The sequence below is a fragment of the Euleptes europaea genome, chromosome 8, assembly GCF_029931775.1.
Source record: "Euleptes europaea isolate rEulEur1 chromosome 8, rEulEur1.hap1, whole genome shotgun sequence".
Lineage (NCBI taxonomy): Eukaryota > Metazoa > Chordata > Lepidosauria > Squamata > Sphaerodactylidae > Euleptes > Euleptes europaea.
This window is the reverse complement of record NC_079319.1, coordinates 58,386,735-58,671,669: the sequence shown is the minus strand read 5'-3', so window position 1 is coordinate 58,671,669 and position 284,935 is coordinate 58,386,735. Positions and strand designations below refer to the sequence as shown.

General features: G+C 43.0%; 7 protein-coding genes across 12 annotated transcripts; 4 read left to right on the top strand and 3 right to left on the bottom strand.

Annotated features, from left to right (window-relative positions):
- Window positions 1-3,178: 3,178 nt before the first annotated feature.
- PTPN2 (protein tyrosine phosphatase non-receptor type 2) lies at window positions 3,179-46,957 on the top strand. 2 transcript variants are annotated; one of them, XM_056854520.1, is made up of 10 exons: window positions 3,179-3,312; window positions 14,905-14,995; window positions 18,673-18,773; window positions 22,108-22,206; window positions 22,778-22,915; window positions 32,250-32,459; window positions 33,615-33,776; window positions 38,543-38,736; window positions 41,076-41,177; window positions 46,612-46,957. In XM_056854520.1, exons 1-10 carry the CDS (start codon window positions 3,247-3,249, stop codon window positions 46,631-46,633), a joined length of 1,185 nt encoding a protein of 394 aa, XP_056710498.1. In that variant the 5' UTR covers window positions 3,179-3,246; the 3' UTR covers window positions 46,634-46,957. The 2 variants fall into 2 exon arrangements, with proteins under 2 accessions (XP_056710498.1, XP_056710497.1); XM_056854519.1 differs by lacking the exon at window positions 46,612-46,957 and having other exon boundaries at window positions 41,076-41,283.
- Window positions 46,958-54,287: 7,330 nt separating this feature from the next.
- PSMG2 (proteasome assembly chaperone 2) lies at window positions 54,288-61,613 on the bottom strand. Its single transcript, XM_056854539.1, has 7 exons — window positions 61,529-61,613; window positions 59,765-59,936; window positions 58,788-58,846; window positions 58,060-58,178; window positions 57,125-57,298; window positions 55,883-56,000; window positions 54,288-54,471 (listed from the first exon to the last, which is right to left on the bottom strand). The coding sequence occupies exons 1-7, from the start codon at window positions 61,586-61,588 to the stop codon at window positions 54,379-54,381; spliced, it is 795 nt and encodes a 264-aa protein (XP_056710517.1). The 5' UTR covers window positions 61,589-61,613; the 3' UTR covers window positions 54,288-54,378.
- Window positions 61,614-62,211: 598 nt separating this feature from the next.
- CEP76 (centrosomal protein 76) lies at window positions 62,212-83,572 on the top strand. Of its 3 annotated transcripts, none has more exons than XM_056854296.1 (12): window positions 62,212-62,282; window positions 64,588-64,759; window positions 65,341-65,422; window positions 66,205-66,429; window positions 68,258-68,443; window positions 69,417-69,514; window positions 71,505-71,633; window positions 74,151-74,339; window positions 77,815-77,981; window positions 78,451-78,784; window positions 82,693-82,910; window positions 83,352-83,572. In XM_056854296.1, exons 2-12 carry the CDS (start codon window positions 64,604-64,606, stop codon window positions 83,488-83,490), a joined length of 1,923 nt encoding a protein of 640 aa, XP_056710274.1. In that variant the 5' UTR covers window positions 62,212-62,282; window positions 64,588-64,603; the 3' UTR covers window positions 83,491-83,572. The 3 variants fall into 3 exon arrangements, with proteins under 3 accessions (XP_056710274.1, XP_056710273.1, XP_056710275.1); XM_056854295.1 differs by having other exon boundaries at window positions 62,218-62,282; window positions 64,604-64,759; XM_056854297.1 differs by lacking the exon at window positions 74,151-74,339 and having other exon boundaries at window positions 62,218-62,282; window positions 64,604-64,759.
- A 5,317-nt stretch (window positions 83,573-88,889) lies between these two features.
- SPIRE1 (spire type actin nucleation factor 1) lies at window positions 88,890-210,658 on the top strand. Of its 3 annotated transcripts, XM_056854717.1 has the most exons (17): window positions 88,890-89,235; window positions 109,330-109,364; window positions 131,514-131,744; window positions 157,495-157,620; window positions 167,293-167,370; window positions 168,425-168,589; window positions 171,139-171,225; window positions 174,931-175,060; window positions 179,413-179,454; window positions 185,745-185,914; window positions 190,397-190,484; window positions 193,291-193,433; window positions 203,342-203,479; window positions 203,900-203,970; window positions 208,407-208,434; window positions 209,408-209,544; window positions 210,287-210,658. In XM_056854717.1, the coding sequence occupies exons 1-17, from the start codon at window positions 88,890-88,892 to the stop codon at window positions 210,543-210,545; spliced, it is 2,274 nt and encodes a 757-aa protein (XP_056710695.1). In that variant the 3' UTR covers window positions 210,546-210,658. The 3 variants fall into 3 exon arrangements, with proteins under 3 accessions (XP_056710695.1, XP_056710696.1, XP_056710694.1); XM_056854718.1 differs by lacking the exon at window positions 179,413-179,454; XM_056854716.1 differs by lacking the exons at window positions 88,890-89,235; window positions 179,413-179,454 and adding an exon at window positions 196,862-197,035 and having other exon boundaries at window positions 109,333-109,364.
- A 12,204-nt stretch (window positions 210,659-222,862) lies between these two features.
- On the bottom strand, window positions 222,863-237,015 carry PRELID3A (PRELI domain containing 3A). Its single transcript, XM_056854439.1, has 6 exons — window positions 236,982-237,015; window positions 232,978-233,146; window positions 232,437-232,526; window positions 231,659-231,729; window positions 231,456-231,558; window positions 222,863-223,129 (listed from the first exon to the last, which is right to left on the bottom strand). The coding sequence occupies exons 1-6, from the start codon at window positions 237,011-237,013 to the stop codon at window positions 223,013-223,015; spliced, it is 582 nt and encodes a 193-aa protein (XP_056710417.1). The 5' UTR covers window positions 237,014-237,015; the 3' UTR covers window positions 222,863-223,012.
- Window positions 237,016-240,952: 3,937 nt separating this feature from the next.
- AFG3L2 (AFG3 like matrix AAA peptidase subunit 2) lies at window positions 240,953-270,126 on the top strand. Its single transcript, XM_056854528.1, has 17 exons — window positions 240,953-241,078; window positions 243,473-243,572; window positions 251,420-251,488; window positions 253,032-253,171; window positions 254,762-254,914; window positions 256,254-256,328; window positions 259,852-259,976; window positions 262,597-262,870; window positions 263,130-263,267; window positions 264,308-264,461; window positions 264,827-264,934; window positions 265,170-265,295; window positions 266,294-266,404; window positions 266,710-266,825; window positions 268,021-268,221; window positions 268,808-269,002; window positions 269,869-270,126. Exons 1-17 carry the CDS (start codon window positions 240,953-240,955, stop codon window positions 270,109-270,111), a joined length of 2,454 nt encoding a protein of 817 aa, XP_056710506.1. The 3' UTR covers window positions 270,112-270,126.
- A 4,664-nt stretch (window positions 270,127-274,790) lies between these two features.
- On the bottom strand, window positions 274,791-284,573 carry TUBB6 (tubulin beta 6 class V). Its single transcript, XM_056854294.1, has 4 exons — window positions 284,499-284,573; window positions 283,281-283,389; window positions 280,450-280,560; window positions 274,791-275,937 (listed from the first exon to the last, which is right to left on the bottom strand). The coding sequence occupies exons 1-4, from the start codon at window positions 284,553-284,555 to the stop codon at window positions 274,874-274,876; spliced, it is 1,341 nt and encodes a 446-aa protein (XP_056710272.1). The 5' UTR covers window positions 284,556-284,573; the 3' UTR covers window positions 274,791-274,873.
- Window positions 284,574-284,935: the final 362 nt, after the last annotated feature.

Sequence of the window (284,935 nt, the reverse complement as noted above, 5' to 3'; positions counted from 1 at the left end):
CCTACGTCGCTCATGGGAAGCGCCTTTGCCGCCACGCAGAGGCGCCGCCTGCGTCAAGAGAAGGAGAATCAGCCTTGCGTGCTGGCTTGTGAGGCCGGCGGTGCCTGGTTCCCAACCAGGGGTCTGCGAGAACTAAATTAAGGTCTGCGAAACAAAGTTATAAACCCATAATAAATTAATGTTTTCAATTAAAAGTTCTCTTATTATAAAATATATATATTCAAATATTATTCTAAGCTTAATGTTTAACTCACAGTTATAATTAAAGTTTATCTTCAAATTCTCGGAATTTTTATTTTGAACCTTGGAGTCCCTGCGCCGAACAAAAAAGTCCTAGTGGTCCCTGGTCAAAAAACGGTTGGGAACCAACCTTTATAGTATAAACCCACACGGCTACTTACAGTCTCAGTACGCAAATCCCTTGTGAGTTTTAAAGGACTCCTACAAGGCTCAGTGGTAGAGCCTCTGCTTGGCGTGCAGAAGGTCCCAGGTTCAATCCCGAGCAACTCGGTGAGGTGAAAGACCTCTGCCTGGAGAGCCGCTGCTGGTCTGAGCAGACAACACTGACTTGGATGGACAAAAGTCTGATTCCGTATAAGGCGGCTTCATACATGACATAGCCCTAAAATTCACTGTAAGGAGATAGTTACTACTACTGGCGAAGCAGAAGAATCCATTCTGGTTTGTTTTGCATGCTGTTCCACTCAATCGGTGGGAAAGCGTGAAAAGGCAAGCAAAGTCATGTCACCCCTCGACCAGTGATTACAGCAAATATCTCTATTTGCACCTGTCTACCTCACCTGCTTGTTAAAGGGAAGGAATATGGGTTTACAACAGAGCAGAAGTATGTGTATGTAATCTCATGGGAGTTCTCTTTTCAGAAGGGATATAGTGGGGAAAACTGGAGGACTAGCAAGAGGTGCATGCTTTACAAATGCAAGCAGTAAGATACATATACCTCTGTGTACTTGGCTTTACCTAGCATGATCCCCCTGAAGCTAACCACTTTAAAATCCCATTGATTTAAATGGAAGAGGCTTACAAGAGGAGGCTACAATCTTGAGCAGGCAATACTGCACTCAATGAGATTTACTTCTGAGTATACATTATGATTGCACCGTTAGTGTTAAACTATAGTCAAAAATAGGTATTTATAGAAAGCGGGAAGTCCAACACATAATTTTCTTTTACATTGGATAGAGAAGTTGATATTTTATGTAATGTTTCTGCCAAACTTTCTGTTTACTCAGGAATAAGGCCAACTTTGTTTACAGCAGTTTATTCATATCTAAATCTGAAGGTTTCAATCCTATGCATTCTTGTAAGTGTCACTGAAATCTGAGGAACTTACTTTTGGGTAAACATGCATAAAATTGGGCTTGCAAGAAAAGGAAAATGTCTCAGGACTATGCCAATATGGTGCAGTAGTTAAGATGTGAGACCAGAATCTGGGAGTCCGGTCTGAATCCCTACTCTGCCATGGAAGTTTCCTGGGTGACCTTGAGCCAGGTACTTACTTTCAGCCCAACCTACCCCACAGGGTTGTCAGGATAAAATAGAGCAGGGGAAAATGTAAGCCATTTTGGGTCCCCATTGGGGGAAAAAGCGAGGTACATACGTAAATAGGGAGTGCTGTTCAGTGAACAATAAGTTTAATTCTCAGCCAGGGTATGGGGTGAGAGTAGGCTTGGTTTATATCCCCAACAGTATATTTTACATCCCTTCACTTTTCCCCAGGAAAGTGAATAGATGCCACTCACTTCTAAGAGAAATGTTTAAAAGCCGCACATAAGTACACTGTGGCATTGAGGGTATACTGTGCCTGGCCTTCACCCTTGAACACATTTTGAGTTTCGTTATGCTTGGAACTCTCCTTCATGGTGGCTTTGTGATTTCACCCCACTCCCTTCAACCTTCCCCATTCCATCTTTTCTGTGACATTGTGCCCTGCTGAAACTAGAGCTAAGTACTTAAAGGGAATTCACCATTCTCTTTGTTTCCTCTGTCTTATATTTCCTTCCTCTCCCTTTTTTGAGTGTCCCCTATCAAACTATATTACATCCTCCTTAGGGTAGTGGCCAGGATCTTTGTATCACTTTGTAAAGTGCCATGCAGATCAATGACACTAATAATAATCCCTGTGTGATACAAACTGCACGCTGTGACATCTTGTGCACATATAACTCCCTCTTGTATTGGATGGAGGGCATTTTACTAGGTCAAGCAGCTTTAAGAAGAAGAGTTTGTTTTTACATGCCTACTTTCTCTACCACTTAAGGGCGATTCAAACCGGCTTACAATCACCTTCCCCCTCCGCACAACAGACACCCTGTGAGGTAGGTGGGGCAGAAAGAGCTGTGACTAGCCCAAGATCACCCAGCTGGCTTCACGTGGAGGAGTGTGGAAACAAACCCAGTCCACCAGAGTACCCTCCGCTGCTCATGTGGAGGAGTGGGAAATCAAACCCGGTTCTCCAGATCAGAATCCACTACTCCAAACCACCGCTCTTAACCACTACACCAAGAGGGCACACAGTTTCCCGTTTCGCCTACCTCCCTGCAGGCCTGTGCCGAGAAACCTGTAATATAAAATAAGGCCACACGACCTCATCTATGGACTACACGTCCAGGAAACTTTTGTGATTGGTTCTTGTAGGTTATCCGGGCTGTGCGACCGTGGTCTTGGTATTTTCTTTCCTGACGTTTCGCCAGCAGCTGTGGCAGAGGAGTAACACTGAAGGACAGTGTCTCAAGGACAGTGTTACTCCTCTGAAGATGCCTGCCACAGCTGCTGGCGAAACGTCAGGAAAGAAAATACCAAGACCACGGTCGCACAGCCCGGATAGCCTACAAGAACCAATGAACTCTGACCGTGAAAGCCTTCGACAAAACTTTTGTGAGTTTGAAAGGAGGCGATCCTAACGCTCCCTGCGCACGTGTGGATAAACTTGGGCCCTCTCCTATTCCCCCCAAAAGGGGGGCCGTGACGTCACCCCAGGTGCTCCTTTTCCCCGTTAGAGGGCGAGGCTCCGACAGCGCTTTGGTAGGCGGAGTGCTGGGAGGCTGCCGCGCATGCGCCAGGCGAGGACGCACGGGAATCGCTGAGGCTGCGTGCGGAGCGTAGTCAAAGGGCAAGGCGACCGGTAAGTGGGCGGGTTGCCGTCCCGCGCCTTGTTACAGGCGGGAGGTAGGGGCATGAACTTGTCGGCCTCCGCGGGCCTTTCTTCCTCTGCCCGCTGCCGCCATCATGGCCACGACAGAACAGGAGTTCCAGGAGATCGACGCTGCGAACGACTGGCAGCCTCGCTACCAGGTAAGCCGGGGCGGGAAGGAGAAGGGGGACCGGCCTACGGGAAGAGGAAGTGATTGGGCCTCGGCGAGCTTTCAGGTGCGCGCGTTGAGGCCGGGGGAGAAGGAATGCGCATGTTCTAACTGAAGAAGCCGCCGAGAAGAGAGAGCGAAGAATAGTTTTGAGGGCTGAGGGGAAAACGCATGCGCGGGGCGAGGGGGGGGGGGAGAAAGAAGAGGTAGTGCGGCCGGCGTCCAACGCGCATGCGCGTGGTGGTCGCCTGCTCTCCGGTTCACAGGGCAAGCCCGTGGGTTGGTCGCGGCTCTTCTTGCCGCCGTCTGTATTCTGTCTCCCGTTATCAGGCTGAGCTGTGTCAGCTATCACTAGTTTCCCTTTGGCTCATGGTCACGCAGTGTTCCTACGGTGTGAAAAAAATTTTCCCCTGAACTCTGGGAGGGGCGGAAAAAGAATCTTTGCTACCTTGTGAAAGAAAGAACTCTGTCGCGCAATTACTACTGCTGGTTTATGTGCCACTGCATGTGCTTGCAGTGACAGCATTAAGCTAGCAAGATCTTTCACAGGCTTCGTGTTTCATGGAATGGGTTTAAACACCGAGGTAGCAAGGGAAACCCCATGCCTCAGGAGTTCCTGCTTAAAGTAAGATGGGTTGTGGCCTGTTCTGTGTGTTACGTTGTAGGTAAATCAAGGGACAGATGTATGGCTTGTGCAGGTATAGTAATCAGAGAGAAGTATATCGGGTACAGCTCCCTGCTGAGTGTACGCTTGATTTGTTAATAGTGTTTACAATGGTCCTTGCTATTATGAACTGAAGGTCTCATGTTGCAATTCCATGCAGAAGTACACAGTGTTATTAAGTCTCATTTGGACTTCCACGTGATAAAGCCGTATCAGGCTTCAGTTCTGTCTCTTGTCAGTGCTTCAACTCTTGGGCCCCCTGTGAACTCACTCTTTCGGTATTAACATAAGAAGTAAAAATGTGGATATGCGGTTTAATGCAGAGCAGGTTGTTCCTTAGCTTCTGGGTGAGCTAAAAGATATGGTGGTTTTAAAAATGTAAATGCTTTACTGCTCAATGTAAACAGCGCTGTGATCTCAGCTTTAAGCGAGGGAGATTTGTTTGACACTCTGAATGAATTACTCTAAATGTTTTCATATGGGCAATGAACAGGGCATAGAGGCTAAGGCCTTGCCCTAATGCTGGCTCCTGTTACTGGTTTTCAGAGGTTTGTTGCCTCTGGATATTCAGGTTCCTTTTACTCACCCTGGCTAGTAGTTCTTGTTAGGTGATATTGCTGTCCATCTGAACTTTTTGTGCTGGGACAGCAGACCGAATAGCCCAGACTTACCTGAGCTCATCAGGATTGGGAGCTAACCAGGGGCAGCCATGGTTAGCACTTGGACGGGAGCCCACTAAGGGTTGCTATACAGAGGCAGGCAGTGGCAAACCACCTCTGCTCATATTTTGCCTTGAAAACCCCAAGATGGCTCGCTGTGAGTCAGTTGCAACTTGTCAGCGTTTAATTATGATTATAAATAAATATGTGGGGTGTTTGTATCCTTTTAATTTTTGTAGTTATTTAAATACTGCTTCAGCACATCTGCATCTGATTCTCTTTCTTGCTCCGATCCAGTAATAGTGGTGGTAAAAATCCAGTAATAGTGGTGGTAAGCATATAGAAAAGCAGATACCAAACCTGGAGCAGCAGTTGAAGGGGGAGCACAATGCTCTTGATTGATTCGGTGAACAGTGTGCAATTGGCAGTTTAGGTGAAGAAAGCTTCAGCCAAGACCGCACTGTGGCCTGCATCTTAGGTATGGTTTGGTGCTAAGTTGATTTTTAAGCCCACAAAAGGCTGTACTTCCGTTTGACTTGTCAGAGTTCTGTCCTGAGGAGGAATGGTAGTTAGTGGCTTTCTTCTTTTCCTTTTGAATATTCTTGCAGCACAGAGTATCTATGCTTTGGCAGTTTCACTGAAACGAATGGAAGGAGTTGTGTTTCATGGTATTTGTATTTGCTTTCAAAAATTTATACACAGGAGGGGGGATGACATCACCTGGCAATGGCAGACCTCTGGAGCCTGATCTCCATCCCCACCAGCATAACAACTGCTAAAAACAAGTAACATAGCATCAGGTACAACTTAAACGATGAGCAGATTTACAGAGAAGTGGATGCTCTACTACAGAGCTTTAGCCCCTCCCCAGAACTATAGCTGAAGGTGAAAGACCTTGAAAACCACAGCCACTGTAATAATTTCTGTGCTTGCGGGTTTGCAGAATCTCTGAAAGAACCAAATCTAGAAGTCTTCTCAGAAGGCTTTCACAACTTATGAATTTAGAAGGTGGAGTATCCTGTGCAGTAGAAGGGGCACATAGAATTGGCCCTGAAACCCTAGCAACAAATCCAGACCAAGAGATGTCATAGCAAAGTTTGTTCATTAGAACATTAAAGGAGCAATTCTTAAGGGAAGGAGGTTGGTCCAAGTGATCACTCTCCTTCCAGGGTACTGCGATTCCAGTATGTCATATTTCCCCTAATACACTGACAAAATGGTGAGCAATGAAACCCATTACAAAGAAGCTGGTAGCAGCAATCATAAGGTATTGCTGTGGGGCGGGGGTCCATTTTACCTGAATGTAAATTGCAACAGGACAGTCCTATAGGCATAAAACCTAGATCAAGGATACAGTTCTTGAAACCCTGAAGCTACAAATGAAATTCTAGCAAGCTCATCTCCTGCAAAAGAGGATTCTCCAATCTTGAATACATAAACCTGCCTTTTACTGAACCCTTGGTCCATCAAGGACAGTATTGGCTACTCAGAATGTCATCAGGTCTGCAGAGGTCTTTCACATCACCTACTGCCAGATCCTTTAATTGGAGATGCTGGGGATTGAACCTGGAACCTTCTGCATGCCAAGCAGATGCTGTGCCTCTGATCCACTGCCCCTCCCAAGTTAAGTTTTTATGATGGTGGTGGAAAGTGCTGTCAAGTTGCAACTGACTTATGGCTCCCCCATAGGATTTTCAAGGCACAGATGTTCAGAGGTGGTTTGTCATTGCCTGCCTCTCCACAGCAACCCTGGGCTTTCGTAGTGCTCTCCCATCCAAGTACTAACCAGAGCCAACCCCGTTTAGCTTCTGAGATTGACAAGGTTGGGCTAGCCTGGGCAATCGAGGTCAGGGCTGAAAGAAAGAAAGCCACAGCTGAAAAACAAAGCAAGGCTACTGCTGGAGTCAACAAGATCCTAGTAATACTAATACCAAGAAGAGTAAGGACCACAGGTCAGAGAATTTAGCATGCCTCCAAGAAGTCCCCTAGAACACAACTTTGAACAAAATGACTTTTGACAAAAAATTTGCTGAAACAGAACACAAGCATGTGGTTTACCCCTTTTAATGTTGAGAGGAGAATTGTGTTCAGCTATGAAATTAGTAGTTCTTATATCTTGAATCAGCTTTAATAACTTTGCTTGTTGTTCGTAATACTGTGAACAAGAGGGAGCATTGGGATTCTGTTTCTCTCCATAAGGGAAATTTTAAATGGAGCAGACATGGCATTTCTAGACATGTTTAAGGCCTATTGCCCTCTGGTCTTTTACTGCCAGTTGCTGCATGATGCTCTTGGAGAGGGAAGGGGGGAACAAGTTGGGGACTGGGTTACAGATGTGATCGTTTGGTTTTGCAGGTTGTTGTTTTGTTCTCATAGTTCTCTTAAGTTGGGTGCATTAGGGTTTACTTACGCTAGAGTGGATCCCGTGCCTCCTGCAGTTTCTGTAGCCAGGTAACTGTTATGCATAAAGTGACAACAGTCTGTTTCATTTTCACATGTTAAATTCACATTATGGGCCGATCCAGATCTCAACATTGGGAAGAAATCTTTTTTTATGGAAGGCTTGGACTAATAGAAGGATTTTTATGTTGGACCAATTGATAGACTGTATTTGACATTTTCTCTGTAGAGGTCTAGATATGACTTGTCAACTTCTCTTGAATGGCTATATTTGCAATTGCAACTTCTGTTAGTATTTAAATATGGCCCTGCAGCATTAAGTGTCTCAGAGCCCCCTTTACTCCAGGAAACTCTAATTGAATCAATGCAGACAACAAACTACAATATTTGTTTATAAATGTTTGATGTTTGTTAATAAATACAATATATACAAAGTCTCAGAAATTAATGGAATAAGGAACTAGATTGCTGTATTTTGCCCAATTATTGGGATATGGCCTTAAAGTCTATATTTGCTGCCTCTTTGGATCTATATATTTGATACCACACATACTCTAATAAAGGATTGAGTAAAGTGTCTAATTGTTGGCATTGTATCTCATAGGACATGTCCTTTAAACATATTGTTGGGGCATGCCCAGTCATTTGGTTTTTCTGGAGGAACTTATTACCCTTGAGAGAATACCAACTTAACAGTTGCCACAATTTATACTACTAACTCGAATCAGTCAGAATTTACTTCTAATTTGCTAAAAATATTTGAGTTTAATGGCGTATAAGGGGACTTTAATTTGGTTTTGGACAATACGCGAGACAAATTTTCCACCCCTTACGAATATAAACAAATATTGGCACTATCCCAATTTAGAAAACTAGTGAAATGCCATGGTCTTTTTGATGCTCGGAGAATTTTATATCCACAAAGAAAAGATTACACATTTTTCATATATTTGTAGGATTCTTTTGCTTCAGCTATATTAATTTAGCAGATGTGCTCTTTCTTAGTTCACAAGCAGGTACAGTCCTTAAACTTTGGTCAGATCCTGCCATGATCTCATGCTCAATAGGGTATGTTGAATGCAAATACCGCAAATTCTGGAGAAGTTTATAATCTGATAATAGCTCTAAAGTGCAACTAGTATAAAAATGGAAGAAAAGAAACCTCCTGTCTATTCAAGCTTGGCACAATAGAATATGGGATATTATGACAGCAGATAGGATTTTCCATTCCCTGTAAGTATGATGAAATGTCATCTGTAAGTCCAACTTCCAGGAAAAGTGGTGTCCTTTCTTTGCTGTGCTCTGATCTAAATGTTGATTTTAAATGAAAGCAAAGCCAAACTAAGTGTTGTATATACAATATACACAATTTTAAAATAATGCAAGCAACACCATAGTTTTCTCTTTATGTAGTTAAACTTCATTGTGAACAGCGGTGTGTTGCTAACTGTGCTTAGTGGCTTTTATTATTGTAACCGAGTATGTAGTTTTAATTGTGTTCCTAGAAATTGCATCTTGTGATTCAGCATATTTATTTGACATAACCTGGGATTAACTTTTCAAAATAAAAAGGGAAATTATAGTTGCACATTAACAATTTTATATGCCTGTATAAGTTTCTGCTTTATTCTGACCAGGTATTGTTGCTTTAGAACAGTGATGGCGAACCTTTTAGAGACCGAGTGCCCAAACTGCAACCCAAAACCCACTTATTTATCGCCGAGTGCCAATGTGGCAATTTAACCTGAATACTGAGGTTTTAGTTTAGAAAAAACAACTCCTGCACAATGCAGGAGATTCACAACTACCTCCCACACACACACACACACCCAGTGACACCCCCCTACTCCACGCCCAGAAGATGGCCAAGGGGACCTGCCTCTCATCATCTGCTTACAGTCCTCATAAAAAGGCGCCCAGGGGCTGGCCGTCTTGGCCGCCCTCTTGGGCACTTTCCCCAGCTCTGCAGCGTCCGTTCTGGGAAAGGCCAGGTGGGCCAATGGCGGGGGCCCCTTGGCAGGGGCTGAGCTGCCCCCCCCAGGCTGCAGCTGCCAGCTGCAACGGAGCCCAGGCTGGGCCAGGAGCCTCTGGGAGGAGGAAGAAGAAGCAGCGCTGCAAGGGCGAAGTGGTGCGCGGCTGCTTGGGCACAAGTCCCGCCAGCCGCCACCGCAGCACGCACGCCCCCCCCACCGCACAGACCGCTCCCACTCCCCGGCGCCGCTTCCCAGGCCGCTTGACTGGGCTGCGCGCTGGACAGAACCGGGGCGGCGGCAGCGGCTCCTCTTGGCCGAGCGGGAGAGGCGCCACAGGTGACGGCCCGGCCTTCGGGGGCCTTTTGCGGCGGGCGGGCCTGGCCTCCCTTGCAAGAAGCCGTGTCCCTGCAACCCCCGGACTGCTGCGGGTCGACGAGGCCGGGGTGGAGCCTCCTCTACCGGCACGGGGGTAAGTGGCTCGGGACGGGACCGAAAGTCCAGACGGGCGAGGCAGCGACGAATGGAAGAGGGGGTGAGAGAGCAAGCCCGCTTCCCGAGGGACAGGGCAAGGAACCGGCAAGCCAGCAGCCAGGAGAAGACGGAGCGCAGAGACGCGGCGGCACGCCGCCGCACCCCAGCTGTAGCCCCGCCGCCCGGTTGCGCCTGCGCCAGTCAGAGGACTTGGCTGGGGGCGTGGGGAGGAGGGCAGGATGTTTCAGCCCTCCCTCTAGTCCCGCCCCCAAGACCTTATTAGGGCTGGAACATCCTGCCCTCCTCCCCACGCCCCCAGCCAAGTCCTCTGACTGGCGCAGGCGCGACCAGGCAGCGGGGCTACAGCTGGGGTGCGGCGGCGCGCCGCCGCGTCTCTACGCTCCATCTTCTCCTGGCTGCTGGCTTGCCGGTTCCTCGCCCCGTCCCTCAGGAAGCGGGCTTGCTCTCTCTCCACCTCTTCCATTCGTCGCTGCCTCGCCCGTCTGGACTTTTGGTCCCGTCCCGAGCCACTTACCCGCGTGCCGGCAGAGATTAGTCTGAAAGTAAGTAACTGATCCAGTGTCACCCAGTGAGATTCCATGGCAGAGCAGAAGTTGCCCTGAGTTTCCCAGATCTTAGTTCGACATTCCAGCCACTGTGCCACACTGGCTCTTCGTTGTCATCTGTATTTCTGAAACAGCTTATTTTAATGGGAGGTTCTGGGTTACAAGTAATTGATTATTGAGGGAGGATAGCCTTAGGAAGCAGCCAGAGATACCCCTTCATTGTGCCTGGGAGAGATTCCTTTCCTGCTTGCAACTGCCACCATTGAGGCCCAAGAGGGAGGAGGGACAGCAGCTTTGATGTATCCATTGAGCCCATCAGATGAAAGACAGGACATAATCCACCACTTTCCCATCATACCTGAATCCATTTCGCTTGCTTAGTTATTTAAAACGTGTATATCCTTCTCTACAAGTTGTAATGGGGAAAAACATACCACAGCAATAAAACATATCAGAAGTTTATTTAAAAAAAATTGAAGTACATCAGATTAAAAGGATTTCTTCTCAAGAAATGTGATTTTTTGCAAACAGTTTTGCATTTGGCCCATGGTTGCCTGATACGGCACCAAAATGCCTTCCTTCCTCCTAGAACAGGATTTCAGGGTGCATTTCAGGCTGCTGATATAAGCAGTCAGACCCCTCCCCCTGCTAAGGGGTTTCACAAAGGCATGGGGGTCAAAGACTGGCATAAAAGCAAGATACTACTCCCCACAAAATGGATGCCCCTGAGAAAGTTTTGGAATCCATATTGTGGGTCAAGCCTGGGCAGGAAGGCAGTTGGCCGCTGATCTTTCCCCCTGTCTCTAAGATGTGCCTGGCTGGGCAATGGGGCCAGCCAATCCCCATTGCGTCACCCTAAAGTGATTTAATCAGCACTCTGAGCAGACCACTTACCCTATCTGCACCCATCCCAGAAATCAGTGTTCAAGAGAATAGGCCAGGAATTCTCTTGGGTCTTGATAACTCAGCCAGGTATCTTTAGACAGTGTTCCAGCAGATAGGGGCCCCTGCCAAAAAGGCTCTGGCCCTGGTTGAGTACAGCTGGACAACCTTTGGGCCAGGAACCACCAGAAGGTTGTCTCCCGAAGAGCATAAAGCTCTCCGGGGAGTATAACAAGAGAGGCGGTCCTGTAAATATGAGGATCCCAAATCATTTAGGGCTTTAAAGATAAGCACCAGCACCTTGAATTTGATTCGATCCTCAGTTTGGAGCCAATGCATCTGACGGAGCACTGATCTCTCCAAGGAGTCCTGGTAAGGACTTGTGCAGCTGCATTCTGAACCAGTTGTAGCTTCTGGAGCAACCTCAAGGGCAGCCCTAGGTAGAGTGAGTTACAGTAATCCAGTCTTGAGGTGACTGTTGCATGGATCACTATGGCTAGGTCAGGGCGGGACAGGTAGGGGATTAGTTGCTGGGCACTGCAAAGATGGAAAAACACCATCCTGGCCACATTTGTAATTTGGATGTCCAGTGAAAGGGAAATATCCTACGTCCCTCCTAAATTCTTGGCAGAAGATGGTACTAATTGTATCCTGTCAAGAAGTGGGAGCTGTAACAGACTTGTATAGTCTTTAAATATGTTGTATCTAAGGCCAGATGTGCTTTCCTAACCTCAAGTAACTCTTTGGGGCAAGGTTATCTGTGTTATCTTGGTGTTCTGTATATGTGTGGGGTAGGGATGACATTCATGTAAGTTCAATAGTGTTGGTCTCAGGTTCAGAATTATCACTTTCTTGTGGTGTGTGTGGGCTCCCCCCCCCCCAACTGTATACCAAATAGTGTGATGGTTTTTAACAGTTATGCTTTTATGGCAGCATTGTACTGGCGTAAGGAGGGAAGACCGTTCCTTTATTGGTAGATGGGTTAATAGTACTTGGTGTTTATAAAGGGCTTTTTGAGTAGTCAAAGCACTTTTCAGTGGTATCCTCATAGTAACAATGTCAGTTAAGTTAGCATTATCCTCAAAAGATAGATGAGGGGGGAAGCTGGACTCAGAATAATGGTTATCTTAAAATACAGAGTGAGTTTATAGCTGAGGTGAGCTGTAAAGACAGGTATGTCAGGCTCATAGTTAGCCACTACATTATACCAGCTCTGTACCAGGATAGGGTGTGACTGATGCTTCCAATCCCCTGTTCCTTCTCAGCCACAGTCTTCTCTGTCCCCTTAAAGCACTGTATAAGGCTTTGGACAGTGCAGTGGTCTACCTCAGATTTCTTGCAGTGTTGGAAGACTGCCCTGGGTCTATGTATTCTTATATTTGTGTTGCTTGTTTGCATGCATGTAAAAGTGTGTTCTCCCTTTGTATGCCACAACTGCAAGGAACAAAGCCCCACCTGTCACGAAACCAGTGCCTTGGGGTACGCTGGTAAGGCTGCCTCTGAGCAAATACAAAGGGCAGAGCTTTCCAATTACTTTAGTCCCCTCCTCCATTAATGCATGTTCTTAGCGCATGCGGCTGGAGTTGAATCACAGTCTGCCTTCTTAAACAGGAACGAACCTTTATTACTAAAGATTAAGCTAGAACACATGGAAAATAGCTATCAAGTCTAGTGGTTACTGATAAAAGGAAAATAACATAAAAACATAAGTCTGGCTAAGTTACATTACAAGACTGTTACTTCTGATGACCTGCCTGGTTGTTGTGGAGCAAACACCCCAGACTTCCTACTGCTCCCTTGCAGAGGAGTCTGAGTCTTAGTGGCTGTCACAGCATTCGGGCAAAGCATTTGAACGAAGGAACAATCTACCTTTTAAACCTTTGCTCTGCTTTGGCAAGAAGCCTCCCCAGCCCAGATTTAGGGAACCTGTCCCTTGTGGGAGAAAGCCCAACACAATCTCCAATCAGGTTAAATGTCACGTAGCTCACATCTCCATACTCCAGGTCATGTTTTACAACATACATACATCCTGTCCCCCTGGCAGGTGAGCAAATGGCTACCTCCTAGCTGAACCCCATCTCCTGCCCTCTCCAACCTCCTGGTGCATTTTATTGCCCTCTTCCTATCGAATATAAATAGCTGTCATGGTCTCAAAGATTCTCTGATGAGTTTCAGTTATGTTCTTAGCATCTTATCAGAATCCACTACACACTACATTGGAACAGTGTCACACTTAGGGCATACGAGAACATGGGTGTATGATCATTATCTAATTTGCATCCTTTTTAACAGAAAATAAAACAGTTTGCTCAGATTAGTTAAATTCTATTTTGGCATGAGAAGCAGTACTGCTTCTACTTTCTTAAGACCTTGCTTCAAGAAATATCAAGCTGTGCTACTGAAAGTACTGAATTGCATCTGTTACATCTCTTATCGTATCAGGAGACCAGTGATTCTCAACAAACTTCCTGCAAAGAAGGTCCAGAAATATAGTATTCTGGAATCTGGAAAACAAAGTTCATGCACAGTAAATTTTGTCCTACTTTTGTTGTAATTCTGATACAGTACCACATGTTTGGCATTTGTTAAATTCAAACTCCTGGGGTGTCTTAAATTTATAGTCTTAAATTGGTACCACTGGGTTTTGAAGCATATTGGAACAAAAATCATACCGTGCCAAGCTTTTGTGCTAGTGTAGCAGATGTGCAAGTGCATGTAACTAACTCAACATTACTTGAAATTTTTTATTATTGCAGAACTAGATTGGTTCTCGAAAGAAATCCCCTTTTAACATGCAGTGGTAGAGAGAACTTTCATCCTAATGTTATCAATGGGAATTTTTTTTACTTGACATAAATTTTTATAGCAATCTAATGGTTTGGTACTTCATATGTAATAGAGTCAAAATGTAAACTTCAGCAAAAAGCTGGAAAAAAGAATTTAGGGGGTACCCAAAGACAAACTATTTCATGCATTTATCACTTTGCCCCACCTCCTTCAGAGTTGTTTAGATCTGGTTTGCAGGTTACTCCTTGCAAAGTTCTATAGAAATAGACGTGTCCTAGACAGAGTATGCAACATAGTCCTCACTTTTAGGAAAGCATTCCTGAGAGAGGTAACAAATGGTTCAAGGCTAGGGTCAGGAATGTATTTACATCATTCCCTGGTAAACGATCTCTCACTTTATTATTAAGTAGAACCAATGCCAGGCTGAAATGGTTTGGTAATGCTGTGGCCTATATGTAACATGAAAGAACTTGGGACATTTGTGTATAGGTTTTAAGAAACTGTGGCAGATGCAAAGTGCTGGAGGGATCCATATGCTAATGCAAATCTAGTTCAGCTGAGTTTGGCAACTATCATCCAAGATGCTTTGTCAGTTTTAGTACTGGCTTTGAAGACACTAGATAGCAACCAATGTGTCACTATATAGAATAATATACTGGCTGGTCCTTGAGTGGATGATGACTGCTCAGTGGTAGAAGGTGTTGCTACCTAATTCAAATATGCAGAATAAAAACATTTTGTAAATTTTAAAAATACTTGGAAAGGATAAAAATTAAACCAGCCTGATGGAGAGTGAATATACTCCAAATGAGGCTGAATGTTGAGAATGAGTATCTGTTTAAAGCGGAAAGGAGAAATCAGCATGCTGAGGCCCTGATAATTTACAGAATCCTGGAGGGAGAGATTCTCAGATGTGGAATTTCTAAATTGTTTCCCCACCACCCCAGGAGTCTTCGCTGGCACCCTATTTTTAAGCATAATCTTCACAATAGTGTGTTAGTGAAGAAGTGCTTCTTTGCCATTGGAATTTGACTGTTTAAAGAAAGACCCAAGTAATAAATCAAGTCTAGTAAAAAATCTGCACTGACTTAAAAATAACAAACTTTGATTGATTTGCTTACTCACCATTTTATTGCTAGTGAGTAAACAAAACTTCATTTAACTATCTCTTTTTTCTTCCAGGATATTCGTAACCAATCCAAGGATTATCCGCATAAAGTCGCAAAGTATCCAGAAAACCGAAATCGAAACAGATATAGAGATGTTAGCCCATGTAAGTAACCTTTTATTTATTCTAATCAACATGGTAAAGTGGAGTTTAACATTATAAATGGATTTTTATTAGTCATTTAAGTCAGAGTCCTGGAGAAAGGTGCATGTACTGGTCCACCCCAGCAGCTGACACTTAAGTGTGCACGATAAATTAGAAAATGGTACATTGTGAAATGCCTTATTTCTACATGGACCCCTGTGGATTTGTTTGTATTGTCACATAGGGAAGCTCAACTTTCTATCTATGAAACATTCTTATTACGCAGAATTCCAAAATTATTACGAAGGTGATTCTGTGATAAGTATCTACGACTTCATCTGTTATGACTTCCTTTGCATTTTTATACAGGAGGAGTTTGCCCTTTTCTTTTAAATCAAGCTATATCACACCAAAGCAGGTTTTTCTTCTTAATTTTTCTCCACTTCAGATAGTATAGCTGACATAAAAACAAAACAAACAAGAGAGTCGGAGATGTGTCTGCAGAGGAAGAAAAAAATTATTGTGGTCAAACGTCTTCTAAACAGGATTTGGGACTTTTTCTGTGCCAGTTGTTATTGCTGTGGAGGAGACATGGCCTGTGGCTTGGTGCTGGAGAATCTGCTGTGCATGCAGAAGGTCCCAGGTTAAGCACATAAGAAAAGCCATTCTGGATCAGACCAAGGCCCAGCAGTCTGTTCATACAGTGGCCAACCAGGTGCCTCTAGGAAGCCCATAAACAACACGACTGCAGCAGCTGGTTCCATCTCCAGTTGAAAGAACTGGGTAATAGGTGAAATGAAAGACCTTTACGTGAGACCTAGGGAAGCTTTTTTCAGAGTAGCCAGTATTGACCTTGGTAGACCAATGATAAGACTTGGTATAAGTGTACTTCCTGTGTGTTCATTTGACTATAGGCAGTGCTGTATTTGAAGGGAGCAATATCAGCAGTTGGTAGTCAGAATGGGAACTGGTGTTTCTTTCCCTTAAGATAGTGAACTCTGTGGCACTAAAATGCACTAAGAACATTGGAAGGCTTTAACAGGGGAATGGACATGTTCATGGAGGAGAGTGTTATCCATGGCTACTAGTTAAAATGGATACTAGTCATGATGCATATCTATTCTATTCAGGATCAGATGAGCATGGCTAGTATGTTAAGTGCTTTGGAACATAGGCAGGACAATGCTGCTGCAGTTGTCTTGTTTGTGGGCTTCCTATAGGCACCTGGTTGGCCACTGTGTAAATAGATATCTGGACTTGATGGGCCTTGGTCTGATCCAGCATGGCCGTTCTTATGGATCTAGGCGTTTTTGTGAGAGCTTTGTGGGTGTGATAATATGTCAAAAATTCACACAGTTGGACTGTTTAATCAAATTGAGTTATTTGGTGGTTCTTGTAGAAAAGAGCAAGTAGCATCTTAAAGACTAACAGAAGCTTTTATGAGCCACAGCTCACTTCTTCAGCTCACTTGGTGGTTCTTGGTTAAAGAGGATTAAATGAGAGTAGTTTATAAATGAGAAATAAAGTTGCTAAGATGAAGGGGAGGAGTGAGGATCCCAGGTCACAGTGACCACTAGGAATCTTGTTGACAGTAGGATAATTTTCTGTCATTTCTCAGTGAGCTTTTCTGGCAAACCAGAATGATGCACTTAATAAAATATTCCTAAAATTCTGTTGATTTCTCTGGGATTGTTATAAAAGAGATAGCTTGCAGATTGGGGAGTTTTTGCGCCAGATTGCTTGCTAGTTTGCTGGAAAGTTTCATTTTATTCATGTTTAGAAAGTCGTTTTCTGGTCTTCTACTTGTATAATAACATAGTTTCTCAGACTTTGTTTTGTACATATCTGAGAGGGAAGCTTAAATTGCCTTAAAATAAAGAGTAGAACCTCTGAATAACCAAGAGCTAGTTTTTCTCCGCATTTGTTATCTTGGGGGTTATAGAGTATGAAAAGTATATCCCACTTATTAGTGAAGGGCACCCTAGACATAATGCAATCTGAGGAAGTGGAGATTCTGGGCTTGGGATTCTACAAGTATTACTGGAAGCAGAATTAATCACAATTTCTGTTAACTGGGGTGGGGGAGGGGTAGATAGCATTCAAGCTCCCTTTGTGTAAATAATGTAGAAATTTAGATTGTTTAACAAGCTGCATGTCTCTCTTTGAGATTTTTATGAAGAAAACCTTTCTGTTTTGATGGTTATAAGTAGACTACCTTAGGAAAAAAACTAGACTGGAAGCTGGCTTGTCTGATGTTATAAGATGAAGCACACTAGAGGGATAAGCGTGTTGTCTGCTGCAAGAAATCAAACAGGAACTGTTTGGTGATTGAATGGTTAAAACAGTGCTTGCTGACATCATATTTCCGAGAACACTAGTACCAGTATGTGTGATTTACTATAACAAGATCTTAAGTTTTTCCTGTTGGCAAATGGCATGTAGTATTTACAAAGGTTTTGGTTTCTGTCCAGCAAAAACATTTGAGTTCCAATAAATTTATACACAAAAAGAGAACCTTTTAACACTTTCATTTCCAAGCATGGTAAATTGTTTGTTTTCAAGTAACCCATATTTTAATTTTCAATACATTAAAAAAAACTGGACTCCAAATTATATATATATTGGAGTTTATACAAGTTGCACATAAAATATGCCTGTCCATGTTGCCACTATATATATCCTACAATCAGCAAGTAGCTCTGAACAAAAGCTTTCAGTAGCTTTTAAGCTCTGAGGAAAAGGAGCCTGGTATACATATTTCATTGCCTTAGCAGAAATACAGTTTCTAAGGTCCAGTATTTTTCATTAATTTAAAGTGAGGCATAATGAAAAGTTGGAATAGTGGCAAAAAATAGAACTTTTTCTGGTTAAGAGGAATTGACCATGTTAGTTAGGAAGTATCCTGCACTGACTGCTGTATTGACGCACATGGCTTATATCAGGCCTTGACCAAATTTCTTCAGCTTTACTGGCCACCCCCAAAATGTAGTAGCCAGACTTACTTTTCAGCATTTTATATTGTAGTGACCATACTTTCTCGTGGTTGCTACCACAAAACCCAATTCTAAACTCTTCACAATTTCTTGTCATTTTTTAAAGCTATGAGAAAAGTGTTGTAGCGTATAAATAAATACAGAGTAACCCTGGCTATCATCACAACAAAAAGCTGACCTCTATCTCTCATCTAAATAAACTTTGTACTTCTGAGAATCACCAAGAGGCACTTATAGTAAATGACTGCTGAAAATATTAGGCGTCACAATGACATTTCTAGACCCCATGACATCCTGGCACCTGGGATTTGTTTAACCCTGGCTAATGTGAACAGTGGTTATCACTTGGCTCCTTAGTTGATATCCGTTGCCTTTGTTTATGTCAAGTTACCTTGTCTCAGGAGAACGTTTTAGAAAGAAGTTTGTATTCCATACTATCTTTTTCAATAGTGTTTTCTTGTTCTATTCTCAAAGTTGTTGGATGAAAAATAAGCAATTTTTGCTTGGTAAGAAGAAAATTCTGACTATTTGAGTGTATTTAGTAATGAGGCATGCAGAACTAGGTCTTCTTTATGTACCACTATATAGTACTGTAATTTCATTCCCTGAAGATACTATTACTTGCATACAAATTCATCTGCAGTACAGTGACTTTTACTGCTGGAGTGGTGAGACTTAGCATTTTTCTGATATATTTATTTCAAGATGATCACAGTCGAGTCGTACTGCAGAATACAGACAATGATTACATCAATGCAAGCTTGGTGGTTAATGAAGAAGCCCAAAGAAATTATATTTTAACACAGGTAAGTATTACCAGATTTTTAAGTACTGGATTAAAATATATATCTAACATCATGAAAACAGAGATCATGCCAAATCTATGTCAAAATAAACAGTGTCAGAGTTCTTAACTTTCCTGGGAGGTCTAAAGCAATGGTTGGCTTGGTGCAGAAAACTGGTTCTCGATCAGTGAGGCAGCTCTGTGGACTTGATTTATGCCAATAACTACATAATTTGGGTGCTTGCTCAGACCAGCTTCATAGGAATGCACTACCTGTTGTATCTAGGTTTATGCCGGAGTAGACCAGACTTGGCCAAACACACCACATTGCCCGAGGCAACAAGTTCTGAACCAGAGACTTGCACTGATAGTACTCCTAGGCATACAGTTTGCAGCGCCGAGTCATCTTCCTAACTGGTGCATATGTACTGTAATACAGCACTTCCTGCCTAACTGAGATCCAGTTAATTGTAGTGGCTCCTTTCACTATTAGCCCCTTACAGAGCTCATTCTTGGACTTTGTTTGTCCTGAGACTTGGTAATTAGCAGAACAGTGCATGAAATATGTCCCTCTTCTTCTGTAAAGCCCTGCTGGGAGCAGTTTCCTTGCCAAATATAGATCACACGATGTTTGTCTGTAGCAGTAGAAAAAAGCCAAGAGTCCAGTAGCGCCTTAAAGGCTAACAACATTTCTGGCAGGGTATGAGCTTTCACTTCAGTGAAGAAGTGAGCTGTGACTTACGAAAGATCATACCCTGCCAGAGGTTTTGTTAGTGTTTAAGGTGCCACTGGACTCTTGCTGTTTTCTATTGCCAAATGTGAAGAGGGTTTTGGTGGGGAGAATAGGATGGATTTTTTTCGTTGCCTCTGGCTACTTGGGAAATGTGGAAAGAGAACTGCCTACTGGGGCTGCTTATGATTACTCAATAGGAAAGGCAATCATATGCTCAGTTACTCTATACTTCCTTATATATTCACTCTTCCTTATATATTCACTCGCTTAAGCCCTGTCATAAAACAACAAGTTTTAGTAAACTTTGATTCAAATTAAGTATAGAATATTTGTTTAAGTAAAAAGGGATATTCTTCTTTAGCTGCAAAGGTCTGCTGTGAAAAGTGTTTTCTTTTAATAGCTACCGGTCTGAGCTTAAAAAGTTTGTCTTTGGGTATTTGGAAGCGTACTAACAATGCAAGCCTGCAGTTTTTGTATGTTATTTTTATTTCATTGGGGCGGGGTGGAAGTATGTGATTGCTTCTTTGAAATTAACTCATGGTAGAAAACAATGCTAAATGTGCATGGCCTTGGATTTTTTGTTTTGCAGTCTGAAATCTTTATTACCTGTGACCTTAAGGATCTAACACTGGAGCATTTATCTGCATTTTGAGAAATATATTAAAATCCACCTACATATGGAGAGGCAGGCAAATAATTTGTTGAGCAATCGTGTGGGTTTGTCAGAAAAATGAAAATTGGGAATTTTCCAGAAAGCTTCCTTAACAATTATCAGTGTCCTAAAGTGAGCATGATCTGATATAGTACATTTATTTTGATTTAAATGTGCTATTCAACCAAATTCAAAATATTATGTAGAAGTTATTTTAGTTGAAATAACAATGTAAAGGCAATATAGCATGGGATGTTGTTTAAGGGGGAAAAAACCCTCAAGGCACTAAAAATAGTTTTAGTGCACACAGTGAATTGTGCGTGTTATGCGTGCTGATTCACCTGTTTCAACAGAATTTAAATCTCTTCCATGGAAGTTACTGGGGTTGTTACTGGGGTGACCTCATTGCATGTTAGTTCCTTATCAGATTGGTGATTACAATATCCTTGTTGCCTTGTGAGAGGAGACCTATAAATAGGAATTTCCCTTGGTTGCAAATCTGGTAAATTTATAGCTTGATTATTTTAATTTGGGTTATCATATGTGGCTTCATTTCTCCTCCCTTCCCCCCCATTTACAAATCAATAAAACAGATATATAGTCTGTCAGACAATTTCTGGTTAACGACAACACTGAAACTGCCAAGGCATGCCTGGATATTGGCGTTCATTGTTGACTTACAGCCCATTCCTGAGCTGACGGCGTACGGAGACGGCGGGGAAGAAGCACAGCAGTTCCTCTTTCTAAGACAGTCAGTGCAAAAGTGGGAGAAATAAACATTCTTCTGGGAATATTGTCGAAGGCTTTCACGGTCAGAGTTCATTGGTTCTCGTAGGCTATCCGGGCTGTGTTACCTAGGGAAGTTACCTATCCTACCAATGAGTTTAACCTTGTACATATTAGTAATTGGTTGGATAAGTATACATCTTTCTGCATTACTTAAAGCTGCTAACAAAGTCCCCAACGCTAATACTATTTGTGGACAAACAAAAATCTGCATAAATCTCTGGATATACTTTTTCACGTGTAATGCTTTCTCAGTATCCATACCTGTTATTTGTATGGATGTATGTGCGCACACATTCTCCTGTAGTTGACCAGAATTTTAATACTGCTGCTCTTTTAGGCTGAACCTGTTCCTGTCAGCAACTATATATTTCGACCTTGCTTAATGACATTTTTTCCAAGTTCTGAGTAGTTGGAATCTATATTACTAACAGGATGTCTGTCTGTGGCAGGCATAACTCCTTAGAAAATAAAGCTATAGGACCCTCAAATTTGGCCTCTAACCTCAGGATGATGATGGGAGTTGCTGTGCCAAAAGCGATGGGAATTAGAATATCCTGGCCCAGGTTATTTCCAGACCCCCTTTCCCCTCTATTTGCCCTGGAAGGTAAGTGTGACAGGCCACACTCACCAAAAATGAAGGTTGGGGCCTCAGAATTGGCCACTGGCTTCAGGATAATCATGGGAATTGTAGAGCCAGTAATGAAAAGAATCAGAACAATCCTGGCCCTTGCAGTTCCCAGAACAACCCTCCCTTGTTTTTTGCATTGGAAGCTATGCTTGTCTGTGACAGACAAAATCCACTGGAACTAAAGCTAGGAGCCTCAAAATTGGCCACTGGCTTCAGGATTATGGTGGGTCTTGAATAGGGATTTGATCATCCTGGCACAGATTAACTTCACAGCATCCCTCTGCTGTTTGCAGTGGAAGCAAAGGTTTACTCACTAGAAGCCAGGAAAGTACCAGCAGCCAAGACAGGGAGGGTGGAAAATAACCCCTGATTTTCCCCTTTCCCCAAAATCAGAAATGTTCACAACCTTACAGCTTTGCACATTTGGATTGCCCCATATTTTGTAACCCAGTTCTTACATTGAAAGCAGAGCAGAGGAAAATAGGTCCCGATTGAGTTCGGTGTTAAGTCGATGAGATGATACGATGTCCCCTTTCTCTTGTTTATTCACTCAGGGTCCACTTCCCAATACATGTTGCCATTTCTGGTTAATGGTATGGCAACAGAAGACCAAAGCAGTTGTCATGCTAAACAGAATCGTTGAGAAAGATTCGGTAAGTTGCAGTAGCTACTTAACATTGTACACAAGGACTACATCAGCATCAATGAATTGTGGCGTCCAGGTCTGAAAGGCTTATACTTGGCTTGAGCATTTCAGTGAGTTAAAAGCCAACATTCTTGATAGATTTTTGAAATCATATTTGAATACTTTTAGATACTACAGAAGTTCCGTAAAATGTAGGGGCTAATGCTAAGTAAGGGTAGTATAGCACAATCTCCAGTAACCACTTTTAGAAGTTTTAGAAGAGCTTGCAGAGAAAAGTCAGTGCATATGAATGGCATATTAAGAATCCTTCTTATATGTATTGGTGAATATACAGTATGCACACACACCGTATTATACAAACCACTCATGTTTTAAACAACAGCATTTCTTTTTTTCATAGATCGTAAGGTTGTATTAACCCAAATGTAATACGTATAGGTTGTAGTGCCTTGAGACTTCCCCCAAAGCCAGTGCTGGGGGCTTACAGTATTCTCCTAAATTACGTTCTTTTGTTGTGTGTCACATATTTGATTTGACAAATTCTTACTTTAATATTCTTACCTTCCCTTACAACTTAGGTCAAATGTGCTCAGTACTGGCCCACAAAAGAAGAGGACGTAATGATGTTCAAAGAAACTGGATTTTGTGTGCGGCTAAAATCGGAAGATGTCAAATCCTACTACACAGTGCGACAACTTCAGCTAGAAAATATCAACGTAAGGGTTTTTTTTCATCCACATTACACATTGTTTTTGTAAAAGTGTGTGATGTTTCTGTCTGCTTTCCTGTCACAGTTTCTCTCCAGGAGCTACAATGTCCCTTGATGTGCAGAGAAGTGATTGTGATGTTAAGCCTCATGAAAAGTTTGGATCTCCTGACATTTAATGTTTAAAAGCAGCCACAGAGCACAGTTTCCCTGTGAGACATCTGATATTTGCCCTAGTAGGATAAAAAGACAGGAATTTGTTGGTGTCTTTTCCCCCTCTCCCCATGACTAATAGCAGCCCAGAGATGCTATTTTCTATTAGGAAATTATGTGGGGGAAGAGTTAATCTTCATTGCACTGATGTTGGATCTAGATTGCGCCATTCTTTTGGCTGATCTTAATCATCCCCAACATATAGATGGAGAACATGACTTCCCCTTTATTCAGAATGAAGAGAGGCATCATTTTTCCCTTTGACCGCAACTTTTCTCCTCTTATATCCTTATTTCTGCAGCTTTCCCATGCAGTTCTCTCGAAGTAAGCCTGAAAACCTAAACACAATGGGTCTGATGGGGTACAAAATGCTTGTGGAGGAGGATCTTCTTCCCACTTTCCCTTTTCTTCCAGCAGATCTCTGAAAAGCCAGTCCTGGGAGACTGGGGGAGACTTTTGAACAAAATGCCGCGAGGTACAGGAACCGACAGTGAGAAGGGGGAGCACAGCAAAATTGCCTACATCTCTTTCTGCTTATGGTGCCATGCGTGACGGAGGAAGCTTTCTTTTGCTGCAAGAGGGGGGACAGGCAATTCCCCTGATTCCCCTCCTCACTGCAGCCCTTGGGGAAGGGGAAAGTAGAAAGGATCTGCCTTTGAGTGCCTTGTGCTTGTGTTTAGAGAAGCTGTGGGGTTTGATCCTTGCACCAAGGCTAACTTTTTGCATAAGCAAGAGTCATTTGAATTTTAGTACAATTACTGCCCCCTGAGCCTTCCACAAAAAGGTTGCTGTCTAGTATTAGGGGATTCCAGTCCACAAACATGCCAGTTCACATAACTTGAACCAAAGGTCACACAATAAAAAGGGGGTGTATTTTAGCATTAGAGATATGAGGACCTGGAAGAAAAGTGGGGAGAAATTACGTTTTCCTCATTTTTTCTTAATCCTGGGGAAGCACTGAAAGAACACTCCTATGAAATTTTTTTCTCTTTTAGAATGAGTAAAACACTGCTTAAGGTTTTTTACATTCAAAATGTACAGCCTGAGAATGTTTGAACATTTTTTTCTAATTGGAAAACTTTAGGGAGCGCTAGAAAGAACCTCGCACTGTAGATACATACAGCGTTTTCAAGTTTTTCTTCTTTAAATGTAACTAATTTTGGCAACAGTATGTTATATGTTTAATAATACATTATTGACAAGTCCAGTGTTCTCCTACTGAGGCTCCTGCGTCTTGATTTGTGGGTTATTTCCTTCCATCGTCAGGGTAGGCAGGACTAAAAACTTTGACTTCCTGTCTTCCCTTGGCGGGAAATAGCCTGCAAATTCCCAGTTCCGTCCTGCCTCGGAAGGGAAAGCAGGTCGTGAGCACAGCTCTGTGCTTGCTTACAGTAGGGTTAGCCTTACTGCATTAATTCAGCTCCTTTTGGTTTTTCTGTTTTTCTGTTTACTGTTCTCGGTGGTGTCTGGTCTTGGTGTTTGTTTTTCCCCGGTCTCCCTGTGTGGTTTTCCCTGTGTGTGGGATCGGATCTAAATTCCCGACCCTATTTTGGCCGGTAATTATAATGGCCGACTCTTTAGTGGAGAGGGAGGACGACCTCCTATCGGTCACTGATTATCAGCTGGGGCTAGTACAGTCTGCCCGGAAGGAGACTGATTCTCCCAATGCCCTCAATTGCAGTGCCTTAGGGAGCAAGGAGCAGGAAAGCTCCTTACAAAAAGTCGATGTCAACCCAAAAGGAAAAAAGGCGCGAAAAGCCACGTCGTCGCTCAAAAAAGCGGCGGCGACTCTGCAGGGTATTAAAAAGAGAGCACGCAGACACAGAGTCGGCTCGACAGCGAGAGCCGGGAAAAGGACTCCCGCCTACTCGGAGCCGGCAGATAACGCAGTGGGTTCGTCCTACCAAGCGTCCCCTCTAGCGGAGTTTTCATCAGTGCCGCCGAGATCCGGTAATGTTCCCCCTCTCTGGCAACAGGCGGCCATTTCACCTCGGCGGGAGAAGGGCAGTTTTCCCCAGCCTTCCCAATGACGGGCGGTCATTTTAATACCTCAGTCCCGAGTATGAGCGGAAAATTACCCCCCCCCTTTTTGGCAGCGGGTTTACAGCCTACCTTTAATCAGTCAACAGGAGGGCAGATTCCCCACCCCTCGGGGAGTCATATGCTTACTCGGGAGGAGGCGGATGAATGGATTAATTTAGCCTTGCTGAGACAGTGGCAGGCTTTTCTTGCCTACCAGATGAGAATCCCTCCTGTTGCTGGCCAGAGGCAAGTGGAGTCGCCTGTCTCCGCTTCTAGCAAATCTCAATCCTCGGAGACGGCAGTTACAGCCCAGGGGGAGGGACCCTCTACTAGTGCACAGTGGCCCACTAAGGCGGGCTTTGAAGTCCCAGAATGTGGATCACAGCCTTCAGGGCACAGGCTCTCAGACCTCTTCCCTCGATTCTGACGAGGAGAAAGAGGAGGGGGAGTTCGACACAGATGAGGAGGGGGTCCCGGGGAAGAACCTCAGGTGCGGCTGTTTAATGGCGAAGACTATCAGTCTCTATTAGCCAAGGCCATTTTGGCTTTGGACCTTAATGAGGATAACGTTGAGTCTACTGATGCTAAGGCTAGCCTGAAGCAGGGTGTGGCAGAGTGCTTCCCACGTCAGAAAGCATGGCACAATTTGGTTCCATTCCCTGAGTTCTTAAGAGCCATTCAGGACGAGTGGAGCAATCCAGCCTCTAATAGGCAGACTTCCCCATCTATCAAAAAACTATATACCCTTGCCCCTCATGCAATGAACCTGCTAAAGGTTCCACTGGTGGATGCTCCTGTGATTGATCTGCAAAACCCAGGTCTAGTACCTGAGGACAGTTTAGGTTCGCTCAGAGATCAGTTGGATAGGAAAGCTGAGTCTCTGACTAGAAAAGCACATGAGAATACAGCCCTAGCCATTCAGGCCAGTGCTACGACTTCTGTCTTTGCCAGGGCATCATATCTGTGGGTGAAGAAACTAATCCAGTTAGTCTCCCTGAGCAACACAGGATTTTGGGTGGCCTGGAAAGGGTCCAGTCTGCTATCACCCTCATGGCTGACGCATCGCTAGATACCATGGCCTTTACAGCTCGATCCATGGCCTCTGTGACGTCAGTGAGGCGCGCCATATGGCTTAGAGCTTGGCCTGCGGACTTCAAGGCCAAAACGACCTTGATGGCCTATCCTATTCAGCAGGGCCATCTATTTGGAGACAAATTAGACAAAATTTTAGTTGAGACAAAGGACAAACAACATGTCTTACCAAAGCAATTCAAGAAAGAGTCATGGGCGCCCTCTTACCAGTCGTTTCGTCCCTCAAGGGCTACAAACAAGTATCGATCGGACTTTAGAAGGGGTTCCTGGAACACCTCACGCTCCTTTCGGAGAGGAGGAAAGTTCTCCAGGCCTCAGGGTCAGCAGCAGCCCCGTGTTGACAGAGGGGATAAGTTTCCCAAGTCAAATCCCCAGTGACGCTGATCAGATTCCAGTGGGGGGAAGGCTTCTATTTTTCAATTCTAGGTGGACCGCCTCAGAGCCGGATCATTGGGTCTCCCAAATCATTTCCAGCGGGTACCTGCTGGAATTCACCACTCCTCCAAAGGACCGGTTTTTGCACTCTCCTGTACCACTCAGGGCAGACAAACACAACAGGACACTCAGGGCTATACAACATCTCCTGACCATCAAAGCCATAGAACAAGTCCCTGCTCTCAAGAGGGGCCTGGGAGTTTACTCCATATTTTTCACAGTCCCCAAAAAGAACGGGGACTGGAGAGCCATCCTGAACCTAAAATATCTGAACAGACGGATGGCTCCAAAGCGTTTTCGTATGGAAACAGTAAAATCAATAGTGGAGTCCCTTCTCCCAGGCACCTTCATGACAGCGGTGGATTTGACAGAGGCTTATTTACATGTGCCCATTCACACAGAAGTTTCCTACTCTTCACCTTCAGACAGACTGTCGCGGTTCGGGCCGTTAAGTGCCTACACTCTTAGAATGTACCATTTACTGAGAAATGGAGTTATCTTATTCAGTGAGACACCACTAGACCGGAATCAACGGTTCCTAGAAACTTGTTATTGCTTCTAGGACATCTCTTGAACACGCCAATAAATTTATAATAATGGACAAGAGTAGAAGTATATAAAAAACACATTTATTTACATTATACAATATATGCTTTTTGGTTGCAAAGTCTTAAAATATCATATAAGGATAGACATCATTAGTCTTAAACATGTTTATGTAGCAAGTAATCATTCACATTCTCTATGCCTCCATAAAGGAGTATCTTAGTCAGAATATACTCATAAAGTATCCTTAGTGCAATGCACCTTCATTCAGAATATAAGGTTACAGAAATCCTGTCAAAATATGGTTAATTCTTTGGAGAAAGATTTGGTTAGAAGCATCCTAACTTAAATCATTCAAAACATCATAACATTTCTGTACAGAAGACACACTATACCTTGCTGTGTCATCTGTGTATGTGCATTGTGCATATCTCACAGAGTACAGAGAGTCTCCTTTCCCTTCTCTGGTCTCTTGCTCTGAGGAGGTTCAGAAGTCCCTCTGTTAAGTAGAGGACGTTCTGACACAATCTCAGAGGTCTAGCTATTAGCCCTGTATTCAGGATGCTTCTTAGCATTGGTAAGCCAAACAGGCTTAGTTTGTAAGAATCCATAAATCTGATGGACTCTCAGTGTTCCAATACATGGAAAGATCTCTGCACTTAGATTCCCATTCAAAGAATAGGAATTCTAAGGGTCTCTATCCTCTTCTAGGAATAGAGCAGTCTCACAAGAAGACTGTAAGTAAGATATGTTGAAATATCCAGATCTTGATATTTCAAGATATCTGAGAACTTCTGTCCACGCAAGGATCAGAGTTTCAATGTTTTACATCTCAAGCCTTTTGAGATGGAGGTGCTATGCCAGACAGCTGCAGTCTGCCAGCCATAGAACTCTAAAATGCAAGCTGGACTGTGGCTGGTATTTATACTATTTCTAGACCCATTAAGAGTGAAGAATGTTCCTTTTCCTTCAGGAACGTCTCTTCCTTAGCCCTTGAAAGGATAATTTTATTTCCCTTTCGTATCCAGAATCAGGAGCTTTGGTGGTTTCTTTTCCTGTCTTCTGATATCTTATTGCCCAAATATGGACATCCTTTCCTTTCAGTCCTCTGTGCCTAAAGTATAAATCCTTATTTCTGAGTTACATGATCAAGTTACATATTTAATTTCTATACCATCCTCTTCGTTAGGACTATACGCATTAAATGAAACTACTTAGAAACTTGTAGCACAACGTTTAACTATATAACTCATGAAACACAATTATAGCTGACATTGTCACTTTACAAAGTGTTGTTTACATTAGTTTAGCAGGTTTGCATTCTGCTGCATTCTCTGCTGCATTCTCTGCTGCATTCTCTGCTGCAAGATTACAGTAGAGCAAGGAAGCATATTATTCTTATCGTTGAGAGAACTATTTTTTAAGCACACTTCCAATTATTAATGCACTCTTAGTAGATTAAGATTCTGACATCTGGCAGCTAAGTCAGAAAGATGATTTTTACGCTGCCCCTTCAAGGGCAAGCCAGAGTTACTTTAGTAGTTAGCTTTGATTAGAGCTAACCTTGAGTTGCCTGTCAGCATGACACAGAGTTGCCTGTCAGCATGACACAGACTTTCAGTATACATTACACAAACCTCTGTATGTGTATGATGTGTTTAAGCCCTATATGGAATTAATTCTGCACATGTTCATAAGATACCATGATCATGTCAGAGACTGCTACAAGTCCCATTTCCATTTCCGGCCCCTCCCCTTCTGGTTGGCCTTCGCTCTGAGGGTCTTTACAAAGATCCTGGTAACAGTCATAGCTTCGCTCAGACAGGAGGGCATCCAGGTGCATTCGTACCTGGACAACATCCTGATCTGTGCGCAGTCGGAGCAACAATCCAGACAACACACAGCCAGAGTGGTACAGGTCCTTCAAGAACATGGTTATCTAATAAACTTCCTCAAGAGTTCCCTTTCTCCTTCACAGTCAGTAATACATCTAGGGGTACGAATAGATTCAGTGAAGAATGCGGTATCGCTACCACAGGAGCGCATTCAGAAACTGATAAAGGCTGCATCTTCCACGGCCAGATCCAGAACGGCCAGACTTATGTTCCTAGCTCACCTGTTAGGACTAATGATCGCCTGCATAGCAATTGTTCCCTGGGCGCATTTCCACTCCAGGTCCCTACAATGGCAGGTGCGTCCTTTTCAGAGGGATATTGCCAGGAAAAAGGACAAGGCAATTTCCCTATCTACAGAAACACGGAAAAGCCTTCACTGGTGGTCAGATCGAAGGAACCTCTCCAGACACACACTATACATTCACGAAGAGCCAGTGCAGTTAGTCACGGATGCCAGTCTTCAGGGCTGGGGCGCCACACTTTTGACACACAGCACACAGGGTCGATGGTCCACAGAGGAGACGTCCCTGCATATCAATATCTTGGAACTCAGAGCCATAAAGCTAGCTCTCCGAGCCTTTGCCCCTCTTATCAGGGGGTTGCACGTCTTAGTAAGGACGGACAACATTGCAACCAAGGCTCATCTAAACAGGGGGGGTCCCGTTCCTCGTCCCTTCATCGGGAGGTGATTCAGATCTTTTCCTGGGCACAGGTCAACCTTCAATCAGTCTTACTCTCAGGCTCTGTATTCTACAGGCCTGTAAGGCATCGGGGGGCCCCACTCTGGAGGGTATCACAGCCCACTCGTTGCGTAGCGCGGCCACCTCTGCGGCCTTCGATAGACAAGCGCCTGTAGAGGAGATCTGCAGAGCAGCTACCTGGGCATCAGTATCTACCTTTATAAAACACTATAAGGTAAATACTTGGGCATCGACTCAGGCAGCTTTTGGCCGCAGAGTTCCTCAGCACGTGGTGGAATAGGGTGCACTTCCCACCCATTTGGGAGCTCTTGGAGGTCCCACAAATCAAGACGCCAGAGCCTCAGTAGGAGAATGGAGCATTGTTTACTCACCGTGAATGCTCCTTCTCTCCTGAGGCGAAGGCGTCTTGCCCACCCAGCACAGGTTAGAAGGTATTAACAGTTGATATAATGGTTCATGTTCGTTTTGCCTTGTCAAGGGCTCGTTTTTGTTGTTTTGTTATGCATGTATTCATCGAAGGAGCTTCATTCCTGTTTTTAGTAGCTTAGCAAGTCTGTACCTGAGAATTTGTAGGCTATTTCCCACCAAGGGAAGACAGGAAGTCAAAGTTTTTAGTCTTGCCTACCCTGATGATGGAAGGAAATAACCCACAAATCAAGACGCCTTCGCCTCAGGAGAGAAGGAGCATTCACGGTGAGTAAACAATGCTCCATTTTCAATGGTATAAAGTTTAGCTTAATATTCAAAAACACTCGCCGTCCTACCTATTGTGACGCTGAGATTTCTGTCCAAATAATTTCTTTTGTTTACAACAGAGTATGTTTTCTACTTTCAACTTCTATTTTTTCCTCTACCTCTCAGATGGTAAAAGTTCAAGATACATGTGCTATGGTAGCACAGGGTTGCAGCAGTTTGCAACTCTTAATTATTGGGTAAAGTTCTCATTTGATAGGAAGGAAAGTATTGCATATACTTCAGTGTTTTTCCAAAAATTCTGTGGTTTTTAAAAGGAGTTTTCCATGGCTTCAAAATTTTCAGAAATATTATATCTTTTCTTGCTACAGCCCCCGCCTACAGTTGAATGGCATATTATACTGAAGTGTGATGGAATGAAATTTGTTCCGAAAGTAATATCAGATTGCATCTTAAGCCATTCTCTTGCTTGTTCTCTTAAATTATCTACAAAGCACATAGGCTTTTAGAGAAAATAATATAACCATGGTTAAAATACATGAGAGAAAAACATCCAGCCCTTCAGGAAGAGGTGAAAACTGTTTCTTCTGTTACGTTCTATCACAGCTGTAGGTCAACCACAATTAAAAAACAGAACCAAGGCTCTTGAATTACTGTCATCTATGCCTATAAGCATCTTAGAATTCACAATATTTCTCTGTGCCCTTGTTTATCATCCAGATACTGATGGGGTTTCAGTGGTAGAGCATCTGGTTTGCACATGGAAGATTCCAGGTACCCTGGTGTCTTTAGTGAAAGGATCAGGTGGTAGGTAAAGTGAAAGAAACTTACATGAGGTCTTGGAGAGCCACTGCTTGTCTTGATCACGTAACAAGAGTACATATACCAGTATTCTGGGCTTATTTCATAGTTGTGATATTCTTAATAAGTAGCCTAGTTATCACACGTGCACACAAAATTCTCAGGTAGTAATTTGTTGCATATTCCTCAGGAGCATGATTCTAGGCCATTAAAAGTCCACTGAACCTGGGCAGTTCAGCTTTCATTAAATTCTCCTCAATTACTGCACTGACTATTTTATGTCCAGGCATTTCCTGCAAACCCTTTGGCAAAGAGCTCTGCTTTTTGTATCTCTTTTGTGCCTAATCAAAATGAATTCTCAGTAGGAAGATTATCCTTGTTCTGTAGAAGCATGATGTCTTCACCTTTTCTTTTCCATGAGGCTGAGTCATAAGCAAACGGGTATGGGTTTATAGAATTACAGGTTTTAGCATCTGTAGAAATTGCACTGTAAGCCAGCAGCTGCCTTAAGGGGGGGGACTACTTCTGTATAGAGTTTGAGGGCTATACTCAGCATTAATACTACTATACACATGCTTGGGGCAGAGCTCAGCAGTAAAATCTAATTCCAATTTAAGGCATGGGGTAAGATTAGAGGGGAGGAGAAGTATGGAAATCCACCTAGTTTCATTGTAAAAAGATGACAATTTGGTCAAAAAAACCCCTTTGCATTATCTTTGGTCAGTTAGTTGCATTATCTTTGGTCATTTACCAACACAACCCTTACCGTTTTCATAAGCCAAGCTTTGTTTTTATGAAATGTAATTGCACCATGAAAAAAAGAGGAGAGCTGCAGCTGGGACTTCCATAGTAATGGCTGAAAACATTGCATTTTGTATAAAATGCATGGAGTTGAATGTATCCGAATGAATTCTCTAATTTGTTATCCGTCTCTCTTCCTTCTTAGAACGGAGAGTACAGGATGATATTCCATTTTCATTATACTACATGGCCAGATTTTGGAGTTCCTGAATCCCCAGCTTCGTTCCTCAACTTCTTGTTTAAAGTCAGAGAGTCTGGATCTCTGAGCCCTGAACATGGGCCTGCAGTCATACATTGCAGTGCTGGAATAGGGCGCTCTGGTACATTTTCGTTGGTAGATACGTGTCTGGTCCTGGTAAGTTTGTCCCCAAGGCCAAGAACTGCCAACCAAATACTTCAGTGTGCAAAGAAAATTCAGGGTTTCATTGGGGGATGGGGGAATCTTTACCTTTGAATAACTGAATTCTCTCTGTAAATATAAACTGGCATAAGTTGTCCCATTTTGTCAGTCCTGTCCCCCCCACTAGAAGAAATTGAAGTGCCCAGACGCCCTCAGCAGACATACGAATGCACTGTACTTTAAAAATGGATGTGACTCTCATTCCACTGACATTCTTGGGAGAAAGTAAAAAAGGCCGCAGAAGTGAGGGAGAGAAGTATGTGCTGTATTACAGCTTGTGTAAGTTGTTGTTGTAAATAACCACTTCAACCAGTATGAGGCTGGTTCAAGAACATGAAGGCAAAATTCTTATGGTTCAGTGTTCTGCCCCTTCTGTGCTTGCTGCTTGTAAGGCAGGCTTGATGTCCTGAGTTTCAAGGAGAAAGTAAAAAAAAAGTACCATTTTCAGACTTTCTCATAATTGGGGAAAGTTGGATTATATTTGAGGTTTCTATCTCCTCTGGCAGTATTATAAATGGTTCGGTATTCTAACAATGAGAGTGCAAGTGAGTCACTATAGTCCAAGTGTCTTTATTTAATTAAACGTTGCATTTTGATACAATGTTAGGGTTTGCCAGCATGAGGTTGGCAACCGGTGGGAGAGTGACTCATGGCAGAGGCCCCTTACTGGCAATGTAATGACTTTGTCGGCAACATGATGACATCATGTCTGCTGCACCTAGAAGTGACATCACCAACGATGCTCTAGCATCCGGCCCAAACTCTGTGGTTCAACCACTGAGTTGGGACTGAATGGTAGAGTGTTGTGGATGACTAAATGATGTCACTTCCAGTTGCATCAAAACTGATGTTGCATCAGGACGCTAGCATCAGGACATTAGCAGTTGCCCTCCCTATTTCCCCCCAGGCCATTTTTCTCCCACCATGCAACTGAATAGCAGAGGAAGGTCTGTCCGGGGTCGAGAGGACCCCTGCCTCAAGTAGGAATCTGGCAACTCTATATAACATAAATGATTACGCCGACATACATGAACAAAACTACTTGATTGGAAAGTGGCTTCCATGTGTTCCTGACCTGTCACTACAGTTAATAGTATTTTTCTCTTGCAGATGGAGAAAAGGAAAGATCCATTCTCTGTAGATATTAAGCAAGTATTGTTAAATATGAGAAAATATCGCATGGGACTTATTCAGACTCCTGATCAGTTAAGATTTTCATACATGGCTGTAATAGAAGGAGCCAAATATATAATGGGTGATTCTACTATACAGGTAAATGTTTAGAATGAATGTACTTCTGAAACCTCTCACTTTTTGGAGTATTTGTAATAGATTTATTCATGCAATAGGATTAAAATGCTCTTTATATTTTTGCATATAAATTGGAATAGTAATCTGTCAGGTGGCATTTGCATCTTTTCTGGGTGAGTGAATGTTACTTTACTGAGATAACCACGTTATGTTGTTGGACATTAAATTACGATGTAAATAGATCCTTCGCAGCTGGCAGACTTCACTTGTCTCATCCAAGACTTTATGTGAGTACAGCTTGTACCAACTTGACGAGTACATGTAACAAGTCTGATATGTAAAGGTAACTCAGAGTTGCTGTAATCCTTCATCTTCCTCCTTTCTGATACATTAGTGTCAAGTTACAGTACAGTACGTATGATACTCCTGGTAAAATGTGGGAATACTCAGTTTTTGTTGCTGAGTTATCTAGTTCTAACTTTTCTAGCATTATTTTACTGTGTCAAGGTTTCTTGGGCCCAGCTTCTTGGGTTGGATCCAACCAGCTTTTCCACTGGTGAAAAGAGAGGAAGGGGTCCCCTTTGGCCATCAAAAAAGCAGTGCTATGGACTATGGGACCTTCATGGCCAAAAGTCATCTGCGATGATAGCTGTAGTGAGGAGGGGAATTAGGTGCAATTGAGTGAGAAGTCTGGTATATCCAACCCCTTGTCTCTTACTCATCTTTTCATAAGAGATTCCATTGACTTTTCTAGAAAGTACAATCCTTGACATTTGTTCCTAAATGTTGCTTCTGTTGGGGAGCTATTGTCACTGCACAGGCTTGTCATGCTGCATTTGCAATATCTTATATGAATCAGTTGTAAATATCTTTGTGCTTACTGTGGTAAGACCAAACACCTCTAATATAAATGTTCTCTAAATGCTTAGGAGGGTGATGTGTCCTGATCTGATCGGTGTCATAGTAGTAATACAAAGAAACACATCTGGAATGTTAATGATCTTTGGGTGATATTTTGAGGGCATGATGGCATATCATCTGAATATGTGGAAGATGTGTTCTTGGCCAAAAAATTTGGGAGGCAAAACTGTAAAAATGATTTCTTCATGGTCTTGGTGCATCATACTGATTGTTTCTGTGCCTACACGTAGCCATGATTTGGAAACTCCTAGAGCTAGTTTGTAGGTGTGAAAATCCATTCCCCCGACAGATGTAGTTCCATTTGTGCATACCCAAGGGGGAGGAGTTGTACCTTCCTGCTCAGTTCTTTTTTGACTGTTGCAGCAAATTAAATGTTCATAATCAGCCTTCTATTTAGTGTTCATAGTTGTATATAGTTCTTCCTCTGTTGTTGCTGCTTATGGCGCAGAAAACAATTTTCAGGCACCATCAGTAGAATGGAAAGTTCCCCTCTGCCAACAGCCACAATAGTTACCCTTTTGTGCTTGGGCACACAACATATTGTAGACACTTGCATCCGTTGCCTGAAGTTTACAAAACAAGTGATATAAATGCATTCTTCCTGGCTTTTCATTGGAAGAGAGCTCTGACCACCTCTGTGGAGAAGGCCAAGGCATCGACCTCAACTCATGCCTCTTTGGCAGCCCCCCCCCCCATGTCGATTCCCTCCATGCTGACTTTGGCTCCAACAATTGTTGAGGTCATGTCCTCCGTCGGCCTCTTATTCTAATGGGACTGTGTCTGTTATTGAAAGCTCACAAGAGGCAGACTTGTTCTCCAGTGCTGGTGAGGAACAACCACAAGCTTCTGAATGGGTCCTCCTCGAGATAAATATCTTTGCCTCCATCTCAGTTACCTACCATTCTGCATGCTTTGGTTTTGGTGGTGCAGTAGACTACAGTGGTTTCTGATGCCTTCACGTCTACACCAGTCTTAAGCACTTTTTTAAATGCTGGTGCTGTACATTCATCAGACACCTATTCACTCGGAACTTTTTCTCCAGCCACTGGCGTCAGTGTTGGAGGAACAACTTGTGGACTCAGCTGAGACTCCTCCATTCTCTCCCCGACTATTGGCACTGAGACATTACTCACATTCAGTACCAATGCTTCTCCAGGCGTTCCTCATCTGAATAATGATCACGATCACAGTGATTGGATTGCCAAGCTTGTGAGCATGAATGGGACAAGTTTTGTCCAACATTGCTTTGATAGCCTCCGTTCTATTAAGAATCCATAATGTCAGACAACTGGATGTTCACTATCGTCAGGATGGGATATGCCATATTTGCTTGCCTCATCTAGATATACTCCACCTTGCAATACAGTCTACTCTTAAGTTCTCACTAAAACTTCTGGTACTTACAGGCTTAAAGAAAGAAGGTCCAGATGGTGACCCTAACATACAACCTTCATCTTCTGGCACTAGAAGCCTAGTTCACTTCTGTCAGCCTCAAAGATGCCTATTTCCACATCTCCGTCTAGCCTTTCTCCTGTTTGCTGGGGAAGGTATCCACTACCAGTCTTAGTCTTAAGACCAGGGTCCTGGTAATACCTATGCAGGTGCTGCTGTCTGTTCAGTGGTAGACCCACTGTTGCAACTTAGATTGTGGTGATTGTCTTGCACAGCCCTCATCACATCTGACTCCTACAACTGATGCCTCCCACTGGGGATGGGGTGCCCATTCAGTCAAGGACACCATCAGTAGTCTCCACAAGAAAGAAATCTCCATATTGGCCATTTGGAGCTTCTAATGGTCCACAAATCACTCTATTCCTTTCTTCCCAGGCTTCTCAGGTCCTCCTCAATTCCAGGAAGCTTTTTATCAGATGATCCCATGAGGGTAAATAGAAACAGTTTACTGTCTTCACTTCACAATAGGGAAGGGACCCATCCACTGTCATTATTTGAAAGTACCTACTGCATTTTCACTTTGGGATTGGGACACACATTGCTTAAGATACACCTGGCTGCCATTTTCACTTTTTAACCTCTCATACAAAGCTGCTACATCTTCACTCAGCCTCTACTGAAGCAGATCTTGAAGGGCCTTGTTTGCCTCCATTCTCCAGTCAAGCCACTCATGCCATTGTGAGATCTACAGGTTGAGCAAACACCACCAATGGGCAAGCTGATCAAGCCTTGGTCACATATCATCAGCAACCCTGTTGTTCCTGGTGGCAGGTTGTTTGGCTTTGAACTATGCGCTCTATACTCAGATTGTACTTACCTCTGCATGCACAAGGACAAAGGGGTTTTGCACCCAGACATGAAGATTAGTTTTCAATCTCAGTTAGGATTTGATTCTTCTTGCCTTCTTTGCAATCCAGACTTGGAAGCAGAGAGAAATTTATGTTATTTGGCTATTAGGAGAACACTGTTCTCCCTGAACAGAACAGCTTCCTTAAGACAACCACTAACCTCTTCCTGTGGTATAAGAATCTCATTCTTGAACTACTTGCTTTCCAGGCCCCAGTTGGGCTTTGTTTGTTTCCAAAGTACATGACAGAATAATGACTTCATTAAAAGCTACTGTACTTCAATATGCTTGTAGCTGATTCTTCTATAGATAGAATTCTGGTGAGTTTCTAACGTTAACTGCAGTGTTTATTTATTATGACACTGGGGGTGTATAGTTCTTTGACACTTGAATAACCAGGGAAGATTTCATAAGCATAGATTTTGCATTGTAAAACTGTTTCCATGAACATTAAGTCGTCACAAGAATTACTTATAGGAGCCATCACAGAATAAATGATGACAAAGCTCTGTTGCATTGTGTAATCTGCCTTGAGTCCCTGCTATTAATGAAGTAAATAAAATTAAATAACCCCGCTGTGCCTAGAGCTGGGGTTGGATCCAAAGAACATTGAATGGGGAGGGGGGTGGATAGCTGCTAGTCCTGTCCTGCATATGACAAATGCTAGTAGAAGAGTTCATGGTGCTGTCCCAAGTGGCTTCTGTCGGAATATTCATGCCTCTGCTTGCACAAGCAGATCATCATCTTTGGATGTAGTAAAGACAGCCAACGTGGTGTAGTGGTTAAGAGCAGTGGTGTGGAGCAGTGGACTCTGATCTGGAGAACTGGGTTAGATCCCCCACTTCTCAACATGAGCGGTGGAGGCTAATCTGGTGAATTGGATTTATTTCCCCACTCCTACACATGAAGCCAGCTGGGTGACCTTGGGTTAGTCACAGCTCTCTCAGCCTCACCTGCTTCACGGGGTGTCTGTTGCAGGGAAGTGAAGGTGACTGTAAGCAGGTTTCTCTACCCTTAAGTGGTAGAGAAAGCCGGCATATAAAAACTAACTCCTCTTCTTCTTCTAGTTTGAACGTTAACATGCAGCACAGTTTATAATAGCTCTTCTGTGGTCAGAAGACACCTTTCACATGATAGGCACTTCTGGATCCTGCCCCTTATTTTTTGTCAGTAAAACCAGCATAGTCTAGTGGTTAAGAGTAGCAGTTTGGAGGGTGGACTCTAATCTGGAGAACCAGGTTTGATTCCCCACTCCTCCACATGAAGCCAGCTGGGTGACCTTGGGCTACTCACAGCTTTCTTAGAGCTCTCTCAGCCCCACCTACCCTACAGGGTGTCTGTTACAGGGAGGGAAAGGAAGGTGATTGTAAGCCGGTTTGATTCTTAAGTGGTAGAGAAAGTCATCATGTAAAAACCAGCTCTTCTCCTTCTCTAGATTTTTTCCCATGTGTTGCAATTTATCCTTTTAACTATTAATTTTAAATTACTTTAGCTTACCCAACTGCCACCATTGGGGGGCAAATTCTGGTCTTGAAAATTTTCAATAAAACACATTATTTTCAATCAGAGTCAATGGAAGGAACTTTCAAAAGAGGACCAAGCACCAAGTTCTGAACACTCTCCTCCGTATACAGCCAGACTTCCAAGAGAGAAGTACAACGGGAACAGTGTGGGGTTTGAAGATCAGGAGCAGTCTGAAGATCTTATAGATGCTGAGCTGACTTCTACAATTCAAAATACTGCAGATGCAAGTGCTGACATGTGAGCATTAATTTTATTTAATTGCTTGAAAGCTGGCTAGAGGACTCTTCATTTATTGTACCTGACCAAAAGGCCCTAGCTCCTAAGCTCTCTTTATATAGTCTAAACAGTCAGTTACGTTTGCTTGTTTTTCTCTTCTTTTTTTAACTTTGATAATTTGACTACTACACTGCACTCTCTTGGACTATTCTTGAAGACTTCTGGTGGTTTCAGCTCAGTAGATTACAATACTCTCTCTTTTTGCATATTGGGACAAGAGCAGATCTGGTAATTCTGTGCTTGACAAAGCTGGCAACTAGCTCAAAATTGAGAATTTCAACTTTTAAGAAAAACAGCGTCTAGCCTTTAGGGTTGCAGAGAGAGGTTTGAAATCACACAAGACGTGTTACTCAAAAAATGTGTGCTTCTTCTGTCTGGTGCAAACAATCTCAACAGTAGTTAGAGAAAACAGTGGCTTGTTGGCCTTTAATCCTGATGCAACCATAGCAGACTGAAACCACTGTGTAGTTGGCCATTCTAAACTCTAGTACTGGAGACTTGTCTGTCTTCTTGGAAGCCAAGAGGAGGGAAAACTGCCTTAACTGTACTTTTGTTTGCTGTAAGCATGTAGTCAAAGCGTTGTTAGTGCAAACCCACATCTAGCCATGGTTCACATCCAAGTTTACAGCCAGTCCTTAACCCTATCAGAAGTATTCAGCTTAACTATATCTTACAGAAAGCAAAATGCTGTTACAGATGAGATTGTATGCACCCTATTGGGTTCAGAATCATATACATATTGTTCCGTTTTATATGTGGTAGGAAATGCCAGTTGGCAGATTGTTGAAGAGAAATAGGTATGTTTGTCATGCGTTGTGGTGTATGTGCACTTTCCCATACAGAAATGGACTTTAGATCCCAGGCTTTCAGGGGTTAGAAGTTTTGCGCCTTGTGATCACATGCCCAGTCTTCATACTTGAAGACAACTTTCCTTCTAACCATAATTCTTCTTACCCATCCTTACCCTAGCAGCTGCCCTTCTAGCAATCATTTAAAAAAAATTAAAAGCCAAATTTTGAGAGGCTGTTTGTGTGCAGTGTGCAGGAATTCTCAGTTTGTGGTAGGGCATCAGGTTTGTGTGCAACTTCCCCCTCTGCGCTCACAATGCGATGCTGGCCATACCATCTGTGTTCTTGCAATCCTCTCCCCCCACCCAGCCCAAAAAGGAGGTTCAAGGATTTCAGGAAATGGGCATGGCATGTAATGCATGGTGTAATGGATATACGTGCCTTAACACATGTACAGAATTTCTGCTTGCCACTTGTGTGAATTGGCATTCAAACAAATTAAAAACGACAACATAAAACATTGCATCTGCTTGCGAAGTAGCTGTATGCAGAACAGTCTCATAAAATTGCAATATTTGACCCTACCTGTTTTACTATTTATTTTTTATTTTAGACTTCTATCCCTACCTCCCAGGCTGAAGTCGGGCTTCTTTTGACTTCTTTTAATATGGCTGTTACTCCAAAAGTGTAAAATTAAAACACTTAGAAGGTGCTTATTTTATTATTTGCATAATATGATTTAGCATAAGTTTCAGTACAGAGACAGGTTTTTCTTCACAGCCATAGTCATTGGGAGCAATTTATGCTGGTGATTCATTTTCCACATTGCCTTCCATTTTTTCCAGGTACTATTCAAGTTACTAAGAAACCTAAGAAAAGATTGTAATTTTTTCCTCTGCATGCCATATGCAGAGAGCTGCTCTTGATGGATATCCCCCTTCCCCAAACTGGGGGACTAGTCGAAGTTTGAGTCCCTTTCAAAAGTGTTGAGAGACTTTGTTGAGTGGGCTAGCTCCTAGTGGCCAGGTTTAAGCTGATATAATCCAACCTTGCTATTATACACACTTGAGTTTGTAACTGCAAAAATTTCACGTTGGGTCGAAGGACCATAATAAATCTACTACTACACACTGAGTTAGATCTAAAGCAACGCAAGGGGAGTGAAGCTCATGGAATGGGACTTTTCCACCTCTTGCTGCAGCCCATGAGCTTGCTGAAATTGTGCTTCGGAGAAGCAGGAGACCCTGGCAAACAGCATGGGATATGGCTACATGGGGGGGGTTGCAGGGGAGGGGGGAATTGGGAAAACCTCTCCTGCCACTGCCAACAGAAGTGCCTTTCTGCCAGTGTATGCACCTTATGCTGTTTGATGACCACCTTTCGGCTCTAGATCACTGAATACATATAATAGTGTTTATTTTTGAGTTCAAAGTCTTGCTACCTTCTTCCCTTTTAGGATAAAGGTGGATTAGAAGTATAAATAAAACTAACTGACTTTTTTTGCCTTTGTAGTGCTGTTCGGAAACGGCTGAGGGAGGACAGAAAAGCTAACACAGCACAGAAGGTGCAGCAGATGAAACATAGGCTGAGCGAGGCTGAAAGGAAAAGAAAAAGGTGGTTATATTGGCAACCTATTCTCACTAAGCTTGGGTTTGGTACAGCCGTTTTCATTGGAATTTACTGTTGCTGGAAATATTTCTTCCCAGCCTCCCTGATGTGAGTGTATGCTCTAGGTTGCAACCCCGTGCTCCTTAATGTATGCTTCAGTCCCACACATGTTTACTGGCTGCAGGACAGCAGCCATAGTTTGCAGACCAAGTGCACTGCTAATACACCAGTGGGGGGGTATGACTTGCAGCATCAAATTCCCACATCTAAGATCAGTGCATTAACGTGGTATGGTGCAGTGAGTGGTTAAACGGATCACAAACCACCGTCTCAGGACTTTTCATTGCAGGTACTTCTGAAACCAGATTGCCACCTGGAATAAAGCTGTGCACTCTTATTAGGTAATCTAAAACACATTTTCAGCAAGTATGTATATATTACTTAAAATGATTCTCTACTAGATCTAAGGTAGATGCTGAGTTCTGCAGAGCGCTGCAGTGTTCTGCCGGCTCACATATCTGGTATAAGCAATAAATGGTGTGGTGTCATACTATGAATGCAAAGCAATTACAGTGATGTGTATGTAATATGCTAATAAGCATTTATATGATCCAAACTTAGCATAAATACATTTTATAACTCTATATTTAATCATACTTTTTGTAGATAACTGTATTTTTAAAAGCCAGGTTTGTACAAATTTCACTGACCCAAACAAAGTATGCATTAAAGCAGTTAACAGTGCATCCATCCCCCCCGTCCTTTCAGGAGTGACTTAGAAATTCACTGGCCTTCATCAAGATGTCACCATTCTTAATGTAATGATTAGTAAATAGCCCCATTGAGATTTGATGTCAAGAGCTAGGGCTACTTCTCAGTTTCTACTCTGTAAGTTGCATTCATGTATTTATGCTTGTAGTTAACATTTACTTTATTTAAAAACAAAAAGACTTGAAAATGTTACATTTTTATAAGACTTCTGGGAGCTTGGTCCCCTATCTCAAAACTATTTTGAGGGGAAATTGTGTTAATTTCAGCTGCTGTTGGAAGCTAATAGTTTATGTCAAAGTTTAAACATTCCATTAAATGTGAAAACTTTTTTTGTGTCTCTCATTAATTTGACTTGAGTCCTATTCATTGCAACATTGAAAATGTATGCTTCATATTGGATGTAGGCAGCACATTACAGATTTGTTCATATTTCTGAAAGCCACATCAAAAAAAGCACATACCGTGTTTCCCCGAAAATAAGACATACCCATAAAATAAGCCGTAGCAGCATTTCTAAGCATTTGCTTGATATAAGCCATACCCCGAAAATAAGGCACCCTGGGGCTGGTGTGGAGAAGACCAGGAGGAGCCCAGCTGAGCAGATGCAGTCTCCCGCGGCTGCTTCAAAGGCCCGGCAACCAGCGCGCCCGGGGCTGGGGTGGAAAAGACCAGGAGGAGCCCAGCTCAGCAGAGGCGGTCTCCCGCAGCCGCTTCAAAGGCTCTGCAACCAGCGTGCCCAGGCCTCTGGGGGCGGGGAAGGCAGGAGGAGCCCAGCTAAGCAGATGCAGTCTCCTGCGGCCACTTCAAAGGCCCGGCAACCAGCGTGCCTGGGCCTCTGGGGGCGGGACCGGAAGGGGGTGGTAAGGGGAGAACGGGAGCCGAGAGGGAGGACAGTTCTGATTCCTTCGGAATAAGACATCCCCTGAAAATAAGCCATAGTGTGTCTTCTTGAGGAAAAATAAATATAAGACAGTGTCTTATTTTCGGGGAAACACGGTAGCTACAATACAGGATTTTTTTAAAAGGAAAAGAAGAAATTGAGTTTGAAAGACAACTGAAAAGAATTTCTTTCCTTCTCTCTTCATCCCTGGCCACTGGCCTGTTTGGGAATAATAGTAGGTCCATTGTTGGTTGGATCATTATATTGCTTGCAACTTGTGAGACCCAAAGACGACTTCTACTAGCAGAAGAGGCCTGTGCTCCATCCCCAGTACAAATACCCATAATGCACACAACACTGTCCCTGAGAGTTGCCTGACCCAAGAAGCAGCGTTCAGATGATCATGGTGGGCTGAACCAGGGAGTCAGGGAAAGGCCATTTGGTGAGCGGTCCTTTGGATTTAACCCCACGAGAATTTCATCAGCTAGAACTAAAATTATTCTGTGGGTATTCTGCTGGCAGGAGTGGTCCTTCTCCTAACAGCCACCTGTGACCTGAAAAAAGGCACTGCCAAACAGCAGGGCACTGTCACAGACCGAAAGTCTTGCGTGTCCGGAGGAGCTGCAGTGAAGTGGACAGTTGGGTCTTCTTCCTCTTCTGTTAGTGGAACATCTGTGCATTATAGCTCCTCGTATCATACTCTGTATACAAGTAATGTTCCGTGTAGAGGTTATTCGGCCCTTTGTTCTTGGGGTGTGGGTAGCTGGCTGGCTTTGATTAGTGATCAGGCTGTCTCAGCTTCCGAACCAAGGGGCTACAAAATTTAAACCGCTTTTATTTTGAGGCTAAACTAATGGGGTAGGTGTTCTAAATGTCTTAACTTTTCCACTTCTAGCAAAATGGGTAGCGCCAAACTATTGGGAGTGTATTGAAGTGGAAAATTAGTGCCTTTAAGCCTGTACATGAATAAAATAATTTCAGATGAAACTGATTACTGTTTTGCTGAAATGCTGTTTTCATCTCCTCCTTGGTTGGCTAGCTTCCTTTGTGTTCTGGCTTTTCGGTTGCTAAGGTCTGGTGAAGACCTTTTTCTTTCTTTGAATGATCTGGACAGATTGATCCCCTTGTTCAGCTGAGATACCTGTTTGCTCAGTGAATGGACTTGCTTATTTAAAGTCATTAATAAAGATACAGGCTGAACTGTTTTTTAAAAAATTCGGCCTTGATAAATATAGCAAACAGTCTTTATGCTATAAAGAGTCATCTTTTGGATGACTCATATCTCAGTTTGGATGTGTGCCCTCAAATGCTATGCTGTATTTGATTTAATGAGGCAAGAAACAGAAATGTTTAATAAAATTAGTGCTGCTTGGTTAAGACTGATCGGAATGTGTGTATCATAGGAATCAAATCACAGCAGAAAATGAAACAGGTTTTGTTGAGGCTTGGATCCTATGCAGGAATGAGTGGAGCTGCACTATATAAATGGCAATTTCTCCCCTCTCACTGCATTCATCTTTGTATCCTAAAATTACGGACCCCAGCAAAATGGGAGTTGAAGTGGAGGGGGACTGGCAAAAAAATCAAGTGGTAAAAAGGTTAGGCTCCAAGCTGTCTTCTCTACGTGAGCTGATCAAGACTTTCAAGTTTGAACCTCTCTTTAATCAGGTTTGAAATCTTGAGCGCACTCATCTACCAGTGTCAGTTGACAACCTGGTAGATTTCCCTAGCCCTGTCAAGTATGAGTAACATGTTTCTTGCACTTGGAGATCAGAATAATGCTCATTTGCTCCCTTGCACCAAACCAGGAAGTCTTCTGTTTAGTATGGCTGTGTTGTCGTGAGCCTTATGATCTCATCCTTACTGCTTAGTATTTCCCGTTTTTATTAAATCTATTTATTACATACAAAACCCAAAAGTATAAATCAGTTTCACAGATGGGAGTTCAAAGAAACGCTGTGACTGGATGGCTACCAAATTTGAATGAGCCTTCCAAAAAGTAGTTGCTGTGCGGTTTTCATTAATGAATTAATGCAAGCTATAATGTTCACGGAACAAAATCAGTTTCTCTGAAAAGTGGAGCCTTGAGAGCCATTGTTGCATAGGTCAATTTGTAGTTAGTGTACATGCTTAAATTGCTCTGTTAGAAGCCTATTGAAAAGTACTATGCAAGTTAGAGCAGGACTGATTAACATATTGGGTCTTTCTAGTATCAGAGGAGCGTGCCTATTATATTGGGTGCTTTGGAACACAGGCAGGATAATGCTGCTGCAGCCGTCTTGTTTGTGGGCTTCCTAGAGGCACCTGGTTGGCCACTGTGAACAGACTGCTGGACTTGATGGGCCTTGGTCTGATCCAGAATGGCCTTTCATGTTCTTGTGGGGATTCGAGTGACCGCTATAAAACCAGAATTCTTGGTTCACACTGTCACCAAGTTTGGGGGATTTGCACCTCTGTTGGTGGTTCTTAGTTGTTTCATGGATAGTTCTGACTCTGCCCCCTCAATAGAGCCTGTGTGGTATGTGGTTAGTGTCAGATTAGGATCTGGAAGACACCGACTGCCATGGAAGCTGGCTCGGTGACCTTGGGCTAGCCGCGCACTCTTAGTCTAACCTGCCTCATGGAGTTGTTGGGAGGATGAATTGGAGGGGAGGAGAATGATGTATGCTGCTTTGGGCTCCCTTTGGGGAGAAAGGCAGAGTGTAAATGAAAGAAATAGCCAATGAAGCCTTCAGGCTTGGGTTGCCTTTGCAGTCATCTCCCATCCCTGGAATCTGCAGAAACTAAGCACCCTGCCGTTTGTTGTTATAACCATCCCCCTTACACGTTGCCTGCCCGACTTCCTAAGATAGGGTTGGGAGCCTTGTGTAAATTAATAGCAAACTTCCAAACAGGTGTTGGGTTAAGTGTCTGGCCTTTTCAGCCTAACAAAACTCATGGTTTAATACGTGGGTTCTCAACAAGGGGGGAATTCCCTCCTGGGGAGGAATTTTAGGGTTCGGGGATGGGGAATTGGGAACACTATTCAGCAAAGTGTGATGTCTTGTAGATTATGTACAATCTGTAAAATTGTAGTTTGTTTTTAATTTTGAGTTAGAGTGGGAAGGGGGGAATTATATTCAGAACAATGGTGAAAGGGGAGAATTGAGCAAAAAGGTTTGAGAACCACTGGTTTAATAGAATAATTTTTTTCAATTTTTGGTAAAATTTACTCAAAATACATTACTTATTCATAGAATACCAAAATACTAAAGGTTTAAACACTTTCTTGCATACATTGTCAAATATCAGTGTAATTGTTCTTTGTTTCTTTTGTTACTCTGGGTTGGGTCCTGTGCTTTATTTCACTCATGCAAGTGGTATGAAATGCAACGTTGCATCATCCATTACACAGTCTCCCCCACCCCTTTTAAATGAACTATGGCTTACATGTCTGTTGTACAAAGAGAAGAACTTAATTCCTATATTCCGGGTTTGTGACAATAGGATAAGAGAAGCTGTCATCTGATTGTTCTATTGGTCCTTGATTCAGTCAAAAGCAAGACATCAATGAATGCTGATATCTTAATACCTTTCATAACTATTAGTTTAAGGGCATTTGTATGTATGTGGCAAGGAGTGAGGTGTGCAGGCGCACCCACAATTTTGGCTAGTAACTGCTTATTAAGAATATGTCCTTCATTTGACATTCTTTTCCTAAGTCTTGCATCCAAGTGAAACTTTAAAACCTGAGTGTTGATACTTCTGACTGTACTGAACCTGTGACTTTTTTGCGTTGTGTGTCTGTAGGCAGAGAATGACGGACACCTAACTCTCCAAGACTTGTGAATATTCTGCAGCTATAAATTGCATACTATTGGCATGCAAAGCAGGACATGACCCCTCGCCAAGAACAAAAGTGAGGTCTGAGCAATACCCAGGTGGCCTCACAAATATCTGTTTACAACGTAAACACCAACCAGGGAATGATGTATACCACCAGCAAGAGACGTTGCAAAAAAAAAAAAATTGTCTTAATTGTTTTATGCTTGTATTAATTGTAGAGATGTAAGAGATCACATTAGAAGATACTTTGTTACTGCCATTCTTATTGTATTTTTTATACTTGGCAGCATTAAATATTTTTTTAAATGGACTTTGGTTGGTTTGTGTGTGTGTTTTCCCCTACCTCACAAACGGGTCATTGAGAAATTGCAGTTATTTACTGATGCAAACTGCACAGGGGAGAAAAGTCATTCTTCGTGCATTTACTTGACCATGCTCTTATGTAAGAGTATGGTTTCCTGTGTGGTGTAGTGGTTTGGAACAGTGGACTCGAATCTGGAGAACCGGGTTTGATTCCCCACTCCTCCACATGAGTGGCGGACTCTAATCTGGTGAACCGGGTTGGTTTCCCTACTACACATGAAACCAGCTGGGTGGCCTTGGGCTAGTCACAGCTCTCACAGCCCCACCTACCTCACAGGGTGTCTGTGGTGGGGAAGGGAAGGTGATTGTAAGCCAGTTTGATACTTCCTTAATTGTTAGAGAAAGTCGGCATGTAAAAACCAACTCTTCTTCCTGTTCAGAGTGCAAAATGAGCATACAACTTCAGAATTTTGCAGGATTCACAGGTTAAAAGCCTGTTATTCTTATTTCTAACCACCTACACGTTTTTCAAGTAACTTAAGGCAAGTTAGGTATACTTATGAACCTAGTGGACATGGTGTCAAAAGCCTTCAGCAAGGAGAAAAAAGTGGGGTGTTTCCGTGTATGATAAAAGCAGTGCAGTTACTGAAGCCTTAATCTAAGAATGTCCCTTAAAAACCATGGCAGTTGTTAGGCCCAAGCCAAAATTCATCTTCTGGTGAAGCTGGACAGAGTTATAAGGCAGATGGAAATCTAAAGCTTGTTTAATTCTACCTGTTAAAAGTAATGAGCAGCTTGCTTCCTAATTATATTTGACTGTTAGCAAATTAACACATTTTTGAAGAAAAAAGGGAAGTGGGCATCTTCCTTGGGCTTGTAATTATGCAGACTTAGATTGGGGTAATTCAAGCGCCTACCCCAGCTGTAGATTTGTGCTGGTAAACAGCATATTTATAGTGTCTGACAAAAAAAGAAGCAGCCTTGTTAGTTCTTATGAAAAGGACCTGATATTCAGCTTAAATCTACTATAGCTCTTTTTTTTTTTACTGTTGCTCCAGGCTTGTTGAGCATTCAACATTTTGTAGTTCGCCCAACTTAATATGCACGAGGATACGTTAAATGTTAAAATAGGATACATAAAATTGCTCCATAAAGGCAACCTCAGAGTTGTGCAGAGTAAATCCAGCAAAGCTATGTAGGAGATGCTATCAAAATCACACTGCATTTTCTTCCGTGTGAACTGTAATCTCTTGCTGAAGTTTGAGGAAGAAGTGCCAATACTTTTCTGGCTCAACTCCCTGTGAGAAATCTATCAAAGTTTTTAGCTGCTTGGACCAGTGGACAATCTGTTCCTCTGTACCTTCATACTAATTAAGCCTACTAACTGTAATCCTGGCCATAGTTAAAAACTCCCTGCTTCTGTTGATGCCTTTCCTTCCCTCTTTCCCATCCCTGTAAGCTCGTTTTCTTTTTGCCGCCAAGTCACAGCTGACTTATGGCAACCCCTTAGGTTTCTCAAGGCGAGACATTCAGAGGTGGTTTGCCATTGTGTGCTTCCACATCACGCCTTTGGTATTCCTTGGAGGCCTTCCATCTAAATACTCAACAGGGTTGAGCCTGACAGTGTGTGACTGGCTCAAGGTCACCCAGCAAGCTTCCATGGCACGACTGGGGATTTAAACCTGGGTTTCCCAGATCCTAGTCCAACACCTTAGCTCCACTACACCACACTGGCCTCTCCCTGTTTCCTGCTTCCCTCTCTGCTTCCCACCAAATCAACCTACCTTTATCTAGCCCCCTATATTCAGCCTTCTCCCCTGGCAGCCTCTCCCTGAGGAAACTGTGGTTCTTGGTGCTGTACTGGGCCCAGTTGTGAAGCTGGTCACCAGTCAGGCCCAGCACTGGCCACCATGCCAGGCCCATCTGCACAGTGGGGAACCTGCAAGGAGTTGTTTCCCCCTGTATTATCCCCTCCCCACACTATTTCCTTTTTCCCTCCTGGCAGCTGCCATATCCTTATTTTTCCAAACTTCCTTTTCTCCTTCCAACCAACCAACCTTTTATCTGCCCCCCCATCTTCAGCTATATTTATTCACTTTTACATCATTCTCCTCTCCTGCATTTTATTCTCACAAAACCCTGTGAGGTTGGTTAAGCTGAGAATGTGTGACTGGTTCCAGGTCAGTCAGTGAGCTTCCTGGGGAGCATGGTGGTTCAAACCTGGCTCTCTCAGATCCTTCTCTGAACCTGTAGATACTAAACCACACTGTCGAACAGCAGCAAGCAGCCAGGCCTGACTGAGTAATGCAAGCTGGGTGGTGGCAAGTCACTTAACTGTTGGTGGTGGGCCTGGCTCATTGAATCATCTCCGTGGAAAGTGCCCTCCTCTCCTCTGCCTTTTTATGACAGAAACCATGGCTTAAAGGCTGGCAATGCTAGTGTGTCTGCCAAGCAAACCCCACAATGGCCACTATTAGGGCATTTGTCTGTTAAAGCGACACTCCTATTATTTCAGCGGCCTAATTTATCATCTTTTTTTAGATTTCATTTTTTTCTGCAAACCAGGGGCTTTTTTGGGTTTGCAGGAAGATCTGTCTTGTCTGCGCATGGCCCCAGTCTCTGGATTTAAGTATCCCCAAATGGGGTCACATTAAGAAATAAGTATATTGATACAAGTGGAATTGTGGCTAGTTTGTAGGCAGAGTAAAACAAGACACATTAGTAAACACTAATAAACATGTCATGATGCTATTGCTGAACTTGTCACTTAACCAGCTGGTAACAAGCTTATCACAGTAACTTGGGAGAAATTCTGAAATCAGTTTTGCCCTTTTTTGGGTGTGTTTAAATATGCTCCCCCTTCTTTCAGTCATCTAAATGGGCATTTCCTTGGAACCTTGTATTTTAAGGAACTAGTCTCTCAGAACAAGGTATCTAAAGTGGTCCCCAGAGTGTACACTTTTAACAAGCAAAGGAAAGTACTTCCATCCAAACCTTGTAGTCTGGAGGGAAAATCTACACAAACTGCTCATGTTAATTATAATACAAACAAAACCTCGCAAGGGAGGAGGACTGGCAAAATGATGCAATTCTAACCATCAGTTCTAGCTTGACATCTCCAACTGATCACCTCAGTCAAGGATGAACACATGAAGCTGCCTTATACTGAATCAGACCCTTGGTCCATCAAAGTCAGTATTGTCTACTCAGACTGGCAGCGGCTCTCCATGGTCTCAGACAGAGGTCTTTCACATCACCTACTTTCCTAGTCCCATTAACTGCCGATGCCGGGGATTGAACCTGGGACCTTCTGCATGCCAAGCAGATGCTCTACCAGAGCCACAGCCAAGGTTGTAGTACAAATTAAGTGTCTTAACCTTTCATGGCCTCTAGGAGAGTAAAAATGTACAAGTTAGACTTTTTTTGCATAACCAAGAGGCAGAAAGCTTCCTACTGTGATGTAATAACTAATTAAGGTTGGATCTAACAATAGACTGCAGCTCCTACTGTGTCAACAAGAACTGGAAAAATAATAATCGCTAATGGCGAGTATTTTCCATTCCATTTTTGAATCTGTTTTATCGTATGCCAGTGGCTTTGTGTTTTGCTAACTACCAGTAACTTAATTTTTTTCATTAGGAAGGTAAAGGGTTTTGTTACTAAGCAACAAGCATACATTTATTTGGATACTATTACATATGCACACCGAGGGTGGGATCCAGCAGTCTATTGCTGCACAGATCCTGATTCTTTCCCACTTTCACCTCTCCTCCCTCAGACATTCTGAGCCCAGCAAAGCTGATTCCTGTAGCTTGCAGGACCGGCATGGAATAACAGCCATATGAGTCAGCAGGCTGCCATGAAGAAGGAGAACAGATGCTCCCTCCCTGTTCTATCAGTGAAGATGCACTGCAGGAAGCAGCAGGAAGGGTGATTTCACGCCCTTTGCCCTCTGTCCAATCAGCTGTTATTCCACAGTGGTTCCAGAAATCAACTTTCCTGAGGTTGGAAATGGCTACTGTGGGGAAGGGGAATGATCCATGACGGCCATTACATTCTGCTGATGGATTGCTCAATCCAACCCCACAAGGTTATATTTGGGTGTCAGCAAGGAGTACCCCTCATATGTTCAGAGAGGTAGGTGAAGTAAAAGTTGCACAGCCCAACAGATAATATAGAAGTTCTGGAGGTTGTGACTAAAGTCAGAGCTATGGCAGTTAGCATTCATAATTAACTCGAGTCTACCACCTGGCATTCTGCCTGTTTCTTCCCCTCCTCAAGAAATACGTGCTGGCTACATAATTTACTTTTGTCTTTTAAAGCTGGATCTGCAAATAATCACCTGATGGCAGTGTGCTTGTAGCGGTTAGAGTGTCAGACTAAGTTCTGGGAGACCCAGGTTCGAACCCCCACTCTGCCATGAAAGCCTGCTGGGTGACCTTGGGCCAGTCACATATTCTCAGCCTGACCTACCACACAGGGTTGCTGTTAAGGACACTATTCCCATTGGGAAGAAAGGCAAGGTATAAATGAAGTAAATAAACAAACTGCTAAGCTCTAGGTTGCTGCTGGCAAATGTGTCATGCAAGGGAAGAGATTTTCTGTGAAAGTTAGTATCCTGTCACTGCCCCTTAGAAATCAACCCTTAAAGTTGAATCTGCCTTCATGTAAAATTGACAAAATTTGGACAGCACTACTCCAGATTTAGAAAACATAGCAGACTCACCTTTGGTGCTGCGGTTTAAGATGAAGTACTGAGACAGGGGAAGGCAGATGCTGTTAAAAGGAGTGAGGCTCAGAGCCCTGGGGACAGCCAGGGAAACTAGACTATGGGGAAATCGCCATCACCTCAGTCTTCGCTTTCCTTCTTGCCAAAATGATGAAATGGTAACTCGAACGTCTTATGCAGATGTGTGGCACTGCACTATAGCACCCAATGTTTGAAGTCGCAGGCACGCTAAATGTATTTATACACTGTACAGGAGTACAATGCACCCATTTCCACCTCCATGGTCGTTCTAGTCTTAAGAATTTTCAAAGCAATGAAAGGTTTTAGCATCTATATTCTCTTGTACTCAACTGGATATATGAAGAGTGCGTACTGACTATGCTACCACTTCTACAGAAGAGTCTACGTCTCCTCTAGGCGATCTTGTTAGGGCAGTTTTTCCACTGCTAAAATAAAACTCATGTTGTAGCTTGAACATTAATACGTTTTCATTCCAGCATAAGCTTCCATGGATTAGAGGCTACCTCATCAGACATACATAGCGGATCCTCCCCAACAGACATGAGGTACTGGTGGGAAAAAAATTATGAACAGCACAATCATTAAAGCTGCTCAAAGCAGATGTAATTCCGTCTGCAATATTAACAGTGCACTCCTATGTAGAGCTACTCCAGTCTAAGCCCATTGAAATGAAAGCGCTAAGACTGGAGTAATTCTCCTTAGGATTGCATTGTGAGAGGCTGACTCGCCTCTGAATTTTGAGCTATCAAAATATAGGCAAGGCATAACTAAAAAAGGTAAAGGTAGTCCCCTGTGCAAACACCGGGTCATTCCTGACCCATGGGGTTACGTCACATCTTGTTTACTAGGCAGACTGTGTTTACGGGGGGGTTTGCCATTGCCTTCCCCAGTCATCTTCCCTTTACCCCCAGGTAACTGGGTACTCTTTTTACCAATCTCGGAAGGATGGAGGGCTGAATCGACCTTGAGCCAGCTATCTGAAACCGACTTCCGTCAAGATCGGACTCAGGTCATGAGCAGAGCTTTTGACTGCAGTACTACAGTTTACCACTCTGAGCCATGGGGCTCTTTAAGGCTTAACTAGGGGTATCATTTGACCAAAGAAACTGCAGTTTTAATTGCTTAAATCTGCATACATTTGCAATCGAATAGCTTTGAAGATATACGGCCTTTAGTTCTAAGTGATGCATGAACCGGTCATAGCAGGCACTATCCCATAGGAGGTCATCACTCCTATCTGACAGAAGAGGAGGAATGCCTCTACTAAGAAAGTGCCAGCTACCCTCTGTTCTTCCTAGAAATAAGGGGGGGGAACGACCCAAAACTTGGCTGCCTGATTAATCTGTGGCACCATTTCTTTTAAACTCACCCACATTTTAGCAATACATCCCAGCGGAAGAAGATATACATTTAACTATCATCTCTTTAATGTGCCGGTGTACTTGTCCCCTGCTGGCTGTAACTACACACGGAAATTTGCTGCTATTTCTCCACATTATTTCTAGCACCAGCATTTACGGGAATTTTCCAGATACCACACCTCCTTTTCACTATGTGTTATCGGCCAGCCCAGGTTTTAACATGTCTTTATTTTAAATTTAAACTCTAAAAACGTAAAGGGGAACCATTCCAAATTGCCACCTGTACTTCCTCTGAAATAGGATGAAGATCACACATGCTTAATGCTGATATAGGACACAAGTCAAATTCGCTCTTTACCTATAAACACGCATTAAGGTAAAAAGGTAAAGATCCCGGGTCATTCCTGACCCATGGGGTGACATCACATCCCGACGTTTTCTAGGCAGACTTTGTTTATGGGGTGGTTTGCCAGTACCTTCCCCAGTCATCTTCCATTTACCCCCAGCAAGCTGGGTACTCATTTGACCGACCTCGGAACGATGGAAGGCTGAGTCAACCTTGAGCCAGCTACCTGAAACCAACTTCCGTTGGGATCGAACTCAGGTCGTGAGCAGAGTTTGGACTGCAGTACTGCAGTTTTACCACTCTGCAAACATGCATTAAGCCCTATGCAAACATCCAATTCCAGTGGAAAATTAGTAAACATAGTGGATCCACTAAACTCTTGTCCGAGTTGGATTATAAAACCCATAGCTTGTACACATGCAAAGATTTCATATTTTAGCTTCCTTAACTTAGGTAGACATTCTTCTATATTCCACTGTACATCTCAAAGACGGATACTGATGCAGAGTGTTCAGTTTCAATAAGAAAATTTATCTATAATCAGATGGCAATGATGAATAATTCAGGAGATGTTCTAGCCCTATGGAAATGTCAGAAGAGTCAAGACTGCTTTATCTTTTGTGCTGGAAGCTCTGGCTGCTGCAGCTGAGTGGGAATATCTCACACTGCCAATGAATGAATGGATGGTGGTGGTGGAATATTTTGCGAAGTAAGCTAGCCTGGCCAAGGGCAGAAAAATTATTTAAATAATTTTTAGAAGTCTGAAATGTTTTAAATAGTTTGAGAAAAGGCAAACCAGAAGCTAGTAAAAGTTCTTATGAAAAACACTGAGTATGTATAGTTTATGTGTTCCTTGTAACATACTGAAGTTAACATTTTATACAAGGTTACACAGTGGCAATTGCTGCTTATATCAAAATCAAAACAGAAAACTTCAAATTTTTGTACAAGTTGGCTATAAATAAATGAATCTAAAACAACGCAGGTGGGAGGCCGCTGCCAAAGAGGAGTTTCCAGGAACTTGGTGTTTTCCATTTGGAAGATTTAGCAGAACTTCCACTCTGCTGAATACAAAAAACAAAAGTCATAACAAAGTATTGCATTAGTAGAATTGCATTAACCCAACAAAAAGCCTTTGTTGACCCTCTATAATTCAATTAGAAAACTGTTAAGTCAGCTGTGTTCTACTACCCATAAGCTGTGGACTGGGGTCTGGGCCAGTGAACTTTCACACTATGTTCTTGGGAAGGAGAGTAAGAGGTAGGTGACAACTTCTTCTTAGTGACTGCTTCCCCATTTCTACCAATTTTCAACATGATACAGAGCTGCAGTAAATTTCTATCCCACTTTTCCATTTAACAATTACCAGAGTGGCTAGCAAAACCCTAAACCAACTTAAGCAACAGGAAGTTTAAACCAGCTGAACCCACAACAGTGATTCTCGCCATAAATGCAGCTGATGAAAGCCAACAGTGAAGCCTAAGAAGCTGGGTCAGTTCCTCACATGCATTGTAAAAGATACCCCAGAATCTTCTGCAACGCACAAGGGTTCTGATGCAAACAGATATGGAAGGTATTCCCTGAAAAACAAGATGCCGGAAAATGTCCAGCCAGCTCAAACTCACATCTGTCTCTATTCAAAGCACAGCCCTGACTTTTATGGTGTCTGTGCATTCCTTCTCACACACACCCCTTTTACTTTACTCATGCGTGGAACATGAACAAAGATTTCCTGGCTTTAGAAGTCTTGAACGGCAGTTTTGTCATAATGTCCATAGGACGCTGCCTTGACAAACGGAAGATTGTTTCTTTCTCACAAACCACGGTTAAGGGCTACACATTGCGGCATCATGACAACATCGTTAGCTTGAAGACGTCTGAACCCAGGAAGGCTCAGATCATGCTCCACCCAAGAGTAGCAATGGGCAGGTGGAAGGTGTGAGCATGACAACAAGAGAGGCTCCTGCCTGTTACAGGCAAAATTTCTCTTCCGTCTTTTATGCACCCTCGCTGTCATCCTTCCGACAACTTCAGGTCTTTGTTTGGATTATGCATGTCGTTTGCGACAGTCAGAGGTCGCCTTACTCTCCCCCTGCATTTCCCCACGTTTTGCCCACATTTTCACATTCAAGATAAAACAGGTACTGCCAGGTTCAATTCTTGATATCTCCCAATAAAAGGATCTCAGGCAGCAGCTGTGCGGGGAATGCCTTTGTTTGCCTGAGATTCTAGACAGCTGCTGTCAGTCAGAGTAGACAATACTGAGTCAGACAAACCAAGGGTTTGACTCAGTATAAGACTGTTGTTCATATGTTAATTGCCTTTAGAATGAAAAGGACAAAGAACTACAGAACATCATTTATAAGTTGCAATATTTCAATTTCGAAGTAGAGCAATCTTTGTCATTAACTGCCTGAATTTCTAAAAGTAAAAACCTACCAGGTTTCTTCTGGAGTTTAGAAGACAAAAACTTACTTGGTTTGTTACTTGAAGCCATTCATTAAGATAGTCAGCAAGAACCAGTGCATCTGGGATGTTGTCTCCCTCTGAGCAAAATTTCAGCAAAACCACCATTTGAATTCCTTCTGAACAACTAGAATAAAAATAAAGCCTATGTAATTAACCAGCACACTTACTTATAAGTGTTATTGATTTAATTTGGACTGTAAATATAAAAATAATGACTCCAGGAGTAAACAAGGAAAAAATTCTAATTATTGAAGCATTTTCATTTCACAAGATACACTGGCTGTGACACAAGTAACCCAATGACTTTATTCCATTTGTACCCTGCTCGTCAACCAAGGAACCAAAGACTACCCCCTCAGGGAGTGTTATTGCTCAGATGATGGCCACGCAAAAAAAGGTTTTGCAGTTGTCATCTTAAAGAACCAGACTCAGTCCACCATATCCTCTTGCACTGCCCATTTTTTACCCAACAGCGTTCACAACTAATTAATCCTCATCTACAAGTCCAAAAAAACTCAGTAGACAAGAGTATTAAATTTTTATTGATGGATAAAACCCCGGAGGTCACTGAGCATGTCACTGAATTTCTTGCAATTGTTATAAAGATAAAGAGAGAGAGAATGATGGTATAGGATAAGAACTGTGACCATAAATATGTATCAGGGTATTTGACATTAAAGGGTCTAGATGGTATCAGCTTGTCATATGAGAAGGAGACCTTTTTTAATGTTAGTTGGACATCAGGAAGACAATTAGGAAAGTTCTGAAATGAGTTAACTATTAGGCCAAGGCTCCTTTATTTTTGAGTCACAAGCGGAAATACACACCCAGTTTGGCAGGCCAGAAGAATACACCAAGCGAGTAGCTCATCAAGTAGGAACTGTTAGAATTAGCACATCAAATACACATCTGGTTTGAAATGCTGAAGTTTTGGCTGCAAAGTAGTATCAATACATGTTACGCAAATGCTAGCTGAGAGGAAATGAAGACATTCCAGTCAACTGAATGGGAAGCTTTATTCAATTTCTTGAATACTATTAAGACTGATCATGGAAATGGAGAGGGGAAAAGAATCCCCTAGTATTCAGCAGTGTGATAAAAGTTTTTTACCAAACCAACCTCACAGAGACTAGAGAGTTCAGGCCAAAGTAACTTGAGGAAACATGGCAATCACCTCATATTAAATACAGAACTCCCCATTACTACTTTACGCACATCTCAGTATTAACCAGTTACTTCCTCACCAACCTTTCAGTAAACAACAGCTTTGTGATGCCGCCTCCCGGAATGTGGAGCACTTTCTCATCATCATTTACTTCAGGGAAAGCTGCCACTTTCTCCAGTTCTCTCCAGTTCAATTTTTGCATGAGATCTCGAACTGTTTTCTGAACAGCAGGCGAAAGCAAGTACCGCAGTGAGGTACTGTCAAGAAACCCAAAGACATATGCATAAGACACAAAAAGTAGAGTAGCAACAGACTTCAAACCATGACTTGTTAATTGTATTAGTAACTCTGGTTGCCGTTCCACTACCTCACAAGAACTGCAAATAGCAGCTTAATTGACATAGTACTTGATATCAGTCCACCAAAGCCCCCATTACATGGCAAAAGGAGGCATAATTTTACCACTACTAAGTAGCTGGCAACATGCACGCAGATAAGGGAAAGTCATAGTAACTGGAATTCATTAAAAACAGAAATATCTCTTACTTTAATTACTACTGAAATCCAATCCCAGGAATCAACTTTTAAGAAGGGCTGCTGGGGAGTGGGGGAACAAGGGAAAGAATCCACATACATCAGCACCTTCTGCTGATGGATCACTGGATCCAGCCCGCTGAATAGTATGCATATGTGGCCACTGAAGTTAAGGCTAAAACCCAGTACATTAAAGCCTAGATGATAGGACAAACATTCCCCTTCCCCCAAATGCAAAGGCAACAGCTGATTATATTCGGCAACAGAAAATTTTATCACATTTTTCCAGTGCCTAGACTGGTGTTTTTACGGCTTTTTTCCCTTCAATGGCGTAGGCGAAACGGCTTAGGAAGAGGCGCCGCTGTGCCTCTTCCCCACCGTTCCCCTACGCCGTTGTTTCAGGAATGGGCTGTTAGTGTGATCCACTTTGGGAAAAGTAATCAAGTACCTATATACATTAATTACACCATGCACATAGACCTACGTGTGAAGTTGATGATCATTTCGCTGGTAAGCATGACTGCTGGACAAAAGAACAACTTTGGTAAAGCCGTAGCTTTTCACCCAGGACAGAAACACACGACAGAAGTGCCTATATTTATTCTTTATATGAAAGGGGGGAAAACAAACGATCAGAAATTTCTTTGGTATTGTTCAATTATATATGACTTATTCTCCAAGCTATGTGTTCTATATTTTGACTGAAAGATCATTGTATCAAAAAGCCTTGTCAAAATTTTAAAGGATTCTGGGCAAGCAGTAATGGCAATCAGCCACTTATTTTGTCAAAACAAACTGTTCTAGTATACCACTAAGCCAGGAATTTTTGCAGTGCATCATTACAGCATCAGTTATTGTACAGGATGGCCCTAAAATATGTGTATTGTTTTACCTTAGCAGTAAACCCAATGGGCATAATGCACACTACTGAGCAAACAACAAGTGTGTGCACGTGGGGGTGACTCATGCACAAACAGAGCCAAAGGTCATGATAGGAAATCATCATGGGGAAGCTGCCACCAAACAGGTATAGACCAATCAGTGTGACAGTTTAAATCAACGTGTTTTTCAACACAAGTACAACCCATCTACAGATAATAAAAACTGACCTATGAACCACATAATCACCTTAAGTTATGATATGGGGATTAATCTATATCTGGTTTCACTAAGAAGTATAATAATGCAAATACTTCCAGTGGTGATACACACCTTTATGAATGGTGATCTGATCTGTAGAACCACTAGCTCTTTAGAAGGCATTGCATACACTATGGAAAGAAATAGCATAAACAATATAAGAAGGCACACATTCAATCACATTTAATTAACAATGTTGCATAGGATTCCAAGAAGTTGAAGCTGATTATCAACAAAACAGATAAGCATGGTGCAATGGATGGTTTCAAGGTTCACTCTCCAAAAGCCTCAGCCAATCATTTTCAAATGGTGGACTACACTGGAATGTTGAAAAGAAAAAAAAGGTGTTTAACTGATGGCCAACTGACAGTTGAGGGTTGTGGGATTTTGGTGGGAGAAGGGTTAAGAGGTCTGCTGGTTAAGCAGGGAGTCCATTAGGGACTTTAGGTATTTTAAAGACAGGTAGGGTTTGGGTGCAGTTCCTGTCAAAAATAGTTAAAAGCCTTTCTATTGCATGTTATAAGTTTGAATCAGTCAAACAAGAAACCTGCTTTCTAATTGTTACATGGGGGTCATAGGATCTTTGTAGGGAAAAGCCATGTGAGACTGAGTGGAAAAGTTTGTTGGATCCAACCCATTGACAGTGCAATCCTAATAATATTTTCCTGGGAGTAAGCCCCATTCAACAGACCTGAGCAGGATGGCAGTGTAGGTAGCAGTTTAGAAATTTGAGAGCAACCTGAGCATTTCAAAGACACAACTATGTGAAAGAGTCAAGTCAGAACTAATGCATTCCCAGTTATTGATACTTCCTGGTGGCCATTTAAGTGGCATCACTGTCCCTATACTCACAAGAATTGCAGCTAGAAAGCAACCACTATAAGCCAGGTCAGATACAGTATTACTCCCTTATTGGGAATAACTGTACATGGAAAAATTCCTAAACAGGCTCTAAGAAGTCAACCTCTCTGAATAAGGGAATAAAGGACATCACAGTCAAAATCAATCCTCAACAGTGTCTGGACAAAAATTATGCTTATAATACCTACCCTCAGCATTTGTACACAGTTCTGTTGCATTCTCTTCCGATGTCCAATATGGATTATTTCCAACCATTGGCACAAGGCAATCAGTATAAAAGTAACCAACTTTGGTCATCCCAAGTGTGGAAATGACTAAATCAGCAGCCAGCTGGCCAACATTCCCCACTGATACAGCTGGCTGGAATGACATAATACACACATAAGAATGACAGAATATCAAAAGCTTACTTAGCCTAATTTTGCTTTTTGATAAGACATCAAACACTTCCATTATAAGGATGTTAATACTGACAATTATTGGCAGTTTCAAAAGATACACATGTTTATAGCTAACTATCAAATGTATAATAATTCAAATAAGTTAAGTCTGAGAACTTCATTATAAAATTCACAGGTCTAGATCAATGGCTTTTTAATTTCCGTTCAAAGAAATAATGCGGCACTATTTACTTGCATATTCAAAAGTAATGATTTCCTTCTTTGGATAAGTATCTTGAGTTTAGAAGTTTATTCATTCATTTACTTTATTTATATCCCACTTTTCTTCCCTATTGGAACCCAAAGCAGTTTACACATTCTCCCCTTCTCCATTTTATCCTCACAACAATCTTGTAAGGTACGTTAGGCTGAGAAAGTGTGACTGGCCCAACATCACCCCAACAAGCTTCCATGGCAGAGTAGCGATTTGAACTTTTTGTACAAAAGATCAAAGCAGCTATATAACATCCCTGATTTGATCCTGATTTAGTCACATTCATCTTTCCACCACCACTCTTTGCATTTGAGAGAGGGTGCATCTGGGAAACGAAGAAGGTCTACAGTAGGGGTGTCAAACTAATTTGTTATGAGGGCCGGCTATGACATAAATGTCACTTGGTGGGGGCTGAGCCATGCCTCGCCAGCCCAGATTGAGAGTGGACAGGGTGGCTGCCTCGGCTGGCACATGGTCTGGATAAGAGCTCTCAAGGGGCCGGCTCCGGCTCACGGGCCTTGTTTCACAGGATGGAGAGGGTAGATTGGATCTGTTTAGAGTTTATAATTGTCTTTTATACTGTACTATCAGTTTGAGAATCATATATTTACATATTACGTATTTAAAAGTCTACTGTGAACGTTCGACTGAATGCTGCTTGTGAGGTTACTTTATTTCTCCAGTAGACGGAGTAAGAGAAAATATTAGGTGACTATTTATATTAACGCAGTATTTCCACTTGACAGAGGATGCCTGTAAGACAGCCATCAGCAGGACTAGCCTTAAAAATAATTCTCTAGCCGCAAGGCAAGGAGGGTCAAGATCACATCTACATTATCCTGCCCTGAGGGACAACCAAATGCCTGTAACAGACCCGCTCAGGTTTGAAACCAGGCCTTTCAAGATGACCAGAACTTCAATAACTCGGTTTTATTGTCCCTCCCCCTCCACGCCAAGCAATTCATCTCTCTAAGGTAGCAACCCAACGTGCACATTCTCAGAAGCAGGTTCGGTGCAGCTTGCTTCCAAGTACAACCGGTAAAGAATCCGACCACAAAGTGATGGTTAACCGTTGTCACGGTTACAAAAGTTGACATCTCCCCACCCACCCCCATGCACACACTCCCGGTCATCCGGCTGGTGTGTCCAAGCCACTGAGCTTCCTCCTCTCCCCGTCTAGTGAATGACTGACCACCACGTGTGGGGCGGGGCAGAGTGGCGGAGAGCGCCGCTCGCTCGTTGCCCGGGCAACGACCAGAATTCTGCGACGGCGCATGAATGGCAGGACCGTTCATTACCGTCAGGAGCGTGCAGCCTTTGAATTCAGGGCGCGCGGAGCCATCGCAGGAAACGAACATCCCGGCGACGATGGACAGGCGAGGAAAGGAACGGTCGCGATCCTAGAAAGGCGGAAGAAAGGGCGCGTCTTTTCCCCTTACACAGGGGTCCTTTATCGCGCACCGGCGCAAGGCGACGCTTGTCGAGGTTGTTGACGGCGCGCCTGTCACCATCTTCCTTTCTCAACGAACGGCTTTTTTATTTTTTTTCTCTCCTCCCCCCGCATGGAGCCCGGAGAGAAATCTCGAACACAGCAAGTTGGTCGCGCTGTTTAGCAGAAGCAGGCTTACGGTGCACTCCTAAGAAGAGTTACGCCAGTCTACGCCCATTGAAACGAATAGGCGTAGACTGGAGTAACGCGCCTTAGGAACGCACTGTCGGTCCTAACGTCAGGCGGCTGCGCGCGTCAGCCTTGGGGGGCCTAAACCAATTGGAGAGGCGGTTGGGCTGGACGCCTAGCGGCCGGCTGCTGGTTGGCTGGGGACTGAGCCAATGGGAGCTCAGCTTGAGCGAGGAAGCGATTCAGGCGGGTGACTGAGCGGGAGGTTGGTCAATGTCGGCTTCCTCCTGTGAGATCTCTGGCTCTTTGGGGGGGGGGGGAGATAGGCTGGAGGCCTGCTCTCCGGTTAGACCGGCACTAGTCCCCGCGCCATGTCTCTGCCTCCAGAGAAAGCCTCTGAACTGAAGCAGATCATTCATCAGCAGCTGACCAAGGTGAGGACAAAGCGCTGCTGGGAAGCAGCCCCTTGCCAGCCCCCCCCCCCAGTCAAGCCCAGCATAATTAAATTATACCGTTGTGTGTGTAAAGTGCTGTCAAGTCGCAGCCGACTTATGGCGACCAATTTGGGGTTTTCATGGCAAGAGACTAACAGGTGGTTTGCCAGTGCCTTCCTCTGCACAGCAACCCTAGCGTTCCTTGGTGGTCTCCCATCCAAACGCTAACCAGGGCTGACCCTGCTTAGCTTCTGAGATCTGACGAGATCAGGCTAGCCTGGGCCATCAAGGTCAGGGCAAATTATACCGTTATATATTGCCAAAAGTTGGTTCCGTAAGTGGAAAACGATACTCGTGGCACTTAAACTTCAACATAAATGGTTTTTGGGGAGAGGATTCTCAGCTGAGTTGGGTCGAGGTATGGGGAGGGCGGTTGCTGGCTCTCTTCTCTGGTGTTAATGACTCTCGAGGTCATCTGTGATTCTAACAAACTAGGACTAACCAGATATACGTTCTGCAGAGTTATTGGTGCTGCAGGTGAAAGCTGTTGTAACGCTCTCTTTTAGTCGTTTTATTTGTGAAGAAAGCTCCTTTGCTAATTCTGGCTCGCTGCTCTGATGTGTGTAACTTGTAGGCTGCTCCTTGTCATCTTTCAGGATCTCAGCTTTAGGTCTTGATGGTAGGTTTTAAAGCCCTGTGTTTATAGTTCTGGATAAACTTTCCCCAAGAACATGACTGTAATATTGGCAAAATGACCCAAACAAATTTTTGTCTGGTTTGTATTTCATTAATAATGTTCACATAATAAAGCAACTAAACTTGTAGTAGGCAGTAACTCAACAGAGGCATGTGGTCTGTGTGTCATTCCCCGCCCCATAACTCACAGGTGAAAGGTGCCCACATGGCAGATGGGATGCCCCCCCCCCCCGACAGAGTCTGACGGACCGTAAAAGTGCTGTCTGCATGCAACCATCCCTGCTCCAAGCCACACACATGCTGTCCCTGGAGAAGAAGAGAGAGGCCTGGGTCAAACCCACTGCCCACAAACCAAACACTAGCATACTAACCACTGGGCCAAGAAGTGGCCCAGGAGGCATGTCATCAGACATTGGGCACCCCACTGCAGCCCCTATGCCACTACCAGCCATATGGGCCTGGAGCAGCTCCCAGATGCCAGAGGTTAGTTATTGTTTGGGGGGGATTTAAACCCCCCAAATGTATTTTTTTTAATTTTCAGATTGTTCTGCAAACTTGGGGATTCCCCCAAGTTTGCAGAGTTATCTGTTTACAGTCAATGTGGCCCCAGTCTACAGATTTAGATATCTGCAGATGGATGCTACATTTCACTCTCAGAATATCCGATGGTAAGATCTAAGAGCAATAAAAGATAGGTCTTGTGCCCTCCTTGAGGAGCAGGCTTTTGTGTGAGGGGAATCAGGCGAGAACAACAGAGCAATGATTTGTAGGAGAACAAGATTTCTGAACAGATTATTCAGTGTTGTTGAGTTGACTGTTGAGACCAAGTGTGATGAAGTGATTAGAGTGTCAGAGTAGGATCTGGGTGATCCCAGTTTGAATCTCCACACTACCATGGAAGGTTTTGGGGTCCTTGGTAGTCTAACCTACCTCACAGAGTGGCTGTGAGGATAAAGTGCAGGAAAGGAGAACAATATAAGCTGTTTTCTGTCACCACTTCAGAGAAAGGCAGGGTATAAATGAAGTAAATAATAATTTGCTTAGTGCCAACAGATTCCTAAAGGCTGAATTTAGAAATGAGTGGATTTGTTTTTATTGTTTTAGAAAGACAGATTAGTTTGATTTCCTAGTTAGGAATGGGGGACATGATAATGCTGTATTTCAAAATTTAATTTTATTCAGCCTATAAAAGTTCTAAGTGGCTGTTCTGAAACGTAAGTATTGGGAACTGTATCCTGTAAACAAAATAGTGTATTCCCTGTGAGAAAATCATATCCTCTGAAAAAGTTTATTATGGAAACAGTGTCTGTGTTTTTTAGTCCATTTGTTATACTTTTGAATGAATATGTGTTTAATTTATTATTGATAGAATCACAGCTTTCATTTAAAATGTATTAGATTGAGAAATCATCCATGTGGGTATTATGGATCCTCAAATGTAGGGTTTTTTTCCTTGATGCCACCTAGCTAAGGCTGCAATCCAAAACACAGTTATGTTTTGGCGTAAGGCCGATTGAATAAAATGGGACATACACAATACAGTCATATGCACATTTACTTAGAAGTATGTCAAAATGTCCTTCAGGACATGAACCTAATGTGTTAACAGAAACATTTCTGTGTAGATGGATGTCCACGGCAGGATCCGAGAAGTTCTTGCTGAAACAATACGTGAAGAACTGGCTCCTCAGCATCAACAGTTGTCTGAAGAAGACTTGATGAAAGCCCTAATACGGCGAGGGATAATTGACGATGTTGTGAAAGAACTCAATTTCATGACTGTGAGTATACTTTGAAAAAAATTAACAAGTTTGATCCTATGAAGTTACTTTAATTGATTGTCAATGAGCAGAGACCAGAGTAACTCGGCATAGGGTTGTACTGAACCTCTTTTGATATGATAATATTTTTGGCATAACCTAAATGTGGTACAATCACTTGTACTTGGTTTTGTTGTGATACAGACTTACATGTAAATTACAATCCTTTACTTAAATGAATATGTTTTAGATATGCTGTTACCGGTAAACCAGTTTTAGGGTAATGGGTGCTTCATGAGCAATCCTAGACAAGTCTACTCAGAATCTTACTCAAGTCTGTTCAATGAGGTTTACTCTCAGGAAAGTATTTTTAGGATATCACTGTTAGAGTGCTTCTGAGCTGTAGAAGTCCTAGGGCTGCTTTATATATAGCATCCTACAGTGTATCTAGAGTTGTCTAGTGACTTTGGGCCTGTATTGTGGAAGGTAGCCCTTGGGGAGATATTTTGGCAGAAAAGGAAGTGTCTTGTTACCAAAAACATGTGAAGTATTTTAATATTTCACTTTAAGGTGTCCTAAATTATTTTATAATGTAATCTTAGGATATGAATAACAGGGAAGTGACTTCAACTCCAAAACCTTCTACACATTTTGTTGATCGACAGCCACCTGTGCTGAAAAAGAGTAAGTGTTTTTATGCTACCTTTAGTATTTGTTGTATTGATTTGAAGTGTTTAGATATTTAAAATTCAAGTACTATAAAGCAGCTTTAATCTTTCCTTTGATACAGATGTGGTCTGCATTCTTAGTAAAGTTAGTTTTAAGTGAAGAGAGGATCCTGTAATAAGTTTGTTTACACACTATTTCCCCCATGTAATCAGATGAAAATACAGTTGTTTTTCTACCATGCATGTTGCGAGAATTTGACAGGAATTGCATTCATAACACTTTGCAGTTGCTTTGAATTTCGACTCAAGTTTTTCCCTCTACGAATTGGATCCGGTGGAAGAGTTCATAGAAAGAGCTGACAGAGTGAATCTCTCCCTGCTTTTTCATTCCTAGGCAGCCTGCATTGGTCCCAGAACCTATCTGTGAAGGTCAGGAGAGCCATGTAAGCAACATGTGTTACAGGGGAGGTACTGCATGGATGAGAGGGGGAATAGGGTAAAACTGCCTCTCTCTCCCTCTTCAGTGCATAGATTGTGTCAGTCAAGAGGAAGAGGAAGGCCATTTTGCACTATTTTCCCTTGTTGCTACATGAACCTGTCCGGTGGCTCATTTTGTTCTCCTGATCCCCAGAGAGGAGTTTCAGGATGAATGGCAAGCAGCCTGGAGAAGGGAAAGGCAGGGAACTTAAACTCTTCTACTGGATCCAGTCCTGTATATTTAGCAGATGTTGCTGATTTTTAGCAACGTGACTTGTGATTTGTTTGTAATTTTGTCTTATTTATTGTTACACTTTACAGCTAATATTGATCCAACACGAAGATATCTGTACCTCCAGGTTTTGGGTGGGAAAGCTTTTCTGGAACATTTGCAGGAACCTGAGCCTTTACCTGGTCAAATTTGTTCCACTTTTACTCTCTGCTTACACTTTCGAAATCAGCGCTTCCGCTCTAAACCTGTCCCGTGTGCCTGTGAACCTGATTTCAGTGATGGCTTTCTACTCGAAGTATACAAAGATAGTCTAGGTAAGAGCATCTCTTCCAAGACTGATTACAATGCACTCGTTTTATTTATTTAAAAATTGTACCCTGTTTTTCGGTGAAGCCTTGCCAGAAGTTTAAAACCTCAACATTAAGTGAAATAAAGGATGAAGTAAGCCATCAAAATAAGAGGTAGAACCAAAGAATAGACAAAAAACCTAATGTTGGCAGACACACAAAATTAAGAGTTGCCAGAATATCCCCACCACCATCACCTCTAATTCAACCCAAAGTCTAGTTTTCATTTCCTTTTTGAGGATTAAAAGGGATAGAGCCAAACATGCTTCCTGGGGGGCGGAGTTACAAAAGCTGGGGACTACCACCAATGTGGCCCTGCCACGTGTAACAACCGATCAGATGTCTGATGGTGAGGAAACACGGAGCAGGGCCTCTCCAGCTGGCCTACGTACAGTAGCTCCAAAAATGTTTCATGCGCAGAATTTCCTGGAGAGGTATCGAAGTGCAGCAGGATCCACTTTTAGGGATCTACTAGTTTTGCCTGCTATCAGGTGGTCCGCAAACGCGATCCTTTGGTTTGGGGCACAAAGGGGAGAATGTTTGCATGAACTCTTCAAGTTGCTTGTCTTCTCCCCTGTACGGTGACCAGTTCACATGATTTTGCTTAGTTTTCCCCCACCTTCATTGTGTGTGCATCTGCCACACTAGTGAAAATAAGATTGAATGTTAGGAAGAAGTCTAGGCTAGAAGACTTCTCCCAGGTATAGTAGTTATTTATGGTCTGTGAGGTTTGTTTTTTTTAATATGGGATAGGGACATTCAAAGTTTTGACACCCACCCCTACAGTCTGAAATTGTATAGTCCAACATGAAGTGCACTCTGTGTGAGTGATGAATGTAAGTCTTCATTTAAAAATGTGTTTTTCATGGGAAAATGCAATAGAGGTGCATGCAGTAACACATTAAAAGCCTAATTCTTTCTCCATATTAGCTGCTGAGATGCAAGGGGGTGGTTTCCACTATAAATAGTGAAGAGTCACACAGCAAGTCATTCTATTCTTTATTTTTGTAAGCCACTTTGGGTACCCATTAGGATGAAACGCAGGTAGGCTAGAAGTAAATGAAAAAATGCAAGAGGTTTTTGCTGATGAGTGGCTGCATGCTTTACGGTGGGCTGTGTAGAATCCTTGGCTTCTTAGTATCATCTAAGAATTCACAACCTACTAATCTAGAAGTCCCCAGCCTTTTTGAACCTGTGGGTACCTTTGCCATTCTGACACAGGGTGGTGGGTGTAACCACAAAATGGCTGCTGCCCGAGGCAGAGCCAACCACAAAACGATCACGTAGTGAGGACATGCATAACTGTCATAGTAAATTTTCAACATTTCAGGCTGAAATTCTCTTATCCAGATGCCTTTTAAAAAGAATTACAATAAAATATTTCCTTGGTTGCACACGTCTTACTTTCTGTCACACGATGAAGATCCTTGTGCTGTGGTAGCTGTTGCCAAGGCAATTGGTTTTTAAAATCTGCACAGCCAGTCAGAAGCTCTGCTTGCCTGCCCCCCCCTTTCTAAAAACACTTGGTGGGCACCAGAAAAGGTATCGACGGGCACCATGGCACCCACAAGCACCTCACCGGGGACCCCAGTACTAATAGATATAGTTTCTCCTGGTGCAAGTAGCCTTCCCCGACACAGGAGGTAGGATCCAACCTAATATCTTTCCATGTAATACCAACCTTTGGAAAGCTGTTTATTCTTGGTCTAGTTTCTCCAGATGTGCAATGGAAATATTGTGGAAACTTTATTAGACAAAATGGGTTGTTACATTTTTCTTGATGTACCATTAACAGGTGAGGGAAGTAAGATGGCGGATGCAACTACTATGCTGTCAATATGTGATCCAGTGCATATTGTTTTGATCAAGACAGATACATCGGGTGAGACCACATTAGTAGCATCCTATTTCTTGGAGTGGCGGTCTGTCCTTAGTGCAGAAAACAGGGTAACAAAGATTGCTGTTGAACTTCTCGGTGTAGGTAAGTCAAACTACCGTAATGAGTAAAACATTTTTTTCAACTTTTAAGATTTTTCTGCAATCTTAACGGTTATTTTGCATTTGTAGAAAAATCCTGTTCTCCGTACATAGCCCTGGTGTGTGGGATTTTTTGTTCTGCATTCAGTTCAGAGATAAGCATATAGATAGTTGACCACAAAACATAAACTGACCTGACACAAATAACAATCTTTCGGGCATCAAAATTGTTCCTCAAAATTGTTCCTTGTTGATGACTTGTCTCTGTGGAAGGATGCTGCCTTTTCTGACATTAAATGTTTGAGAATGTCCAAAAGCACTGTCAATGGAATCTGACACTTACCATCCAGAGCTGAAGGAATTTCATTGCAAATGTTATCAAGTGTGGCATTTGAATTCTTGACAAAAAAATTCAGTTTTGAATTAGCGTAGCCATGAGCTTATTCAAAGTATCAGCTTGTTCTTGCTGTTGTAGATCATGTAGGTTTCCTTAGCATCAGCTGAGCAACATTGTGTTGTCTTCAGAGCTAGCAGAATGTTCATTGGTCATCAAGATTCCAGTCTGCAATAAGCAAGATCAATTGCACGAACCATCGTTTTTAATTTATTAACAGTTCTTAGTAATTGTTTTGGAGGAACATGGTTCAGCTTTAAAGTGGCTTTTATGTGTTTACATGAACTTGTTTTGTTGAATCACCAAAAATTAGATGAAGGCAGCAATTACACGATAACAAACAAATTAATTTTACGCTTGTATTTTATGAGCATCTCAAACATTGTAGTGTAAATTCTGTAGGATGGAGGGAGGATTTCCTGTCCTTGGCTCAAAAGTCTGCAAAATAAAACACTTAGAAAGAGAAATTGGATCTCCAAAGCTTGATTTAATATAAAGGATATATATGCATATCCTCTTGTATGTGCTGTCTGACCTATTAAAATGCTTGTTTTCTGATCAAGCCATATATTTTGATCCAAAGGTACAGAATCAAAGGTTTCTGTTGGAGTACTTGACATCAAACTTGAAATGTACCCAAAGCTAAATAAGACTCTTTCTCAGGAAATAGTTAATACTCAAGTAAGTCTAAATTTAGATAACGCTAGTGTTAATGCAATTCAGATCAGTATTCCACATTGGGTAGTAACCTGGAATTTGTGTGCTGCAATCTATCATGAATGTTCTAGTGAAACATTTTTGGGTCTCTTTGTTAATTTTAAAAAAGTCATGTGAAAATGGTTTAAGAAAATATATTGCTGTAGGTTATTCATTGCGCATTTGGTTTGGAGAATTAACAGAAAATTTTATGCATTCTTGGAACTGGGTTTTCCTTTATTATTTTCCTACTGAGGTGCCATTGGGGCTTTAATGGGAGTTTATGCTATTGTGAAGTAGTAATGGTCTCTCCATCATGATATCCTCACCTTTTCCTCTGCAAAAAAACATGCCCACTGCATGAGCTGTGTTGTCCCCCCGGTGAATCTAGTTCTCTCTTCTCAGTGCTATCTCTTTAACCCCTGATTAATGTGACTCGCTTAGGAATAACACCCCCTGAGTCCATGTAATATGCTTCATTCCGGAGTGCTGTATCTGGCGTAAGAGGTGTACCTTTGCGGGACCCTAATGCTTAGTATTGCCCTGCTACTTGTACTTGTAGAGCCAGCAGCTGAGACTAGCACTAGAGGGTGCTGTTTGTCTCCTGTTCTGTATATATATCCAGTGGTTGTGCTGGCTGCCATGTGAAGCTATTACAATTCCCTGTGGAGCAATTTGCAGTTGTCAACAAGCTCTCTAGTACAGTGCCTTTTTATATGATCCCCACACACACACCATTAAGAGGCAGTGGTTCTCAGTACTGTTGGACTGGGTTGTTGTTTTTCTAATCAGGCCAGTGACTGTATTTTTCTGTCACTTGGACCACCTGGTACTCCTACAGGTTCATTGCATTTGGTTCCAATCTCCTTGTAGCACACTGTGACCTCTGTTAGGTCACGTTAGAGCCTAATGTGCAAAGGGACCTACTCTGGGGCACTCTTGTACTGAATGACCTTCTGGTCCCTTCTAGCTCTCTGATTTGTACAGACAGTATTCCTATAACAAGTCTTCACATGAAATACAAGGCAGTTCCGGGAACACTACCTTGGAGGTCCTGGCCCTTAATCTACATTTTCCCTCCAGAACCACATGACTATGTTTCCCGATGTTATTGGTGCTAACATGTACCATGACCACTGACTTTCCCCCCACAATAGCTGTTAGCCTATCCAGACAGCAAATAATGTCCTCATCCTTCACACCAGACAGGCACCATATGGTCAAAACACCCATCACACTCCCTGCTCTTTCTGTTCCTAATGATTGGATCTCTCACTACCAAAAGCCCACCTCCCCCAACACTCCAGGGGTGACCTTGGTATGAGAGGATATCACTTTGTTGTTTAGGAAAGGAGTCCCTTTTAAGTTTTTTTTTCTAGCCTCATCATCCTGATCCCTCCAACCCTGGTACCCTCAATTTCAACAGCAATAGAGAAGGGGGGCACTTCTAGTAGGTCCCTTAATCCCAATCAGTGATATGTGCAAGACAATCCTAAGCAGAGTTTCATCATTCTAAGACCATTGAAGTCAATTCTTTTAGAAGGATCTCACTCTGCTTACGACAGCATTACTAATAATGAAGTGCTGGCAATGGTATATTGGCATGTACGGGGCAAGTACAGAGGTGCCTGTTCCTCTATACTTTTCATTTAGTTGTGGCGCACCAACTCTGTAGATTGAGCTGCAATTGTTGTATCTTCTAGCACCGCAGCTTGAATTGTTATGAAGGCACAACTGTGTCTAAATAAAAATGTTGCTCTTCAAGTATTCAGGCAAATTAGCACCTACGTAACAGCTGAGTCAAAAACGCAGCAGGATGTTCAGCGCTTGATCTTAAAACGTGCTGTACTTTATTGCTGAGAGGAAAAATCTTATGTTTAGCTGTGGTATGGGGAGGCATATTTTATTTAACTAACAAGGAATCAAGCTAAAACATGGAATAATAAAGCACAGTGCATGTTCTTTTGAATTGCAGCTTGCTTTAGAACGGCAGAAAACAGCAGAAAAAGAACGTTTGTTTCTTGTATATGCTAAGCAGTGGTGGAGAGAATACCTGCAGATTAGGCCTTCTCACAACACAAGACTGGTGAAAATCTTTGCACAGGTTTGTTAATTTTAACATTTAATTCTTACAAAAATATAATGTGTTGACCAAAAGCTGTAGACTTTACCATCCATATATTTTTCTAGATGTTCACAAATCAGTTGTCCTTCCCTCACCTGCAAACATGATGAGCCAACTCCCCTCACTGAAAGAAAATAAGAGTCCTGCTGGATCAGACCAGTGGTCCATCAAGTCCAGCATCCTGTTTCGCACAGTGGCCAACTAGTTATACTCTAGGGCCAACAAATAGCATAGAGACCAGTGCATTCCCATGATGCTACCTTTTAGCACTGGTAACCAGAAGGTTGCTGCCTCTGTATATGGAGGTTCCCCTTACTCACCATGGCTAATAGCCATTGATGGACCTCTCTTCCATGTACCTGTGTAACCTTCTTTTAACACTGTCTGTGCTTGTGGTCATCACTATGTTTACTGGTAGTAAATTCCATAATTTCATTACTCGTGGAGTCAAGATGTATTTCCTTTTGTCTGTCATATACCTACTGCCTATCTAGTAGTATGTGGGGAGCTCTATCTGCTTTCTCCCATCTGCATAATTTTATAAACCTTTACTTCATTCCCCTTAGTCATCTTTTTCCCCTCATAAGTAAGGTGCTCCAACCCCTTAATCATCTTGGTTGCCTTCTTCTGTACTTTTTCCAGTTCTGCAATATCCTTTTTGCAATACAGCGACTGAAACTGCACATAGTGTTCCAAATCTGGCTTCACCATAACTTTATACCAGGTCATTACAATATTGGCTGTTTTATTCTCGGTGCCTTTCTTTTTCACTTAGCTGTGTGCTCCTGCTTTACCTTTCTCCCCTTCTCCTGCCGCTGGTGCCCTCCATTAATATCTCCATGCCCTTTTCAGCCCAGGGCAGTCAGTAGGCACACCTTGGCAACCAGCAGGAGATGGTGGGAGGCAGGTACTTAGTATGGGGGTGGCAGTCTTCAACGCCATGCAATAACAACACTTCCGGTGCTTCTGGGTCGCACCAGAAGATGTCATTGTGCAACGCCAAAGATCCTCAATCCTTGTTTTGCTGACCTGCTTCCACCTGCCAACCAGATGAGCATCAGTGGGCATCAGTAACTATTATCAGGAGTTTGCCTGCCATTACCGGGCACCAGGTAAGCCTACCAGTCAGGGTTGTGGATGTGCCTTGCAGTAAACAGCTGTAACTCTGTTAACTGAGTAGTACTGGGAAGTGGAAGGTTGGGTGCTAACATGGGATAAGGAGCTAACATGGGATAAGGGGAAGGAGATGGGAAGGAATATATTGTAAGAATATTGGCTGTAAGGAAAAATGGGTACAAATGGAGTTGTGATGGAAGCTGCAGCAGCAAAGACCCCTTTCCACCAGGTCCAAGTTCAGGAGGAGGGCAGAGATATTCCAAATTACATGCTTTGGAAAGCTGCTCCATACCACAATTCGACATGAGCCTTTCCCCTGAAATTGGCATGGGGGAAGGGAATGACTTTGCGCTGTTCAGAGGCAGCTGCTTCTGAAGTATAGTGTGAAATAAAAGGCCAGTGAAATAAAAGGGATGTGTAAACTTTTGACATTTCTATAATACGTTCTAATAGTTTATAAAACATTTAAATTTATGAGGTTCTAAGATGGGTTTGTGTAATGTTTTTGTAATTTTGGTAATGAACCCCCCCAAAAAACATTTAAATTAGAAATAATGATCACCTCAGTAGGTATGGTGTTTGGTAGGTATGATATTCTTAGCATAGCTTCCCTTCTCAATTTTTCCCTTCCCTTTTTCAGTCTACCTATATCTTCATAGTATAAAGTCCTTCCCCAATTTATACTGTAATACTAACAAACAACTGAACCAAAAATCAAAACTGTTATCGCTGGGAGCACAAACTGGGAAGACGTGTATGTAATTTACTTTGCATACTGGAGTAAAGAAATTCAGCTTCCCTGTTTACATAGCTTGGGACACTTTTAGTGAAAATATTTTGTGGTCTGAGGATAATTTTTAGGGGTGGGTGACGTGACAACTGCTCTTTTAATCTGATCACTTATCAGCATTTACTAAAAAGGAAGAATTTTAGCTCTGAAGTTTTTATTAGCAGAAATAACTTTGAAATAGTACAAAGTAGGATATGTAATAAATTTTGTCTACTCTCTGAAGAAGAACAAAGGAGGGGCACCAATACAAAGCTGAGAAGAAAAAAATGATAGTGCAGTGGGCCCTGGAGCTCCTGAGGGCCACTGAAAATGTCCTCGGGGGCCGCATACGGCCCCCGGGCCGGACGTTCCCCATCCCTGATTTACAGGATATGATTATGTGGCCATGAAACCTAGTATTGTCAAAAATGTTGTAGTACTGTATGCCTAAATGTTCTCTGTTTGTACACCATAGAAAGCAAGAAGACTATTCTAGAGACCCTTGGTACAGAAATTTGTTTCTGATACTAGTTATTTTTTTGAAAGTTGAAGGGAATCTTTGTCTTCTAGTTAAAGTCACTGAATTGCATATTTTTTTTATTAATTTTCAGGATGAAAATGGGGTAAACAGACCAGTATGTTCATATGTCCGACCCCTTCGAGCAGGTCGACTATTGGACACACCCAGACAAGCTGCAAGATTTGTTAGTGTACTTGGATATGAAAAAGCCCCTGTGATTGGTGGAGGTGGTAAACAAGAACAGTGGTGTACTCTTCTGACTTTTCTGTGTAGAAACAAGGTATATAGTTACAAGGAATGTCATAGTTTAAAACCACATGATACTATAAATGATAATATTAGAGAAGATGTCTCTTCACAGGCTGCCCAAACTCTCATGGGCTGAACAAGGAATTTAGATAACAATTTTTTTAAAAAAATTAGTAACTAAAATATTTAGGGGAAGCTCATTTCACTGGCATAAGTGGTTTGATCCATTTTTCTCTAGCCTCTTATAACATGGTCATTCAAACAGATCATGTTTCAGTTTCTGTGATCCCTCAACCACAGCCACAATATCTCTCTGAAAACAATTTGCCTAATATACAGCCATCAGAGACTGTACATTAGTAGCGTATTTAATCTTGTGAGCATAATTCCTCACCTGAATCTTGAAATTGCAAGGTTAAACAAGTATTTCAAGATTGTAAAGAGTTGTGGATTCCCATACAGAGAGTAGAGCAAATGTGCCTAGCCTGGCAGATGGTATATAGGGACAATAGGATATCAGTCTTCATAATCAGCTGCTTGATAGTCTTACAGGCTAGGGGCCAATCTAATGAAAAAATGACTTTCTCTGGGCAATGTATGATATTCAGTTTTTCTTTTATAGCCTGGTTCTATGAACTGTAGAAATTATCTTATTTCATGTAACATAATAACCTGTTATCCTCAGAGAACATTCGGTTTCAGATTTAATGCCAGTATCCAAGTCCTAGGTTAAACAGAATGCTGGCCAAGTGCCAGTTTAAGGGCCGTATCAACCACCTATTTCGGTATCCCACAGATGTGATTCAAAAATTGTGTTGGCAGCTGATTTGAGGTCTCATTTATCCTATGGACCCAGATTGCTACTCCTACATGGAGTAGCAATCTGGATCCATAGGATTTGAGACAATACCTTAGCATTGAAAGCTGTAATTGCTGCCGGAAGGTACTGTCCACCTTTCCTGAAGAAAAAACCTTTATTGCTGCATTTCAGCAGGCCGCTGATGCCATCACAGGCTTACGTTGAGGTTTCCAAGTTAAAAGTGCGTCAAAAATCACCCCAGATATTTGAAAGACCTAACCTGCTCTAGTTCATTACCCTTTAAAATCCATTTATATCTTAGATCTCTTCTCGCTTTTGTAAAAACCAGTATCTTCAACTTTACAGAGCAAATGGTCAAACTTTGTTCCCAACAGTAGTTAGAAAAGGACCCTATTAATCTTTGTGCCCTGAAAGGAAATTATGATATTAATTCTGCATCAGCAGTATGTAATAAAATGGGTATTTCTAGGACCCCAAGTTTTGGCAAATGAAATTTGTCTTGTTTAAGGGCAGGTGCTAAATCATTTAAAAATAGATTAAAAAGTAATGGAGCCATCAGACACCTCTGCTTAACTCCAGACTTCATAATAAATTTTCCTGTGATTTGCCCCGCTGGCCCACATCGACCCTGTGCTGTTGGATTATCATAAAAATCTGTATCAGTCACAGAGATCTGTGATCAATTGTGGTTTTCCTAAGTTTGTGCCATAAACATGTCCTAGGAATCATATCGGATGCCAATTTCAGATCCATGAAAGCTGCATGTAGCTTTCTCTGAATATAGAGGGCATGTTTTTCTGTCAAACGACTTAAAATAATACAATGATCAATAGCTGAGTCTCCCTGTGTAAAACCTACTTGCTTTATACCCAGCCCTGATTCTGATTGTATCTAGTCAACTAATTTATAATACAGATAGGATGCATATAGTTTACTAATCCCCGGTGACAGACTAACTGGCCGGTAATTACTTACATCCATTCGTTCACCTTTCTTAAATATAGGGACTATAGGAGTATGTTTCCATTGGTCTGGTATTTTACCTATTGAATTAATTCTGGTGAATAAATATGCTAATAAAGTGCTGTACCATTGTAGATTGCTCTTAACTATTTCATCTGGTATTAGGTCTATCCCAGGGGCAACTCTAAATGCAAATTTTCTATTCCAAAATCTTGCTTGAGTAGAATTCAACATACTGCTTTCTGTAATAATGCTAGGTAAGAGCTGTAATGTGTTCTAGTGTAAGGCTTTTGTATCATGGCTTGAAATACTTGGTTCTAGGTAAATGATGGAAGGGAATCCTAAACATAATTACTCTAATCTAAAACCACTGAAATCAGTGGGTTCTTAGACTGGAGGAATTCTGTTTAGGATTGCAGTGTTAACCTCCTGGATTTTTAATTTGCTTGTGTCAAGAAGTTGAGGTCTCTCAATTTCTTGGATTGCATGATTTTTTGGTTCAGGCCTGGGAGGCCTATGACTTTTGTGTTATTGGGATTTTAGACCAGAAAAATAAGTTTCCTTTTGAAAACTGCTTCTGTGGAGGGAGTAAGCCCCAGCTGGTGCTAGTTAACCTTTCCCCTTTTTGGAATGCAAGACCGTGCATTGCCATGGTAATTAAATGGTCAGCCATCATGACAATGTCCAGGTGCAGGTAGTTCTGCAGGCTTCCTCACCTGAACACATCTCTGAATGAGTCAGCAATTCTGACCAAGCGATTAATTAACAGCTAAGTGCTTGCGTTTTCTCAATTGGCCTCTATGAGCTCATGCCACTGAGAAAACGAATATAAGGACAAACCAACCCTTGAGAAAACTATGCATGCTTTGCGGTACAGCAGGAGAGCTGTGCTGGCTGCATCACAACCCATTTGATTTTGGCCCTACGGGGAAACTGGTCAAGCTGACCTGTTTGGAGAAACCTTTGGATAACCTTTTGAAACTCTTGAATGCTGGAAGCATCTTTGGAAGTTGGTAACTATAAACCTGATGCAAGAAACCTTTGCCAATCCTTTTGAACCAAAAAGGTTTTTGAATGTATTAGCTAGTTATGCTAAATAGTTTATTATTTTCTTGCTTAACACTTCATGACTTTTCTTTCCTGTAAACCAGCTTGAATCTTATAAATAAATTGTTAGCCTTTAAATGACTTGTGTCTGTGATTTTGGGATTCCAAGCCTAAATTCTAAGTGCCTTGTTTGAGTGTAAAAACCACCTACCAAAAACCTCAGACATTTTGGGAGTGTAATCTTTCCCTGGCAGGTCTCTACCTTGCAGGGTAAGCGTTACACTCAATTTTGGAGTGAGTTGGGAGAGGATTGCCCTTATCTTCCCCCTGGAGCTCAACCTTTTGAAAGGGCTGGTGGCAGCTACTCCTTGGACTTGGGGCGAAAGCCTGGAGTTCAAGGTTTTGTCTTTTGGAAAACCTTTGACCAAACCAAAGCAGCCTCCAACTGGTGGAGACAGGTTGGGGAGCTCTTTGACAGCTTGTTCCAAACTCTGTGTTGCCTAGCAATTAAATGAACATAAATGTTATCAAAGTAAAGTTAATTTAAAACAAATTATCCATGTAGTTTGTTTTGTTTTTTCAGTCAGTAAATCTGGGATGGCTGTTAACTTTTCCATTGAAGATTTCTCTTTGTCTGTATTAACTCATGTTGTATCTTTACTATATCCTTGATTAGGGTGACTGTGAAGATCATGCTAACCTTCTGTGCAGTCTTCTACTGGGATTTGGGCTAGAAGCTTTTGTATGTGTAGGAACCAAAGCTAAAGGAGTTTCTCACACATGGGTAATGACTTATGGAATTGATGGAACAGTCACGTTCTGGGAGAGTTTGACAGGACATAGGTGAGTAAATAGAATTTGAAGATAAATTCACAATCCAGATTGTGTGGTTCACTGAAGACCTTTTATTAGCCACCTTTATATCAGGTGTTGTACTCTGTTAAAATGCCGTCCATCGCATAGATATAGGTGAGCAGAGAGACCACGAGAGAAGGCAACATCTATAACCTTTGCCCTGCAGTGGTAGTACACTAAGCAATAGGGAATATGTGTTCAAATTATGCTGTCAACCATGTTCAGTTAACTCTCCAGGGTGTGTGTGTGTGTGAGACTGCCCAAAAAAGTGTGCTCTGGGTATGTTCCTGTGTCCAACTCCCAAGTGTTCATGGTTAAGTAGTCAGCAGCATTATGTGTGTATCATACCAATATCTTTGTAGAATGAAAATATATATCAAGGTCTTTGCAGAGGGATGGGGTCTTAAATTAAATTAAAATGTTAAGCACTAATAGTATCTTATCTATTAATCTGTAGATACATCCACAATCCTATTAAGCCTGATGACCCTCCAGCTGTTGAGCAACCAAAGCCACTGTATCCCTATCGAACAATAGGATGCGTCTTCAATCATCAAAAGTTTTTTGCCAACTGTCAGCCATCTGAGGCGGTAGAAGTCTGTTTCTTTGACCTGCACGATGAATCCAAATGGAAACCAATGAGTGGAGAAGCAATCAAATCTGTCTGTTCTCCAGGTGCCACAACTGCTCTTCCGTCTTTTCCTCCTCTCTGTGCTTCTGCAATAGATGCTGCAGCAACAAGCAATGAGCTGGAATTGCAGCTGAGATTATTGGTGGCAGAACACAGGAAGGTACGTTTCATTATTTCTTCAAGGGCAGGTTGCCATCAGCCTCTACAGGAAGTTCAAACTCACAGTATTTGGTGAGGATCCTTGATACTTTGCTATTCAAGGTGTCATCAGTCTTTGGCTTTAGCTATTATAAGTGGGGGCCCGCAAAAGTTGTGGGGGATGAATCCCATCCCCACCCGCTCACCTTCCAGCCCAGCTGTGGAAACTTGCAGAAGCAGCCATCCCGTTTTGACCCCCCTTGTGTCCTCCCCTCACTCCCATCCCTTTTCTCTGCAGGCTTCCCCCTCCCCTCACAGTCCCACTCTCAATGGCTTGTCCAGAGCCATCTGCGTGGGCACACCAAGCCTTCCCTCCTCACAGCCCCGCTCTCGGCGGCTCACCCAGAGCAGTCCAGGCAGGTGTGCACAGGCTCCCCCGCCTCCCCTGTGGCTCACCCAGACTGCTCTGGGCAGGCGTGCTGAGGCGTTCCTCCCTCTCTGTCTCTGTTTCCTTCTCTCTCTGTGGCTTACCCAGACTGCTCTGGGCAGGCGCGCCAAGACCCCCGCTGGGAGCTGCCGAGGCCGCTGCTTGGCCCAGCCCAGCTGGGGGAATTTAAAACCCCTGGTGTGTTTTTTTTTGTTTGTTTGTTTTTTGGGGTGTTTTTTTTTTTTTTTTTTTTAGTTTTTTAGTTTTCAGATGTTTCTGTAAATTTGGAGAGTACCCCAAGTTTGAAGAAGCAATTGTTTGGAGTATGTGTACCCCCTATCTGCGGATTTAAGGAATTAGATATATAGATATGAGATGTAAAAATGTGTGTGTGCATTGCCTGACCTTCTCAAAGGAAGCGCAGGGCCATCGTCCACATTCAATGAAGTGCAAATTGAACTAGCCAGATTTCTCTGCTGGAAACATCTTTCCAACTTAGCCTTTTATTGCCCCTTCTATTGCCCCTTCATTTATTAAGCCCATATGGACACTTCATTATCCATTAAAATGCTCAAGGTGGCTCAGATTTACAAGCACAAAATATAGCCATAAACACAAAAATTGCAAATATTTATTGTAATTTTAGTTAATATTTTGTTGAATATTAGCCTATATTTTTAAATTCCCCTTATGACATTGAGACAAACTCTTTCTGAGTTTCTGTGTTGTTGTTTTTTCAATACGTCAATGTCAGGCTGTCTTTCAAAACCCATTCATATTTTCTTAGATTTAATGTATAATGAAAAGAGGTAGTAGAAGCACGCAGCCATTGTATATAGTGAGAGTCAAACAGAATGACCTAGCAGCGCATGCTGGTTTTGTTGTTATTAAAGTTTGCACTTTAAAAATCTTAAATTCTTAACTAGGCTAGTGTCAGAAAACAACCAGAGTTTATTCTCCAGGTAGTCTGAATTAATAGATCTTGATGTCACTCTTGCTATATTAGTAAACATTGTGACACATTGTTCATTCCATCCCCCACCCCCGAGCACGTGCATAACACAGGGAGCTGTGACCATTGTTGGTTTTTGTTCATTTTTACTTTATTTCACTTGATTAAGATTACATAATAAATAACAAAATATCTTGATGACATTCCGCTGAAATCTTTGTACTCCAGTGAATTACACCTATAAAGCAACTCTAGAAAGGAAAGTTTCCCAAACTATAGCCAGCTGAGATATATCCTACCCTCTTTTTAAGAATGCAATTTGATTGCCTTTGCTGTTTAGATTAAATAAAAGCGTGAACACCAGACAGCAGTTCTGAACAGGAGTGTACTATACAGGATGAACTGCCCTTGAATGTAGCTCTAGCTAATACATATGAATGAAAAGCACTCTGTGAGCTATTTAAATCAGCCAAAAGATGGAGTTCAAAAGAAATGGTCAGAAGCATAATGTAAAGGCTGCCTTTTCCCACACTGAACTAAAACCTCTGAGAAAATGTTGACCTACTTGAATTGCTACTATTGTTGTGGGTGAATATTACTGCCCTGTCCCCAAGGGTAGCAAATTAGAAAATAGTTTAATAACTGGAAAGGGCAGCATGTGTTCAGACCTCCTCATGTAATTAATTATCTACATGATTTTTAGGCATAGGAATATGAACACCAGAAAACCTTTTTAAAAACATGCCGTGCTCTCAGTTTCTCTTGATCATAACATCTGTACTTTTACACAGAGTGGTAAATTCTGCTTCACCAAAATTATATTAATCTTTTGACCCCCCACAAAGAAATGCTATGATGCCATAATTATTAGCTTTCTTTGTGAGCTATTATGGGATAGCAGAGGAGGAAAAGAATTTGTAAATGTTCTCTGAACAAAGGTGATAAATGAAGGTTATGACTTTTAATTAGGGAACAACCTTAATCTTGCGCATCTTGAAACTGACTCAGCCCATTGGCGTCAGCTGTGGAAAGACCTGCTTTAACCAGCCAGTTGTGAACACTGGGGAAAAGCTTGTGTTAGAGCCCATCCTCAGCTGTAGTTTGAGATTGCAGATGGGGAATTACATGAACCATGTAAATAATTCCCTTCATGGAAAAAAAAACTTTTTAGGCAGGGAGTTTGTGCACCCCTTAGGCTCCAGGGATGCAATACTGAATTTTAAAGTGTCCGAAGCTTAGTCCTGGAGTCCCCAGTGTGGTGCCCATGGGTGCCATGGTGCCCGCCAAGACCTCTCGTGGTGCCCACCAAATGTTTTTAGAAAGTAGGTGGGGCCAGGTAGGGCTTTTGCCATTGGAGATTTGATTGGCTGTGCATTTTTTATTTTATTTTTTAGAATTGCTTCTGCGGCAGCTGCCACCACAATACAAGGGTATTCACTGCTTGACTGAAGGTTATCTAAGCGAGAAAATACTTTTAGTCAATATGTTAATTTTTAAAAAGCATCATGTTTAAGCGAGCTTCTGGATGAAATGCTGAAGAATTACTATTAGTTATGTGCAATTTTACTCCCTGACATTTTTGTGGTCCACTCTGCCTCCTGTGGCAGAATTCCAAATGTGCCCACAGGCCCAAAAAGGCTGGGGACCCCTGGCTTAGTTGCTATACATCGTGGACCACAATTTGTGGTTAGTGTTCTCTGTTTATAAATTCTCTGTGGATCACACTGATGCAATTACATGTTTTTGCACTCACATCTTTCCCTGTGGGATTGTATTGCTCCATTTCCTTCTCTAACTTATAAATCATGATCTATTCTCATTTTCTCTTTTCTTATGTAATTTGAGGAAACAGTTAAAATATGTTACCCTTTCTTCTCTACTTTGATTTCAGAGGTTCTACCACTTTAAAGGTAGAGAACAGGTGGAGGAGAGTTATCTTTAATACACATTTGTATCCAATCCCTCTCACATATCCCCTCCCAGAAAGGGTACCCTGAAGCAGAAACAAAATATATGAATGTTTCAAGCATAAATTTTTTAAAATCACAATTAAGGGAACACCACACACTTAACACGTGAAAAAGAACTGGTCCCTAGATGAAACTGAACTTGTGGAGGATAGGGGGTGACTGTGAGAAGAAGTTAAAAGCTTGTTTCCTTTTTGAATCCTTTCTTTTCTTTGTCTGTTGCTTTCTCGTGGTTGAAATGAACAAACAAAGATGGTACATAATGCAAAACGTTTTTCACTTTGTTTTCCATTCTTTAATTTTTACTGCCTCTATTTGTAATGTTCAAAAAAGGTGTCCCCCATCTTCAGCCAGCCAAAGTCAGAAATTAAAGACAGAAATAATCAGTACATACTGAAGTAATTATAAGGCTACACAAAAATATAGCAGGACTTTAAAAGTTTGTCACTCTGCTTGTTAAGTAGCAAAATAATTGTTACCTTTCACTACTTAAGCAGAGTGTTCCTGACAAAACATGCTGACAGTCCTTTTCATTATTATAAGTGCATTGATCCTAATTACAATCTGTGTGAATTCTCATGTAGGATCTTGGTTTTGCAACAGTTTGGGACGATCAGCTATCTTATCTCCTGTCACCAGCCTTGGCAGCCTATGAACTTGAGCGTACCACAGGCATTTCTTCAGGAAATGAAGAGTTTCAAGATGCCATCAGGAGAGCAGTACCTGATGGTCACACATTCAAAGGATTTCCCATTCATTTTGTATACAGAAATGCAAGGAGAGCCTTTGCTACCTGCCTTCGGTAACACAGAGATTTAAATTTTAGTTCTGATTTTAATTTGGAAGTGTGTGTTTAATCGGAGAATTAAGTTTTATTGTGTAATCCTGACCACTTTTAAGTCTGATTCTACATTTAAATTAATCTCTGGACAGCTGTTAATTATTGTGTATTTTGGGTGGACACAATATAGCTATCATTTTTATATAACAAAACGTTGCAGTGAGATCACAGAATCTATGAAGACCATATGTGCAGTAATATATGTGTGTCATGGCTTCATACTACAATAGTGAATGGATGGAATTATTATTAGTCAGCATTTGTCAGACTTCTATAGCAATAGTTGAACCAACTGTTAACCATCTTTGGAGCGACAACTATGCCCACCATTTTTTCCCCATGTGATGCTCTTTTCAGAACCAAGAGTCGGTGGTTACTAACGTTTCCTGTGTCTTCAAATAGGTCTTCATTCTGTGAAGAAATAGTGTGCTGTAGAGGAGACCAAGTGCGGCTTGCGGTTCGTGTCCGAGTATTTGTGTATCCTGAATCTGCGTGTGCGGTTTGGATCATGTTTGCTTGCAAATACCGTTGTGTACTCTAATAAATCATTTACACTTTTATACTGAAATCTCTGCTCACTGTTAAGCAAATGAACTTTTGGGGTCAGAGATGTGTACAGCACTGATTGTAGGCTCTCATCCTTTCATGAAGTTCCTGAACATATTTTTTGTGGAAGCCAGTACCACTGATTTCAGTGAAATCTATTTCTTAATTTGTTCAGAATCACAAGCTTTAGTGCCTATACAAGAGTACAATATGAAAATACTATTCCAGAATGCAGTGTATGGTTTGCATTGGATAAAGGCTACCACTAGAATAATGTTGAATATTGCCTGTGTGGTTGTGCTAAAGGATCATGGCAGAAAATGTTTGTATAAAATGTAATTAATGTATTGTAAATGTGTATTTTTATCATAGTGCAATGTATGTTTGTGAACAAGAGTAAAGACTTGCAAAAGTTTAAATTGGTGTCCAAATATCTTTTAACTTCCACAGCTCCCAGGTAGAAAATGTCAGGTTTTGTTAAGAAACGTTTTGGATTGTAGTGCAATAATAAAGTTGGAAAAACAAACTACATTTTTGTTTTTTGAAAAGTTTTCACTTGGAACAAGCCCTAAAATAGTAAACAGGACAGCCTCCATGCTGCATGATGATAGTTCACAGGAGTCCAACTGATAGTTCACAGGAGTCCAACTAACAGTTACACCCCACTCTTGGGGGGGGTGTAAAACAACATTCTTGTCTTGCTTTCTGTCAGAGGATATAATTGTGGACAAGTAGCAACTTATGAAATTGATTTAATTCTTAGTGTTGCATGCTATTTAGTCACTCCAGAAATATCTGAGACAACACGCTATTCACCTGAGTGGAGTTGTAGTTCACAACCCATTTACTGGTGCTTATACTAGTGCTATATCATGGCAGAAAATTATATATTTGATCTATAACCCACTGATTTGTTATTTTTCCTGTCCACAGTATCCGTAACACTCTTCTCCAATACCACATTTTAAAGGAATCTATTTTCTTCCTATCTGCTTTCTTCAATGTCCAGCTTTCACACCCATACATCGTATTCCCTATTACTATGTATGGGTGTGAAAGCTGGACATTGAAGAAAGCAGATAGGAAGAAAATAGATTCCTTTGAAATGTGGTGTTGGAGGAGAATGTTACGGATACCGTGGACAGCAAAAAAAACAAATCAGTGGGTTATAGATCAAATCAAGCCTGAACTAACCCTAGAAGCTAAAATGACTAAACTGAGGTTATTGTATTTTTGTCACATCATGAGACGACAAGAGTCACTAGAAAAGACAGTCATGGTAGGAAAAGTTGAGGGCAGCAGGAAAAGAGGAAGACCCAACAAGAGGTGGATTGACTCAATAAAGGAAGCCACGGCTGTCAATTTGCAAGATCTGAGCAAGGCTGTCAAAGATAGGACATTTTGGAGGACTTTCATTCATAGGGTTGCCATGAGTCGGAAGTGACTTGACAGCACTTAACACACACACACACACACACACACACACTTGTGCTAGTACTAGGAGCCCTGTGGCGCAGAGTGGTAAGCTGCAAATATTGCAGTCCAAAGCCTTGCTCACGACCTGAGTTCGATCCCAGCGGAAGTTGGTTTCAGGTAGCCGGCTCAAGGTTGACTCAGCCTTCCATCCTTCCGAGGTAGGTAAAATTAGTACCCAGCTTGCTGGGGGTAAAGGGAAAATGACTGGGGAAGGCACTGGCAAACCACCCGTAAACAAAGTCTGTCTAGAAAATGTCGGGATGTGACATCACCCCATGGGTCAGAATGACCCAGTGCTTGCACAGGGAACCTTTACCTTTTTATACTAGTGCTAATGTGTGGTATTAAGTGTATGTCTGCATGGTTACTTTTGATAGCTTCATTTTTTTGTTGGCTTTGTGCCAGTTCCCAGCTGCTCTGAGACTTTAAAACACTTTTCTTGCACTTGGGAAATTAATGCATCAATGTTTGTGTTGTCTGTCATTTGCAAAAACTGCAATGCTACACCAGAGGGTACAGCATCCTCAACAGAAATGTTGAAGAAGAAGAGTTGGTTTTTATATGCCAACTTTCTCTACCACTTAAGGAAGAATCCAACCATCTTACAATCACCTTCCTTTCCCCTCCCCACAGCAGACACCCTGTGAGGTAGGTGAGGCTGAGAGAGCTCTAACAGAGCTGTAACTTGCCAAAGGTCACCCAGCTGGCTTCGTGTGGAGGAGTGGGGAATCAAACCCAGATTAGAGTCCACCGCTCCAAACCACCACTCTTAATCACTACACTATGCTGGCTCTCAGAAACCTACATCTCTATGCATCCTGAAGCAAAGTAAATCAACACAAAAGTGGGTGATGGCTCTCACAAATGGTTGCAAGGGCAGGAAGAAGAAAGTGGCTCAGAGTCCTTTCACAGTCGGAGAAGTGAGGGAGGAGCTGTTACGTTCCCTCCTTCACTACTTCCCTCTTGCCTCATTCCCTCAGTGAAGAGGAGAGAGGCAGACTCTGACCAAGTGGTGGTGACAGGCCCTGTAGCTTATGACAATTGCTTCTGTGCTTCCACTGCAAAGTCTCACCTTTTTTTAAATACACAGAATTAATTGTGAACTTATCTAATTGGCCATCTACTTAGCCAGCATTTTCCCAGGGTTATTTAGGAACTCAATACGTAGCAACTGAATGTTCATCCATTTTCGTTTATGTTGTCTTTGTGGCACGTAACTTTGCCTACTCTGATTTACCCTAGTTTATGATATTGTTCCTGAGCTAGAAGAAGAAGAGTTGGTTTTTATATGCCAACTTTCTCTTCCACTTAAGGAAGAATCAAACTGCTTACAATCACCTTCCCTTCCCCACAACAGACTCCCTGTGAGGTAGGTGGGGCTGAGAGAGCTGTGACTAGCCCAAGGTCACCCAGCTGGTTTCATGTGTAGGAGTGGGGAAACCAATCCAGTTCACCAGATTAGCCTCCGTCCCTCATGCGGAAGAGTGGGGAATCAAACCCGGTTCTCCAGATCAGAGGTCACCACTCTTAACCACTACACCATGCTGGCTCTTATTTGTTTATTATTATTCTTATATCCTGCTCTCCCAGGCAAAGCCTTGACGATAGGGCTTGATGGGACTCAGGCGGGCTTAGTGCTGGGATTTTGTTTTCTGTTCCAGTTCTCAACTGAAACATGAGAAAATTATGAAGATCGTACTTGGACCGTGGTAAAGTGGTTGTCATCTCCACGAAGGGCGATACTGTTGCCAAATTCCTATTTGAACGTCCCCGTCATGCTTTTTTACATTAGCCGCACCTTTCGAACAGAGATTCTTTTTATGGGGGAGTGAGGGGCGCATAGCCATCCATCAGGTATCACCAGGAACTGAACTTTTCCCAGTCCTGCTCTCTGAACTCCTTTCACTGGGAAGGGGTGAAGTTGGGCCTTCTACACACAGGTCACGCGCTCCGGCCCTCAGGGGCCATCCCACAGCAAAATAACATTCAGCAGCGCTCGAGTCGGCGGCTGCACTTGATTTCTCAGGGAGGCCACAATGCTGACTTTTAGAATGGAAGTGCTGCGGCCGGCTGAGTCACATCCTGGAGGCCGGGGCAAGCGGGTCCAATGGCTCCCTTTCCGCCCAGACCCCGGGCCCTTGTGGCCGAGAGATTTATTTGCGCCTTGCATTCAGGGCCAGCGCTACCATTAGGCCAGGGGTTCTCAACAAGGGGGAATTCCCCCCCGGGGGGGTGGTTAGGGTTCCATGGGGGGGGGGAATTGAGACCACTATTTAGCAGTATGATGTCCTGTAAGATTATGTACAATCTGTAAAATTGTAGATTGTTTTTTTTTTTTTTAGTTAGACTATCTTGGGAAGGGGGGAATTATATTTTCAACAATGATGAAGGGGGGGGAATGGAGCAAAAAAGGTTGAGAGCCACTGCATTAGGCGAACTAGGTGGTCGCCTAGGGCGCAGGTAGGGTTGCCAACTGCCAGGTAGTTGGCACGGGAAAAATTCAGTACAATGATACAAAATATGTATTGTGTCTTGAAACACAATACATATTTTGTATCATTGTACTGAATTTTTCCTGTGCCAGTTTCCAAACCTAACGGTATTAGCACGGAGGTGCTTTCTTTTCTCTTGTTTTGCCAACTGCCAGGTAGTAGTAGGAGATCTCCTGCTAATTCAACTGATCTCCAGCTGATAGAGATCAGATCACCTGGAGAAAAATGGCCGCTTTGGCAATTGGACTCTATGGCATTGAAGTCCCTCCCCTCCCCAAACCCTGCCCTCCTCAGGCTCCGCCCCAAAAATCTCCCCCCGCCCCGTGGCGAAGAGGGACCTGGCAACCCTAGAGGGGTGCAGACCTCAGAGGGGCACAGAACGGGCCTGAGGGGCACAGTTTTTAAACAAATTAGTTTCTTGGGGTGGGGGAAGTGCAACTGACAATTTATATTGGTTTGTTTTAAGATAAGTACCACAACAGTGCTATGGAACAGAATTAATTATAACACCTTATAAAACGTTGTGCGCTTTTCTTTTCTTTTCTACAAGGCATCTGTTTTTGCAAATTCCTTAGCAATGGCGGTGGGGGGGGGGGAGCCACAAGTCGTTAGCCTCGCCTAGGGCGCAAAAACGACTGGCACTGGCCCTGTGTCAGGACTTCAGTACCTGGTTGCATATCAGTAATAGTAAACTTCACTCCAGAGAGTGCAAGTTAAAAGTTTTATTAAGAAAGCCAAACGAGCTCAGTAGGTCCATACAAGCTTAGGTCAGAATACAGATGGGGGAAATACAGGTCAACTTTGTAGGGGAGACACATAGAACTGATTGCACGCCATGGCTTTGAAATGCAAAACATCAGGGTTCTTTCAAGCTTCTAGAGAGATGCCAGGGTTCTGGCAGGATCGACCCCTTGAGAACAGACAGCCGATTTACAACAGGAAGGCTTGCTTTGAAGTGGACGCATCAGCGCCTTCACACCTTCCTCCCAAACGGAAGAGACTTTCCCACGAGACCGGGAAGAGGGGGGGGGGGAACACGGAGCTTGCTCATCCGCGGCCCGACTGGGTGCCCTCGCGGACCCCCCACTGGCCGTTTCCTCTCTCTCTCTCTCTCTCCCCCTGCCGTCCTGGTTCCCCACAGCCAGGGGGCGCTGTGGTGCGCCAGCGCCGTGGGGGGGGGAGGGGCGCCGCGGCTTCGCCGTGAGGCGACTCCCGCCCTTTCCCCTCCCCGCCGCTGATTGGCGGGCTCTGCGCTGGCCGCGGCGCCGGCTTCGTTGCCGGCGACTGGGCTGCGCTCGACGCCTCACGCGCTCGGGCGAGGAGGGGGGGGGCTGTGAGGAGAAGATGAAGGCGGAGGAGAAAGAGCGGCGGCCTCGGCGGCGAGGCTGAGGAGGAGACGGGCCCCGCTTCTTCCCCGGCGGAGGGAATGGCTCACGCCGGGGCCGCGGGGAGCGGCGAGCCCTTCCCGGGCCCGTCCCGCGGCCGAGACCGCGCAGGGCAGGGATGCGGCGGCGAAGGCGCCCAGGCGGCGGCGGTGGCGGCGGCGGTGGCGGCGCGCGACGCCCTGTCGCTGGAGGACATCCTGCGGCTCTACAGCCAGCCCATCAACGAGGAGCAGGCGTGGGCCGTGTGCTACCAGTGCTGCGGCTCCCTCCGCGCTCGCCGGCGCCGCGGGGAGGCCCCGGCCGGCAGGGTGGAGAGCCCGGCGCACGTCCGCATCTGGAAGGACGGCGCCGTCACCCTGGACGGCGACGCCCGCCTGCCGGCAGCAGGTAGGGTTGGCCAGGGGCAGTCTACCAGCCCTCCCCAGAGTCGCCTGCTACCCTGCGGATGCTCTTTCCAGAAGGAGGGGTATTGCCGCCGCGCTTGCTGTGACCCCCCCCCCCCAGTTGTTTACTGAAGATTGCACATCCTCCACCATGCAATGCGGGGTAGGGGGGGAGAGGAGATTTTAGCTCCCCTCCCCCCATATCTCCATCCCTTTTCTGTTTTCCTTTGAATACGGGCTGCCTCCCTTTGCCACAGGAGGCCTTTTGGTGTGCCTTTCGCACCAGAATCCTTTTGGTCCTTTGGTTTATGCAACTGCCCTGCTCTCTCTGTAATCTCCCCCGTCTGTATATTGAGATTCCTTGTAATCCACTCGCCTCCTCTGTGGATATTATATAATTTCTTTTGGGACGGGATCTCGAATTCCCGGCCTTTTGACGTTCCTGATTCGATCTTCCTTGCCTTCGAGTGGGGCATTATGGCTGATGCCTCAGCTGAGTCTGCAGTGTGGTTTAGTTATACTTAAGCCTTGGTTTTTGTATGCGAGAAGGTTACGTTTTTGGAAAGCGCAGAAAAATATCTTCTTGTTGTTGCATTTCCAATTTAAATACTGTGATGCACGTGGTTGTATTTGATCTATTCTAGTCAAAAAGGGCAAGAGTCCAGTAGCTCCTTAAAGACTAACAAAAATATTTTCTGGCAGGGTAGGAGCTTTCGTGAGCCACATGTGGCTCACGAAAGCTCCTACCCTGCCAGAAAATATTTTTGTTAGTCTTTAAGGTGCTACTGGACTCTTGCCCTTTTTGACTACTGCAAACAGACTAACACGGCCACCCGCTGTGAATTGATCTATTCTAGGCAGATAATGTCAAACGGCGGGGGGGGGGATGTTGTGTATCTGTGTCTTTACCAGAATTGCCAGAAAAGCCAGCATTTTCCCTTCTCTTGCTTGGAGAAAGCCTGTAGAAGGGGAAATGATGCAAAGCTGTTCATGTAGGTCAGCGTGACGATGGGGGGAGGGCACTGCGAAGCAAAACAAAGAGAGCAGCTGTCAGAGCCCAGGCATGGCTGTTAGCAGGAGGTCTTAACGTCCCTTGGCTTTGTGCCTTTGTTTTGTATCCTTTCTTACTCCAAAACAAGTAAGTCTGGCAATCCTAGGCCAATTTATTTGGGAGTAAATTCCATGGATATTAATAGCTCTTGTAATGCTGATCCCACACACCCTTATTTGTTGGCACAAATGAGCAGTATAATGCCTCAGATGAGAACAAGTCCTCTAACATGCATTAATCAACATTTTATTTGTAGCCTTCATTAAAATGAGAATTTTGACCACTTCATATAAGCTTATTTAGAAAACAAAACGTGACTTGGTGAATTCCTCTACGTTGGAAATGTATGTGCAATGTGTTGAACAGATTCTGTTATTGTGTATTATATGCACTTACACATAATAACAGAATCTGTTGAAGGCCCTTGCTAAGGCACCTACAATACGGAATTATATGACTTTACTCATAAACATAATCCCATATTATAGGTGCCTAAGCAAGTGCCTTCAAATATATTTGATGATGGTAGTTACTTTAAACAGATCAGCACCCTAAATCACTTTTCAAAGCCAACTCAACATAAACTCATTCTGGTAGTAAACAGATTATGCCTGTCATTTTACTTGTACGAACAACTTCATAATATGTGTGGTAAACATGACTTATAAAGTACACTTACAGTGTACACTGGTACACTGTAAGTGGTCATAATAGAAAAAGAGGTTATACTAAGGCTGTAATCCTATGCATAATTAAGTCCCACTGAACACAGTGGAGCATAAGATTGTGCCATAATAATTCAGTATATGTTTGATTTCATTAGAACATTATATGAAATTTGCTTGTTCCATTGTTGAGGTGAGAGCAGTGGAAGATCTATGGTAGAATTTAACGTCAGCCTGGCTATGTGAGGTTGAGCTCTCCATAAACTCTTTCAGAAGCTGATGATGGCCTTTAAATTCCACAGCACATGCTAGACTTCTGCCTTCACTGACATGGGAGGAGAGTGCAGCCATTGAGTAGGTGCAGTGAACTCCTGTGGGCCTGGGATTAGGACCCAGGGTTTTCAGGTCAGACAATGCAAGTCACAGACACATTTTTAGTGCAGAACAACATGCATGGCTGTTGTTGTGAAACCTTCATTTTGTTAGCCTGTAGCCAAGAGTACTCTAAAATTTGACATCTTTTCTGAGGGCTAGCTATGATTTCCAAAAGTAAGATGTATTCTTTTTCTATTTATCCCTTTTACTAACTGAAGCCTGTTGCTTTCAAAAAGTGGAGTTTATGCTGTACTACCATCACATTTTCCTGGGCAGAAGGCCGACTCCGTAGACTTCTGTAAGATTCTGAATAGGTCTGCTTAGGATGGCACTGTCAGTTCCTGTGTAACTCTGTTGAAGAATTCAAGTGTTATTATAGTAATCTTTGAATCTGTCCAAGTAGGGGGGAGGAAATTATCTGCATCTTGCAGGTGGCATAACTTTTTTTTAAAAGGAGGGCTTGCAGGAATATGGTAGAGATCTTTTTAGATCATTAGCTGAGATTGTATCAGGGCAAGCCTATGCAGACTTGTGATTAGGGCTGTTGAATTAAAAAAAATTCGGTATAGTTCAGATTCGGCTGAATTCGCCCCTTTTAGATTCGGGATATGCCGAAGTCCGAACTCCCCCGCTTTGGGTCCGTGCAATTCGGCAGGAATTCAAAGTTTGGGGAAAAAATTCGGCCGAATAAAGCCATTAAAAACACAACCGCGCCTTTCTGCGGCTCTGGGGGGGGCATTTTGGGGGGTAGAGGTCCCAATCTTTGAGCGGAGCTTCAAAGGATGCTTCTTGAAAGACCCCCCAAGTTTTGTAAAGACTGGGTCAGGGGGGGCTGAGATATGGGCCCCGAAAGGGGTCCCCCCCACCCTTACTGTGCATCTCTGAGCAGAGCTTGCCGCCCACGCACAAAGCTCCCAGCCCCGACAAACAGCTGATAAGTTTTCAAAGCATTGCAACACAACTGCAAGCAACACAACTGCAAAAACAACACAACCTTGTAAGCAACACCTTTGCAACTGTGCAAAGCAACACCTGACACCTGGGAGTTTGCAAACCATGGAAAGAGACAGGCAGCTAGCTATGCATAATGAACAGGGGTGGAATTTCCCCTTTTGCATGGGACTCCAAATGCATTCTTTAAGTCACCATTTGAAAACAAGTTTTGAGCAAGCATCCAAATAGACCTAACCGCTCTTATGAATGAGGGAAAACCTGAAGACACACAACTGAAACCCCCCCTCAAACCAGGGAGAGAGAGACTCGAGGGGGAACACACACCCCAGGCAGAACCGGGAAAAGCCCCCTTTGGCTTCCCCCCCACCCACAGAAACTGCTCCCTCCCCACACACACACAGACTCTGCTTCCCCCCCCCCACACACACACACAGGAGAAAAATTATAGATTATATGGCTGTCTTCTGTTCCATCAGGATGGGCTGGGGAGGACTCGGTAATCCAAGACAATTCCATTCAGGCATGGGACGTTGTGCTCTGGAGATGCATACTGATCCATTCATCCCAATAGGGGAAAGGGGAAAGCCCATATCTCGGGACCCCCTGACCCAATGTTTACAAAGCTTGGGTGGTCTCTTAAGAAGGCTTGTCTGAAGCTCCGCTCAAAGTTTGGGATCTGCACCCCCAAAAATGCGCCCCCTGCAGCCACGAAAAGAGAAAAGGGGGGAGCCGATATTTCTGCCCCCACTGAACCCATCTTTACAAAACTTGGGTGGTATCTTAAGAAGGATTGTCTGAAGTTATGCTGAAAGTTTGGGGGCTGTATCCCCAAAAAAGCGCCCCCTGCAGCCACGGAAATGGAAAGGGGGGAGGGAAAAGGGGTGGAGCCCATATCTCGAGACCCCCTGACCCAATGTTTACAAAACTTGGGTGGTCTCTTAAGAAGGCTTGTCTGAATCTCTGCTGAAAGTTTGGGGTCTGTACCCCAAACAATACGCTCCCTGCAGCCACAGAAAGGAGCGAATGTGCACAAGCACCCCCCCACACACGAAGATTTCCCTCTCTCTCTCTCTCTCTCTCTCTCCCCCGGGCCGGGCCGCACATCAGCTGATTCCTCCAGTACTCAATCCTGACTGATTGGCCAGAAGAAGACCCAGCTTGGCCACCGATTGGCCGGGGAAGGAGAATGCTGCTTACTGACGGCCGAATTTGCCGGATTTATTCGTGAACTCCTGAACTCGCTGAATTCGGCCCCCCCGGTTGCCCGCCATTTTTTAGTTCGGTTCGTCCCGAACTAAAAACCACCGAATCAGGGGAAATTCGGCTGTTTTTCAGTTCGGGCCGAACCGAATCAACAGCCCTACTTGTGATCCACTGTCACTGTGTTGACAAAAAATATTTACTGCTCTCCCCAAGTATCTTCCTCCCAGCTAAGCTCACACTGGGAATCACAGTTCAGTTGTACAGAGAAGCATGTCAGAGGCAGACTGCAAAGAGGTAAGCCATTGACACAAGCATGCTGTGCCCGTGTGCCCCTTTTTGCTGTTAAAATTGGATACCTCCCACCTCCTTGCACAATAGGGCAGACACAGGTTTAAACATATAGATCTGCTGCCATTGTGGTTCGTTTAGATATTTAGCAAATAAGTAGGTCTACAGCATAGCCTCATCCATTCTCTGGTTAGCCCTGACTACATTGTACATGATTGGATAATGTTGTACCATGCACAGAATTCCAGTTGGTAGCACCATTAAATGACCTTGGCTAGAGATCTTGGCTAGCCTGATCTCATCTGATCTTAGAAGCTATTCAGGATTGGCCCTGGTTGGAACTTGGATGGGAGACCACCAATGACTACCAGGGTTGTGATGCGGAGGCAGGCATTGGCAATCCATCTCCTAACGTCTCTTGCCTTGAAAACGCTTCAAGGTTGCCATAAGTCAACTGTGGCTTGACGGCACACACAGACTCACGGATCTTGGAAGATTCCCTTTCATTCACATGGAGTGATAACATGTAATCAAACATATGGTGAATGTTGTCTATCAGTATTCATTCCTTGGAAAATTTTCAGCACCACTAGGGAAGCCTTTCAGATGGTTTCTTTTTGAGCTGATCTATTAATAATGCATATTACAGCCTATGGACCAAATTAGCCAAGAGTTTAAAGGGGGACCACCAAATATGCAGGGCCCACTTTAGATCAGAGCACTGATGCCATGGTGGAGATGGGGTTAATGCTTCCCCTCCTTGGTGGTTTCACCAGTCAACACACACACATTTACCAACCATGGAAGCAAAAAAAGCAGCCTTTTTTGCATCTTGTAAGCCAGATGGAGATGTACATCCCCATCCTATAATCAAATGGATAACTATCATTAAATTGGTTGGATCCTGTGGTTCTGTTTTGCTAACAGTAGAGCATTCTGCTGGTGCAAGGAGCCTTCGTCTGGTAGAAGAAGCCTGTCCTTCTAGAGAAACACTTCTTGTTTAAGAAGAAGGCTTCACGTAGTATCTTTTGATAGTGAACATTCAAGCTTTGGTTAGAATTTTGAACAAAAATGTTTTTGGTCATTTAAGTTGTCAAAGCTATTGAAATAGCAAGTGCAGCAGACTTGAATTTAATGATGCCCAGCTATGCCATTTTGCTTCACCTGGTGAAAAGGATAAAATAAATATTTACATAGTTTATCTTGCTAAAAGGGATGTCAGACAGCTGCCTGATTTTCCTTCCAGAAAAAACTCTTTCAAGATAGTTAAATCTGTCAGTCACACCACAACGTTCCACAAACAAATTAAGAACGAGCAAACTGCACCATACCAGAGGTGGATAAAAGCAAACAATGTTAAGTAAAACAAATAGTTCAAACATGAAAGCTATGCCATAATGCTTACTGCAAGGGAAAATGAAGAAACCCCAGCAGAGCTAGCTAATGAAACCTATGAGACAGTATTTTCCCAAATACAATGGTTACTTGGTTAAGTATGAAATACATGTAGCCACTGAACCTCTATTAATCATGGGCACCCTACTGTAATCGCCTATCTCTTGTTCTGGCTGTCTTGGATACCTCAAAGGCAATGAATGCTATCACACATCCTTCATTTTTAAAAGTCTTTATCTGCCTTTCATGACTCCATTTTACTGTGATTGAGGTTTAGATGAAAATGTGCTTGATTAAAACTTAGAACATACAAATGCCAAATTGTGTACTTCAAGGAAATGGAAGAGCTAAACTCTTTAGAATAATAGTTAAAACTTCCCACGCATAGTATTAGCTTTAATTTAATTAATTTAATTTTGATCCCCAGTCATATATTTATGTCAGTGCTTTTGTTGTGCATTGCCATGAATACTTCTTAAAGACAGAAGCAGATAGAAGGAGCAAGAAAAATACATGGCATTAGAATGCCGGAAGAGCACATTGTTCCAGATAACTTGAGTTGCTCTGTTACAATGCTGTCCTAAGCAGAGTTACACCCTTCTAAGTCCATTGAAGTCAATAGATTTGGGGCAGCACTGCTAATCTCTTTGTAAATCATTACCGTACTTTAAATTTAATTACTAGAGGTGTTGGTGCCCTAAAAATGTCTTGGATAAAATTGCAGCTTCTTGAGATGAAGAGCAGAGCAATTGTTTGCTTTAAAGTAGGTCAATATGAAACCAGACGGTTATTAGAATACCAGTTGAACATGATTGTGTGTGTGTTTTTATATGTGTGTGTTAAGTGCCATCGCTTCCGACTCATGGCAACCCTATGAATCAATGTCCTCCAAAATGCCTATCTTTAACAGCCTTGCTCAGGTCTTGTAAATTGAGGGCTGTGGCTTCCTTTATAGAGTCAATCCATCTCTAGTTGGGTCTTCCTCTTTTCCTGCTGCCTTCAACTTTTCCTACCATGATTTTGTGTGTGTGTGTATACACACACACACACACAAGTATGCTATCTGTCTAAATAATTGAGCATCAGTTTCCTTTATGCATTGTTGAAATGTTAAGCAATACAGATTATGACAGCTACATGAATAAAAAAACATTAAAAAATAGTGGTTCTTGCAGAACAGCTGTGTAAATGAAGGCCTCTTAATAGAAGCGGTTGGATTTGAGTCCAGTAGCACCTTAGAGACCAACAGGAGTTCAGGGTGTAAGCTTTGGAGAGTCAAAGTGCCCTTCGTCAGACACAGATGCGATATTTCTATAATGTCAGCTGGGCATCTCTAAGGGGCAGAATGGGTTCCCCTCTGATCTCTCTGTTTTCTAAATATAACTGGATGAGATGTTGCAGTATCCATGATAGGATCTTTCCGGCATTCTGCTTCCCAGCTGTTACAAGAGACGCAAATACAGATTGGAGACCTGTGAGGGTTTAATTCTTCCCCCCCCCTCCATGGGTTTGCTGATCAAAACCAAGCTCCATTCCTCCCTACGAGCCTTGACAACAAAACAGATGGATGTGGCTGTCTTGATTAGGTTGGGAGTCTGGACATTGAGGTCCTGAAAATTTACTGTGACTGACTAGATTATCAGTTAGCAAAATAAATGGGAGCTATGTGCTCCTGTTTATGTTACTGTTTGATAATCTTATACAGTAAGTTTTTATTTTATGGCGACCTTCTGCGGGGAATCTTAAAGCATGTCATTGTGGTGTTGCTCTATTTCCTGACTCTTCACATTCCTGTGCCTGGGATGAGTGTGATCTGAGGTCTTGCACAGTAGATGTCTTTGTATGTTCCGTTGAGACTCTAACTTAAAAAACAACAACCTTTAACTAAAATATATTAGCAAAAGCTTATTACAACAGATTTTGAGAGCTTTTGGTCTGAACTTTGTTACTATTATCATTGGTTACATGTTCTCTAGGACAAGGCTTCTTAAACTTTTTCCACTCGTGACCCCTTTTCGCCCAAGAAATTTTTACGTGACCCTGGGTATATAGGTATACAAATCAGACAGTTACTGGTAATAAATCAAATTTTTCACAACCACCCCCCATACAGGTTTGCGACCCCATATGGGGTCATGACCCACAGTTTAAGACGTTTTGCTCTAGGAGAGGAATAAATACATACTGAAATTTCAATTCCTTTCACATACTCTTGTGAATACTGCTTTTATACTTGTCCGGGGGCACTGAAGAAATATGGTTTGAATAGTCAGGATGCAAGCTGTTACTTTGGTGACTCTTCTTAGTTTTCTTCTTTCAGTTCAGATGATGAGTCTTAAAGCAACAATCAAAATGCTTCTTTTTGCCCCATCTTACTTGCAAGAGAATAAGCTAATTGCTGGTGGGTATAGGTGTGTGCATGTTGAATACTATGTAGAATGTATTCTGAGAATTGTCCTAAGGGCTGAATGATGATTAGCTAGTGTCTTGAAAGTCTGCTGTTTGTTTGCAGGGTATAAAACTTGGAGATGGGACAGGCAGTTCACATGGCTTTAGAGGAACATGATTAAAGTTTGTTAAAGAAGTATATCCTTTTATCCAAAACATGTTTCTCTTGTCTTTATTAAAGACTTGATGCAGAAGAATAAGGTATTAATATCTGATATATTTTTGTTTCCTGTGGATGTCTTAGAACACTGTTGGGGGGATTAACTTTTCCTATCAGAAGAATATATTTATTTACTTCATTTGTACCCAACTTTTCTAACCAATGGGGACTCAAAGTGGCTTAGAACATTTCCCCTTTCTCCATTTCCTCCTCACAACAACCCTGTGAGGAAGGGTAGGCCAAGATTGTGTGCATGGCCCAAGGTCACCCAGCAAGCTTCTGCAACAGAGTGGGTTTCAGACCTGGATCTCCCAGATCCTAGTGTGATTTCCTTACCACTGAACCACAAGGGTATGGTATCCATATTCAATATGTGTCCTTCAAAAGATGTAATTAGATAAACTTATAATAATGAAAATAAAAGCTACCTATGGTACTACTACATCGTTTTTACTTAACAAGAGATAAAAACATAGAAGGGGAGGGGCTATGGCTCAGTGGTAGAACATCTGCTTGGCATGCAGAAGGTCCCATGTTTAACCCTTGGCATCTCTGGCCTAAAAATGGATTGGCTATTAGGTGATGTGAAAGACCCCTATTTGAGACCCTGGAGAACCACTACCAGTTTGAGTAGACAGTACTGACTTTGATGGACCAGTGGTCTGACTTAGTATAAGGCAGTAAATGTGTTCAAAGACTTTTATAAAGCAATTAAATCATTTGCCCCCTTTTTAATTTTACTTTATAGGCTGCCTATATCACTGAAAATCAAGACAGATTACACAGTGTAAGTCAATACAGTGAAGGTGAGACCTTGAATGTCCTTCAAGACTTTAGTTTTCCTAACCAGCATTACATCTGTCTTGTCAGGGCTCAGTTGCAATTTGTTCAATCTTAGCCATTTAATCACAGCAGTCAGGCAGTGGGTCAAGACTTTTACCACATCATCAAGAGATTTGGATAGAGAGATACAGAACTGGGTATCATCAATATATTGCTGACACCCTTATTATTTCTGCTAAGGAGTTGACACAAAGATTAAATAGTATGTGGGATAAAACTGCACCTTGTGGAACCCCACAGGACAAATCCCACACTGATGACAATTAGTCTCTGGCAGCAACCTTTTGACTCGGGTTTGTAAGGAATGATTTTAAACAATCCAAAGCATATCCTGATACCTACTTCTCCCTCTAAACATCTCAACAAAACAGCATGGTCTAATGTAGACCTATCCAGTGGGAACAAAAAAAGAGCAACGGAGTTTGACTACATTCAGATGGTGGTCATAAGCTAAGGCCACCAGCACCCTCTCCGTCTCAAAGCCTGGCCTAAAACCAGACTGAAAAAGTTACCCAGATGAGTTACCCAAAAAAACAGTAACAGATGAGTTACCCAAAAAAGACCTGGAGTTGGTCTGCCATTACTCTCTCAGCCAGAAAGGGCAGGTTAGAGACTGGAGGATAAAGGGTGAGACCTGAGAATTGATATGTTTATGTGAGTAGTTGAGTTTGGGGTATGGTTGTCAACAGCCTGGAGAAAAATGTCCTGCCCTTTTAATAGAGGCTTAATGTGTAGAAATGGGCAGTTGAAGCTTTTCATAGCACCCATCACTCGGCAAATAACAGGTAATCCAAACTTTGTTAAAGAGGAAGATTTTTTTTTCTTCCAGGCTTTTGGCAACCTTAATTTTGGAGATGAGGAGTTATAACTTGCCACTCTGCGCAGCTAAGTGCAGTCTTTCTCCATCCCAAGGAACGTTCCTAGTGGGGGAGCCTTTCACACCAACAGTCCATTCCCAAGGACACTTTCCTGGAAGTAAGACTCATTGAGTAGATTTGACTAGAATTTGGGATAGACCTACTTAGGGTTGCACTGTTAGTTAATCCAGTGGTATAGGATACAGCCTGTTGTGTAAACTAACCAATTAAAAAAAGCTGGGTGGGAAAAGAAGTCCTTCTCAAAAGTTCTGGCTGTTTTGTCTTCAAATAGTGGCCAGAGTCCTTGAATGTGAGAAAGGAGAGAGAAACAAGAAAGTTGGGGTTACCAGCCAGCATGATATAGTGGTTAAGAGCAGTAGACTCTAATCTGCAGAATTGGGTTTGATTCCCCACTCTTCCACATGATCAGTGGACTCTAATCTGGTGAACCAGGTTGATTTCCCTACTCTTCCACATGAAGCCTGCTGGGTGCCCTGGGCTAGTCACAGTTCTCTGAGAACTCTCTCAGCCCCACCTACCTCACAAGGTGTCTGTTGTGGGGAGAGGAAGGGAAGGAGATTATAAGCCAGTTTGATTCTCCTTAAAAGGTAGAGAAAATTGAGGTATAAAAACCAACTCTTTTTCTTCTTCTATGAAGCTTTATTTATAAATTGTGTTTGTGTGTTAAGTGCCGTCAAGTCGCTTCCGACTCATGGCGACCCTATGAATGAAAGTCCTCCAAAATGTCCTATCTTTGACAGCCTTGCTCAGATCTTGCAAATTGAAGGCTGTGGCTTCCTTTGAGTCAATCCATCTCTTGTTGGGGCTTGCTCTTTTCCTGCTGCCCTCAACGTTTCCTAGCATGACTGTCTTTTCCAGTGACTCTTGTCGTCTCATGACGTGACCAAAATACGATAGCCTCAGTTTAGTCGTTTTAGCTTCTTGGGTCGGTTCAGGCTTGATTTGATCTATAACCCACTGATTTGTTTTTTTGGCTGTCCACGGTATCCGTAACACTCTCCTCCAACACCACATTTCAAAGGAATCTATTTTCTTCCTATCAGCTTTCTTCACTGTCCAGCTTTCACACCCATACATAGTAATAGGGAATACGATGGCATGAATTAATCTAGTCTTGGTGGCCAGTGACACATCCTTACACTTCAAAATATTTTCTAGCTCCTTCATGGCTGCCCTTCCCAGTCTCAGTCTCCTTCTGATTTCTTGGCTGCAGTCTCCCTTTTTGGTTGATGGTGGAGCCAAGGAATAGAAAGTCTTGAACATTTTCAATTTCCTCATTGTCAACCTTAAAGTTGTGTAATTCTCCTGTAGTCATTACTTTTGTTTTCTTGATGTTCAACTGTAGTCTTGCTTTGGCACTTTCTCTTTTAACTTCCAGCAGTAGTCATTTTAAATCTTCACTATTTTCTGCCAATAATGTAGTGTCATCAGCATATCTCAAATTATTAATGTTCCTCCCTCCAATTTTCACTCCACCTTCATCTAAATCTAATCCAGCTTTCCTAATTATATGTTCTGCGTATAGATTGAAGAGATAGGGAGATAAAATACATCCTTGTCTGACACCTTTGCCAATTGGAAACCATTCCTAGCAGAGTCACTCAAGACGGAATGGTCACAGCTGAGACACCAGACGAAGATGCATCCACCCCCTTAAGGGATCAATGGCCACTTCCACAGAAGAGAACAGGCAGTTCCAATGGGGATGGGGGCAGAGGAATCCCTGAAGGTTAGCTACTGGGCAGCAGCAGTAGTGGAAGATGACACTGGTGGAGGATCTTTTGTAGACAACGGCAGTGCCACTACGGCTAACCCTGGTTAGTACTGCGCAGAAGAAGGCACTGGTAAACCACTTCTGACCAACCTTTACCTTGAAAACCCTATGATGAGACAATCCAAAATGAAAAAAAGTTATAAATTAGCATGAGTTAATGATTATATCAACTAATTAGTTGGTATTTCTGTTTAAACAACTGTTTGAAGTGCAAATAGATTTTAATCAAGATCTGTGTCTCTTCTCTTGGTAAGTTTCGTATAACCTATTTGAGTTCACTCTGCTAAAGACAATCCTGTTATAAATGGGCAGGCCATATGCATGATTATTAGCTGCATGCTATCCCCAGAGAAAGAACTGAGAAAGTGTGGATGGGTTAGTTCCTATGCCACCATGCTGGGTAAAGAAATTAATTTATCAAGGGACTTCTACAAAACCAAAGACAATTATAAATTTTATCAGTAGTAAAATTTCACAGAGGTTTAAAGACAATACAAAATAGTTAAATTTTGCTCTGCGGTGCCTGTTAACAGAGAACAAAGGTTCTGTAGGGAAAAGCAAATTAAAACTGTTGTGAACTTAGAAGCAGTAGGTACTGAAAGTTTTCACCGAAGTACAAGATGGCTTTCGTTGTTAATTGAATAAAACTACATAGGTGACGATAATGTAGGTTACAGACCAGGGGTATCAAACTCATTTTATACAAAGGCCGGATATAACATAAATGTCACTTTGATTAGGCCAAGGCCCTGCCTTGCCAGCCCAGATCGAGAGTGGGGGCAGGGTGGCTGCCTCAGCTGGCTCACGGGCCAGATAAGAGCTCTCAAGAGGCCAGATCCAGCCTGTGGGCTGTATGTTTAACACCCCTGTTACAGACTTTTGTGGTTTTATTGGACTTTTCAGATGGCAAATGAGTCTGTTGTTTATATTCACCCCTGTATTAAACAGAGAAAAGAATTATCAACATTTAGCATACAAAAGGTGATGATTTTTTAAAAATCCCAGTTGTTTTATGGACCAATTTTATAGCTAATTTAGTTTGTGGCCAGATATATTGTGGGTTGCTAACAATATTGTACATAATACAATCACCAAAATTGTCATAACAGAACACTGTAAGTCACCCTGAGGGTCCGTTTTATTGAACAAAATACATCTTGTAAGAAGTGCACCATTTGATACATCCTGATAACTGCTGTCCTAATTGTAGGTGATTCCTCTGGTCCAGTGGTCTTCAGCGGAAGGGTTGACTCGACTGCCAGATCATATACCCCTCTCTTTTTTTGGCTGCTTTTTTGGAATGACTTACATGGGTACCATGCCTCTTGGTACACAAGAAGAGAGGGGCAGCAGGATGGCAAGGCAAGGTCACTCAGCAGTGGAGAGGATTCCTTTTTAGCACAGGCAGATTCAGAGACCCCACCACCAAGAAAGCTCTCCACTGCATTCTCTCTTCCTGCTGGCCCACCAACCTCCACCAGTTGGTCCTCCAACGTCCATGCGTATGCGTGCTTGCAGTGCAGAGCCCCCGGTGAGGTTTCAAATCTAGACCTTCCTCTTCCTTCATTTGACTTCCTGTCACGTGTTTACAGCTCATTGGGGTGCCATGCTGCTGTCTTGGAATTAAAGGTGGGTCTTGGGTATAGAAAGGTTGAAGACTACTGGATGAACTTAGTGGAATGAAACTAATTCAGTATAATTTCACAAGAGGGCACTGTAGAGAGTGTTCATTTGTGAAGTCCTACCACTGCAGATACTTGGATAAACACTCCACTTAACACAGTTTAAAAAATTGTTCCAAATTTGAACCAATTATTGAAGAAGTATGGCTGTGTAGATTATTTGTCATGGGCACAATAAAGTATGTATGCTGGTGACATAAAATATCTATAGTCATCTAAGTAATAGTGCTGATGAGACTTGGTGTTTTTACCCAGATACTACCTTGAAGTGCCAGAACAATCTGCAAAATATGGTTGCACTGAAGGCAGAATTCCAGTTATCTCAGCAGAATTGTTTCCAAGGAAATTCTTATCAACTGAAAGTAAGAATTTTGCTGAGGGAGAGCTTCACTGAGACTTCAGATTGATAAGATTAATGATATGGATACCAGTCTAGAATTGCAGTTAACATTTTTTGGAAAAGATTTTTTTTTTAATTTTCAGCACAACAAGATAAACTCAGCACCAAGGGACGATACAATCAAATGCATCTTATGAAACTAAATCTCAGTTCTTAGTACTCACATGCTTATAGTTATGTTAGTCATAATCTTTGATGTTTGTATATAAACTTTCACTATGTACAACTTTTCTGTCCTTGTGATGTTTGAGAATATGAAGGCCTTTATTCTTTTTGGCATAGTCACAGTAGAAAAGAACTGTGCAACCTATGGGTTGGATCTAAAAATTGTTTTTTTATCAGTGGAAGTAGGCTTCTGTTTGCAAGAAGAAGAATCATAGAATCATAGAGTTGGAAGGAACCATCAGGGTCATCTAGTCCAACTCCCAAAGAACTAAAGAATTTTAGTGGATTCCCTCCTCCCACTGCTGACACCTCCAAATTGTAACCAATGCTGTTCTTGGAATCCCCTGATCCTGGAGATAGTGTTTCAGGGAGAGCAGGGAGCTGCAGCAGGAGTAGAGGGGTAGGAAAGTTCTGTTCTTCTCACATTGGATCCAACCCTATACCATTGGGATTTATATAGGGGGCTTAGTACAATGCTTAGTTTTGGTTCCTATAAAGTTAAATGCAAGAACAATATGATATTGATTGCAATCTTGGCAACAACAAGAATAAATCAAATATGTTAATGCTTTATCTCTGTCCTATACGTTTTTATTTACCAGTTTTCCTGTCTTGTAGCATACCACTCAACCCATTTAAGTCAGTATACAGTTCCACTGTTTGGGTTCATTGGGGTTAATGTTGAACAATTTGTTTTCTGTCTAACCAAGCAAGCCATTGGAGTAGCTGACTGTGAAATAAGGTAGCTTTTGCTCATTGCTGCTTTATTTTCCAAGTTTATATATTACGAATGGGTGGACTGAAAATAGATGTTTAGTTCAATGGAAGATGGTTCTGTTATTCAGAGAGAGATTAAAAGTACCTTTCTTTGTTTGATGGGGAATTATATTAATTGGACACTTTGGTCTCTGAAGGTCAATATAAAAGGCTGCAAGATTCATCTGTACCAAATTTTGAAAAAACCCAAAACTGGAGATTTCAGACTTTGCTGCGTGTTGTTGAAGTCCCTCATCTGGGCCTTCAGTGCTTGACCCATTTTTAATATAAAACCAAGTGTTGTGTTCTAATAGGTGTTTCACTGTTGTTGCTGAGAATTTTGTTCCTTTAGAGAGTCTTTGTCTGTTGCTTAGCAGCCTTTATGCTGAGAGAGAAAGTGGCAGGAGGGAGGAGAAAGAAGAGCAGGGGCTCTCGCAAGACAGGAGAACAGACAGTTTGTTGTGTCTTAAATTCCGCCTTGTGAAGTTTCCTTGCTTGCATCAAGGTACAAAGCCAAGAAAACCAGATAGTATATATTCATTCAGATAATATTCCTAACAAGCTAAACACTTCGTAGAATTACAATTTAAGGCCAAGCAGCAGATTTATCTACATCTCCCATGATGTCTGTATATTACAAACTAGGCTCCTCCTGTAAGGTCATCTGACTTGAGCTATCGAGCAGTTCATTTGCAGTTTTAATTTTTTCCTTTATCACATGTTGGCCTGTGAGCTGCTGTTAGATCTTTCAGTTAATGGATTAGAAATAAGACATCACAAATATCATACTGTGAATTATGCTTTTAAAAAATTTATCTGACAATTTAAAGACAATTTAAAACATTGGTTCTCGTGAAAGCCTTCAACAATAATTTAAAACATTGTTTAAGTAAGCCTATTGAGAGATATTTGCCATCCAGTGACTGCAAGCCTGGCAGAATTCATGTTCCAAAGCCAGAATCCAAGAAGGCATGTGCAGTGGGGGCATGTAGCTTCCTATTCCCCGCCCAGTAGCAACTCCCATTAACCACTGAAAGCCGCCTTGAAGGTTAAAGCAGTACCCCATGAGTGATTGATCCTGGGGGGGACGGTATTTCATACACGCAAACTATGAACAGAAGTGCCTTCCATGGACACATGTATCAGCCTGGGCATGCTAAGTACACAGTGCCTGATTGCCCACAAGTCTGAGGGCCGCTTCAGACATTTCATGTTTCTGAGATAAGCAGTTATTTACACATCAGTAGTAAGTTGCACGGTAGGATTTATTGTAAGGGTCTGTTTCAGTTACATAGGAGGTATGCAAGTTAAGTAAACTGAGAAGCAGGGAATCCCAGTCAGTCAGAAGCATGTGCTATCATGAAATTTTAAGAGAGCAAGTGGATTGTTGTTTTGAAATATCTTTAATCAGAATGAAGTTTCAGTCTCTGTATCAGTTGGTATATGTCATTCTTTTATTTATTAAAACACACACACATATAAATAGTTTTTCTCCCAAACTGGGACCCAAAGTAGCTTATCACATTGTTCTTCCCCTCTTCCATTCTATCCTCACAACGACCACCTTGTGAGGTAGGTTATTAATGTGATGGGCCAAGGTCACCTGGCAAATGTCCATGGCAGAGCAAGGATTCAAACGTTGTTGTCCCAAGTCCTAGGTTGACACTCTAACCACTACACCATGCCAGCACTTTTATAAACAAATCCTTCCTTCTGTGTGATAGTATGGTGCTAACAGCTAGAATATGGTGCTATCTATTTCTTCACTGTCCTGACCTGGATAGCCTAGGCTAGCCTCATCTTGTCAAATCTCACAAGTTAAGCAGGGTCGGCCTTGGTGACAATTTGGATGGGAGACCACTAAGGAATAATGAGGAGCTACTCAGAGGCAGGCAATGGCAAACCACCTCTGAACGTCTTGCCTTGAAAACCCTACTGGGTCGCCATTAGTGGGCTGTGACTTGACAGCAAAAAAAGAATTTGATAGAAATGTTTACAACGAGCAATTCTTTTCTTTCTTTATGTCCTGCAATACTCATTGCTTGTATCTCTGTAGCACTGTTGTCGATAATGCTTGACAGGGTTCAGAAAAGCATAGTAAATTAGCAGATTTATTTAAAGAAAAACAAATTGGTCTATTATGACTGTCGTGATATTTGTATATTTTTTATGAAATTGTATAAGAGTCAGACATTTTAATTAGATGAATGTGAACATGCAGAGTAGTGCACTCTGCTTGAGTGAATAATTGGCATTCCCATTTTACATTCAGGGTACTGTGAAAGAGAGCAGCTTTTCTAAAGCCACCTGCTAGATCTGTAGGGAAGTTTTAAAGGGAGATCAATGCATTGTTTAAGAATGTGTCCTTCTGATAGGCAAGAGCTCTGTTAATCCTGTCTTTGATTTCAGCAGACATAACTTTTCTAGTTTACATCAAATAGTGATTGGAATGACCATTTCAAATACATACATGGGAACAGCAGAGAGAAACATGAATTAAGAAAGTATGGAAAGCTGGCTAGGCATGTTTATAAATTACCTCTCTTGAAATGGAGTCATGAATTTACAGGACTCAAATGTCAAGTTTTCTAAGTCAGAAGTGCAGAATGTCAGGTGTATACCGTATCATAACTTCCTGAAGAGTGAGGAACAAAGAAGCATTGAAAAAAACTGCAGGGAAAATGTGGAATGTTCTTTTCATAACATGTTTTTTTCACTTCTAAATTTAAGGGTGACTTTTGTAATAGTCCTCTTGATCTTTATTTCCCCAACAGTGGAACAGAGTTGAGATAACTTAAATAACTTGACCATAGAATTATTTGTTTCTTCTCATGGTCACCCTAAGGTTGACTATTTATGTGGGGGGGGGGGGATTAATCCTGCAGAGCTCAGATTGTTTGACCAGACATCACTTTTGGGTTGGGAACCTTTCTGAGACCTTAGATTGTTCAAGGGAGGTCTGGAAGTTGAATAGACTGCATGCTTGGTGAGAAGTTCAGTCATTGTCATCTCCATTTAAAAGCAATCTCTTCTACAAGGACTGGGAAAGACATTTGAGAGCCAATTCTTGTCTAAGTAGGCAGTACTGGGCAAGATGGACTGATAGTTTTCCTCAGTATCTTTCTTCTATCGATGTAGTTCTTGAGCACAAGCTTGTTTTTGGTCTTGGGAATCTCAGACAATGAACAGGCAGAATGCAATCTCTTCTGAAGGCCACCCTGACAACTGAATAATGACAGATTGTTACACTTAAGATGGTCCTTAATTGAGGTAGGGTAGTGGATATTTTTCACAGAATAAACAGTTGTATTTCTTATTTTATTGAAAGGCTGGTCCTAGCTATGTAAGAACTTTCATTGCTGCCCACCTGTGGCTGTTCTTGAACAGTTCTTGAGTGGCCACCCTTGCCTCCTCAACTGGTTGCAGAGGTGAAAAAGGAAGTTTTACGCAGTAGAAGTGAAAATAAGTATGAATCTTGTGGCACCTTAAACATTAACAACACTGTATTTAAGTGTAAGCTTTTGAAGGCTAAAGCCTACTTCCTTTGGTGCAATGAATGGATCCTTGTTATGCAGTCATTTTATGTAGGGGTATGGGGGGGAACAAATGGCAGGACCAAATGGTCATGAAATACAGAAAGTACATGGTAATTTTTCATACTGCTGTTTACCTGACATAGAAAAAGGCTGTGCAGAAGGTGAAAAGGTGAAAAAAAAAACTAGGATCGTCATCTCCTTCCTTTTGTGTCAAGGGGGAGGATGATTTCTTTATGCAAAACTCCCAAGAAGGAGGGGAGCAGCACAGTGTTTCCTCTTCTCTGTCCTTCCTTCTTTGCAATATGGGGGTGGCTGCATTCCAGAGCTCTTCCTTTACCTTCTCCCCAATTAGAGGTGTACCTGACATAGAAAGAGGCTGTGGAAAAGGTGAAAAGGTGAAAAAAACTAGGATCATCGTCATCTCCTTCCTTTTGTGTCAAGGGGGAGGATGATTTCTTTATGCAAAACTCCCAAGAAGGAGGGGAGCAGCACAGTGTTTCCTCTTCTCTGTCCTTCCTTCTCTGCAATATGGGGGTGGCTGCATTGCAGAGCTCTTCCTTTACCTTCTCCCCAGCTAGAGGAGGAAGGAGGAGTGGCAACAGCAGGGCACACAGGAATAAAAATGTTAGAGCTTTTGCTTGGGATTCAGGCAGTAAAAGATGCCTACAGTGCCACCACCAGCCACCAAGCTAGCGTGGTACCTTCCATTCAGATTCATGGGAGTGACTCACACCTGTAGCCATTGAGAGAGTGGTCTTTGTGTCTCAGTGTGTGTGTGTGTATGTGTGCTTCAAAAGCAGCATCTCAATATCTTCCCTTCTTGACCAGAGAGCCAGGAGTTTCCCCACCCACGCTGTACATTTTTGCTATGGAATGCAGCGGCACTTACTCCCCAAGGCAGTGTAGCCTTAGGAAGAAGAAGAGTTGATTTTTGTATGCCAACTTTCTCTTCCTTTTTTGTACCTTTTTAAAGGAGAATCAAACTGGCTTACAATCCCCTTCCCTTCCTCTTCCCACAACAGGCGCAATCTCCATCCCTTCCCCTCCCCACAACAGACACCTTGTGAGGTAGGTGGGGCTGAGAGAGTTCTCAGAGAACTGTGAATAGCCCAAGGTCACCCAGCTAGCTTCATGTGTAGGAGTGGGGAAACCAACCTGGTTCACCAGATTAGAGTCCACTGCTCTTAACCACTACACCATGCTGGCCAGGAAGTGGGAAGAGATTGCTACAATTGGAGCAGACAGGGTTTTACATACTGGTGATAATTTATCAACAGTGCACACTTCCAGTGTGTATGAGCAATTTAAATTATACATACACAAATATGTATAGTTCATACTCAAGTTCAAAACTAGGTCAGTGCAACAAAATGCTTTTGTGTACACTGAAATAGTATTCAATCTCCTTTAGAGTGTGTGTGTGTGGAGAATGCAGCTTAGATTCTCTAACCTTGTTTTGCAGTTAATCTGTTTAATACTTTTCTTCAAAAATACGAAAATAACTTTTCCCCCCTTTTAATTTCAGGTAAATCAGAACATCCACAGTGTTCAGAAACAGAGGTAAGAAGAATTTGTATGAGTGTTCAGTTTTTTTGAGGGGGAGGGATGTTTGCTAACTCCATGAACAGTGAAGTTTCCAGTAGTTTTCCTGGAAATTTTGGTTAATTCTGTGTAAGTGCTAGCCATCTGCAGTGGTATTCCATAGGATATCTTTTTAGTGGGAAGAGCTGTTTTTTCAACAAGATGTGCATTCTCTCAGTGCTCCATCTCTGAATATGGTAGGAAAAATCTTCAAACAATGGGATATTCTAAATGGAGTGGGTAGTCAGGGGAAGGATTGAGAAACTGTTTCCTATGGATGGCACATAACTGTATAACTGGAGTGTTTTTCACATGGGGACAGGCATGTATAGTTTCACTGTTATTGCTGTGGCTGCCAGTACAGCACAAGGAAACAGGGCTTCTACATAGCAGATTTCCTCATAATCAGGGCTTTTTCCTGTTTTATTTAAAAAATATGCAAGGGAGTATCACTATATCATTATAACGTTTCATCAATATGTATAATGAGTTCTGTGAATTCCCAGCTCTCATATTAAAAACATACATCTCTAGCCCCTTTCGTTGCAGGCATATGCCTTTCCTTTGCTATCTTTGCAGTGAAAGGTGCTAGAGACTTTTCTTTAAAAAAATGAAAGCTGTAAATTAATAGAACCTGTTACACATGTTGTTATAATCTTATATCAATATCACAAGATTCAGTTGCTGATTTTGTTTAAAAGCCCCTAGCGATGGGATGGCCATTGTGGGGAAAATGGCTGCCGTATGGACAGGACCTGGAAAATCCAAATGTTCCCACAGTGGCCATCCAGGCTTTGTTGCAGTCTTTCTCAAAACTTGGAGCAAAGCTGGGAAAAATGGGGGAAAGCCAAACAAACACCTGGAAGTGCATGAATGCACCACAATGCTGTGAAGCATTTTTTCCTGCCCCACTTCCCAACAGAATTCAGGGCAAATAATCTGTGTGGTAATGGCCTGGTGCTGATGACGTTAGTGCAGACACTTTTCCACCTGAGGACATGTAATAGTCAGGCTGGGGTGGGGGAGAGAGAGAAAAACCCATTGTGTTGGTCTTTGCTCCAGTTCCTGGAAAGAAGTCTTTCCTATGTTTTGGGTTTTAAAAAGCAGATTGTTTTTAAAGCAAACATACACTTTTTGCTTTATTTTAAAAATACTGCATGATAATTGTCAAGTATAGTTTGTGTGTAATACTGGAAGCTCACTTGTCCTGGACTTTTACAGTGCCATTCCAAGCCAGGGGGCTTAGAAGGATTGTAACTCTTCTTAGGATGGAGCAGTTAGTGTTGTTGAGCTTGTACTGCTTAATGCAAGCAATCACAGTGTTTTGACTTAATATCATTTGCAGTTCGTGTTACTACAGCCTGTTTCCTCAATGAAAAATGCTTCAGAAGTAGTATAAAGCAAAATTTGAGGCTACTATGTTCTGTTTTAAGGCTGAAGGTACAAATTGTTAGCATTTTCATAGAAATGAATTATTAGGGTTGCCAACCTCCAGGTACTAGCTGGAGATCTCCTGCTATTATAATTGATCTCCAGCCGATAGAGATCAGTTCGCCTGGAGAAAATGTCTGCTTTGGTAATTGGATTCTATGGCATTGAAGTCCCTCCCCTGCCCAAATCCTGCCCTCCTCAGGCTCTGTCCCCAAAACCTCCCACCGGTGGCAAAGAGGGACCTGGCAACCCTATGAATTGGCATTCCAAGCACAGTGAAAAACTATGTAGCACAGTGAAATACTATGTATTCTCATCACTCAAATATTGGCTGCATTAAGGCATTATGAACAAATCATAGTTGGTTCAAGATGAGAATAAACCTGAAGTCTTCAGGCTTACACTCTGTGTCCCTCCTCCCAAACCTTCCCATAGACACTGTATTAAACTTTCTAGATCAGGAGGTCTTCAGTCTAACCACAATTAATTGTAATATTTGATCTGGGGACTTAACAAATGCTTTGCCTGCAAAGTGGGAATTCTAAGCTAGGATTGCAGTCAGTGCTGATTTCTAACTTAAAACTTTATTTTTAAAAGATACGAATCTTATTTCATTTATCAGTATTTATACTTAAGCACTTTTACTATTGTTTGAAACAAAGAAGCAGAGCCCTACAAGTAGTGTTCTATTGTAATTTTTAAAAAATGCACTGCAATCCATTTCAGGTGTGAACTGACTCTTGCCTTATGTGGTGAGAAGGTGTGGTCTCCATGTAATGGAGGTAAATAAGTGTTTTAGCAAGTGGAGGCCAAGGTGTCCACTTGCTGATGCACCATTGGTTTTTATTAAGGGTTAGAGAAAATAGAAAATGATTCTTTGTGACCTTAAACCCCACTGCTAACTAAAGCAGCTCCTGTCATCTGACATCATGCACAAAATCCAAAAATAGTTTCTGATTTAAAAGAACAGCAACAACCCATGTGAATGGAATATCCTTCTGTATAGCAAAATAGATGTGTTTTGCCTGCCAGTGCTACAAAAACGGGAGGCCTTCAGCCAAAGATTTGTCTGGTTATTTCAGATCAACATGTCCACTTGTTCTTTCTTCACTTCCTCCACAACTCATGGTCATGTCTCGTGTGCAACTCTCCATCATGCCCCCCCCCCGCTTTCCTTCTTCCTCAGTGCCTTTTTTCTAACCTTCTCTGCACCTCTTATTCCTCTGGACCCTTCTTACTTCCACTGGATTCTGCCTTCTCAAGCCTTTGGCTGTACATTTCTGAGCCTCTACTTCTTCTGCCCCTTCTCCATCTGTCTGCTCTGCCTCTTTAGGATCTGAGCAATTCAGAATAAATGTCCTGCTAAGCTTTTGACATTATATAGTTTATACTCCAGCAAAGCATTCAAGATGGTATCCAAAATTATTTTATGGTCCAGTTGGTAAGAGTAGTTGAAATACCTAAATGCTAAAATCTCAATCTGCCATTATTTCAACTTTTTAAAAAACCTGCTTGAAGTCGAAATGTCAAGCTGTTTGTTGTATGGAATGGCTTGAGTAGCACTCTGTGTATATTGTTCTGCACAGAACCTTTAGGCAAAAAAAGATGGGTCCTTTGGAGAATACAGAATAAAGCATAAATGATGTGGCTTTTTGAAAGATAAATCGAAGGTTTGCAGGTTAAAAATAGAAAATGTATTGTGAGCTAAGAATGTTGAAGGCCAAAAAAGATACAAGGCTTGCATAAGAATGAAAAATCCTCCACAAAAATTGTATGAGCCAATAGTAATGAAAACATTTTTTTTTAGGAAATTACATTAAAGCAAATGTTTAGAATTCAAGTCAAATATAATTTTGGAATAGTTTATTTTTACAGAAAAACACCTTACTGCAAGAGGGCTCTGGTTAATGTCCCCGTAACCAGTTTCTTACACTGTCTGAAGACCTACATTTCCTGCTCCTCTTAGCCCTTATCCTATATAAGTAGTGTTGTCAACTCCGAGTTGAGAAATTACTAGAAATTTGGGGGTGGAACCTGGGGAGGATGGGATTTGGAGTGGGGAGGGACTTCAGCAGGGTGCAGTGCCATAGAGTTCACCCTCGAAAGCAGACATTTTCTCCAGGGGGACTGAATCGATGTAGTCAGGAGACCTCCAGGAGCCACCTGGAGGCTGCTAACCCAGTATATAAATAGCACAAAATTAGAACAAACGTAATGGGGAGTGGAAGGGTGGAGTGGCCTTTCTGCCTGGGAAAACCAGTTTGCCCTTTTTCTGTGCAACAAAAACAACGCTTTAAAGTCAGAGCAGCAGGAGGGCACTCATTCTTGAAATAACTGTAAGAACACAGTCAACATTTTTTTTAAAAACCCAGAATTTGATGGATATATGTATGTATCAGGTTCCTACCTTTGTATGTATCAGGTTCCTATTAGAATTGAACACTCTCCTAATGTACAGGTCCAGTCCAGACGTCATGCTTTTCAGTCTTCAACCCATAGCTTTGAACTTGAGCAGTATTATGTCCGCACCAGACTTTAGCAGACATATCTATGTCAATGTTGATAGTAGCAAGAAGTGAAAATCGTGTTTGGGTAGCCCATTCCTGAAGGAGGGGTAGATAGGCAGTGGCCAGGAGTGGCGCATCTGCAGCACCTCCACAGAGGTGTGCTGGCTGAAAAATAAAAGTTCAAAAGGCATTTTTTTTTAAAAAAACTATGAAACTCTCTATGGAGATTCACGGGGCTATGCCAACTATTTTGCTGGTGGAGCAAAACTGCAGTGTAGAGGGGTTTCTGGGCTGAAAGGAGCCTAAAAGCTGCCTAAAGGCAACTCCGCCCCTGGGAATGCCCCCCCCCCCAATGCCAGCATGGGCACTCACTTCCGGGGGTTTTCTGCTGGTGTGGCTGCGCTGGCAGCCGAGGTCCATTTTGCTGCGTCGCTCCCTGGCACCGCCGTAAGTGCCCCTGCGCCGGCATCTGTGCCACTTTATCACAGCACAAAGTGGCTCAGACACCGGTGCGGGGTCACGCTGGCTGCTATGGCACTTTGCACAGTGGTGAAATAGTGTATGGTTTTCCTGCAGTGGAGTTATAACTCTGATGGAATACATTTGATTTTTAAGAAATAAAAAATGTTAGGCACGTGGCAGACAGTACACTAACAAATTCTCTACCCTGTTTTGCTATCCTGGCACTTTGTACATATCTTTAAAAAGTTTGGAGACTGATATGATATATCTTCTTTACATCTTCTTTACCTGAAACACTCTACATCTGACCAAAATTATTCCTTCCTGCCCCGATCTGTCAGGTCTAGCCTGATGTTGTACAGAGTGAAACCTGGTGGGCATAATTATGAAAGCTATTCTCCACATTGTTCATTAATCTTAATTTCAGTAATACATTCCAGATCAGCAGTCTGTAAACTCATCCTTCCCGCCAGCTTACCTACCCTGCAATTTGCAAGGTCAGAATGGACAAAATCTGATTAAGTCATGGTTCCATAAACTGGAGGCAACAATAGAAAAGAAGAGTTGGTTTTTATATGCCCACTTTCTCTACCACTTAAGGGAGACTCAAACTGGCTTACAGTCACCTTCCCTTCCCCACAACAGAGACCCTGTGAGGTAGGTGGGGCTGAGAGAGTGTGACTAGCCCAAAGTCACCCAGCTGGCTTCGTGTGTAGGAGTGGGGAAATAAATCCAGTTCACCAGATCAGCCTCCGCTGCTCATGTGTAGGAGTGGGGAATCAAACCCGGTTCTCCAGATCAGAGTCCACCGCTCTAAACCACCGCTCTTAACCACTACACCACGCTGGCTCTCAGCTGAGAAGTGACTGCCAGTCTGCTGTTACACAGAACCACTCAAGAACTGTCTTCTGTGGAATTTAGTGAGTAGGAGAGAACATGTAGGAGAAGAAAATCTCAAATGTCTTGGAAAGACGTGTGAAAGACTTTTAAAGGTAATTACCAGCTCCTTGAGTGTGGCCTGGAAGCTAATTGTCAGCTGGTGCCTCTTGGAGAACAGGTGCAGTGTGCTTTCTGTTGCTCACACCAGAAACTAATCTGGACGTCGTGTTCTGAATTCGTTGTACCCAGGGCTGCTGAGAGCCACCATGGGCCACTGGTCAAAGATTCCACCTGACCCTGATCCAACCCAAATATCATATCATAACAGAGCACTTGGTTTGTTGTTACCATGCATCTATAGTAATAAAAGAACTGGCCTGTCCATCCATCTGTCCATTTGTGGCAGGCATTATAAAATAAAGCTAGAAGACTGAAAGTTGGCCGCCAGCTTCAAAATAATTGTGGGAGTTCCAGGTTATCTCCAGACAACTCCCCTGTGCTATTTGCAGTGAAGCTAAGGGTCTCTGTTTGAGGCAGGCATGGCTCATCCCAAAATAATGGTGTGTGTTTGAAAACTGGCCACCAACCCCAGAATGATTATGGGAGTTGCAATGCCAAAAATGAAGGGAATCGGAATACCTTGAACCAAATTATCTTCACGTTAGGTAACGTGTCATAAGAGAGCTTTTAAGCAACCTGTCGTGTGTCTCTCGAATACTCAGATCCCCAATCTGCTATGGAAGGTTGCTGGGTAACACACGCTCATCCAGTCCTACCTCACAGGTTTGTTGTGAGGATAAAATGGAGGACAGGAGAATAATGGAAGTTGCTTTGGGTGCCCATAGGGGAGAAAGACTGGGTATGATATTTGGCTACAGAAGGATGGTAGCTGTTGCTGTTGCTTCATCAAGTATTGCTGCAACCCTTTTGGCAGGTAGAAGAACTGATAATTCAGTATTCAAACTCCAGTTAAATATTGCAAGCTCAGCGATTGGGGCAGGCCCCTCATATCTATAGAAGCCATCATAATTGTGTAAAAGTAGCAGAAGCAGCTTCCCTCTCTCTTTCCAGACCAGCTGTGCCTGCCAAAAATGCCCCCCTCATCTGTTCTGTTAGCACAGCCTGTGCCTCTCAATATTATTCTCTGTAGCCATGTTTCTTATATTGTAACTTTATATCTACATACCCATATATATGTCTACCAGTATAGGATACACTTCTTATATCTGATGAAGTTGGCTCTAGTGCACAAAAACTTCATGTCACAATAAATCTTTAGTAAGTAAATAGTTAAGAAATATACTTCAGTTTACTGTTATATCTTTATTTAGCACAACAGTAGGGACAAGGGTTAGGTAGTGGTGCTGAAAGGGAAGTACTGGGCATGTACTGGGATCACTGGAATTGATTTTGCTGACATGATCTTAAAAGATTACATCATTTGTCATATAGCAAAGTAGCCTCTCCTTTTTTCCATCAAGTCGAAGCCAAAAATCTCTGAACTTCTGAATGTCTCTGGCCTTGAAAACCCTACAGGGTTGGCATGAGATGTTCAGAAGTGGTTTACCATTGCCTACCTCTACATAGCACCCCTGGTATTCCTTGGTGGTTTGCCATCCAAGTACTAACCAGGGCCAGCCCTACTTAGCTTCTGAGATCTGACAAGATTGGGCTATCCTGGGCTATCCAGGGCAGGGCAAAGTAACCTTTACAAAGGGCTATCAGATATCCCGCCAACACAACAACAACAACCCTGACTAGGAGTTCTAACTTCTGTTCCACATGTATACTCATTAAACAAATTAATGTTCCCTTACCATGCATGTAAAAGGTGGAGGGGAGGAACATCCTTTTATTGCTTCGTTAGATCATGGAGAAATAGTTTATAAATATTAATATTCTGTTTATAAATATTAACAAATATTAACCAATTACTATTAAGTACATTCTAACTTGCCAAGCAGGGTAGAAATGGGAAGGAGTTGAGACCAAGACTTGAACGTTAGCGGGGGGGGGGGGGAAGAGACAGAAAAATTAGGTGGCAGAAGAGACAAATGAAAGTAGATCATGAAAGACAGCAAAGTGAAGGATAAAAGTGTGGAAAAGAGAGGGGAAGGTTGTTTTATCTGGCTGCAACATACTACCGCTTTGCAAGACCTGGCTTCACAGGCACCACTGGAGTTGGGTGCAAGGAAAGCTGTGCTGGCTTGTTTGAAGGACTTAGCATGATCCTGTTAGGCAAGGGTCTTGCTTCCGCCTTGCAGAATCTGGCCAGGCTAGCTGATTGTCAGAGTGCCTTTCCCAGATTTCCTTGTGCCCCTAGTGGCTTCATACGGAACCACATTAAAAGTAAAATAAGTGGCAACACATTTGGCAGCATGAGGCTAACTTCAGGGGCCTTCTTGTTGACTTGGGTCCAGGGTACTTTGTCCCCGTTTCCCCCCTTCTTGGTGGTCCTGGTTGTAGCCTACAAATTACCTTCAAAGACATTCCCACATTCAGTACATTACAGTAATCCAATTGTAAGATTTTCTGGGCATGTACTGTGGGTTGCTAGGAGATGTGGTGCTGAAATCTGAGGTAACGTGGAAACGATGTATGCTCAGACTGTTTATGTGGGGGACACTTGCCATCTGCAAAATTATTCCCTACATCAACATTAACTGTTCAGGGCCGAATTGGCTATATGAACAGTATCATTAAAGTATATCGACATTAACTGTGTTCATCTGTTTATATTAAGAATACATCCAAAAGGAAGCAGTCTCAGAACTGAAATAGAATACATCTGTTTATGGTGTAATAATGCAAACAAAAGAGGAAAAATCAAGCCTTGACACAGACTGGATATAAGGATAGCTTTTCCTTGTGTGTGGTTTCTTTTTTCTTGTGAAAAAGAGTGAAATTGTCCGGGTATTGAAGAAAGAGGAGTTGGGCATTCCCTTTTTCTGTGTAACTACAGTTATCTGGATGCTGTTGGATTCAGGTTGCAGCCAGCCAAAGTGATACGTGAGCCTGACAGATCAAAATCCCAAAGAACAGGTGTAGACCACCTGAGATTGTATCTCATAATCTGGTCATTGTGCATTAATCACAATTGGCTACTTGTACCTCAGGCTAGCACTTCAGTACTGCACTGTTTTGCCAGGTCCATGGTGGAGTACTTTCTCTTAACACAGAAATGCCTTGACAACCTACCATAGTGATACTGGGCAAATTCAGCTTCTGTATGTTTACCTGAAGTCTCAACAAGTGCACACGCTCTTATTTCAAGTGCTATCGTAATTAATTTTTCCTACTAACAATTAGCATGTGTTATTTTGGGGGGGGGGTCTCATTCAACAACACACAAGGCTCTTTTTATTTGCTTTCTAGTCTGGCCAACATAACAGTTCCTTGTTTTCTTAGCTTAAAACTAGAAGCCAGCTGTTTCTTTTTCTGAATGTAGTCTAGCTTTCTCCAGAAAAGTCTAAGAAAGTTTTCCTCTCCGGCCGCATGCAAGCTGGAGGTGCTATACTATAATTCTGATGCTTAGATTAAGGAAGGCCTGGCAGTTTCGAGAAGGTTGCACAATATATAGTGCTAGAAACACTGCAACAGCGATCTTTTTGACGTGGCTGCTTCTCTAATAGTATACCACCAATTTGAAGAGCTAGAGAGGTAATGAAGAGTGTGTGTTATGTCGTGCTGACTCCAATTATTCTTTGATTTAATTAGAGCAGTGAGCTTCTTATCTTCAGCAGTCATGGAGTGTTGCACTTTCAGCTTCGTATGGCAAGGAGATTGTTCATCTGTCTGGTGCGCTAGCCACATGTTCTTCCTCCTTACTGCGATTGCTTTGCTTACTAAAATCTTTCCTGGGGAACTTGGGGGTAGACTGGATAATTTCTGGGGACAGGCAACGAGACACCTGCTGGTTAAAATCCATGATTTTGCTTTTAAAATAGAGTTGTCAGCTCTTCTCGTCATTTCTTTTTGTCATCACCTTGCTAGCCCTTTGGCTGCCCGTCCAGCATTGTAGCAATGAAAACTTGACATCTTACTAGAAAACCTGCAAGATAGTGTTTGACAGCCGAAGGTCTTAAATCTGCTCCAGGCAGAATGAAATTCTTAGATGGAAATTGTGTGATGAGCCACAAGTGGAGTTCGTGGAAATTCGAAATGTTGTCACATTTGACACAGACTTCATAATTTATTACTTGCGCTGTCTCCTTGCAAATCCACTTGCCTGTGTCGAGTAATAATTCTTCCAGGGCTTTTCGGACCAAGGAGACCCACATTTAGCTCACTGGGTGTTCTTGGGCCAGTCATGCTCTCTCAGCCTGACCGACCTCGCAGGTTTATTATGAGGATGGAACGAAGGTGGAAGAACTGTACGTGTCATGCTGAGCTCTATGGAGAAAGGCCATGATACAAATATAGTAGTAATGTAGTGATAACTTATCAGTTCTGCTGGTTAATGCTGGCTCTGATTGTGGAATTGGGAGAAAGCCTGCTCTCGAGTCGTAGTCTTCCAAAAGGAGGAAGAAGAAGAGTTGTTTTTTATACGCTCACTTTCTCTACCATTTAAGGGAGACTCAAACAGGCTTACAATCACCTTCCCTCCCCCTCCCCGCAACAGACACCCTGTGAGGTAGGTGGGGCTGAGAGAGCTCTAAGAGAGCTGTGACTGGCCCAAGGCTATCTAGCTGGCCTCATGTGTAGGAGTGGGGAGACCAACTGGTTCACCAGATTAGCCTCCGCCACTCATGTGGAGGAGTAGGAAATCAAACACGGTTCTCCAGATCAGAGTCCACCACTCCAAACCACCGCTCTGAACCACTACACCACATTTGCAGCTTGGAGGTGCTGTTAGAACTGGCTATACAGTTGGATGTGCGCATTTCATCTGTAGTATGGAGTGTCTGCAGTTGCAACCTTTTTTTGCACTGTGGTCTAGCCACAGTGATCTATGCTGTTATCCCTTCCAGGCTTGATTACTATAATGTGCTTCAAATGAGGCTGCCTCTGATGGTCTATGAGCTTCAGTTAATTCAGAATAGTGTGGCTAGGCTGGTTGGGAGAATGGACTACAGGCAGCATATTGCAGTGCTGTTGAAAGATGTTTGCTGGCTGCCTGTGCACATCTGATGCTGTCTTTGGACATTTTTGGTGGCCAGCCAAAACTTTTATTTTGCCTGGCTATGAATCAATTGGTGTATATTTCTGCTTTGGTTGTATTATAATTTGGACCAATTGTTATTTATTTTTAAATTAATACTGTTGTAGTCGCAACTAATTTTTAACAAGGTGTTTACAGTTTTCTAGTTGATTTGTTGTTCTTTGCATTATTGTCTTAGTTTGTAATGTTGTATGGGTTGTTTTAATGGCATGACATTGATGCAACTTGAATATTTGTAGTGGAGAGGCTGTATAAAATTTAAAATAAATCAATAATTTTTTGTGCAGGTAATGTAAATACAGTGTATCCATAGGGTGAGCAATAGTAATGATGACCCAATGCTTTTTTCAAAGTGGTTGAAAACTTTACAAAGTAGCATTATGCTCCATGTACATCATAGGCACCAGTTTGCTTTGTTATAGCTGTAGGTGTCATTCATGATAATCTATATCCCTCTTTAATATAATTTTTCAAGGAGCAGAGGGAAGGCTATTGAATAGGCTCTTTGGTACAGCTGGTGATGTGGTATCTGAACTCTTAAGGCATTTGTCCATTTTGGGGTTCTTAAAAAAATTAAAAGATTCTAGAGGGAAAAGATGATGACTAGATTTGTAATATCAATAGAATGATGGAGAGTTTGAGAACATTATCAGATTATCATATCTGCTATGCCTTTTGGAAGAGGGAAGGCAGCATGGTATAGCCCGATCTCGTCAGATCTCGGAAGCTAACCAGAGTCAATCCTGGTTAGTGTTTTGATGGGAGACCACCAAGGAATACCAGGGTTGCTATGCAGAGGAAGGCACTGGCAAACCACCTCTGTTAGTCTCTTGCCTTGAGGACCCCATAAGGGGTCGACACACACACATGCCTTTTGGTATATAAAATGAGATTAGAAACCCAATTGTGGGAGAGCCTAATTGGCTTCAACAGTTACCTATAACAGGTGTATATGTCTCTCAACTCAGACCTTGATTTAGGAGGTTAAATCATTGGGGATCCTGCAAAGATGGATCTTCCTCCAGCAGCCACGTATTATTCCTCAAAAGCAATATTTGAGAGAGGTAGAGGGACCCTCTTGAACAAAATGCCATGTTGCCTAGAAGCTATGGTGATGAGAGGAAATCAGGCAGTATCATTCCCTCCTTCTTCTCTTGCTAGAGAAAGCCTAATGGCAGTTTGTCTGCAAAGCTGCTACAGCTTTTAGCTCTCACTCTTCAGCATCCTGGGTCTGCTGGGAAAAGAGGTAGGTAGGGAAAATCATAGGATCTAACCTGTAGTGTTAACATAATTTGATATGTTTACTTTAAACAACACGGTAGAAAGTGTTGGCAATGTTTGTATGAACCAAGAAATAATTATAACACTGTTCTGGTTTACTGAATTATCTGAAATTACAATTTAATATCTTGCTTGATTTAGATCCGTTTAATAAAGAGCCGCCATGTTACAGCATTAAATGCAATCCTTTGCAATATTAAGGATTTCCCTAGCTTTTGTTGGCACAGAGCAAGAACATCATGCAGTTGAATTATGCAATAGGCTTAAATAACAATTTTATTAACGAATGTTGTGCAGATAGTGAAAAGCTTGTTTGTCTGTATTAATGATAGCGTTAAGCACAGCTTTTCATTTTGAATACCATTAGACAGGCTGAAACGTCAGTACCGGTGTTTCTTGCCCTGTTTTAAAGAGTATAATAGACATTGTTCTGAGCCTCACTTCCTTGAACAACAGTTTGGCTTGTGTGCAAAGCAGAAAACATTTCATTCATCCACTGATCCTCAATGGATTTTGGAAGCATTCTTCATGGCATGTGTGGGGGGGGGGAGCAGAATCATACCTTCCCCCCCCTCACATGCATCAATTTTGTTGAAAAATTCACTCATTTTAAAAAAAAGTTGCTTCAGGGCCTCTCTGGGATTAGGGCCCCTGAAGCTTAAGCTTCATTAGTTTCATAGTAGATCCACCACTGACTGTGAGGATAAAACAAGGAAGGGAGGAATAAAAATGTACTAGACAGATTGTGACTTCTTTATGGCAGAATTTGTCTTTGTTGTTTCTCTATGAAGCACCATGCACATTGGTGCTATTATATTAATAAATAGTACTACAGCCTAGCAGAAATCTCATAGTAGCATCCTGAGCATGTCCCAAGGACACGCCATGGATTCTCCATCTTTAGAGTGACCAGTGATTATCTGACAATAGCCCCCACATGTGTCAGCTTTTGGCGTGGTGTGTACAGATTTATCCAGTGTAATTTGCTGAGTCCTACTGAGTTGCAGATCATTCCGTAGTTCTTATTTGTTTTTGTTTTTTGTTGCCAGTTCTCTGATCTTTAAATGTCTGCAGAAACCTAAATTTGTCCATCCCCTGGGAGGGTAAAGTGCCATAAGAACAATAACTCTAAAAAGTAATATACTGTATCCAGAGATAATATTCCTCTGCTTCTCACAGTAACTGTATAAGTAATAGATGTTTCTCATCCTTGCTTGGCTGTCTAGAACATTCTTATCTATTCTAGACAGATTAAAGAAAAATCTGGTTTGTTGAATTCTGCAGCTTGTGTTACAGTTTTCATCTCTTGGGTAAACCTCTGTGTTACTGTATTGACTGAAATGTTCAATTCCAGATAATTCTAGGCTTAATCAATACAAACAGTACATCCTCTGTCCAAGATCCATTAGGTTACTGGACTTGATCTAGTGAGACTTTGATTTTAATTCTACCTCAGCAGTGGATTAGTGTTTGGTTTTTTTTGGGGGGGGGGTTGTAAAATAAAAGCAGTGATCTACCTGACAATGAAATTAGAAGTCAAGTTATTGATATAAAGAGAACAACTTTAATAGCTGTAGGAACCAAAATGTTCTACAAATGAATACATGTGTGGGAGCAACTCTTAGGAAGACAGGAGAAAATAGAAACCTAGGGAAATCTCCCATTGCTGGTCAAATTTTAGTTAAAGTTATACATTAAGTAGAGCCGGTGTAGTGGTTAAGAGTGGTAGACTCTGATCTGGAGAACTGGGTTCAATTCCCCACTCTTCCACATGAAGCCTGCTGGGTGTCCTTGGGCCAGTCACAGTTCTCTCAAAAAACTCTCAGCCCATGGAGAGGCAGGCAATGGCAAGCCACCTCTGAACGTCTCTTGCCTTGAAAACCCTATGGGGTCGCCATAAGTCACTGTGACTTGACAGCGCACACACAGACATTAAGTAGCCCCATCCATTTTCTGTGGTATTGTTTTACGTCTATAAGGGGGCCAGCTTCAATCTTAGCACCAAAATTGGAATAGCATGCAGTTGGACCTGATGCAATGGAGGATGGCTCCTTGTGTTCTTATAAGAACAATCCATGCAGAAGATACATTGATATGAAACAGAAATCTCTTCTCCCCCCCCCCCCGTAATTCAGGAACTTCAATTATTCACATAGCTTTGAGTCCATGGGGCACCTTTGTAAATTGACTTGTTTTGACATTTCTTGCTGTGTCCAGATTAACTGAGATTTCTTTCATTTTAGAGAGTTATTTTTGTAGTCCTTACTATTTATGTAATACTCACTGAAAGCAGCCTTTATTCCATCCAGTACCCGGTTCCTTGTGTGTTTATGTGAGATTTGTCTGGGCAAGGAAGAATTCTGTTCAAGGGCAATTTTCTGTCATTTCCTTTATTGGATTCTGCCAATTAATTTTAAAATATGTATAAATTTAATTTTGAAATTAAGGGGTTTTCTTCTCTGCTTGCCATGCTATGGAGTTTTGTGATATTCACTAGAAAGTTGTGAAGGGCAAGTTAAAATGCAGAACCTATTAATATGATGGGTGCTGCTGTGAATAATATTTATTTATTTATTATTTCCAATTTCTATCCCACCCTCTGTTCACCCGAAGCCTGTTTATGGGCAACTGATGATATATGATGGGCTTAGTTCCTTTTTTCCTTTACATTTTCACTTCTGCAAAACTAATTCTCCTTTCCCTAGACCACTGGTTCCCAACCAGGGGTCCGTGGACCACCAGGGGTCCGCGAGAACTAAATTAAGGTCCGCAAAACAAAGTTATAAACCCATAATAAATTAATATTTTCAATTAAAAGTTCTCTATTATGAAAATATATATTCAAATATTATTCTAAGTTTAATGTTTAACTAACAGTTATGATTAAAGTTTATTTTCAAATTCTCAAAATTTTTATTTTGAACCTTGGGGTCCCTGCACCGAACAAAAAAGTCCTAGTGGTCCCTGGTCAAAAAAAGGTTGGGAACCACTGCCCTAGACGGACAACTGGACTTAAAATGCTGTGCATCATTTAGCCGGGGGAAGGAGTTGGTTAACTGCCCAACTGCTGCTTAAGATGATTCAAAATACATGAAATAATGTTTTGTTCACACAGCCACAAATCTGCAAGCCTGCTTTGTTTAAATTGAATAGGTAACCTTTATTTATCGGACAGCCAAATAGTATGCCAGGGTCCAGATTTTCTGCTATATGGCACAGAATACAGATACCCTAGTTCATTAATAATGTGCCTTTATGAGTTTGAATGCCATTGACTTAAAAGGTGTCGCTAAATGATTGAGCATTATGAGCTTTATCCTCAGTGGCAGATTCATGTAACACATTTCTCATTCTACAATTATTTGGTATATTGCAAGTCTAACACTTCACTGAAGTGTCTAGTGTGCAAGAACACCTCACCATCAGGTGCGCTTGGTTTCATGAGGAATCTTACAAACATAACCATTTTCATTGGTGTCATTCCAAGAATAGATATTATTCCACTTTACAAAGTAAAAGCGATTGTTTTGTAAAATCAGTCTGGGTGCACACCCTATATATGTGTGTGTGTAAAGTGCTGTCAAGTCACAGCAAACTTATGACGGCCCCATAGGGTTTTCAAGGCAAGAGACTAACAGAGGAAGTTTGGCATTGCCTGCCTCTGCATGGAGACCCTGCTGGTCTCCCATCCAATTCCTTGGTGGTCTCCCATCCAAATACTAATCAGGGCTAGCCTTGCTTAGCTTCTGAGATTGGACGAGAATGGGCTAGCCAGGGCCACCCAGATCAGGGCACACCCTATATCAGTAAGAGCGATTCTTCTGCTTCTTTTGTCATGAAGTGACATCAGACAGGGATGATGGGCAGAACTGGTATAGACTTCCTGTGAGGATGCCGACCCAGCGCCATGTCTTCTGAGTTCGCTCGGAAGAACCGAGAGGCGTTTTGAATCGGGGCTCCCTTCAAAAGCCCCGTCTCCGATCCTAAACAGGGGATTGGAATGCAGGTAACTTCCTGCTGCCGAAGAAGAGCGGTTTTGACTCCCAACCTCCCCCCTCCTGCAGAGGGGGAGAGATGGTTTGAGTCCCACCGGCTGAGGAGGATTTCATCACCGTAAAACGCTTCGAGGAATAGAAGCTGTGGTCCCCTTCACATTACACTAATAAATTCTCCAAGCAAATGAAAGAGAAACCCCGTCTTTCAAGCTCCATGTAAGTTACTTGAATTCCTTTTGCTTACTACCAAGGATTTGAACAACTGGAACTGTTTAAAATCCAACTAAGACTTTACACCCCACCACCCAGACTTTTAAATGAACATCCTTCTAAAAAGTCTGTTTAAAACAACATAAATTGAATTAGCAGGCAAACAAAAACAACCTGGAAGATTTGAGTGGCATCGATAGTTTCCAATCGACAGCTGCAGTGTGAAGCGAAGGAGGAATATTTTTAGCTTTCGTTTTCCCCATCTGGAAGAGTCCTCCAGGAAGAGACTTCTCTAGGACTTGGAAACCAAAGAGGAGGGTCGTGCCGGTGTGCCTCGCTCTGTGCAACATCAAAATACATCCTACTCCCTGTATCAGAGTGAGAGTCACGGAAGGCTTACATCCTTGCATCTTCCAGTTTTGCCTAGTAACAGCGCTAAAGTTAACAGATTCTTTCCACGACTTTACTGAACCGGTCTGCCTGCTTACATTTATCTCTGGTCGGGGAAAAGGAGAAAGCCACAGACAATCATGGAAATAAACTATCAGAAGATACAGGAAATGCTGGCTGAGCAAAATGCATTGATAAATGGACTAGTTAAGAAAAAGTTTGAACAGGTCTCCAAGCAACAAGAGCAATCACCTGCACAAATGACTTTAATCATTACTCAACAGTTTGCTGATGTTATAAATGAGATCAAGGAAATAAAAACCCAAGTTTCACAAATGAAAGAGAGTATGAATAAGATGCAACTTTCAATTAACAACAACACGGACAATGTCAACAGGCTTAAGAAAGACATGAATTCCCAGGCACAACTAATTGATGCTATACAACTTCAGGAGCAGCAAATTAAAGACCAACTTGCTATTTTGGATCTACAGCAAAGAGAAAATAATCTACGCATACGCAATTATCCGGAACGACTGGGGGTTACCAGAGATGACATCATCAAATCACTGGCTGAAATATTCCATCTAAATGTACAAGAATTGAATGCAGCAATAAATAAGATATATAGAATTCCTTTATCAACACGGGTACAAGCAAAAGCCAGAGAAATTTTGATCTCTTTCTTTGACATCAGGATGAAAAATATTATCATAAAATTTCAACTGGAGAATCAACTGAGATTTGATAATATACCACCGATAATTCTCAAAGATATTCCACGTCACCTGATGGAAAAGAGAGCTGTATACAAAGATTTTACTGAATTACTCAGAAACAAAGGAATAAAATATACCTGGTTGCTACCACAAGGTCTTACCTTTACCTATAAACAAACTAAGCATGCTATCAACTCATTGGCAGACGTGGAAATTTTTTTGACAAGAAACAGTGAGCTATCAACTCATGTTGTTGGAAAACAAGAAGATTTTTTAGCTCACGAAACACAGGGCACTGACTGTTCCAGAAAGGAGACTACTTCGATCAAAAAAGTGATGGGCAACAGAAACTCCCGACAGAAGAAAAAGAATAAGAAGAAGGGCTGAGAAAGCAGGAAGAACACTAATTTGATTCTCAACATGGGAAAGGTGAGGGGTAGAGGGAAAATACTATAATCATTATCTTTGTACAAGATTATATATTTTTAATCCTCTTTTTTTGCTTTTCTTTTTAGATTACCGTATATACCTGTGTATAAGCCGACCCGCGTATAAACCGAAGTGCCTAATTTCTCCCCAAAAATGGGGGAAAATTAGGCACCCGCGTATAAGCCGAGGGCCGGCTTATAACCCCTCCCCCCCACAGGCTTACCTGGGCTCCCGGCAGCAAGCGGCGGGGCCTGGCGGCGGCACGACCGGGCGAGGACCGGGGCAGCCTCCCTGCAGCTGCAGAAGGCCGCCCCAGGCCGCTCTTGGCCGCCAGAAGCGGCGGCGCGGCCGGGCGAGGGCCGGGGCAGCCGCTCCAGGCCGCCCTCGGCTGCCAGAAGCGGCGGCGAGGCCGGGCGAGGGCCGGGGCAGCCGCTCCAGGCCGGGCGAGGGCCGGGGCAGCCGCTCCAGGCCGCCCTCGGCCGCCAGAAGCGGCGGCGCGGCCCGGCGAGGGCCGGGGCAGCCTCCCTGCAGCTGCAGGAGGCTGCCCCAGGCCGCTCTTGGCAGCAGGAAGCGGCATGGGCCCGGCGGCGGCAGTAAGTTCCCCCCTCCCTCCTCCCCCCTCCCCTACCCTACCGTATTGACCCGCGTATAAGCCGAGTTCGGCTTTTTCAGCCCTTTTTTGGGCGAGTATATACGGTAACACATGTATTTTAAGATGAATATATGGAGGGAAGTGAGATTTCTCTTATTTTTCTTTTATTCTTTCTTTTTCTTTTTTTTCTTCTCTTTTTCTCTCCTTGGTATTATTAATATTGAATATATTGGAAAAGGGGAAAGTACAATATGAAATAGGGTGACTTATAAATGAATTAGAATGCATGGATGCAAAGGAGATTTTAGATATTTTAGAGAGGGAGGAAAACGGTGGGGAAGTCAATTATTTTTGATTGTATTTTGATGACATACATCTAATAATTCTATGAATTTTTAATGGTTATTTTTATGGATATAGAGGGTGTATGTCTAAAAGTAAACGTTGGTTTTTATTGAAAAAATAATAAAAATATATTTTTAAAAAATGGGCAGATCTGGTATATTTCCTCTTGTAACAGTCTAGTGAAACCAATGCCATTGCTTTTCCTTATTCAAAGCAGATTCCACCTGTATTAGCCAACACGATGAATCCTTTTGGTTGGCATTTGTTGCTGATGATCAGCTAAAGCAGAGAAGAGTTTTTTTTATATGCCGACTTTCTCTACCACTTAAGGGAGACTCCAACCGGCTTACAATCACCTTCCCCTCCCCACAACAGACACCCTGTGAGGTAGGTGGGGCTGAGAGAGAGTGACTTGCCCAAGGTCGCCCAGCTGGCTTCATGTGGAGGAGTGGGGAAACCAGCCCGGTTCTCCAGATTAGCCTCCGCCGCTCATGTGGAGGAGTGGGGAATCAAATCCGGTTCTCCAGATCTGAGTCCACCGTTCCAAACCACCGCTCTTAACCACTACACTACACTGGCTCTCTTAACCACTACACCACAGGTCCCCAATGTGGTTCCAATGGGCGCCATGGCTCCTGTTGACATCTTTTCTGGCACCTGCCAAATGTTTTTAGGAAGTGGGCAGGGCCAAGTGGGGCTTTTGCCCAGCTAGGCTTCTGACTGGTCATTGGAGATTTGATTGGCTGTGCAGATTTTTTAAAAAATGTTGCTTTGGCAGCAGCTGCCAACACAACATAAGGATCTTCACTCTGTGACTGAAAGGTAAACTGGGGCAACCATTTTGTAGCTGGCTCCGCTTTCTGCAGCAGCCATTTTATGGCAGCCATTTTGTGGCTGCTGCACCCACCACTTAGTGCCAGTTACCCCTGAGCTAAAACTTACAATTATGGCAGATCTGGAAACCTCTTGTTTTCAAATTGGATTGATTCACAATCATTCCAGGAATCGTTAGAGTACTGTCATGCCCATTAACAAATAAAAGGATCACATAAGAGTTCTCTCAAAAATCTTTTCTTTCTGGTTTCCCTAGTGGTAGCATATCAATACAAAAGGTTATTATGCATCGTTAAATAAGCTATTGTTTCATAGCATGATTGGGTAAAAGCCAGATCGAAAATTTAAAAAATATATATATTATTCCTTTCTAAAATAAACTCTTTGCTTGCATTCTTTGTTTGCTGAGGGAGTTCACATGCATACTTTCCAAACAGAAGGATTAACAGTCTTCATTTTGAAGAAATCAAACAGACTTTTCCCCACTTGTTCATACTGTTCTCAAGGATGTTAAAGGAAAGCTAGGTGCCAATAAAGAGAATTATATCTGTACATTAATTATTTTTATTTTAAGCTGAACTAAATTATGGTCTGAGAGAAGTATAAAGTCTTCTAATATGTAATGTTGTAGATATTCCCCATCTATTGGACATAAGCAAAGCTGAACATAACTGATCATGTCCTATATTATGTCAAATACATTCTTAGCATAAGGCACTGTATGAACTAAAACATTACTAAAACTAATCTGATTCTTTATTTGATTTTATATGCTTGAAGCAATAGAAATTGAATTACTACATATTTAAGCTTTTTTGCAGAATTTGGAAGCTGAGGCATTTTCTCCCAGTAGTCTTTAGAGATGTGCGGAGATGTTTCAGAAGCGGCCAGTCCCTTTTCTGCTCTATTATTTCAGGGACAGTCATGATATTTTAAGTACAGATAAGGTAATCAGCACTGGTGTTCTAATTGTTTTCCCCTCCACTTTTCATCAATTAATTTGTGTGATTTTTATATATATGCACACTCGTGTGTATATTTTCTGTTTTAAATTATTTCTCTGATTTACCCAGACTTTTTTTAACATGTTAAACTCATGTACATTCTGAAATTGGGTCAGCTCCATTGTACTTGTTAACCACTCTTTCCCCCCTGCTGTGGAACTTCTGGCAGGGAGAAATTTGCCCAGGGACTCTACCGACCTAAGCTGATCCTGGCAAAATGAAGAGACTCAGTAGCCAAAGCTATCACCTCATTCTATTTTCACAAGATACGTGTTCGTTTATGGTGAATGAAGCATATCTTGAAGGGGGAAATACGCAAAGAGAAAAGGGATCCATTAAATCCTGATGTTGCTGTGGGAGCTAAGGATTGGGAATTGGTGTCTGCGAACAAACTAACTAACAACAGTTCTGCAAACTTGGGGGACTCTTGGGATTGCAGGAAAACCTTAAAAGGTTTAAAAAAAGACATTGAGGGTTTTAATTCCCCCTTCAAACAAAAATGGACCCAGTAGCAGAGGAGGCTGGGAGACGCCAGTGTTAGTGCCGGTGGTGCTGGTGGTGCTGGTAGGGTTGCCAGGTTTCTCTTCGCAACTGGCCGGAGGTTTTTGGGGCAGAGCCTGAGGGTGGGGTTTGGGGAGGGGGAGAGAGAGAGAGACTTCAGTGCCATAGAGTCCAGTTGCCAAAGCGGCCATTTTCTCTAGGTGAACTGATCTCTATCGGCTGGAGATCAGTTGTAAGTCAGGGACAGTGGCTCAGGCGACAGCCCCTGGAGGCAGCTGGGTAGGTGCCCAGCTGCTGACCTTCAGTGGCATTTCCTGAGCTGCCTTCCACAACTATCCCCTCGGCTGCTGGGCACTGAGAGAGGCAAAACAATTCAGGCTGGTGGCAAGGCAGGGAGCAGAGCCAGGGAATGGGGCATGTGGCTGGGTGGCAAGAGAGGGAGGAATCAACAGATCGGTGGAGTGGGAGAATTCCTCCCTCCAGCCACACCACCATTTAGAAGAAGAAAATAAACCTCAACACAATCAGCAGCATTTTCTTGTGGGCCCCTACTTGTTATAGAACAAATTCTGCTGTCTAGGGACTTGTTGAAAAATATTCTTACTTGCTCTAAAGTGATCATTTGGGCATCAGGCTCCTGAAGGGATGACTAATTCTGAGGAGGAGGAGAATGGCCAGTGTGACAAGAATTTTGTTTGTGAACAGTCTTCATAATGTTTATAAGTAAGTCATGTTTTGCAGCTTTTGTTACATTTTTTTTAATTAAATGGACAACTTCAGGAAGAGGGCAGGCCTACAGACAATACTCTATTGTGCATTGTGAATGTGGGGGAATGGCACGCATAATAAATATTGCCACGTTTCAGAAAATCTGAAAAGGAAAACAGTATTTTTAAAGTATACCGTGAGTGGAAATTTGAGACAAATAACACTGATGTCCATAGTGATGTACTTCTTCGTGTTCTGAACATGCTCATCTTAGTATTATTTTTCTGAAGATAACAGTTTATTGTGCGTGGCAAAAGTTAACATTGGAGAAAAATCCCATTTCCTTTGTATGCATACAAAATGGCGTATGTTTAAGGAATTAACATTTTAAAAGAAAGTCAGTATTGGTATTCAGCCAAGATGCACCAAATGAACACAATGAATACCTTGTTAGAAATAAACATTAGGAACCCAATCCACAATGCCATTTATGTTTTATTTTGAGTGCATCCACTGTGGTTGCATAAATTGGTGAGTTTTGTTGTTTGTTGTGCAGCTGATAAAGCAGAGAATGACTTTCGCTGCTTAATAGTAATCCAAAAATCAATATGGGATTCAAAGGCTGTTTATGTCTCTATTTATCTAATTTATCTGATATAAAAATAATCTTTCTTTTTTAGGTGATCGAATCCTTGGGAATTATTATTTATAAAGCTCTGGACTATGGCTTGAAGGAGAACGAAGAGAGAGAGCTAAGCCCTCCCCTGGAACAGCTTATTGATCACATGACTAATACAACAGAAGCAGATGGGGGCAAAGACGAAGGCTATGAGGCTCTGGATGAAGGTGCGGAAGATGAAGACGATAAAGAGGGTGTTGAAGTTATACAGTCTTATCAAGATGTCATGAAGGTATAGTTACTTGTCTCTCTATCTGATATTATTTAAAAGACTCCTTGGAGTCCAGGACGTTCCAGTGCAGTACTAACCTAGTTCACGTCCTGACCGTAGTCCAGCAAAGAGTAATGTGGGCTTTAACGCATTCCTTTGTTGGATTATGGCCATCATTGTATGTAAACATATTTGCCACGTGTAACCTGCTGGTAGTTTGAGAGCAAAGGAACAAAAATTTAAATGGTAGACAGGAACTTCTGTTACCTGATAGTTTGATACTCCATTATGGAATTGATTTAGGCAATTCATAGAATCAAACTTTCTTCTGCTGTAATAATAATGATTAGCAGCATACTGTAGTATTCCTGTTACAGGTTGGGAGTCAGGAGGAATTGTTGGATAGCCACCACCCCTGCAACTTTCTAGCTCTAGGATACAGTAAGCTTTTAAAGGCTTGAGAAGACCAATTCACCATCCTGTTGTGTTCCATTTTCCCCAGCCATTTTAACTGACATTTAATTGGTCTTAACATGCTGTGGCTTATAGAAAGCAGAGAGCTTGCTCATCATGCTACTTTTGTGGGATGGTGGTGTGTTTTTTAAATTTATAAACTAAATAGTTTTGTGCAAGCCTAGGAGAGTGTCTAGAATAGTATACAGAAACCTCTGTTAGCTGTGTGGGTAACCCCAACATACTGCCTTACCATCAATTTTGGTATTAGAAGGAATAATTTATATGGAGCCATCAATGTACAGCACACTAGACTAGCATCAGCAAAAACTTCCAGAGAAGGAAGGGAGAACGTTTCTCCAGCTTTTAAATGACCTATTTGTTTGTTTCTTGATTTATTGGCATGATGCAACAGATGTGGAAAAAGCCTTTGCTTTCATTCATGTAATTAAAATGAGTATGATTAACACCATAAGGAATAAAGGATTTATACTACTGAATGAAACTAGGGCTTTCAAGTACAGAAAAATATAGGTTTGTACTTTACAAAAGGTCTTGAACAGTTAATATAATATAATCAGAAATATGTTTTACGTGTGCTGCACCAGAAAGTTAACAGATAAGCAAGAGGATTAAACAGTTAATACCAGTGTCATTAATGCTGGTGAACTAATAGTAAAGCAGACACATAAAAACATAAGAAAGGCCCTGCTGGATCAGACCAAGGCCCATCAAGTCCAGCAGTCTGTTCACACAGTGGCCAACCAGGTGCCTCTAGGAAGCCCACAAACAAGACAAGTGCAGCAGCACCATCCTGCCTGTGTTCCACCGCACCCAAAATAATAGGCATGCTCCTCTGATACTAGAGAGAATAGGTATGCAGCATGACTAGTATCCATTCTAACTAATAGCCATGAATACCCCTCTCCTCCATGAATATGTCCACTCCCCTCTTAAAGCCCTCCAAGCTGGCAACCATCACCACATCCTGGGTCAGGGAGTTCCACAATTTAACTATGCATTGTGTGAAAAAATACTTCCTTTTATCTGTTTTGAATCTCTCACCCTTCAGCTTTAGCAGATGATCCCGTGTTCTAGTATTATGGGAGAGGGAGAAAAACTTCTCCCTGTCCACTCTCCAAACCATGCATAATTTTATAGACCTCTATCATGTCTCCTCTCAGCTGCCTTCTTTCCAAGCTAAACAGCCCTAAGTGTCTTAACCGCTCCCCATAGGACAGTTGCTCTAGTCTCCTAATCATTTTGGTTGCTCTTTTCTGCACCTTCTCCAGCTCTGTAATATCCTTTTTTAGGTGTGGTGACCAGAACTGTACACAGTATTCCAAGTGTGGTCTCACCATAGATTTGTATAAGGGCAATATAATATCAACAGTTTTATTCTATATTCCTCGTCTAATTATGGCCAGCATAAAATTTGCCTTTTTTACAGCAGCCGCACACTGGGTTGACATCTTCATTGAGCTATCCACTACCACCCCAAGATCCCTTTCTTGGTCTGTTGCTGCCAGCACAGATCCCATCAGTGTATATGTGAAGTTGGGATTTTTTGCCCCAATATGCATCACTTTACACTTACTCACATTGAATCTCATTTGCCATTTTAATGCCCATTCTTCCAGTATGCAGAGATCCTTCTGGAGCTCTTCACAGTCCGATTTTGTTTTAACCACCCTAAATAATTTGGTGTCATCTGCAAACTTGGCTACTTCACTGTTTAACCCCAACTCCAGGTCATTGATGAACAGGCTGAAAAGCAACGGTCCCAACACAGATGCCTGAGGCACCCCACTGCTCACATCCCGCCATTGTGAGAACTGACCATTGATTCCTACTCTGTACTTCCTATTTTTCAGCCAGCTCTCAATCCATAAGAGGACTTGGCCTCTTATCCTGTGACTATGAAGTTTGCTTAGCAGTCTTTGGTGGGGGACTTCATCAAAAGCTTTTTGGAAATCCAAATACACAATATCCATAGGCTCATTCCTGTCCAAATGCTTATTGACGCTTTCAAAAAACTCTAATAGGTTAGTGAGACAGGACCTACCCTTACAGAAGCCATGTTGGGTTTTGCCCAGCAGACCTTGCCCTTCTATATGCTTGACAATTCTATCTTTAATAATGCTTTCCACTAATTTACCCGGAACAGACGTTAAGCTAACTGGCCTGTAATTTCCTGGGTCCCCCCTGGACCGTGTTGATCAACTCCAGGAACTAATGGAACGTATGCTTCAGGAGAACAGGCAATTACAACAAACCCTGATAGCCCAGAGACAGCCCGTTCCGATACCGGGTCAGGGGGTACCCGTACAGCCACCCCAACCACCCGCTAATGTGCCTGCTCCACCCTTGCCTCCTGGAGCTCCTGTTGTTCCTCCGCCCGGACCACCCGTGCAACCGGGCCAACCTGCGCCCGGCCCTTGGAAGCAACTCAAATTGAGGACTACGTACGACGGATCTCTCGAGACTTTGCCTTGTTTCTTGCATCAAGTGGACAGTTATATGCGAGAACAAGGACAACTTTTCCCCACGGAAGATAGCCGGGTGCGTTATGTAGCTTCCCTTCTGACAGGTAAAGCGGCTGACTGGATGGTCCTCCAGTTTGACACCCGCTCTCGTGCTATTCGTTCCCTCAACAACTTCATGACTGCCCTGAGAAGGAGGTTTGAGGACCCCTTCCTGGGGGAAAGAGCCAAAACGGAACTCTTACAATTAAAACAAGGCTCTGCTACAGTTCGAGAATTTGCCGATGAATTTCAACGACTGGCAAGTAAAATTGTAGGTTGGCCCGAGACCACCCTGATCCATCATTTCAGGGAAGCCTTGCATCCTGACGTTCTGAACTGGTCTTACATGCGGGGCGATCCCGATACCCTCGACGACTGGATCCTATTGGCCGAGGAAGTGGAAAGCCGCCGACGCTTTATTTCTCTCGTCCGTCAAAAGCACAAGGAAAAAGGCACCCAAAAGCCTCAACCCAAGGCACCACTGCTCGTCCCACGAAATCCTCCACGTCCGCCCCAGGAACGTGAAGCCCGATTTCAGAGGGGTGCCTGTCTTACTTGCGGAGAAATGGGCCACTTTGCAGCCATTTGCCCGCACCGCCATGAATTATTTCGTCCCAGCACGACAACCTGCGCCAGAGGTCGTCCACCACGCAGAGGCACCGCGGCCACCCGCAGCGCAGCTCCGGGAAGACCCACACCCTCTGCACTCCATGCCGGGGACCCAGCCTCCCTGCCTACTACCAACGACCCCGCCGGGTCTCGGATTACAAGTGCCCCATTGGGGGACAACTTTCCCTCTTCGGATGAGGAAAATCCTTGGAATTCTCCAGCCTTAAACCTGGAATCTCCCCTCGACTTGTCAAAAAACGGCTCCGGTCTGTGGTGAATGGAGCGTCTCCACAGACCTCTCAGGATCCTCCTATCAAACCGAATGCTCCTACCAAAATCAAAGAAGTGGACTCCACCGTCTACGTGGATGCAGTTTTACAACACCTTAACGGTGGCCCACAACTACCCGTCAAAGCACTAATTGACTCCGGTTGCTGTCGCACTCTCATAAGCGAAGCCACTTTTTCTGCACTCAGAGCCGACTCTGAGGCTTTACCCGCCTCTGTCCAATTTGCTCAAATGGACGGAAGCCATTTCCAGGGGGGTCCAGTTGATCACCGCACCATAGGGGTGGCAATGGGAATTGGCTCCCACTGGGAGCAAATAGACTTCACTATAGCCCCTATCCGTTTTGAAGTGGTCTTGGGTATTAACTGGATTAAAGGACACAGTCCCAGCATTAACTGGGAAACAAACACTATCTCCTTCGCCAGTCCTATGTGCGATCAGCACCGGCAGAACTTTGCGCTGTTATATCCACCCGTCCCAGCATTGGCCTCCGATGTCCCAGCGCTTCCAATCCTACCTAACGTCTATTGAGACTTCGTGGATGTCTTCGACCTTAAAGAATGTGACACCTTACCCCCCCACCGAGCCTCGGACTGTACAATTGAGGTGGTCAAAGACTGCACATTAACCAAAAGCAAAATTTACCCTATGAGCGCTTCCGAGCGCACTGTTCTCCGGGACTTCCTTGACAAAAACCTCGCCAGAGGGTTCATTCGCCCATCGAATGCCCCGAACTCGGCCCCCGCGTTTTTTGTCCGAAAAAAGGAGGGCGACCTTCGTTTATGCATTGACTTCCAAAAACTCAATGCGGTTACCCAAACCAACGCCTATCCTATCCCATTAATTTCTGATATTTTGGGACAGTTACAGGAGGGCCGGGTATTCTCCAAACTAGACTTGGTGGAAGCCTACTACCGAGTCCGCATCCGCGAAGGAGATGAGCACCTCACTGCCTTCTCTAGCTGTTTCGGTATGTATGAATTCCTCGTGATGCCGTTCGGATTTAAAGGGGCCCCGGGGGTCTTTATGCAACTCATCAACGAAATCCTTCATGACTTGCTATATCGCGGGGTGGTGGTTTATTTAGACGACATTCTTATTTATTCAAAAACCATGGAAGAGCATGTAACTCTAGTCCGAGAAGTTCTGCAGCGCCTGCGCGACCACCAACTCTTTGCCAAACTGGCTAAATGCGAGTTTCATCAAAGCCAGCTCACATTCTTAGGATACATAATCTCCCACCAAGGTCTTCGCATGGACCCTGTCAAAGTCCAAGCCGTTCTCGATTGGACTCCCCCCACCAACCGCAAGCAAGTGCAACAGTTTTTGGGGTTTGCAAACTTCTATCGAGGGTTCATTCCTAACTTTGCACAAGTGGCCCTACCCATTACTGATTTGCTAAAAACCAAAGGGAAAGCAAACACGGCTACCTTACCTTCCGCAAAAATCCTGTGGACTGATCAATGCCAAGCTGCGTTTGTAGCTCTCAAACGCCTCTTCACATCCGAACCCGTATTACAGCACCCGGACCCAAACCAAATGTTTGTTGTGCAAGTCGATGCCTCCGATGTAGCTATGGGAGGGGCCCTTCTCCAGAAAGGTCTGGATGGCCTTCTTCACCCCTGCGCTTACTTTTCGAGGAAATTTGCGCACGCACAATTGAACTGGCCCATTTGGGAAAAAGAGGCAGCGGCCGTTCACCATGCCCTAACTCTGTGGAGGCAATTCTTAGAGGGGTCCAATATCCCCTTCGAGGTTTGGACCGATCACAAGAATCTAGCTGCCCTCACAGGGTCCCATAAACTATCAGCGAAACAACAACGTTGGGCTGAATTCTTCGCTCAGTTTCGTTTCGTCCTAAAGCATGTTCCTGGGAAGCAAAACGTTCTCGCAGATGCCCTCTCCCGGTTGCCACAATACCCGGTAAAACTCGAGAGACCGACTGACTCTCTGTTCACCCCTACGCAAAGGGGAGCCCTTCCTGTACTGGCCGTGCAAACTCGATCTCAGCGACAGCATCCCAGATCCAGTTCTCCAGCACCTCCAACCCGAGCGGCTACCCAACCGCCCTCGCAACAACAACGAACCAACGATCCCGATCCTCCATCCCCACCGGCTGCCCTACCGCCTACGACCTGCGCACCACCGCACGTAAGCTCTACCCCCATCACTACTCCTAAAACTACTATAGCCGGGGGGGGGGGTCCCGCCAAGATTCCCATCTCCGAATCCTTTTTAAATACCCTTCGGGACCACTGCCTTTCTGAACGCTCCACTCACACCCTACCCCCTGGGGTAATGGAACAGGGGGGCTCATGGTACAAAGACTCTAAATTGTATGTACCCAAGGCACTTCGAAAAGACGTTTTACACTTAGCTCATGGAGTAAAAACAGCTGGACACTTTGGATTCCTAAAAACTCTCCACTTATTGCGCCGACAATTTTGGTGGGGGGGAATGCGTTCCGATGTTGACTCTTTTATTCGTAGCTGCCCTGTTTGCGCTACAACGAAACGCTCACAAGGCAAACCCCCGGGGCTACTGCAACCTCTAGAAACACCCAACAGACCGTGGGAAGTGATTGCTATGGACTTTATGACTGATCTCCCTCTCAGCGGGGGAAAAACTGTATTATGGGTTGTTACCGACTTGTTTTCCAAGCAAATCCATTTGGTTCCATGCGCAGGAATCCCCTCTGCTCAAAAACTGGCCCGCCTCTTCGTGACACATATCTTCAAATTACATTCGTTTCCGCGCAAAATAATCTGTGACCGCGGCAGTGGCTTTGTTTCCAAGTTTTGGAAAGCATTTCTCAAGTTGGTGGGGGTAGAACAAGGATTGTCTACTGCATACCATCCCCAAACCGATGGTCAAACTGAACGTGTAAATGCTGTCCTTGAATGTTATTTACGCTGTTATGTTAACTACCACCAAGATAACTGGGTAGAAATGTTGCCTTTTGCAGAATATGCCTACAATAATGCTGTACATCAATCTACAGGTTTTAGCCCATTCTATGCAGTGTATGGGCAAGATTTTGGTCCTGTTACTCCCACAAGCACTGTGGAGGGGGAGGGAGATCCTGACATTGCTTCCTGGGCACACACCCTCCGTACCACTTGGCCTTGGCTCATTAACAATCTCGACCGAGCCAAGCGCAAATACAAAGCACAAGCTGATAAACATCGTTCCCCCGGGGGCGAACTGCGAGTGGGTAAATTGGTCCATCTTTCCACCAAAAACCTACGTTCCACCCGTCCGTGCCTTAAACTCAATGCTAAATTCATTGGCCCATTCCCGATCACACGGGTCATAAATCCTGTCACGGTGGAATTAGCTCTCCCGAAAACCCTGAGGCGTGTGCATCCCGTTTTCCACATTAGCCTCCTGAAGCCCCATACGGCCTCTCCACGATGGCATCCCGATCCGCCCCCCGAACAGCCCGTTATGGTGGGGGGGGAAGAGCACTTCGAAGTCTCCAAAATTCTTGACTCCCGTGTTCACCATGGAAACCTACAGTATTTGGTCCGGTGGAAGCACTTCCCCCCTGCCTACGACGAATGGGTTCGTGCACGAGATGTCTCCGCCCCCAAACTAATCGATGCCTTTCACACTGCCTACCCGGACAGGCCATCCCCCTTACCGACTGGGAGGGGGCCTTAAGGGGAGCAGGATGTCAGGCTGCTATCTCGGTTTCAGTATTGTTTCTGTGTTGGTACTGTACTGTCTAGCCTCAAGGCCGACCACACATACCAAGGCCTGGGAACACTGCTCCTGGGAAAGTTGACTCTGTTTGTGTATGCTGATGGTGTATAATCTCCCGCCATTTACTGCCTTATATTATCGTTCGGCTAGTGAGACTCCCATAGCTGCCATAGTTCCCTGTATGCACTGTATTGCCTTTTTGACCAGTAAAAGCCATCTGATTGGATTCTATATGACTCTGTGGTGATTTCTGGTTCGAAGGGAGATTTCCCAGTCACTTTCCCACTTGCATATAAATTAAATTTGATGCCATTGTGATCACTATTGCCAACTGGCTCAACTACATCCACATCCCGCACTAAATCACTGGCAGCACCACAGAGTATTAAATCCAGGATAGCCTCCCCTCTGGTTGGGTCTATGACCAACTGTTCGAGGGCACAGTCATTTAGGATGTCTAAAAAATTTATCTCTTTGGCTTGACTGGAGCATACATTTATCCAATCAATATGAGGGAAGTTGAAGTCTCCCATTATTACTACTTAATTACCTTCACATGCTTCCCTAATTTCATTCTCCATCTCAAGATCACCCTGAGCCATTTGGTCAGGGGGCTGATAGAACGTCCCCAGTACTAAATCTCCTTTGGGTCCCGGAATTGTCACCCATAAGGATTCTGTGGACGAGGCTGCCCTTTTTATGGTCTCTAGCTTATTAGACACTATGCCTTCCTTGATATACATAGCAATACCCCCTCCAATACGCCCTTCCCTGTCATTTCTATACAGTTTGTAACCAGGGATGACTGTATCCCACTGGTTCTCTCCCCTCCACCAGGTTTCTGTAATGCTCACTATACCTATGTTTTCTCTTAAAACCATGCACTCTAATTCCCCCATTTTTGCTTGGAGGCTTCTAGCATTAGCATAGAAACACCTCCACACTGTTTCTCTCTTTCGACTTGCCTGGCATGTGTCTTTGGGCATCTTTAAGTTGCTATCCATCATTTTTTCCCCATTCCCTTTCATGTCTAAATAATTCCTATGTGGGCAATCTGAAGCAATTTGCCCTTTGTCCATATGCACTGAGTTTGCCTGAACCGGATGCTTCTCAGCTCCTGTCGGCTTTCCCCCCAGGTTCAGTTTAAAAGCTGCTCTGCCACCTTTTTTATATTACGCACCAGCAGTCTGGTTCCATCCTGGTTCAAGTGGAGCCCATCCCTTTTGTATAGGCCCGGCTTGTCCCAAAATGTTGCCCATTTCGTTACAAATCTAAAGCCCTCTTCCCTGCACCACCGTCTCATCCACGCATTGAGACTCACCAACTGTGCCTGCCTATCTGGTCCTGCACGTGGAACAGGTAGCATTTCTGAGAAAGCTACCTTGGAGGTCCTGGCTTTTAGTCTCCTGCCTAGCAACCTAAATTTGGATTCCAAGACCTCCTGACTACATTTCCCCACGTCGTTGGTGCTAACATGCACTACAACCACTGGCTCCTCCCCAGCACTATCTACCAGACTACCTATATGACGGGTAATGTCCGCAACCTTCGCACCAGGCAGGCAAGTCACCATGCGGTCCATGCACCTGCCAGAAACCCAGCTATCTACATTACTAAGGATTGAATCCCCCACTACAAGAAGCCCCCCTCCCCTCTGAGGCATATCCTCGGTACGAGAGGATATCTGTTCATCCACCAAGGAAGAGGTCCCTTCTAAGGTACCACATCCCCCTACCTCAGTGAGATGGCCTCCTTCCCCAAGGGCTCCATCATTGTAGCTGATTGTAGCTGATAACTTTATCATGCACCAATAGAACAAAGGAGCATTCTATTTCAACACCTTTAAATTTGTAAAAAGATGAAAAACACCAGGAATGCAACCCTCCTCTGTTGTAGGGCAGTTTTTTCAGTCATGATCCTTTTCATTTTTTCTAACAGTTCACTGTGCTGTTTACATCTTGTATACCGGTACACCTCTCTCTGGACCTTCTCCACCCCCCACCCAAAAAAATGCAGACAGAATTGCAGCTATTCCTCACACTAATATTTAGCTGGCGGCAAAGTTACTGTCTTTTGGTCGGTCACTGGCTGCTAGGGTTGCCAACTCCAGGTTGGAAAATTCCTGCAGATTTGGGGGTGGAGCCTGGGGGGTTGGGGAAGGACCCCTCAGCAGGGTATAATCCCATAGAGTCAACCCTGCAAAGTAGTCTTTTCGCTAGGTGAACTGATCTCTGTAGTCTGGAAATCAGATGTAATTCCAGGAAATGTCCAGGCCACACCTTGAGGTTGGCAACCCTAAGTATGAGGTATTGTGACAGTATTGTGGATAGTTCCCATCAGCAGATCCTTCTTTGCTGGTAAAGGCTGCTGCGGAATATTTGCTTCCTGGTTTGAGGCTTTCTGTACTTCAGAGTCTGCCCTTTAAAGTGACACAGGGCTTTATTTTTTGTTCCGTTTTGCTTTTTGGGCAACTTATTACAGTCATTCCAGTGAGTGATAGCCCTCTTAGGAATTTTACCAGAGCACTGATGTAATATTCTTCCTCGGCCCACACACCTTCATCACATTCCACTTTCCTCCTAACAGAGAACTCTTGCTTATCTGACTCAGATGATGATCCTAAATGAATTCATTGTTTGGCAACAAATGAGGAAAGTTGTGCAGCATTGCACTGTAGTGGCAAATGGCAGTAATTGTTTTTCTTTTTCTTTGTTTGTCCCTTTGCTTATGTCAGTCCTGTTTATTAGCAACTTTATTACCAAAGATACAGGCTAACTAGTTTGGTACAACTGTAAATACAGTAGTTGTAAGCAACTTGGTCCAGTATTCAGCTATACTCTTCCTCTGTAAAAGGAAACATAGCCTCCTTCTAGCTGGCTTCGTTAGGGTATGGAAACCACCAGATGCATATAGGCTATGCTTGCCCTACTGTTCTGTCTCTATTGTCCCCTCCTCTTTCTGCAACAGCTAATGCATTCATCTGGGTATTTCAATATTACCTGCTTATGAATGTCAAGTAGGGTTGCCAGGTCCTTCTTCACTACCCACAGGAGGTTTTTGGGGCAGAGCCTGAGGAGGGTAGGGTTTGGGGAGGGAGGGAGGGACTTCAGTGACATAAAGTCCAATTGCCATTTTCTCCAGGTGAGCCGATCTCTATCGGCTGGAGATCTCCAGCTAGTACCTGGAGGTTGGCCACCCTAATGTCAAGGCAGCATGTGTGTAGGAGGGAAGGCCTCCTCATAACCATGCTTTGACCCTTCTCTTTGTTTACCTTCGAAACATATCAGTATTGTACATAGTTAGCTATGGCATCAGATGCAAATAAAGTAAAACAAGTAACTGTTGAAGGTGGAGTGTCAACCATGTGGTCGTGGATAGTTAGTTGTATTTATTTAGCACTGTGTATTTACCACCTTTCAGTCAGGCATACAAAATCTCAGTGCCAAGGGGCATTTCAATGGACTTGGAATGGTTACTTTGTTTAGGATTGCTCTGTTAATGTTTGAAGGGGGCAGTATAGGTCTAATTACCCTTGGTGTTTTGATTTTTCTAAGAATGTGTGCATTTGGGAATGTAACCTCGTCAAACCCTACAGTTAGTTATGCTTTAATGAGTCGTTGTTAAAGTGTACATTATGTTATATTAAATAAGTGCTTAAATTATCACATGTAACTGCGTGTTATTCACAAGGGAGAGTTTGTATTTTCTACCTCAGTTGTATCAAATGGTTGTTTCTTTAAACCACTGTTACGTTTGGTTGTTAACAGTTAACTTGAACAGATGTACTTGAAAGCAAGGTCAAGTTGAAAGTTAGATGGTTCATAAATTTTAAAATCGTTTAAACTCCAGTGTGATTTATTCACAGATAAGGTTGAGAGGGAGTACAGCTCCTTATGGCTCAACTTTATATTACATTTTATAACCAAAATTTAACTACTGCAGTTCCCTATATATATATTGTAGTTATACTTTATTGAGATCAGTGCAGGTCATGAATGTTGTTAACTAAATGCTGAGAAAATCATCTTTTATGTTGTGCACCAAAGGAGCCCATGAAATCGGCGTTTACTGTATAACTTGCGTTGCCGTAGCTGCAACAGCTGACATGGCAAGCTGCTTTTAAAACTATAGTATCGCTTTTGTGCTTTGAATTGTTCAGCTGGAAAATTGGGTATCCAGGATTACTTTCTAAAGGTTGTACATTTGGCACAGCATAAAGTAGAAGTTTTGCACTTTTCATGCAGACACCTACCGCTCACAGTAAAGAATTAGTAGGCCTGGAGGTTGGAATTAGCATTTCTCTAGGATTCTCCAGGATATGCACATGCAGCAGTAGACACCGTCAGAGGTCGTGGTGTTAACCTTTGGAATGTGGAAGGTTAACCAGTCTTTGCTCAGGGTTACCCACCAATGCTGCCTGTCCTCTTAGGGTCAGGGGTCATGCTGCCACCTGCTGGAATCAACATACCTGCTACGCCTTCCATGCACTTCTGCTGCTGTGCGACCTACCTATCATGTCACGAATACATGAAGCTGCCTTATACTGAATCAGACCCTTGGTCCATCAAAGTCAGTACTGTCTACTCAGACCGGCGGCTCTCCAGGGTCTCAGGCGGAGGTCTTTCACATCACCTACTTGCCTGGTCCCTTTAACTGGAGATGCCAAGCAGATGCTCTACCACTGAGCCACAGCCCCTTCCCCACCGTGGCACTTTAAAGGGAAGAGAGAGAGGTGATCTCTGTATAACACAATGATGACCAAAAGAACGCAAGACTTGCACACTTTCTGTCACTTTGGATGACCTTGATGTAAGCTGTTACATGGCTTTTGTTCATGGATTTTGGCTTTGGACCATTGCAACTACCTGTAACACGTTTCTGCTTTTACAATAGTTGAATGAGGCTGATGAGCCTGGGAGAAGAGTGTGTTTTCCCCACAAAAGAAGCTAGTGCAACCCAACTTGGTTTCTGTTGTGTACAACTGAAATTAATTCCCAGCATTATCGATACAAGGACTACTGAGAGCCAGTGTGGTGTTAAGAGCGGTGGTTTGGAGAGGTGGACTCTGATCTGGAGAATTGGGTTTGATTCCCCACTCCTCCACATGAGGGGCGGGCGCTAATCTGGTGAACTGGATTTGTTTCCCCACTCCTACACACGAAGCCAGCTGGGTGACCTTGGGCTAGTCACACTCTCTCAGCCCCACTTACTTCACAGGGTGTCTGTTGTGGGAAGGGGCAGGGAAGGTGATTGTAAGCCGGTTTGGTTCTGCCTTAGGTGGTAGAGAAAGTTGGCATATGAAAATCAACTCTTCTTCTTCTGCATTCTTCGACAGCTCTCAGACTTTTGAGATATTCAGGCATCCTCTGATGTTAGAGATTCATTTGACCAATTGCTGTTCTTGTGAGTTTTCAGTGGGATGCTTCCACTTTCTCTCTCTTCCTCTCAGCTTGCCAGGGTGTAATCAGACACCAGCTAGCCACACTCTATGCCCATTAAGGCCATGAGAAGAACAAACAATAAGTCATTAACAATATGGCTGAAAAATGTCTCCCTCCCCCGTTGTTTTTAAACATCCAGCCTGATACAGAGTTCCGGCAAAGTCAAAACCTTGCATGCTGTTTTTGCGCATTTTGGTTGGTCTGAATAAATGATTTTTATGCCTTTGGTTTTTGGATTTTGCTTTGGATCACCACAGATAACGGCATCCCTTTTCATCATACCCAAGTATACACAATTATCGTGGTTTCTGCTTAGTGAGGTGAACTAGCCTGTGACTTTCAGAAAGCCGAGTTGGAGTGATCAGTTCCAAAGCTGAACTGATCAGTCTATGAGTTCATCTCTTGTAGCAAACTCCTTTGCTGCTCAACCTGTAATGCTAGTAAGTTCAGTAAGCGGTGTGGGGCATTTTTCAGTTTCACTGTCAGCATAATGATGGTTTTAAATCCACCTAGGCAAATTGAATAAGACAGCAAATAATCTGGACTTCAGGATCAGCAAGTCAATCCTTTCTCCTCATCTCTGAACACAGACTTTGCTGTCCTCAAAAGATTAGCTCTACTGATTAGAGGCAGTTTCTGGAGGGGGGAAAATGTCCAGAAGAACTTTGAATTTGATTGTCTACAGTTGGAACCCACAGCTGAAAGGTAGTTTCTTGTAGGTTACCTGTAATTTTAATTAAATATTTTGCTGCATGCTTCATATTATCTGCTTCAGCCTTGATTTCTTTGGTTTTTAATGACATTCTGTGCAATTATTAATTTGAAATCATTGTACTGTTCAACAACAGTATTATTGAATCTGCAACATTTCTGAGTTCTGGGATCCAAGTTGTGTTTTGTTTTTAATGTGGAAAATGCCAGTTAGTATTCTGCAGCTATTCCAATCCTGGTCTTCTTCTGTTCTCTGTGCTTCTTAAGTACATAATGGAGATTTAGGATTGCCATCTCTGGCCTGGAGATTTGGAGGAGGTGCCTGTGGAGGAGAGACTTTGGTAAGGGATTTCACCTAGAATCTGTGGTATAAAATAAAGTTTGCCCTCCAAAGCTGCCATTTCACCTGGGGGATCTGGTCTCTGTAACCAGGAGGTCAGCCGGAGATCTCCAAGCCACATCTGGAGGTTGCCGACCCTGTGGAGACTTGCAATGCAATCCTGTACAGAGTTACTCCAGTCATCTAAGCCCATTGGTTTCAGAAGGCTTAAACTGGAGTAATTCTACATAGGATTGCATTGTTAACATTTACAGCCAGCATTGCAGACCCTGGAGCATGACATTTCCTCCTGGTATTAACATTCTTAAAACTCTCAGTAGTTCCTTAGCTACAAATGGCAAGCCTACTTGTGCAAACACTAAACAGCATTCATGCCTGGTTATCTAATGCTCAGATATCTTCCAGTTTTTCCTCTAATCATACAAATGTTGTATAAAATACTACTAACCATAGTTGCTTCTCTCTGCATCCTAGAGACAGCCTTATACTTTGAGTCGAAGCTGGTTAAACCCTAGATCCGTGATGGCGAACCTATGGCACGCGTGCCATTTCCGGCACGCGTCGCCCTCTCTGCTGGCACGCACGGCTCAGCTGGGCGGCGGGGCCCCTGCCCTCCCAGCCGCCAGCTTTGAACTGCTCTGCGCTGCCTGCAGGCAGCGCGGAGCAGTTCAAAGGCCCCGCCCCCTTCCCTGGACTCTCCGCCACCCAGCCTTTCCCCTCTCCCCCCCTCCCCGGCCGAAAACCCCTTTGCAGAGCGCAGAGGCGGCTGCCGCCCTCCAGCCCCCTTCTCCCTCTCCCTCCCCCAGCCAAAAAACCGTTTGCGGGCGCACGAGGCAGCTGTCCCCCTCCAGCCCCCTTCTCCCTTTCCCTCCCCCCCTCCCTGGCCAAAAACCGCTTTGCAGAGCGCAGAGGCGGCTGCCGCCCTCCAGCCCCCTTCTCCCTCTCCCCCTCCCTGGCCAAAAACCCCTTTGCAGGGCACACGAGGTGGCTGCCATCTTCCAGCCTCCCTCTCCCTCCCCCAGCCAAAAACCCTCTTGCAGGGCGCACGAGGCGGCGGCTGTCTTCCAGCCCCCTTCTCTCCCTCCCCCCCTCCCTGGCCAAAAACCCTTTGCAGGGCGCACGAGGCGGCTGCCGCCCTCCAGCCCCCTTCTCCCTCCCCTCCCCCCTCCTCCTCCTCCCTCCTCCTCCTCCCTCCCCCTCCCCAGCCAAAAACCCTTTGCAGGGCGCACGAGGCGGCTGTCGTCCTCCAGCCCCCTTCTCCCTCCCCCCTCCCCCCCTCCCTCCCCCTCCCCAGCCAGAAACCCTTTGCAGGGCGCACGAGGCGGCTGTCGTCCTCCAGCCCCCTCCCCCCTCCCCTCCTCCCTCCCCCGCCAAAAACCCTTTGCAGGGCGCACGAGGCAGCTGTCGTCCTCCAGCCCCCTTCTCCCTCTCCCTCCCCCTCCCCTCCTCCCCGGCCAAAAAACCCTTTGCAGGGCGCACGAGGCGCTGTCGTCCTCCAGCCCCCTTCTCCCTCTCCCTCCCCCCCTTCCTGGCCAAAAAACCCTTTGCAGGGCGCAGGAGGCGGCTGCCGCCTCGCGAGCCGGCCCTCCAGTCCCCTTCCCTTTCTCCCTCGGTGCCTTCCATGGGAAAAAACCCTTTTCCTGGGTCGCAAGGCAGCTGCCCTGCAGCCCCCTTTCCCCTCTCCCTTCAAAACCCCTTTCCTGGGCGCGCAAGGTGGCAGCGCGCCGGCCCAGAAGCCTCATTCTCCCCCCCCCCCGCCAGAAGCCCCTTTCCTCAGCTTGCGAGGCTGCAGCTGCCTCTCATGCTGGCCCAGAAGCCCCCTTCCCCACCAAAACCCCCTTTCCTTGGCGCACGAGGTGGCTGCCGCCCTACTCACCAGCCCAGAAGCCCCCTTCCTTCCCTGGCCAGAAAGCTCTTCCTTCCTTTCTTCCTTTCCTTTTCCTCCCTCCGTCCCTCCCTGAAAACATTCCTGATTCCAGCAAATGCCTGCTAGGTCTCTCCAGGACTTCCTCAAGAATGGAGAATACAGCCCTCCCACAACTGGTAGACTGCCTCTGAATGTGAAGGTACCACTATGGATGTCTGGTTCCCATCTATATTAGGTCTAATGCAGTTTTTGTTCTAATGCAGTTTTTGCAGGCAGCGTGGAGCAGTTCAAAGGCCCTGCCCCCTTCCCTGGACTCCCCGCTGCCCAGCAGGGAGTCCAGGGAAGTTGTTTTTTCTAAGCTAAAACCTCAGTATTCAGGTTAAATTGCCGTGTTGGCACTTTGCAATAAATAAGTGGGTTTGGGGTTGCAGTTTGGGCACTCGGTCTCTAAAAGGTTCGCCATCACTGCCCTAGATCCTAAGAATTATTTGCATATTTAATTTGAAACATTTCTGTGCCAGCTTTCCACCCAGATAGATTCCCAAAGGCAGCGAACATCAAACATTAAAACACATAAGCATTAAAAACATTTAAAATAAATTATACATACAATAATTTAATAAAAACATATAAACAGACATAATACCAAAAACCAGGGAGGAGGCCTATAACAGTTATTGAGGGTATGACAAGCAGAACAAAAAAGAGGGAAACCAATGACTCTTCCTGGGGAGGGAATGCCAACATTTTGGTACCCCAACCGAGAAAGCCCTTCCTTAAGTTGCCACCTGTCTAGCCTCAGATGGCAGGGGCACCTGAAGCAAGGCCTCTGAAGATGACCAGCGTGGACATATAGGTTTGTTTGAGAGGAGGTGGTCTCCTAAAGGACGCGTGTATTTTTACTTTTTGCTGAGTACCATGCCCCATGTGATATCACAAACTGCTTTTGAAGCTCCCATCAGTTTCAGAAGTTAACTGCTGTGTACTGTGGGGGACCAGTTGTCATAGAAACACATCCCAAAACCCATTGGTCATACAGAACTAATCACACAGTTCTTGGATCCTGGCCTAGAATGTCTAGGTTTTTAATTTGGACAAATTGGCAGGTCTGCTCCTGTTAATGTGACCCTGGATCCAGTCTACTGATTGATACATGTGTTCGCTAGTAATTCACTGTGCGCAGAATTGCAATTACAAGCTTCAGTATAAATGGAGGCATGCTACTCCTAGGAAAGCAATTCTCATTTTGTTCTCTGACCCTTAATATTGTTACCGGCCAAATCATCTCCTAAATATCTACTATCATTGAGATAAATTCGGCCTTCCTTGGATCCTTGTAAGAGGGTTTATGCATCCTATGCTGTTCACCGCATGGTTAGCAGTCTCTTAAACACACAGAGAATGTATCACCCTTGTGAAATGCATTACAAACTGAAAAGAAGAAAGGTTGTGTTATGCTGGTTATGAACCGCAATAAAGTTAGATGATGATGATGATGATGATGATGATGAAAGGTTGTGTTGTCTGATCACACTATTGGCTGCATTTTCTTCAGGAATGTGCTTTGTCATAGTCACTTTATTATAACTATTGGATCAATAAATCATGTTTAGGGAACTAGATTTTTTTTAACGAGTTTTGAAGATGTTGTGTGGCTCAGTGGTAGAGCCGGGGATTGAACCTGGGACCTTCTGCATGCCAAGCAGATGGTAGAGCATCTGCTTGGCATGGAGAAGATCCCAGATTCAATCCCCGGCATCTCCAGTTAAAGGGACTAGGCAGGTAGGTGATGTGAAAGACCTCCTCTGCCTGAGACCCTGGAGAGCCGCTGCCAGTCTGAGTAGACAATATTGACTTTGATGGACCAAGGGTCTGATTCAGTATAAGGCGGCTTCATGTGCTTATGTGTTCATCAATAGGCAAACAGCTTACTTGGATAATATGTGCAGTCAGTTGCTTATTTATTTATTTACTTTATTTACCAGCCACCTGTCTTGCTGAGACTCAAGACAGATTACAAAATACGGGGTGGGGGGTACAATTAGAAAGCATAAAATATCCAGTGAGCAATGTAATAGGGCTAGGATTACAGAATTAGAAAATAATGCAAACAACAAACTGTCTAAAACAAGATATTTATTTATGTTATTTATAGTCCGCCTTTCTCACTGGGACTCAAGGTGGATTACACAGAGTTAGTCAATACAATCAACAGGATGGGACATTCAATAAACATTGCAACAGGATTAGGATTGTACAAATCTGGAATTAACCAGAAATCTAAAAACAAAACTAGTCATGATGCATACCTATTATCTCCAGGATCAGAGGAGCATGCCAAATATATTAGGTACTGTGAAACACAGGCAGGATGGTGCTGCTGCAGTTGTCTTGTTTGTGGGCTTCCTAGAGGCACCTGGTTGGCCACTATGTGAACAGACTGCTGAACTTGATGGGCCTTGGTCTGATCCAGCATGGCTTTTCTTATGTTCTTATGTTCTAACTGAAGCAAAGCATAAGTATTAATATGACACGTTAAATGATACAGAATTATATGGCAGAATCCTACTTACAGCAATCTATACGCAGTGGTATACTCCACTGCCCCTATTCCTTTACCAAAGCATATTCTGAACCATTTTATCAGTCCACAGCCCTGTTGCCTGTGTAAAAAAGCCCTCCTGAATCAATGTTGCGTAGCTTGTGGAAAGCCAGGAGAGTGGGAGCCTGCCTGACCTTTTCAAGCTGGCGATTCCATAAGTTGGAGGCCACAACAGAGCTGCATCTGTAAGGGTAGTTGCTCATCTTCCCCGTTTGCAGGGTAGCACATTCAGAAGGCTGTCACAATGGAGCATAGCCGGAGACGTAGTCCTTCAGATATGTGGGTCCAGGATCCTTAAGGGCTCTGTAGATTATAACCACTACTTTGAACTGAAACCAATAACTGATGGGTAACCAATGGAATGACTGCAGAATGGATGTAATATGCATGCTCTACTCTGTTCCCAACTAGTAACTGAGTTGAGGCATTCTGTACCACCTGGAGTTTTTGAGTTGATTTTATGTAGAGTACATTACGGTAGTCTAGCCTTAAAGTAACGGTAGCGTGGGTCCACATTGCCAGCTCTGCCAAGTCAAGTTCTTCTAGGCTAAATGAGTATGGAAGAAGGCATTTTTGCAACTGTGTTAACTTGGTTCTCCAGCAATAATGCTGGATCCAGTATAAGCCCTAGACACTTGACTAAGTCTCAGCTGGACCCAATCAAAAGTGGGAAGCACAGTGTCATTCAGGATTTCAATGTTACATTTGTCTTGTCAGCATTCAGTTTCAGCTTGTGCACTCTTAGCCATTGAACCACAGCATTCATGCACAGGTTTAAGACCTCTACAACATCACCAGACCGTTTGACTAAAGAAATATAGAATAACATTGTGTCTTTGAGTATGGTCTTTTGGACTCTGTTAATTGAATCAGAATAAGTAAATGTATCTTTTGCTAGAAGGGTTTTCAAGCAAAGCATCATACCATGCATATAGAAATAAGTCTCTGTTGTTATGACTTACAAAAGCAAAATAACAATACATCTGGTTATGCAACTGAAACTATGTCTTCTGGCTCAGACAGAGAAATAAAGCTAAAGACAAAAAATAGGAGCAAGTTGTTCTATAATTTCTTATATAAGGATATATAAACCAACTACAACTCCAAATGTCTGACTACAGAATGAAGCTGCAATCTGCTGTCTACTGAGATAATGTTTCTTATATTTAGTACTACAATTATATTTTCCTTTTTATGTGGTATTCTGGTAACAGCTACCTGAATCTGATGATTTACTTCTCTCTAGAAGACAATTATATAAGTATATATAAGTAGTGGTGTTATAAACAAATATAAACTTCATTGAGTCATAAAACAATTGTTTCACATTCTTTCGCTATCATTCTATTTGCTTTAAGTACAGTGGGGAAGGGAAGGTGATTGTAAGCAGTTTGATTCTTCCTTAAGTGGTAGAGAAAGTCGACATATAAAAACCAACCCTTCCAGAATATGCATTCTTGGGGCCAAACTACACTTTATGATTGCCTCATAGTTGCCAGCAGGAAACCCTCTGCAAGTTCGCCATGGGAAGAGTTCCCATAAAGATAACAGACAGTGCAAGTGTGTATGGCAAGTTTCCATTCCCAGGGACTAAGTAAGGTCCTTACTTGAGGCTTTTGCTTTGTGTTGCAGACTTGAACTTGTTTTGTTCCCTTAGTATAGCGAATCCATGACAATCTTAGACATTCAGGCTTTTTTTTCCTTTTTACTCTACTTATTTGGAGTAACACCAATAGTTGGTCTTTTAGGTTCCATGGGAATTTTTGTTGTTGTTGTTACTGTCCAGAGAAAAGAGAATAGTGATACAGGCTTTTTTTCAAATGATGATTAGAGGTGGGGAAAACTTGTATCTTTTGAACTGTGATCCCACTCAGACTGGGCTGTCACCATGCAGATTTCGTGTCTTTATTTGCAGAATGCTTATGCGGTAGCCAAGTGAGCTCTGACAGGTCAGTCAGTTGTGAATATTTGGTTGTAATTTGGTTTCACCCTTGATGGAGTACATTCACAGGGAGCCAGAGATTTTGTTTGATCTCTTCTAAGTTGTGTTTTCTGTTAATACCAGACTGGCTGGGTGAGCCAGTCAAATGAGAATGAACCCAGACAGCAGAGTTGGCAAGACTCTCCTGTTTACATAATTATTTATTTATTTATTGCCTGCAACCTCTCAGTGTAGATGGAAATACTCTAATCTTCTTACTGGCCTAAACAAAAAGTGAATGCTGTAGCCCAGTTTCTAGGCAGCCCAGAAACGGCTCAGAAAATAAAAGTGTCACAGAAATTCAGTTTTGCAGCACTTCCACTCACATAATTTGACTCTCTGCTGATTGGCAAAAGCATAAAATGATGCTCTTTTAATCTACACTTTTATTTTGTTTCTCAGAAATAAATGAGCCCTAAAACCCATGTGCTTTCTGAATATTATTTCCATAGGTTTTGATAAGTCTCAAGGGCCAGCCCTGTTATCACACTACTTAATTGCCATGCAGAAACTTACTGGCCATTTATGCTTGGAAATTAGCAGTGCGTTCCAGGCTGAAGTGCCCTGCATATTTTTTTGAGTTTTTCATGCTGAACCATCATTCAGGAAGTGACTGCGAATCATACCTGCTTCGCATTTCTTAAGAGGCCCTTTAGCGTGACCTTTTGTGTTTGCTCCACCCCCGCCTCGAAGAATCCCCTGAAGGAAGCATGCAAAATCACACAGCCGAGGCTTAGCTGTGCAGATGACTATTGCTAATGGTAGGAAGAAGGAGCAGGCAAGTGAGTGGGGTGGTGGTGGAATTTCTCCTTTTGAGTCGGGACTGTGAATAAGCATTTTAAAGGTCGCATTTAAAAAAAGAGCTTTGAGCAAACATCAAAATTGACCCAGCATAAATGGCCACTGATTTCGCATATGTTTATCTATACCAGGGGTCCTCAAACTTTTTAAACAGGGGGCCAGTTCACTGTCCCTCAAACACTGTTGGGGGCCGGACTATAGTTTGAAAAAAATATGAACAAATTCCTATTCACACTGCACATATTTTATTTGTAGTGCACAAAAAATAAGAGAAATGATGCAATATTTAAAACGAAGAATGATTTTAATCAACATAAACTTATAATATTTCAATGGTAAGTATGGGCCTGCTTTCTTCTAATGAGATGGTCAATATCCGGTTCCATATTTGTCACTGCTAGTTGTAGCAAGTGATGCAAGTGTTCATCAGTTAGTCTGGATCTGGTTGGAGATTTCAGATGTTTCATTTGGGAATTAACAAATGCTGCTTAAAAACAGGGACTATTTGTTCAGTAGTGCATTAATGCAAAAGGTCCATCTAGTTCAGCAGTATTTTTCCAACAACAGCTTGCCAGGTGACTGGGAGTTCATAGGGAACTACTGGAGGAGCCTGCATGGATCTGCAATTCTCCCCCATCAACCTAAGGATGCCAACTTGTTGGCTGCCCAGATACTTTCGCTTTGAGCAGCTGCATGGCTGGCAATGATCAGGAAGTGCAGGTTGCAATCTACAGGTCTGCAACACATCCCTTTAAAGCCCCTTCTGCAGTAGGAGAAGGGGCAACTGCTGCATCTCTCACCTGGTCCTCCTTCAGCACTGTTTTCTGCCTCCTTCTGCCTGCCTGCTGAAAGAAGATGAACTGCACAGCAGGCAGGGGAAAGGAGGATGGACAAAAGAGCCAGAGGAGAAAAAGCTGCTATCACCCCGCTGCATCAGGCCATTGAAAGGCACACTTTCTCCAGGCTGTGCAACCCAGGGCAAATCCTTTCCCACGTCTTGACTCTCCACACTAGGAAAAAAACACCAGCCGCTTCCCCTGCAGCTTTCCACTCATTATGCAGCTGTGGCATGAGCCCTCTTAGGAGGGCCAGTCACAAACTCTCAGCCTAACCTACCTCACAAGGTTGTCATGAGGATTCAATGGAGGAAAGGAGAAGGACGTATGCTGCTTTGGGTCCCCAAGGGGGAGAAAGGCAGGGGATGAAATTAGTAAGTAAATAAATAAAATAAAAAGTTGCCCACCTCCCAGCAGAGCTGCCAACTTTTGAAGAAGCCCCATGAAAGGGGGGGGGGGGGCTTACCTGCAGCGGGCAGGCTCGGATGTTTCGCTCCATGCCAGGATTTCTGCAGATCACACCCCACCTAACAGGCCAGGCCGGCCACCCTACACGGAGGCCAATGCAAATTTGGCAACATGGCTCCCAGACCAATAATACACCCCCCACACCCTGCACACACCCCTTCCTTCCCTCATTAGCTCCAAAGGCGTCTAATGCACAACTCCCCCCTCCTAAACCCCATATACTCCCCCTCCTGCCCTACCTTGCAGAGAAAGACATATTCACTTGTATACGTATTCACACATGCCAGTCGCGCGTCACCTCCCACCCGCTCGCCCGTCGGCCGCTCTGCTACCCCTACCTCCCCACGCTTCTCTCCCTCCCAACGCACCACGGAGGCGTCATTCCAGACAAGCCGGGCCCAAACAACGGAAATTTTTCCTCCCTCTCGGTTTTTTGCTCCAATCTCGGCTCTACGGCCAGCTACCCCTGCACCTCGCAGGCTTAAAACGGCACGTGCACGTCACTTTGCATGCCGGGACTTGAAGTCCCAGGACCTCGCCGCCCGCCACACAGTACAGTTGATTGCTTTCGTGCCGCCCGTGTCCGTTTAACCTTTTTTTTTGTAGGAGGGGGGCTGTATGTAGGGAGCTGGGAGGAAGTGACCAGTTAAAGGGGCTGGGTTCAGGACCCTGATGGGCCGGATCTGGCCCGCGGGCCGTAGTTTGAGGACCCCTGATCTATACCTTTTCAAGCTGAGTAAAAATCTTGAAGTTTGTGAGCTGCCATTCTTTGCTGGCTCTCTGCTGGTGATTCCTAGAACAGAAGGTCAAAAGGTTGCTGATAGAAGTTGCATGCACAGGGAAGTTTGCAAATCATCCTGCAGACACTTTTTTGGCCTAGTTGGAACATAATATATAGTTGGAACATAAAATATAAGGCACCTCTTATCTCTGCAATAAAAAAGCCTAGAGATTAACTTTTAAAAAGTAAAGCCAAAAGCGAGAGGAGCCAGCAGATTGAGGCAATAGATTGTTAAAATATTTTTAAAATGACCTCAAGTTGTGGTGAAGACTGTGGTCATTTATGCATGGGTGCTTTTGCTCACGTTCGCCCCCAGTCTATCTCAGTTGTTCTTTGGAGTTATGCATGATATTTCTGTCCTGTCCATTAAGAGATGACCTTGCTGCCAGCCCTCACAAATCCCGGACCTTCCTGTTTCTCTGTTAACCCAATTCTTCCCTCTCCCCTGAGCTCAGCACGCTTGAAATCCCCATGCATAAAGCAAAGCATGGGACACCCAAGCTTGGTTTCTATCACAGAAAGCATGCAACCAATTACAAAGCAGCGTGTAAAGATGCGGGGATTCAATTGCTTCCTGCTTCCTGGGAGCTCTTTCTGAGCAGAAGAAAGGCTTTTTAAAAACGAGGTTTGGATTCCAACCCCCCCCCTTTCAGATTGCTCCATTTTTTTGTTTTTTCTTCTTAAAATGCTTTTTTAATTTGGCAATTGGGTTTGGGGGGGATTTTCTCTCACAGTAAGCACTACAAAGTAAGCCAGTTATAAAGCAGCATTTAAAGGGGTGGAGACTTGATTTGAGCTTGAAAACTGCTGGTGCATAGATACTCAACAGGAAGGTGTGAGTCCAGCGAGCAACGAGCCTCAGGTAAAAACCCCATACATAAATGACCATGGTGGCTGTGGGGGAACTGAGGCAAGGAAAGTGTGGAAAAAACTGCCATGGGGACTCTTGTAGTGGCAATAAAAGGAGTTGTAACCATATGGAAGCAGCCACAGACAGAACTGTTGCAGGCCTTCAATGAAGGCAAGCTCGGAAGAAGCAGCTTGTGGCAGTAGTGAAGCAAAGCATTCCCTTCTGCTTCCTGTCAGTCACGGCTGTGACCTCTCCTTGGTCAGAACAAAAGGAAGACACAGCAGACCTGATTCCACTTCATAAATTAGAAAGAAAAACTGTATGTTTTGCCCTCTGTCTTCAGAATTAGAGCCTAGAATCTTGTTCTGCTTTTCCAAACACAAAAGCTGGGAATTAGGGTTGCCCACTCATGGCAAAAACAAACAAACTCCAGGTTAGAAAATTCCTGGAGATTTAGAGGTGGAGCCTGCTGAGAGTGGGGTTTGAGGAGGGGAGGGACCTCAGTGGGGTATACAGCCACAGAGTCCAACCTCCAAAGCAGCCGTTTTCTCCAGGGGGACTAGGGTTGCAAGTAGGGCTGCCAGGTCCCTCTTTGCCACCAGCAGGGTTTGGGGAGGGGAGGGACATCAATGCCATAGAGTCCAATTGCCAAAGCAGCCATTTTCTCCAGATGAACTGATCTCTATCGGCTGGATAACAGTTGTAATAGCAGAAGATCTCCAGCTAGTACCTGGAGGTTGGCGACCCTAAGGGGAACTGATCTCTGTAGTCTGGAGATCACCTGTAATTCCTGGAGATCCCCATATTCCACCTGGAGGTTGGCAACCCTATTGGGAATACAGCCTAGCTAATAGGCCAGTTAGGTGCCTGGTGTCATGCCCAGATTACGGATAAAGCCCAAGCAACCGGGCAACCCTGTATGCACTAAAGCAATCGCCTTCACCATCTGTAGATCTGAGGCTTTCATTTAAACCCAATCTCCAGCCTTTCAGTTTATTATTTGTTCTTCCTTTTCCTACTCAAGTCTTCTGTAATAGCTATTCAAGCGCAAATGGCCCAGTGGAAGCAATTTGGGGTTTCTTTCCCCTTGTCAGTTACTTTCCTTTTCAGTATATCTTTTACTGCAACACTTTGCTGTATATCAGAAATTGTCTTTACCGCTGTTTAAGACACCTTAGGTTAGTGTGACAAGTTGAAAACCACTGCAATAAAGGAACCAATCTTGAATCCACCTGTCATTCTGTCACTCATTTATTGTTCTTGAATGTGCTGATGGAGAAGATAATGGCATTGCAGCACTAGGCATTCATGGATGACATAAGCCATTCCAAACACTTTCATATCGACTGGATGATGAAATAAGGAAAAATTTGTCAACATATGATGAACGTGTATTGTAATACCAATGTATGTGTGTAGAAAGAGAGATTCCCTGGAATGGTTTTAAGAACTCTGTACAGAGCAAGAACAGTGATGCTTTTGACACTACAACAGTTCTTATTTTCTTTCCTAGCTCTGTGCTGCTCATCTACCAACCGGATCAGATGCACCAAATCATTATCAAGCAGTATGTCGGGCGCTGTTTGCAGAAACAATGGAGCTGTACACATTTTTGGCCAGAATTAAAAGTGCTAAAGAGGTAAATGATGCAAAAGTTGCTTGAACTTTGAGGTTTGTTTATTTCTAAGGGATGTTTCACTTTTCTGTAAATTACTGTGTGTTAGACTCTTGGAAAAGACATATTTATAACTCATAAATGATGGTACTGTCACAATTTAAAAATGCTGATAAACGAAGGGGGGAGGAGAAACTGTGGGTAGATTCGTTGATCCATGAACCGAAGACATTCATGGAACAGATCTCTTCCCCTTCTCCTTTCCCCTTAGCCTCTTTTGCTTCCCTCCGAAATCTCCTGCTCCTGCCATTTCAAAGGATTCTCAAGAACAGAGGGGGATTCAGCATAGGTGGCTGCAGCTCGAGAGGAAAGCAGCAGAAATAGTCCCCTCCCTTCCCCTGTAACGCAAGGGAGCTGGAAACCATTGAGCATGTATTTTTTAGGTGTCCCCTCTATAAATCAGCCCGCTCCAATATTATTGACGCTTTGATTAGGGAAATGGGTGATGGTGAGGGTGAATGGACCAAAAGGTTCCTGCTGGGAGATAGCTCACCAATTATCACCCAGGTTGCAAAATACTGTGCAGTAGCAAAATTACCAGTTACCTCACAGGTTGCAAAATAGTGTGCAGTAGCATTGAAGCTACATCACCTTAATGTACTCCCTTTATCTGTGGAAGTGTAAAATTGGGTGATGCCTAATTTTGTTGGCCTTGGTTGTAAATATATACTTCGTATGGTCAGTTTCTGTTTTATCTGGCATACCTACTGCAAATTTTTTGAAAAATTATTTATTTCATCCCTTCCCTTCTTGTGCAAATAGGACATATTCTTATTGTGGAAGGAGGTGGTGGGTTTTTGCCAATTCTCCATTCTTGCAGCAGTCCTCCATGCTACATCCCAGCCTGTTCTTATGGATCCCCCAAATCTCAGTAGTAAATTTGGGGGAGAGAGATAAGGAGTCAGCAAGGGGAGGGGGAAGAGAGATCTGTGTTCTATGAACTCCTTCCATTCACACCTCATAGGATCCAGCCCTATATTTCTTGTTGCTAATATTTCTCTTATTACTGTGACCATTGATTCTGACACATTTCTCCAGAGTTTCTGTTATCTTGTAAATGATGGACTGTCACTGAGTATAATGGTTACTCCAGGCCTATTTCCAAGATACATGGCCTTTAAAATGTGTAGTTCTATCACATTTTCCTTTCTTCATCCTTGCTTTTTTCCTTTTTTTAAAGATTTGTTTATTTTGTTCAGTAAGCTCCTTATACGTATAAATGAACATAAAGTTCCAGCTAAGAAAAGACAAAATAATCACAGGTGGCATACTAGTGAAGTAAAGTTAATAACAGGATTCATTACTGTGAGTGCACGTATATGACACATGCCCATAATGCTTAAACATTAACATAGCACAGACACAATGAACTTTCATTAGACGAGCAAGCAGTTTCTGTTAAGCATCCATAGATGATTTTCATGGTAGATACATGAATAAAATTTATTAAAATAACAGTTTAAATTATGCAAATATTTGCCTCCTCTTGGACACACCTCTTAACGTGGGGAGGGGGTTTGTGTGTGTCAGGGAAGCTGAGATAATAACGTAAGGAGTTTAGACTTCATCAAATGGCTAAACTCCTAGCAGAGTCACTCAAGGCGGAATGGTCACAGCTGAGACACCAGACTAAGATGCATCCCTCAGGAATCAGCAGAAGAGAACAGAGTGCCGGTGGGAATGGGGGCAGAGGAATCCTTGAAGGGTAGCTTGTGCAATAGTGAAAGGTGACACTGGCAGAGGATCTGTCATAGACAACAACAGTGACACTTCAACTAATCCTGGTTCAAACTGAGCAGAAGAAGGCAATGGTAAACTACTTCTGACCAACCCTTACCTTGAAAACCCTATGATGAAACAATCCAAAATGAAAAAAAGGTATAGTGCTGGAAGACAGGCTCCTAGTTCAGATAGTACTCAATCAGCTACTGGGGAAGAGCAGAGGACAAGGACAAGTAGCACTATTCTTAATGACGCAACTGGATTAAAGTTGAAAGGACATTCAGTTGTTGATGTGAATGGACGCAAGAGGAAAGTAGAAATTTGTTCAACACATATAACAGGAACATGAGAAGTATGAAACAAGGTAAAATCAGAATTGTAAAACAAGAAGTGGAATATTTAAACATTACAATCCTGGGAGTAAGTAGACTGGATTAGGATATTTTCAGTCAGAAAATTACAAAGTGTTTTACATGGAAAATGACAAACCCAAAAGAAACGGAGTTGCTCTGGTGGGACAGGATTTAGCACGCAAAAATCAGGGGCTATAATGCAAAGTCTGACTGAATAATATCAACCAGACTTGATGAAAGCCTATCAACATAGCCATCACTCAAGTTTACATCCCTACTACAGATGCTGATGAGGAAGAAATTGAAAACTTTTATGCAAGTGACCAGGAAGAAATTGATCACATACCTAAACAAGATGTGTTGATAATCATAGGTGACTGAACACCAAAGTGGGAAACAAAGTAGAATCAAATATTCTTGTCGGAAAACCTGGGCTGGAAGCATAAAATGAAGCAGGAGAGCAGTTCATAGAATTCTGTGAAGACAATAATTTGTTCATTGAGAACACATGTTTCGGGCAACCAAACAGACTATTGTATACAAGGACATCTCTGGATGGCCAATACAGAAACCAAATACACTACATAATAAGAAGCAGAAGGTGGTGAAGCTATGTTCTCTGTGCTAAAACAAGATCAGGAGCTGATTGTGGTATAGACTGTGAGTTGTTAATCTCGAAACTTAGAATAGAGCTGAAGAAAAATACCAAAATATTCACAGTGCCAAAATATAACCTAAACAACATTTCCGAAGAATTTAAAGACCATGTAAAGAACAGATTTGCATTACTAAGGTCAAGTTAATAGGAACCGGAAGAATTATAGGTTGAAATCAGAGATATTATCAAGGAAAAATGCACAAAGACTATTCCTGTAGTCAAAAGAAATGAAGCCATAGAGTCGATCAAAATCTTAGCAAGACTATGTCAACAAATCTGGAAAACAAAATAACGGCCCACAGACTGGAAACCTCAGTCTACGTTCCAGTTCCAAAAAAGGAGACATCTAAGACTATAGGAACATCACATTAATTTCTCACATGAGTAAAGTGATGCTCAGAATCTTACAAAAGACTGTTACCATATATGGAACAAGAAAAGCCAGATGTTCAAGCTGAATTCAGAAAAGGAAGGGGCACTAGAGATCATACTGCAAATTTACATTGGTTACTGGAGATACAAGATAATTTCAGAAGAAAAACAGCTTGTTTTTCATCGATTACAGAATGCTTTTGACTGTGTTGATCATGAAAAACTGTGGTTGATTTTAAAATAAATTGTATACCACAACATCTGATTGTGTTGATGCACAACCTGTACTCTGGACAAGAGGCTACTGTTAGGACAGACTATGGATAAACCGAATGGTTACCAGTTGGCAAAGGTGTCAGACAAAGGATGTATTTTATCTCCCTATCTATTCAGTCTATACATATCATAACATATCATAAAGAAAGCGGGATTAGATTTAGATGAAGGTGGAGTGAAAATTGTTGGAAGGAATATTAACTGTTTGAGATATGCAGATGATAGTGAATACTTGAAACAACTCTGAAGGTTAAAGCAAAAAGTGACAAATTGGGATTACAACTGAACATCAAGAAAACAAAAGTAATGACTACTGAGAAATTGCACAACTTTAAGATTAATGGTGAAGAGATTGAAATTGTTTAAGATTTTCTATTCCTTGTCTCTATCATCAACAAAAAAAGGGAGTCTGCAACCAAGAAATCAGAAGGAGATTGAGACTAAGAAGGGCAGTCAGTTTGCAAGAACTAAGCAAGGCAACAATAGGATGTTTTGGAGGTCATTAAGTCATGGAGTTGCCATAGGTCAGAAGTGACTTGATGGCACTTAACATTCACATAACCAATATTTGCCACTGAGGTATAACATTTAATTATGGGTGTAGATTATTTACAATGGTTTACATTTTTGTTCTTGTGTACAAAAATTTTAAGAGATCTCTTAAAAGAAACAAAAAATTAATTGTCACTAGCAACATCCTTTGTCGTATTTGACCTGAAACCTATTAAAGTAGGAACTATAGAGATCTTACATTTCCTCTGTCATTTTCAGTGAAGCCGATTGTATCTAAAGTTTCATTTGTAAATAAGGGGCAACCCCAGTCGGGTGCCCCTCTGCCATTGGTCTGTCCTTTCCATGGGCTAGGTCTCAGAATGGGTCGTGGAGGGGTTAAATCACCTGCACCCTCCTGTGTCCTGGCTGTCTTGTTCCCCAGAATGGATTCGCCCACCTGCTTCCTCCTCAGCCTCCGGGGAAAAGCCTCTCATTTATAGAGGGTGTGCTGTCTCTGCCCTCCTCCTGCCCCTCCCAGCTTCTTATAGGGGCTGGACAGGACCTTGCTTCCCATCCTCATTTTCCCAAGACTCCAGCTGCTCACTGGGCAGCCGTGGATGCAGGCAGAGCCCTGCCCAGACCCCCCCCCCCTTGCTGCTTGCCATGCCCACTCTGATGAGTGATGGGATGGTCCCTGCGGTGTTTCCTCACCCTTCTCTTTCCCACTGAAGAGAGAGTTGGTGATGGCCTCATGGCAGTGTGGGCTGCCACCCTCCCCTCCATGCTATGCAGTTCACTCCCAACCCCTTTATCAGCATTCCCTGCCTGGGAGCAGGCCAGCTGATCGGCAGCTTCTTGCTTCCTCCAGTAGCAAGATACAGTGGTCCCTTGCTCTTCCCCGTCACCAGCTGCCCTGATGTTGCCTGGTCTGGGGCGGGGGAGGGACTGACATGGGCCAGGAGGGGCCAGGACCATTGTCAATTCCGGACAGTAAAGTATAATTTGAATCCTGGTCCCTTGAACCATATATATCATCTGTATTTAGATGCGTATTGGCTGTGAGCATGCTATGATATTTACTAGATTCATGTTCATTACTATTATATTAATATATTCGGTTGGATCAAGCAAAAAATTGCTAGGACTCTTGCGCAAGGAGAAATGTACTAAAAAGACTTAACTGGCAGCTTGCGCTAAGTTAAACTTATTGTCTCCCAACTAGCATTTCTGCTTGTGAAAGACATTGTGCAAGTTAATTGCAGGTATTGCAGTATATGTAGTGCTCGTACTTGTTCAAGTGGACCTGTTATAAGTGAATTTGCATTTCCATTCGCACATCACTAGATCCGAACTCCTGTGTATTCATCAAAATATAGCTAGTGAGGACAGTATTTCTTACCTGATCTAACAACAGAATTATTTGCCTTTCTTCCTGAAGGGTAAATCGATTTTACTATTAAGAAATGCAAAAAAAACCCTCTGTATTTTCTAGACTTAGCAGAACAAACCTTCAACCAAACTATTATTTGTTGCCATATTTGGTTTCCCTTCCCCTAAGTAAACATTTTCCCTGACGAGTGAAAGCAGTAAAACTAGAGCAAACATTCTTTAAAGGAAAGAGGAAAAGCTTCACTCTCTGTCAGTAGCAAAAGCTTTCAAAAGATCTCTGGAGGGTGATTTCTCTGTATCATCTTCCACAACAGATGTTAACCCCTTTTAGGAACATTAATTTTTCAGGAACAATTTATAACCTCCTGTTAGCAGTTAAGCTTGCAGGGATAAGGAATGAATAAAATTTGTCACTCTGACTACTGATCGTGGCTGCTTTTGGTAGCAGGAATTGTGTGTGATTAAATGTGCTCTCATATTATTTATTATAGTCTCAATAATTCATTACAAATCAGCTGGCTCATCCTGAACTGGATCAAGAGAGAGCTTTTTTTAGTGATCATGACCTAACATTAATGAAGAATGGGAGATCCAGTGATATCACTCTAGAGAGTGAGAAGGGATAAGAGGAGAATTGGAAGCATGAACAGTTCTATGCAAAACCTTTCATTATCTGTGTTATCCCATCCTGATCCCTTCCTGTGCTATTTCTTTCCCTGCCATCATCACCTTAATTGCAGGTAACCGTTTGTCTCCACACTGCTTCCTATCTGATAAACATATTGTAAACACGTGTGGTGGTATACCAGAAACTATGGGTGCTTTCACACACACTGAATGATGCGCTTTTAATCCACTTTCAGTGTGCTTTGCCACTGGGTTTTACTGTGTGAGATGGCCAAATCCACTTGCAAACGATCACTAAAATGCATTGAAAGTGGATTGAAAGGGCATTATTTAGCATCTGTGAAAGTGCCCCATAAGTACCTTGCCTTCCTGTAACCCTTGGCATCCTCCTGTGACTTCTGAAAAGCTGCTGCAGAGGACTATCATGGGTAATATACCAGGTAGAGAGAATTGAGCGAAATCGCACATATACACACTTGCACAACTGGAGAGCTTGCTCTTCCAAACTGCCTCTGCCAGCATAAGGGACTGAGCGCAATTGTGTGTCTTCACTTTAGTTCAGATCGGTTCAGATGATACTTTGTTGGTGAGGTTTGCCCAACCCTCCACATTGGCTTTTCAGGGGTCATGGTGGTGGGAGAAGAGAAAGCTTGAGAACATCTGCTTGCAGTATCCCACCCATGACGCAGGTGCTATGAGTCTCCTTTGTACTTGTTAGAGTAAGTACCGGTAATTGCAATTGCACCAGCATCTCTCATCCTGCACTCCGCCCATTTCTCCTCCCTTCTAACTACGTTATCCATCCATCCATAACCTTATTTATTGGCATGATTGCAAAAACATCTAATACAACTACGTTATCAGAAGTAAATGGTACTGAGAGGGGCTTGGGATGAAACACATGCCATGTGCCCACCTTCTGACACTCTCTCACAACCAGTTAACAGACTTTAGTTGGATAGAAGCCACTTCTTCATGGTGCCATCCCACGTGAGTGTAATAGATGTGTCAATATCAGAAACTTGTTGGCCTTTCCCACCCAGTGGTTCCTGTATTTACACACATACCCGAGCAGTGTTTGATCACACAATGTGAAAGCATCTCCCGTGCTGCCAAGTGTGTGCAAATGAGGTCTCAGTCTTTGTTTCTTGATGGTCTGAATGAAGACATGCTGAAGAAGAAGAGTACTGCTGTCTGTTGTCTCAATCTCTCTGTGGAAGGATAACAGCAAGGCCTGAGGAGGAGTAACTAGTAACAAACTGGAAGGGGCTGGGATATAGTAATCCATAGCACAATTCCCCTAACCTTGAGTTTCAGATTTCAGCCATGAACCAAACAACTTACTCTGCATGTAGAAGGAAGCTTTTTCAAGAGAAGCAGATACGTTCTTCATGCAGAGAGAACCTTTCATATGCATAAACCATTTTGCATATTTGAATATTCCCCTGTGCATCTCATGTTATGCATATACTGCTGTAATGGCTTGCACATCCAGATATGGAACAGCATAAGCAATTCAGGGCTTTGTGCATGTGGTGTCCCAGATACATAAATGTATGATTTAAGGTTAAAATTGGAAGCACGGTAATTTGTCAAAAAATGTCTCCAGAAATAGACAGGACAAGCTACTGGACATTGTAGCAAATTATGGCTTGGGCAGAAATAGCACTATTTACTCTGCTTCCTGGCATGTTTAAAATGTTTAGATTTATTTTCTTCAATTTGTGAGTGGGGTTTTCCCCCCTGTTGTACTGGCAAGCAGCTTACATAACCTCCCATCTGGCAGCTGAATAAAGCAGTACTTTTTCCTATAAGGAAGTAGTATTGGAGAAGTTAAACCCTATTGACTGCTTAAATAACAGAACAAAAAATAAAACATTCATATTTGTTTTCCATACATTCCTAACGTGATATGAGCCCATGATCTTCAGTTCTACATACGGTAAATTTGAAACAAGTCTTGAGAATTTCCATGGAAATCATTCTATGGCTGTGAGATTTTTGCCAGGACTGCTCCTGAAGTTCATGAATGTATGGAGCAGAAAACCTTTTGTAAGTTTCTGTAGATGTCAGAAGATAATACAGTCCCCCTTGTATTCCCCCCTTTCACAATTCAGTTTATGAATGCACTCAGACACATTCTACTGATTAAATTTTAATTAGAAATTCTTCCCATAAGGAAGTCTGCTTACAATACATGAAAATATCCATTTAAATTAGCATTTGGCCATTGAAGATATTGTTTTACTGTTCTGTTTTAAAATTTAGCCCTTCACATTTTACAGGCTTTTAAAAAATTGCATAAATTTGGGGTTGATAGATGTTAAAAATAACCGGCCTATCCAATAGATGGGTAATAGTTTTTCATTATGTAAATAGAAACATTTAAGTTTTTAGGAATTATATTGGACTAGGACCTGGGAAACCCAGGTTCAAATCCCCACTCACGCCATAGAAGCTTGCTGGGTGACCTTGGGCCAGTTACATACCCTGGCTGGTAACTGGATGGGAGATCTCTAAAGAGGCAGGCAATGGCAAATCTCCTCCAAACGTCTCTTGCCTTGAAAACCCTATGGGGTTGCTATAAGTCAGCTATGACTTAACGGCAAAAAACAAACAAACATCAATTGAAGTGGTTTAGTACGTACATATTTTAATTGGCCAAGATGTGAAGGATGCATTTTAAAAGACACCCTAATGCAATACACAAATGATCATTTACTTAAATACTGAATTAGAGCTATTGGAATTTAGAAGAGGCAATGTTTCATTATATTATAATTCATTTATGAGCCAGAACCAGAGGTAGTTATGTTACTGGAATGTGTGCAACAGCCTCATACAAAGACGTCAGCGAGTGGAACCCCCAATGCATGAACCAAAGTTAGTCCAGCGGAGTAATCCTTGCACAAAGGATTACTTTTCCATGCAGATCTCCCTTGCCAGTTTGAAGCACATATCAAGTGTGTGTGTTTTAAAATGATTTAATAAACTTTTAGGCATTTATAGGTTGTTGTTATCATCATTCATTTATTTTATTTATTTTATTTTTTCAAATTTATAGCCTGCCCTCAATTTCCAGCCAAGCTGGGCTCAGTACAGATAATACTTTCTGAAATCACATAAAAACCATAAAACATCAAAGTTAAAAGATCATACTAAATAATCAGAAGATGGCATTTAAACAAACCAGTCGCCACCATGGAACTGGATTACAGCAGATCACCCCGACAGATAACAAGAAGTGGGGGGGAGGATGAGGAGGCCAGCAACGATGAATAATTCGCGGCTGCCCTCAGTTGTAGGCCTGGTGGAATAGTTCTGTTTTACAGGCTCTGTGGAACTCCATAAGGTCCCACAGGGCCCCGATGTCACTGGGAAGACTATTCCGCCAGGCTGGGGGCAGGGCCAAAAAAGTCCTGGCCCTAGTGGAAAACAACCACACATTCTTCGGACCGGGGACCCCCAGTAAACTGCTGTTCAAAGAGCACAAAGCTCTCTGAGGGGCGTACCAGGAGAGGCGGTGCCACAGGTACAATGGTCCCGTGTAAGGCTATTCATGTTTTATCTTCAATTTTGCAGCGTATGTTGTTTGTAAATTTTATTATAGCTCTCTCAAGTAATAACTATCAGAAGAAATCTGTAACAGTTAAAGTACTATTAAATATTTATTTTCTTTCCTCACACACTTATGGCACTATAACTTGATTATTTAAATAAATTTGTCCATTTTCTTTTAATTGGTAGAATTTGAAGAAGATTCAGGAAATGGATAAAGAAGGGAGTGATGAATCAGATCTGGATGAGTTAAAAAATGCTGATTGGGTAAGATTTTCCTGAGCGATTATTGTGGCAAAAAATATGTAAATATGCTATTTTATTGTGATGATGATTATATGTTAATTCTGTTTGGTATGCATGTGTGTGTTTGCCTGACAAAGGGAGGGAGCTCCATATTTATTTTGCAAACCTTATCATGAAATGTACTAGACTTTTAAAAAGTGAACTTTGACAAAAGCTGCATTTTAAAAATGAATTCTAGTGGAACATACCTAAAAGGTGCTTCCATGCACATGTAGGGACTGTACTGAGGGCCAAACTGCATGTTACTGCATCCACGGGATTGAGTAGGGTTGCCAGCTCCGGGTTGGGAAATACCTGGAGATTTTGGGGGTGGAGCCTGAGGAGGGCGAGGTTTGGAGAGGGAAGGGACTTCAATGCCATAGAGTCCAATTGCCTAAGCGACCATTTTCTCCAATGGAACTGATCTCTGTTGCCTGGAGGTCAGTTGTAATAGGGGGAGATCTCCAGCCACCACGTGGAGGCTGGCAACCCTAGGATCGACCCATGGCTGCCAACTCCATTTTACAGAAGAATTTGACAATTTAAAAAAAATGCTGATTGGGCCCATTGCACAGAGGGGCCAAGGGATCGTCCTCCCACACACCTTTTCAAGTACTGAAACAGGCTGTTCAATACTTGAAAAGTTGTGGTGGGGGCGGATAAAGACCTCATGGCATTTTTTCAATGGTCAAATTCTTCTGTAAAATGGCATTGGTGGCCACAGGTCAAACCCATGGCTGCTGTACTACGTGGTTCAGCTCGGATTCTCCCTTCTAACTTCAGTCCCTGGGTCTGCAGAACATCCCTGGACAGGAGCAGTTGTTCAGGAGGTACAAGGTGCTATGGTGGGAAGGGTAGCTCAAGTGGAATAGCTCCAGTGTGTGAGCAGAAAGAAATGTGTGTCTTTGAATTCCAGCCTCTGATTCTTGAGACTTTTATAGTTTTATAGTCATCCTTTGATAGGTTGGCTAGGCTGTCTGAATAGGCCTACATTGCCATAATAAAAATCTGAAAATATTTCTTTTTGATTCTTCAGGCCCGATTTTGGGTTCAGGTGATGCGAGATTTGCGCTACGGTGTGAAACTGAAGAAAGTTCAAGAACGTCAGTTCAACCCTCTTCCAATAGAATATCAGCTCACACCGTATGAGATGCTGATGGATGATATTCGATCGAAACGCTATACTTTAAGGAAGGTTATGGTAAGTCGTAAGCCTGCAAAATAAAAAGAGAAGACCACTGAGTATTTCAGTAAAAGTTAAATTTATTATTTCTTACATACCAAAGGAAGCTATTAAAATAGGTCTGGGATCCAAAGGTTTCTTCAGATGAGCCTAGGACAAGGGTCCCAGGCCTTTTTGAACCTGCGGGGACATTTGGAATTTTGACACAATATGTGGGTGCTGCAACAAAATGGCTGCCACAGGAACCAACCACAAAATGATTGCCACAGCTTAACTTCAGCTTCAGACCTTTGATTTTGTATCTGTCTTGTGGGTCAGACTTGCTGTCTGTCCATTCATGCTCTTGGATAAGAGTGGACTTTGAATGCTGGAGAACTTCAGCTAGAAATTGAAGCCAGTGCTATTATTGTGTAGTTAGTCTGTTTGATTTAGCTTTCTTATTTTAATCCTTACTGTCACTGTTTTTTAGAAATATTCTTGCACAATTTTAATCACTTTAATTATAATCTTCTGGTGTTTTGTCTTCAGGAGGCTTCAATCTAATTCCAGTACCTAGGCCTATGTGGACAAACCTACCAAGTTAATAATTTCTTGTGAAACTCACCCTGCAAGTGGTCTACCTTGCAGGGGTGTCTTTCTTGACTTTAATCCCAGGAAGGTTGGAAACTTGCCCCTTGGCTTCTGGCTGTTTAGTAGACAAAGAGGCTGGTGGCAGCTTCTAAGACTGAGGTGTAAAGACTTACACCCCAGGGTTTTATAATATTGTGTGTTGCTTGCTCACCCAGGGAATCCCTTGGACTAGAGCAGTGATGGCGAACCTTCCAGAGACCGAGTGCCCAAATTGCAACCCAAAACCCACTCATCCACCGCCAAGTGCCAACACGGCAATTCAACCTGAACACTGAGGCTTCAGCCCAGCTCCAGGCTTGGCATGCCCTCCGCATGGCAAGCAGACGTTCCGCCCAACACCCTGGAGAGTCAGGGGAGGGGCCATGGCTCACCTGCTACCCAAGATCCTTTAACTACAGCGGCTGGGGACTGATCCTGGATCCTCTGCAGAGGCTCTGGATCCAAGCAGAGGCTCTTCCCCTGAGCCACAGCCCCTCCTCATGAGGCTGCCTTATCCTGAACCAACCCATTGGTGCATCAGTACTCTCCACCCAGATGGGCAGCGGCTCTCCAGGGTCTCAGGCAGAGAATGACTGCCCCCCAGAAGCGTGTCCCGGGCGGGCCGCCAAGCCCAGCCCAAACCAGGACTCCCCTGCGTCCCGGCACCCACCCACCCACCCGCAGGGCCGCCCGCTGCCGGGGAGCAGGAAGACCCACCACTGCCCCAACCCCCAGCCTGCCCAGAGCCCCCGGGAGACGCGACAGCGTGCAGGGGAGCCGGGCAGGGCGGGCACGTAACCGCCGGCTGCCTGTAGCACCTGTCCCGCCGCAGCCCAGCTGGTTGGCGGTCGACCGGCCCCGCCCCCAACTGCTCCAAGGCCCCAGGGAGATGCAGAAGCATCGGGGAGGGGCCCGCCGCCCCACTCCCACCGCAACCCAGCTGGGGGGTGGCAGGGAGAGGAGGCGGTGCCTGCCCCGTGACTGGGATGGCGTGGGCCGTCTTCCCGACGGGCGGGGCAATCGCAAGGGCCAGGGGCTAGGCAAGGCAAGCGGCCGATGGTGCGGCCCCCGGGGCAACAACCCCGCCCTCACTCCAGCCCAGGCGACAGGCCCGCCACTCCCCGTGCCGCTGCAGGGCGAGTGGGGGGGCGGCCTGGGGCCTGGCATGCTCCTTGGCCCGCTGGCGGCACCTCCACCGCGCCCGGCCCGGCCTCCAGAGGGAGGAGTCGGAGAGGGCGCCCCCTCTGAAGGGAGCGCAGTACGGCCGCCACGCAGAAAGGCTCTGGCTGCCGCAAGCAGAGGAGTGCCCCGCCTGCCCCGTCCACGGCACCGCCAGTGCTGCTCCCGGGGGCCCCGGCACCGCTGCCCCTCGCCGCCCAGCCCCGCGGCCCCCGACGGCAGCGCCGCCCCAACTGGCGGCCCTGCCCGAGCACAACCCGAGCTACCCCTGGGCCTGGCCGTGTGTGGGCCCCGCACCCAGCCTGGCCCCGGAGGCGCCGGTGGGGAACAGCAGCAGAGTGGGGGTGGGTGGGGCAGAGCTGGAGAGGCAAGCGGCGCCGACAAACAGATGAGCTGCGGCTGACCCTTCGCCTTCCGCCCCGCCAGCGCTCGTCCGATGCCCAGCTGGCCGGCGGGCCGCTCAGAAGCTGGCAGCGCGTGTCTCCGCCTCCCCTCGCCTCCCCCTCGCTCGTCCTCCTGTCTCCTGGCCGTTTGTGGGGAGGTCCCTCACTATGCTCCTCTCTCGTGCCGGCCGCAGCTCAGCTGAGAGAGGGAGAGAGCTGCGTGCCGGCAGAGAGGGCTACGCGTGCCGGAAATGGCACGTGTGCCATATGTTCGCCAACACGGGACTAGAGGTTCTTGACATTCATGACTGTTTTAAATATGCATTACCCAGCTTGTACTGCCAGGTGGTGCAGATGTTGAGTCAAAACATTAATTAATTTTTTTCTTTTTTTCAGGTCAATGGAGATATACCTCCACGATTAAAAAAGAGTGCCCATGAAATAATATTGGACTTCATCCGATCTCGACCTCCATTAAATCCAGTACGTAATCCAATATGTTCTTTATCGAATATGTGTGTTTATGTGAAGTTGCTGTCAAGTTGCAGCCGACCGGTGGCAACCCTGTAGGGTTTTCAGTGCAAGAGGCTGTCAGAGGCAGTTTGCCATTGCCTTCCTCTATACAACTTTTTATATATTTTGTGTTAGGCACTTTTAAAATGAAGCTTCTCCCACCTGAAGAGCATTTTAGAACACGTGAAAACACAAACATTTTCTTCCTAACCAACCCACTGCTACCCTTAGTGCATTTTGGCACTAAGAATTATTGTTAAAGAATTATTGTTAAAGTGAAGCCCTCTGATTTGTTTTCATTTTAAAAAAATAAATTTTATTAAAGAGAAAAGAATTATAACATACATACTATCCATTCATCCAAGTTTATTGAACCTTCCAAAGAATGTCGAATATTAGCAACATACTAGCCGCATATCAGTTAATTACTCTCATAAGAAAAAATAACTGCTATTATTAAGAGCCAATGTTCTTAACTGCTTTTTACTATTCAGTATAATATATCATTGCTTACTTGTATTAAAAACTTGACCTAGCATACATAATTGATCAAATTATACATTGCTAATTTCAGTTTCAAGATTTGTGTTCATTTTGTTTCTGTAATTTTTCCTTGTCAACATCCATTGTGTTGCTTCTTCATTTAGTACATTTTTCTTTCCCCAGGTGCCATGCTTTTACACCCTTTGGGTGGCCAGTTCTTGCCCAGGCAGCCTCTCCCTTATTTCCTCATACTCACATTGAGCAGTGCAGCTCTGCCCAAATGCGCTCCCCTCCTCTCCCTCATGCTCGCAATAAGCACTACCTTTGTTCTAGACTCTGAGAAAACTTCTTGTTGAGTTGATGGATCATCCTGACAAACCTGTCGGCTGTCTTTTATTCCCTGTCTGCTGTACGTCTACACAACCACACATATACCCTTCTCACTGCTTTAATCATGGTCCGTTTTTATTTGCACTCATGTACCTAGGGATCCAGGAAAAGAGAAGCTCTAAGTCACTGTTTACTATTTAATCCTGCTTCCAATCTTGGTTTTCTGTGCCCTGTTTATTCCTTTCTGACAAAATGGAAAAGAGAGTTTAATTTCTAAATGGGGCTTACAAAAATTACAACCAAATAAGAGGCTCTCTTAGGTTTGATGTCTGAGGAATAAAAAACAAGAGATTGGGTTCTGTTGCAGCTACCTTAAATCTGATCTAATTCAGAATCAGTGAGTTTTTTTGTACCATACTGCTTATACTGTCCATCTTTAATTTTTAATATTCCAAATCAGATTATGTGAAACTAAGTTTATTGAAATTTATTATTTTAAGTGGATTTTTTCCCCTTTTGCATTATTGTACACTTTAAATTTGCTTTCTGATTCCTGCATTGGTTTTGATACAATAAGCAGATCCAATTAAAAAGTTACAGATAGGGCTGAATTTAGGTTGGGATATGTAAGCATTAGCATCTGTAGTGAGTAAGAAATCCAAAGTCCTTGTTAAGGCCGGGGGGTGGGGTTAGTATTAAATTTATTGGTAAATCCTAATCTGCAATTTAGTGTTGAATTCCCCTTTGAAATTCTTTTGTAGAGGAATGATGAGTTTTCATTTAACGGTAGAATACCCTGTTGTGTTTTTACAGAGTTTGTGCATCTGCTGGTTTCTAAATATTATGATATTTCTGATGTCAGATTCGTGCCCATTTATAATTTTGTGTTTGTGCAATGTAGAGAATGGAAAGGCATTCTCTGTATATAATATCATATATTACACTGGTGAGTAAGTGAATGAATCTAAGATTGCATAGCGGATGTTATTAAGTCCTGTGGCTTGTTATTTGAGTTAGGGCTGTTGGGAAATTTTTTTTGGTAAAATTCGGATTCGGCAAAATTTGGCCCGTTTTTATTCGGGAAATGCCAAAGTCCGAACTCCCCCGCTTTGGGTCCGTGCAATTCGGCATGAGATCTGGAGTTCGGGGAAAAATTCGGCCGAATAAAGCCATTAAAAACACAATGGCGCCTTTACGCGGCTCCGGGGTGGCATTTTTGGGGGTAGAGGTCCCAAACTTTCAGCATAGCTTGAGGGGACCTTTCTTGCAAGAACCCCCAAGTTTTGTAAAGATTGGGTCGGGGAGCTGAGATTTGGGCCCCGAAAGGGGTCCCCCCTCCTTAATGTGCATCTCTGACAATGGGGTTTTGCAATTAGCAGAGCTTGCTGCCCATGCCCAAAGCTCCCAGCCCCGACAAACAGCTGAGCTGCGGGGAGCAAGGGCGGGGCAGGTGCGAAGAAGTTTGCAAACCATGCAAAGCAACACATTTGCAGTCATGCAAACCATGCAAAGCAACACACATTTGCAACCATACAAACCATGCAAAGCAACATGTTTGCAACCATGCAAACCATGTAAAGCAACACGTTTGCGACCAGGCAAATGCATTCTTTAAGTCACAATTTGAAAACCAGTTTTGAGCAAGCATCAAAATAGACCTAACCGATCTTATGAATGAGGGAAAACCTGAGGACACACAACTGAAGCCCCCCCCCCTCAAACCAGGGAGAGAGAGACTGGGGGAACCTCCCCCTGCAGAACAGGCGAAAGCCCCCTTTGGCTTCCCCCCCACCCACAGAAACTGCTCCCTCCCCCCACACACACAGACTCTGCTTCCCCCCCCACACACACACACACAGGAGAAAAATTATAGAGAAAAGCCCCAAAATGGGTCTTACTGTGGATGTCTTCTGTTCCATCAGGGGGCACACCCCCCCGCAGAACAGGTGAAAGCCCCCTTTGGCTTCCCCCCCACCCACAGAAACTGCTCCCTCCCCACACACACACAGACTCTGCTTCCCCCACACACACACACGAGAAAAATTATAGGGAAAAGCCCCAAAATGGGTCTTACTGTGGATGTCTTCTGTTCCATCAGGGGGCACCCCCCCCCGCAGAACAGGCGAAAGCCCCCTTTGGCTTCCCCACCCACCCACAGAAACTGTTCCCTCCCCACACACACACAGACTGCTTCCCCCCCCCACACACACACAGGAGAAAAATTATAGAGAAAAGCCCCAAAATGGGTCTTACTGTGGATGTCTTCTGTTCCATCTTCTTCGCACCTGCCCCGCCCTTGCTCCCCGCAGCTCAGCTGTTTGTCGGGGCTGAGAGCTTTGGGCGTGGGCGGCAAGCTCTGCTAATTGCAACCCCCCATTGTCAGAGATGCACATTAAGGGTGGGGAAGAAGACCCAGCTTGGCCACCGATTGGCCGCAGGAGAATGCTGCTTTCCAACTGACGGTTATGCTGCTGCGCCGAACCCAGAATTTGCTGAATTTATTCGCCGAACACCCGGAACTCGCTGAATTTGGCTCCCCGTTTTCCTGCCTTTTTTGAGTTCGGTTCCATCCGAACTAAAAACACAGAATCAGGGGAAATTCGGCTTTTTTTCCGGTTCGGGACGAACCGAATCAACAGCCCTAATTTGAGTGTACTTGAGGACAACTAAGAGTAAAAAGAAATGTATAGAAATCATGATGGCTAAAATCAGCAACTGAGAAGATTGTTTTCATGATTTAGCTAAAATACATAGTAATCCGCATGTTTCATTTATTGCACCATGATAATTTATTTCTGAAAATCTCTTTTGTGACATACCTATTATGCTTCCTTTTTCAACTTTTGTATTAATATTCTCAAGGCTTCAGCAAGAAAACTGAAACCAACCCCACCACGACCGCGTAGCCTCCATGAAAGAATACTGGAAGAAATCAAATCTGAAAGAAAGCTGAGACCAGTCTCTCCTGATGAGATCAGGCGTAGCAGACTAGGTTAGTATTTTTCTTTTGATGGCGCAGTCCTGGGTAGTACTGTACTGATAAAGTTATTCTTCATTGATAAAAAATGAGCAAGGTGATTGTATTCCCACTTTTTACTCTTGATTTTTTTGTTGACCTATAAACTTGTGTGCAGATTGTAGATTCAGTGTGGAAATTTATTTTTGCTTCATATTTTGGTTTTCTCCAGAAAATTAGTGAATGTGTGCTTCTGTTTCCTTTTAATGTTTGCATTATTTGAAATTCAAAGGTGATAATGTTACATCTGGGCCTTGTATAGCAAGCTGGGGAAGATACTGTTCCCTGCACTATAATAAAAATCGAAGACAGGCCTATGCTGCTGCACTCAAGGAGGGGACAATGTTAATCTTCCAAACAACTAAATAAAATAAAAGCAAAGATTCAGAAAATGATGGTGCATTGTTGCAAGGCTTCCTTGTTGATATCTGATGCTTTTAAAAATGTTTAGTTCAGTGTTCTCAAGACAAGCGGCATGAGTGTTCAAGTTCTAAAGCATTAAAACTTTTATTTAAAAAAATAACAAAACCACACAGCCATGAAGAGTGGAGCTGTACACCATTATTCATGTCGCAGGTAGCAACTAATAGGTGCCTGTGATTCACAGCCATATGAGCCTCGGTAATCACATTAGAATAGGTATTCTAACCTAGCTGGAATTTACCCAGACATGATGTACGTAAAAAGGTAAAGGTAGTCCCCTGTGCAAGCACCAGGTCATTACTGACCCATGGGGTCACATCCCGACATTTAATAGGCAGACTATATTTACTGGATGGTTTGCCATTGCCTTACCCAGTCATCTACACTTTACCCCCAGCAAGCTGAGTACTCATTTTACCGACCTCGGAAGGATGGGAGGCTGAGTCAACCTTGAGCTGGCTACCTGAAACCGACTTCTGTCGGGATCAAACTCAGGTTGTGAGCAGAGCTTTTGACTGCAGTACTGCAGTTTACCACTCTGTACCACAGGGCTCTTAAAACATGATGTATCACAGTTTAATTGGTGGGATGTTGGCTATACGAACAACAGAAGTACAACTTCAAAGAAATCCTCTGCTATATCACCATAAACCTTTTCAAAAAATATTCCTGGGCAACTTAAAGACAAGAAAAGTATTGTGACAGGCTGGAGCCTGCTTCTGAGTCGTGTGACTTGATGTAATGAGTTCTGCTTCTGTGACTCATCTTGAATATGTGTGGAGCGTAATGTGTGGATCACCTGCTTCAAATTTTTGCTTGCTCAGAGATCATTGTTATCCAGAAGGTATAGAAACTAGTCACATGTTTGCCTAAACGTGTACTGGCAGCTTTCCTCTTCTGGAAGTTCCTTACTTTGCATAGTGAATTGGTCTTCCTACTAGAAAAGTCTGCTTCTGATAGCTTTACACCTACAGGTAAAATTTTAATAGCTTTTGTATTTTCTTGTGGAATGATACCTGAATCTTTCTGAAGTGTCAGGGTTCACAGTTCTGTTTGCCAAAGTTTCCTATAACAAGGGGAAACATTAAAAAAAATCTTTTGGTGAGGTTACCAGACATTCTCCTTTAAATTATACGTCTCAACGATGAGGCGTTAGAAAAGAACACCGCATAAGGTATTTTAAAATACAGTTTGCAGTAATAAACCTAGGAAGATGTCTGGAAAAAGCAAAACAAGGATTAATGTTTTGAAATGTACAGAAAGACCATTCTATTTCTTACGAATAAGTAGGCTTCCCTTCCCTCCCTTGAAGGACGTGATAGGTTTGCCCCAGGCTTGTTTTAAAACCATAAGAAGAGATCTGGAAGATATGGACAGAATTTTCAGTGGAAAAGTGCAGCAGTTAAACTCTCACGTTCAGCAGATACAGACTGACCTGGTTTACAGACAGATACAGTTGCATTACTTTGGCAAACTCACATTGCTGCTGTGACTACTACTAAACAGTTACTAAAATGCCAATGGTTTGGTGGCATACCAAACAAAGAAGTGGCATTATCCCTATCCAGATGCATTAAATTAGACGACCACCCAAATTGACATGAGTAAAATTAATAATTTTTGTTACAGTAAACATGAGCAGGAGCTATAAATAGTTTTGAAATGCATTCTTAATGGGACAAGTCAAACTTAGTTGCCGACAGTACAGAAAAGTGATTTTTTAATAAAACAACAGAACGGGTGGTTTTTTTTTAATTAATAAGATGAAAAAATGAGTGCTTTGAAGTTCTGGGTTTACTAATAATGCAGCTATTACTTATTTAGATTGAGAGCATCCGTTCTTGATAAGTAGATTTTATTAATTTAAATATTTTATTTCTTTTGGATTATGGCTTCATTTGCAGTGGTTAAAATTAGGCGTGTACTCTGATCTTGCAATGTTTATTTGCAAGAAACCCATTGAGTTGAACACATGAAGCCGCCTTATGCCGAATCAGACACTTGGTCTATCGAGGTCAGTATTGTCTACTCAGACTGGCAGCAGCTCTCCAGGGTCTCAGGCAGAGGCCTTTCACATCACCTACTTGCCTGGTCCCTTTAACTGGAGATTCCAGGGATTGAACCTGGGACCTTCTGCATGCCGAGCAGAGGCTCTTCCACGAAGCCACAGCTCCTCCCAACATGAAGCTTACTCCCAAGTTGAATGAAGCTCTCTCCCAAGTAAATATGAATAGGATCGCAGCCTTATCTATTGAAATTCTATGCACTGAACCCAGAGAGATCTTACTTGGGCATAATCATAAATAGGACTGGGTTCCCATCAAAATGCTTGCTAGGTCTGCATTCAGGTGACACTCTAACCCTACTTTGTGAATGAACCCAGCTTGTTGCCCTGCTCACGCACACGTTTCCTCCTGTTGTCCTCTGACCTGTCTCAGGTGCCTCATAAGAATATTCATAATGTGTTTTAAACTGGGATTCCTTCACTGGGCTTGGGGTGGCTCACAACCATCAGTGCTACAATTCAGTTATAAAACAATATATCAGCATCATAAATTATCATTAAAACTCTAATAAAACCCCCAGTTTATACATTCAGTGTCTTAGGTGCCAATCAGCACATTAATAATCCTTCAGTCAGGAGACGAGGTGGGTGAGCAAGGTGGAACAAGATTGTAACACATAAAAACAGGAGCAGGGAGGCCAGTATTGATGGAAAGCATAGCTGTCCTCAGCCGTAGGCTTGGTGGAAGATCTCCGTCTGGCAGGCCCTGCGGAATTGAACTAAGTCCCACAGGGTCCAGGTCTCATTGGACAGATTTCCACCAGGCCAGGGCCAGAGCTGAAGAATTTCTGGCCCTGATCAAGGACAGTGAGACACTTCTCGGGCCAGAGATGAACGTAATGTTCCCTGACGGGTGTATCTGGAAAGGTGGTCCATAGATATAATGGTCCTAGACCGATTAGGCTTTTTAAAATTGAATGAATGTCTCAGGTCACTGAAGTATCTGTGAAATGTGGTGCAGTACTTTGTTTCTCCACTTCTATCCTGCTTTTGTATGTACTTTTGTTACAGTAGTAGAAGGTCTTTGGCTCCATGTTTGTTTTCTTAAAAATTGTTTTTTTACGTGTGATCCTAAGCACAGTCAGAACATCTTCAAACATGACAAATTTCTACCCTCAATATAATTTCAAATATCAAATAGAAATGTATGCTATCAAAAACGATGCATGCAATTTCCTACATAGAAGTAATATAGGAAATTTGTCATGTGCTAAGTAATACTTACTTGAATCGATAATGATTTGCGATCGGTTTAGTAAGTATTTATCCCGTGCACAGGCTGAAGGAAAGCCCTTTCTGCACACAGCCTCACCAAGTCAGAGTAACGTTGAAAAGATTCTTGCCTCATGAATAGCCCCAATATGCGTATGATTTGCATGATTACACTTCCACATATGGGAACAAGCCACTCCTCAAAGTAGATCATGTACACACTGGATGTTGTGCATGTTCTAAGGATATCTATTAATTAATTAAAACATTTATACCCCACATTTCCTTGTGGTGTAAGGAGTGGTATAAATGTAGCATTGTCCTAAGAAAGGGGTTGCATTGCCTGCCTGGAGGGTGAGGAATGGCTACACCAGCCCTGACTTCATAGTAGATGTGTTTAGGATCTAGGTGCTAGTATATTTGCTACCTCCAGAGAAGCTGTTTCTGTGTTTACACTTACACCTTTACAGCAGTAAAGAAAAAGTGTTGGATGCATTTCAAATTTATTTTTTGCCTGTATAATAGAATGTGTAACACCTTATTAAATTAATCTTCTGTTTCCTTTATGTTTCTTTAACAAGTGAACTGAATTGTTTTATTGTTTTTGTGTGTGTTCTTTTTTCCTCAGCAATCCGGCCTCTTAGCATGTCTTACAGTTTTGACTTGTCAGGTAAAAAGTGCTACTGCACCTGACGTGGTTATTGTGGTTACTGTAAAATGTGTTCCATTCCATTTGTCTGTTTAACTTTCATGTAAGAAACCTGAATTGTCATCCAAATCCTGGTCTGCAAAATTTAAGATTAATTTAAATTTCTGCAACTTATAGACACACAGAACAGCATTTGGGAATACCTTTTTAGTTTTGTTTATTTGTAAGCTTTATACCCTACCATTCTGCCCTTCTCAGGATCACAATGCGATTAAAAGATTAAAAATATACATAATAAAAAAAATCAAATAAGAAAACGTTAAATTAAAAAAAAAACAGCGTTCAAACAATTGAAACAAGTTAAAATAGGCATACTTTAAAAAGGGCAGGAAGGAGGGATCACCGAGGGAGTGCCAGATGAAACAAAGAAGTCTTTACCCTGGTGAAAGATGGCAGCAGAAGGGGACAGGTGAGTCTCTCTGGGAAGAGAGAGTTTTGGAATCATGACCGAGAAGGCCCTCTCTTGGGTTGCCACCCACCTCATCTCAGAAGGCAGGGGCACCTGAAGCAGGGCCTCTGACGATGACCATAACAGTTAAGCAGGTTCTTAAGTGATTAGGCAATCCTTCAGGTATGTTAGTCCCAAACCATATAGGGCTTTAAAGGTCAACACCAGCACATTGAATTGTACCCAGAACAGACTGGGAGACAGAGTTGATGGGCCAAGACTGGAGTGATATGATCTCTACAGCCCACCCCAGTCAGTGTCCCGGCTGCAGCACTCTGAATCAATTGAAGTTTCTGAACACTTTTCGAGGGCTGCCACACATAGTAACCTAGATGTAACCAGGGCATGCACCACAGTGGCCAGATCTTTTCTGCCTGGGAATGCTGCGGCTGGCTAAATAGTCAAAGCTGGTAAAAAGCATTCCTAGCCACAACTACCACCTGCTTATCCAGCAGTTAGCCTGGATCAAAGAGCACACTCAAACTACAGACCTGTTTCTTCAAGGTGAGTACAACTCCTTTCAGGACAGGTGACACCTTAAATCCCAGGCCAGGCGCCAGCAGAAATGCCGCCCGTGCCAGTGTAAGTGCCCATTATCACGGGATAAATGGGCATTTACGCCGGCCTGGGGTCACGTTGGCTTCTAAGCCGATTCATGCCACCCCTTAGGAATGCGCCCTTAAACTTTGCTTTCATTTGGAAATGAGAGTTGTGGATTCTAAAAAAGAGTTTAAAGAAGAAAGATGGCATGGCATTTGTATTTAGGGAATTTGTTTAGGGTTAGAAGACCACAAGAGAGAACAGGTGAAATGGTGAAGAAAAGCGAGAGATGCTTAAAAAGGTAAAGGTGTGCAAGCACCAGGTCATTACTGACCCATGGGGTGATGTCACATCACGACATTTACTAGGCAGACTATATTTACAGGGTGGTTTGCCATTGCCTTCCCCAGTCGTCTACGCTTTACCACAACAGAAACTGAAGATGGGGAAGTGAATCTTTCCATCCCACATGATCATAACAAGGGCAGAATTGCGAGTTAACTCTTTAAGGTTCAAATACAGGTACCCCTCTCCCTTACCAATGTGGCCCAGATCTGAAATTGATTTTTAAAGGCTACAGAGCCATGATATCTAGTCCGACCCCAAATCTTTATATGAAGACTTGTATTACTGATTTAGGTCATATGAGGCATTTAGGCCAGTGCTAGTCCACTTCGTTTCAGCTACATAGTCAGTACATTACTAACCAGGAACTGGTGTAGAGGGTAGAGTGTTGGAGGATTTGTCATTATGACTTGGCACACCAGTATAGTTTAGAATGTGTGGTCCAAGTGTTTGAGGCCCTCTGTTGGTAGAGTGAGTTCTGCTGTTCATGTCAGGCCAACAAATGCAAGGCCAAACTAACCTCCAATGGTATCAAAGTCTCCCAACCGAATCATTTTGGATAACTTAAATGTTCATGCTGAGGATGGTTTTTTCAGAGCTGGCTTAATATTCAAATGTTACCATAGGCCTCTTCCAATTCATATCATGGGAAACAATTTAAACACTGATAGAAGCATTGGAAGATGGATATAACTGTGCCTGCAGAAGATAATAATTCACCTATGATAATGGTAACATTTGGTCATTTGTCACTGCTTTCAGATCAGCAGAAGACATCATGTCAAAGTGATACTGTTATCATGGTTAGTGATTATCCTATGAAAGCCTGCATCCCTGCATTCCTATGCCTCTCAGTTTTGTTGGCCAGTTAGTATGTTCTAAAACTGGAAATGTCCCATAATTTAGTTTAAGAACTGTTAATGGCTTTTTTAAATCTGAGAAACATAAGATTGACATGCGGGATATGCACAGTGGCATTAGGTGTCCACTCCTTCTGACTTCGTCATTACAGCTCCCTCTGATTTTCAGAGAAACTAAGATTGTTAAAGAAAGATCAGACACAGCTGTCATGCAGGTGATGCTGAACTTGCATCAGAACCAATTGCAGTGCAGAGCATTTGAAATAAAATGCAACAGCAAAGTATTGTCAACAATATTCAACATGGTGGGACCAGTGAGTAGTCTACTGGTGAACCCAGGACATCTATACTCACAGACCGAATCACCATTTGCCTGCTGTATCAAGTTTGCTTACAGACAAATAGGGAGATTGTCCTCTGCCAGCTGCAGTAATCGGTGCATCTGTAGAGAGAGGCAGGGTGCTTTCTAAGTTTCTAATCTATGGTCATTCAGTCTCTGCTAAAAATGACCATATTTAGATATTTGTGTTTTACACATTAAATGCAGCGAGGTATGAAGCCTGTCTTCAACCTTCTCTTTTTAGGGAAGATTATCAAATATTTCATTTTCAGAAAAGGTTGTCAAGTGAATGGTTGCTGGACAGCTTGAGTCATATCTAGAGAACATCACGTTGGTGAAGGTCAGCTTGGTGTAGTGGTTAGAGTGTCAGACTGGGATCTGGGAGACCCATGTTTGAATTCTCACTCTGCCATGGATTTGGGCCAATTCCACACTCTCAGCCTAACTTACCTCACAGGGTTGTAGCGAGGATAAAATGGAAGAATTGTGGCATCTCACAGGATTCCATTTCGCCCATTCCCTCACAGGATTCCATTTTGCCCATATATAATATGGTTTTCAGTATTACATATACGACTTCTTTTATTTTCATCCTCCTCATCATGCACTTCTTTAGTGTCTGGCCACCCTAGGAAACTGGGTACAAGTTATATGATTGAGACTATAGCCAGGCATGACTGACATACTGTTGGCTACTAGGCCTTGTAATTTATGCAGGATGTTAGGTGGTACTTAGAAAAGATAAACTTACAAGCTTACCTCCTTAGAATGCTTGCAGTTTAGTAATTCTTGCTTCTGGTGCAATTCACAACACTGTTTTTGATCTATAACTTGCAGTATATTCCTGTACTCTTCTAAGGCCATTGACTTTAATGTATTTAGAAGGGTATAATACTGCTTAGAATAGTACAGTTTCAGGAAGTATTTCTTATGCTTCTTTTCAATATTTAGATCATAAGAAGCATACACACAAAAATTAAACAATGGGTTGGATAAGCACAAAATTTCTGCTTGCACTAGAGTTCTTGTGCAAGTAGAAATGTGAGAAAAAGACGATGGTAGCTACTTGTGCTAAATCAAACATTATATCCTCACTTGCATTTTTTGCTTGCACAAGATGTTGTGCAACCAATTTCTGGACTCTATAACATGTAGGAAGAAAAGCACAAATATCTTGTGCAAATGGAACTGTGCTAAGTCCATTTATGTTCCTGCTTAAGTATCACTGGATCCAAGCCAATGTATTGAACTTTTTTTAAAAAAAGTCCAACATGTGCGTTTATGACTTTTTCTTCAGAAATGCTTGCGTGGGTACAACAAATACCGGTATTTGAAGCCAAACAGAATTGAAACATATATCCTAACTACTGTCTGCTTTATATTCACATTTTTGTTATATCTCTGAAGAAGGATGTAGCTTGAAATGTGTACACACTGGATTGCATTTGTGGACTTATTTTCCCCTTTTTTGTTTGTACCAATAGGGTACCAAGTAGTAATACTGGCAAACTTTGATCAGGAGAGTTCAAAAATCTAAGTTGCCCTGCTTGAAAAGCACATACAGTCTTCTTTGTTTCTGGGTTCAGTTCAAAATTATTCTCAACATTCAGCCTGCTGCTGAAACCTAGCCAGTAGCAGTCCCACAGGCATTACCTTCTCATGGGGGTGGGGTCAGCCACAGAAGATGGCTCTTTAAACAGAGGATCGTCGACTGTACTAGTATGTTTAACCTACTGCTGTTGAATTTTTATTTTCTTCTTCTTGTTGTTGTTAGCTAAACTTAAAATAAAGAGTTATATTTAAAAACAACAACAGAGGATCAGCCCCAGCTGACTTTAGGACATCAAGAAAACTACTACCAGCATGGTGTAGTGGTTAAGAGAGGTGGTTTGGAATGGTGGAGTCTGATCTGGAGAACCGGGTTTGATTCCCCACTCCTCCACATGAGTGGCGGAGACTAATCTGGTGAACTGGATTTGTTTCCCCATTCCTACACACGAAGCCAGCTGGGTGACCTTGAGCTAGTCACGGAACTGTTAGAGCTCTCTCAGGCCCACCTACCTCACAGGGTGTCTGTTGTGGGGAGGGGAAGCGAAGGTGATTGTAAGCTGGTTTGATTCTCCCTTAAGTGGTAGAGAAAGTCGGCATATAAAAACCAATTCCTCCTTCTTCTACTATTCTCATCAACCACAGCAGGAAATCATTCTGGGGAGCACAGGAAAACAAATATGCTGGAAAGGTGGACCCTAGTCAGTGTTTCTCCTCTATTTAAAAAGTTATCCTCCACAGCTAATTACTCTCTCACCCACGCCCTGGAAAGGTAAGGTTTGTTGCTTGGAAAAGAAAGGAAGTGGTAGAGGATGGATATCTATGTATGCGCGTATGCACATGTTTTGTGAGCATCTCCCACTGAACACTTGCAAAAACTCAAACAGTTTTGAATTGAACTTGGGGATGTTCTCCCATCTCTAGTTTTGTCAGTATCAGAAGCTTACTAAAATAAGCATTCTTGATGGCTGCCCCACCCACCACTGTGGCGCTCCTTCTGAAAAAACCAAGGCAAACTATTTTTAGTTTTTTTAAAATAGAATTAATGAGAGAATATTAATTCAGACACTTCTTATTTGCTGTTTTTTTTAATCACCTAGGAAACGCAAAGTAACTGTTTTTGCTGTGTTGTGTTGATACATTATAAAATGTATGTGTATGAAAATGATTAGACATTGTAATTAAAATTATTCATATAATCAGAGACTTTAAAAAAGCTCCCCAAACAAGTAAATTCTACTTTCTGAAAGACAAGTAGAGCTTTGGTGGATCTTGCTAGGCTGGCAGTTTTGGAATAATAATTCTCACAGCTTGAGAAACCCATTTCATTTTCTAGTAGATCTTATTTCACAAGTAGAAAGTAAATAGAATAAGGCCTCAAGCAGAGATGTGAGTGAAAGTGCTCCTTAAACATTTTATTGGTTTTAATAAACTAACAGCTCATTCCTCAGCCAAAAGGACGAAAGTCCTTCGGAGGCCAGGAAGGAGCTGCATCGGCAAACAGGCCCACTGCACCAGCGCCCTGGCCACTTATGCTGCCCAGGATGCCACGGATGCTGGCGGGGGGGGGGACTCCATTCTCCTGGTGCTGCCATGGCAGCATTGCCCAGGGACACTGGCACAGCCTTGCGCCGGCTTCCAGACGGTACACTTCTGTGTGCTGGCGTCCAGACAGTGTACTTCTGTGCACCATCCTCCTGGGGGTGTTCCCGCACCAGGGCAGAGGAGGACTCACCTTTAGGCTGCCTTCTAAGCCCTTTCAGGCCAGAAATGCCCCTTTGCCGTTACATGGAGATATGCCACCTTTTTTAGGTGGCGTATCTCCTTTGGAGGCAGCACAGCTGCGCTTCCACCAGCGCAGCCCTCCCCCTCAGGAATGGGCTGTTAGTGTTGTAATCTGCTAGAAATGTGAATAGATAATATGGATTAGGTTTTTTTTAATGATTCAGTTGTGTAAGTTACACTCCCACCCATTTCTCAGATTCGCTAATGCTTTTCTGTCATATCACATCTGTACTATCTGTCAGTGTCTGTAATTTCTTTTTTAAAAGCTTTAAAAAAAGGAATGGACCTTTGTTATTAATTGTTTTGTGAGTAAAGTATAAGCGGAGCATCCACGCTCTCTTTTAACATGCCATCACAAGCATTTCTGGTTGTTGTTTCTTTTTAGATGCATCCACACCAGAGACATCCAGAAAAGTGTCAGAAGGTTATGTACTGAATGGTAGTTTGGCACCTGAAGCAAATGTGAATGGCATTGGCATGGCTCAGTTGACAGTGCAACGGAAGAGACTACTGAAAGCTCCCACTTTGGCTGAACTAGACAGCTCAGATTCAGAGGTGAGATATCAGGCAGTGCCAGCCTGTGTTTAGGATATATGGTTTTTCCACCCTATGCATAATTTTATATGCTTCTATCATCTCTCTCCTTCCACCCTGCCAAGTCTTCTTTTCTCCAAACTGAAAAGCCCTGGACTGTTTAGTCTTTCTTCATTTGAAAGGTGTTCTAACCAGTGAGGAGACAGTTTAATTTTCCAGGACATACTGTTGCAAATCTAAAGGTTTCTGTTCTACAAAAAACTTCGAAGGGAGAATCCAATGTGAAAATGCTGAATTGGGATTAATTAAGAGAATGAATAAAACCTCTCCCCCAAGCTTGGACAGACAGTTGGTTGTTCTAACCCCTTAATCATTTTGGTTGCCCTCTTATGTGTGTTTTTTCAGCTCTATAATATCTTCTTCTTGTTTTGGCCCTTACTTGGATGGCCCAGGCTAGCCCGATCTCGTCAGATCTCAGAAGCTAAGTAAGGTCGGCCCTGGTCAAAATTTGGATGGGAGACCAGCAAGGAAGGCCAGGGTTGCTATGCAGAGGCAGGCAATGGGAAATCACCTCTGAAAGTCTCTTGCCTTGAAAAGCCTATGGAGTCATCGTAAATTGGCTGCGACTTGATGGCACTTTCCATTGCCAATATAGTTTTTTGGTATATGGCAACAAGAACAGTACTGGTATTCTGACGTATACAAAGGCTTTATAGTACTGGCCTTTTTATTTCCATTCCCTTTCTCAATAATCCCTAGCATGAAGTTTGACTTTCACTGCTACACACTAAATTGATGTTTTGATAGCAACCATTTTTTAACCATCAAGTCACAGCAGACTTATGGCGACCCCGTAGGGTTTTCATGGCAAGCAATGATCACATATGGTTTTGCCATTGCCTGCCTCCACATCACGACCCTGGTATGCCTCGGAGGTTGCCCATCCAAATACTAACCAGGGCCATCCCTGCTTAGCTTCTGAGATCTGACAAGATCAGGCCAGCCTGTGGCTGTCCAGGTCAGGAGAACAAGCAACTAGAACCCCAAAATTTTTCCATCTCAGTCATTGCTAATTCAGATTCTATTAGCATATATTTAAAGTTAAGACTTTTTTTTTTTTTGCTCCAGTGTGATCGCCCTGCACTTGCCTATATAGAACTTCATTTGGTGTTTTGTTCCCTACACACCAAATATGGAGTAACCCTCTTGGAGCTCTTCATAATCCACCTTGGTTTTCAATGTTCAGAATAATTTGGTATCATCTGCAAATTTGGCCATTACACTGCTAACCCCCAATTCCAGATTATTTATGAACAAATTAAACTCTGTGCTCCCAATACTTATTCTTGTGGGACCCTGCTGTTTTTCATTACGAAAACTGTCCATTTGCTCCTAAGCTTTGTCAAAAGCTTTTTAATTATATAATGCCTGCCAGATCACCGTGATTCACATGCTTGTTACTCCTCTGATAGAACTCTAAAACTTTGGTAGGGCGGGACTTTCTGTTTCAGAAGGCCTTATACTTCTATGTGCTTAATAATTCTGGCTTCCACTTAGTTACCCAGAGCAGACATTGGGCTGACTGACCTGTAATTTCCCAGATCACTATTTTTAATCGCTTTTACATTTGATAGTTTCCAGGCACTTGGTAGGTAAGCTGATTTTAGTGACAAGTTACATATACTGGTTATAATGAGATTAAGAATTTCATGTTTGAATTCTTTAAGACCCCCTCGGGTGCATGCCATTTAGACCCAGATACTTTGTTTATTAATTTGCCAATTGGTCCTTGTATTTCATTTATTCTTTATTTATGTAGAAAATTCATCTCTCATCACCTTTATTTGATTCAGTTCTTCAGCCACCCCTCCCGAGAACAGTGGCTCCAGCATGGGTACCTGTCCTACATTTTCCACAGTGAAAACAAACACAGAATTCTTTCAGTTTATCTGCCATTGCGCTTTCTTCCTTAAGCAATCCTTTTTCTCCTTTGTCATCAAGCGGCTCAACTGCCTCCCTGGCTGGTTTCCAGCTTCTGATAGTGCTTCACTTTTCTTTTTCTTAAAGTTTTTAGCAAGCTGCTCCTCAAATTCTCTTTTTGGTTGCCTTGTTGTCAACTTACAAAGGGGAAAGCAAGTTAGAATCCAAGCTCACAATATCCTTCCAGGAAGTTCCTCAATATCCAGAAACCTTTACCTTGTCTGTGGGTATCCGTTTTTTACTGTGGTACTGTGGAGTACTCAAACATCAACTTCAACATTGGAAAGAGTGATCCTATATTATTATTAGTTTCAGAGGGTTGCTGTGCTGGTCTGTAGTATTTGAGTCCAGTAGAACCTTCGAGACCAACAAGATTTTCAGAGTATAAGCTTGTGAGAGTCAAAGCTCCCTTTGTCAGATACGAGTAGAAATGGAGATCTCTGAGCCTTTATATGAAAGGCTGGTACCGCACTTGTATTCCCAGCAATGTATTAAGAGTTTGAAAACGTTATAAAAAATACTGTTCACACTTTGTTTGGCCCCTTTAGCTGTGAAGATGTCTTCCAACCATTTATAAGCCATGGTATCCAAAAACCCTTTTAAAGCGATGTTTTTTACAACATTTTCAAACTCTTAATACATTGCTGGGAATACAAAGTGCGGTAACCCCCCCCCCAGTCAGAAGGTGGGAGGGTGTGGTAAAGAAGGAACTCAGGATGCCACCATAGATATTGAGTCTCTGTACACCAACATCCCCCACAAAGATGGACTACAAGGCTATTAGGAACGCCATCTCTGATGACACCACAGCCAACCTTGCTACCAAGCTCTGCCAGTTTGTCGTCACCCACAACTACTTCAGATTTGGTGAAGATTTATTTCTTCAGTTCAGTGTCACGGTCATGGGCACCACATGGCACCACACTATACCACCATTTTTGTGGATAACCTGGAACAGCGCTTCCTCAGCTGCCATCTGTTAACACCCTCTTGTGTCTGAGATTTGTTGATATTTGCATCATTTGGACACATGGGAAAGAAGCACTGGAGAAATCTCACCAGCCTTCAGCAACTTCCACCCCACCATCAACCTGACCATGAACTAATCCATGCAAGAAATACATTTTCTAGACATCACTGTACAAACACATAATGGAAGCATAAACTGGAAACATACAGATCACCAAACATATCTAGACACCTCTAGTCACCATCCTAAGCACACCAAGCAATCCACTGTCTGCAGCCAAGCTCTATGTTACAGCTGCATCTGTTCCGATCCCTCAGACAGAGATTTTCACCTGCAGGATCTAAAACAAGACATTTTTGGAATTACTATACCTACCTGATTTAATAAGGAAACAGGTCAAGAAAGGAGAATGATACCAAGGGATAACCTGCTACAAGATAGGCCAAAATGAAACAACAACAGAACACCACTGGTAGTCACACACAGCTCTTAGCTAAAACCACCACTCTTAACCAGTACACCACACCGGCTCTCAGCGGCGGACGCTAATCTGGTGAACCAGGTTGGTTTCCCCACTTCTACACATGAATCCAGCTGGGTGACCTTGGGTTAGTCACAGCTTTCTTAGAGCTTTCTCAGCCCCACCTACCTAACAGGGTGTCTGTTGTGGGGAGGGGAAGGGAAGGTGATTGTAACAACCAACAAACTATGCTGGATAATGATCCTCCCCTCTCACAGGCAAACCTTTTCTTGCCCATAGATGGCCTCCTAACCTTAAGCAACTTCTCACCCATAGCAATACCCTTCCTAACATGGACACGGACTCTGGGACCAGCGTCTGCAACAAACCAAGATGCCAACTCTGTCCCCATATCCACTTTGACAACACAATCACTAGACCTAATACCACCACCATACTATCTCGCTTTCATTTACTCGTTCATCTTCCAACATTATATATGCCATCAAATGTCAGCAGTGCACATCCACGCTCTACATCAGACAAACAGGTCTGGCCCTATGCAGAAGAATATGTGGCCATAAATCCGACATAAAAAACCACAACACTCAAAAACCAGTGGAAAAACATTTTAGTCTTCCAGGTCATTCAGTTACTGACCGAAGGGTGGCAATCCCCAAGCAAAGAAGCTTCAAGGGGAGATTACAAAATGAGATTGCTGTACTTGAGTTCATTCACAAGTTCAGAACAATTCCCCCCCCCCCCAGACATAGAATTCTTATATCACTACAGGTGCTAATTTTCTGCCCCAAGCATTTCTCCTCTGCCTAATCATATTGATTACATTATGCATTGTACCTCTCTGCATAGTGAGCTCCTTCTTTACTACACCACTCTAAACTTGTGACTGGGATATAAAGACTCAAAGACCTCCATTCCTACTTGTATCTAGCTAAGGGACTCTAGAAAGCTTATGCCCCCCAAATCTTGTTGGTCTCTAAGGTGCTACTGGACTTGAATCTAACTATGTTATTGTTTTAAGTGGTGGAAGGCAGGATTGTCAAAACTTCTGAAGCCTCATTTGTTCTTCTAGGAAGAGACTGTACCCAAATCAGCTAGTAGCAGTAGCATATCTCCGTCTCAAATGGAAGATACGTTTCCAGGAACCACTAGGAAAAAGGGTAAGAAACCAGCATTCAAATAAATCTTGTGCTATTTGTTAAATGCTAGACCCCCTATGGAACAGATAGCTCAGGCAAGGGAGCATCTGGTTTATGTAAAACAACAAAGTACTTCAGATCCTTACGGAACAGCAGTTTCATTCTGGCATAAGTTTTCATGGACAATTAAAAGGCTGCTCTGATGGCCAGAGAGCTTAGTCTGGGGCAGGACAAAGGAGTAGATAATAGCAGAGAGCAAGCGTGGTCTAGTGGTTAACAGCAGTGGTTTGGGGCGGTGGAGTCTAATCTGGAGAACCGGGTTTGATTCCCCATTTCTCCATATGAAGAAGAGTTGGTTTTATATTCCGACTTTCTCTACCTCTTAAGGGAGAATTATCCCGGCTTACAATCACCTTCCCTGCCCCTCTCCACAACAGACACCCTGTGAAGTAGGTGAGGGCGCTGAGAAAGCTCTAAGAGAGCTGTGACTAGCTCAAGGTCACCCAGCTGGCCATGTGTAGGAGTGAAGAAACAAATCCAGTTCACCAGATTAGTGTTCACCACTCATGTGGAGGAGTGGGGAATCAAACCCAGTTCTCCAGGTTAGAGTTCACCGCTCCAAACCACCACTCTTAACCAGTACATCACACCGGCTCTCAGCGGCGGACGCTAATCTGGTGAACCAGGTTGGTTTCCCCACTCCTACACATGAAGCCAGCTGGGTGACCTTGGGTTAGTCACAGCTTTCTTAGAGCTTTCTCAGCCCCACCTACCTCACAGGGTGTCTGTTGTGGGGAGAGGAAGGGAAGGTGATTGTAAGCCGGTTTGAATCTTCCTTCAGTGGTAGAGAAAGTCAGCATATAAAAACCAACTCTTCTCGTTCTTCTTCAGTCCAAGGGTGACAATATCAGAGCAAGAATCAAGAGTTTGAACACAACAAAAGCTAGAGTCTGCCATTCAGAACCCATTGGCATCTTTAAGTGAAACAACACATGTCTGGGATACAGAAGCTGTCTTAGATTCTCAAAGCCTCAATTTACAGTGTAGGCAGAACAATGTGGTAGTCAGGGTAAAGAACGGTAAAAGCAACTTGGCTGGGAGAGATAATACCTTAGACCTTCTGTACTACACTAGACCTGGCTGTCTGTGACTTGCAGTGTTCAGGTTACCTGGGAGCCAGAATGCTGCAGTGCACCTCCGCTTGTGCCCGTGGGAGAAACCACCTGAAACTGTGGTGCAAAGCACAATAGTAGATATTTAGACTACGCGAGAAGCCGCATCACATTTGTTTCCCTTTCCACTCTTTTTTCTTCTGTATGTATTATATGTTGCGAAGAGCCCTCTGCAGAGAGAAATTTCTCACCCCTGTCAATTGAAGCTTCATTCCCAGAGTTTCTAGCGTGGGGCAGCAGGGGTCATTTGCTGACATGATTTAAGCATGTGGATTTGTGTTGGCAGTGTGAGACGAACCCGTGACAAGGCGTTCTTGGGCATCCTCTGTCAACACGTCAGCAAGCACTCTCTTTGCACTATATGGCCCGCCTGTACTGTATAGAGGCCATGCCTAACACTGGGCTACCTGGAAAATAGGATAACACTGGATACAGGGTGAAGGGTATCTCAGTGTAACACCATATTTCTTCTTTTAAATTCACTTATTCAAATGGAAAAAGTATTGACAGGGAGCAATGCCTGCACTAAATTATTAATGCCATTAATTCTGGACAGGAATTCTTCCCCTCACTCTCTGTTTAGACTCCTAATGAATGGGCATGACCCAGAAACTACAGAAATAGTAGCCATGTTTTTGAAGCAAGCTTCAAAGATAAAAATCAAACAAATACTTGTTTTTTATATATACCTTATATTCACTGCATTCCGGCATATCCTATTTCATCTATGTTTATTGATATAGATTTTGATATTGATGTTTTATCATTTGACTAATTCTGGAATGCTTTGAAAGACTTGTTATGCCAATAAAGGTTTTTGAATTTGAATTTGAGCAATGCTTACTGCTTCCCTCTCCCCAGATGAAGGATCCTGCTGTAGCTGCCTTAGCAAAGGTTATTCACAGAGCCAGTGTGGTGTAGTGGTTAAGAGCGGTAGTTTGGAGCGGTGGACTCTGATCTGGAGAACCGGGTTTGATTCCCCACTCCTCCACAAGAACGGCGGAGGCTAATCTGGTGAACCAGGTTGGTTACCCCACTCCTACACATGAAGCCAGTTGGGTGACCTTGGGCTAGTCACAGTTTTCTTAGAGCTCTCTCAGCCCCACCCACCTCACAGGGTGTCTATTGTGGGGAGGGGAAGGGAAAGGTGATTGTAAGCTAGTTTGATTCTTCCTTAAGTGGTAGAGAAAGTTGGAATATAAAAACCAACTCTTCCTCTTCCTTCAATAAGGATGTGTAGGGATGAGATGTAATATAAAGCAAGAAACTTTAGCTAAATTTTTAGTAAAAAAAATTCAGTGTAGATAAAATACAGGGGAATATTACTAGAGTTTGGCTTGGAAGATGTTTTTTTCTGATTTTTTTGTGTTCCATGGGCCAGAATTCTTCCCACCATGGAAATGCTCTGGTGGAGGCGAGCCAGTATCATTAGTTAACTTTATTTAACAGGATATGTAAGCATCACAATAAAGATCTTTCAGGTTATGTTATTAGCATGTCAAAATTGTAGTCAATACTTGGTGCGCTTAGTTTGTAAAAGCATTACCTCAGCCTCACCAGAAAACAGTGGTGGATTACCAGTATCCTGTCATTAATGTGCCTTCGACATTTAAACTGCTGCTTTGGAACTAATTAATGTCGATTAAAACTTGTAGTGCCTCCAAAATTCTTGCCAATATCATCCACACCACAGCCAGAGAGGAGGCAGCCACCTCAGAGGCGACACTCCATTGAAAAAGAAACACCGACCAACGTGCGGCAATTCCTGCCACCTACAAAACAGAGCTCCAGATCACTTGTAAGTAGCATGGTAGAAATGTTCAATATTTGGCTGAAGAGTGCAGAGATAGCAGCTCCGCAGCAATGAAGAGAGCAAAAATGACACCTAAAAACTGCTGTGACAAAACCTCAAATGCAGTACCATCTTGAACTTTGTGGGAGTTTGGATCAGCACTTGGGCTTTGTCTTGAAAGAAAAAGGAAGCTCTCGAATTAGACAACTCTGAACTTTCTTATCTTGGTTTTCAACACTGTGATTACGCCTCGATGAACTTTGATAGATCCTAGTAAAACCAATATGATTTCCAAACAATACACCTTTATTAGTGTTCCAAGTGAAAATGAATAGGTTTTTACTATTTTTCCAGTCCTTTAGTCTATTATTGAAGTTTGGGATTTCCCCCCCACTGACTTGTTTAAAGTTAGTTTGATTAAGGAGCCTAGAACAGCATGTGATTACATTATAATATTGAATCCGTTGAGGCAAAAAAAAATGTGTTTCTACATGAAACGAAAGTACATTCAGTCTGTTGGCTCTAACTGAAAGCGGTTTTCCGACAGTGCGTAAGCGTCATAGGGGAATGCCTGTGTTGGAGCTGGCACGGTGCTTAAATGCCTTTCAATTTCATTTGAGAGACCCAAATTCACTTTCTGGTCTCTTGTTCTTTGCCAAAAGGCCCTTCAAGTACCCTTTAGATCAGAGATAGGGTGAAAGAAAAATTCTGATTTTGAGGGAAAAGGGTGTGTGTGCCAACTCTTTGAGTCCTCTGAGTAGTATTGATTGGCTTTAAAGTGAGACCTTTTTATTTTTCTTTGGCTCAAGGGGCTATGTTTTTGATGCCAGCTCTCCAAGGAGCTGAGGTTAGTTGGTATTAATTAATACACTTCACTAATACAGAGAACAACTCCCTTCCCCCAGGAGTACTCAAATACTTTTTTGTCATACTACTCTAACTCAAGTGCAGCTTGTGATCCTAGATGAACGGGATATAGTAACCTTAAACTCATTTGTCAATACAGCATGAAGAGTACAGAACAAGAGGATCCCCCCAAGTTAGTTTAGGAGAGCAATTATTTCACAACCTAAGAGGGAGAGAGAACATTCTAAATATGGTTAAATAATCAGTGTACAGAAAAATTGAAGCAGTTTTACGTAATACAAAAAGGCTTGTTTTCATTGAGGCCTATCACAGGCACCAGTCCCATGATCTACCATTGTAAGGTGTATGAGTGTTTGACATTTCAGATGAACATGTTCTATCATGACTCTGATCTTGTTTAAACCTGGAAAGCCTTTGTGCTTAAAAAAAAATCACCTCCCATCCTTAAAATAATCTGAAGACTTTTTCTACTTTTTATCCATCACACATTTTTACTTTATTGAGGTTTAATAGCCCATAGGACATACACCAAAAGAATTTAAGAAATATAAGAGCAAAATAATATTTAGCCATATCAACTATGTAGTTTTTGCTATAGCCACTTGAAAATAGCATTAATTAGTGAACATCTGATGGTAGTTGAGTATTTTAGTAGCCACTTTGCAAGAAATTTCTCCCTGGCTATGGTATGTTTTGGACAGTAAAAAAAAAAAAAGACAACCATACATTTTAAGGTACTTGAGAATTTATGGAATCTTATGCTTTTTTTGTTAGGAGTAAAAACACCCCCCAGATTCCTTGTTGCCTTATGTTACTATGAGCTGCAAACTGGTGCGAATTTAGTTTTAACACAGGCAGCCCATTCCTGCAGGGGGGTAGATCCATGGTGGCCAGGTGCAGCACAAGGTAACCACCCTCTCAGAGGCTTCCTGGCCGCTGAAAAATAAATGTAAAACAGTTTTAAAGCAAATAACTTGAAAATGTCCCCATTGTAGTCAGTGGGGCTGCAACACCAAAAAAGGTGATACAGCAACGCCACTGCGAGAGTGGCTATTCTTGGGGCGAAAGGGGTTATGAAACTGCCTATATACAGCTCTGCACCCGGTAACGCACCACCACCACCACCACCACGCCAGCACAGGATTTCCCTTCCGGGAATTCCCTGCCAGCATGGCTGCACCGGTGGCAGAGGGCAGAGCAGCCCTGCGGCTCCCCAACACCGATGTGTTTACCCTCTCGCTGGCGTAGGTGCCACTTTATACCATGATAAGGCGGCACCTACGCCGGCACTGGGTCATGCTGGCACCTAAGGAGCTTCGCCCCCCCTCTTCAGGATTGCAGCTTTAGTCCCTTTAGGGAAGAGGCTACATTACTACTTTATGAGGTTAAGCTGAGGTAAGAGTGAGCAAGAATCATGGGTGTAATACCTCATTTAAAAAAAAAAAAAAGTAAACCTGACTGGGTGAACAGACAAAGCATTGACAGGAATTTTACAAGTCTGAATTAATAAATTTTAATATGCTTAAATTTTATACTGCTTGAAAGGTAAATGACAGCACCCTAATTATGTTGAGTTTTATGACAATGAGGAGACTTCTTGAAAGTAAGCTAAATTAATCTAGAGAATATAATTGAATTAATCAAAGGGAAGTAAAAATGTAAAGAAATTTATTATTAAAGCTAATGGATTGTAAACAAAGTAATGTGCGCAAAGTATTAAAGTTTATATGTGCCAAAAAAACATTACCACCCAGCTTGTCATTCTGCTTTTGCATATAAATTAACAGACTCCATGCCTTTTTCTGCAGTTGAAGATTCATATACACGTATGAAAAGGATAAACTATGATCAGTATGTGCCTCAGAAAGCAACATGTATATTGGCAGTAAAATAGACAGTCAAACAGTAATGCATTTATATGTTCTGCACCTATTTCTGTATATAACTGTGAATCATACCGTTCCCAAAGATTATGTGAAAGAAAAGCAAAAATAATAATAATGGCAGTGTTTTTATCTGCCTTACGTGAATGTGTCAGCTGTTAGATAGTGCCCCCTACGGGAAATACATGACATTTCCTAACTAACATTTAAAGAAAATTCTGTAAAGTAATGTAGCCACCTACCTCTATCATTGAATTGAATTTTACTCTGTTAAGGATTGCCTCATCTGTTTTTGAGAAATAGATTTGACACTGCAGTTTCATGACTAGAGACATCATAAAGAAAATGGCACAGATAAGTTCAAAATATTATTCAGTTTAAATGTAACTTAGTCACCCATTCCCCCAGGACTGATGGAATTTTATTGCTTTTCTTCTGCTCCAATGATGGCAAAGATAAAAGAAACCCCACCGTTTAATGCTTCCCATTTTCAGTGAAAAGTTACAGCTTGGTTTTTTTTTTAGCAGAATTAGCAGGGAAACCTTATCCTCATTTTGAACGGGCTTCCTAGTATGCTGATGGAACTAGGAGTACTGAAGCTTGGGTTACATGATCCAAAGACCCTGATAAACACTTTATTAATGTTCAGCATTTCTTTTCTACTTCCTATCTGTTGTTGTTCAGGTTCCCAGGATAACAAGTTTCTTTCCAAGGATGATGTTCAAAACACAATTTTCAACCATACATACTGCCTCTCATCTTAGCTCCCATCTTTTTGAAGTAGCCCTGTTTGGGGTGGTGAGGACTATATATTTTCTGTTTGAGAAGGCCTTTAACAACAAGTGGAAACCCCAAAAGGTTTGCCTCATTCTGCTAGCTTTAGAAACCCTGATTATATGCATCTTTCTCTTCGATCAAGAATGGGAGGAGCTTCCTAAACCATGAGAGAATTAACTGCTTAGGTTGTCACTAGATTCTAATTGATTTCAACATCTTATGTGCATGTGTAGATCATCTAATCAATTTACTGGGGAGCAGAAATCACATGTGAAAGGACAGCAAACTAAAAATGCAACATCATAGGGAAGAAGTTTTCAGAAGCTTGAACTAATCAAATCAGGGGTTGAAAACCAGTTCAGAAGAAATTGCAAATTCACTTAAACGTGCCTGTATTTGAAACCATGCATGTCATGTTTTGCCCAAGTTCTGTTAGTTATAAATTGTTCCATATATTTTTGATGCACACAGAAAGCAAATGTTTAAACAGAGTTGATAAATCAAAGATGTTTAAGATAAATCAAAGATGTTTAAGAAGCATCTGCCGTTATAAGGGTTGTTCGTTTAAGTATATCTGACCTGTTGGACATCTTTCTCCAGAAATGAGTTCATCATCTCCCCCCCCTCCCAATGGTATTGAATGACTGAAGGTAAAAATCTTTAGATCCTACTCCAAGTTCATTTATAATGTGGGTTTCATTCCATGGGACCTTTGTCTACAGACCTGAGCCTGAATACTGTTTACAATATTTTGTTGAATTAATGTAATTTCTGTATTCGTTTTCATGAGAATTCAGGTTCTGTCTGAGATATTTTCAGTCCTATCCAGTAAGCCACTGCACAACCATAGAAGCACTGGAATACTGGGTGCAAAGCTCCTTCCATTGACAAAACGCCTCAACTAGTAGAATTGGTTCTGATTGGTAGCAGTCATCAGTACTGTCTAATTACCAAGGACCCTGGCCTACTGACATAGCAAACTAGGTGCATAGAGAAGGTGCGATCAGCAAGAACTCATATGTGCACCAGTCTGAGGGCTCCTTTAGGGGAAGGAATTGTATATATACCCCTGCTATTGGGAATTCTGGGCATCCACCCTACCAGGCACAAAGGGAGCAATGTGGAGTGCTGGCAGGATCTGGGTGTAGCCCCAGAACAAGGGAACAAGTGAGTGGCCAGAGATGTGTTGCTAAAAGCCAAGGGGAGCGGGCCTTGCAGCCTGACCAAACACACAGGGCTGTTGCCCTGGCAACTAGACATGGCATTCTAAGCCAGAACACCAAGATGAAGGCTAGGCTGGTTGCCAGGAGCAATGGAGGACAGTCCAGGAAGACATCTTGTGGAAATAGAAGGGGGTAGATCTGTGAGGCCTACAATGGCATATCTGAGCCCCCACTTGAATAGGGCTAGGAGGATTCCTCTTCTATCTGTCCAAGCCCTCCTAAGAGAGAGGTAAAGGGCTGTTGCAGTTGATGAGTGGCAGAGTCGAAAAGATGACAACCAGGGTGCAAAAACTCCCATTCATGACTGAAGCCACAGGATTTAGTTGGGCAGGCAGCCAGGGACCTCGGAGTCCTGAGAGGGGCTGTCCCAGCTGGGTACATCTGCATCACCTTTCAGTAAAAGTAAATTCCCAGTGGGGTTTTCCTTTGAATGTAGGGAAAAGCTGGATGGCTTTTTCCCTTCTTGCCTAGCATAAGATCCAGAGGTCCTTCTAAGGTAGTTACAATCCTTGATGAGTCAGTGACTCCATATTGCAATTGTCATTCATAGCCGATGGAGTTTGACTTTATTAGATATTTAGAAAGAAATGGGGGCCTGTTGACTTTAATTAGAGTAGTGCAAGGGCATGTCTGTGCTCTGATGCCACTTTCATACATTTCAATAGAGATTGGGCAAGAGATGTAACACAATGATCATGATTTGCAATCAGGTTTTACATTGTTTTGAGCTCTATTAACATATCGTTGGAATAAAAATGATCAGGATCCAAAGAGCTGCTAAGCTCATACAAGTGGATGTAGACTAGTTCAGGATAAGCTTTTGCTTGTTTTTCTCTTAATAGCTGGCTCCCAGAAATATCAAAACTCCTTTGAGTTTCATAAACAGTTTGCATTCAAAAATGGAGGTTGCTATTGGAAAAGAACGAGCACTTAGGGCTTATGGAACTAATTCTAAAGTTCTTTAAACCCTGACCAATATTTTGGGAAATACAAAGTTATTAAGTGAAGACCTACTAAAAATCACGTGATGAAAAACCTCCTTCAGCTAAAGACTTTGTAGCCCTTCTTGAGTTAACGTCGCCATATATGTCATTGTCCTCAGCCTTTAGGTTGTATCCTTAGACATTTCTAATAGATTCAGTGCCATTCTAAATTCGCTGGGTTGGATCCTAAGGACCGCAAGGAGAACAAATCCTTCCTGCCTCCCAACTTCTAATACAGCCTGCTGGGCTTTCCAAAATGCAGTTCCTGGGGAGTTGGTGAAACCTTAGGAACCGCATGAGATGCAGCAAGGTAGTCTGCAATAAAAAGCAGCAGGTATTGGAAAAATCCCTCCCGCCCCATGTGACCGGAAGGGCCTTTCTGCTTGTAGAAGACTTTGGATCCAACCCAGCATTGCTAGTGTTTATACTGTATGCAGTTACCTTCAGTATTTGCATTCAAATTCAGACAATAATTAATATTCAGTAATTCACTGAGCATGATATATTCTACCAAATCTGAAAACCTCTTGGGTAGTGTTGCTGTACACTCAATTAAATATAATCCTCATGACCATGATATGGCTTGTGTATGGAAGTTTGAAACATTAATGCTGAATGTTGCTTCTAATCAATTTTAGTTTGTTTGTTCCATGACTTGGTTTAAATATATATTTTTAGTTCATATGGAATCTCTTTTCAACATGTCAAATTTTGTCCTCCAAACAATTTAGGGTTTTTATTTTAAACACAAAAAATGTTTAATGTTGCATTGCAGTTTGGTTGTCCTTGTTTAATTTCAATCATGAAAGCATTCTTATTTGTGCATTGTATTCCTTTTGCCTGTATGTTTTTCACCCTTTTTAAAAGAAAGCTAACCTTTTATGACTGTAAGAAGAAAACATATGGGTTTCCTATTCCTACTGTACAATAACATCACAAATGAGAATCTTCACATGAGAAACAAATCAGCATATTTGTGGCTTGTCCTTCATCAGTTATATGCCTATTTCAGACCTCCAAAGCTACACACAGTAAGCAACATATAATAAAATATATATTAATTGATCTTTTAATTGCCCACTGTCAGTAATAGTAACCAAGGGAAGGATTGTAAGCAAATACTAAGTATGGATAGAAGAAGAAGAAAGGTTGGTTTTTATAAACTCTACCATTTAAGGCAGACTCAAACTGGCTTACAATCACCTCCCTTCCCCTCCCACAACAGACACCCTGTGGGATAGGTGGGGCTGAGAGAGCTCTTAATAGAACTATGACTAGCCCAAGGTCACCCAAGCTGGCTTCACATGTAGGAGTGGGGAAACTAACCCAGTTCACCAGATTAGCCTCCGCCGCTCATGTGGAGGAATGGGGAATCAAACCAGTTCTCCAGATCAAACGCCACCGCTCCAATACTAATATTAATACTACTCTTTAGAGAGTACTGCTCTTTAGTACTACTAGAGTACTACTCTACTACTACTCTTTAGCAAGTACTACTCTTGAGAGAGTAGTATTAGGACCATTCCGTTTAGTAAATGGCACCAAAACTGGGTTTGCCATTGAATATGCACTTGACAGGGAGCTGCAGGAAATGCTGGCATGCTGAGTGCTACAAAGCCTGACATGTATGATAAACGTGCTTCTAAAAACATGGTTGTCTCATTCACCCATTCTGTTTTTAAATAAATAACTTCTAAAAAATAACCTTAGATGTGTTCCTAAAAAGAGTGGTATGTGAATGAGCCCTTTATGGTGTAATCCTAACAATACTGACAAGGAAGACATTTCCATTTAATTTGAGGGACTGTTTCTTAAACACTTCCCCCATGTTTGCATATCAATCTGTTTTTGCAACTTGTGTGTGTGTAAAGTGCCGTCAAGTCGCAGCCGACTTATGGCGACCCCTTTTTGGGGTTTTCATGGCAAGAGACGAACAGAGGTGGTTTGCCAGTGCCTTCCTCTTTTTGAAACTTGGAGCAGAGTAAAAAAACAGTGTTTGAGATTATTATGGAGTCTGCTGTGAGAAAAAGTTTAAAAATCCCAGCCAGGATAGCTCTTCAGATGATAGACAGACATGTAGAAATTGAGGTATAAGAGTAGAAAATACAGCACAGGGCATCCTGATCTTCTGCCATAAACTTTCTCTCACTCTTCCTTCCTCTTACCCCTGTCACAGATCCAATAAACATTAACAAAGGGCCAAACAAGCTATATTATAATGTCCACCCCAGTTAGAATCATAGAGTTGGAAGGGACCACCAGGGCCATCAAGTCCAACCCCCTGCACAATGCAGGAAATTCACAACTACCTCCCCCCTCCACACCCCTAGTGACCAGAAGATGGCCAAGATGCCCTCCCTCTCATCATCTGCCTAAGGTCACAGAATCAGCATTGCTGACAGATGGCCATCTAACCTCTTCTGAAACACCTCCAGGAAAGGAGAGCTTACCACCTCAGTTGTTTAAGCCTGAATGTGCATGTGTGTATATGGGGGAGGGGGATCCAATTTTTAGAGACAAAGTAATGAGGGGGGATGAACCTCACCTGTTCCACCTGTTGTTTACCTTCCTGCAGTCTCTTGCCCCAAGTATTTCTCTGCCTTCTAGGTTCACTTCCAGTGTCAGAGTTCAACTGAAGAGAAAAATGCTTGTGAAAGGGCAGCCTGCAGTGAAGGGGGTGGGGTAGGGTCTCACTTTCCCCCTCGTGCTCTAGTAATCAGATCCCTACACCTTGCTTTATAAGTGATGGGAACACTCCCCTGTTTAAACAAATAGGTCTGTCACCACTGCATATAGTTTAACCCTAAGAAGGTAGAATTTATCTTCAATTTAGTAAGAAAATATATCTTGTTCGCTTTGGAACACAGTCACTCTTAGAGCAAGCTGTGCTGAAATTTGACTTGCCAGAAAACCTGAATGATTCCACAGGAAAGTTTTAATTCAATTTTAAGATGTTTGTAAATACCATAAGCAGGATGAAGTGTCTTTATGTTCCCTTTCTAGATAGGTAAGGCAGCAGTTCTTAAAAATTTGGTGACTCCTAAACGCTTATGTTTGCCAGGTCTGCATCGTAACTGATTTTTTTCTTTCTAACTGAAAGACAGAATAACGCAAAAGCCATGTAAAACAAAATAACTTGCAAATGATCTGGATTATAAATTTGGTTGGGTAATCGGATTTTCAAATCTATAGCAATACGCTTGCATGTGCAGGCAAAATTCCATACTGGATCAGTGTTGGGCGTGGGCCTCAACTAAAGTCCTAGTTCAACCAGGGATCACTAGTAGGTGTTCCATGCACATGTCACTGTCTCTCAACCTTGGTCTTGTGAGCTGCCCTATGGCAGGACAGAGATGGTGCTAACATGCCAGATTGCAAAAATAATTGCAAAGCATAAAATGGTAGGAATACACGAAGAGGATTCTGTCATTCTGTCTTTCACCTAGATCTATGCAATCAGTAACAGAGCTGAATTATAATTGGGAATGGGCATTTTTATTCTGTGGTACCATTTTTACAGATGGAACACTCTCGCCGATGTAAAATATTCTCAGGATTTTCTGTGCTGGTAAACAGCTCTACCAGCAGTATATACTCATTCTTTGTCACCAAGGTTTCAGTAGTGGAATCATACATAGTTCTGCTGTTGTAACCTGCAATGTAAAGATGTTTGAATTTTTAAAAACTGCTGTTAACATTCTGTGGAGAAAAGAGGTTATGTATGGTAGCAGCTATACACACTTGGATATTGAGATTTGCATGTCACTAATGTGATACCACAGAATAAAGAATTCTTTGGTTTTGGGTACTAATCATGTCTCGGGCTGCCCTAGGCATCAGAGTATCAAAGCAGCTTTGGTGAGAATAAACTTGTGTTTGGTGACAAGCTGCATTGCTTTACATCTTTGCACATCAGATCTTTAAGTTATAAAACAAAGCTAGGACAATAGAGATGGGCATGACAAATAACAATAGATACTTAAATGGATGTTGAAGCATTTGGGTTGCGCATCCAAACTCTTGGCTGGCTTCAAACTCATGATGCCTATGGATCAGAAAGTACTCTTCTGGTATGGTGAAATCTTTCTTCTGTCAAATTACTAACTAGGTGATTGGCTCTGTGGACAGGTTGCTGGGAGATACTATGAACTGCTTATGTAATAAAGACTCTTGATTTACAGGAAGAGTTTTGTTACCCAGTGGAATGCCTGGCTCTCACAGTGGAAGAAGTAATGCACATCCGCCAAGTGCTAGTGAAGGCAGAACTAGAGAAGTACCAGCAGTATAAAGATGTCTATACTGCCCTCAAGAAAGGAAAGGTATGCTTGATTTTGCTGCTTTTCCAGAGAACTGAGGGGAGTGCGGATAAGAAATTTGAGTGTTATTAATGACCCTGCAAACAGCAAATTAGAACTGTATTATAAAACAACCGTCAGTATTCTGAATTAATTGTGGAAGCATTTCCACAGATATCCTATAAAAATGGGGAACCCCCTTCTTTTAAACAAAGTTTATTGCCATGATTAAAGCTGAAATCCTGTGTGCATTCACTTGGGATTAGGCTTCTATGGAAATAGTGGAACTGGTTTCCAAGTAAACATGCACAAGACTGCTGTAAATCAGACAAAAGGGTGGTTAAATTTTGTTTTCTTTAGTGGTGCACCTATATAGATATATCAAAGTTGATTTCCAGGAAGAGCTGCTAATATTGTGGACTCCTTTCTTCTCAATTTTTGTAGCTCTGTTTTTGTTGCCGAACACGGAGGTTTTCCTTTTTCACCTGGTCCTATACCTGTCAGTTTTGTAAAAGGTAAGCCTTTGGTGCCAGTAGTAACTCTTAAATAGTGAAAGCCAATTCCTTGATAGACTACCATTTTGTTTGATTCACCTGTACCACTTGTTTTCACGTTTTGTTCGTTGTGAAGCTGAGGGAGGAAAAGGTGATGATTATGTACTTTTTGTACTTTTCTAGAAGAATAGCCTATATTGTACCTATTTTGGTTATTTTATGCAAGCTAAATAGAATAAAGATTTTTTTAGGTTCTGTGGAAATATATAAAGTTGGTGGATGGACAAAAATAACAAAAAAATTTAAGGGGCCAGACAGAGAAATTTATCTACATGAATTCCATAGTATCACAAGTTTCTCAGAATCACTTTCCCCAACATAGCATCTTTCTTAATAGCAGGAAATGGATTAACAATTTTTGGTCCCTGGAGCCTTCACAGACCCAGTAATAGAAACTACTCATGTGATAATATTATAATAATGAAAAGCCATAATATCATGACACTGACTTCTATACTGCACTTAAGAGAAAGGTTTCTATTAGTTTCTCGTAACAGCCATTTAAAATAATCTGCAGTCTGCACTTTCAACATCCCATTAAGTAAGAGAGCGCTCGTGTAGATTCTCAGTGGGGCTCTGAGGCCCAAAATCTGGGATTCATTTTCCATTCAGCAAGTTATCACTAAGATTATTTAATATGTGACTTCCAGAGGTTGGCAAAAATCTATCCCACCTATCCCTTCCAAGCTAGTGCCACAAGTTAGAGATCCTTCTGGTGTGATGGTAAAGTAGGAAATTGGGCACGCCACGGTGTTTGCATAAAAGCATCCCCACATTGTACGTAGTTCTCTGAAGCTTGGCCCAGGTTCATAGTGCCCCCCTCCAGAAATATGTTATACTTTCCCCCACCCTGCCCAAATTTCCATGGGAGGGGAGAAGCTTCAAGATGGCTGAAGTTGAGTCAGTTACCCCCTTCTTGACCATTTCTCTTCTTCTCTGTCCCATAGCTTTTTCCTCCCCGAGTCCTTCTTTCTTGTTTGCTTCTGACCTCTCTAATGTCCACAGTGTTGTGAGAACACTGGACAGAAAACTAGAGTGAGATTTGCACTATCTTGGGCTTGCCTATTCTGTTTGTAGTGGGGAATTTGCCGTGGAAACCAGGGAAGGAACAGGAGTATGAGTGCCCAGTGTTTACTAAGCCTGGTATCTAGTTTTAATCATTAATTGCAAACCATCTTGTAGTAATTTGCCTTTTGGAAAGAACATACGCCTCTGAGCATGTTCAGAATGACCAGTGAGTAACCACTGTCAAACTCCAGTACTCACCTCTCCCCAAATCTGGAATTAGGGCTAAAGAACTGAAGAGATACAGGCAGTTTAAGTACCAGAAATGTTATCCGCAGAAAAAGTAATAAATTCAAACCAATAATTCTGTCTGAATTCTGAGACAGCAGACACTGCACATGTGCAGAGTACTTTTGTGTCACTACACAGCAACCACACATACATATCCCTGGTATTAAGAGGTTATTTATTCAGAAAATGTGTATGCTGCTTCTCCAGAAACCTGCTTGAGAGAGCTTTTTAGGAATTTCTGGGTTGGAGGAAACAGTTTGCAACCAGGTGTAACTTAGGCATCTTTTTAAAAAATAAAGGTACTGATTATTATCTCCATCACCTCCACCGTGGCATTCCCAACATAGTTTTAAATCCTATCCCCTAGTCTTATGCCACGTGACATCTCTTGAGAGAAAAACATCAATGAACAGTAGACATCTAGTGGTGTGGAGAAGCGGTGCTGTTAGTACATGTATTCAATACAACATCATCAAGCCCAGCCCAATGAGTCTGGTTTAGGGTGGTGGGTACTTGGCAACCCCAGTTAGGGTTGCCAGGTCCCTCTTTGCCACCGGTGGAAGGTTTTTGGGGCGGAGACTGAGGCAGGCAGGGTTTGGGGAGGGGAGGGACTTCAATGCCATAGAGTCCAATCACCAAAGTGGCCATCTTCTCCAGGTGAACTGATCTCTATCGACAGGAGATCAGTTGTAATAGCAGGAGCTCTCCAGCTAGTACCTGGAGGTACTATGGCTAAGAATAAATCAACAAAAACCAACAACACAGTATGTTCTCATAGCGTTATATATTAGTAGAAAAGGTTAAGAGTCCAGTAGCACCTTAAAGACTAACAAAAATATTTTCTGGTAGGGTATGAGCTTTCGTGAGCCACAGCTCACTTCTTCAGATTCAGGGTATTGGACTCTTGCCCTTTTCTACTACTGCAGACAGACTAACACGGCTACCCACTGTGCATTATATATTAGTCATTTGTTGCTTCACAAATGCTAGAAACTACATATGAAGTTGCTATCAGTTGCACTTTGGACTCAGTGTGCAACCCTTACGTGCATATAAAATACAGTAAGTACTTATCAATTCAACACAATACAAAAATATTTTGTCAAAAACAACTATAACAAGACAGGATTCCAGTAAGTTCCCCTGTTTCAAAATATATTTCCTCAGTTGTTTGTCATAAAAGTCAGTTTAAATGCCGTCCTTCTTTCTCTGGCAGCCGCTTTTCCAGCGGTATTGCTTGCTGGTTGCCGCTTATAAAGCTTCAGCAGTTTCAAGTATTTCCTTTTGATAAGGTGAGTATATCGGTTGTATACTCCAGCGATGTTCTTATTCTAGTTATTAAAAATATGATATCACAGAATTTGTGCTATTGGTTAATTATCCATATACATTCAATGCCCCCTTCCATTTATTTAAAATGACTCACCAACAGTTTTTCATCGCCTATCACAACAGACTCTTTAGAAGGTTATTCTTTCAGTTGCATCGTGTTGGATATATATAAATTAAACATCCCATTATTTATGGGAAATGACATTCAAGGAGTGGTTCAATTAACAGGCAAAGTGCTCATGCACTTACAAAAATGCTGAGTAATCGCACATAGCATTCAGTCCATTGGGAATTACCGTATTAAACATAGTAATGAAGGGTCCTTCTTTCTCTGGCAGCCGCTTTTCCAGCGGTATTGCTTGCTGGTTGCCGCTTATAAAGCTTCAGCAGTTTCAAGTATTTCCTTTTGATAAGGTGAGTATATAGGTTGTATACTCCAGTGATGTTCTTATTCTAGTTATTAAAAATATTATATCCCAGAATTGTGCTTTTGATTGATTTATGTGATTTATGCCCTGATTTGCCCTTGCCAATTGATTTATATAGGCAAGACTAATTGATCACTGAAGCTACGGATCGGAGAGCACCGATCGCGCATACGAAATAATGTATTAGAAGCACCGGTAGCTACACACTTCAATCAGCTCAAACATCGGGACACTGGCTTAAGGTTCTTCGCTTTGTGGCAGTACCAAAAGAAGCAATTTGCCAAGGGTAACATTGATAAAATATTGTGCCAACAAGAGGCACGCTTCATTACTATGTTTAATACGGTAATTCCCAATGGATTGAATGTTATGTGCGGTTACTTAGCATTTTTGTAAGTTCATGAGCACTTTGCCTGTTAATTGAACCACTCCTTAAACGTCATTTCCCATAAATAATGGGATGTTTAATTTATATGTATCCAACACGATGCAACTGAAAGAATAACCTTCTAAAGAGTCTGTTGTGATAGGCGATGAAAAACTGTTGAGTGAGTCATTTTAAATAAATGGAAGGGGGCATTGCATGTATATGGATAATTAACCAATAGCACAAATTCTGTGATATTATATTTTTAATAACTAGAATAAGAACATCGCTGGAGTATACAACCGATATACTCACCTTATCAAAAGGAAATACTTGAAACTGCTGAAGCTTTATAAGCGGCAACCAGCAAGCAATACCGCTGGAAAAGCGGCTGCCAGAGAAAGAAGGACGGCATTTAAACTGACTTTTATGACAAACAACTGAGGAAATATATTTTGAAACAGGGGAACTTACTGGAATCCTGTCTTGTTATAGTTGTTTTTGACAAAATATTTTTGTATTGTGTTGAATTGATAAGTACTTACTGTATTTTATATGCACGTGAGTAAGGGTTGCACACTGAGTCCAAAGTGCAACCGATAGCAACTTCATATGTAGTTTCTAGCATTTGTGAAGCAACAAATGACTAATATATAATGCTATGAGAACATACCGTGTTGTTGGTTTTTGTAGATTTATTCTTAGCTGCATATAGTAGCTGCAAATATTTTATTAGTACCTGAGGTTGGCAACCCTAACCCCAGCCCCTCCCCCAGTATATATTCATGCCTTCTCACCGCAGCATTTCTAGATATAGGTTCTGGCTTGTGGTGTTTGAACCCGTCAGTGCGATTCAAAAATAGCATGTAGCTTTTAAAATATTTTTACAAGGAATTATATAGAATTTTTAAAGAGACATTCCCTGTGATGCCCTTCTAGTTAAATGAGTCATGTATTTTCTTTTTCCTTTATAGGCCAGTATGCTCACATTGTTGTAAAAAGGTAAGGTTAGAAAAACCTTCTGGTCCTTCCCTTTGCTTTAAAGACTTCACTACATTTATCCATTTCGACATGGTTTGTTTGTTTTTTCCTTTTGTTGCTGCTGCTGTTAAAAAAAAACATGTGGAAGTACTGCAAAACATCACAAGAAAAATAAAACTGAAATAAAGACTATTGCCACACGGAGATTTTTCTCTAGGCAGCACACAACATGTCCTCCCTTTATTTGGGAGCTTTCCAGCCACGGCTTGTGGGGTACCCACGGCTTCCCCAGATCAAACTGTAGCTTAAAAGGGAAGCAGCTCGATGGCTGCAGGCAGAGCCTCTGTGTGAGAGCTTTGCCTCACACAGGTGTGGAGCAAAGCTTAGTTTTGCTTTCCTTCAGCTTCAGCATCCCCCACACACACCCAAACACCGGTCCTTTAAGAGGCCTTAAAAAAACTCAGCTGTGGCTCCACTGTGAGAGGAGGGTTGCTGGGCTGTGTGTGGGGGAGCAAGATTGTTGTCAGGTCATTGTTTCTGCACCAACACAATAAGCAGGAACGGGGTAAGAAGGGACAGTGCTGGCCAAGCTCACTGGCGCTTGGCACAGTGAGGGTGGCTTTCCCTGCCCCTGTGTAAAAGTGAAGTTAAAAGACATCTGTTTACAAACGTCCTTGCTTCTAATGCATGTTACTTACACACACACACACACACACACGCATTAGAATTCACGTGTTCATCTTTTATTCCTATTGTGGCAATATTTGGAGACACACAAATGTTTTCATTTGATTCCTACGGAATTCTTCATGGAAGACGAATGGAGACTGGGTGGGAGTAGTGCTTTTGTAGAGTGTACCTGTGCCTGGAAGTCACAAACCACTTACCTAGAAATAGCCAGCACCATTTGGAATATGCTGAAGCTCGAGCCAGGTCCACAGGGCCTCTGGATAATGATCTCTCCTATTTTTTATTCTCCTTACCCCTGTGACAGATGCGCCTGCCGTCAAAACCATATTCCACTCTTCCCATCTTTTCTCTGGGGCCTTCTGCTTTGCAGAGGGGGGAGAGTTTTATGAGGCCAGATAAACCTTCCACGAGCCATCACCGGTCGTTAAGGGGCATACCAAGGTGAGTGATGCTTCTGATAAAAGACTGTTGTAGAAATTTGTCAACCATAAGCAGCTTTTGAGTTTTACATTCCATTGGTTTTACATTGTTAGGGATATAAACTGTGGCTGGTGTCCAGGGGGATCTACACAGGTTTTCTACCCTCCCCATTCCAGTGGCATGCCCTACACTCCCCAAAACATGATCTTGAAGTTCATAGAGCCTCTGAAGTGGCATTCCTTGAAGCACAAGTTGTTGCTGTCAGATGGGAAAATTGGCATCACCACCTTCTTTGTGCATGGACTTCTTCGGATCCCAACTGTTACATTTTTAAAATGCCGGTGGACATTATATTATTGTTCATTATCATACATGAATCTGCGTTATACTGATTCAGACCCTTGGTCCCTCAAATTCAGTATTGTCCGCTCAGACTAGCAGTGGCTCTCCAGGGTCTCAGGCAGAGGTCTTTCACATCACCTACTTGACTAGTCCCTTTAACTGGAGATGCTGGGGAATGAACCTGGGACCTTCTGCATCCCAAGCAGATGCTCTGCCACTGAGCCATGGCCCCTCCCCTGACCACCGTGGCCACCATGTCAAATTCATTCCAACATCTTTGCCTTTTTCCTTTTCTCAGTACATCAGGACTTAGAAAAGGACTTGCAAGAGATTATGTTGTTCTTGTAAGGTGGTCAAAAATCACCTCTTAAGCACAATTGGAAGGATGCTAATGAGAATGGAATTATATTCTTGCTTCCAGGTTGTCCTCTAAGTCCAAATCTGTCGATAAATCTGATGAAGAGGCACTGTTTCCAAAAGAGCTAATGGAGGACTGGAGCACCATGGAGGTGTGCGTAGACTGCAAAAAGTTCATTTCGGAAATAATCAATTCGAGCCGCCGCAGCCTCTCCCTGGCTAACAAGCGAGCCAGGTTAAAAAGGAAAACCCAGTCATTCTACATGTCATCCCCAGGCACCTCGGAGTACTGCCCTTCGGAGAGGACTATCAACGAGATCTGAGCCTTGTGCCTTTCTCTTCACGTCGTCTTCACAAGGTTCTGAGAGAACTCATCAAAACCAGCTTGTCTTTCTTTCCTTGGTTCTGACCGCTTACATTTGCATTAGGCCACTGGGTTCACGACTTCATAATTTACAGGGGGGAAATCTGAAATTTGGCTATGCAGCAGAACACCAATAAACTTGTTTGCACTGGAAGAGTTAGAAATTGTTGCCTTTATGTATGTGTGCAATGTACAAAGAGAGCCTTGATTTTTTCCCCCTTGTACTCATTCCTTGATTCATTTTCAGGAAGAGGGACAAAACTATGTACTGAGAGAAGATCCATATCTAAAACAGGTGATAGCATTAGGTTGGTTGTAGCCGCTAAACCATGTTGGAAATTTAAACCATGTTGTACAGAAAACAGAAGGAGGTAAAGGCTCTTAATGCCTAATGATATAGCACAAAGTTTAAAAGAATTTACTGATGTGCTCAGAATGGTTGATCGTAGTCCAAGCTACAGTTTTTACAATATCTGAGTTCAGTAATACAATATTAAATAAACTAAAAGACTGAATATATCACATTTTCCATCAGCTGCTGCTGTTTTAAGTCCCAATATAATAGTTAGTGTGTTTCAGTCTAAGTAACTGTCATTTCTTCCCTATCTTGAATGTATTCTGAATGTTAATTGTAGACATAGCTGTAGCTTTTAGAATTGTGCAAAATTATACTGTTTATGGGGAAGGTGCAAGATAAGTGCAACTTTTTAATATTAATGCGTTTTTATGAAGAAAAAACATTCTCTGGGTGACAAATCCTGAGAAAGTAGATAATAATGTATATATGTATTATAGTGGAACATATATGTATTGCTATAACTAAGAGTCTGGAGAACATACTCATTGTATATTCCATTTTTACAGAGGTTTGTATCTTGGCTGTAAAGAAATTTTATAACCTGCAAAATTTGAGACAGTGTTGTCTCAGACCGAAAAGCTTTTTGTTATTTTCTTTCTAACAAAGGTGTTTGGAGAAACACTGTCTAGCTGTTTTGAAGTTCCAATAATGTTACCAAACATCACATTTTTGCACTCTTTTATATTCAGATTTTAAAAACTAAACACAACTGGAGTGTAGCATGGAGATGGATTATTTTTGTATTTATAACAGCTGTGTTATAAATATTCACAAATCATCCAGTAGATAGGGACAATGAGCCTTTCCGTATGGTTCTTAATGACAAGACCCATATTTAATATCAAAATAGATGTGATAAGAAAGCTTCATAGGTTTGTGATATCTCAGCACACTTCCAGAATAGGCAGAATCTACTTAAATGCCATCTCAAAATGTACATTAAAACTATACCTTAAAAAGAGTTTGGGCAAAGGGAGAGGATAGTGTAGATGAAAAACAGCCAGGTCCTAATATTACTACTGTAATGAAACAAAGCTTATTCCTCTGATGTTGCTGCAGTATACCAGCTTCATAGGTAGTTGCGCCAGCACAAATATTGGGGTCTTAAGATGTGATGCCCAGTGTAGTTACCTTAAGCAATTCATTCAAGACATATTACTCCAATACAATTGGATAGAAACTGCAGGTTGTGCCGGCTCTAGAGAACAACTTGGAAAGTAGTGCTTTTTTAGAACTTGGATACTTTTCTTTTCTGTAAGACTAAAGATGTAGAGTGCCCCAACCATACTACAGTTTTATAGGGGAAAGGCATGGTAGTCCCACCAGTTTAAAACCAGTTTATATTTTAGTGTAGACATAGCCTTAAAGAGGACTGTCATTGAATTAAAACTCCTTCAAATGTTTCAGTGCAACCCACCCAATTTCTGTGGTTCTTGACTGAAACTGCTGTTGGAATGAATGGTTTGAAAAGAGTACTGAAATTATTTAATCCAAAATTGTTATTTCTGGAAGTGGCCAGATCATCTCAAGGTAATTTCACAATGTCAGATTTGCCTGACTATTATTTCATTTTACTGGGCTGTTACATGAGAGCTGATATCTTGTATATCACCATATATTAAAAATTCTGTGCCGTGACATGTTAACTACGAGGACAAATGGAATTTCATCTTGTGAATTGGTCCAGTCGGGTCACCTTGTGGTGAGTTATCACACCAAGAAAGCTGGACCTGTTAACAATTTGAAAAATGGTGGTAATAGCTCAAGCTTTTAAATAACCTTTTACTCCCAAACTCCACAGACAATTGTGACGTGAAAGTAAAGTGTCACATGATAATCCTCAAAGGCATTTGAAACCGCTTCTGCTGTTTCTCTGCCATTAGGCCAGGCATTAACTGGCGGCTTCCTCTGTCTTTTCCCATATAGCTGCCCTGATGTAGTTCCTCAGACTGAGTCCTTTACAACCTGGACTCTCAAGGCAAAATGTAAATAGTAGGGATCAAGGCAGTTTCCTACAGAAATACTTAAAAGGGCTTTTGAAGGAAGGACTCTTGTCTTCCCATCTTTTTTACTAAATCATTTTTTACACAGCCCAAGCTCTCTTTTGACTAATATACACGTTTGCTTTTGTTCATCTACAAACCCCAAGAGTGGGTTGCCAACTCCAGGTTGTGAAATTCCTGGAGATTTGGGGCAGAGCATGGGGAGGACAGAGTTCAGGGAGGAAGCTCAGCAGGGATGTGATATTGTAGGGGCCGCCCTCTGAAGCTGCCATTTTCTCCAGGGGAACTGAGCTTTGTAGCCTGGAGATCCACTGTAATCGTGGGAGCTTTCCAGGCCCCACCTGGAAGTTGGCAGACTTAGGGAGAAAGAACCCTCGCCTATGTACCAGCCTTTAATCTGGCAAAAGACAATTCAGTCAACTTTGTGATATTGCTGCCTTTCATTTTGAAGCCCAAAAGAGTCACTCTGCTTCACTGTTCCAATCACCTTCCTATTAATGTTCTAAATTTGTTCTGAGTATTCAGGAATTGCCTTCTGCTTCTCCATGTTTCACAACCAGTTTCAATACATGTTCATATCAGACAAACTTGTAAATATCTGTAATATATATAAAGTTTAGAAAGCTGCAATTTTTTATGTGGTGGGAATAGTCTTCCCATGAAGACTGGAAAAATTGAATAAAAAGAAAACCTGAGCCCTACGGTGACATATAAACTTAAAAGAATGAAGTCCACAATTTGTAGTAATCCTTTGAGTTTTAAGAGGGAGAAAGGCTGCCTAGTACAATAAACTTGCCACCATGAGAATTTTTAAACTTTTAATTTTTTCTGACTGTTAATCTAGGATGTATCCAAAGTATTGTAGAAGGCATTTACCCACTGCAATGTTCTTATATACATGAAAATGTGTGGGAAATTCCCAGCCATTCCTGCTTTGCAGAAGGTAGCAAGAAGCCCTCTGCTATAGCTAGATGTGTAGAAAACCTAAACTCTGATGCATTCATGGTGACAACATTTATTTATTCTTTTTCAATGAAATCCTGTATTTAAACTGGGACTACCAGTGGAAAATAAAAACACCATTCTGTCATAGCCTCTGTCAGTGTTAAGAATTTGTTAAACTGTTGTAAAAATACTCAATTTCATTAAGGTTAATGAAATTTTGTTTTGCTAACGAAGTGAATGAACTAATATTTTAGAACTTAATTGGACTGTATGAAAGGACCAAAACACATCAGCGTATTTGTAGAATAGCAATAAGCAGCTTTATATGGTCTGTTCAAACATAAGCATTGACAGCATGTAGGCAGAATAACTGATCTGAAGGACAAAATGTTTACCAAAAATGTTCCAGTCATCAAACTAAAAATACATAATTTTATTGCCTTTCTAAATACATATCAAGTGTGCTGAGTCATTACCTGCAATAACCTCCCCCCGCCTACATTTATTAGACTCAGAGAACAAATAGGGAAATGAATGGAAATAATTTCAGAAGGCCCCTTTTATGGTAGAAACGGTTGCTATACTTGGGGGGGAAAAGCAAAATCGAAAAAAACCCCAAAGAAACCTCTTTCAGCTTTCCACTTTTGTCTCCCCCATCATAAAAAGTCATTTTGTCTGGTTATTGATTGGCTACATGCTGTATAACGTCAACCAGCTCAAATCAAACTTCATTGGATGGCTTATCACAATGCCCAATATGGTCAGGGCGTCTTCATTTGTAATTGGAATCCTGTTTGTGAAATAGTGACATCATACAGAGGTTAGGCAAAAAAGCTGCAAAATCTAGATAAGTTTATTTGCAGCCCTTGGCCAGATAAAACAAGATACATGGAGCTGCAAAATCTATATACTAGTTAGTACAGATGTTTGAATTCCAGTAGCACAAATTGTTGAATTGTAGTACATTCCCCTCTCCATGCTGTCCCCCAACTATGTTAACTTTAGGATTATCTGTTTTGGTAAGAAACTGCAAACTCTTGTTCTCTCTGTCATAGAAATTTACAGTTGTATGAGAGATCAAATCCAAGGTTTTTAGCAAACTAGATGAACCATGCTGCTTGGACTGTTAGTTTCCTAATGCACAACAGTTTAACTTAATAAGGAAAAGCTTTTATTCTTACAGTAGCTTTAGAAAGGCATTTATGTTTTGAACCTCTTTTGAAAAGCAGCATATTTGATTCATGGTGACTACTTTTGCACTTAATTTCTGGTCTCAAGATTACATCTAAAAAAAATAACACTACTTTTCGGTACTGTGAATGTTCCAAATTTTAGAAAAACCATAAACCAAAGTTGGCCAGATATATATTGACAGAGATCTGCAAGACTCCAAATTGTTTACTGTTTGCACTGTATGGGTTTTTCAACTTTTTTTCCATTGTCATGTTCCATATCTAGTAGCATAATTGAAATGGCTTTGTCCGTGACATCCCTTTGGCTGCTAAGGTTTAACATATTACTTTGTGCTTGTGATGGGCCTGGAGCCAAAGAATCTTGCAACTCGTTTGATGCATGCAAGGGGGCTTTGAGGTTTTTCTTTTAAACAGCAGTTCCACGGCGATATGACAACTGAAGTGACTTTCAAAAGCAGTTTGTTATGTACTGGGGTTTGGTTTTCATAGGGGGGTGGAATCAAAACTCCTACTGACCAAGCCTAATACCCATTCTCTTTGGACCCCTACCAACACACAGTGGTCTCCATCCAGCAAAGGAGATTCACGTTACTGAAGCATATATGCACTGCAATGCTTAGCTGGTTCCCATTGAGGGGGTACATATAACCATCCTAAGTTTTTAGCTGCATGCAACAAGCCCCCCTAGAGATGGTTTGGGGATGCCTTTTAATCTCCTGGACACTCTTAAGTCTAAGGGTACTTTCACACATGCCAAATAATTCACTTTCAATGCACTTTGCAGCTGGATTTTACCGTGTGGAATGGCAAAACCGACTTATAAATGGTTGTTAAAGTTCATTGAAACTGCATTATTCAATTTGTGTGAAAGCGCCCAAAGTTAATTTATGGATCCAAATACCATCCAACACAACCTACTTAATTCCCACCCCCCAGGAATGTAATGAGCATGATCATACATTGCAGCTCATCCTGTCGGTATTGAAAATATATGTTTGTATTAAGTGTCATCAAGTTGCTTCCAACTCATGGCGACCCTATGAATCAGTATATTCAGATACATACAATAAGGGATTTGAGCTGGAGGTGAGGCCTTCACACCACCATTAATTTTTAAAGGTGCCAACGTTATTACTAAACAAAATGCAGTAATTTTCTGTATTACCTTTACAGTGTTATGAGATACTGCAAACTTACCACTGAACAAAAACTATTAGACACAATAGAGTTGAAGTAGCTAGTGATAAAAGTTGACTCCACAATCGGATGACAGTGCCAAAGAGGAATGTATCTGATGGTAAACTTATTTGGAAGTATCTATATTATAGATAGTATTATGATTTGTGCTTGCAAAATGTTAACTCCAGGAGCAATGAATGCAATGTGAAACTTGTTCCAAAGATGAAATGTTTTGTGGTCGAGTCAAATTACCCAATGATATTCTAAGGATCTGACAGCATTCTCACTATAGCAATCCATCCCTCCCCTAGCAAGAATTCTCTCTGTCGCACTACTCTCTTGGCCTCCAGGGTGAAGAATGTTTTCTTTTGAAATACAGTGCTATGGCTAAGCACATCTATTATAATGCTCGTGCTCCTTTCATTGTGCTCAGCTGCTATTTTAGTGTTTTTCTATTGCACTTTTTCAACTTTGTTTTATAGAATGTCCCTGCACACCACCTGCAGGATCTACCTGTAACAAAAGCTGGGTAGGGGCGAGGATGTCCAATGGAGAAAAATCAGAAAAGGGGATTGAGGGAACATGACAACTGTAGGCTGAGACGTTGTCTATACCAAATACAAATAGACCCTTCATTTAAATAAAGCTATTCTCTCTCTACTAAATTACTTGGGTGGGTTTTTAAAACTGGTTTATTCCCTGAACATCCCCACATACAGCAATTGCTGAAAGTAAGGTTAATCATAATTACCACAGCCAACAAATACTTGTTGCAGTGGCTTTTCTTAAACCCACCCTTCTGGTATTACTGACGTGGCACATGGGGGTACAGTAGATAGGAGTGTTAGGTTTGCTTGAGTTCTCTGCTTGATGACAGATCACCCTCAGTGAAGACAGAAAATGGCTCTTAATCTGTTTCCACACCTGGCTCTGATTTCTTGTCATCTTCAGAGATATAAGCTGGCTGCAGAAAGCAACCAAGAATCACTACTGTTGGAACTTTCCGCAAGAAAAGGGAATTAAAAAACACAGCAAATCTTGCGCACAATGACCTTTCAGTCAACACGACCCATCCAGCCTTTTCCAGGGGAGTACATGTTTACTTGAAAATGTTATGTAGCTATAGTATTTGTCTTGGATAAGGACGATCTGGGTTCATATTCTTGATGAACGATGACACTCACTTCAGCATATACCGCTTAACCTCTTGAGGTTGTCAGAATTAAACGAGGATCCCAAATGCCAGCCTGAGCTCCTTAGAAGAAGGGCAGGATACACAAATGTGGTGAGTCAGTGGGAAAATCAAACTGGATAACAAGGAACTTGTGCACCTCGGGGACAGTGAAGAAAGCTAACAATACAGCACTTTTGCTTCCTCTTTCAAAAATCAGCTCGTGTTCATTGATTTAGCTAAATACTAAACAAAGTGCTCCAATAAAACTTCGTTTTAAATACATTTTTATCAAAACAATTTTGAACAAAATACTTCTATAGCCATGAGCTAATGGATTGTTGAGAAATCCTTAAATTACTGAAAAGTAGAACTTGTGCATCTTACTGTCACGTAGCTTTGAGTCAGCTGGTATCGCCAGATCTCTGCATAGTCTCCCATACTGACATAACTTTCTAAACTGTATAAAACAAAGGGAATGTCTTGTTGAAACCTAGATTTAGCAAGGTTTTCCTTAGTATGTGAAGTGTGTTCCCATGGTTCAAAAGCAGCTTACCAATATATATTTTTTAAATTGACCACCATTTTTTAAAAATCCTTTCCTCCTATGTGATGCCACTTTGCATGTTTTTGTATGGCTTCTGATGCACCAGGATAGCCCTTTATAAATGGAAAAAAGGCAATAGAAATTTTCTGCTTTTCACATTATGTAATACTGACTTGACATGGAGTTTGTTTATGCATTACTAATAAAGCCCTCTAAAAGTGGTATTTATGGCTTCCTTGCATACTTCCTACAATTATTTGTAGTATGAGAGAGGCTGTCTGCATACTCTTGTAGTAAAATACATGCATAAAGAGCATTCTTGAAAGTGCTTTCTTGGAAGCAATCCAGCTAAAGCAGTGGGAGTTTTCCCGAATTGCGGGGGTGGGGGAGAGAAGGCTCTAAACATACTGAAGACGCATGAGAGCTGAAGCGCTTCCCTCATCCTCCTTCATGGTATTGTGCTTCCTGAGAATTGATGCAACTGCTCCAGCATTTGAATCACTGAATAGCTCTAAGCACCAAGCTTTTCATCAGAGTTAAGCTTCCTGAAGAGGGCTGAGGTCTCTTTTTTAATCTCCCCCCTCTCCCAGGGTATCAAGTGTCTGTTTTATACTAATAGTTCAGCTGCAATTAATGAGTATACAGATGCTCTGGTAAGCCTCTTCTCTGTGGGAGGTGGTTCCGGGCAACCACCTGCTAGCCTCTTTGAGGCTATTTTTAGTAATCATGATTCAGCCCTGCAATACCAGATTATCCCTTTTAAAACCATTAAAGTAAATGTAGCTCTCCGGTTTTATCGTAAAGAAAAACACGACAGCGTTTGGTAGTAAGTCATGTTATTTGTAGCTGTGGTGTCCACAGTTTTAACATTTCAGACAAAAATAAGATCCTCTTCTCTGAAGAGCTTACAATCTAGACAGAAGCAATGGAAGGAAAAAGTACAGGAAGACAGTCTATGCATGCATTTTCTCACTGCTGCCTTGTTACTCTCTGCTTAGCAACATGTTCTATTATGTCCGTCATGCACATCATCCCTTCACATCAATGGAACTTGCAAGAAACCAGAATTGCAGTGAAACCCAAATTTCCTTTATGGCAGGCAGGGTAGTCAGATGACAACAAACAGGGTTTCTGTACCTGTAACAAAAAGCTTCGTCTCCATTCGCATAGAGGCTCCAGAAGTGCAAAAGGAACAAGTCAAGTGAAAGGAAAGGGTTAATGTGGTGCTACAAACAGTGCAATAAGGACATGGCTCTAAAATCCCTAGAGAGGCTTCTAATGAGGTGTAACTGCCAACTTTCTCCTTCATGATGCCAGTGAACAAAACGTATGTAATGAAAGACAGCTTTTGGTAAAGAAACCCACATTTTCTCTATTTTAAAGCTTACTTGGTTTATGAGGGAGGTTAATAAATTTCAGTCGCTGTGTGGTGGAAGGCTTCCCTATTGCCTTTACACACTTAAGTCTCGGGAATAACTTTAAGAAACAGACTCTTTTATACCATATCAGATCAGGCATACAGATTTTCTCCTTGCCACTTAGCTATTAAATGTAGACACTGGAAACTCCAATTAAAAACCATAATTGCTTCACAGGCTCATTTGGAAAGCTGCAGCCATGGGCAGAATTCCCATGAATTAATCCAGACTAATCTTGACAGTGCATGCAAACAGAGCGAGGCTGGTTGGGGAAAGAACACAGTGCTCTTCCACCTAGTGAGCCTCTTCAAATTATGGGAACCTATAACGGTTGCACTACACCTTCCCTTCCTTCTTTGTAGAGTGCCACTCAAATTTCCTCCCCTTGCTTTCGAACCATGACTATGGCAGATAAGGCAAGTCTTCCCAGAGTTTTAGAAATTCTAGCTTCACCAAACTTCCAAAGTGGTTCTTGGGAACGTTCAGTAAGACAGTTATCAATTTGACCTCTTCTCTATAGAATTAAATGGCATGCTGTTTAGGTTACTGGCATGGCAACTGCTTTACCATAAAAACAAAGCCATGGTCAACTGCATAACACATTACTAAACCACTACCATAAGAAGAAAGAGAGGAATTTGACCTCTTATTAATGCATGATGGTTTCATCGGTAGGTGGAGAAAATGCTTATGCAAAGCGGCATCCAAGCAATTCACATTCCAGTTTCTGATGATGTTTCTTTATCCATTATAGATATGGTAAAACAAAGAAACAAATGAGAAGTATATGCAAAAATATCATATACACAATTATAGCTATGACAAATGCTGGGATGGAAGATGACAAAGTAGAATGGATATCTTTACCCAGGGAATCGCTGAGCCAGTGATTTGGATAAGTGACAGGAAAAATGGATTTTCAAGCAATATTCAATTTGATTTCACTTAAAGCAGAGAATATCAGTGTAACCACCGATAAAGGGATACTAGGAGCTTTTACCAGAGGTGCACTAATGTGAAGGTGGGGCGAGAGACAGAAGCAAGGCCAACTATTCTAGAGGTAGCATCAGCAAAACCCTATTACAAAATGAAGGGATGGATTGCAATCTGTTTAGGGTTTAAAAGGCAACAGATTATAGACCCATCTGTGAGAGAGATTAGTAAAATGCTGAGGGCAACAGCGGTCAGTTAACAAGCAAGCCGATTTCCCTAACTTTTCCAAACTTGGCTTGTTTGTCTAGTGCAAGGAGGCAGACTCACAAGGTAGCCAAAGAATGAGAAGAGAATTTTTTAGACACCAGGGTAAGAAAAGACTGCCCGATGAACTACAGAGCTGCAGTCACAAGCGAGTACATAAGCAAAACACAGAAAGAAACTTATAGAGAAAGCATGACCAACCTTAAATATTACAGAAAGCAAAACAAGCAGCTGATGGTGAAGGAAAAGGAGTTAAAATGATACATAGATGAAAACCAGTTGGTATTTTTGCTGACTGGCCCAGTTGTGGGATGAAATGCCAGGCTTCCGTTCCCCACGTTACAGCCGCTCTACCTCTCGCATGGTGGGTCTGATGCCCTTCATACCGGGTAGGGCACTTGTAACCCAACACTACACAACTTTCCTTTAAGGAAACATCTTGGCACAAAATGTGCTTTGGTCTCATTCAAGGTGCCCTCTCCCTTTTGATAAAACGGATATTGCATTAAGTCTTCAAAATCAGTCATACTGATCATGGGGGGGGGGGGCTGAAAAAAAATTCATCACTATATTCCGCTTACTTCTTACACAGACAGCTCATACAGTCTGGTTGTGCCCCTTTATTACTTTAGCACATTGTACTTTAGTACATTGCTGTGCTGGCAGTGAAGAGTTTTGCTTAAGATGGGACTTTGATATTACTCACACTGGGACCTTGTTCTCGGTTTTTCCAAGACTAAACAAGTAAGCAAAAACCATTTCAGCCCACCCTCTTTCATTTCTTGCTAGCATCCAGCACCCATTTTACCCTTTCTAAATTTGAACAAAAAGGCAGTTTGAAGGGATACGTTAATTTCATGCTGCTGGCTGTAAGCAGACAATTCAGTCTCATTCTTGACATTTTTGTCTCTGTGGATCGCCTTTTCCCCCCTCCAACCAATTTATTTTTGAATGACAGAATGCTTGGAAGCTCGTTAAACTATCAACAGCCTTTCTATTGTACACACATTGCCAGAATCAATGGTGTTTAACAGAATTATATCCCATTAAAACAACTGCTTATGAACCTCTCAAGAATCTAGCAAGCTTCTAGAAAGGTTTAAATACCATAAAGTTTTAATTTCCTTCTTATTTCTCATTTTAAGTAATATTCTGCAGAAACTATAGTCACCACTACCAAGTTAGACATGTATTCCATTTGTCCTCATTGAAATGCATTATTAGAAGAAAGATCCACTAAACTGGAACAGGTTTGGTCAAAAGTGTGGATCTGCTAAGGTCCAGCTGAGCTGTTCTTCATGCCATGCTCCCTTCAACCATGAAGTAGGCTCCTTCACAGAACCCGAAAGCCTGAAATGGGGTATGAAATGGGCTTGACATGGAATGGGTCTGTCACACAGTCTCGTAATCTAGTATGTGAATTAAGAAAGGCACTAAGCAACCCAGACTCCAAATGTGTACAAATGTTGGTTGGAAGAGACCATATATGGAAAATGATGCTTCCAACCCTTCCCACTGAGGTATCAGTGCTTTCACATAAGAAACCAGAGTGAATATACACAAATGAAAATACCTACTGAATTAAAAAAAAAAAAAGACTCAAGATGTTTTACTCCAGCATAAGAGCTGGAACTCTGCCATTATCAGCCATTTCGCTATAAATACTAGAGGTCAAGTATTGCATATTTTGTCCAGACTCCGCATTTCAACAGTCCAAGAAGAGTTAGCACCCAGGAAGACCAAGCTTCATGCAGAGGCCAGAGGCCTTCAGTCGAAGACACAACCCACCCAGACAACTACACTGCTCCATTAGCCTTCATTTCAGTAAGGCTTGCTCAAGAGCCTCATAAAGAGGCCTTTACCCAGCAAAACTGGGTAAACCGTCTTAGAATAAGCTTTCTGTCAACCCCGCCGTGCTGCCCTCGTCCCTTCTCTGAACTAGTCATTGGGAGACTGACAAAATTTCCAGTGCTTTTGTACCTATGTGTCCTTTGCAGAACAACTGCAGCTGCGCTTTTAAAAAAATAAATAAATATTAAGTATCAAGCACAATAAAATGAGATCTAAATTGGAAACTCTGTTCTCTAGCTATCCGATCAAGGCACAGTTTGGTAATAACGTATCTGGTGAGCATCTATTCACTTTAGTGGGACTTGAGGTCACTGTAATGTGGAGAAGCCAGGTTATTGTAGCTACAAGTCATGGAAATTTTTAACTAAAAAAAAAATAAGACAGTTATGTTCTTCTGTACTGTGAACAAACAGATGCCTCAGAGGCCACACATTTTAGGGTGGATTGTGACTTCTATCCTATAAAATTCTCATAATATAAACAAATATATAAAAAACTATGGAGTATCCATCTTGGCGAGAAAAAAAAATCTAATGGAAAAATAAAGTTCTCTGTTACAGTCCATCAGTTCTCTGTCGACGCTGCCGCCATTGCTGCCTTCACACTCCCTCGCGTGGATGAAGTTAGTTCCTCAAACTCTGTGTTCAGTTTGCCAATCACCCATTCCAAGGCTTCTCGGCCCTGTTAAGGAAATCACAAGAACTTAGTTGATTTAATAGACACAGCACTACAGACACACTTTTAAATCTTTCCTCTGTCAGATTCTAGAAGAGGACTTCAAAACCAAATTGCTTTGTCCCCTTTTGAGTTTGCGGATAGGTTTCTTCAGGCCTTGCCTCAAGAAATTCTACCAAGATGTGGTGGATCCACTCTGTCAGTGCAGGAGGACAACCCTGGAGTTGAAAGTGACAGTGGCAGTATCAGAGGCCTTCCGGTCAATACACTGCTCCCAGTAGTACAATGCCAACGAAATACAAAATCACCGCCTAATTCTACTGCAGGATCCACCGTTAGATCAGCCTTGCTAGGCTGTGCCTTGTAAGGCACCTGTCAGTTTTGATCAGCACTAAAGACAGACCTCCTGAACTGCTATTTCCAAAAACAATCCCAGCATACCTCTGTCCGAGATCTTCTGCATAGGGCATATTTCAACTCTAATTGCCATGAATTAATACTGAAAACAAACCACATAGAGGGTTCGTTTTGCCATGCCCTTACCCACCCAAACATCCTCTTTCTCCTCCATCTTGTTTTTGACACCCAGCCCAAGAAAAAGTTGTGTGACTTAAGATCTTGCATGCTACTTTTTGAAAATTGGCAAGTCCTAATAAGGGATATTACCAGATCTGCTTATCTATCCCATTTTATTCTTCATCCTGAAGCACTAGGAGCTGGATCCAGTGATTTCCTTTTGCTTAGGGAGGAGTCCTCAGTGGAAGGGAATCACTGGACCCAACCTTAATTATAGGCCTTGCCATAAGAACATAAGAAAGGCCATGCTGGATAAGACCAAGGTCCATCAAGTCCATCAATCAGGTGCCTCTAGGAAACCTACAAACAAGACAACTGCAGCAGCATTATCCTGCCTGTGTTCCAAAACACCTAGTATAATAGGCATGCTCCTCTGATCCTGGAGAGAATAGGTATGCATCATGACTAGTATTCATTTTGACTAGTAGCCATGGATAGCCCTATCCTCCATGAACATGTCCACTCCCCTCTTAAAGCCTTCCAAGTTGGCAGCCATCACCACATCTTGGGGCAGGGAGTTCCACAATTCAACCAAGTATTGTATGAAGAAATACTTCCTTTTATCTGTTCTGAATCTCTCACCCTCCAGCTTCAGCAGTGTTCTAGTATTATGACACACAGAGAGAAAAGCTTCCTTTTCTCCCTCTCTCATAGAAGCCCCATACAGTTTAGTAGTAGTAAAAACCAATCAAGTAACATCATTTTTGCAAGAATTTAATTTAACCAGATCTGGAACTTACAACCAGGCCTACAGAATAAAGAACCCAAACAGGAAAAGTCTGATACCCAGCCAGCACCTCGGTACAGTGATAATAGGGACAAGCTAGCAGCTCTCTGCAACACCAGCTTAGGGTAAACACAAACTACTTGACCAAGTAGAACTTGCCATAGTGTACAAGAAGCCCCTTTGTAAGCCAGCTATGAAGTATTGAGGGCATTTCCACTCTCCAGCTTTCCCAGATTTTGATCAGGTGTCTGGCAGGGCAATCCTAAACAGGATCCTATGCCATTCTAAGCCCATTGAAGCAAATGGGTTTAGAGGGGTGTAACTTTGCTCAGGATTGCACTATGAACATAACATTATCCTCACCACTTGACAAGTCATTCGTCTTTGCACACTGATATCTTTGCTCATGAACTGTCGCTGCAGTTATTGTCTGGGCTACGGCCAATCCTTTTGAAAGCGTGCCTTAAAAACTGAATACGTTATGCAAAATAAGCACATCCACCAATCTGCTTACTAAAGCCCTGTCCTCACAGTCTTCATGCAGACCATGAACGGCCCAATTAATGACTAGTGATGCTTTAATCCAGGGATGCAGTACGGCTTGTTCACCTACATCACAATACATCTGCACAGAGATTAGTTTGAATGAGTGCAGTCCCTACGACAACTAAATAAAAGAGAGAGGAAGAGTGTTAGGTAGCAGAATCACTTAAAAATGCCTCAGCCCCTCTAATGCACATTCCAATTAAACAGAGACATTAAACAGACGCACTTCCCAGTTAGACATTCCGTACGTGCCATTTCTAAAAAGCGTCAAGCAATGTGATCAAATGCAACATAATAGGACTAGGATTACAAAAACAGAGACAGTACAAAAGAACTATCAGACAAGATATGTCACGTAAAGGCAAAGCAGAAAACAATGCATTAAGAGCAGGATAATACATATAACACATAGACCACCACACCCCATTCAAACCTTGGCAACTGTAACCTCCCATAACTACACTGCTCAGGGTTCCCTGCAAAAAAGAAATAAATCAGTAGCTTAGATGTGTATGTAAATTGCCGTCAAGAAGAAGACTTATGGCGACCACAGCAAAGGGCTTTCAAGGCAAGTGAGAAGCAGAGGTTGTTTGCCATTGCCTTCCTCTGCCTTGGAAGTCTCCCTTCCAAGTACTGACCCTTTTAAGCTTCCAAAATCTGGCAAGATCAGGCTATGCCATGCTGTCTTCCCTCCCAGTAACTTAGATAGGCCTCTTAAAAACAAAGCAAAACCATACAAGCCCCACTTCTTTCAGCGAGGCCTACATGCACATCTTTAATGTTTATTAACATGTCTTTTGGAAATACAGAAACAGAAAGGCAGGTTGGTTTTAAAGTCTCGTTCCGGCCCCAGAACAACATGCTTCAGCTCCATCCTCGAACCCGACAGCACAGTCTGGCCCTGGAATCAAAGAGCAATGTAAGACTAGGGAACCTATTAATACAGTGACCCTCCTCTACTATAACTTGTCGAGAACAGAATTCACAGGGTCGTTGCAGAGTGGAGAGCAAGAACTGCCACTTTCACAGCGCCAAGTGTTTCTAATCATAAAACGATCAGCTGCACACTTCAACACACTCTGCCAAACAGAATTCCACTCATATTAAGCATCAATCCAGATCGGATCATTACAGTAAATGAGCCTCAGTGCTGTTAACAATAAGTTTCCTGGTTTGAAGCAAAGCAAATCTGGATCTGAGCACATTCTACAAAGTCACCGAGACAAAACAATTTGGTTTGAGTTGATTCCAATCTAAAGAAGTCAATCAACGTGAAGTCACTGCAGCTTTTTTTAAAAAACAGTGTTCTGTGGATCCCAGAGTCTCTGCAGCAATTCTTACAAGAATTGGCTATCTATCCTTTTACATAGTCACTGAGGGACAGATCAGAAGAGATACTGGAAGAATCAGGAGTGGACCTCCAATGTGTTTTGTACTGCGAGATACCAGTTATGCTAAACCCAATTTGGATCAGGACCACGGTCCAATGGGGGAAATAACAACCTGAGGGTGAGGTATTTGAGGTCAAGAAACCTACATGGGTGGAGGATTCAAGTGTCTCCCCTTCCCCCTGCGGAAGATATGTATCAACCATAAATGTGTTGAAGATCCACTCATGGATAATCCCAGGCCCCATTCCATTTGACCCAAAAAGAGTGATTTAATTTCATTCTACTCCAAAGGACTGCTTGACCCAAGTATGCACAATACGAGCAAAATACATTCTGACAGAGGACTGGTTTACAGAATTTCTAACGCACCTCAAAAAACAGCATATTATGACTTCAAGCAAGCAAATTAAACAACTAAAACATGCACTTAAAATGTTAGTGCATATGGTAATAGTACAGCAAGCATATAAAATGCAGGTTACAAATGAGGTACAATATTTTCAGTGGTTAGTATTTTAAACACTTTTGTATGCCCTCAAAGATTAAAAGTTGCCTAAAGACTCTCACGGGCTAAACAGTAAAATTGAAAGCATACCAAGCGACTGCCAACTTTTTAGAATATATACACACACTCCAAATTCAAATGTATTCAAGTATGACACAACACGATGACAGATTGAAAAGTGCTTGGACTCTACAAGGCGGTAGTAAGGAATCCTTGCACAAGACTGATTTATCTATTTCAAAGTTGGTAAGGAACTCAAAATGAACTGTCAAAGACAGCATCTAAGATAAGATCTGGTAGTGCATTGGAGGAGGGACTAGAATCAGATAGGGACAGGTCACAGGGAAGGGGAATATTTCTCCCATGCCACTTCCCTCAATTCAAATCCCATCATGTAGACACCCCATGATAATTGCTTTTGCTTCATGGAAGAAGACACATGGATATCTGTCTATTTTCCCTATAAGGCAATTGGCAGCTTTTGTATATGGAGGGGTAGGTTTAACTCCGCAACAACACTACAATTCCAATCCAATTCCCCTACCTCATGGAAGATGCATTTTTAAAAAAAACGTCTGGGTGATCTTGATGACAGCTCTCCTAGCCAACACCTGATGGTCAAACAAAACAGATAAACGGCTGTTTAAGCAGGTGCTAAACACGCCTCTCAAAACTGTACACTTGTGTTAGATGTGGCAGAGTAGGAATACAAAGACAAAACAAATTTTATTATCACAACACAGATACTTGCATTAAGCCTCCCGGAAAGCCAGAGCCAGCAAGGAAAGAGTGAAGCGGGCTTTCCTCATTACAACTGTGAATTCTATCGAGCAGTCTCTTATTGCCCGGGACTAAAATCACATTGGGCCTGAGAGCTCACTTTTTGAGCTTCCCTAATCTTACAGAGTCGATTTTTGGCTTGAGTAGTTTTGTTGTTTATTTCATGTTAGATAAGCCCAAGGTAACTCTGAAGGTTTACCATTTAATAATGTTTTATGTGCTGTATTTTGATAAGATCCGGAGGGTTAGAGAAACATACCAATAAAGCTTTTAATTTGTTACTAAAATGTAACTTTTATTAATGATTGTCATCCGGTTTTGCGGTTTTTTTATTTTTTATAACAGCCATTGGCCATATGCAATAAAAGCTGAACTGAACTAAGTAGATACTAGTGTGATAAACAGTACTCTGAAAGCCAGAGCTAGACATGATGCATGGTAAAGGTAATCCCCTGTGCAAAAACCAGGTCATTACTGACCCATGGGGTGACGTCTCATCCGGACATTTACTAGGAAGACTATGTTTATGGGGTGGTTTGCCAGTGCCTTCCCCAGTCATCTACACTTTACCCCCAGCAAGCTGACCTCAGAAGGATGGAAGGCTGAGTCAACCTCGAGCCGGCTACCTGAAATTGACTTCTGTTGGGATCGAACTCAGGTTGTAAGCAGAGCTTGGACTGCAGTACTGCAGCTTACCACTCTGCACTACGGGGCTCGCTCCTGCTGTCAAAAACAGCAACCCCGGGTTTTCTCCACTTTGGTCTCTCTTTCTCATGATAACGTCTAGTAATACAAGACGTCTGATGGCCAAGACTTTGCCTGCCCTCACAGTGCTGTTGTTTTCAGTGACAGCCATTGATCTCATCTAGCTCCAGCCTCCAGACCATCTTCATAAAACAACCTGATACCATGCTTAAGTCTTTTGATCATGAGCAACAAAACTGCATATTGAAGCGCAACCATTCTGCCCAAGCGCTGACAATGTTATGTTCCTACACTGATGACAAGATGCTGCAAAAACTGCTATATCACAGGCAAAGTCCGGAAATAACTGGTACCGCTAACCACTTCAAATATTATACCCAAAGGCAGTGCAAGTCTTGGATCAACACACCTTCCTAAGCAGTAGCTTCACAGACTCCCAAAACGTTTGTACTCAAGCCTCGTAGGGTGTTAGATCCTAACCAGCAAATGAAAGAAATCCTAGAACAGAAGGATGGGCATTATTCATGGTTATTTGGAACCTCTCGATTGTCTTGTGCCAAAACCTTCAGAAGTCACCAATGCTCCCTAATTCCCATGTTAAAAAGATTAAGGGTGTGATTCCTGGATATGCAATGTGTGTATATATACATATATGAGGCATGCAAGTTTTTCAAGTAACATCACAAAAACATGCAGATTTGCTAGAAACTGAAATGCTGTACCGAGATAACAAATGCTGGTATTTCCACTAGTTAGTACAAAGTGCAGCAGTAGAAAGAGCTTGCTAGCTTAGAGCACTTTCAGAATGCTGAATTGTCCACTCAATAGCATCCCACCCCTGGAGTAACACAGAAAAGATTACAACTTATGACATAAAGTTCTTCCAGAATCATTCCAAATACAATCCTGCAATCTCAAGAGCCCGCAAATAAAACATTTTCAAGCACCATATAAAATTTCAAGCAATACCCTCAAAGGTTTTTTTTGTGTCAGAGCAGAATTTTGAGGGCGCCCATCATGACGGCAGAGATAACACACAGCTCAAATGAGCATACATGTTTCTGCCCAGTTCGTGTCACCTCCGTCTAAGGGACACTCCATGTTATCAAATTCTTGCACAGTGACTTCCTTGTAGAGCTGGCAATGCTACTAAATGAAATTGCCTTAGAATTCACAAATAAAGACAGCACAATATGAGCTCACATTCTTTTGTAAAGTAATATGACTAGGCAATCTGATATGGTGGGGGGTTTTTAACATTAAAAAGAAAAGATGACACAGAACTACAGCAAAACAGCTCAACAAAACCAGCAGACTATTGCTTTCTGAAGGACACATGAACGCACACAAATCTTTCAAAACAGGATCGCAAATGGGGAATCAGTCATGTTTACAGTCATGTTTATCAGTCATGTCACACCACAATGGCACATTAATCTGGGTGAAAACTGATTAACTTATTTAAGGCCCAAAAGACACACAACCCCTACCCAATAATATTCTTTTTAGAGCTGAGCTACTCAGCTGTGGCTCTACGGTCCAGTGTATCCATCTGTGCTCAGAAGCTCTGTGGACTTATTCCCTAGTAAGCATACATAGCACTTCAGCCTTAGAGAAGTAAAATGGGACTGTTGGCAGCCGGGAGAAATCAAGGCTACAAGATCACAGTGACCAATGGCGAGCATGTGCCATGGAAGCTGTCAGCCTACATGAAAATCCAGCTACCGTAGCTGGCCTCTGTGATACCAACTCTTGTGAACTTCATTCAACTCTTCCATCTATACAAATATATCTAGGGATACTTTATTCTTGTAAGTCCCCAACCCCCCTGCACTAAATGCATGGGGGACTTGCATGCACCTTCCTTTAAGTGCTGTTTTAAAGGAACAGTCACTTTTCACCAAAACTCATTTTAAAAAAAGAACAGGTCAATGAACAAGTTCTGGCAGTTTTACACAGGAAGTAGCTTACATTTCCTTCAAGACACTTCCCACACAGAGCAACTAGAATGTTAACTCCTATTCACAGTTCTTGACATAGAAGGAAACAGTAGGTATCTCTACGTCACAGTTTCCTCTGTTGTTTGGATATCTAACATGTACATGTTTCTTTCTCTTGCTTTAGATGTCAAGAGAGCAAGAAGATGATTGGCTTACCTATTCCGAAAACCTACCTGGCTCCAGCCACCACTGTAGAAGCCTACAGTCCACCTGAAACATTATTTAGACCTCTGTCTTTATGAGGTAGGCCAATCACCTCTATCTCCTGTTGGTGAGCAGACTATTTAGATTACATGACCAGCTTTTATTACTCCTGTCTCCCCTTCCAGCTGTAAGTTTTTGTTACCTCACTAGGGCCCTGATATCGCCATTTTAACTCTCCTCTCTATCTAAATCAGAGGTCCCCGCTTTTGAGCCTGTGGGCACCTTTGGAATTCTGACAAGGTGGTGGGTACAACCACAAAATAGCTGCCGTGGGAGGCTGAGCCAACCACAAAGAAACCCAAGAGCAAGGGTCATAATTAAAAAAAAATACATTAAGAAAGAAGAGAGAATAAAACCAGCACTGTGGTGGTAGCTACTGCTGAAACAACATTTTAGTTGTTGAGTAGGAACCTCATTAACTTTCTAAAAACACTTGGCGGGCACCAGGGAAGTTATACTGGGGGACCTCGATATCAATATTAATGGACCGATATTAATGGACCACCACTACACTACATAGCAAATCGCTCCCACCTGCAAAGAGCAGGTACTACTGCTTGTGTCCGTGCAAAGCATTGAATTTTTGTAAATGTTGACTTACACTGAATACACAAGTCTTCACATTTAATGCAAGAAAACCATTTCTCAAACTAAAAATAACTGGTTCAGATAAAGTTTTGTTAGCTCCCAATGCCTCATTGTTTAAGAGTATTGAATTTGTAGGCTGCTTTTTAGTGGAACGGAAATAAAGAACCCTTTTGGATTCTGTCAAAAGCAAATGAATCACCCATCTGTGCATAATGCAATCATATAAGCGCTGAAAAGGTTTACTTGATTTAAGCCATAAATGATCCACTTTGCCTGAGCCACAATCAATATACATATTTTATACACCTACCTTTCTAGCGTTGGAGGATATTGAGCTTGCCATTAACGTTTCCAAGTAACTGCTCAGACTAACACCTTTCACTGTAATAATTGCTTCTTGGGTTAGCACAGTTCTAAAAGGGGAGGAAAAACGTTATCAATACAGAAACAGCACCACAATACAAAGGTATTGTATTAGACCAAAAAGCAAAGAAAAAGGACATTCCAACTTACTTTTCAGGGTTTTCAGGGTGAGGCGTATAGACTAATCGTTCATCAACTGATACAAGATTTGTAAGTGTAATCTTAAAGGGGAGAAAAAGGAAAATTAATTTTTCTCACTGCTGCTTTCTCAATATCTGCAATTCAGAAGTTATAGCTAGTACAGTAACTTCAAACTAGGTTCTGTGCTTCTCAACGCAAAAGGCAACTTCTTTTCATATATGTATGTGGTTGCACACATGGACATGCTTTTTTTAAATAGCTAGAATGCAAGTAGCATAGAAGAACCACAGATATTTCTCAGCTCCTCAGGGGTTTCCTCCTTGGAACCTGGTGTCCATGCCAGGAGGCGGGGAGGGGGATACGCTACAGGTACAGATACGCTGATCTAATGCATAGGAATCCAAGACAAAAGTGTTGCACCTTGAATCCTTCCAGATAATTTCCATAACACAAATATTTCCCCAGTGTTCCACAGTTACGATCCTTGGGCTATTTGCTACCCAAAGGATTTTACTCCTGTTCTAACTGAAATTTTAGCGCTGGTTTTACCTGCTGCTGTATTTCTTCTGTCCCAGCAAAATGGGACTTTTTAAAATTACATTTTCTTAACAAATAAATACATATTTAATCTGAACCAAACACACTTATCTTGCTTCCAGTTATAGTGTTACAATGGCATGCTTCTGCCTTGGCACAGCCTTCAATAGGCAGTGCAATAAAACAGCAATCAGGAATTCATCTGTCCTACCAGCAAATTCAAAATACATTACTTTGTGCCATTACTTACATTAGTGGAGCACAGCACCATTTTCTTTTCCATTGGGTCTACCACAGAATGTTCTTTAATATATGTAACAGTTCTACTTGTTCCCAGAATCTAAAAAGGAAGGACAGACACAAGCATCCAAACTGACATTGATGAACAGAGCCAAGGTTACTGATAAAGATACTCCTGTAAAGCATACTCTGGTAAGCCCAATCAGAACTAGACCTCTCATGTTTGTTTCTCTGTGTACATGCCATTCTGAACAAGATCCCAATGTGATCATTTAATACTACAGAAGTTGTATGTGTTGCTGTCACAAGACACGCACTGAAAAAATACCAAAAGCTTAAAGAGTAGTTCTCAATGTCATCTCCTTCCAGTGATAATTCCGCTCACTGCTTCATGGTACCACTGCCCACAATTATTCAGTCTATAAGCAGGAGACTAGTGGCATTCAAATACTTACAAAGTTGAACATAGCACGCTAGACTCCTGCTTATTTTTTCTGCGATTGGCCAACGTGACTATTACTCTAAAATTATTTCATTCATAAAAGGCTTACAGCTTTAACAATACTTGGCAGCCCCCATTCAGTGCTCAGAAGTCGGTGGCTGTGCAGCCTTCCTTGATTATCCAGGCTTCGGTCCAGAACGTCAACTCCTACCACAGATGGGTTCATGGGATTGGGATACTTTCGCATAGCAGCTTTTATTACAGTGTCCCATGGATGTCTAGGAAAAACAAAACAGAAGATTTGTTTAAGAATTCAATACATGCAATCCTGGCCCAAAACTAATGTCTTGAAATTTGACATTTTGAGAAATGTCAAATATAAATACTAATGACACAGTTTGATTAGAAGATTAGAATTTATATATTAAACTCACAATCTTAGTTTGAACACAAGACAGAGCAAACTGTATGAATGCTTGATGTAAAGAATGAAGTCTTTTTAAAATCAATGTGTAGAATGGTTGTTCTAGGATCTAGCAGAAGAGTTGGTTTTTATATGCTGACTTTCTCTACCGCTTAAGGGAGAACCAAACCAGCTTACAATCACCTTCCCTTCCCCTCCCCACAACAGACACCCTGTAAGGTAGGTGGGCTGAGAGAGCTCAAAGACAGCTGAGACTAGCCCAAAGTCACCCAGCTGGAGTCGTGTGTAGGAGTGGGGAAACACATCCAGTTCACCAGATTAGCCTCTGCCACTCATGTGGAGGAGTGGGGAATCAAACCCAGTTCTCCAGATGAGACTCCACCGCTCCAAACCACTCACCATGCTGGATTCAAGACCCAGGCTCAAATCCCCACTTTAGCATGGAAGCTTACTGGGTGACCTTGACCAAGGCACGCACTCTCAGCCTGACCTATCTCACTGGGTTGTTTTGAGGACAAAGAGGACAAAAAGCAAGCTATTTTCACTCTTGAAGAACGTATCAGAGAGGCACATTCTTTTGAACGCATTCTAGGTCCTGTACATCTCTAGACTCAGTGGCATGGAGAATGTAATGTATGGACAGTCCCAGTTATGAATACAGCCATTCTGATTCAGCAGCAGTTCATTAGCAATTTCTGCAACCATAGCAGCTAGAAATAGTAAAATGGCCTAGTTTACCTATAGCCCCTCAATGAGCCCTGAAGTACACAAGCTCCAGCGCAACAGCCTCCCTCTATATTCCATGTTCTACCAGCAAGGTGGAGCATCATACCTAAGTTGTTTATTGGGGATAAAACAAATTCAGGGATCTACCCTCTTAGAAGGGTGCTTTGTCAGCGAGGGACGCAAATACACAGGAAGTTGAAATAAGGAGCATGCAGACTTTTAGCAGGGCTGTTAATAACAAGTAATGCAGCAGAAACTTTCAGTGCTGCCAAGACCTTGAAGGATACTCTGCTGCTGGACTTAACATGTTAAGAGCACCTGAAAGGAACTTAAAGATAAGTACGTACACAATACAGTTTACCCCTTCGCTGTGCTTCCAGATAGCTAAAGATCCAAGAAAGCAGCCATGAAGAAATGCCAGCAGTCCCAATATAAGTGTTTCAATGTACACAAGCCCTAGAGTATCACATAATCTAAGTCACAACCCAACTAGCAAGATTCAGATTACATGACTAAATTTGGGTTGAAGAGAAACAGATCCCACTGGTGTCAATAAGATTTGCCCCCAGTGTGGCTTTACTATAATTTTGCCCAACTGCAGCAGAAAAAGAAGAGGACAAATAGTACAAATCATTAATGTCCGCTGTGAATATTCCTTGTTCCAGAATTTAAGGATTTTCATCCAATTATAATACATAGAATAGCAGGTGTTAGGTTGAATCCTGCAGAGGATTTACACCAATGGAGAAGGGGCAATTTTTACCAATCCTCATCCCCTCATCAGATATCCAATTCCCCCTTCATGCTGTTCGTTGGGGTCACCTGTCCCCAAGACGTAGAATTTCAGGGGGTATTTAAGGCTATAGTGGAGGGGGAAGGCAAATAAAGTCACCTCCACTGACGGAAATCCTTCCACCAGTGGTTATTTTTGTCAGGATGCAAGTATTATGCTTAGCTGCTAGACAGTCACAAGGGTGTGTTACATATGTGCCATGAGTCAGTTCAAGGTATTCATTAAATTGGTTTGGCATGTTTATGCCACAGGCTCCTACTCTACCTTTCTCTGAAGGTACGACAGAAGTTCTTTCCAGTAATACCAAACAAGATCTTTCTGATGTGTAATAAGCAAACTATCCTTCCCAAAGCAACTTGTCTGTACATTTAAATAAAACCATCCTTTGCAAGCAGTGTCCCAATTAGCCCTATTGCAGAACTCCAACAGGACACAGTTATGAATTAAATTGGCAGAAGGGGGGAAAATATGTGCCAATAATCGCTTCTAATTTGTCCTCCCTAGTGCCAATTTCCTGTTCATTTAACATGCAAATTTCAACACTACATTCATGCCACTCATAAGCAACACTTATTTATTACTCAGTGTTTATTTGAAATATCTTATTTATGAAAAGGAGAAGAAAACACCCAATCTGTCAAATGCTTTTTTTTATTAAAAAATTTAAATTGTTTTTCATTTAACATATCAGCATGGAAATAATATCCAATAGTAGTGATAAAAAACAAGTAATATTGCTAATTTAACAATAAATGACTTCCCCCTCTCCCTCTTCCATCTAAAAATAAATTGTATAAACTTTTGCTAATGGAGCTAATCCCAATATTTTAATTAACCTGTTCGTATCCTATCCAACATTATTAAATCAATACCTAATGTAAAATTAATACCAAGTATAAATAGGGATTAGATCAAAGAATATCCTTTAAATGGTCCCATTGAAAATTGATTTTCACAGTAAATTCTCCAAGCCTCCCATTCCCCCCAAAATTGTACATTATCATTCTGATTTATCAAAGCTGTAAGCTTCGCCATCTCAGTCAATTCCAGCATCTATCCGTCAAATGCTTTAACCCATGTTCCTTACCATACAACGCACATCCCTATTTCTTGTTTCTTTTGGGGAGGGGCCGTGGCTCAGTGGTAGAGCCTCTGCTTGGTTTGCAGAAGGTCCCAGGTTCAATCCCCAGCAGCATCTCCAGTTAAAGGGGATTAGGTAAGTAGGTGATGTGAAAGACCTTTGCCTGAGACCCTGGAGAGCTGCTGCCGGTCTGAGCAGACAATGCTGACTTTAATGGACCAAGGGTCTGATTCAGTAGAAGGCAGCTTCATGTGTTCAATGCTGAAGAACGTCAAGTGTGACACCTCCCCAGGTAGGGCCTCCCGGTCTCCTTAGCAGACCTTAAGGAAGGTCTACCCAGTCCTTTACAGAGGCACGGCAAACCGAACGGGACAGGGTTTATGCACACGGGAGTATTTTTAGAAACCAATCCTACTTAGCAGCTCACGCGTATGCAGCAAAGGCCTGTTGCCATGACCTCAGAAGAAGTCATCTCCTTGGTGCCCAATACCTCAAGCCATTCGTACGAAGGAAAAGGAGGACAGTCCCACGGGTGGATTTTCTGCTTTCCAGAAGGGAGAGAGAGAAAGAGAGACGAGGGGAGACCCTCACGAACAACACACCCTTCCCCACAGGGAGCAAAGCAGGGAGTCTCGCCCCTGGCGGTACCGCTTCTCACAGCAGGGCTCTTTCATAAGAGCACTTTTTCAATTCATATTGACAGCTGGGGGGAGGGGGGTGTCGCAAGGAATTTGCCTGGGTGCAAAATGTTTATTACCCCCTCTCTAAGAACTCGAGGCAAGTAAAGGGGGGGGGTGTGTGATAAATATTTGCACCCAAGCAAATTCTTTATGACACCCCCTTTACAACATATCCCCTGCTGTGTGGCTGACATGTGGGGACCCGCACCTTGCAATGCGCAAAGGCTCCCTAAGCACCATCCCCGGGGCCGGCTGAGAAAACGCGGCTCCAAACCCCGGGCAGGCTGCACGAGACCACGACGGAGGTTTCCCAAAGCGAAAACGAAGGAGAGGAGGAGGAAGGCGTCTCGTCTTCCTCTCCCCGCCATCCCCCAGAGGAGGGAGCCCCACGCCCACCGCCTCCCCTTACCCGAACACGTGTTCCGAACTCCAGATCTTCATCCTGGGGGGCTTCGGAATCGGCGCGCGGCGGCGGCTGGGGGGGAAGGAGCCGGCTCCCTCGCCCAGAGAGAAAGGGCCTCGCGCTTCCTCCCCGGCAAAGGAACAGCGGTGACGACAACGCGTTCGCCGACGTCACCTGGACGAGCCGCCCGCCCCCCCCAGCGTCAGAGGCACGGCCTCGCCCCGCCCCCATTGCCGCTCGGCCGCTGCAGCGGAGACCTCTTAATAGGATTTCGCTGGAAGTTTCAAAGCGGGAGAGCGAAGGACCGGCGCATGCGCACGAGACGCATTCCCACCCTTGAAAGGTGTCGGGGGGGCGTTCCCCGGCGGCGGCCTGCGGGACGGTGCGTGCTTGCGTCATTGCCCCTCCAAAGGCGCGCCGACCTTGCGCCGGCAGGGAGCACGTGATCCCTTCCCAGTGTTCTCCGCTCTCTCGGCACCCTTGAAAGGTGTCGGGGGGGGGGGTTCCACCGGCGGCGGCGGCGCGTGCTTGCGTCATTGCCCCTCCAGAGGCGCGCCGGCCTTGCGCCGGCAGGGAGCACGTGATCCCTTCCCAGTGTTCTCCGCTCTCGCGGCTCCCGAGCGTGGCCGGAGCGTGGGCTGGGAATGCCGAGGGGCGTGCCTTGGCGCCTGCGTCCCTTTCTACCGCCATCAGCCGCAAGGCTTGCATACGTGAGCGGGAAAGGGGAGGCCGCCGCGAGTTTCCAGCTTTGCTTTGCAGGACGGAACCTGACGGTGCAACCGGGCGCGTGGACGTGTGCGGTGCTGGGTCACCCGGGGGATGGCGCTTTCACGCCGACGTGCGCGCGCGGGCGAAAGAGCGGCATCAAAGCCGCTTTCAGGGTGAATAAAATTATGTCAAAACCGGTTGAAACGATTGCAAAACCATACAAGCCTCTTGCGTCATGAAACATGACTTTTCAGGTGGAGACGTGTAAGGAAGATGCGTCTCGGGTGGCTTTGATCGCCGCCAGTTTAAAAGCGACATGCGGTCGCTTTCCTAAAATAATCAGATTCGAGTCCGCTAGTACTTCTCAGCTAGACTTTCTAAGGTGCTACCAGACTCGACTGTTCGCTGCAGCCCAACGTGGGTACCCTCTGAACTATCTAAAATCGCTTCACGCCAGTGTCAAAATATTGCAGTTGGGAGAATATCTCCTACTTTGCCGGGACCTCTGGATTTTCACGGGAGAAAACGATGCAATGCGGACGGGCGGCCGCGCGCACCCTGCGTGATAGGCTGGCCGTGTGAATCATCGTTGCGGGCAATCCATCCAACCCTGGATGAGCGTCCTCCAAGTTTATGCAAGCGCATCGTCTCAAGCAGGGCCGGTGCTGCCTTTAGGCGAACTAGGCGCTCGTCTAGGGCGCAGGCCTCAGAAGGGCGCAGAACTGGCCTCAGGGGCACCGTTTTAAACCGATTAGTTTCTTGGAAAAAATGCAACTGACAATTTATATATATATTTTTATTTTAAGTGTTATGGAATATAATTAATTATAACATCTTATGAAAAGTTTTGTGGGAATGCATCAGGCTTTTATTTTTTTCTACAAGACAGCCGTTTTTGAAAATTGGTTAGCGGGGGGGGGGGGGCACAAGTAGTTAGCCTTGCCGAGGAGAATGCAGAATTTGTGGGAGAATGGGAGGCATGGACAATATATTGTCAAAATGAACTTAAATTGGGAAGCATTGAAGGTTACGCTTTGCTCTAATTCAATTGATTAAGGTAGAAATATTATTAAGATTAAAGATTTAGATTTTAAGAAATGTAATCTGATTAATATATGAAGTATTGTATTGAATTAGAAATTAAATGCAAAGGTGGCAATAAAGTTATCAAAAAGATAGAGGAGGAGAGAGGGGAAGTCAACGTAAATATATGAACTAATTAGTTGTATAGAATAGAGAAATATTGTTTATATTATACAATTATCTTAATGAATGATGGAAACTACTGTACTATAAAAACAATTAAAAATGTTATATAAAAAAAGTAGTTAGCCTTGCCTAGGGCGCAAAAAAGCCCAGGTCTCTAATTAAATCTATGGGGCCAACGAAAATGCGCCGGGAAACCAGCAGATGCGGCATTAAGCGGGCGAGCTACGGGGAAGTGAACTTTGTCCCACTTTCCTGAGCGGAGTCTGTACCCGAGGCCACGGGCTTCCAGCTCATCTTGCCGATGACCGGGGCGGACCACTCCCTTGCCTGCTCTACGGCAACCTACGGACGCCCACGGCGCTTGCCCAAACGTCCTGGACCTTGTCACCTTCCCAAACGGTGTCAACGTGACTCAGCTGGAAGAAGAAAGGGGGGGCAGCGCCCGGAGGGGGCGAGGTTATATGCCACAAGGTGGCGGTGGGCGCGGCTTCAACGAGAATCTTCGTTTTTAGACGGATAAGGGTTCCTCCCCTCTCCTATAAAGTATTATTAAATGAAGTATTGTTTTAGAAAAAAGCTCTGTTGAGCTTGGTGGATTTTTTTTTTTTTAAGTAAATATATACAGGGTGAAAAGAGCCTTGCTAGATCAGACCAAAGGTCTGCTAATCTAGATCATGTGAACACATAAAGCTGCCTTATACTGAATCAGATCCTAGGTCCATCAAAGGCAGTATTGTCTACTCAGACCGGCGCCTGCTCTCCAGGGTCTCAGGCATACGTCTTTCACATCACCTACTTGCCTAGTCCCTTTAACTGCAGATGCCAGGGATTGAATCTGGGACCTTCTGCATGCCAAGCAGATGCTCTGCCACTGAGCCACGGACCCTCCCCATGTGTTGTGCATGAAGGCAGCAGTGTATTCCTATGTGGAAACAAGAGCCCAGTGGCATTTTAAAGATCAACAAAATATATTCCAGCATAAATTTTTCTGAGTCAGAGTGCTATAATTTATTCTGTATTTAAAGTTACAAGCACTAGAGAGGTGGGAGTGGAAAGATGTTACAATCTCCTAAGGATAGATTGAATGATGAAGTCTATGCTGAAATAAATGTTCGCTTTCAAGGAGCCACTGCAGTTCTTTCTGATTTTGCTGCAGCAGACTAACATGATTACTCTATTGGAATTATAATCCAGAGCTACTCAGTATAGCGTTGCCTGGGATAAACCCCTTCCAGTTGTGGTGCGAAAAGTCCCTTGGGGTTTACAACTAGCGCATGGCAGGACATAGGCTGCAGCTACAGCTCAAGAGATAGGTTGCCTCTATAAAGGAAGCCACGGACCTTAGTTTGCAAGACCTGAGCAAGGCTGTTAAAGAGAGGACGTTCTGGAGACTGTTACCGCACTAAGTATTCCCAGCGATGTATCAAGAGTTTGGAAATGTTATTAAAAAAACCATCGCTTTAAAAGGGTTTTTGGATGCCACGGCTAAAAAATGGTTGGAAGACGTCTTCACAGTTAAAGGGGCCAAACAAAGTGCGAACAGTATTTTTTATAACCGTTTCAAACTCTTAATACATCGCTGGGAATCCCTAGCGGGGTAACAGCCACAAGTCGAAAGCGACTGGACGGCTCATTTAACACACAAAGAGCCCACCTGGGAAAACAGTTGTTTTGTCGAGGGCTTTCACGGTCAGAGTTCATTGGTTCTTGTAGGTTCTCCGGTCTTGTAAGACCACGGTCACACAGCCCGGAGAACCTACAAGAACCAAAGAGTTGTTTTATTTTTTCATTTTAACTCCTGATGAAGAAACTGTTGCTGTATTGCCGAAGAACCAGCCCCCCCCCCAAAAAAAATTTTTAAATTAAACGATTAACATTTTAAGTGGGGGAGGGGAGGTGGCCAGAGCCTATGAATAACGAGAAAAGGAAAACGGAGGAAGGAGCGCGTGGAACCGTAGGGGGCGACGTGATTACGTCACGCGCCGGAGGCGGGGTCAACTGTGTGCGCGCGCGTGTGAGGGAGGGAAAGAGGGGTGCGGGGTGGCCCCGTTTGGCTCGCCATGGCTCATCGCTGCCTGTGGCTGTCGCGGGGTTGCTGCCGCCGGTCCCCCAGCGGGCTGCCCGGAGCTCAGCAGCCGCCGCCGGTTCTTTGGAGCCGAGGCCTGACGGCGCCCTGCCCGAGGCTGGTGAGTTATATGCTGAGGCAAGGGCAGGCCCGGGCGGGGGGGGGGGCCGTAGGAAGGGCCCAGCGGCCCGCCCGAGTGCACAGCAAGCTGCTCGAAAAGGCACCGCCGATGCCCCTGCACCACTTTCCCACCCTGAAACAACCCGGGGAGCCCTGTTTTCTCGTTGGGACCTTTGGAGCTAATAGCACGCTAGGGCCGTTTAAGATAGGGACAGCCGTGCAAGGAGATGGCAAAAGCGCCCTCTACTCGTGTGCCATGATCCTGATCCCAGTCGGGTCCCGTGTGTCTGAGCACTGGAATCCCGGCAGGAAAGTCACAAGTGTGCATGGATCACCAAGTTGTGGGCAGGACCCAGGAAAACATAATGTGTGGTTAGGCCCTAAGACTGCTACAAGATGTGTTAGTTGTGTTGCTATTTGGTATGTTGGTATGCTATTTGGTATATTGCTATTTGGTATGTTGGTACTGCTACAAGATGTGTTAGTTAGTTAGTCCATATTAAAGTTGCTTCAAGCCCCGCCCCCCCCCCAAAAAAAGAAAGAAAGAAAAGGCACTTTTGCTGTCAAGTTACCTCTGATTTACGGCAACCCCATAGGGTTTTCAAGGCAAGAGACATTCAGGGGTGGTTTGCCATTGCCTGCCTCCACGTCACCCCCTAGTATTCCTTGCAGATCTCCAATCCAAATACTTGCCAGGGTCGAGGCTGAGAATGTGTGACTGGCCCAAGGTCACCCAGCAAGTTTCCATGGCAGAGCAGGGATTCAAACCTGGGTTTCCCAGATCCTAGTCCAACACCACCGCTACACCACACAGGCTCTTGAAAAAAAGCCACTTCTACCTACATATTTAAGGGGAAATGTCTAAGGGATCTGTGTTGATTTCCCCACCGAAGGTTGAAATTATTGCTTTCAGGAAGACGACGATGATAATAAATACTTGGCGTTTGGTTTCCAGTGCTCAGAGCCACTCGCATGCGTTGTCTTGTTGTAATCTTTGCAATAGCCCCGTAAGGTAAATGCAGGACCCCCCCCCCCCCGTTTCCATTTTACAGGTGGTGAGGCTGAGAGAGAGAGAGGTGCTGGGGCTGTGGCCACCAGTTAAAGTGAGAGGTGAGGTGACATTTTTTCCAGGCTCTTCCTGATTGCTATTTGGTATGTTGGTACTCTTTCAGCTCCCAATTGGCTCCTCTAATGTGTAAACAAAAGGGAGGCTGACGTGAGCTCAGGGGTTGTTATGGCAGGTTAACTGATGGTAAGTTGCTGTTTATCAGACTGAGAGAAAAGTAGCATATCTTCCTTTGCTAGTCATATTTATCCTGCATCTTTTTGAAAACTGCATGCCGTGTTCCCAGGCCTACTATGCAGGGTCCACCGTAGATGTCTGGTCAGGTGAGGTTCTTGCAAAGGATGCTGGACCCGATGGGCCTTTATCTGACCTTGCAAGGCGCCACATGTTCTTAAGCAAGATCACAACACTGTGATCTTTACTTATGCCAACCATTAAGAGATTGAGTAGGCTTTGCACATCATGATTATATTGCTCATTCCTGAGAAGGATGAAAGATGGCACAGTATGGTGTAGTGGTTAGAGTGCTGTGCTAGGATCTGGGAGTCCCAGGTATCATGAAGCTCATTGGATGACCTTGGTCAAGTCACACACACTCTCTCTCTCAGCCTAACCTATCTCATAGGATTGTTGTAAGGATAAAATACAGAAGGCCTGTGTATGCTGCTCTGACCTCCCTGGTAGAAAGGTGATATATAAATGTGCCAAAATGGGTTCGTGCATCATATTGGTGTAAGGGCAGGGCTACAGTCAGATAAATTTCATTAAATAGCCAGTCTTTTACTGTGCAAGAATGGGCCTTGCAATTATGTTGCCTCATGTCAGATCCTGATAGTGCCAGCTTGAGCTGTAAGTTTTACCGGATGCTTCCACACAGAGCTTGCACTGGTCCAAAAATAACTTGTGAATAATGAGCAGTAATGAAATCCAATTTCTTTGTCTTTTCTGTCCCTCAAGGTGTTTCATAATCAGGGTTATATATACCTTAGGGTAGGGGTGTCAAAGATAAGGCTGGATACGGCCCCTTGAGAGCTCTTATCCGACCCATGAACCAACTGAGGCAGCCACCCACCACTCTCACTCTAGGCTGTTGAGGCATGGCCCGGCCCGACCAAGTGGCATTTATGTCATATCCAGCCCTTGTAACAATTGAGTTCGACACCCCTGCCTTAAGGCTTAAGCTTTCCCAAACTATACGTGAAATTGTTTGTGTCTATTTGGTGTATGTTTTTACGAACACGAATGTTAATGCAGAACTTTAGGATAATACATGTCTAACAGTACCAGGCAGGTTCATTAGTCTTATAAAGTTTATTCTTAATTTTTCAGCTTCATGACCAAGTTGCCACCCAGGTTCCTACAAATAGAAATAATGCCCTTGTAAATGTAATTGCTGCTTACAGAAGACTCTGCTCCCAACCTCCAAAAGGTAATTATTGCTGCCTGGTAACACTGTAGAGAGGCTCATAGAATACTGGATCCTCTTATTGCGGAGCTGGTCTTGTTGGTGATAAGCATTGTAGTGTTAACTATCTCTGGATAGATTATAGAAAGCTATGATCTGCAGATCATACTGCATTTTACACAAATGATTAATATTTGGAGTCTGTTTTGCCTGCACTGCCATAACTTCGCAAAATAGGCATTGTATTTGTCACAGATATCTAATACGGGTGTTTCTCTGTCCCGTACCCTGAACTGGGGGGCTGAGTTTTACTTGTTTCTCCACCATCACCCCTCTATCCAGTCATAAAGTAGAGCACATCCCGGGCATTTATGGTTCAGTTCCAAAACAGTTTAGATATCCAAAACAGTTACTGATCTTGCTTCTTCCTGGAGGTGGGCAAATGGTCATCTCCATCCTGCCCACTTGTTTCTAAAAAAAGAAACATCCTTCAGCCTGATAACCAAGGAGATATCTAATGCCATACAACAATGGAACAGACTGGGAAACTTAATTAGCTAAAATCAGTGAGTCTTCCATATGGTATCCTTTAGATAAGGCTTAAATATTCAAGTCTCTACATGGAGCTGCTTTTGAAGACTGTTCAAGTTCAGTCGGAGTGCTGACAGGGTCTGGCAGTTGCAAGTACAGTTGTGTTGGCTGCCAATGCACTGCGAGGTCCTTCACTGTTCCATATGGGTTTAATATTGTAAGCTGCCTTGAGTATTTATAGGTAGGGTGCAAGTGGTCTAAAGAAGTAATTAAAACCCTTGGGGTTCAGTGTCATACACTGATGTATTTTTTTTTAATTTTTTAATCATAGAAAATACTTCCTTCTTCCCTGTGAAGATACATGTGTGGAAAGTTACCAAAAGAAAGGAGGCTGATAATTTCAACAGTGCATAATGCCTTCTGCTCAAGTCCTGTAACTCTTAGAATATTTACTGAAGATGAATGGTCAGCAGCCACACGTGACTAATAATATGCAAAAATTAACTTCCCCTACCCTGTTTTCCCATCACTACCACCACCTATATGGGTTCCAGAGCTTCAGATGTCCTTTTTCTTTCCGCCCCATTCAGTTGATGACAAGACATATGCATGATCTTTTTTTCTTCAGCCCCACTTTGTCTTCCCTTGGAGCCCCAGGAGCCCTTTGGTCCCCCTGCTTTCTTGTGTGCACAAAACTGGGACAAGCCATGTAGAAAATGGTACTCTGCCCAGGGCTTGATTTGTGAAGGGCCTTGCATCAAGAATCCCATTTTAAAAGCCAAGGCTCATTGGATCCAGAGACTATAGTCCCTCCTTTCCTTGATGAGAAAAAAGCCTGCACCTGGTTGTTGCTTGCTTGCTGAGTTATTCCCAAAAATGGAGACACAGGGCTATTGAGTTCTTTCCCTCATCCGCTCTCTGTGAGTATCAGAAAAGCACCAGAGTGTGAGGGTCTCTGTCTTTGTGTCTCTGCTTTCCATCACCTGCTGTGTTATCAGTGAACTCGTAAAAGCAGTTCACACCTTCTGGTCTCAGGCGCCAGGCCTGATGGCCCATGTATCTTCCCCCCCCCCGCTGTTCTTCCTGCCAGTACTCCCTCAGGCCGATGCGGCCTTGGAAGTGTGATAGCCGCCCAGACTTCCTGGGATCTGTCTGATGTTTTGTATTATGCCAAGCTTGTAACTTCCCATAACAATAAGTGTGAACCCCAGTGCCCCAGTGCCCTGGAGTCAATATATTCTGTAAACCCGTATAGCCCCTCACTTGCAACTTTCTACCTGTGCCTGTCTCATCTCCTGAAGGCTTCAATAAATCGATTGTTTCTGTATCAACGTCTGAGCAACTGATTTGGAGAAGCAAACTCAGAGAGGGGGATCTCTCACATTAAGTTGCAAGTCTTTGCCTCTCGGACTGCAGCTGTACCGCTTTGGACAGAATGTCAGCCGACGAGGACACCACCCCTAACCCCGATGCCCCCAAGGAACCGGACGAGCCGGAGAAGCCGGACCCTAAAGAGGAGGGAGCCAAGCCAAAGAAACCGAAGGGTCGCGCCCCCGACCAAGATCGGGACGGACGTCCCCGGGGGCTCACTTATTGGCTGGACTCTCCCAAGGGCTGGTCGCTCTCGCGGACTGCGGCGAAGGATCGCCGGTTGGCCTTCCCCAGCACGGGACTCGAAGGGGACCCGGCCCGCAAAGAGGCCCTCATGGAGGAAGAACGAAAGCAGTGGCAGGAAGACCGCCGGGCTATGCAGGAACAGATGGAGATCATGCAACGCGTAATGGGTGAGATGGCCACGACCCTAGATGCGCTGAAATTGCAACCTCCAGCCGGTGCTCCCCCAGACGGGGCGCCAGTAGTTCCGCCCGCAACCCCTGCCCCCCCGGCCCGTCGGGACCTGAAAGTCACGTATGACGGGTCGGGAGACCAGTTGACCTTTTTTATGGTCCAAGTAGACATTTTTATGCGGGAACAAGGCCGAACCTTCGTTTCTGAGGAGTCCCGGGTGCAGTACGTGGCTTCCTTACTGCAAGGGGAGGCGGCTGCCTGGATGGTGTTGCAGTATGAACTCCGCTCGCCGGTGCTGCGAACCCTGGACGAGTTCATGGTAGCACTCCGAAACCGTTTTGAGGACCCGACTCTAGGTGAGCGGGCTAAAGCCTCCCTGATGCAACTGCGCCAAGGGACTAAGTCGGTGGCGCAGTATGCAAGTGAGTTCCAGTCACTGGCTAGCCGAATTCTGGACTGGAGTGAGGCTACCTTGGTACAATGTTTCAGGGAGGGTCTCAACCCAGATCTCCAACATTGGGCCTTCATGCAAGGGAACCCCCCGGATGTGGAAGGTTGGGTTCGCCATGCTGCTGACATCGAGAATCGCAAACAACTCCTGAACTTGTCCAAGCAACGGATTGGGCGAGACCCCAGGCCCCGGGGTGACCGTGGCCGGGAACTCCGGCAAGGGGGTGGCGGGGTCCTCTCGGCCGCGGAACGCCGCAAGCGGTTCGAGGCCGGCGTCTGCCTGATCTGCGGGGGAAAGGGTCACTTTGCATCGCAATGCCCCTCTCGCTCAGGCCGTCCGACCCCTCCCCGCCAAACCCAGGCCGAGCCGACGAAACCGGCCGCCGACAGCCAGCCTCGCCGCAGAAGTGGACCACTGAGCCGGCGCTCCGGCGCACCCTCCGCTCTCCACGCACGTCCCCAGGATGGGGCATCCGACTCTACGGTCCCATCGGGGTCCCGGATTACAAATACCGTCTTTGATTCGGACGGCTCCCCGGAGGCCACTACCCCGTCCCCCTCTTCCAGCGAGGAGGAAGAGTGGGAACAGCCGGCAAAAAACGCCGTCGGTCTGCTGTAGAGGGGGCTCCGCAGCAGACCGTCCCTATCGTTGTGCAAGGAGCTCCACCGATGGTAAGCGCCCAAGAGGACAATGTATTTGTGCGTGTCCATCTGTCCCTACCCAAAGGGGGTCCCCCGTTAGAGGTCCCCGCGTTGGTCGACTCGGGGTGTGCCCGCACCATGATAAATGTGGAAACTGCCAAGAAGTTGGGTGTCCGGCGCAAGCGGCTTCCGGGACCCCTCCGTTTTTCCCAAATGGACGGGAGTGACTTTAAACGGGGCCCGGTGACCCACAGAACTGCAGCCGTGATTATGTCCGTGGGGGAACATTGGGAACGGTTGTATTTCACTATCGCCCCTATTGTAACCCCTGTGGTGTTAGGGATGAACTGGTTAAGGGGGCACAATCCCTCCATTGATTGGGTTAAACGGGTGCTTTCCTTCCCCGAAAACCCCTGTGGGTTGCACGACAAGGAACGGGTACTCAGGACTCCAGCCGCCGCACTGGTAGGGTCCCCCGCCCCAGTCTCTCCTCAATTACCCTCTGAGTACTCGCAATTTACTGATGTTTTTGATGTTAGAGAGTGCGACGAACTGCCTCCCCACAGAGAAACGGACTGTGCCATCGAGATTGTAGGGGAAGGCAAACTGTCTAAGGGAAAGGTTTACCCCATGAGCCCTAGTGAAAAGACAGTGTTGCGAGACTATCTGGATGTCAATCTGGCGAGGGGTTTCATACGCCCCTCCAAGGCTCCTTATTCAGCCCCAGCTTTCTTTGTAAAGAAAAAGACGGGAGATTTAAGACTGTGTATTGACTTTCGCAGACTGAACGCAGTCACCCAGTCTAATGCTTACCCCCTCCCTCTTATTCCTGACCTTCTAGCACAATTAAAGGAGGGCCGAATCTTCACCAAACTGGACTTGGTAGAAGCCTACCACCGCATTCGCATCAAAGAAGGAGACGAACCCAAAACGGCCTTTTCCAGTTGTTTTGGGATGTTTGAGTACCTAGTCATGCCGTTCGGACTTTCGGGGGCTCCGAGTGTCTTTATGCAATTAATTAATGAGGTTTTGCATGATTTGCTGTTTCGGGGGGTGGTGGTATTTCTCGATGACATCCTTATTTACTCTGAAACCATGGAAGACCATGTGCGCCTAGTGCGAGAGGTGCTCCAGCGGCTGCGGGAGCACAAACTGTATGCTAAGGTGTCCAAATGTGAATTCCACCAACCCTCCATTACATTTCTGGGGTATGTGATCTCCCACCAAGGGTTGGAAATGGACCCCGCCAAGGTCCAGGCAGTGCGGGACTGGGAACCCCCCACTACCCGCCGCCAACTTCAGCAGTTTTTGGGGTTTGCCAATTTTTACCGGAACTTCATTCCTAACTTTGCCCAAGTTGCGCTTCCCCTCACTGCCCTGTTGCGTACCAAGGACAAGGGGGCTAGCGCCGCGCTTCCCTCGGCCCGTTTGCAATGGTCCCCCCAGTGCCAGCTAGCTTTTGAACGTTTGAAGCTACTTTTTTCATCCGAACCCGTTTTGGCTCACCCAGATTGCACCAAGCCTTTTGTGGTGCAAGTGGATGCCTCGGATGTAGCCATGGGCGGGGCCCTATTGCAGAGGGATGAGGGGGGACGGTTGAGACCATGCGCCTACTTCTCCAAGAAGTTTTCCCAGTCTGAAATCAACTGGGCCATTTGGGAGAAGGAGGCAGCAGCGGTCAAACATGCCCTTACCATATGGCGACACTTCTTGGAAGGGGCCGAACTGCCATTCGAAGTGTGTACCGATCACAAGAATCTTGAGGCCCTCAAGGGGGCTAGAAAACTCAATGCCAAACAGGTTCGGTGGGCCCAATTCTTCGCTAAGTTCCGGTTCACTCTCAGACATGTCCCTGGCAAAGAAAATGCCCTAGCCGACGCTTTGTCACGACTTCCCCAGTATCGCAACGATTTCGATCGCCCAGTCGACTCCCTGTTCACTCCCGAGCAGCGAGGGGAAGTTCCTAGCTTAGCCGTCACCACCCGGTCCCAAGCCCGACCACCGGAGACCCCCCCTACACTCAAAGGCATCCCGGAAGCCTTCCAACAGCGACTCCGGGACGCCTCCTTGCAGGAGGAGGAGCATCATCTCCTCCCCACTGGTCTGGAACGTACCAACACTTGGTGGGTGCAAGGGGGGAAACTGTACGTCCCCTCCTCTCTTCGCAAGGAAGTATTGGGACTTGTACATGGTGCCAGGCTAGCGGGTCATTTTGGTTTCATAAAAACGCTTCACCTGGTTCGAAGACAATTCTGGTGGCCCGGTATGAGATCTGATGTAGAGTTGTATGTGCGCAGCTGCCCCACCTGCGCCACAGCCAAGAAACGGATGGGAAAACCCCCAGGGCTTCTCAAACCGCTTGAGAGCCCCTCCCGTCCCTGGGAAGTCATCGCCATGGATTTTATCACCGACCTACCTCCGAGTCGGGGAAAAACGGTTCTTTGGGTTATCACAGACCTCTTTTCCAAACAGGTTCACTTCGTTCCATGTGCAGGCCTTCCTTCAGCCCAGGGCTTAGCTAAACTGTTCATCACACACGTCCTCAGGCTACACTCGATCCCGAGGAAGGTCCTCTCCGACCGGGGGGTCCAGTTTGTTGCCAAATTCTGGCGGGCCTTCCTAAAGTTAATGGGAGTGGAAGAGCAGGGCCTTTCTTCCGCCTATCACCCCCAAACGGATGGTCAAACAGAACGAGTAAATGCGGTGGTAGAATGTTATTTGCGTTGCTATGTAAATTTCCACCAGGACGACTGGGTCGACCTGCTGCCATTTGCCGAATATGCGTATAACAATGCGCCTCATTCCTCTACCGGCTTTAGTCCCTTCCAAGTTATATACGGGACGGATTTCGGCCCTTTCGGTTCTGCCCCCGTCTCGCCAGAGCTCCAGTCTACCCCTGACCTTCAGGAGTGGATTCAGGTGGTTAAATCCACCTGGCCATGGTTGCTCAAAAATCTGGAAAGGGCAAAAAGCAAGTACAAGGAACAAGCAGACAAACACCGGTCTCCGGGATGGGAACTCAAGGTGGGGGAGCAAGTCTATCTGTCCACCAAAAACCTCCGCTCTCTTCGCCCCTGCAAAAAACTGAGCGACCGTTATGTGGGACCTTTCCCCATTACCAGAGTAATCAACGAGGTTACTGTGGAACTGGACCTCCCAAAAACTCTGAAAGGAGTCCATCCAGTCTTTCATATAAGCCTCCTCAAACCCTATGTGGCAGCCCCCCAGTTCCACCCCCCTCCCGCACACGAGATTCCTACCGTAGTAGGAGGGGACACCCATTTGGAAATATCCAAGGTTTTAGACTCCAAATGGAAGAAAGGGAAACTGTTTTACTTTGTTCGCTGGAAAAACCTTGGCTCCGCTCATGACGAATGGGTGGCCGCACCCCACATGGCGGCTCCTCGCTTAGTCCGGGAATTCCACCTTGCTTATCCCGATAAGCCTCGTCCTCTCGGGGACCCCGGGGGGGGGCCTTAAGGGGGGCAGAATGTGAGGGTCTCTGTCTTTGTGTCTCTGCTTTCCATCACCTGCTGTGTTATCAGTGAACTCGTAAAAGCAGTTCACACCTTCTGGTCTCAGGCGCCAGGCCTGATGGCCCATGTATCTTCCCCCCCCCCGCTGTTCTTCCTGCCAGTACTCCCTCAGGCCGATGCGGCCTTGGAAGTGTGATAGCCGCCCAGACTTCCTGGGATCTGTCTGATGTTTTGTATTATGCCAAGCTTGTAACTTCCCATAACAATAAGTGTGAACCCCAGTGCCCCAGTGCCCTGGAGTCAATATATTCTGTAAACCCGTATAGCCCCTCACTTGCAACTTTCTACCTGTGCCTGTCTCATCTCCTGAAGGCTTCAATAAATCGATTGTTTCTGTATCAACGTCTGAGCAACTGATTTGGAGAAGCAAACTCAGAGAGGGGGATCTCTCACACAGAGGAGCTGGGAAGGTGGACAAAATCATCGCTTTTGTGCCAGCAGAAGCACTGCTGGCAAGATGGGTAATTTTTGCCCCCTTCCCTCCTCTTCCCCACTGCAGCCTCCCATGCTGCAATGGGGGTTTTGCCCACACAGATCCCCCCCACCCCCTGCCTCACTTTTTGAGCGTTCTCAGGGAGCACTAATGGAAGGCCAGAAAAATCAGCTTCTCAGCACCATGTGCTTATAATCCAGGTCCCCACGTGGTCACAACCAATTGCCTGGTCTGTTTTTCTTTGCTGGGGTGGGAGTGTTGTGGTGACAGCAGCTCTGTTGAGAGAGATTTTAAAATGATGAATGTAAACATGTGCTTCTCTTCTGCCCTCTGTCTTTAGCTTACCTGTCAGGTAACTGTGAGGGTCTCTCATCGCCCCTTCCCTCTCTCTTCTGCCCTTATACTTGTATTCCCCAGGGCAGGGCTTTACTGTTCCAAGAACCATACTATTTGGATGGGTTTTACTATTTTTTACCCTTCCCTCTTAACAGGATTTGAAAAATATTTTCCTAATGAGAAAAAAGCTAATGAAACAAAAGCATCAGATGAAGAGATAAAAGGTACGAAAAATCTTTTCAATCTGAGACCTCTAGAATAAATATGGTTGCTGTATATCTTGGCTGTTAACGGATACAAGGTTTGACTTAGACCCCTGTTTTTACATACACCACCACCAAAGTCTATTTGCTGACAGTGGATATTAATTGCATCACCGAAAATGACCATGAAAAAGACCACTTGTACTGTGATCTAGTTCCTGTGGATGGTTTATGTTTTGCAGCAGCCATCTTACCTTTCAGATAGCCTTGCTGTGGTTCCAGCCTCAAATAATTAAATTCAACTTTTGAGTTCTCTGTCAGATGTTTTTTTTAAATATACCTGGGACAGCTAGGTGAAAGATCTAAAGTGACTACCCCTCTTTACATTCCCAGTCTTGTGTAGCTTTTGAAGTTACTTATTAGTTATGATCCCTAGTGTCAGTGTGTGGTCTGAAGCAAAGAACTGAATTTTCTTTATGCATGATGAGAGTGGGGGGATGACAAGGGAGGGGCGTGCACAGAGCTTGCTTCCTGAAATCACATTATTCATGTTTCTGCCATAGTGACAGTTACTCATATTTTAATGTACTTTATGACTAGGTAAGTGGGTCAAATGATAGGCATGAACTGGAAAACTGAGTGAGGAACATTTATCTAAGGAAAAATTGGTTGTAATCTAAGCAAAAGTCTGTATCTGAATAGATATGGTTGTTTGTATGAGTTCCTTAGAACTTCAGCCATAAGTGTTTTACAAGAGTGATTTTCTCAGACTCTGTCTTGTGATGTGAGTTCTGAAGAGGTTTGTGTAATACAAGAGATTAGTAATACAAACCTCTGTCTTTTTATGTGCTTTTATGAGCAAAGAACTTCCTATATGCTATCTCAATTCTTATAACATCTGCTTTGCTAGTAAATGTTTTTACTCTAGAGTTAGAGGGCAGATCCTTTAAAAATGCCAGTTTTCTTGGATTTTTGTATGAGATAATTTGTACAGAGGAGTTTCTAGTTCATAGCTCATGCTGGTAATCAGCTCTTTTAGGAGCAGATTGTTACTATCAAACTAAATGTTGTGGTGTTTCTGCTGAAAATGGCTGCCTCACATCTAGTTTTCTCTTCTATAATTTTTAGTTTCTTAGCTCATGTGACATCATAATATTCTATTTCCTCATCCTTTGTTGTCAGCAGCCTGTGATGTGGGATCACGTGAAAATGCAGAAATTCGCGTCATGATTTAATTTTTACCAGACATTAAGGAGGAAAATAAATCAGATGTTGAGCAACTATTCTTTGTATGTAGCTGCTTATTTACTGTAATGTCTCATTTGGCCATTAGCTTTATAACTCTCCGTAATCAGAAAATAATAGTATGCCAGAATTTACAAAGGACTATAGATGCTGGGGGTAAAATGTAGACGACTGGGAAGGCAGTGGCAAACATATGGTAAATATTGTCTGCCTAGTAAACGTTGGGATGTGACGTCACCCCATGGGACAGGAATGACCCAGTGCTTGCACAGGGGGACTACCTTTACCGAATCTTTACCTCTTCTTTTTTCTTTTGTAGATGCAAAGCCAAATAATTCCCAGCAGCCTAGCAGAACTGGCACTGGGGGAGGTGGAGCGAGCAGCGGCAGCCCTGGTGGCGGTGGAGGAAAAAAAGGCGGCAAGAAAGAGGATACTGGCTGGTGGTCCAGATTGCAAAAGGTCAGCATGAGGGGTGAGGGTAGCCGGGTTTCTCTCCCACCCTCTAGCCAGCTGGTGGTGGTGGTCTGTATTGGTATTGTCTGATGTGCCAATTCGTGGCTTTCTTTAAATCTTAATTGTGGCAGTAGTCCAAGCTTGAAATTCTTGGGTTTTTCTAAATACTGGTTATTGCCTCATGTGAGGTTTACCATTAAAGACGTATGATCATTTCAGTTCATGATACTCGGGTAAGGTTCATATTGGAAATGCTACTTAAACGATGCTGTACAGTTGCTCTAAAACAGGTTACATGAAGTATGTTGTTGTGCTTATAGCTACGTATGTGGTTCAGTGAGCTCTTACCAGGGCAAGAGTCCCTATCCATTTCAGTATAAGCTGTAGCACAGCACGTGCATCCCTTGCGTTGGCTCCAGCTATTCTCCCTCCCATCTTCCAGCCCTCCCATTTGAATCTATACAGCAAATTATGTTGCCTATGACCCACAGCTGAAACAAATACAAAAATGCTTTTTATAAGGTATTCCTATATTAATCCCCTTCCTTTACCGAAGCTATTTCATCATTGCTAGGTTGCTTGCTTTTAGCTGACTGTACATTTTCTGTCTTTCACCATCTGGTTTATGCTAGAATTAGGAAGGGTGGCTGTTTGCATGAGTGTGAGTTTCAAGGCCGAAGATTCCAGAGCAAAAGAAAAACAGCTCACTTGCAGCTCTTCCTAACAACTTACTGTGTATTCAGCAATTGTAGTCTTGCTAGCCACATTTAGAAATAGAGAAGGCTTGTGAGTGAGTGTGTGTGAAGCAGAAAATCAGGCTGAAAACTGAAGTTACCACACTCTGGTCCCAGAACAGTTTGTTCAACTCCAGACTGACCCATGTGATGTGCTAGATAACCTTTCCATGGAGTCAAGCCTCTCCCTTCCCCCTAGCCAGCACCGCAACATAAGGGGAAGTGACCCTGAAGCAGCAGAAATGGTTGGAGTCCCACAAGCCTGGCATGAACCGGTAAGTATGTCGCCAAGGAAGATTTGGTACCAAGCAAGAACTGGGCATACCTGTACTTGCAGGCTGAGGGGGAAGGGCAGATAGAGGTGAAGAAAAGCCCAGAGAAGGGCCCAGGATACCATGATGTCAGCAGCCCTACAAAGGAGGGGGCGAAGGGCGAGGGCAGAGTTCTACTGCCCATCAACAGAGCTCTGCGCTGGAGCAGTCCTTGCGGGCCTGGCCAGCCTAGGGTGAGTGTGAGTGAGACTGCTAGAATGCATGTGTGGGTTTTCAATACAATTTTCAGTTCATAAAAAGGATCCTTGCCCAGGACTCTCCTTCCATCTACTGATGATACAGGGCCCACAAGCCCAGCTTCCTGTCCAAGGGTCTGATCAAACCTTGGATGAAGGTAAACAGGCCACAGGTGCAATTTTGTACCTGGCAAGCTGTCCTCTTAATTGAAGTGATGAGAGAAGGGCACGTGGATAGGTCATTTTAAAAGGTATCCCTTTGTTTCTTCAAATTGTAAAACTGGAAATCAACAGTCTTATGTAAAGACATCTCACCCTAAGCCATCATTTCTCTGTTTTATTTTTTCCTTGTAGGGTGACTTTCCCTGGGATGACAAAGAATTCCGTTTCTATTTTATGGGCAGTGCTATTTTCTGGGCAGCTGTTACGTACTACTTTTTCTTCAGGAATGTTGGGAGAGAAATCACATGGAAAGACTTTGTCAACAGTTATCTTTCTAAAGGAGTGGTAAGTACTGCAGGAGACTCTTCATCAGCGAGATTGTTGTGGATGGGTGCAGGCTGATAAGAATTATAACCTAGTAGAATCTGGAAAGCGTATTTCAGTCTACATGAAAGCAGTGGTTGCAACTTGGAGCCATGTTTGACTGCCCCCCTGTGGCATCTGTGCATGTAATGGTAGCTATTCACATAACTGTTCGGTGCTTCTGAGAGTGTAACTAAGTACAAATCAAATACAATAAAATATCTTAAAACACTTATTGCTTGGTGGGTGCTAAATATGACCTACTTAAATACAAACGGGTGTGTGTGTCTTGAAGTGCAGTAGTCCTGTTGGAATAAAAAGGAAAAAGAAACACCTTTAACTGTATAGTGGTTTTTGCCAGGCTTCTCCCTACCTGTTGCCTAGTGACTTTTTTTCTGCAGTTGTCTTGAAACCTCAGGCAAAGCTGAGCGTGTGTCTCGGTGCTTCTATGGGAAAGGGAATGAAAGATCTGCCACTAAACACTTTCCATTCACACAGCCCTAGGCTATAGCTTTGTATGATTACATTCAATGAGAATATGGGATATTCTACTTTCAGGTTTTGTAGTCCCCAAAACTGGAGCAAATTGGAACTCTCTCATTAGTCCATGGAACTCTGGGATCCTCAGATCTGTGACACCCATAGGAAACACGAGTCTGTCCCTTGTGTACCAGTAGAAACCGAGGCAGGGCAGTATTCAGATGCCTCCAGATATTTTCTGCTATACCTGAAAAGATGCATACCATAGCCTTAAGCTCCAAAACCCCTTCTGATTATGCTTTTGGGTTGCAGATATGTCCGATCCACAGGGGTTCATGGTGTGGCATGGTGTGGCTTCTAACCGTCAGGGCCACACTATTAGTGGCAGCATTGGACTTGAGAGGGCATAAAGGGTGGTGGTTGTGGGTACTGAACCCTTCTGCACCTGCCATTTCCCTTCCTACGGCTATTCTCGCCCAGGCTCACTAACCACATCAGAGATTGGCTAGAAAAAGATTGACATTGGAGAGGGACTGCAGAAGGGAACCGGCCTGTGCTTCAGATCTAGACTCCTCAGTCCACGTGTTTCTATGGCAGATCCCTATGTATAGACACTGGTTGGCCTCTGTCAGGACCATTCAGCCCTCCAATTTTCAGTGTCCTTTGTAGCACTATTGGGCTGGTGAGGAATGCCCTTAGGAACATCCTTAAAATCCTCATTATTGACCTCTGAAAGGATAGTGCTAATATGAAAGTTTTGCTGTTGTGATACAAACCCCTTATTATGGCTCAAATACACACACATTGGCAGTTGTTCATAATTTCTTCTGTGTCTTCACAGGTGGACAAGCTAGAAGTGGTTAACAAGCGCTTTGTCAGAGTGGTCTTTACTCCTGGAAAGTCTCCTATTGATGGGGTAAATTGTATTTTTCAATTTGGCTAAAAGCATTAAACGGCACATGTGTGCCGTTTATTTCGGCACACATTCTTTAAAAATGTTAAATAGAAGTGTGACTTTTAAACTAAGTTATTGGGCAGAATCAAATATCTACTATATTTCATGAATATATAGAATTTTCTCTGTGCTTCAAAACTTTGTAACCTTTATATTCTGATGTTACTGGATTTAAAAAAAATCTCTGGTAAATGTATTTTTAATTAGCCTTTAAAATGGGAGGGGTTGATGATTTCTAATTTAAATTTAGTTTAATGAAAGCTGAAGGCTAGACTATTCTAAGTACATCTACTTTGGAGTAAACTAATTCAGTGGGACGCCTGAGAAAACAGGCATAGGTTTGTCTGTAAGTTTCGTTTTGTGTACTGTTATGGTAGGAAGGGGGAAATGATGCCTTTCCTTAGACCAAGGGTTCTTTGGAAAGTACCCTGGTAACCCACCGCCACCACTCAGGACCTCCTGAGAACCTGACTGACCTGCTGAGAAGGTGGTCTTCTAGTGCACTACTAGAGCAATAACAAAATATAACCATGTAGTCTAGCACATGGGGAAGAGATTAAGGGAAATACCTAGCAAAATAGATTGTACAAAGTGAAGCCAAAAATGCCTTTATTAAAAAAATTATTGTAAAAAAGAGAAAAAAAGGGGAAAGCGTGGTTGAATTAAAAGGGAGTGGAAAAAGGCAAAACAAAATATGCCAAAACACACAGCACCAACAACAGAGATCGTCAAATAAAAAGCAGTGCAGTTGGACTAGCTAAGCTAAACACATTACCTCTGCTGTAGCTGGTTCCTCAGAGCATGTGCAGAGTTCCATGTGGTAACAAGAAGTCGAAGGAGTCCTTAACCCCTACTCAACTTCCTGTGGACCCAGTTTCCACTGAAAATTGAAGACAAGGGAAAATCCCAAATGTACAGATCTTTATGCTAAGAATGACAAATGGATTTCTCCAATCCCACGCAAATCCCCATCTCTGATGTCAGCGGCTACTTTTACCAGTCAGAGCCATATCCCATTTAGTCCCACCTCCATCAGGTACCTGGTACTGGCTCTGAACGTCCATGACAAATAGCTGGTCTGGTCTAAACCGGATCGTCTTTGTCCAAAAGGGATTAAGTCTGTCAGGATGGTCCAATGTGGAATGGAACTGTATACTTTTATTATAATGAAATCTAAGGTCCCAGATGCTCTAGGTAGCACTCTTGAGCCTTAGCAAGATTCAGGACTTGTCACATGTACACTAAATGTTGCTGTACTTTCCAGTAAATCATTGGTCCACAAGGCAGCAGCCTTCTTCTGCACACTGAAGTTCTCACTAGACCTGACAGTCTGATGTCAGTCACAGCTTTTCAAGATGGTTGTCCAAGTAACTTTTTTGGATGGCATTTTGTGTTAGCATTATGTACCGTATTTACTCAAAAAAGAGGACAACTCTAAATATAAAATGATTTCCCCCCCAAAAAAAAAAAAATCCAGGAGGAAAAGAAGAATAATTCTAAATTTAAGGCTCTCCACCCATGTACCTTCTGACATGAACCAGGAGGTGAAGAAACACAGAGAGGAGTATCTCCCTCCACCCCCGTTAGCTTCCAGGTTTCAAGCATCCCAGCAAGCCAGGTGTGTGGGGGAGCAAACTCCTCTCTGCCTCCGTGGCTTCTGGAGAAAGCTATGAGGTAAGAGAGGGGAATGCCCCCCAAGCATATATCCTAATGGATCACTTCTTTTTTGACATCACTTCTTTTTTGTTGCAAAAAAGGGATCCCTTCCTTCCAAGTAAATACAGTAATATGGCTTGCTTTATCTCTGGGCATAACACACAATACTGTATGCTTTTAAAGCATAGACATGTCTTCATAGTTTTAAGTTTCCCCAAAATTTCCTTTCTAGTCAAAACTTACGCTACAGCAGTCTGAGAACCTCTCCAGGGAAAAAAATTGAAATCTTATAGCTACATAAGTAGAACAAATGAGATTCATTGTTGTTGTTTTTAATTGCACATTGCCCTTTAACCATAATTCTTGACTGAACTATGTGTTTCAATCTGGAGTTTTCCACATATGTTCCAGGCATTCTGAGACTGGGGCCTCCAATTTTGTTGTACCTTTGGGCACTTTTGGAGGGCACAGCACCACAAAACCCCTGCCATGGGGTACTGGGGCCAATTGCACAATGTTGAGACATTGTAAGTCAAGCATCTTCCTTTGACAAAAGCGGCAGTTTCTGAATGGGTTTCCCTGCAGACCACAAGGGGATGTCTCCTGCATTCTTCTGAAGCATCTCTGGCTCCAATGAGCTGAAGGAATGCCAGGACTGGCTCTTTGCTTTCGGGCAGAGATGCTTTGTTGAAGAAGCAAATGGGTGTTGGGAATCCCACTAGTGTGACCATCTTAGAGATCACTGTTTAACAATCTCATTTTCTAAATGCAGCCTCCTAGTCTGTCTAACAAGCCATTAAATATAAAAGGGAGCTTCAAATGCAGCCGTTTGTGTAGCACAATAAACTGGCTGGATGGGGGCATGTGAGAAACTTCAATGTTGATACCCAAACGCTTGTAGTGGCCTTGGGAATTTTGGCCATGGTGGATTGGATCCAGTGGTAGATTTCCACTCATAGAAAAGAGGGGTTCAGTGATTTTTCTCCATGGTATTCCATGATATTCCCTATCCCCTTAGGAACAGCATTTCTGCAGACATTTTGGTTGTAGTGGGAGAAGGGGGGGTGCAAGAAAGTCCTGTTTTGTTGACAAGAATTTCTTTATCTTCAGAAATTATCACCAAGTCCAATGCCATTTCTGAATTCTGGTTCACATCTTGATAATGTTTGGTGTGCCAGATCATTATTTAGAAAGAAAAAATATTTAGAAAATGTGTACAGGAAATTTATATAGCACCACTCCAGGTATATAATTGTATTCCTCAGTTTTAAACTTTTTTGGCAATTTTCAACAGGTTTTTTTTTTAATACCAGGTTAAAATGTGCCAAAGGGAAATTAAATTTGGTGTCAGGCAGAAGACACTCCACGTGTGAGTTGCCACAAGCGAAAAGGACCTGTTATTACTGACCACCCGCCTCCTCTTTGAGAGCAGGGGCACATGGAGCCTGCTCTCTGATGAAGAGTTCAGCAGGCAGGTACAGATAGGTCCCTGAGATATATGGTCCCAGACCATTTAAGCCTTTAAACGTATCTCACTAGCACTTTGAATTGAGCTGGATTCCAAATTTGTCTTCAAGGGCTGCTCCCCATTGAGCACGCCGTAGTAATTTAACCTGGAAGTGACCAGAGTGTAAATAACGGTGATCAGATCAAGGCCTTGCATGTGGCCTAACATCATGTGGCTGGCTAGCTGTGTATTGTGATATTATGATGAACTGGGGTTTTAATAAAAAACCTCCTGTTTCTCTTCCTGAAATTTCTCTTCTCTTACTTTAAAACACTGAAATGAAGGCACTATAAACTGGGTTTTGTTTTTCCCTTTTTACAGCAATATGTCTGGTTTAATATTGGGAGTGTGGACACTTTTGAACGGAACTTGGAAACTGCCCAGCTTGAGATGGGGATAGAAGGGGAGAACAGATTGCCTGTAGTATATTCAGCAGAGAGTGATGGGTAAGATCTGGAAACGGTGGGAAATGGGATGGACTTTACTGTGTATTGTCTTGGTCTGGGCTATTTGGCAATGTTGCTGTCTTTTGAAAGCTCAGTCTGCTAGACTAAATCATAAATAGTTGCACCATTGCAAGAGCAGCTGCTCTTCAAAAAGCATTGAGAGCCTGTCAGTAGATTGTAGTAATTTGACAGCAAAATTAAATGGATCCTCTGAGCAGCTGCTGCTGTTACCTGGCGGTGGTCTCTAAGGTGTGGCTGTAGCCATTACATACTAAGCAGACAACTGCTTTCTAGGTGTCCTTTACAGTGAGGGGAAAAAGTATTTGATCCCCTGCTGAATTTGCCCGTTTGCCCTCTGACAAAGAAATGACCAGTCCATAATTTTATTTATTTATCTGTGAGAGACAGAATAACAATAGAAAAACCCCAGAAACCCAGAAAACAAAAGTCAGAGATTGATGTGCATTATAATGAGTGAAATAAGTATTTGATCCCTTTGCAAAAGATGACTTAGTACTTGGTGGCAAAACCCTTGTTGGCAATTACAGAGGTCAGACGTAGGTGGCCACCAGGTTTGCACACATCTCAGGAGGTATTTTGTCCCACTCCTCTTTGCAGATCCTCTCCAAGTCAGTAAGATTTCGAGGCTGATGTGTAGCTACTCGAACCTTCAGCTCCCTCCACAGATTTTCGATGGGATTAAGGTCTGGAGACTGGCTAGGCCACTCCAGGACCTTAATGTGCTACTTCTTGAGCCACTCCTTTGTTGCCTTGGCCGTGTGTTTTGGGTCATTGTCATGCTAGAATATCCATCCTCGACCCATTTTCAATGCCCTGGCTGAGGGAAGGAGGTTCTCACCCCAGATTTGACAATACATGGTCCCGTCCATCGTCCCTTCGATGCGGTGAAGGTGTCCTGTCCCCTTAGCAGAAAAACACCCCCAAAGCATAATATGTCCCCCTCCATGTTGGACGGTGGGGATGGTATTCTTGGGGTCGTAGGCAGCATTCCTCCTCCTTCAAACACGGCGAGTTGAGTTGATGCCAAAGAGCTCGATTTTGGTCTCATCTGACCACAACACTTTCACCCAGTTCTCCTCTGGGTCATTCAGATGTGCATTGGCAAACTGCAGACTGGCCTGTAAATGTGCTGTCTTGAGCAAGGAGACCTTGCGGGTTCTGCAAGATCTCAGTCCTTCACGGCGTGCTGTGTTACCAACTGTTTTCATGGTGACTATGGTCCCAGCTGCCCTGAGATCATTGACAAGTTCCCCCCGTGTAGTTCTGGGCTGCTTCATCACCGTTCTCATGATCATTGCAACTCCACGAGATGGGATCTTGCATGGAACCCCAGACCGAGGGAGGTTGACAGTTAGGGTTAGGGTTGTCACCTTCTCACCAAGCTGCTTGGCAATAGTCTTGTAGCCCAGTCCAGCCTTGTGCAGGTCTAGAATCTTGTCCCTGACATCCTTGGACAGCTTTGGTCTTGGTTATGGTGGCTAGTTTGGAATCTGATGGATTGATTGCTTCTGTCGACAGCAGAACCCTAACCCTAATCTGGCTGGTTGATAGGGGATCAAATACTTATTTCATATAATGCACATCAATCTCTGACTTTTGTCTTCTGGGTTTCTGGGGGTTTTCCTGTTGTTATTCTGTCTCTCACAGCTGCAATAAACCTACCATTAAAATTATGGTCTGGTCATTTCTTCGTCAGAGGGCAAACGGGCAAATTTAGCAGGGGATCAAATAAATTTTTCCCTCACTGTAAATGTTTTGTTTTTTAAATCCTATTTTAAATAGTGGCAGAGATCCAAAGAGCTACTTAAGTTCGCACACATCTTTTGACTTTTTCTTTGATCCAAATGTCGTCTCACTGGCTGCTTTTGAGTCTTCCATCAGTTTCAAAAGCAGTTTGCTATGAGGCATTTGGGAGTGGGGCACAATTCAAGAAAAACATGTCTAAAGCCATCTGACTCATAGCTTACATGATTTCTTGGATAATGGGCCACTGTCTTCCTAAAACTGCCCAATCTTTAGTTTTCCCTTTCAACAAGATTGCAAGTTATCATACTGCTACCTTGTAATGACAAAAAGGGAGAGTAGTGAACTGTTTTGTACAGACACACCAAAAATATTGGCTTGCCTTATGAGCAATTGCCTATTTGTGTTTCCCTCTGCCCCTTCCCCAAGTCCCCTGGCATGAGGGAGAGGCAGGGATAGCTCCTGTTTGTCTTGGGCTACAAAGAAGGTAAAAAATGGCATAAGCCTGCCATGATTCTTCACTAAACCTTAGTGCAAAAGACTTAAAATTCTTCATCTCTCCCTTGAGCCTTTGTGCATCAGGATTTGCAGGAGCATCCTGTCTCACCTTGGGGGAGGTAAACAGAAGGCCCTTCTCCAAACCAAGGAAGGGAACATGTGTTTTTGGACATCTTACTTGCCAGAAAGCATGAAACACCCCTGGTAGATGCCTGGTTTTTTTGTTTTGTTTTTTAAAGGCTTTTGGGGATGATTTCTCATAAAATATCTTCGTGCACGAGCTTTTGCTTTGTCTTTCCCCTGCGTTATGTTATGAAAAAATATGTTCCTAACTACTGACATTTATCCATGTTTTCAGCTCATTTCTTCTAAGTATGCTGCCAACAGTGCTGATAGTTGGCTTCTTGCTCTACACGTTAAGAAGAGGACCTGCTGGAATGGGCCGAACAGGACGGGGAATGGGTGGACTCTTCAGCGTGGGTGAAACAACAGCCAAAGTCCTAAAGGATGAGATAGATGTAAAGTTCAAAGATGTAGCTGGCTGTGAGGAGGCTAAACTAGAAATAATGGAGTTTGTTAACTTCCTGAAAAACCCAAAGCAATACCAAGATCTTGGAGCAAAGATCCCAAAGGTAAGACATTTCAAGGAGCTGGATCCAGCTAGCTTTTCTGCTGCTGAAAAAAGGAAGGGTTGTGGGGGACCTACACGTACGAAAACCGTATTGAATGGGAGCTGTAGTAAGATGGGGAATTAAAACATTTGTTTGGTTGCTGTTAAGCCACAAATACTTGGTTTTCCAATTAAGAGAGACATAGGATTGGTATACTTCAAAATAAATAAATCTGTTTTAAGATTCTTATAATTTGGAATTAATTTTCTTCCTCTTTCAGGGAGCCATTTTGACAGGACCACCAGGCACTGGGAAAACTCTTCTAGCTAAAGCTACAGCCGGGGAAGCCAATGTTCCTTTTATTACAGTCAATGGATCTGAATTCTTAGAGATGTTTGTCGGTGTGGGTCCCGCTAGAGTAAGTCTATGGCCTTGCTCGGTTATTGCAGGGTCAGTTATTAAAGGCCACTCTCCAGTTTGGTAAGGCCGAAAACATGGGTATCGCAATTAACTGCATTAATTGCCCAACTTGGCATCTGTTCATCGTAATTATGCCTATTAAGCTATTTTAATTAAGAACCATCAGTTCTAGAACACTCAGTTGCTAGGAAAGCTTATTTCTTCATAGCTCTACATCTGACTATTTTGTAGCCTGCCCTTTTTTGGTTCGTACTAATATTTAATCATGATAGGGGTATTGAAGTGTAATCTGAACGTTGCTCCTGAATTTGTAGGAAGGCTGGACTTATTTATCACCAGCATGTTAGCAACACATGCAAGACTGAGCTGAAACCACAACAGCTAGCTAATCAAAGTCTGCAAACTGTTGTTATTAGGAAGAGCTATTTATTGTCCCAACAAAGTATGTTATTAGTAAGGCATTCAGGTTTAGGTCTTTAGTAGAAACCCACCACAGGCTTTCCAGAAAGAATTCCCTGAAACAGCCTTTGCAGTTTACAGCCCCAGAAAAGAAATACGGTCAGAACGTGTTGGAATATTATCCCCACTTTGGTTGAATAGCAGTTATCTGAAGTATTAAGCCCGGATAACTTAATATGGTTGCAATGTTAACTAAGATTTAGTCAGAATGGCCAGTCAGTTACCCTTCCTCTGAGACTGTATAGGGAAAGAGTTAATGGTGAAGTGAATGGTTGGCATAGTTTGTGTTGCAGTTTTTAAAATATTAATGAAAACAGTGATACAGAAGCAAAAAAAATAGAAATATTGTCTTTAGCTGTATATCGTAGTCAGTTACATTACTGCAGACATAAATAATTGTCTCGGTACTCTAGCCAATTGTGGTGGCTAGAATATAATCTTCCTAACAATAATGCAAATTACCCCATTTGTATGCATATTTGTAGAACGTGAATATAGCTTTGTGGTATATTTCGTGGTCTAGGGAAATAAGGTAGATAGCATGACGTGATTGAAAATACCTTCTGTTTTCTTTTAAAGGTTCGTGATTTATTTGTACTGGCTCGTAAAAATGCCCCTTGCATTCTCTTCATTGATGAAATAGATGCAGTGGGAAGGAAGAGAGGACGGGGCAACTTTGGAGGGCAAAGTGAACAAGAAAACACACTCAACCAACTACTAGTTGAAATGGATGGTAACTATTTCATTTTGTAAACCTTCTGGTGCACCCCCCACTTATATATTAGAGCAACACCTCAGCTGTAAGCAAACTACCTGGAAATAGCTCTGATATGAGTGCTATCAAGTAAGTTGCTTGGGGGGAGGTCACGGTTAAAGGTATGATGAAGAGCTATGACATATGGAGGGATTGTTAAACATTCTGTAGAAAAGTATGAGAGCCAGCGTGGTGTATTGGTTAAAGTTTTGGACTAGAATCCGGGAAACCCGAGCCCGACCTGGTCGGAGAGGGGCAGGATAGAACTCAAATAAAATGTTGCACATGCTCGTAGCAGTTGTACTTTTACATTATTATGTGTTTGTTTTTTATTATGTTCCTAGGGTTTAATACTACATCAAATGTAGTTATTCTAGCAGGGACCAACAGACCAGATATCTTAGACCCTGCGCTCATGAGGCCCGGACGGTTTGATAGGCAGATCTTTATTGGTAAGCTACCCCCCGCCCCATGTTGGTGAGAACGTTTTGTTTTTATTACACAATTATGTTCTACCTTTCCTGTGAGAGGGTAAGGGTGGCATACTGGGGGTGGGGGCGTTATTCCATTTCAGCCCCTGTGAGGCAGATGAGATGGAGAGTGCTGAAGGTCATACAAAAGTGTTAATGCTTAGAGCATTTTTCTTAAACAGTAGATTTAAAAATCTTTTCTTTTCAACTCTTGAAGGACACCCAGATATAAAGGGAAGAGCATCTATTTTCAAAGTTCACCTTAGGCCCCTGAGGTTGGACAGTAACTTGGATAAAGATAATTTAGCACGAAAACTTGCATCTCTGACTCCTGGGTTTTCAGGTAGGTGCGCCTATAAGGCATATTTCTTTAAAAGAAGACAATATAGTACACTATAGGCCACCCAGAAGAGAAAATAGTGATCTCTGCCCTCCGCCAAGGATCTGAAGTGACTCCTGAGCAATTCAAGGGAAGCCCACCTCAACATTTTGCAACTCTATTCTGCTTGCTGTCCCCATGGGTGGTCAGAACTGAGACCAATGAACGAGCTGACTGTCTCATGGCAGCAAAGACTTTCTTGCTTCTGATGTTTCACTTATTCTTTCTCCATCTGTCTGTCCCATTGGGAGGTTTAAGGCCCACCTTGCAAATAAATCTAACCCTTCCCTGTGTGCCCCCTTCCTTCATCCCCTCTTCCTTCTGGCCATTAATCTGTCCCGCGTACCACTTAAAAAGTGTGCTGGGCACAGCTGCTGTTTCCTGTTCTGGACATTAAGTTCTGAGCTGGCACCTAAAAGAGCACTGTAGTGCTTTATTTTCCAGGATGGCAGGAATTTAGCCTCCATCATAAGGTTTCCCTTTTAAAAGACATTGGCTGGATCTAAAAGTCTGTTTTATACACCAGAAGGGGTTCTGACTTTCCTTTCTCAAGCAGAAAGTCCCCCATTCTGCATGAGAAATTTCTTTTGAATTTGAGGGGCGTTTCATAAGCCGTATATGATGTGGCATGGGGATCTGCTGTTCAAAGGAAAAACAGATGTCACAGAATGGACCTAAAGAAACTCTCTGAATCCTGGACAATATATTTCCCTTAAACCGGCAAACCCTAAATGCTGGATAATTATACAGAATGTGTTGCTTTAGCACAGTACATGAATGAGAGCCATGGCTTTAACCGATAATTTAGAGTTGCTGGCACGAAGAAATTTTAATGTCACTGGTAATATTTTTTTCACTGGAATGTTAACCATTTCCTAAGAAAAAATCTAAAATTATCCCCCTTGTGGATAAATGTTCTAATTGTAAGTAGTTGTAATGGTCCTGTCTTGTTTTTTTTTTAGGTGCAGATATAGCTAACGTATGCAATGAAGCAGCTTTGATAGCTGCGAGACATCTTTCGGATGCCATAAACGAAAAGCACTTCGAGCAAGCAATTGAGCGAGTGATAGGAGGTAAAATAATAACTCCCTGAGACTGCATTACTAGCAATGTTGGCAATAGGCTCCTTATTTCTAAATAACTTTGTTGCTCTGTAGTGAACTGAGAATTTGAAAAGTTGTCTTCTGCCTTGACTTTTAGTCCATTGATCAAGGGATCTTAGAAAGGAGAGAATAGAAGAGACACATTAATACCTAAAAATATTGTTTTTCTTTCCAAAGGGGAATAAAAATACCTGTCTCGGCTATCTAGGTCTGTGCACCCAGGTAGTTAAGTAAGTGGTTTGTGTGTGTAAAACAACTTTTTTTTTTAATCAAAGGCTTGGAAAAGAAAACCCAAGTACTGCAACCAGAGGAGAAAAAGACAGTAGCATATCATGAAGCTGGGCATGCAGTTGCTGGATGGTTTCTGGAACATGCTGATCCACTTCTGAAGGTAGGTTGACTTGTGATGCAATCACTAAGAGCCTCTTGTTTCAGAAGATGGGTCGTCGTGCCAGTAGCTGCAGAGTGTTATGATGCAACCCAACTAGTCCCTTTAAGCTCAGTTGTCTCCCAGTAAATAACATCTTAATGGAAGAGAGTCAGCGGGTCACTGTCACTTTCTTGGTATCTGAAAGAAATTTTCATTTACAAATCAGAATAGCAGTCTATCAGACATTGTGCGTAGGTAGGCAGGAATGTGCAGTGCATCTTTTGACCGTTACATCAGAGGTTGTGTTAGGGTAATGTCTGAATCATGAGGCAGCACACACATACATATAATAGTAGCATTCCACCAGTGGGTTTCCTTGCTTGGGGTTAGTGAAATGAAGAGTTTGGTTACATTGGGGGTTGGAGATGATCTAGCACGTGCTCATAGTGGTGTGAGCCGAGTTTCCCACAAAGGTGTGCACACAGCTACATTCTAATTTGGTCCTTGAGTGCCGAGTATATGTGGAATTTATGATGATCTTAACCACTGCAGCTGTGTCAGTGGGTGCCTGCATCCGTTCATTTCCCTGAACTCAAAGCAATCTATTACTTCTACACGCACCAAGCTAGCCAGAATAGCATAGCATTTGAGAACAGCAACACAAGGTCTTCTCCCATTTCACTGCTCCTCCCTGAGTCACGCTTACCCAGAGTAGCTGCTGAAGCAGGAGAAAAGACATCATCAGTAGTGTTGCTTCTCTGCCGATTGTTGCCACTTTGAACCAGAGGAAAGAGCCCTGTGACTTTTCCTCAGGTATTTGGGGAAACAATATTGAATTTTCAATCTTATTTCATAGCAGAGATATTCAGCCTTACTTGCCCCTTCCCCTTATACCCTGAATTGCTTCTGTAATATTTTCAAAAACTCAGCATGCCAAGACATTGACTCTTAATAATGATCTCATGCTTTTATCCAGTCAACCTTGCCTTGATTTCCAAAGTACCCTTGATCTGTTTTAACATAGAATCATAGAGTTGGAAGGGTCACCAGGGTCATCTAGGCCAACCCCCTTCACAATGCATGTATATCTCATGATAGCTAGCATTAACCACAACTGCATTTTTTTATTTGCATGTGTCCCTGCAGGAATAATCATAATGTGAAGCACAGATCTATCTCATGTTAGGATGCTTTTTTTTCCCCTCTCTGGCACAAGGTGTCTATTATTCCACGTGGCAAAGGATTGGGGTATGCTCAGTACTTGCCTAAAGAGCAGTATCTGTACACTAAAGAACAGCTGCTTGACAGAATGTGCATGACTTTGGGAGGACGTGTGTCAGAGCAAATCTTCTTTGGCAAAATTACAACAGGAGCCCAAGATGATCTAAGGAAAGTGACTCAGAGCGCATACGCTCAGGTTTGTACTTCTTCTATGAGCCTCTTTTGCTTCCCATTGCTGTACATTTATGGTTATACATTCTACACTTGATGCACCTTGGCATTGTTTGGGCCTGAGTGTACACATTATAAAATCAGTTATAAATCAGCCAGCTAATTATTCTAAAAGTCTAATGTATATGGAAGATTTAGGGTGGATGTTTGCTTTCTTGGAATGTTGCTAAAACATTATTGCAGTTATACTTTATAGCACCTTTAGTATACAGTGTGTTATAATTTTTGCTGCTTTAATAACTACTGTCCATGCTTAATATTCAAGGAGTGTTTAAAGAGCAAACTCAGCAAAGCATGAAAAGTAATGCTCATGCTTTAAAGGGTAAACATGGACCGTGACTTGAAGAGATGTGTGGAGAAAATAATCCTAATGATTCCTTGGAACTTCTTACAAGCTCACATTCAGCAAGCAAATGTTCAATGTGGTCAGTAGTGACTGCTATAACGAAATAATTAAAGATGGAATAAAAGCTGTACAGGATATCTTTCATAGCTTAGGCTTTAAAAAAAAAAAATTGCACCAATGCAATGCTATGCTATTGAACCCTCAGATCGTTCAGTTTGGCATGAACGAAAAAGTTGGCCAGATCTCATTTGACCTTCCTCGGCAAGGAGACATGGTGTTAGAGAAACCCTACAGTGAGGCAACAGCAAGATTAATAGATGAAGAAGTGCGAAAGCTTATTAACGCAGCTTATGAACAGACATTGGCCCTTCTGACTGAAAAGAAGGCAGAGGTGGAAAAGGTATGTGCAAACACTTTTGCCTATATAAACTGTTAACATTGGTTGCATATTTATAATGGATGACAGATATTTAACACTTCTGTTATCAGATCTATGTGGAAGTAATGGTCATAATTCAAGCACTACTCTGATAGCTTCATTTTTTTCTCTGCACGAGCAAACATTTTCCACCTACGTCAGTGGAGAAAGCTTGCATGTAGTGGAGATGAACGTTTGGGGCTTACTCCAACTCCCTTACCCACAGAAAGTGAATAGTGTGCATTTGAGTCTTGGAGACTGTGAACAAGATCACTGGGTATAATGCGCATCCCATATAATAATTCCCAAGTGTGTCCCCTATCTGCGGATACTTAAATCTGCAGATGGGGGACACACTTCAAGCGGGGGGGGGGGGTTAAATTCCCCCCAAAATAAAAAAGCGTTGCACAGAATATACCTACCTTTCAAGGCTGCCTCCAATTCCTGCTGGCTGAGCTGGACCCAGGGTGCGTAGCCCCCACATCACTGTAGCACCGGAGCCACTCCTGGCTCATCTGCAGTGGCAGCAGAGCCCAGGAGCTGCTCTGGGCCCATCCATGGTGGTGCCATGCTGCAGCTGGGCTGAAAGGTGAGGGAGTAGGAAATGGGATTCTTCCCCACATGTGTTTTGTGGGCCCCTACTTGTCCAGTGTAATCTCCATGAGGCTTCATACTAGTTGGTACTTAGAACTTGACTTGTGCTAGTAGCTCCTGGTAGTCTGTTGCTCTTGATTCTGTTCTCTAAGCATACATTGATGAAATGTCAAAGGCTAGATGACTTTTCTGACTGTTGTGCAAGAAAGCCAAATAATTAGGAGAATAATTATGTGTGATGTGACTTTTTCTAGGTTGCTTTACGACTCTTGGAGAAGGAGGTTTTGGATAAGAGTGATATGATCGAACTGCTTGGCCCTAGACCATTTGCTGAAAAATCTACTTATGAAGAATTTGTTGAAGGCACAGGCAGCTTAGATGAAGACACTTCACTTCCAGAAGGCCTTAAAGACTGGAACAAAGATCGTGAGAAAGAGAAAGAGGAAACAACAGATGAACAGATAGCCAGACAAATCACCGGAGACATGCCCTTTTAGTTCTGAAATATGGTGTTGTATTTTGGTTGCACACTGAAATGGAACAGTACACACTTCCCAGAGACTGGCCTCCTGCTTATGGAAATCAGCAAACTAGCAGTGATGGAATGAAAAGGAATCTTTTTTTAAGCTAAGAAATATCCCAATTTCATTGGAAGCTATGACCTGGAAATTGTTCACAGAAAGAGGAGACCTTGCAGCTAATGGGTATATACTGTGAACCCCCTTCCAGATGTATTTCTGTATCCAGACTGTGTAACACTTGCCCATCAGTGGGAATATTTAAGATGACATGGAGTAAGAGCCAGTCAAGGAATTTGGGAGTCCTCAATAGTTAAGCCTCTCTGTCAGATACAAGTTGTTAGCATGCAAGCTGTGCATCGCTTGACACTTTTATCAGGAGGGCTAGGTAATTTATGAAAAGCACTTTCTGTTCTACAGAAACATCCAGTTTTCATTCACTGGCCATTTAATTTTATCCCATCACCCTTTGCTGTTTGCAAAGATTAATTTTATCCCTTTGCTGTTTGCAAAGATTAAGCCAGTAACTGTGATGAATATTGACAGTAGAACTGGAAACCTGCTAAAGAGCTTTTCTGTCATTTATGGGTCTGGGGTTACAATAAAGTGTAAAACCTAAATTATATTATTGCAGTTTTAATAAAGATGTTTTCTACAGGGAGCTGTAAGTTATTGAGCACATGAATATATTGAGTTTTTGTAAATACAGTTTGGAAACAATAAAATCAGAACACTGGACTTGGAACATACACATTCTCATGTACCTTAAAATATTTGTCTAAAGGAATTATGAGTAAATATTACTACAGCTATTTCATTTATTTGCATACACTTTTCAGGAGTGCTTGGTGTACCTCCAAAGACAAGCGGCTAGATTTATGGATAAGCTTTTATTTTTGCATTCAGCATATCTGCAAGTGCCTTTGGAAGGGTTCTGAAGGTTGGCAAAGTGACCAAAGCAAAGTCAGGAAATTATTGGAGGCTAATATTAAAGATGCAAGAACTATCCTAGCACCTGCAAATGATAAGTAGTCATACTGTATAATGCTTGAATTGAGTAACAGGTCAGAAGTTTGAGTTTTTGTAAAGCATCAGCACACAATTTAAGCCAATAACTTTAAAATACGGGAACCTGCTGTTAAGAATTTTATTTATACAAGAGTTCTCAGAGGAGAAACAAGTCTGATAATTGTCATTGGATTGTCTCTGTCCTGTGAATGATACAACACCTGCAGAATGGGGCTTTCCCACCTCCCCACTGCTTTTAGGGGGCAGGTACCCTCTGCAACAGCATGGTAGCTGTATTGGAAGGGGGAATTTGGCTAAAACCACACCCACCCTCCTCTGCTAACGAAAGTGGTATTCCACTAGCTATTAGAGCAGTGGAATGGCACCTTTAGATCCAAGCCAGAATTTTCATATAATTTCTTTAAAATCCTGAAGTGTCTTAACACTTTAACACTGCAGCCTTAGAATCAATCTTCTTCATGTTTCACCTAGAAATAAGTTCTGTTGTGCTTACTGGACTTTAATTTTGATTAAACATGCATAGGATTCTGCAGAAAAGCAGCAGGCATTTCAAGTGGTACCTTTGGATTCCTTCTATGTTTTCAAGTACAAGTAATTTAAAATGGGATTTCTTGCACAATTCATTTTTTGGTTAACTGCTTGCTCACCACAACACTGGAGCCTGAAGGTAAGGAAAACCCAGTGAAACTGAAGATGTGCAAGATATGCTATGAAACAAAGCTTTGAACATGTTCATTAGTCAAATGCATTTCACTTTTTCAATACATACATGTACTATTTAGGTGGTAGGTGAGTCTCTCACTTTCTCAGTGGCAGTAGCAAAGAGATCAGTCCAATGACAACAGTGTGATAGCCCAAATGGGAGAATGGACACGAACTCTTTGCTACCAAAGGAAAAATTTCCTCCTGACTCCAGTGCCATCTTTGTCTTCTGGGGTCCTTATAGCTAATCAGAACATAAGCACCGAGAAATAAAATATATTCTACTTCTGATGACAGCTTCGTATGGCTAACTGCACCCAGTATTCACAAAAGCAATGGGCATGCCACCAGGCTATGGAATGGGAAATGGTTTAATCAGAGCCAACAGTTTACTAAGCATCTCCATTGTGACAGCTGTTTCAACACAGTACAGAGAAAATCCAGTTCCAAAATAAGTGGCTATTAAAACATGCTTTACAAGGTTGACTATTGCTACTATTTTAGAAGCTGTTGGAATTACAGTAGCACACCCACTTCTGAAGTTTGAAGTAGTACCGCTTAGGTGTGTACAAGAATGGTGTGTCTCATGCATTCCCCAGAGCTTAAACTCTGCAGCTTTCAGTGTGGAGTCCTTTCCTTTTGCTGCCCCATGTGTAACTGTGTGCATGAAGTGCCATCAAGTCGCTTTTGACTCATGGCGACCCTATGAATCAAAGTCCTCCAAAATGTCCTATCTTTGACAGCCTTGCTCAGATCTTGCAAATTGAGGTCTGTGGCTTCCTTTATTGAGTCAATCCATCTCTTGTTGGGTCTTCCTCTTTTCCTGCCTCCCTCAACTTTTCCTAGCATGACTGTCTTCCAGTGACTCTTACCTTCTCATAATGTGACCAAAATGTGATAGCCTCAGTTTAGTCATTTTAGCTTCTAGGATCAGTTCAGGCTTGATTTGACCTATAACCCACTGATTATTATTTTTTTGGCAGTCCATGGTATCCGTAACTCTCTTCTCCAACACCACATTTTAAAGGAATCTACTTTCTTCCTATCAGCTTTCTTCAATGTCCAGCTTTCACACGTATACATAGTAACAGGGAATACGATGGCATGAATTAACTTAATCTTGGTGGCCAGTGACACATCCTTACACTACAGAATCTTTCCTAGCTACTTCATGGCTGCCCTTCCCAGTCTCATCTAGTGTAACTAGATGACCCCAAAAATCTATTCAACTTGCCAGACCTAGTAATTTTTCCAGCTGGAGCACACCTTTCATAATTTTCTTGGCAAGCTGCTGCTTGTTCATAGAAGAATTTGGTTTAGGACTTTGTTGAGCAAGGTCAGCTTACAGCTAGGGCTACATGAGCAGTAATTAGGGTAGTGAACCCCAAAGCACATCCCCACACCATTCCTGCTTAATTCAAGAGTAAGTTATAAGAGCTACATGTTAATTTAAAACAACATATTTGAGTTCTTTGAGAATATTTTAGACCTCAACTATACCTGAAAATATCAAACCCGGTCTGTCAGAATCCCTAAATAGCGAAGAGGAGAATGTTCAGTTGTCCTGATACACTAGATTTTATTTCATTTTGGGTGTTAAGGAAGCTGAAATTAGTATGTCTATATTTTAAAAACTATTTGAAAGGGCCAACTTTGTTACAGGTATAAATAATGGTGGGGGAAAGAGCTCTTAATATCAGCCACCATCTAAACTCCCAAAACAAACAAGCATGTGCTGTAACAGTGGAGACTAAAACAACAGATAGCACAGGAGCTCAATGAAAATAAAAAACCACCACTTGAAAGCAATGAAAGAATTTGTTAATCGGGCTGATAACTTCTCAGCCTCTTACAAACTAGCATGCAAACATACACCACAAGAATTTAATTGGATGAAACGCTCTCCAATATACTCTCCAGTATGCTGGCTGTTGAGGACATGCTTGTTAAAGACTGAGGATCAGAATAGACTGGCAGTGTTGGAATTTTCTCTTGTGCAAAGGTAAAAGACCTCTTTTGGTTATTTTGATTTAGAGGGCTTCTTGATTGAACCTCAGAAGAGCATATGAGAAAAATCTGTCTCCAAGAGGTATGGACATCTACCATGTAAACCCATTCTGTAGACACTATTAGAAGTTACAGAGCACAGAATCTGGCTCTGCCTTGTGCATCTGGCCATGTGACCTTAATGATGAGATTTGAATAAACCAAAGGTCTGAACCCATTCCAGAAAGGAAACGTGCAATGCAATGTCGTGAACTAAATCCACTCGTAAATCCCGCAAGAGTCCTGATCTATTCAGTGTACAATGAGTGTGCCAGAAGAATATTTTAAAAATCCAGTGAAGGAGTTATTTGGTGATGCTTGATCTCCTCAGCTACCAGCAGAAGTCATAACCGATTGTTACCTTTTTAGTTGGATTGCCAACATATGTCTATATGCAAGCACTGATTCACAAACCTCTAAAATACAGAAGCTGAGACTTTTCCTACTGTTTTTATTAACAGAGTTTGTTCCCAGCAACTCACCACTGTATAGTCAGTACAGAATAGCACACGAAAGACTCAACACGGCAATTCTCACTATAATTACTAGAAAGTCTTACTGATCTCAGAAATATTGACTTCCAATAACTGTCCATAAGATCACAGCCTCAGTTCATTTTTTTCTGGTTCACAGTTTGAGGAAAAACCACAATAGCCCTGTTTTCTAACTCATTTATTTGCTGTCCATTCACTCCTGGGAGATAGGTGGAATTATTTGTTTGAACACATCTGGTGATATCTGACTTGGCAATAAACCAGAGTTCTCCTACCAAGAGAATAAATTACTGGAACAACCAAAGCAGAATCTGAGGTTACCATCTGGTGAGGAACAATCACACCCATCCCAAAGTCAATCAGTAGAGGCTGAAAGGGTACTACTTAAGCTTTGAAAGATAAGCTCTATGGGTTTACTATCCTGAAAAAGGGCAGAACTGGATTTGGGAATGTTGGGATCGGATGAAAGACTATTCATTAATTTCTTCTTCATCATCTTCAAATGTTTCTTCTCCATCATTCGCTGTAGCTTCTTGGTACTGCTGGTATTCTGACACTAAGTCATTCATGTTGCTTTCTGCTTCTGTAAATTCCATCTCATCCATCCCTTCTCCAGTAAACCAGTGAAGAAATGCTTTTCTCCGGAACATGGCAGAAAACTGCTCAGAGATTCTTTTGAAGAGCTCCTGAATAGCTGTGCTGTTACCGATAAAGGTGGAAGCCATCTTAAGGCCACGGGGTGCTATGTCACAAACTGCCACTTTTACATTGTTTGGGATCCATTCCACAAAGTAGCTGCTGTTCTTGTTCTGGATGGCCAACATCTGTTCATCAACCTCTTTCATAGACATGGGGCCTCGGAAGACTGTAGCAACTGTCAGATATCGTCCATGTCTTGGATCACAAGCTGCCATCATGTTTTTGGCATCAAACATCTGTTGTGTGAGCTCTGGGACAGTGAGGGCTCGGTATTGCTGGCTTCCTCTAGCTGTCAAAGGGGCAAATCCTGGCATAAAAAAGTGTAAACGTGGGAAAGGAACCATATTTACTGCCAGCTTACGAAGATCTGCATTTAGCTGGCCTGGAAAGCGTAGTGATGTAGTTACCCCACTCATTGTGGCAGACACCAAGTGGTTCAGATCTCCATATGTTGGGGTTGTAAGCTTTAGGGTGCGGAAGCAAATATCGTACAACGCCTCGTTATCGATACAGTAAGTTTCATCTGTATTTTCAACTAGTTGATGGACTGAAAGTGTGGCATTGTATGGTTCCACCACAGTGTCAGAGACTTTAGGAGAGGGCATGACACTAAAGGTATTCATTATCCTATCAGGATATTCCTCTCGGATTTTGCTGATCAGTAGCGTTCCCATCCCAGAACCTGTTCCTCCTCCAAGAGAATGAGTGAGCTGAAATCCTTGCAAGCAATCACAGTTTTCACATTCTTTCCTTACTATATCAAGAACTGAATCTACAAGCTCTGCTCCTTCCGTATAGTGTCCTTTTGCCCAGTTATTTCCAGCACCAGTTTGTCCTAAGGTAACAAAAGGGAGAGAGGTTAATAGGTTTACAGGGTCACAAAGCCACAAAGACTAACAGCCTTCAAATATTAGTAGCTAGGTCATTTTTAATTGCTAACGTTTTGGTAATGGATGCGTGTGTGTGAGCAAAGACTTTTGGACAGAACCTTCAGCAAATTGCCAATTCTGTCTAACAGTTCCTAAAAACTGCCATACTTAATCTTATGCTGTACGTGGGAGCACCACAGAATTAATGAAGAGTGCTGGCTTGGATCCACCAGAGCTTTGGCATGTGTGGAAGGATTTCCATCTGCAGCCCTTCTTACCTCCTTGATTGTGCTGCAGCCCAAAATGCCCCCCAAAATGATGTTCTTGGGGATCCCTAACCCCTAATGCCAGCATTTCAGTGGCAGTGAGAAAGTCACACTCCATAGGCAAAAGTTCTTCTGCTTATGGCAAAGCTCTGGTGTCTCCAAGCCAATATTTCTTCCTTTCCCCCCACCCACAGGACCCCTTAATTCTCTGCTCAGTCTACTAACTCACAACAGAGAAGCCTATTTCCCTTGTTAAATGCAAAGGCTATATTGACTACTCTACAAAAAGTACATTAAAATGATATTTTTTTACCAGGTAATCCCAAACTAGCTTTAAAAGGCTTATGTAGGTAACAATGTGAAGCAATAGGGCTTCAGGAATGCAGTTTGTCACTTGATGGTTTCAACAGGAATTTTAAAATCTGCTTATTTGAAAAAATAAGCAAGCACCGGGTCATGCCTGACCCATGGGGTGACGTCACATCCCGACGTTTACTAGGCAGACTTTGTTTACGGGGTGGTTTGCCAGTGCCTTCCCCAATCATCTTCCCTTTACCCCCAGCAAGCAGGGCACTCATTTTACCAACCTCAGAAGGACGGAAGGCTGAGTCAACCTTGAGCCGAGTACCTGAAACCAACTTCCGTCAGGATCAAACTCAGGTTGTGAACAGAGCTTGGACTGCAGTACTGCAGCTTACCACTCTGCGCCACGGGGCTTTTTATTTATTTATTTTTACTTGAAAAAACCTGCTCATTAAATCCAAGGTATCCCTTCACTTAGAATTAAACAAGGATCTACACCTTTAAATCCCTCCATTTACAAGCCTAGAATTAAACCTAAATCATTGGTTTCAACCCTTCTAAAATACCTTATTCATATGCAATTATTTACAGAGATTTTAATTTTTGTACGAGTCATCGCGTTACAAAATATTTTGTTTGGAAAAAGGTATTGGGGTGCATGCTCTTGCAGTCCAGAGCCCAGCGCTGTCCCACGGCACCTGACTGCCTCCTTCTTAAAGCAGAAGCAAGCACACAGACAGCTCCGAGAGAGAGTAAACAGCTCGGTTGACTATATTCTGAGGGAAGCAAAGCAGAGTGGGTTTAACTTAGTTCCAGGAACACGAATTAAAATTTTGAATACAACAGGAGCAATACCGGTAATCACCTCAGAATACAACCAGTAGCACAGAGCCTTGGTTACCTAGCATACTCTCCAGCCAGAAACGTTGGCTACCTAGCATACTCTTTAGCCAGAAACGGATTTACTCAAAATCAAGACTGGGCTTTTCCCCAGGTATGCTATATAAAAAAGAGGGGGTTGTCTTACATTAACATACAAGTTACTGTTATGTCCAGTAATTATTTTTTTTTACATTCAGGGTTGCCTTCCTTTCGAGTATCAATCAATCAACTTTTATTTCGATACAATACAAGCTCTGAATAAAAATCAAAGTTAGGTTTAAAATAATAAAATAAAATAACAAAAGTTGATGATTCTGGCAAGGATGATTTGAAGAGGAGGAAGAAAGATCTTCTATGGGGAAGGGTTTTCAATTAGCCGTTTACGAATCCCACTAGACCGGAGGCAAAATTTGGCTACGTGAATGGTTATCTCCCGAGAGGAGTCTGCTAAGAGAAGGGAAACTTTAGCTTCTTCCGATCTCCCAGGAAAGGATGACAATATGGGGAGAATGTACTGCGATCTTATGTCGTTGTAGAAGGGACATTGCAGCAGAACCCTTTCGAGTAAATATGGTACCTTTTATGTTAACCAAAGCATTGCAAATTTTAGACCAGGATTATCCGGGCTGTGTAACCCTGGTCTCGGAATTTTCTTTCCTGACGTTTCGCCAGCGACTGTGGCAGGCATCTTCAGAGTAGTAACACTGAAGGACAGTGTCTCTCAGTGTCCTACAAGAACCAATGAACTCTGACCGTGAAAGCCTTCGACAATATTTAGACCAGGTGTTTAGTAACGGGGGCGGGGGACATATTTTCTTACAGTCCTATGCAAGCATTACAGTGATTTTTCTAGGAAAGGTCTCACAGTGCAATCATAAACAGATACACACTTCCAAGTCCGCTGGGGTATCCCTTAGGTTAGCACTGTCAGTTTCTCAACTACTGCTTGATAGGACAGCTTTTGCCACACCCTCGAGTCTAGAACAACCCATCTTCAGGTTTTGCATTTTCCCATTGCAGAAACCTTCAGATGGGGACCACTCTATCACGGTTACATTCCAAAGCATGCTCACCATGACAATTGTGTTGTATCCAACAATTATTTTGCTTTATAATGGCAAAATAGAAGGTCATCCAAATTGCTGCTTAGACACTAAACTACGCAGAATTGCTATTTTTCACTTTTCTTGCACTTCTGGTGGGCTAACATGTTCAGCACGCAGTGTTTTTATTGTCTCATGGAAACAATGTTGGTAGCTGTGCTTCCTGCTAACTGTGCAAAGGTCAAAATTATAACATGCTGCTGTTTAAGGCATTTTCAGTGGCCTTGCTGTGCCTGAGCCTACTGTCCATTAGAAACCTTGCAGCCCTTCAAGACACAAATATCACAACCAAGGTCCTAAGTGGTTAACAGGGCCATCCTAAGCAGAGTTACACCCTTCAAAATCCATTAACGTCAACAGCCTTAGAAAGGTATAACTCTGTTTAGGATGGCATGGGAGTTTACAGTTTAGATTATGGAGTAGTCTCAGTGGTAGACAAACAAGATCACAGTGACTGATAACCACTTGCTCCTTGAACTTTTGCATCAGTACATGAGAACCAGCAGTTTGATTTTTTTGGATTATGACCAGGGATACCTGGATTCAAATCCCTACTTTGCCATGATGCTCTCTGGTTGATCTTCGTCCAGCCACACTCTTTCTGCACCTACTGTACCTCACAGGGTTGTCATGGCGATAAGATGGTGGAGGGCACCACATCTGCCACTCCAATAGGGTTGCCATGTCCCTCTTTGCAACTGGCAGGAGGTTTTTGGGGTGGAGCCTGAGAAGGGTGGGGTTTGAGGAGGGGAGGGACTTCAATGCCATAGAGTTCAATTGCCAAAGCTGCCATTTCCTCCAGGTGAACTGATCTCTATTGGCTGGAGATCAGTTGTAACAGCAGGAGATCTCCAGCTAGTACCTGGAGGTTGGCAAACCTACACTCCAAACGAGATCCTTGAGGAATGATGGAATAAATCACAATATTAAATGAATAAAACATGTGGATATTCCCATTTTAGATACACATGTGATGACTTTACTACCCAAATTCACATATGCAGCCATTTGTTTGAAATTATTTGTGAAAATGCCATATCTATTTATTTTTTCCTTCATCTATACCCTTTCTCCCCAATGGGGACCCAAATCAGCTTACATCAATCTCCTAGCCTCCATGTTATGCTCACAACAGCCCTGTGAAGTATGTTAGGCCAAGAGTGTGTGTCTGGCCCAAAGTCATCCAGTATGCTGCCATGGCAGAGGGGGGATTTGAACCTAGGTCTTCCACATCTGAGTCTGCAAGCACTCCGGCTCTAAATTACCATAGTAGACACAAGATTAAGAAAGGATTGTTTTTTGTCCTATCCTACCTCCTTCACAGTAGCACAGAGATATATACATGTATAGAAGGCTTGAAAATCTGCACTCTGCCCAGTATAATACCTTGAGTAATTTTTCACGTGGGACAGTCTCAGAGGAACTGCTCCTTCACAAGTCATTGAAATCATCACATAAGACTTCTAAGCACTTCAGATATATGTACTTTGAGATCATTTATATATTTCTGGACTAAAAGTAAGGAACCAGGTTGTGTGGATTTTCCTATACAACTACGGTACTGGTTGAATTTCAAACGTAACAATAAAATCAAAGAAAACAAGCACTGAAGTGGTTTCTGAACTACATTACTTTGAACATCTTTATACCTCTTTCTGTTGTGTTTGAGACCGGTATATATTGACAAAATGCTTTCAAACTGACCAATGCAACAATGAGGTAGTCATTTCCCTGTGGGGGAAAATGGGCTTCTAAAGACTGTAGCATGCAGCTTTGGGCAACACGTTTTACTTAGATATTAAGAGATAAACAGTCACCAAAATAACCAGTAAGCAAGAGTACACATGCTTTTTTCCTGGTGTGCTTTTCAACACGTCATCTTCTTTGAAAGTTCAGTCATCATAACAGAAAATCATCAACATACCAAAGATGAAATTGTCAGGTCTAAAGAGTTGTCCAAATGGGCCAGATCGTACACTATCCATGGTTCCTGGTTCCAAATCCACCAAGATTGCTCTGGGCACATATTTTTTGGCTAGAAGAAAAAATCAAATACACCTTTATTTGGGATTTAGTCCATAAAGATAGACTGCCACAATTCTATCTCATGCAAGTATATTAATAACTTTTATCAATTTCAGGTAGCTTAATGCATGTGTACATTAGCTTATTCCTAGATGGCCTTGATAAAGAGCAACTAACTTACCCATCATTCATTGGGACAAGTAAGTAGTTATATTCACCATTTCATCATAGCTAAATTATTACAGTAAGTTCTTTCCAACCTATATAAGCTCAGCTACGTCACAATACCACAGTATTTCTCAAAACTCCTCCTTTGCATATTATATCAAAGTTTTCGGTGCGTACTTAGGTACATGCATTAAAACAACGGATGAGAACAGTGCACACAAAATGTTTTTAACAGAACAAAACCAAAAATTCCCAGACTTATAATCTACAGAAGAACCATACATGCACAGGAAAGGAAATGTACTGAGAATGAAGAAAGAAGAAAAATAGTGTGATAAAGGACACTGACAAAGATTACAAGTTTCTGCATAAACTTGCTCTATCCAGCAGCAAGGATAAAAACTACTTTTACTAATAATAAAATGGGATTTCCCCCTCAGCCTTGTAGTTAGTATTCGTATTTGCTGGTTTATGCAATATGGAATTGCTGGTTCAAGCAATATGGAATTGCTGGTTGAAGCAAGTCATTCATATTTGCTTGTCAGTTTGTTTTTTTAAAACGTTTGTTCAGGGTAGACTTCATATGACATGCAAATTGTCTAAGAATGTTGCCTTCTCGCCCAGCCCTAATTTTTGGCCTCCTTTAAAATTCATTAGCAGTTGCACTCATCGGGCCTGTGGTCTTCCAAGAGGCACCTGGTTGGCCACTGTGTGAACAGAATGCTGGACTTGATGGGTCTTTGGTCTGATCCAGCATGGCTCGTCTTATGTTGATCTCAAAAGGAAATTATAACAAGTTTTCAGTTTTCAGAAGTTAACCACTGGTCAAGGCCGTGGGAAGAATTAAGACTTGAGACAGGCCCAGATAACACACAATTTTCCACGCAAAGAGACAGCGGCTAAATGCTTATGATAATAGGCGGCCCCAAATACTACTGAAACATAGAGATTATACTGATTGGCAAGAGAAAGGTCAGCCCTCCATATCCTATAGTTAGCGTATTTTATTCAGCTTCTGTTCAGAGACCAGCTCAGCCCTTCCTCCCTTCCATTCCGAGACGCAGTTTACTCTTAAGCCTACTCGCAACCTACTCGCAGCCTTAAGCAAAACAAAAGTGAGGCATTCAAGATTCTAAATTAATTCCAGATAGTTGCTGTAGTGCAACAGATAAAAACAATGAGCTGCACTCAGGTAGGTTGGCCATTAATTCAGCTTGGCCATTAATTCAGGAGATGGCCTTGGGCAAGCCTCCCTCTTTCTCTCAGCCTCATGGGCAACAGGTAGATGATAATAATAACAATAACCTACTTTACAGGATTGCTGGAAGGATTGCAAGAAGAGGATGTATATGCCTAAAGCACTGTACAATGGCTAGACTCTAGAGTCATCATTACCTACCAGTTTCTATGGTTGGCAGAACACACACATCTATGCTCCAGAGCCACACAATTCATTCTGAAATTATTGCCAGGTTATTAACATTGCAGACAAGCTGCCCAGGACTAACCAACTATTAAGACTTTTTGGGGGTTTTTGCTTGGTATGTTAAAAGAGATCATTTGGGATAAACTCTCATATAGTCCACACCCTGCCCTCATTTTAAAGCCACCTCCCTGTTATTTCCCTGAAAGTTAACAAGCAGCATTCCACAAGTTAGTCTGCAGCAGCAAAATAAAGCAGGAGTCCAGGGGCACTTTAAAGAACAGAAGAACATAAGAAAAGCCATGCTAGATCAGACTAAGGCCCATCAAGTCCAGCAGTCAGTTCACTCAATGGCCAACCAGGTGCCTCTAGGAAGCCCACAAACAAGGCGACTGCAGCAGCAGCATCCTGCCTGTGTTCCAAAGCACTTAATATAATATAATAGGCATGCTGCTCTGATCCTGGAGAAAAGATTGAACACAACTATAAGGCAGCGTCAGCTTCCCTGAGCCAGAGCTCGCTTCAGCAGAAGTGAACCCTAGATCCAGAAAGCTCGTGCTGCAAGAAATCAGCCTTTTAACGTGGATTTCTTTTTTATTTAGCAATAAGCATGTAATTGCAGTGGCTGGATGGCTGAGCCCTAATGAAACCAGGATGTGGTGATGGCTGCCAACTTGGAAGGCTTTAAGAGGGGAGTGGACACTTTCATATGGAGAATAGGGCTATTTGTTGCTATGAGTAAAAATGGATACTAGTCATGAAGCATACCTATTCTCTCCAGGGTAGGAGGAGCATGCCTGTTATATTGGGTGCTTTGGAACACAGACAGGATGGTGCTGCTGCAGTGGTCTTGTTTGGGGGCTTCCTAGAGGCACCTGGTTGGCCACTGAGTGAACGGACTGCTGGACTTGATGGACCTTGTTCTGATCCAGCATTGCCTTTCTTATGTAGTTCCACACCCACTTTTAAGTAACCCTTAGGGTCACAGTCTGACTGCGAGTGTTGTCCTGATGTCCATTATGAAACAAACACACGTCTAAAATCAAGTTTATGGATGAGGCGGTGAGCAACCTCTTGGCTTCCTTTATCGTCCCTCCCCCCCCCCAAAAAAAAAGTTGGCCCGCAAAGCCACAACTTACAGGACGATTCATTGTAATAGACGCTGATCCTCTCCAGCTGCAGCACCGAGTCCCCGACGTAGCTGCCAGACGGGTTGATGCCGTGCTCGTCGCTGATCACTTCCCAAAACTTCGGAGGCGCGGCAGGAAAAGACGACAAAGAGACGGACGGTCAGCTAGAGGCTGCCTTCCCGCCAGAGACCCCTCTCCCCGTCTCCATGGCTCTCCCGCCCCGACCACCGTCGTTATTGACAGGCCACCACCCAGCGCTGCCACCACTCAACGCTGCCACCACCCCCCTGGCAGGGGCAGAGCGAGGCCTCCGCGGCATGCGGCCCGGCAACAGCTGCCGGATTCTTGGCATGCTGGCAAGCGGCTGCTCCCCTGCGCCCCTCCCAGGCCCCGCTTTGCACGGCGGAGGCGAGGGCCATTGACGCACGGGAGGTTTTGCTGCTCTCTAGATGCACATTCCCCCCATCCAAATTCTCAACACTCAACAAGCCCCCATGCAGAGCTTTGAGAACTCAGATGGGGAAAACGTGCATCTGGAAAGCAGCAAATCCCAGGCAAAACCTCCCATGCAGAAATGGCCTGAGTGCCCATTTTCCCCATCCAGATTCTCAACACTCAGCAGTAAGCCCCCATGCAGAGTTTTGAGAATTGGATGGGGAAAAGGTGCACCTACAGAGCGGCAAATCCCAGGCAAAACCTCCCGTGCTTCAATGGCCAAGGAAGGGTGGGGCTGGAAAACCCATCCCAAAAAAGCGAAAACGCATCGGGGTTTCGAAACCGAAGGGGAAAGCGGCGAAGAGCGCCGGCCGCCTTTCTATTTCGGGCCTCTTTTTCCCGGCGCTGCTTTAGTATTCTCTCTTCTCCCCCCGCCTCCGTCCCGTTTCACTTTTTCCCAAAGCCTTTTATGGTCAACGTGAAAGAGGCGAGCGATGTAGTTCCCAGTTTGGTGTCTCCCCTGTTCTGTGGTGTAGAAACACACAAGCAGAGGCAGAATCAGACTGTACAACACCCCCCCCCCAAAGAACAACACTCCCCCCCCACCTTACAGTGGGCTCTTTCTAAAACTTGCCTTGAATTAATGTACTAGGGAGTTAGAGATGCCTCTCCAAAAGCATTTGGGTGGGTTGGTTTTTCTTTCAGGCAAGATTCTTGCGAGAAAGCTTGGCACCAGCTTAACATCCAAGTGAGCTGCCTACACCGAGACAGCTGAAGAGCCTTTTCTCTTACCTTGGTTCCGATCTGGTTTCCACATTGGCCAGCCTGGATGTGAACGATTTCCCTCATGGTGGTGGTGGTGGTGCTACTAGCACAAGCCCCAGCCGCTCTGTCTTCCTGCCTCTTTGTAGAGTGCGGCGCCTGTGCCTCAATGGATGTTTTATTGGCTCCCGGGCTGTGATTCACCCTCCCTGCTCTGCTCACTCTGCAACTTCGCGGAAGAATGAAAAGGGAGGGGGGGGACAGCAGCTGGCTCTGCCCAGCCTTCCTCTCTTGTGTGAATGGCATTTTATCTCGCTGACGCATAGCCCCCCCCCCCCTTAACATTTGGGAGCTCACTGATTTCTCTGTTGTTATAGTTGCCACACAGAATCTCTTTTCTGAATAGCAGCAAATGTTTACTCCTAAATGCATTTTTTCTAAATTAAGTGCATGCTAGCGGATTGGTA

Coding starts and splice junctions, on each gene's coding strand:
- PTPN2 (XM_056854519.1), top strand. CDS start 3,247: ATGGCCACGACAGAACAGGAGTTCCAGGAGATCGACGCTGCGAACGAC. Junction 14,996..18,672: donor ATATAGAGATGTTAGCCCAT/GTAAGTAACCTT, acceptor ATTTATTTCAAG/ATGATCACAGTCGAGTCGTA. Junction 22,916..32,249: donor TTCAGCTAGAAAATATCAAC/GTAAGGGTTTTT, acceptor CTTCCTTCTTAG/AACGGAGAGTACAGGATGAT.
- PSMG2 (XM_056854539.1), bottom strand. CDS start 61,588: ATGTTCGTTTCCTGCGATGGCTCCGCGCGCCCTGAATTCAAAGGCTGC. Junction 59,937..61,528: donor AAGGCTGCACGCTCCTGACG/GTAATGAACGGT, acceptor ATGTCATTCCAG/CCAGCTGTATCAGTGGGGAA. Junction 57,299..58,059: donor AATGATCATCAACTTCACAC/GTAGGTCTATGT, acceptor GTTTCTTGACAG/TACCTCACTGCGGTACTTGC.
- CEP76 (XM_056854295.1), top strand. CDS start 62,220: ATGTCTCTGCCTCCAGAGAAAGCCTCTGAACTGAAGCAGATCATTCAT. Junction 71,634..74,150: donor TGGTGAAAATCTTTGCACAG/GTTTGTTAATTT, acceptor ATTAATTTTCAG/GATGAAAATGGGGTAAACAG. Junction 82,911..83,351: donor GCCTTTGCTACCTGCCTTCG/GTAACACAGAGA, acceptor GTCTTCAAATAG/GTCTTCATTCTGTGAAGAAA.
- SPIRE1 (XM_056854717.1), top strand. CDS start 88,890: ATGGCTCACGCCGGGGCCGCGGGGAGCGGCGAGCCCTTCCCGGGCCCG. Junction 109,365..131,513: donor CACAGTGTTCAGAAACAGAG/GTAAGAAGAATT, acceptor TTTCTTTTTTAG/GTGATCGAATCCTTGGGAAT. Junction 175,061..179,412: donor GATCAGGCGTAGCAGACTAG/GTTAGTATTTTT, acceptor TTTTTTCCTCAG/CAATCCGGCCTCTTAGCATG.
- PRELID3A (XM_056854439.1), bottom strand. CDS start 237,013: ATGAAGATCTGGAGTTCGGAACACGTGTTCGG. Junction 231,730..232,436: donor TGGTGCTGTGCTCCACTAAT/GTAAGTAATGGC, acceptor CTCCCCTTTAAG/ATTACACTTACAAATCTTGT. Junction 223,130..231,455: donor TATCCTCCAACGCTAGAAAG/GTAGGTGTATAA, acceptor TTTCCTTAACAG/GGCCGAGAAGCCTTGGAATG.
- AFG3L2 (XM_056854528.1), top strand. CDS start 240,953: ATGGCTCATCGCTGCCTGTGGCTGTCGCGGGGTTGCTGCCGCCGGTCC. Junction 263,268..264,307: donor TCGGTGTGGGTCCCGCTAGA/GTAAGTCTATGG, acceptor TTTCTTTTAAAG/GTTCGTGATTTATTTGTACT. Junction 264,462..264,826: donor ACTACTAGTTGAAATGGATG/GTAACTATTTCA, acceptor TTATGTTCCTAG/GGTTTAATACTACATCAAAT.
- TUBB6 (XM_056854294.1), bottom strand. CDS start 284,555: ATGAGGGAAATCGTTCACATCCAGGCTGGCCAATGTGGAAACCAGATC. Junction 283,390..284,498: donor GAAACCAGATCGGAACCAAG/GTAAGAGAAAAG, acceptor GCGCCTCCGAAG/TTTTGGGAAGTGATCAGCGA. Junction 275,938..280,449: donor ACCTGACAATTTCATCTTTG/GTATGTTGATGA, acceptor TTGTTACCTTAG/GACAAACTGGTGCTGGAAAT.